Source organism: Microtus oregoni, unplaced genomic scaffold (assembly GCF_018167655.1).
Source record: "Microtus oregoni isolate MIOR12 unplaced genomic scaffold, Mior012 000032F_ref0000030, whole genome shotgun sequence".
In the NCBI taxonomy this organism is placed as follows: domain Eukaryota; kingdom Metazoa; phylum Chordata; class Mammalia; order Rodentia; family Cricetidae; genus Microtus; species Microtus oregoni.
The window spans coordinates 28173429-28461786 of NW_024543091.1; the positions used below are offsets into that span (position 1 = coordinate 28173429).

The following is a 288358-nucleotide window of genomic DNA, read 5'->3' on the forward strand; positions in this document are numbered from 1 at the left end:
ACTCTTTGTATTGTTCCCTTGAGTGCCTTCTTTATTACTTATGGGGTCGGGGTGGGGGTGGAGAGCAATGCCATAGCATTCGTGCAGCAGCCAGAGGACAACTTAGGGAGTTGATTCCCTCCTTCCACCATGTGGGCTGTGGGGACTGAACTCAGGACACCAGTCTTTGCCCACTTAGCCATCTCACTGGCCCCTGTAAAAGCATTTCTTTTATAACATCTATGTGACCCATACACTATTTGTCCTGACATACAATACGAGGTACAGGTTCAGAACGACCTTTCTAAAGATGGCTGCACACTTGCCCCAATACCAATTATTTCTCTATCTGTTTAAGGTAAATTCTCTCCAATACTGACTGCACTCATATGTGGTTAGGCCTATTTCTGGAACGTCTGTTCTGTTTTATAGAACCCTGGACGTGTCAAGAAGTGATGGAGAACGTGGGGCTTAGAATCAACCGCCTTCACTAAAATCAAATGTGTCATATGCTGTGTGTGATCTGGAACCTATAGAATGGAGCCAAGCAGACTCTCAGTGTGACAGGCACCTAGGCACACTTAGTGTCAGCCTGAGAACCATGACTCCCGTGTGGGGTCAGCTGCTAGAGACATATTGTACACGTCTCTCTCTCTGCTAGTGAGAACGCTGCTATTTGTGTAACAGAGCCTCTCTGAAAACCAGCGGAGTATGTCCATCCCAGCAGAGTCCCTTCCTACGCGGGAGGTGCCCAGTGGTCAAGATGGATATTCTAAGCCTTTGTAGAATGGCCGCTTCTCCCAGGTTCTTGCCGCCAATCCCAGGCCCAAGACCTTGCAAGTTTGTTGCATGTGTGTGACCCAGATCAACATCAGGCTCTCCTTTCTCATAAGCCCCAACAAATGCCTTCCATTCTCTTTCATACTAAGCCAAAATATAAATCAATTCCTTACTGTGGGCCTGACCTTCCATTTATCAGGCATTTCTAAGTCGGCCTGAATCTCTTCTCAGGCCCAGAATAACACACGCATTCTCTCTCTCTCTCTCTCTCTCTCTCTCTCTCTCTCTCCACACACACACAAGCAAACAAATAAATAAATAAGTAAATATCAGAGAGCCATGACTCTGAGGATGAGAAGGAACACCTGTTAAGGGATTGAGGGGAAGGGCGTTTGCAACACAAAAGCTCCAAGTCAACCTAATGGTGATCAGAGTTAGGAATCCAGTCTCACTAAACGTTCACACATTCAAACACTTACCCACATTTATGAAAATCTCTTGTGGAGCTGAGCTTTGTGGAGGAGAGTCAAAGGAAGGCATACTTCAGTATCTGGGTGTGTGGGAATAGCACAGGGGCCACGTGTGTTGGGGGGAGTCAGAAGATGACTTACAGGTTTACTTTCACTTCTACCATGCAGGTCCCAGAGATTGAACTCAGGTCCTTAGGCTTGGTTGCAAGCTCCTTAACCTGCCGAGCCATCTTGCTAGCCTAGTCCAGGTATTTTAATTTCAAAGAGTTTCCAGCTTGGTTTATGTAGCAAGACTACACCAACAGACACCAGGCCAGGAGAAGCTAATCCAGGATCCCTGCAGGATGTCAGGCCCTGTTTCCTTCAGCCGTGATGACCTGTGTGTGAGTAAGGACTGTTAGTGTTTGGTTGATGTTAACAGACAGAGCGACCTCTAAACATCCCCAAATACCAAAGCAATTTAAGAAAAGACAAGTAAATCAACTTTATAGAAAGCAGTACAAAGTTGAGGCCTCTTGCAGATGACTGATCAATTTGGGCCAAGTCAATGAAAACAGCCCTCTTTAGTAGACCAAGCACATAAAACACAGTAAACATTTACTCCCTGAGATGTAGTCTCATGACTCTCCCCAGTTTCCGCCATTCAGCAACTATAAGAACACCACAGTGTCATTGGAATCCTGAAGTCCAAATGGCCCACATAGCCTTGAGGGCAGAAGAGGAGGTAAGCGAGTTTCCCCTTGTCCGGAATCTCTCATGGTGCCTGGCTTTATTATGCAACTTGGGTGGAGATTAATAACCACAGCATCTGGGGCTAGTTGAGTCCTTGTTTTGGGCCAAGCACTGTGCAGAATGTGTCTGATGGGGGAGTGTTCATTTAACCCTTACGGAGGCTATTTCGAGCAAGTTTCATTTGACTTCCTTTTCATGAATGAGGAAACCTGGCTTTTCCCAAGGTCCCAGAGCTGTCAAGTAGCAAAACTGAAATTGGGGTGTGCCCAAGTCCACACTCAACTTCTACCTCAGTGAACTCATGACACTCTGTCTTCAATTACAAGAACAAATTGGATCGAGTCTATTAACAAGACTCGGAGACACAGGTTATGCTGGAGTGGCTGAGCAGGTGGTTCAACCTTCTTCTGTCCCAGTTCACTGGGTAAAACCATTGCTGAACATCAGGTGGCCCACACTCTGGAGTTCTGCAGCCCCCCTCGGCAGATGCCTAGAGCTAGAAAGTGCTTAATCAAATCATAAAGGCCTCTTGATCATGCTAATGGTGATGGCAAAGAGAGAAGAAGGAGCAGAAGCAAGAAGAGGACAGCAGTAGTGTCACAAAGCTGTCATGGTCTCACGATGTCTGCTTCTCTGAATTGGCCTGCCAGGATACCGTCTGGAGTTGTCTCTGTAGGACCACTTAGACCAACTACCCCTCCTAACCTTCATAGACCTTTCCTGAAAGAAACATGAACTCCCAGGGATAGAAAATGTACATAATCTTTAACCATGCAACAAATACCTCTTATCTGTTTATTATTTGCCAAGTAATCTAGAGTTTGGGGATAAAGTGACAAAAATTCCTGTGTGTCACTCAGTAAAATTGCATTCTGGAGGCGAGGAGCTTCCAGAACCAGACAAGCGATGATACGTGCACATAGAGGACTATGGAGAAAGCAGAATGGGTGAGATAGGAAGCAAGGGGTGGGATGGGGAAAGAGTGAGGGACTACATTTTATTAAGGGAAATCTTCTAAAGCACCTTGAAGTGATGTTTCTGATACAGGAACCTGGAGGAGGAAGGGTACAACCCAAGCTTCTCTTCAGGGAAGCATGTTTCAGTCTGAGATGTCTCTAAAGGCTCCCAGGTAGGGGCGTGCCAGTTTTTCTTTTTGTGTGTCTGGAATGAAGTAAGACAAGAGAAAGTAGGAGGTAAATTGAGTAAGGTTTGAGAGGGACTGTGTGAAGGGTCTCATAGGCCATAATGAGGGCTGTGGTGTTTGTCTTCGGCATATATAAATAAGGCTACTGAAAAGCTTTGAGATGAAGTATGGTATAACCTAGAGAGATCATTCTGATTGCCCTAGGGAGGGCAAGTGAGACAAGGTATTGCAATATTCAGATGAAGCATGTTGATAGTGTGGCCTAGGGGACAGCTGAAATGACACAAGGTGATTTACTAAACTTTGAAGGCAGTACCTGCATCATATGATAAGAGATGGGCAGCAGTGTGGAAGAATGAAAAAACTCCCAAGCTTCAAGGTTTGGAAACTTGAACAATGCAAAGAATGGAACTGCCATTTGCTGAGATTGCCTCAAGAACATATTTCGGGTTGGGGATGTGGTGCATGCTCAGAATCCCAGAACTTGAGAGGCTAAGGCAAGAAGATTGTGAGTTCAAGACCAGCCTGAACTACATCATAGGACCATGTCTCAAAAATAAAACAACAAACAAACAAGTAGCTTGAAACACAAATGATTAGTTAAAATTGTAGTTTGAAAGGTCTATTAGATACATTAACAGTGGAGGTCTAGAGAAATGGCTCCATTGGGAAAGTTCTTGCCGCTCAAATATGAGGACCTGAGTTTGGGTCCTAAGCACTCATGTAAAAGGCCAGGTGTGGTGATCAGTGTCTGTAACCTCAGCACTTGAGAGTAGACCCAAGCATATCTTCAGAGCCTGCTGGCAAGTAAGTCTAGCCAATCGGCAAGTTCCAGGTTCAGTGAGAGATCCTGCCTCAAAAAATAAAGTGGAGCGGATCTCTGTGAGTTCGAGACCAGCCTGGTCTACAAGAGCTAGTTCCAGGACAGGCTCCAAAACCACAGAGAAACCCTGTCTCAAAAACCAAAAAAAAAAAAAAAAAAAAAAAAAAAAAAAAAAAATAAAGTGGAGAGGGAGCCTAGCATGGTTGTGCACACTTGGTAATTCCAGCACTCAGGAGGCAAAGGCAGACAGATCTCTGTAAGTTTGAGGCAAGCCTGGTTTACATAGCAAATTCCAGACTATTCAAGGATACATAGACATCAAAAAACAAAAAAAAAGGAGAGGGACTCCATATTCTTATGAACATGTACAACACACACACACGCATAGAGAGGGAGGGAGGGAAGGAGAGGAAGAAGGAGAGAGAGCAAGCTAGGAAAATAGAGCTGTTTAGTCAGAGGTTTGACATTCAGTGAAATGGACTGGGCCTCCCGTGATTGAGATTATTTGTATTTTTCAATCTTGGCTTAGGCAAGAGGTATGAGAGTCTGATCTGGCACAGACATGAGATACATCTGTATGGATAAAATAAAAAGAAGTAAAAGAAATGGCTGAGGAGGAAAGGGGTACCTGGGTTGTGGAGGACATGTATAGTCTTGCAGAAATTCTGTCATGAAGCATTCTGTGAAATAATTATTTCCAGGGACTTTGATTCCATGTCGTGAACATGTTGAGCTAGACCAATGCAAAGGACAAAGCTATGTCAATAGCAAAAATGCAAATCAACAACCCAGCAACTCGTTTTGAAATTAATTGGTATAAAAATGTAAAGTGAAAAAAATTAAAATCATTTTATGTCTTTCCCAGTCTTTAATTGATTCTCTTATTGAGTGTTTTATGTTAAGTGCTTCGTGACATGGAGTTTTAAGGATATTGCATAAAAATAAAATGGACTGTACTCAGCTTCATACCCATAACCCAAGTGCAGCTCCATTTGTCTTGCCTTAAATTAACTTCAGCTATTACATTTTTTTTCTGTCTTTTGCAGCTCTTCATTGATTTTTTTTCCCTCCCATCTCCTCTCAGTGACCTTTATTACACGGTCCTTCCCAATGCTAGTCCCTCCTACTCCATTTCTTCTTTTCAATTTCCCCCTGATGAGATACCTTATCTTGCTAGTCCTGTTCAGACACGACTGAATTGCATAGATTCCCTAGAGAACCTGCATCGAACCAAGGAAGTGACTAATATTTCTGCAATAATACATCCGAGTTTATAGAAATATTCTCTAACCCTGTGACTGACAGTTGGGTCTTAGCTAATTTACGAATTTAGCAGATAATCACTTGCTTTCCTCTGTGTCCAAGACCACCCTGGGCAGTGGCAAGTGCTTGTTCCACAAGGTCATGTCACAATTGTATGCGGCTGACATCCATAATGGAGGCAAAAGATTTATTCATATTCTAACACGGGTTTGCAAAGAGAACGTCTCTTGTTAGCTCCTTCATTACAGCTCTTTATGAGACCAGCCACATGCAGGGAACCCAGGAAAATCCCTACTTTTCAGTTTGATCTCTTTTTGAACAAATGTGTAAAATAGAGGTTTCCGTATGGCATTTTCATAATTCATACCTTGCAGGTTGTTCATATTCAGCCCTCCATCACTCTCTTGTTCCACCCTCCCCCATACTATTATTCCTCTCATCTCCAGTCTAATATCTTTTGTTCCCTCCTTGGAGACAGTCACATTATGAAGCCCTTGCTGACCTAGAAGTCACTCACAAAGATCTGCCTGTGTCTGCCTCCCGTGTGCTGGAATTCAAGGTCTGTGCACTATCACCAGCCACGCTGATCACTTTTACTATAACCAAAAGCAACTTGGGGAGGAGGGTTTATTTGGCTTACATGTCCAGATCACAGTCCAGAATGAAGGCATGTCAGGACAGGTACCCAAGGCAGGAACCTGGAGTCAAGAACTGAAGCAGAGGCCATGGAGCAGTGCTGCTTACTGGCTTGCTCCTTGTGGATTGCTCAGCTTGCGTTTGTACCACCCAGGACCACCTGCCCAGGGGTGGCACTGCCTACAGTGGGCTAGACCCTCCCCCTTCAATTATTAATCAAGAAAATGCCCACAGACTTGCCTACAGACAACTGAGACTCCTCTTCCCAGACAGAAGATTAACTTGTGTCAAGTTGACAGATACTCAACTAGGACCCTTGTAAACATCAAGACTTGAGTCTGGATCCTCAGAGCCCACATAAGGGTAGCCATGGTAGCATGCACCTATAGTCCTTCTGCTAGATGAGACATGAAAACAGGAGAATCCCAGGGAGCTCAAGAGCCAGCTAGACAGCAGAGATGAGATCCAGGGTCAAACAAGGTGGAAGCAAGGAATGACACCTGAGGTTGTCCTCTGCCCTCTACAGTTGCACCATGACACGCCCACAAGCACCTACATACACACATACAACACACACCCACAAGCACCTACATACACACATACAACACACACCCACAAGCACCTACATACACACATACAACACACACCCACAAACACCTACATGCACACATACAACACACACACAAGCACCTACATACACACATACAACACACACACACAAGCACCTACATACACACATACAACACACACACACAAGCACCTACATACACACATACAACACACACACACAAGCACCTACATACACACATACAAAACACACACACACATGCGATTTAAAAATAAATCTTAGAGTTGGAACATTAGGGATCATCTAAGCTATTTATTTCCCCAATTAGGAATCCTGATTTGAGTCTCCACAGCCTCTGACTTAACACGTAAACCAAGTACAAACGAAAACAGCAACCACTCAGCAGGCCTCCGCTCTCATGGCTAAACCACCTCCATTTTGAGAAAATCCTGCTTTACATTGAGTCACATTTCTCTCCCTGGGTTTCCAGATTTCTTCCTTCCCCTTTGGAGCTACAGAGACAGATGACAGCATCTGTTGTTGTCTGGAGCCACTGCAAAGATTCCAGTTTTAAAACTGGAATTTTTTCTTAATCTTTTTTTCCTCTTACTTACGGTGTCTCCATTCTTTTCGTCTCTGCCACCTGGCTACTCCTCCCCAGGACATTTCTACCTGAGTGAGTGCACATGATGCTCCCATTGTGGTCCTCTGGCCCTGAGGCTAGCAAGATCTAGGCGACAGATTCGTGTGTCAGGGCCTATTAGCAAAGATTTAAAAATGTTTATTCCCCACTCCCTTCTCCCCAGATCTGTGACTCTCTGAAAATCGCAGCCCAAGCCCTGGCTACATCTGCCAAATAAATGCTGGAGCTCAATGCTGTGGTGCAACCTGCTTCCTGTACCCATGCAGCCCTGCCTTATTTTACAGCAAAGAACACAGATGCAGGACATGCTCAGGCTTGTACAGACAGTAGAGACAAAGTTATATAAAAAAAACAAGTGCTAGAATAACAAGGCATGAAGCTACCCACATGCTGTGGCAAGGAGACAATGACGTTTTTTAAGTCTAAGGAAAAAAATTAAGGTTTTACTTTTGCCCCCTCCCGACTTCCATTGTCTAAATATTTTGCCAGTTCTCTTACCCCACTCCAGCTTTTATACTTTTTCCATACCTGCAAGCTCTGTTCAGGACTCCTGTGTTTAAAACAACAAGTTACTGATGGCCAACTAGGACAAACAAACCTACACAATCTATACAATCATTTACTCTCTCGAAATGAAGCACCTTTATAATTAATTAGCATGCATCTCTTTGAAGTGGGTGAGTTTGCCCCCTCTCTCAATTAGTACCCTCTTAAGGTAGTCACCCATAGTATGCCCATCTGTAAATATCTAATTCAGTCCTAATGCAATATTAACCCGTGACTAGTGAATTAATATGTGTAAAGTTGGAAGTATCTTTGATGACTTATGTAAAATATATTAAATGGATGCAGAGATGATGTAACGTTCCCCAAAGAATTGCAAATTTTGCATTTCCTGTCTTGGGTAGGTTTTAAGTTACATCACTTGCCTTGGAAATATATACATGCATGCATTACACACATACATACATACATACACACACACACACACACACACACACACGTAGAAGGCAAAGAGAGAGAACATTCCTGGATTAGCATGACAAGCACAATACAGCCCCTTATACAGGTCCTCCTGCCTTCCCATTAAAATGTCTTGCGAGTAGAACAAAATATTAATACTAAACTGGCAACAGTGTACTGTAAAACAATGAGATAAGCCTGCAGACAAACGAGAATTAAAGAGCATGTTTTACACATTGCGGGAGCAGAGCAGATGGTCCCTGCACAGGAAGGAATCTCTTGGAATCTTCTTTCAGTATCTATACATAATTCAGGTAGAGACCTGGCAATTTAGAAGAGCAAATTGTCATTTCCTAACCATGGAGGAGCCACACTATTAATGAGATGGGTTCAGTTTATCATTCCCATTTATCTGCAGCTTGTAATTCCCAGCATGCATTAGGACACACGTGGCAGAGCAAGCAGGGAAGTACCACATCCTGAGCATCGTGAGCAGAGCTGAGAAGAGGAGGCCCACTCTAGCCTTCATCTTGACCCGACTGATGGAGTCTGTCATTTCTTAGAAACCACACCAAGGACTGCATAAGCCATTTTTACATCATTGTGATCAAACACTGAAGAGGAACAACTCAAAGGAGGACGGACTTCTTCTGGCTCATCCTTTTAGAGAACTTCCAGTCCACTATGGCAGGAAGGCATAGAGGATGGTGGTGAGAGCGTGTGGCTGGCATGACATTGTTTGAAGAGAAGCTGCCATCTGGTCATGACTGTCACTAGCTGAGCAAAGTAAGGAGGTGCGGTTGAGACGAGCAGCGTTTCCCCACAGGCTCGTGGTTTGAACACTTTTTGCCTAGCTTGTGAGCAGTTTTGGAGGGCTATGGAGCCTTTAGGGATTGGGATGAAGCTGGCTGAAGGGTGTCACTGGATGCAGGCCTTTGAAGATCATTTCTGGTGCTGGCCTTCTGTCTTTGCCCCCTGGTTCAATGTGATGTGAGAAGCTCATACCAGCCACAGGCTCCCACCACCCTCCCTGTGCCTTCCCCACCAGGATAGATGGGTGGCAAGTTCTCTGAACCATGAGCCCAAAAAACTCTTTCCTCCTTCATGTTAAGTTATTTTGGGGATACAACATTCAATTTTTTTAAGATTCATTTTTTAATTTTTATTTGTATGGATGTGCATATACTTGCATGAGTTTATTACACTACACATGTGCATGCAGGTACCCAAAGAAACAAGAAGAGGGCGTCAAATTCCCTTTAACTGGTTACTGATGGCTGTGAGCTGACTGATGTGGGTAATGGAAACCAAACTGGGTTCTCTGCAAGAGCAGCAAGTACTCTTTACTGCTGAGACAGCTCTATGATACATTTTTAAAAAGAGGTTTCCACAAAAATGTCAATCACTGACGCCTCTTCTGCAGGTTTTGTTGCACACATACAACATTGAGAGCTCAGTCACAAGCTGCAGCCAAGCCAAGAAAGATGTTGAGCAATATCCTGACTTCAGAGCCATTAAAATGTGACCCAAAGCATCAAGTCTAAAACCAACGAGCAGGGTCGGGAGATGCCTCAGTCAGTAAAGTGTTTGCCTCAAAGGCATGAGGACCTGAGTTCAAACCTCTAGAATCCACACATAAAATGCAGGTTTGGTGGCGGGGAGGTGGGGAAGGACTGCTGGCCAGCCAGCCTAACCTAGTTGGTGAACGCCACAATAAGGAGACCCTGTCTCAAAGGAGGTCGGTGGCAGTCTAAGAATGGCACCTGAAGTTGATGTCTGACCCATACACAGATGTGTTCACACTCGCACATGCACCCCACACATACAAACACGCATGCATACGTACATCAAAAAAATTGAAGAATAACATTCATAACAAAGTATTTCAGGATTTAGTGGGTTAAATGGGAGGTATGTTGTTAACATCAGGACCAGCGTACCTGACATTTAAGATTCATGACAATGCAATGGTGACATCATTTTGTAGGTATGATCCTCTCCAGTATACTGTTGCCAAGTCTGTGACTTCTTTATTTGGATTTTCAAATAAGACCCACCCTGGTGGTAATGTTGGCCCAGTTGCCTTTGAGTGAGGCTAATGTGCCCTATATCAGAGAGACAAATCATGTTTTACAAACCTCGGCATTCTTCCCTGAATGATCTATTTGCAGACCTTGCAGTGAAAGCACTCTAATGAATTCTTTCTTTGCAGTACCATCCCATTGTATGGGCGAGCTGTAATTTATTTCACTAATTCACTACTGATGGACACTTTGCTGGCATCTAGCCTGGTTGCTCTTGTTAGAAGGCAGCAATGGTCTTTTCTTGTGTTTTTTTTGTTTTTTGTTTTTTTTTACCTTTGCAAACACAAGAAATTATTCACTGACTTTTTTTTTTCAAGAATGGCAGAAGAATTTAACAGGGAGACATTTTATACCTTTTAGACTGTATTTAATTGTTGTAATTGTTTTACTTTTTTTTGGATTTATCGAGACAGGGTTTCTCTGTGGCTAAACAAACTAAAGTTCATATTCGGAAGGTTTTCTGGCTTGCTTTTATCTGATGGTTGCTTTTGTCTTGGTTCTAGAATGATCATTGCACTTTGATGTATTCACCTATCCAGCTCTCACCTTGAGCACCTCCCTAGTTCTGGTCCCTGGTGCTTGCTTATTGGATTTCTTTTCTAGAAGCAAACTTCTAGAACCCAATCAAATTCTTTCCTCCGGTCCAAAAGAGGTACTTTAAGAGTCCCCTCCCCCATGCAATCCGTGTTATCAAATGTGACATTACTTTTTTTCAGCATTTCTAGCCAGGACAAGGAACATCAGAGGCCTGAAATACCTCTAAAATATTTCGTCTTCTGTTTTATAGAGGAATCCGATTCATTCCCTCTCTTTTCCTTTTCTGTTCCCAATCTTTCTAAAGTGGCAATCTAATTCTGAAGCAAAGCCAGTGCTTGCTTGGCACGGCTGTTGAAATGGACAGCTTGGAGTGCAGTATCTCCTCTAACAATGGGGATGTTACAAAGTGATTAAATAATTTAAGTAATTTAATTTTAAGTTAAAAGTTAAGTTAGAATTCTGTGAGTTTAAAATGCTTCTTTATTTGATCAACGTTCTACTTTTTCTGCGTGTGTAAGTGCATGTGGCACCTGCACATGTCTGCAGGGGCAGAGAGAGGATGCTGTCACTCCACCACTTTCTGCCTCCCTTTTCAAGATTTATTTATTTCTGCCAGGGAGTGGTGGCACGTGCCTTTAATTCCAGCATTTAGGAGGCAGAGGCAAGTGGATCTCTATGAGTTCAAGGCCAGCTTGGTCTACAGAGCAAGTTCTAGGACAGCCAAGGTTACCAAAGAAATCACGTCTAAAAAAGAAAAAAAAAATGTTTTGTCTGCCTGTGTGTCTACGCACCACTTACAAGCAGTGCTTACAGCAATCAGAAGAGACATCGGGTCCTTTGAAATTGGCATTTCAGAAAGTTGTGAGCTGCCATGTGGGTGCTGGGAACAGAACTGGGTCCTCTGGAAGAGCGCCAGTGTTCTTAACTCCTGAGCCACCTCCCGGATCCTTGCCTTACTCTTTTGAGACATGGTCTCTTGGTGAACCTAGAGCTAGGCTGGCAGGCATCCTTCATGTCTCCCATCTTCACCCCACCAACATGGTGCTGATGCTACTGACATGTGTGTGCCGCCCCTTGCTTTTTACATGAGTGTGAAAATTTAATTCAGGTCCTCATGCTTGTACAGCAAGCACCCTTAACCACTGAGCCATCTCCTCCTTGTCTTATTTTGGTTTCTTAAACAAATAAACCTTGGTAATAGGAGAGAACACCGGGGACTTCGAACCTGAGTGGAGGGGTATGGAGAACTCTCTGCACCATCTTTGGAATTTTTCTGTAAACTAACATGATCACCAACATGAAAATAGTTTTAAAATTTACATTCACATGTTCTCTTGATGAATTCATGAACCTGTGAAGCTACAACTTTGTTTGGTTTGGTTGCCTTCAAGCAAAGTCTTGTGTAAGTGGATCTCTGTGAGTTCAAGGCCAGTCTTTCCTGGCCACTGGGGACCACGGTAGCACTGGGTACCACATCTGCTGGTTTGGAAGGTGATGGTGGTGAAGGAGGTCCCTGAGGTCTGCAGCTGCTACCTTCCCTTGGCAAACAGAGACCGCCAGGAACTGTCCTAGTAAGCAAGGCCATAGGAGCACCTTCCTGACTGCGTTTTTACATCCATCTCCATCCCCCACCCCTGCTCCAGACTCTGCTAGGACAATCAAGCTAGTTGCCTGAACACTATTAAAATGATAAACACGTTGTAAGCTGCGGAGAATAGATAACCGCTCATGAAGGGTTCCAATCTGCAATGAGAGAGGAGAACACAGATTTTTATCACTGGGACAAATTTTCTGAGTGTCAAATCTCCATCTTCTGCTCAGGAGGACACGGTAGGTTTCTGAGCTAAATGAGGAGAGTTTGCATCTCTGCCCTCCACCATGCAGGAGAAAGATAGAGCTTTCTATGGACTGAATTGTGCTCCTTCAGATTTATGTATTGGAGATCTGTCATCCGGGCTACTGTGTTAGAGCCTTTAAGAATGTGACAAAGATATGTGGGACCATCAGGATAGAATTCTGACACCCTTAGAAGAGGAGGGCATATCTGTGCTCTCTCTTTACTAGTCACAGACTCAGAAAGCCAGGAAGAGAGGCCTGTCCGGCAGAAACTAACTCTGCTGCACCTTACCTAGGACCCTCAGTTTCCAGACCCGTGAGAAATGTTGTTCATGACTCTTAGTCTGGGATGTTTGCTGTGGAAGCCTCTGCGGGTCTCACAGAACCCTTTTCTCTCTCCTGCTTTTCCTTTTATCACAGAAAAAAAAATATTATGGCTATGACACAGAACAGGAACGCTATAAACAAAGAGTTCTCCTGGTCAATTTTAATGCCCACGGTGGCTTCTGAAGGAGGATAATAGGGTTGAAGGGAAAAAAGAAAATGCATCACTTTGCCTGGGTACCACTCAAGTTCCTGGCACAAAGGCACAACTTAAGTGGTTCCAGCCCTAATTTTAATGGTGATGATGATGAAGGCTTGCCTTTGGAATTCCCTCTTTCTTTTATTAATTGCGTGATCTGGAGTTTCTTCCCAAGTCCTTTAAAATAGCAAAACTAACAAAAATTTATTATGCTTTCCCTCACTGTGGAGGTCTCTCAAGGTCCTCCTCCGGAATTGCATGAGGTAATGGATGCAAAAGGGTTTTGTAAAATATAAAGCATTCCATGCGTGCAAGCTATTATTGGAAGGAAGCAGAAGGATGAATTGAAATCCCAAGATCCCCTAAAATGTGCAAAAGGTGCCCCTATTTGGATTGTCACCCTCACAGAGCATTTTACAGACCATTTAACAATTTCTCCAAGCGCTCACACCGGTTCCCTCAGTAACATCCCTGTGCCATGCCAGGGAGGGCAGGGAGAGGCTGACTCTCCCAAGCCTGGCCCCATGGACAGCAGCAGTGCCTGCAGAGGAAGGGGCTTGGTTGCTAGGAGACCAGCAAGAGTGGGCAGCTAGCTCCCAAGCAGGTTAGAATCCGGAGAGGAAAGATTTTAAAAGCCTATTTCCGTCTGCTTCTGCTAGAATTGAAATTCTCTTCAGGGTCCAGCCACCAGTGATACAATCTGCTTACATTACTGGTATTGAGAGCTCTTGAAAGGGTCTATTTGACCGTTCCTCGCAGCTCCCTCCCACAGTGCCTAGAAAAGACAGGCACTTAAAAGAAAAAGGGGAAGGGGACAGAAAAGGAGTTGATGGAGTCCATAGCAGAAGCAGAGAAGTGACGGCAAGAATTAACCCAAAGACATCTGATCACAACCCTCAGAACCCAAAGAAGTCATAATCGTGCTCCAGCTATGTCGAATGACGGTGCCTCCCGTAGCTTCTCTGCATCGAGGCAGGCAGCTACACACAACTGAGGGTTGATTTCAAGTGTGAGAGAGGTGTGTCAACCTGGTGTTTTTCGCCGGAACTTATCTTCACAGATGCAGTCTGACATGTGCTTCTGGGCCAATTGGAGTTTGGTTGACAGTGAGTTTAATTCTCCCTTTAAGGAGCACAAAAAAAAAGTATGATTTTTCAAATAAGAACTGCTTGCTTCTTTTGTTGGTTTTTTTGTTGTTTTTGTTTTTTGTTTTTCCTCCCAAGTTCTAAATACCCAAGAAATCAAACCTGCAAGCCTTCAGCAAGATGTGCAGACACTTACTGCTGCCTAGAACAGAGTATTGAGCGGTGCAGGAGTCAGCTGGGAAAACCGCAAAATAATTGGTGCATTTAAAGTCATTTATGGACCGGTGCTTGACAGGCTTTCTGCCCTGTTACTGCCTCAGCGTTGAGAGCAAGGTGGGAGTGTGGATTCACCGGGAAGATGGAAACTCGTGGACCTCAGGCATATAAACCATCTCTAAAGAGGTTCCCGGGCCCTCAGCAGACATCCTTTATTTGGTTAAAGCCTAATGCCTAATGGCAAAATGGAAGGCTCATTTCTGTATTTACAGGCTGGCTTTCCAACCTGCTTTTATAGGCAGTCAGGGCGGAGGGAGATTACAAAGGAAGAATGGTAATTGGTTGAGGAAAGAACACTTCAGAGAAGTGGAGAACAAGCCTAGGACAGTTTCTTGGAGGTGAAGATGAGGGCAGACCTGAAAGCTGAGAACAGTGTGATGGAAAAGAGACTACAAGTCTGTCATTAGCCTATCGCACACGTGAGAAACACGATTGTGAACGGATGCTGAGGACCTCAGCAAAGCGAGGAGACGAAGCACCAGAGACCAGGCATACCAACGAGAAATCCGAATCTCACATGTGTGCAGTCAGCTAGCTCACTGAATGAGGGAACAAGTTCTGGAATCATTCCCCTCCCCCCTTTTTCCTTTTCGTATATATGTGTATGGTAAGTGTGAATGTGTGGTGTGTGTTTACATGTGTGTTTGGATACATGGTGTGTGCAGGGCCTATATATGGGAGTACATGCAGAGACCTGAAGTTGGTCACTGTCTGCCTATTCATCAAGTCAGTGTCTCTCAGTTGAACCCAGAACTTGCAGATAGGGTTAGCCCGGCTAGCTAGCCTGATCTGGGGATCCCCTGTCTCTACATCTAGCATCCCAGGTGGCATTTGTGACATTTACATGAGTTCTAGGGATCCAAACTCTAGTCCTTGGGCTCATGTGGCAAGTACTTTAACCACTGCCCATCTGCTTAACTCAATTTCCACCTTCCTCCTCTACTCTACAAAAATAAATCCTTTGTGCTCAGAGACTATTCTGGTGAGCAGAATGATGATGCCAACTTTGGACTCACAGAAACAGGGGTTCAAATCCTGGCCCTTTCATTTACTGGTATGGGACCCTGGACCAGACACTTAGTACACCGGGTCTCAGTCTTCTCATCTGTAACAGACGAGTGTTGATACCATCTCCACTCTTTTCCCCAATGCAACAGGTTTTGGGGGGAGACAGTCCAGCTCCACCCTCTTTTTTACCCTCATTTCCCACTGTAGAGAAGTACCCGGGAGTGAGAGCAGTCTGCATTAAAACTATGAGTGAAGAGGAAATGCTGAGATTCATGGCCTTCCTTGGAACAGGGAGTTTCTTTAAAAAGAGAGATTCTTGTAAAATCCTGCCTAAGCAAGACAGCTTGGAAGGGATTTCGGAACAACAGGGAGGACAAGGTTGGCACGACGTCTTCGGAAGTTTGGGATGAAAATGTTCTGGTGGTGGCAGCGGTGGTGGCAGTGGTGGCATCGGCAGTGGTAGCAGCGGCTTTGCAATTCATCCAGGCATCTGAAGGAGAGCTAAAGAGGTCCCCCTGGACAGATGGCAGCAAAAGGACCAGGCGCAGGTTTCCACGGCAACAGTCCAGGTTTTTCTGACTTCAGCCTATCAGTCTACATAGAATCTAGCCAGGTGACTAGTGCCCAGAGTTGTCCCTCTCTCCCGTCTCCGCGTAGATGTTTCTGACTCCGCCATGCTTGAGGACGGGTGGCAGACTGCCAAGTCTATGTGCATGTGTTTGGCTTTCCCAAAGGACAGGGCACTCCTAATCCCAGAAAGACTGTTTTCTGTTACGTTGAGAATTGCCAAGTGAAGTTCTACCATTTTTGTCCCAGAAAACCAGAACCTCCTTCTTGTGCCAGCTATGGTCACCCCATCTTTGTACCTTAGGAACTGTGTGCAGAGTTGGACTAATATTCCAGGCTCAGTAGGCAAAATGGTAACCAAGAAAGCAGGTAGCTAGAGAGGTGCTGGGGCGAGATAAATGTGGCCTAGAAAATAATTCATGGGATTCATGCGTTGATGGGAAGGAATCTGAAAGCAGAAAGAGAAAGGCAAAGCCAAGAGAACTGGTTTACAAAGGAGCTACTGTTCTGCCACCAGGGCAGGGCGTGTGGTGTGTGTGTGTGTGTGTGTGTGTGTGTGTGTGTGTGTTTAGATGGGTCATAACAAGTGAGGCAGGGAGAGACAAATAGATTCCAGGCCTGGAGATGGCTTATGTAAGCTGGGTGGGCAGGGCATAGTCACACCGTTGTGTCCAGGACAGACACCTGGCAGGTGGGGAAGGAAGGAGCACCTGAAATACTGCCAGCAGCTGATAGCCATAGGAAGCCCAGAAACATTTGCCACACCTGAGGCTGCCTTTTATGGAAAGTGGCCCAGACCAGTTCTCTCTTGTATGTTATACTTCCAGTGAAACCAACTCAGTGCCCTCACATGACTGATGTCTCCAGATACTGTTGCTAATCTAAGGTAGCAACTCATGTGGTGGTCAGGACACCCTCCTCTGTCTTAGGAAGACACTTTCACATCGGGGGGGGGGGGAGGTGTGTGTGTGAATCTGCTGTTTATGGGCTAAAATATGCCACTCCAAGTTTATGTGAACCTCATTGCATTAAAATGAGGATATTAGGGCTGAGTGGTGGTGGCGCACACCTTTAATCTTAGCACTCAGGAGGCAGAGGAGGGCGGATCTCTGTGAGTTGGAAGCCAACCTGGTCTACAGAGTTTCAGGACAGCCAAAGCTACATAAAGAAACCCTGTATCAAAAAGCCAAATAAATAAAATAAAATAAAATAAGGGTATTTAGGATTGTATCCTAACCCAATCTGATCGATGTCATGATAAGAATTTGAAATTCTTATTTCTGAGCTGAGCGGTGGTGGCACAAACCTTTAATCCCAGCACTTGGGAGGCACAGGCAAGCAGATCTCTGTGAGTTCAAGGCTAGCCTGGTCCACAAAGCCAGTTCCAGGACAGAGAGGGTTATACAGTGAAATCCTGTCCTGAAAAACCAAATTAAAACAAACAAAAACCAAAACCAAACAATGGGAAACTTAGGACTGGAGAGATGGCTCAGTGGTCAAAAGCACTTGCTGCTCTTCCAGAGGGCTGAGGTTCAATTTCCAACACCTACAAAGTGGCTCACAACCACCTGTAGTTTAGTTCCAGGGGATCCAGCTCTCTCTTCTGACTTCTAAAGGTACTGAAATCACACGGTACACACACATACATATAGGAAAACCCCCATATACATAAAATTTTGAAGTTTTAAAACAGAAAATTTAGATACACGGGAATACCAGCAGCATATTCACATAGAGGAAACACCATATTAGCACATATCAAAGAAGTATGCCAGAGATGGGGATGTCAGAGATGGTAAAATAATAAAATGTTTATTCATATTTTGACAAATACCAAAATACTAATGGTGTGCTAACTAAATGTGTGAACTAGAAGGAATCCCCTGTGTCCAGCGGCTGGGGTCCATGGGGAGTGAGTGTTAGAGCCTGGAGGTGGGGGCAGATAGACTGGGACCAAGCTTTATGAAGGGCCCACTCTTTTTTTTTTTTTTTTTTTTTTTTTTTTTTTTTTTTGGTTTTTCAAGACAGGGTTTCTCTGTGGTTTTGGAACCTGTCCTGGAACTAGCTCTTGTAGACCAGGCTGGTCTCGAACTCACAGAGATCCACCTGTCTCTGCCTCCCAAGTGCTGGGATTAAAGGCGTGCGCCACCACCGCCCGGCCTGAAGGGCCCACTCTTAAGGCTCATTAACACTTACTGGTTTCTGCTTTCTTCCAAGAAAAAAAAAAAAAAAGACAATTAGATTTCTTTTTCTATAATCAGCTCACAAAATGGCTGTGCCAGATTCGTATGCATAATTGCTTCTGCCTCTTTTCAACAATGTTGTTTGTAAGCATATTTTGAAAACGTTTCAGGGAAATGTTGATGTTTTGTTACCCCACAAAGGTTAGATGACTGCCACTATGAATTTTTCTGGATAAATGGGAATCCAGGGGAAAGGAAGTAAATTCTAGCTGCGTTTCCAAACGCATTCTGGTAGCGGGGCAAGGGCGTTTGAGAGCACAGTAGAAGGTTTGGTAGAACGTGGGAAAGGCTCCTCGTTTTCCACCTTCACACACAAACTCTGTAGCTTTGCCTTCTGTTGCTTTGGCTTCTTGCTTAGCTCAACTGAAGGGGGACCAGGATGGGGGATAAGAGACCAGGAAGAGCCGGGCGGTGGTGGCGCACGCCTTTAATCCCAGCACTCGGGAGGCAGAGGCAGGCGGATCTCTGTGAGTTCGAGGCCAGCCTGGTCTACAAGAGCTAGTTCCAGGACAGGAACCAAAAGCTACGGAGCAACCCTGTCTCGAAAAATCAAAAAAAAAAAAAAAAGAGACCAGGAAGACGAGGCACACCATCTTGATTCGGTGGAACCAAGGAGCCATCCCCATTGCTCACTGGGCAGTTTCTCCTTCCCCTTCTCTTCTTGCTTAGTCAGAGCTTTGGGGTTGGGTCCCAGTCCATTTTCTGACGCTCTGACACATTATCTGAGACTGTTAACTTACAAAGAAAACAATTTTCCTACCATTCTGGAAGCTGGAAAGTCCAGAGCTGAGGGCTTGCAGCTGGTGAAAGGGTTCTTGTTGTGTCAAGACATGGAAGGAGCCAAGTGTTGGCAAGACAGAACAAATAAAGCCCAGTTTGTTCTTTTATTTCCTCTTCCTCCTCCATCTCCTCATCTCCATCTCTATCTTCACCTAAGTCCACTAGTCTCACCACGGGGAGCCCTACCCTTGGAACTTTATTTATCCAAATTACCCTTCAAAACAACTCCACCACGACAAGAGAGAGTAGCAAAGGATGAGTGAAGTGAGTTGGCAGTGAGAGTTTTAGGTCGAGTGGGGGGTGGGGGCCCTTGGGGATGGAGCAAAAGCAATGAACTCCTGTCAAGAGCTAAATAGATTTTGTTCTCTCGGGCTGGAGAAATGGCTCAGTGGTTAAGAGCATTGCCTGCTCTTCCAAAGGTCCTGAGTTCAATTCCCGGCAACCACATGGTGGCTCACAACCATCTGTAATGAGGTCTGGTGCTCTCTTCTGACCTACAGATATACACACAGACAGAATATTGTATACATAATAAATAAATAAATATTTAAAAAAAAAAAGATTTTGTTCTCTCCTCCCTGAAAACCAAGATCTTTAGAAATCACCAGTCTAGAGGCACCAGGCAGTGACTGGGCCTTGCACAGTCTGGGCCATGGTAGGTAAGTACCTGACCCCCTTTGAGGCAATGAGAGAAGAAACCTAGAGAAAGAAAGTCGGCAAATTCTGGGAGAGTATCTCTAGAGTAGTGCCCAATAAAACAGATAGGATCTTTTTCATCGATGGGAATTCTCAAGTGGTTGCCATTTAGTGGCAGGAAAAAAAAATCAGATTTGCAAATAAGCTTCACAGTGGAGTAGAGATCTTCCTCGGGGCCCATTAACTCTCAATTCTGATTAGTTTAGGAATTTCTTCTGCTTGTAGATAGCCAGGTAGGCTGACACGAAGCTCTCTTGAGAATTCTCTCACATCTATGGCACCACATTTTCTCTGTGCTCGGTAATATTCCAGTTGTACTACTTGAATTTCTGATCAAGGAACTGAATGACCAGTATCTTTTTATTAAGTGTTCTGCCTAAACAAATAAAACACTCTATGTATGCATGCTATATTATAAATCTACTTGCCTACACATTTATTTTTCAATCCAGTACAACACTGTGACCACGCATTTGAATGACCCAAATAAAGACAGATTTTAAAGACTTGCATGCATATCTGTGTAGCTTACGGAGAGTGACCTCTTTAGAAGCACCAATTCCATGAACAGTGATTCATCTGAGGGGCTCCCAGTGGACTGCACCAGCACTCTGTGTTTCAAGGGTATGTGAAAGGCTGAAGGTAGGGCTGCTTAAATCACAGTCTGTTTGAGAAGGGTTGGGAAAGCTGCCGTGCTAGGGGAGCAGTAATCAAAAGCCAGGAGGCAGGCGGCAACACATCACGCCGGGTACCAGGAGCCCGGAGACTCAGAGCCCATCTGCCTGAATGCCATCACCGCTGCTTGGTGTCCTATCTGAAAACCAGATTTCACATTTGGAGGCATGGCTGAAAGCATCCTGCCCGTTTGTCTTCTACTTCCAAACAGTGTAGAAAACACGGGCAATTGGCAAAGAGGCGATGGGGAACAGCAACACCAAGAGCAGACAGTGCAGAGCAGAAAGCCTACTGTGGTTAAAGGAAAGTGGAGATGGCCTTTCCCTGAGTTCAGGTGGAAAGTGGAAGGTGTTCATCAACCAAATGTAAGGGAGGAGAGAGAAAGTCCAGGCAGGAGGGCGCAGTGCCTGGAAGGGAAGGCCTGGTTTCTGCTTACCAACTGCTGGCTGTTTTATCTTGGGAGGGTGACTTTGCCTCCTCTCAGTTCCTTCTTCTGAGCTATGGAAGGAAAGAAGACAAAAGCAATCAACCCAGAGCTGTCGAGACCAAGTCCAGTTATATATGTGACCTGAGTTAACCTTTAACTCAGCCCCATGCGGAAGGCTTTGTGATCCCCACTTTCCAGATGAGGACTTGGAGCCTTAACCCAAAAGATAGCAAGGAGGAAGTTTAAAGACATTAAATGACCTGCTCCGGTTAACAAGGCTGGAGGTGTGGAGTGGGAATTTGAATCCAGGTTTATGCTGCATTCTAGTTTTTCTCAAACCATAAAAGGTTCCCCCCCTAAGAGCGTAGTGTATATGAACAAAAGCATTTCTGACAGCTGTGAAAGGCTATGCAGATGTAAAGAATTCTTCTTCTTAAAGCCAAGCCTCTCCAGGCAAGCCCTCAGTGAGACAGTGGAAAACTGTGGTTCAGAGAAATGCACACACTTGCCAAGTCAATGACACTACTTCCCAGATCACCAACAGTAATAAAGCGAGTTAATGACTGAAGAAGGCGTTTAATGGCGGGTTGGACTACGTGACCTCTAAGGTCCTGCCAAGTCAGTATTTCTGAGAATCAGAAATTGTATCAAAGCAGTAAGAATGTAACAGCCCTTTCCTGGATCCTACCTCCAAGCAAGCTGTCGAGTCAGCAAGATGTTTCCTTCTTGTCTCTCCTTTCGTTTCTCTGTTCTCGCTGCTCACTTTCAACCCTCGTGCCAGGCATTCATCACTCTCGAGGCTGTCCTTGGGTTTTGTGCACATAGAGGGAAGGAATTTGAGAAATGAATTCGGACGGAGGGGAGGAAAGGTCATGTTGATGATTGGCTTCAGCACTGATGGCTATGTGATCGAGAGGGGTTGTCATTTAAACTCTCCGAGCCTCACATTGCTCATCTCTGGGATGAGGAAACCTGCCCTTAGGACCCACTGCAGGGCTGAACCACTATGACGTGTGGAGTGTCCTGCATCCAGCTCGCACACCAGCGTTCCTTCTCTCCCACCCCCAGCTGCAGTGATTTAGCAGAGGATGAGAACTTTGCATCTTTGAACCACGAGGCCACACAGGCGGCAATCTAGGAAGGCAAGTAACAACTCGTCCAAGGGTGGGTGTTTGTTCCCTGAGCAGAAGAGATAAGCTTGATGCAGAGAGAGGGGAATCTGGGTTAGATGTGGCTTCTTCTCAATTATCTCATAACCCATGCATCCCATAGGGTTGTATTTATGTGGCCAACATGAGACTATCTCCTTGCTCAATGTTTTTACATTTCAATAAAAAAATAAAAAGACAAAAACCCTCTTTTTCTCATAGCAGAGCAGTTTCTAAATAGTGTGATAGAGACTGCTCAATTGTTAGTGTTTGTCAGGCAAGCACGAGGACCTGAGTTCGGATCCCCAAGACCCATCTGGATATAGGGGTGTGCATCTGTGGTCCCAGTACTGGGGAGGCATAGACAGGTGGATCCTGTGACTTCTTCCAGCCTCCATGGACACCTGTACACATGTGCATATATATACATCATTAACTAAAAAATAGTGGTGGACCTTTTTACATACCTGAGCACACAAGTATACACATTCTCAAATGACTGTCTTATGTGGACAACCAGGTCAGGCTCAGATGTATCAGAAAATTGTTTGAGGGACTCAGAGTTTCTTTGTCCGGAAATGGACCATGTATAATTGTTGAGCTTAGCAACTCTGATCTGGGCCAAGGAGGAATGTGGAGACAGATCTCAGCTTTCCCTTCTAGAGGACTAACAGCATGGATTTCTTTGGAGTTTAGTAATAATTTATATACAGTATTTACCTCTAAATAAGCTCCAACAGCTAAGGAAACAGACTTCCTTCTGCTAGCTGCAAAACACAAGGACTTTTGTCTGTTCTTCACTGCTCTATTTTCAGTTGTCTCTAAGGGTACCAGGTGAGATACATTTGTGAAACAAATGAATTGTGAAGGTGATCCTTACAAAATGCTCTTTTGCTGGGTGAGATGGCTCATGTCTACTGTCTTAGTATTTGGGAGGCTGAGGCTGGAGGATTACCAGATGTTTGAAGCTACCTTGGGTTATAGGATGGGCCCAAATACGCATTGGGTTTTTTTTGCTGCTGTTGTTGTTTTATTTTTTTAAAAAAAGATTCTTTGGGGGCTGGAGAAATGGCTTGGTAGCTAAGAACATTCTTCTAGAGGACTTGGGTTCGGTTCCAGCACCCACACAAAAGCTCACAACCATCTGTAATTCCAGTCTATGAGCAACCAGGCACACACACATGGGGTACAGGCATAAATGCAGGGAAAACACTCATAAACATAAAACATTAAAATAAAAAAATGTTAAAATATACTTTTCAGATCATCTGTGGCCATACATTTTAGCAGGCAGATGGTTACAAACTTTGTTTGTTGAGATAGGGTTTCTCTGTGTGATCCTGGCTGTCCTGGTACTTGCTCTATAGACCAAGCTGGCTTCGAACTCAGAGATCTGCCAGCCCCTGCCTCCAAGTACTGCAATTAAAGGCGTGCACCACTACTGCCCTGCTTAGTCACAAACTTTTAAACATATACTAGATATAACAATTTTTCTTTCTTTTTTTCTTCTTTCTTCCCTCAGGCTTAGGGTACTTAAATGTCACTGCCAAGAATTCATATTGTAACACAGAACCTTCTTTTACTGCCTTTGCCTTTTGCTAATAAACAATAAATAATTCCTTGGAAACATCTGCCCTTTATGGGTAATTGGAGAAATGTTTACTTTGGTGATGGGATGAGAAAGAATTGACCTTTTAACTTCTTTTCAATTGGTAAGTGACAAGGGAAAGAGAAAAATTTTAAACCAGAGAAGACAATATTCTGGCACACTTTCAGAAGCGAAAAGTCGGCGCTGTTTAATGCAGTCCCTAACCTTTGTCGCTTCCAACTTTTTTTTTCTTCAAAAATATTTCTTAGTTCAAAACGGGAAATTGCTAAAAGAATTCATGAGGTTCTCTTAGATATCGAGTAGCGCTTTTAAAATACATTATTAAGTGAAAAGGAATGAAGAGCGCGATTAAATGGCCTCTGAAACCCATCCGGACTTTTAAGATTAGGAGAGAAATTCCAGGGAGACCACATTTTATAGTCTGCTGGAAACCAAACATTGGAAAATAGTTCTGCATCACTCAAGACACAATTCTATCTGTGGCTCCTCCCCAAGCTACAGACTTTGTTGTGTAAAATTATAGAGCCTTTAAAAGTAAACGTGGAAAGGGTATGGTGTTCAAGAATAACTTCTTTAATTACTTTCTTTATTTTTATCTTTTGATAAGATGGGGGTTGGAACCAAACTCTTCATGAATACTAGTGTGTCAAATGTTCTTCCACTGAGTCAGACCCTCAGTTTTAGTATCCAACAAAAATTTCTAGGTTTTTCTATAAAACTACCAGACCCACATGGAAAATAAGAAGAAAAAGTTATGTAAACACTGTTTATTTAAATAATGTATTCATATTTTAAAATGCTTTATATTGATACTTGTGTATATATACACATATATATGTTTATTATAGAACTAGTCCTTTTGCGTTTTAGAAAGTATTCAGAAATATGGGCTTCCTATTTATTTATTTATTTTTACCTAGACCAGAAGTTAAAATTCCAGATTGTTTAATTCAATACCAGACATTTGACAAACCTATGTAAAATCATATTGTTTCTTCTCTGAAACATTATGTTTTTTGCTACCTTAGTGACTAAATGGGGAAAGAGATTCACACTGAGCATTTCCTAGGTGGGAGCTTCCCATAGTTGGTTCAAGCAAGGCCAACTAAGCCAAGAGAGCAGCATCCATCCTAACTGCTGGGCCAGGAGCTGGGTCCTTGTGCCTTCCAAAAGTCAGAGCCAAGTCTAAATGAACAATTGTTGGCCCAGCAAGTTGAACAGTGGAGATCAGGAGGGATTCCAGAATCAGTGTCTATCCCCAGACAGTCCTAGTGGAGAGTGAACCTGTTTGCCTCTCTTTGTATGCTGTATTAATCTCACTTGGGATGTGATTTAGTGCCCCCGGACCCGACATCGTCAGCAAGGGATCCTGGCAGGATGGAAGTGGCAGACTATCGCTCTCCACAGAGGCAGTAGCCAGTGCATCCTTATTCTTGTGAGATGGCAAGAAGAGCATCCAAAGCAATGAAGGACTCGGGTACACCTGGGTGACTTACAGGAGGAGAAAAATAAGTCAAAGAAACAGAAGATAATACGGGGGAGGAGCAGACCCTTCCAACAGAGAAGGAAATAGAATCAGTGGGTTCTAGAGAAAGGGACGGAGCTGGTACCAAGGTACAGAAAAAGTTCTAACAACATTGCCCTTGGGAAGCTATTGGCTCTTGTTCAGTGTTCTTGGAGGTGGAGCTGAGATTCCCTCCAGATGCTTTCTACATAGTTATATATCCAATAACTGCAAAGGGTTGTACTGAGAAGTCTAAGGAAAATTGGAAAGGGAGCTCCCTTAGGGACTTTCTACAGAGAGAACTCAATATTTATGTAGGTCATGATGTCTGAGGGCGTTTCTGGGAGATATGGATGCTAACTCTTTCCTCCTGCTTTTTGTCTCCCCAAAGAAATCGTCAGCAGCTCCATGTGTTAGTTATTGGTGCCTTGGGGCCCATGTCTGAAAAGGCAGCTCATAAAAAGGTGCTATAGGAGCACCAAGGTGGGGTTCAGTGGAAAAAGAGCATCCACACCATCCTGGCTGATGCACCCCTGAGCCCCTGCTTAGCCTTTCAGCCTTCTCCTTGGGTGCGGTTTCCAATGCTTGCCTGGCAGGAGGTCCCAAAGCTTCCTGATACAAGATGGAAGGTGAGAGGTCATGACCCTTCCTAAGCATCCAGAGAACCACCTGAGAGATCACTGGAAATTTAGCAGCTTCTTCGACGAGAGTCCTCAGACCCTTGTCTTAGTTCCCTTGGGACACTTTGGGGTTTCTGTGTTGATGGGATAAATGTAAAGTTTAAAATGAGTTGAACATAACCTGTAGAGGGACAATTGGTATTTTTTTAAAAAGCATGTGTTAGATTTCCCTGACTTCAGAGAGCTCATAGATCATGTCAGCAGTGATCACCAATAATCCCAGCACTTGGGAGCTGAGGCAGGAGGATCATGAGTTCCAGCCCATGATTTAGAATGCCCAGTGCCCTGAATTAAGTCCTTACCACATGTGTGCAGCATTCACACACATGCACGCGCACACACACAAACACACGCACATATGCACGAGAGGGGAGTGTAAATGGTCCAACACAAGTGAAGAAGCCCTTTTGTATTTGCCAATAAGTTGTATTTAGCAGTTGGGAATAGAGCACATTTGTCCCTTCCCCCACAGCCTTCTCTCAGTCCATGCAAAACAAATTGGAGTGAGACAACACCATCTGCTCATTTCACACCCTGAAGAAGCACGGCACGTCAATTCCTTCTCAAGGTTAGGAAGTCCAAACTCAAAAAGACACTCCCGTCTTTGTGCAGTCAAAAATGCCTCCTGAAAGCAAGAACCCGACACCTAGGAGGAAGGCTCTGGCATTCCCAGAAATTCAACAGCACAGAGGCCTCGCTGACCGTCCTCACACGAGTGTCACACCCTGCTTTCCTCGGTGGCACAGAGTCCTGCTTCACTCGCTCCTTGCAGTTCCCCGATTCTGTGCCTCTGATTTAGGTTAGAAGGAAGGACAGTAGAAAAAGGCACCGCAGCTGCCGTAGTGCCCGCCTCCCTGTGCCAAGAGGGCAAGGATGGCATAGAAAGAGAAGTCTGGCTCAATGTGCAGGCTCTGTTTTGTTCAGCTATTTTCCTTCTGTGTAGCAACCATTTTTTTTCCCTTATTGGCAATCACTTAAAAAATCTGAATTCCTAAATTAGACTCCATTATTCTATCTAGAAATAATGCTTTGAATTGAAGAGGAAACGCAGACATTTGATTCTCCTTCTATTTAGTACTTAGCCAAGCTCTAGGCTCGGCAGCTAAGGTAAGGGAGGTTTCTTACTAACTCATGGGAGTGCCCCCAGAGTTTAACAAGAAGGCAGCCCCTTGGCCCTGCCAACAAAGCTTTGTCCCAAGGCTTAGCCTGCCACCCATTACACAATTCCATTCCCAAGAAGACCTTGGTACAAGAAGTAGACAGACTTTTCTTACAAGACCAGACTCTTAGAATGTCAAATCTGGGGAGAATTAAGTTTCATATTACCTATAGCAATCTCACTGGTATCTACATTGGTAATTTACCATCTCCTTGGAGAAAAAAAATGGTTAACATGAAAGCATAGACTGTGGTATGCCTCTTGCTACATGCGTACCCATTCTGTAAAATAGTCTTTTTTTTATTCATGAATCACTTATACCAGAGCTTTGGTAAACAGGACCACATTAAGCCAAATTCATCCATCCATTCAACCATCTGTTGGTGTGCCCATCTGCCCAACAAACATTATCCTGATGCCCACAGTGCCAGTCCTATCACCAAGATAAATAAGGTGGTTTCTTCTATACTGCTTTGGAGCTGGAGACAGAGCTATATATCATAATGTGGTGGTCAGTGAAATTACAGAAATTTAGACAGGTCCCCCAAAAGAGGGAACAGCTGAACAAGTGATGGAGAGATGGTAGAGCTGAAAAAACGTTTCCTGGAAGAGTTTAAGCCTGGAAGATGGATTGGATTCATTAGACATGTATACTTTAATCAAAAGGCCCAGCTTGAGCAAAGGCAAGAAAGCATGCAAATACCTGGGGTGGCTGAGGAGCTCATGCAGGGTTGTCTGCAACCATGATAGAAGATGAGACTGGAGAAACAGGTGCAGCCGAGAGGAAGAGCATGTCTAGGCCATATTTGGACATTTCTCTATGAACCTACGCATCACTTGGGTGATTTCAGGAGGGTATGTGCGAAGATCTTCCGCGCTAACAATGGGAAATAGGAGGCAAGTGAGACAGGAAGCCCAAGGCACACAAGTTGTCACTGTGTTCCTATCATGCTTTTTAGAACTTATTGATTTTTTAATGTGTGTGTGTGTTTGGGAGTGTTTTCACGCCATAGTGTGCATGTGTGTGTGTTTGGAGTGCTATCATGACACAGTGTGCATGTGTGTGTGTTTGGAGTGCTATCATGACACAGCGTGCATGTGTGTGTTTGGAGTGCTATCATGACACAGCGTGCATGTGTGTGTGTTTGGAGTGCTATCATGACACAGCGTGCATGTGTGTGTTTGGAGTGTTATCATGACACAGCGTGCATGTGTGTGTGTTTGGAGTGCTATCATGACACAGCGTGCATGTGTGTGTGTTTGGAGTGCTATCATGACACAGCGTGCATGTGTGTGTTTGGAGTGCTATCATGACACAGCGTGCATGTGTGTGTTTGGAGTGCTATCATGACACAGCGTGCATGTGTGTGTTTGGAGTGTTATCATGACACAGCGTGCATGTGTGTGTGTTTGGAGTGCTATCATGACACAGCGTGCATGTGTGTGTGTTTGGAGTGCTATCATGACACAGCATGCATGTGTGTGTGTTGGGGAGTGCTATCATGACACAACGTGCATGTGTGTGTGTTGGGGAGTGCTATCATGACACAGCGTGCATGTGTGTGTGTTTGGAGTGCTATCATGACACAGCGTGCATGTGTGTGTGTTTGGAGTGCTATCATGACACAGCGTGCATGTGTGTGTGTTGGGGAGTGCTATCATGACACAGCGTGCATGTGTGTGTTGGGGAGTGTTATCATGACACAGCGTGCATGTGTGTGTTTGGAGTGCTATCATGACACAGCGTGCATGTGTGTGTTTGGAGTGCTATCATGACACAGCGTGCATGTGTATGTTGGGGAGTGCTATCATGACACAGCGTGCATGTTTGTGTGTTGGGGAGTGTTATCATGACACAGTGTGCATGTGTGTGTTGGGGAGTGCTATCATGACACAGTGTGCATGTGTGTGTTGGGGAGTGCTATCATGACACAGCGTGCATGTGTGTGTGTTGGGGAGTGTTATCATGACACAGTGTGCATGTGTGTGTTGGGGAGTGCTATCATGACACAGCGTGCATGTGTGTGTGTTTGGAGTGCTATCATGACACAGCGTGCATGTGTGTGTGTTGGGGAGTGTTATCATGACACAGTGTGCATGTGTGTGTTGGGGAGTGCTATCATGACACAGTGTGCATGTGTGTGTTGGGGAGTGCTATCATGACACAGCGTGCATGTGTGTGTGTTGGGGAGTGCTATCATGACACAGCGTGCATGTGTGTGTGTTGGGGAGTGCTATCATGACACAGCGTGCATGTGTGTGTGTTGGGGAGTGCTATCATGACACAGCGTGCATGTGTGTGTTTGGAGTGTTATCATGACACAGCGTGCATGTGTGTGTGTTGGGGAGTGTTATCATGACACAGCGTGCATGTGTGTGTTTGGAGTGCTATCATGACACAGCGTGCATGTGTGTGTTTGGAGTGCTATCATGACACAGCGTGCATGTGTGTGTGTTTGGAGTGCTATCATGACACAGCGTGCATGTGTGTGTGTTTGGAGTGCTATCATGACACAGCGTGCATGTGTATGTTGGGGAGTGCTATCATGACACAGCGTGCATGTGTGTGTTTGGAGTGCTATCATGACACAGCGTGCATGTGGAAGCCAGAAGTCAACTTCTAGAAGTCACCTCTCTCCTTCTACTTTAGTGAGGTAAGGTTTCTCTTGTTTCTGTCAGGCTCCTTCATCCAGGCTAGCTGGCCCGTGAGCTTCAGGGAGATTCTCCATATCACCACAGGAGTGCTGGGATTAATTACAGTTGTATGCCACCACACCCAGAATTTTTTTTAAACATAGTTTTAGAAATCAAACTCGAGCTGTTGGATTGGCATAGCAAACACTTTTACCTGCTGAGCCATCTCGCTGCACCATCTATTTATCTATCTATCTATCTATCTATCTATCTATCTATCTATCTATCTATCTGAGATAGGCTCTCTCTCTTATTGTTTGATTAGACTGGCTGTCCAGGATTTCCTATCTATCTATCTATCTATCTATCTATCTATCTATCTATCTGAGATAGGGTCTCTCTCTTATTGTTTGATTAGACTGGCTGTCCAGGATTTCCAGGATTCTCCTCTCTCTACCTTTCCCAGGCCTGATCTTTAGGGTGGCAGCAGTGCTGGGGTGGAGTGGGGAGGGGGAGTTATCCAAACACAAGACCTCAATCTTGCTCAGCCAGCACTTTACAGATAGGGTCACCTCTCCAGGTCTCATGCCATGCTTTTAAAAACACCTTATTTTGGCTTTTGTGTTTCCAGACGGACTGACAACTGCCAATGATAGACAAGCCTGTGGGTTTTTTGTTGTTGCTATTGTTGTTTAAGATCATGGGTCCTGAAGCCGGGTGGTGGTGGCACACACCTTTAATCCCAGCACTGGGGAAGCAGAAGCAGGTGGATCTCTGTGAGTTCGAGGCCAGTCTGGTCTACAAGAGCTAGTTCCAGGACAGGCTCCAAAGCTACAGAGACACACTGTCTTGAAAATAAAAAGAGCATGGATCCCATAGAAACTGGTAACATTTTCCAGCATACTGGGATATATTATTGAATATAGTTGTGGCCAAAATGCCCTGGAACTCAACCCCAGGACCCCACTCATCAGTGCGAGACTTAAGGGACTCAGTAGCCCAGCATTAACTGTAACTCAGTGAGGTGACCTTTGTGCCTCAGTGGCACTCAGAGACCATCTGCTCTGGCAACAGATGAAATTGTAATACGCAAGCACAAGTAGGGCAGAGCTGGAAGCCAAGGCCTGGTCTCCTGGCTCCAATTAGAGCGGCTTTACCTTCTCTTCCAACCGCACGACTTACTGAGCTATGCTTTAGGAAGGTTGCTCTCTCCCCTACAGGAAAATGTGTAAATTGTCTCTGTAATTGCCAATCAAGGAAGCTGGAGTTAGCTAGGACCCGCCTAGAAGATAATAGTGTTCTCTCCTAAAATATCTCTTGAAACCAAGTTAGAAGAAAAATAAATTGTGTTGTTTACAAATTACTTTCTCTGTTGATCAAGTTCACAGTACTTCTCAGATCTGATGTTGTTTCCCTAAAATCTGACATTTGCAGACGCAGGGGTTTGAGGATTATCTATGAAAGCAACCTAGGGAGTGAGCGATGCAACTGGGAACAAAGAGAACCCCATCCAGTGCTTCTGAACTATAGCTGAAGTTATTCTACTTGCCATGGTTATACTTTCAGAGTTTTTGTGTTGGCGAAAAAGGATGGTGCAATCGCGTTATTTTTAATTTGCTATGTGGTCCATGAATAATTCATTTAAAATAAAAATCTCAATATCGTTTGCGCTTATTTTAGGGTCCTAGGCATTGATTAAAATATCTGCCTGTTTAGCATATCAGCATGGTGCATGGCAGTCTTCAGGAAAATGCCTCCCCTCCCTGCGCTGCTCTGGGCTGCGGGTAGATGCCTTTGCATCATATCACAGCATGTTCTAGTACAAGATTTTTTTCTCGTGGTTTAACTCTATGGTGTAATTATTAAAGGAACCTCCTAACTCCAGCCCCTTAATATTTGTCTCATTGCGACTGGAAAGGCCAGACAGTAAGTTTTGAGGTGTGCTGTCAGGCTGGTGTGAATAAACAAAGTCATTTGTCCTTGTCCCACTTCGCTCTTCAAAGCACCACATCAGGACTAAAAAGGGAATGTCCGCTGATGGTAACCTTAGACTCCTAGCTGTCCTGGGGAGACCGCCAGCAAAGGAGCCAAACAACTGTAATAATGTCTGGAAGGCATTTGTGACATGGACACTTGGCCCATGATGACCTGTGCCAAAGCCTTCAAATCATTTCATATAGATCTAAAAGCTGCTGTCAGGAGATCAAAGAGATCAGTTGTTACTGACATGACCTAGACGTGTGTTCTTCTTACAGATTTCCATTTGGTGTTCCTGTTTGTGTTTGAATCGGAACAAAGTTACACTCAGACTCTTAACATTCATTCCGTATTGGTTTTAGTCGATATAAAACAAAGAGTGGTCTCAGAAATGCCTACTTATCAATATGTCTAGCTAAGTCGGAAATAAATGCCACGTCTTCCGAGGGTTGCATTTTCTCTAGGAAGCTCCGCTCAGGCATATTTGTTGCTTCAATTAGTCTGATTTAGTGGCTTAGTCAGGGAATGTGGGGCCGGCCTCTGGCACTCAGCAATTTGATTTCTAAGCTTCGAGTAAGAGACTAAAAAGCATCCAAAATGGCAATTGCCTGTCTCGAAAGCAGAAGTTCAGATCTTGACATTCTCGGTGGCCCTGCTGTCAGGAAGGCGTGAGGACCTCTGATCTGCTCTTCACCTGGGAACAGTGCCCCTCGTCGTTTCCACGGAGACTCAGACTTGGACTATCAGTTCCCTGAGAGTGCTGGGAGGTGACAGGACAGGTGTTGCTTTTGAAAGTCAGTTCCCTGCGGCAACTCTTTCCCTCTTTACCTGCCTACAGCTGGCAAAGTGTCCAGCTGACAGCCCTGGGGACAGCACCGTGGCCTTATTTCAGAAAGGGAGCATGCTGCTCTCAAAGGCTATCACTCTGGTCACCTCCCCTCACATTATCCCAAGGCTATGAAATCAATCTGCTGCTCAGATAGGCGCTTTGGAAAAATGGTCACGTTGAGCCTGGGACTACCTTGGGCCTCAGGACAGCTGAAGAAGCCTGGCTTGTAATATGTAAATATGACACAGGAGAGTAGAGCAAGACAGCCTAAAGCAATATTTTATGTTCTTCCCTCTCTTATCTCCTTGCTGACCTGATCTGAACAGACCAGTATAAATCGAAAAATAATTATTACCGCAAGAAGTTAGAAAGCCGTCTCTCTCTCTTTCTTTCTGTCGCAAGAGTAAATCCAGGTCCAGGGCCCACCAGGAAGGGTGCTGGACACCAAGTCTGGTGACCCGAGTTCAGTCTCTGGGACCTACGTGGCTGAAAGAGAGAACTGTCCGGCACAGTTGTTCTCTACCCTCTCCATGAGTACCACGGCATATACATGTTCACACACATAAGTAAACTTTGGAGGTTCAGAGATGCAGCTGTACCTCACAAGTACCAGACACTGGGACAGGAATGTCAGCCAGCTATTATCTCATTGGTTGCTGCTGAGTCTTCTTATCTCCCTTTTCCTGATTCTTTGGCTGGATATTAGCTTTCTCCACATGCTGCAAACATGACCTAGTCCAATTCCTGGTGTTTAAATTTTAAATTGTAAACTACTGGGTTGTACTCTCCTAGTACTCCCCGTTAAAGAATCTCTGATGGGTTCCATTTAGGTCAGGTACCCATACTTGGAGCAGTGGAAGATATGTACTGAAACCCACCAAGCTTGGGTCAGGTGGTCCCAACAAGTCCAATCAACGGTGGTCAGGAGATGGGAGGCATACTGTAATAATGACAGCTCTGGCAGAAACTGAGTGCTAGGAGGTAGAGTGAATGACAAACCCTCCCAGAGAAGTCCCTTCCATAGAGCTAGAACAGAAAAGACAACACTAACAAATAAAAGAAAATACAAGATACATTGAGGGATCATCTAAGAAGTCAAATTCAAGGTCAAATCCACTCATCAGATGCAGTACTCCTTATCTTGATAGGATGTATATTTTCAAATAAAAACAATAGTAATAGCCATTAAAACATCAAGTACCCAAGTAAAATATCAGTATAGTAAAAATCTATTATAAGTATAAGGGAAAATGAATTGTATGCCTATAAAACTAAAGAGATTCCATTAAAAATCTATTTGAATTGATAAAAAGAGAGCTCAATAAAGTGACAGGACGAGATAAATTGACAAAAATCAATATCTAGCCTGTATAAGAGCAATAACATTAAAATATTATTAAAAAAAGAAACCTCACTCCTAGTAGCATTAAGATATAATAATGCTGTGAAACAGCTTAGAATGAATATTTGATCAAACTGGTTTAAACTTTATTTAGAATAAACCATAAAACACACACACACACAAACACACGTTAAAGGCAAAAACGAGGAAGAGTTAGCACTATTGGATATTAGTCGGTCTCATACTTGAATGGTTGAAGTAGTAGTGATTGAAAAACAGACAGACAAGTCAGGATTTTAATCCCAACACCCAGGAGGCAGAGGCAGGTGGATCTCCATAAGTTTGAGGCCAGCCTGGTCTACAGAGTGAGTCTCAGGACAGCTAAGACTACATGGAAAGATCCTGTCTCCAAAAAACAAATCAAAACAAAGCAAAAATAGACAAACAAAAAGATCTTTAAAAAAAAAGGCCCCCAATAAGCTTTGTAACGTGATTGACACAAATGAAAAAATAATCATCCAGCGAAATGTTGGTACAACTGGTGGTGGTTATATGAAGAGAGCAGCGTATCACCAAAGCTAAGGGTGCTCGAGGGACAGCAGGACATAGCTCATAGAGCACTGGTCTAGCAGGTGTCAGGTCCTGGGTTCAACCCGCAGCCACAGGGGAAAAAGATGAGTCAAGAATCTGGTAAAGCTGTAGCAAATATATTAACAGTTCATGTCTCTACTTTTTAAAAGCGAACTCAAATCAACAAGAAGTGCAAAGAAGCAAAGCTTGTTAAGCAGCATAAACACTCAAGGACGCTACATCAAAAGCGGTAACAAATCGCACTGCCCTTGGAAAACCAGCGAGCAGACACATCCAGAGTACGACAGCGTTCACACACTCAGTGGTTTGTCCTCCTGTGAACTAGCTTTCCTCTGGCTGACAAAATAATCTGAGAGACCAAAAAGTATTACAAGTCACTCTATATCATCTTATTTTTGTTCACGATGTTATGTAAAATAGCAGCTCTCTCCTCCTCTGACTCACTTGCCTGGTTCCCTTCTCGTGGCATTTATTGTCACCAGACACTACCAGTACCTTCCTACACCCTTATAACGTAAGCCCCTGCGAATTTGCCTACCTTGGTCACTACTATATTTGCTGGTTCCAGAATCCTGTTTAGCACAGTAGTAAGTTGATGGTTACTGAATGGAAGGGTAATTCTAAACATCCAAGAAGGAAAAAAAAAGTGAATTAGATAATTACAATCTATCTACACAAGTTTGTGAAATTATAATATGTATTTTCAATAATAATAAAAATATGGGAGATATTTATGATTAAATACATTTAAGAAGGAATATATATTACACATATAATTGTTTATTTTGTTTTGTTTTTTTAGACAGAGTTTCAAGGAACTCAGGGTGGCCCCCAAATCACTCTGCAGCCAAGGATGACTTTGAACTTATCCTCTTGCCTCTACCTCCCAAGTACTGGGGTTACAGGCTTGTGTCACCACACCCAATTTACGACGAGCTGTGGCTCTAACCCAGGGCTCCACGCACGCTAACCAAGAAGTTACAACTGAGCTACATCCCCAACTCATAATGACATTTTGATCAACAATGGATTGTACATTGGATGGTGGTCTCATAAGATTATAATGGAGCTGAAATTTCCTACTGCCTAGTGATCATCCTAGCTGTCATAACAGTGCATTTTTCATGTCCGAGTAATGCTAGTGTAAACAAAACTCCCGCATTACTAATCATGTAGAGGTGGAGCACGTCCAGTTATGTACAGAGCATAGCACTTGATAGTGATAAATGGCTATGTTATTGGCCTGTATATTTACTATACTATATTTTATATTTATTTTAGAATGTGCTCCTTCTACTTATTAAAAAAAAGTCTGCTGCGAAGCATTATGCCATGTTACAGTGATAGCGGTCTCATATATTTCTCATTTGCCATGACTCTTGATTGCATAATTTTCTCTTGTGCTTGATTAACTCATCATGTTTTATTCATCATGAGCCTAGGAGTAATAGGCTATATCATATATATATATATATATGTATATATATATATGTCTACACATATATACACACATATTTATACACACACATATAGCCTACATGTTCAGTAGAATATACCACCTAAGTTTGTGTAACTACACTGTTCATGCAATGATTAAATCACCCAAAGACACGTTTGTAGGCTATGTGTCTGGTATTAAATGACATGTGTCTGCACAGTAGTGTTATAAATAAAGAAAAAGAAACACTGGTCAGTAAGGTGCTTGTGAAGCGTGAAGATTTGAATTTGATGCCCAGAGATCACATTTGAAAGAGGCACAATGGCATCTGCCTGTGCTTTGGAGGAGGAGTAGGAGGATTTTCTGGCCACCCAGTCTACTTGAATCAGTGAGCACCGGCTTCAGTGAGAGACTCAAAACATAAAGTGGAGAGTGGCTGAGAAGGACACTCAACATAGAGCTTTAGCAGACATACCCTATGGGGCGAAGGTTAAAGGAGCCTTGAGAATGGTGTAGAAAGCCAGGCTTTGTGATGCAGACTTGTCAGCTACGCGGGAGGCTGTGGCAGCAGGATCGCAAATTCAAAGTCCACCTGGGCAACTAGCGAGACACTGTCTCAAAGCAGAGAATACTAAGAGGAGGATAGAGCAATGGCTCAGCAGCTAATAACACTGGCTGCTCTTCTAGAGAATCTGGGTCCGGTTGTATGTTCAAACCATATGTAACTCCAGTTCCAGAGGCATCCAGCTCTCTCTTTTAGCTTTTGTGGGTACCAGGCATGCACACGGTACACAGAACTACATGTAGGCAAAACATTCATACACACTGGTGTATGTGTGGCAGAGTCGGGGGGGAGGAGAGGTTGCGAAGAAGACCTGGGATGTAGCTTGATGATTGCTCACTGGCCTAGCATTCCTAAGTGCGTAGGCTCAATTCTCAGTACAGGACAACAAGAAAAAGTAGTAGAGGAAAATGAATTTCTTCCCCCTACTTTCAGACATTTGCCAGGCGTTCAATAACGTGCATTTATTTCATATTAGAAAATTTGAGCCAAGCATAGTAGCGCATACCTTTAATCAGGAGGCAGAAGCAGGGGTACTGCAGGGATAGCCTAGAGGACTCTGCTTCAAACAAAATAAAACAATCCATAAATGCAGTGTCAAAAGAGAAGATTTTTTAAAATCAGTGATAAGAGGGTATATTTTAAACTAAAATAGTCATCATCTGGAAAAAGGAAATGAGAATTTAAAAGTGCTAAAAATAGGAAACTATAAATTTATATTTATAATATCTTCAGGGTAATTATTAATAAATACATTTGTGATTTAAGAATATGAAAATTGAGGTTGTCCAGGTGGCTCAATGGGTAAAGGCACAGTTGCTGCCAAGCCTGATGACCTGAGTTCCTTCCCAGGATGACATGGTAGAGAAGAAACCACGTTCAGAAGTTGCTCTCTGACCTTCACATCTATGCCATGACACATAGTTCTGTGCTACTGTACCCTCCCCACTCAGCAACAAATAAATAGATCTAATAAAAATAAAGAAAAGTGGTTTTTTTTTTAAAAAATCTATGAAATTGATAATCCTTTCAGTTACTGTACTATAAACCAGCCTATTTTGTTAATTCGGCCACCCAACTACACTGTCATCCTGAAGTTTCTCCTATATAGAAATCCTGAAGCTAACAGATGATTTCTGGCAATATAGACTATAGGAATATCTAACTCAAGGGATTAGGAGTAATCTGTGTGTTTTGAACACAGTCCCTGAGGGAGGATTATTTGGGGGTAATGGGACTTAGTGGCCAGGAGAACTTCTTAGGGGCAGTACTCTGAACCCCTGGGTATGACTCCTTCCTTACTTGCTCTGAGGTCATTACTCCCACATGTGGCTCCAGCTGTAGCATGTCACACGTGAGGCTGCATGTGGCGACTCTAGACTGGCTGTCTTTTTCCCTGTGAGTCTCCACATTCCGACCAGACATCAAAGGCTTTTCAATGTCCACTGTACCCACATACGGGACCACACTTCATCCTAATGTCACCGTCTGGTCAGTTGGCTTAGTAATGGTTGGAGTCTCTTCTTCACTGATATAAACTCTTAGTATTAACTCTCCCTCTTTACCATTTCCTCTCTGGCCCCCTGGAGGGCCCACTGAACTACAAACTTTTATGCCCTACCTACCACTGCACAGGCACGACCTTCATCACCTACCTGTTTTATGGGAAACCTGTCTCTGAAGTCTCTTCTGCCTAACTCATCCATTCAGGATCTCAAGTGGCCAGTCGGTAGTATTACATGCACCTCCCACCACCCCCACCACTTTCCTGGCCACCCCTACCCCCAACCATTTCCCTTACATTCTCCATCCAAAACCAAATCAAACCCAGCAAACTGATTAAAATAACAGAAATTTATTTCTCATAGTTCTGCAGGGTAGGAAGTTAAAGAACACAGTTTTTGCATATTTGGAATCTTATGAAGCCCAGATTTCTCAGAAAAGTCACCCTCTTGTATCTTCACATGGCGAAAGGGGAGAGAGCTCTCTGGAGCCTCAGATAGCATGATCTAATCCCCTCTCAAGTTTTGCCTTACTCCCATCCTGTCGGCGATTAGGCTTCATCATCCAGATGAGGTGAGGGGTAAGCATCAGGACTATATTACACGGCAGCAGCTCTGGGTCCATTTGTATTTAGTCTTGCTTTCTTTTTTTCCCTCTTTCAATGTCTTTTTCCGTTTTGTTATTTCCTAGCTGATCTCCGAGTCACTTCTCAGTCATCTTAAGTGCAAAGTGTCTTTCACTCCTCTTCTGTCACCTCCTGTCTTCATGTATTGGTTTTCCACAACTACAACAAAATCCTCAGGCCAGATGACTACTTTATAAAGAAAAGAAGTTTGTTTTACTCAGAGTTTTTTTTTAAATATTTATTTATTATTATGTATACAATATTCTGTCTGTGTGTATGTCTGCAGGCCAGAAGAGGGCATCAGACATCATTACAGATGGTTGTGAGCCACCATGTGGTTGCCGGGAATTGAACTCAGGACCTTTGGAAGAGCAGGCAATGCTCTTAACCACTGAGCCATCTCTCCAGCCCTTACTCAGAGTTTTGAGTGCTGAAAGTTCAAACATCATGGTTCTGGCTTGGTGAGGCCTTCTGGCAGCGTTACACCATGGTGGGTAAGATCAGGGAAGGAATGCGTGCGAGAGGGAGCAAGGGAGCTCTCTGAGCTCTCTAAGGAAGTCACAGAAGTTAGAAGAGGGGCCTAGAATTCTTTCCTGAGAACTGCAGGGTTTGTCACAGAATTATCACCAGGGCATTCAGAGGGCACTGACTAGTTACTTCCCATTGGACCCTACCTCTTCAAGGGGCACATCCAATATTGTCACACTAAGGACCACGCTCCCAACATGTGGACTCCTGGGTGACAAAAACCAAACAAACAAAAACACCCACCAAAAACATATCTAAGCCCTAGTCCTTGCCATATTGGGTGACTTCACTGACCCATGGGTGACCAGTCCTTTTTTTTTTTTTTTACTTTTTTTTGTTTGTTTGTGTTTGTTTTTCAAGACAGAGTTTTTCTGTTTCTCTGTTTAACAGCCCTAGCTGTCTTGAAACTTGTTCTGTAGCCTAGGCTAGCCTCAAACTCACAGAGATCCGCTTGCCTCTGCCTCCCGGGTGCTGAGATTAAAGGCATGTGACACCACTACCACCCAGCAGACAACCAGACTTTTAAAAACACTGTCCCTTTTTCTTTCTCTGTCCTCAATGCCTTGGAGGAGATTGCATGGTAACAAACAGGGCAGGGGAAGATTAATATGAGACAGCAGTCTTTTTATTTTTATTTTTTTTAGACAGGTTTCATGTATCCCAGGCAGGATGTCACAGAACCTCTGCTCCCCCTGCCTCCATCTCCCTCATGCTGGGATTACAGTTGTATTCTGCCACCCCAGTGAAATAGCATTCTTATTGATCTCCCTCTACAGGAGAAGAGCAGAACCTGGAGACAGACAACTCTTCCTTCTTGTCTCACTGTTAGTGGTAGGATTGAGGCTATCTTTTGCTTGGAGATTTCTCAGCAGTTTCTCCCAGCAGGGCTGAGCAAAGAGACCACACAGAGATTGCCTTTATAAAACAGAAGCTAAACAAACAGATTCTCGAGGCTTTTATGTTGTCCGGTTCAGCTGTTGGAGAGCAGATTACAGGAGAAGGGGTGGGGGGAGGGAGAGACAGAGAGAGAGAGAGAGAGAGAGAGAGAGAGAGAGAGAGAGAGTAACAGGGTGGTCTCAGCTAGCTAGCTGTCTTCTGACAACCTCTCTTTTGGGCCACTGCAGTTTGCAGAAAGTAGCTGGGTACCAATGGAGTGTGTGTATCTGTGTATCGCGTACAAGCTCGGTGGCAAACAATGGGTAGAGCCAGATCCAGAGTAGCAATAAGGAAACAGAACATTTCCAAACATACAAGTGATCACACACACACACACACACACACACACACACACACACACACGAGAGAGAGAGCGAGAGAGAGAGAGAGAGAGAGAGAGAGAGAGAGGCCAGTGTCACCAGAAATTCCTTGATTTTGTCAGCCTTCTAGTTTTACATTCGCTATTCTTCCTCACTGTCACACCGGCACTGTGCAATCTTCTTGAGTGTTCCAACTCCTGGACACCTGCATTTGCTCCTGGGCATTCTGCCCATTCTCAATTTATTTCCTTTCTTATCTAGCCCTAACCATGTGACTTGTCACTGGGCTTCTTCCATATGCTGTACTCTTAATCCTTGTCATTTTACTTCATTCACTACTAACACCTTTAGCTCTAGATCCATCTACCTTTGCCCCTTTCTACACCAATGCCGGGTGGAGAAAAATCTCAACAATGTCGTGGTTTCAGCTGGAAACTTATATAGCTCCCTTTCCAGTTTCCTGTGCAGCTCCCCTAATGTTTTCCACTCTTCTTTAAACACCAGTCACACCCTTTCTCCTCTTCTTGTGGCAGATGACCTTTTAGCTACTTCATAGATAGCTCCTAGTCCTCTCACCTGGGAACCCATCCAACATGTACATCCTGCATCATAGCCCCCTTCATTTCTGACTCTTTTTCTGTAAGCAAATCCTTGGTCTGCTATCAAATTCCCTTCCATAATTAAAAAATCTTTATATAAGCCCTAAATATTTAATTCTTCAGACAAATATTTATTAAGTACCAGGTTGGTCTACTAAACCAGAGTGACAAAAGGAAGCCAGCTACTGAAGGCTCCCGTTCACTTGTCTGCCTGTAGTTTCTATAAATTGTCCTTTTCTTCTTTTGCTGGTTGGTTGTAATGGAGGCTGCCATGTTACTACAGCCACTCCCTGAATGATTTCAGGTGGGCAGGTTGTACTGGCCATGAATCTGTTTAATGGGAAGTCTGTACAACCCAGCACTCTAAAGAGCGAAGCTATTTCTCCAAAATTTAATTTCTCAATCCATATTAAATGTGTTTCTGACTGATTCAGAATCAGACTTTGGCAGAGTCACTTGCAAACTGGCAGTAGTCAGTTACTGCTATGTGAACTCAGACACAGAAAGGGCCATTGTGCAAGCATAAAGCTTTCTGGTACATGTGCAGGGAGGTGCAAAGACAAAAGACTTAAGAAGACTGTATTCTTTAGTCTTCTCTGAGGCCCTCTTTTACCATTGTCTAAAGATACAGGATCAACGGGGCATGGTGGCTCACACCTTTAATCTTACTACTTGGGAGGAGAGATAAGAGGATCTCTATGAGTTTGAGGCCAGACTGGTCTACCCAGAGAATCCCAGGTCTGTTGGAGCTACATAGTGAGTTCCTGTCAAAGGGGTAGGAGGTAAGGAAAATATTCCAGGGTCCTTCTTTTCAACAAATCTTTTTTCTCTTAAGGTAGAATTTCAGATTTTCATTGCATATAGCCAAAAAACAAGCTCTTGTCATTCTTGCTGACAAGGCGGCCTGTTTTGTGACTGCTATCTCTTGGGCTCTAACTATGAGTGCTTTGAATATAGATTTTTAGGGAGGAAGTAGCATGTATGTTGTCCCTTATTTTCAGGCTTCATTAAGAAGCTACGAGAGCAAAACATGCTCAAATCCAGCTGCCTGGAAACCACAGGAGCAGGGTGTAACTTCTGTGAAGTTCTTTTGCCTACTGGTAGTTGCTTGAGACCACTGAGGTCAGATAATCGTGGGTCTGGCTGAGACACAGTCACAAGATTATCTACTGCACTGTTCCCAAAACTATCAATTATCACTTTCCCTTTAGAATCTTGCACATTTCCTCCTCTATTTCCTGCTTCCATCAGCGTTCAAAACTACTTCCTTCCTAACAATAAGCATTCTAAGTTATGAAGCTTTTCTCCCCATTATAGGCAAACTTCAAGAGGTTGTTGCTAATCATTAACAAGAGAAAGCCATCAGGGGGCCTTATTTTCTGACTCATTTCCCTTTGGTAAGGCTGCCCTTGACCACCTGCCTTATTACTAAGACCAACAAGTGGTTTTCAGGTCTTACATTCCTCGACATTCTAAGGACCCATGACACTGTAAACCACTCAAGCAATCCTGAAACATTTTCTTCCCTTGCTTCTGTGATACCATGTGTTCTTGGGGCTTCTTTATACATGTCTATACATTTTAAGGCTTTTTTTGTTTGTTTGTTTTATACATTCAACACGTGGGTGTTCTTTTAGATGGGTCCTAGACTACAGTTCTCAGGCATGCTTCAGTTCCGGTCTTCAAGTCTTGTCTTCTAGAACCTGTTTGTGGGAGCCTGGGGGAACCCCTGGCTACAGATGTCACCTAGAGCACTAGCTGCTTCCATTTCCAGCCTTCTGGGTGGAAAACAGGTTCCACACCTCTTCCTTTGAAGAGACAACCATGCTTGTTTAACAGTTTTGGTTTCCCTAGGGCTTATCTGTGAGCACAAGGACCTTTGTGCTCTCTGTAAAAAGTGGCTTATAGAAGAGTTTATGTCCTTTTCAAGCTTTCTCAGGTTTTACATGGATTTAGCTAGCATATGTTAGAGTGCCAATTTGTTGTAAAAGGCTGCTAGTGTGTTCCCAGCCGCCCGGCAGCTCAGACTCAAAATAATCACACAGAAACTGTATTAATTAAATCACTGTTTGGCCTATTAGCTCTAACTTCTTATTGGCTAGCTCTTATATTTTAATTTAACCCATTTCTAGTAATCTGTGTATTGCCACATAGCTGTGGCTTACTGGGTAAAGTTCCGTCTGGCTCTGGTGGGGCTACATGACTTCTCTCTAACTCCTCCTTCTTTCTCCCAGCATTCAGTTTAGTTTTCCCCACCTACCTCTATTCCCGGTGCAGGCCCAAGACAGTTTCTTTATTAACCAATGGTATTCACAGCATACAGAGGAGAATCCCACATCAGGAGTCCATAGTGCCATGGCGACAGGTGACCAGAGCAGGAAGCTAGGAGATCATAGCTTTACCTACAAACACTAAGCAGAGCGAGGAAACTGGAAGTGGGGTGGGGCTTCAAACACTCAAAGCCCATCCTCAGTGTTAGACTTCCTCCATCAAGGCCTTCCTAAAGTTTCCATACCATCTACAATTAGCATTCTGGGGACCAAGTATTCAAACACCTGAGCCTATGGAGGATGTTTTTCATGTAAACCACCAGGGATTATCTATCCTGGAAGGCTACATCAAAGATTCAAAATGGGATGCTGGAGATGACAGAAACACTTCGAGAGGCAGTTTCAGTAAAATTGTTTTAAAAGTTTTATCTTTATAATATGAACACATAACGAAGTATTTGAGTATAATTAGTACACACATGTTATAGCAGAACTTGATAATTTAGTCTTTAACTGTTTATATATGGAGATTGGTCACAAAGTCTTGTTGGAATAGATTTTAACTGGAAAAATGGGACTGCCCTAATAATTAGGTATGTTTGATATTTACTAATGACATCTCTGCAGTTCTATCTTCCTGTTAGATTCTAGAACCATATACCTCACAGTTTACAGGTGTTTCTATTGGGACATTCAATGGATACTTTTAAAACTTAACCCTCCCGAACCCATTTGGTTCTCTGAGCCATTGTCTCTTTATTTACTCAAATGGCCGAGCTAAAACTCAAGTCGCCAACATCTCTTCCTCTCACACACATCCTGGATTATCTGTCTGTCTGTTTATCTTTCTTACACCCTCTTCTCTGTTGGAAGTCTCTTAATTCCCTCTACTCTACCCAGGCTGCCATCATCTGCTCCCCACAGCACTGGAACAAAACCTGAATTGAGTTTCTCCATTTTGTCTCCTTCCTACTTAAACTCCAAGAAGCAGCCTGAGTGATTCTCCTAAAATGTAAACTTGATACCAAGTTCTACTGCAGAGTGCTGGGTCTCAACCTGTCATCAGCCATCACCTTCCCCCAGCCCCAGTCTAGTGGAATGAGATGTTGTCACTATGTTTTCCCAAATGCCTTATCTTTCCTTACCATAACAGTCCTCAGATTTCTTTGTTATTATCTTTGCTGCTAACCTGAGGTATTTGCATGTAGTTCAATGACTTATTATTTCTTATGGGCACAGGTACTTTACAGTTGTGGCTGTGTACCTGTAAACTTATAAAGTCAATTTTTAATAAAAAAATCAGGTCTTCAATAATATTTGTTAAATTAATAGTTGGTTCTTGGACTAAAGATATGTGATTAGCTGAATCACATATAATAAGCAAAATTAATGCTGTGTTGTTTTGGCCTTAAGAAGTACCTATCTTTCATAATTAGAATTAAGCAGAGATGGCTCCCTAGAACAGGTGGCCTTTGAAAGAGAAAAGGTGAGAGAAAAAATTCTTACCTAGTGGACTGCAAAAAGCAAATTTAAGAATACCAGTGTCTGTGCAGGAGTTAATCATGTTCTGAGGAGATGGGTAAATCCCAGTTGAAACGTGCTGTGCTCTCTCCTGGGATTCACTAGCTAGGGGCTAGCTCTCTTCCTGGACACCGAGACAGAGCCAGGGAACGAGCTGCAGCTTTTCATTACTGGCAGCAATTAAAGCACTGAGCTCTTGCCTCCCTAATGCTGAAAAATAATCCTTTTACTTCAGCAAGTAAGATTCCTACCAAGTTTTCAATTCATAGGATTTAAATTTTCATTTAATGTTTATATCAAAACATACCTAGAATACATTTCACAAGAATATTGGGTCCAGTTATTCTTGGCCTGCGTTTCGGTAACTTATCCTAGCATACAATGGCCACTCTGTTTTCTTAGCTCTACAGTTTCTTTGTGCACTATTTCTTGAACATGGGCCTCATTTTCTAACTTTGCTGAGATGAAAAAAAATGTTAATTTCAGCAACAGCTTAATATCTCTTCATAGATTTATAGCCCAGACTTTTGTAAAAATAGGTTGCTAAGACGCAGAGGTGGACTTAGGTATTTGTTGAAAATTTTGTTCTAGAGAACGTGAAGGACGAATGAGGTGCCTGAAGACCCCTTTCTCAGCCGTGCCTTACTAAACAAGGGGCAGGTTAATGACTCCAGATGATGATTCTTAAAAGCGCTGTCAACGATGGCACTGACATTGAAATGGAGTAACAGATCTGAATTGCGGTATGAGCAAGGGTTACTTTACAGTCTTACTCTCGAATTGATTTAGAATCAGTACCTCTTTTTAATCTGCAGCTCCTCTATTAGTGGTTTATTATAGAGTGGCTTTTATGAAAATTTCGATCTAATCACTAGTCAGAAATATATGATTTAGTCACTCTATTTTACAGAAAGTGCTTTAAACTTTTTAATATAAACTCAATATACACAGTAGGCTGATAAATTAATGAGACGGTTCACAGAAGTCAGACATGAAAATCAGTATGCTATTTTATTAGCTATAACTCCTTTTTTTCAAAGATGGGAGATAAATGTAAGCTTCATTTTAGAAGTCACATTATACACAATTTTAATATAATGAAAAAACCTCCATCTTAGATAGCCAAAAATTAACATTTCCAAGGCAATTTATAGTTTCCAAAGAGCTTTTCTCATCAATTATCTCAGAAAACTGAATAACGATGTGATTATTAAAGGTTAATTAAGCAAATACTTGTGGAGTAATTGGGAGGTAATCTATTTCTAATTTAACAGGTCAATCAGGGGTATTTAGGAAATATTTTTTCTGATTAATAACTCTAACCAAAACAAAATATTTAAATGGTTTCCCTAGTGGAAAACAATAAGCGTGTGTTTGCTCTTTTAAGCCAATTGTTTCATGGAAACTGGGAGAAGGGAAGGCTCCCAATTTCACTCTTGTAATGAGGTTTCTGAGCTCTTCATTCCCCATGTCAATCCACGATTTATACTGTTTATTTTGGAACTCTGGAATAAAATAAAATATGAAGTGACAAGAGCAAGAAGGGGGTTGTTAGAAAAAAAATAGTCTTTCTTGCAGGACACAACGCATTTTGGATACTGACTGTACACAGAAGGGAGAATACAAATCCAACTCCTATTAACAACCTAACATGACTCAGGGAAGAACCAGTTGAGAAGAGTATGGGCACGCTCATCTGCAGTGAACTACAGACGCCTTTCTCCTAACTTACGGGTATCTCGATCTCTAGTAGCACCAAGTGCTTGAAAAGTCAATACCCGGGTGCTCCGGGTTTACTGTCCAGAGACTTTGATTCCCAGGTACGAAAAATACAAAGTGACCGTCCAGGGCCTATGTAAAAGGCTGCAGTGACTGCAGAGGATTAGCTCCGGGGAGAGTCACGGGGTTGGGTCCCGGCCTGGGCACCCAATGGAGGAGTGGACTCCCCGCACCTTTGTCTGAGCCAGGGCCGAGTGTCACGGCCGGGACGTGGGTCTCCGTGGTCCAGGCGGGTCGGGTACTACCCTAGAGGAAGCCGGAGGTCGGCACGGTGCCGCCAGGCCCCCTCCCACGGGAACCGCGCCAGGTCCCCAGCCAGAGCCGGGCGGCTCGCTATTGTTTTTGGCGAGCACAGAAATCCGTGCGCCGATCCTCTGCGCACCCAGGTTTCCTCCCGGAGGCCATTCGGTTTCCTCTGAGGCCCTATATAGAGGCCCGGAGCAGAGAGGTGCGCGCAGGCTCGCGGCTCTGCCTCAGGTCTCCGCACCCTTTGAAGCCGCCCGCGGAGGTGAAGGGAAATCTCTCCCTAGGATTAGGAGCGGGAGGCGGGAGGACAGGAGGCGGGTCGCTTCTCCGGGGTTTCCCTGACGCCAGCAGCAGCTGCAGCAGCAGCGCCCGGCGCGCGCGCTCCGCGCCCGTGCCCGGCTCCGGAGAGCAAGGCGGGGGGAGGGGAGCGGGCCCGCCGCCTGCCCCTGCGCCAGCTCGGCTCCACCGCCGCGGCTGCCCGCGAAGCGAGCGCCGGGATTGGAGCCCGGCAGGCCGCGGGGCGCAAAGAGGGAGCCGGCGGGGAGGGGGAAGGCGCGCGTGCGAGGCTGTGCGCGTGCGCGGCCCAGCGCGCTCCGGCGCCCGCCCCCCACCCTGCGGTCTCCGCCCCCCTCGCTCTACGGTGAGGAGCCCGAGTCGGCGGCGGGTGGCGGCGCCTGGAACGTGGAGAGACCGAGCCACCCCCCCAGCTCTAGCCCGGAATGTACTGACTCCCCTTCTCTGCTCTCCTCTCCGTCCCGCTGCAGGAGGGAGGCGTCCCGGAGTCTTTCCCCTTGGGCTCGCGAGGGGGCCGCGCGGGCTGGCCGGGCTGGGCCGGGCTGGAGCCGAGCCTACGGCGCAGAGACCGGCTGAGGCGCGCTGAGGGAAGGGCGCGAGCGCTCCGCGGCGCTGTCGCCGCCGCCGCCGCCGCCGCTCGCGGGGCAGAGATGGCGGCAGAGCGCGAAGCCAGGCGACTCCTCAGCACCTCCTCCTCCCGGCGCTGCTGCCCCACACCGCTGCTGCTGTTGCTGTTGCTGCCGCGACTGCTGCTGTCCGGCGCCGCGGCCGTGAGGAGCGGCTCCCCGCCGCAGTCCGCAGGTAAGTGGGGCCGGGCCCGGGACGCCGTGGGGGCTGGGGCGCGGCACCGGCTCCCGCGGCCGCTGCGGTGTGGGTTTTTTGTTGTTGTTTAGGATCCAGAGGGGAGCATGCGGGAACTTCTCCGTCTCGGCTCCGGTTGCTGAAAGCGGAGCGGGCAGGAGGGGCCCTTGCCGGGGAAGGGGCGCCTCCGGGGTCTGGCCCAGAGCTCTGGGGGTCCAGCTCTGTGCTTTGTACCGGCAGGCAGGTTCACCCCTCGCCTCTTTCCCCTCCCCCAGGCTCATCCCACTTGTAAGAGTGGGACATTCTTGTGCTCACACAAGCACCAGTAGAGGCCACTACACACCTCATTAAATAAACAATCGTACAGCCAATTCATTAATTTTCAGGCAAGGATGGAGGAGGGGGCTTGAACTCTTTATTTATTTATATTTTGGCCTGGCCACGGGTTGCCCAGCGCCTGAAGTCCAGGGAAGCACTGTTGGATCTCGAGGGACTCTTCGCTCAGTGATTGGAGCCCGAGTCTTCCGGAGAGGGGGGTGCCAAGGGGCACACTTGCCCCTTGGTGATCAGTGGTGTTGACTTAGCTATGAGACTTGGAGAGCGGCTCCAAGTGATTCTGTGGAGCAGTGCTTCCGTTATGAAACGCCTCTTTGCTGGGGATTTCAACTTTGTTTCAGTGTTGCCCACTCTTAACCTATAAAGAATTTCAGGCGTCGGATATTTAGATAAATACTTGTCTGTTGTCTTTGAATGGCAGTATAAACATAGATGCTTTCAGCCTCGTGTGTGTGTGTGTTTTACGCAGTACCGGAATCACCTGCATTACTTATTTAAGGGAGTCAGTCCGAGCCTCTGATAGTTGAGTAGCAGGACTCAACAGTTGAAGGGCAAATTGACCTGTGCTTTGCTAACCTTATTTGCCTAAGGTGGTGAGCCATACAACTTGACAACTTCCATGAGATTTAAATTTTTACAACTGAAGGTCGCCTGATGGAATGCAATGGCAATTTGTAGTTCCTAAACCAAAAACTTGTTTTCCTTTGATAATTATGAAATCATTAAAAATCATGTCGCAGTATGATTTGACTGATAAACTCTGGAATTCTGCATCGTGTGTATGTGTACATAGGTTCTGACTTGCCGGTGTTAAAAGTTTTAAATCCACACCAGTATGTATTATCTAAACGGGTAAACAACGGTGTTAAAATTAAATTGGACCATTGATGTTGTGATACGCACTTGTACAAAGTTTTGGGCACAGTTTTCAGACTTGAAATGCAGGAATGGGCAAGAGAAATGTGACGATTTTGGAAAACAAGTTTTTCTTCCTCTCTTTGATTTCCTATAGAGGTTTCTATGGAGCTCATCGTGTGTGTATTTGAGGTTGTAGCTGGAGTTTATGTTTAAAGTTTTTGCAATGATGAGGTGCAACACATTTGTTTTTTTATGAGTTTTCAGTGTGGTGTATAAGGGAAGACAGCTACTCAACTACTAATTACATAGTTGAGTGATTGTGACATGTACCGCAAAGGAGACTAGGTTTTGAAAACGTGTGTTGGGGTGATTTACCTAGCCAGTGTCAGGGTTTCTCAGATTTGAGGTGGTGGTGGGGTAGAGGGAAGAAAGCTCACAGCTAATTAGTCGTGCAGCAGAGCCTAGAGCACAGGTCTGGTTCTTCCTGATAGGCCTTCTTATTCTCCTTTCAAAAGATTTTTGTTAACCCCTCTGTCTCATTCCAAAAATGAACAAAAAAAAAAAAATCACTGCAGTGAGCTGGGGTAGTCTGTTCTGTCATGAGCTGTGGGAGAGATGGAGGGGATGGGGAACTGAGTAAGCAGTTGCTGGATCAAGCTGTCTCTAATCAGATACCATTTGCCAGTGTTGTACTTATTTACTTATTTTTGAAGCATGATAGACTTCACTTTTGGTAGGGGAGTGAGGATGTTCAGTATTAAGTAGAGAAAAATAAGGGAAATGAGTGTTTTACATTTTAGGGTAGACATTTGGACACATGGAAGAAGAGAAAAAAAGCAATTGAAGGGAATCATGCTAGAAAATGGTTAGTGGTGAGGAAATGAATCCGCACGCACACAGGTTTTGGGAAGGGAGGGCTGGTCACTGAAAAGATTTGTAGTGACCCTTGGGGAAGATGGATTGACTGGGCACCCCGTGAATTGCGAATGTTCTCCGATGAGAGTAGACATTCTTCATAGAGGACCACAGGTTCCGACAGGCAGTTACTTGATGTGACACATTACCGCATAAGGTGGTCTGTGTCTGTTTTTAGCGTCTCGTAGAAAACCCTGCTTCACATTTAGAGTAGTGTTCACTCTGCTCTTGAATGTAGCTCTCCTTTGCCTTCATCAGCACCAACCTGTATCACTTGACTTAGTATTTGGTTTTTTCTTGTTTTTTCTTTTCTTTTTCATGTTTTTCTTTCACTCACTCCAATACTGATTTCTAACATTTGTCTCATTCTCTTCGTCTTTGATTTTTGCCAGTAAGCTAATGACTCTCCTAGTCCTCCCCTAGTTCCCCCTTGGTAGCTTCATTGGTGCAGGTCCAAAGGTAGACTCACCTTCATTCCTCTTCCCCCATCCCTTTTTCTCAGTGGTAAAGAACGAGTCCCTGGCCAGGGCTCTGACATTGTTAGAATGATTGCATGGATTTGTCTTGTTTTACCTGTCTTAGCCATGAGTGTCCATGTCCTCTCCCAAGTTAGGATCTAGAAAACCTTTCTCTGTTTGACTTTTACCTCCTAGGAATTTCTTCTGTTTGTACCTTTTCATCTGTATCCATACCTGAACTAGCAATAGTGGCACTGTAATAAATCTATCTCAACTGTTACCTCTAGAGATGCGATTTTCTATTACAATAATCTTTCTGAAATATATTTCTAGGTGTTGAACACCCAGTTAAAATGTCTTATTAGTAGTAAGTGTCCTGTAGTGTCTTGTAGTCTAACTGCTTTGGGATAGAGATGGGAGATCCTCTGTGTTCTGTAACAGTCCCCAACAATCCCAATTTAAATTAGTCTCTTCTCACTCTTCTATTACCTTTTGTTCTCCCACTCCAGATTAATTGCTGAGCTTTGTGCCTTCAGGCCTTTGCACAGGCTGTTCTTTTTTTTTTCCGTGTTAAAGCCAAATCCCACTTCTTTAACTCCTATCTTATCAGAAACTCCCCCCCCCATTGGCTTCTCCCCCAGAGAGTCAATGGTTGCCATTCTCCATGTTCCTGTAGCTTTTAAAATACTTTTCTTTGTCTTGTATTATTTATTTTCTTGTCACTTTTGCTATTCTTAACCTCTTGAGGGTTGGTACATTCTTATTCACTTTTCATCCTTGGCAACCTGAAGTGTAGGTTGCTCACTGGTTAGTTGTTAACTTGTCCCAAGCTAGAGTCATCTGGGAAGAAGAAGCCTCAATTGACAAAAATGCTGCTATCAGATTGGCCTGTAGGCAAGCCTGTGGGGTAAGAAAGCAAGCTGAGCAATCCAGGAGGAGCAAGTCAGTAAGCAGCACTCCTCCATGGTCTCTGCTTCTGTTTCTGACTCCAGGTTCTTGCCTTGAGTTCATGCCCTGGTTTCTCCAGGTGATAGATTGTGACTTGGAAGTTGTAAGATGAAATTAATTCTTTCCTCCCCGAGTTGTATTTCGTCATGGTGTTTATGATAGTAATAGAAAGTAAACTAGGAAACGAGAAAACCAGTGTTCATTTCATTGTGCCTAGCCGCTTTTGAACTCCTGGGCCACAGAGCATAAATATGGTTTCTTTATGTTTTTGATGACAGATTCTTGTATAGGATATGCTTGTGTGACAGTTGTTCCATTCCCTCTCCTCCCCTCTTGAGCCACTCTTCATAGATTTTCTAACCCTTTAATGAGCTTGGATCATCCTCTTAGATATGCTACCATTTTATCAGTTTTGTCATTTTTTTGGAAGGATACATGGCTTTTCCAGAGTTGTTATAAAAAAGATTTGATGTTCTGCTCTGCCTGTCTGCTGGGACAAGGTACAAAAGAGGTCGTATATTTCTGGGGTGAATGCACAGGTGAGATAAGAAATGTGCTCCTTAGCAAGTTGTCTGAAAATTAATACATTATGTGGGATGAAGAAAGGGTTTTCATGTGGAGGCAAGGATTTAAGGGTATGACTCATGATTCTACAATTATACATATATCTGTAAATTGGGGACTACAGGCAGACAAGAGCAATTCCTTTCATACCTGACTGGATTTCCGTGAGATGTAAAGTTGCTTATAAAATATCATATATGTATAGAATAGTTCTTTTAAATTTATTGATTCTTTGTAGATTTCACATCATTTATTTCTATCCCATTTATCTCCCTGTCCCCTCTCATCCATTCTCTGCCCTTGCAATCTCCCCCCAAAAGTGTAACATGAGGGGCTGCTTGTTGGGGTTTCTGTCCCACCTGATGCCCCAGCCGTTTAGTCCCAGAGAAAATCACACAGAGATCTCCATAAGTTATAAAACTGATTGGCCCATTAGCTCAGTCTTCTTATTAGCTCTTATCACTTATATTAATCCATTATCCTTATCTATGTTAACCGCATGGCTCAGTACCTTTTTCAGCGGGTAGGTTACATCTTGATTCTTCCGTGGTCTGGGCAGGAACTGGAGAGAAATGGGCTTCCTCCTTCCCAGCATCCTCTTTTTCTCATCACCCTGCCTCTACTCTCTGTCTGGTTGACTTGCTGCCTGGCCAATCAGCATTTATTTAAAATATGATTGACAGAATACAGACAATTCTCCGCACCACAAAAGAAGACCAAATTTAAAAGAAAAATGGAAAACAAGATGAAACAAAGAAACCAAACAAAGGAAAAGAGAGAGAGAAGAATCTTACCATGGAAACTATAATGTGGCCAATGTAGAATAGTTTTACTATTTTTCAGCTTTAGAAATAAAGTGTGGTTCAATTATTACTTTTAAAGATTTATTTTCTTTCTCTCTCTGTTTCTCTCTGTCCCCACCCCCCCCCCGTGTGTGTGTGTGCACGCGTGACAGAGTGTGTTAGTATATGCAGTTATCTGTAGAGGCTAGAAGAATGTATTGGATCCCCTGGACCTAGACTTACAGGCAGGTGTGAGCTGCTCATTGTGGGTTCTGGGAATCAAATTTGGGTCTTGGAGCAGAACAATACATGCTCTTAACTGTTGAACCATCTTTCTAGCCCCCTGAGTTCGATATTTGAAAGTATAGTTTTTTCATTTGTCTCAGTTGATTATTGTTAGTTTTGCCTTTTTATTTTCTCTACATCAAGGAGAAAATTTTTTTTGATGTAGAGAAAATATAATGTCAGCATGATGTGGGAGTGTCATATATCAGCCCCGCCGCTCTTATTACAACAGTCAACACATCTCTTTTATGGAGGCCCTGTGTGATAGTCTACCCAAATATTTTGCTAATTGATTTCCATGCCCTTAGTGAAGTATGGGTACCATACTACATTGCATTCAAAATAGGAGAATAGTAGGGGCAATGACTAGAAGTGAGAATGACCAGTCAGAGAGCTGGTGAGATGAGTTTGGTTTAAGCTAGGAAACACTGTCAAGTGAAATACAATTTTAAGATAGAGGCCAAATTTTGGATTAATTTACAGTAAAGAATATTTTCAGCCAGGCAGTGGTGGCACACGCCTTTAATCCCAGCACTCGGGAGGCAGAGGCAGGCGGATCTCTGTGAGTTCGAGGCCAGCCTGGTCTACAAGAGCTAGTTCCAGGACAGGCTCCAAAGCTACAGAGAAACCCTGTCTCGAAAAACCAAAACCATAAAGAGTATTTTCATTAAAAACATTGTATATGAGACCCTCACTAGTCAAATACTGTTATATTTCTTTTTTCTTTTTCTTTGTTCTTTTTTTTTTTTTTCAAGACAGCCTGGCCTGCTATATTTCTTTGTAGTTGCTGTCTATTATATGGCTCATTCTTTTACTTAATAACTGTGAACTGTCAAAATCCTGCCACTTGAATTCTTTGGACATGATGAACTGTCCCTTTAAACTGTGAGCCAAAATAAATCCTTTCTCCAATAAGTTGCTTTGCCTTGCTATGTTATCACAGGCATCAGGAAAAGAAACTAAGGGTTCAGTCACTCTAGAACAGTACTGTTAACATTAGGAATAATATCTCTTAAGCAGCCCACTATGGGGATGTAGCTGAAGGCCCTGAGTTAAACCTGTAAGTACCACAGTAACAAACAAAACAACAAAAACTAATGCCTACATTTACAACTTTTTCAAGAATTTTTTACCTTTAATTGTGAATATTTCATATTAAATGTTTTTTATTTTAATTGCAGATATCATAGTCTGTTTTCTGTGTTCGCTGAAGGGTGGAGCTAGTTAATAGGTAATCTGGAATCCTCCAGTTGTGTACTTCTACAGTTAGTCTTCAGTATAAAATTGAGCGGTGGCTTCATCTCAGCTGAATGACCTATGTAGTTCTAGTATTTGAAAACTGGAGGTTTCTGTTTTGAATGTGCAAATTAACCTTCTGTCATTCTGTAAGACTTACTTTAATTATATATCTTTTCCAGGTATAAAGTAACATTATGATTGGGAAAATCTGTTCATTGCTTATAAATGATTGTATGTGATTTCATTTTATATGTGTAAAAATAGCATCAGGGCCGAGTTCATGAAACAGAAGTTCAGTGTTAAGTAATTGTGAAGCATTTTAAGTTACAGTATTACCAGAAATAATAGCTGCTTACTCTCAGGCTTGGAACAGACATGCTTGGAGTGTAAAATAAGTTCATGAGGTTACAGAGCTGGCTGGAATGAGCAAGTTTTGCTTCTTCTAAAGGTGTGGTTGTGTTTTATATTAAATTTTACATTAGTTTAAATGTTTTTGAGACAGGGTCTTTTAATAAAGCCTATACTGACCTTAGGCTTGTGATCTTCTGCCCTAGGGTTCTGAGTACTGGGATTATAGACATGCCTGTATTACCATGTCTAGTTTTGTTGTAATGAAATCAGTACTTGAATAATGCTTCATAAGGAGTTAGCATCTGGGTAGTCTGTAGATAAGAGTGTATGTTTTTACTTTTCTTTAAAATACCATTAGACATAACCTTTGAAATGGATAGCAAGGATTTTAAATTTAATTTTTCATTCAGACAGTTCTACTACCAGATCTTAAGTTTTAAATAATTTTGGCTTGTGGCAGACACATTTTTGAGGGCTAATTATAAAGCCACACACTTTGGAGATAGATAGTTAAGGTGAAATGGATGTATTTTCTGTCCTCAGGATGCCTTGGGTCTAATAGCACATCTTTAATCCCAGCGCTTGGGAGGCAGAGGAAAGTCAAACATTTTGAGTTCAAAGCCAGCCTAGTCAAATCAGAGAAACCCCGTTTTAAACCACAAGCAAAAACTTGATTTGGAGCAAACATCATTACTGCTATAGGTGGAAAGCATTATGGAATCGTGTCAGTGCTCATCAAGTAATAGTGCAGCTTTCCCTGATAATTCTGGATCTGGACTTTTAGAGTAGTCCTACTTAGTTTATGAAGCCAGTAGACGGGAGCTCTTAAGAGTGAGTTATTTTTCATTTCCTCAGAGTGATCCTGGAAGATTTACATGAATGAGGATGCCATAATAAAGTCACTTGGAGTTCAACTGCTACAATGTCTTCTGGATTATGTATCTCTGTATAGATAGAGTGTGTGCCTGCAGTGTGTGTGTGTGTGTGTGTGTGTGTGTGTGTGTGCGCGCGCGTGCGCACGTGCACGCGCACGCGCGTGCTGCTTGTACTGGGAATTAAACTTGTAGTCCTGAAGATTGGATGCTAGGCAAGTATTCTTACCACTGAGCTACAGCCTGAGCCTTTCTTCTGTAAATCTGAGACACGTTGTTCTTTTTTGTTTGTTTGTTTTGTTTTGCTTTCAGTACTGATTATTAGTTGACAGTAGTTGGTAAAAACTTACTGAGGATTCCTGAGCAGAGTGAATTTTAAAAACGACGCTACATAGAAACTGAATAGAGAATGTTTGTTTTTCTCTTGTGGAATGAATGAATTAAAAAAAAGTCAAAGTGCATTTACATATATAAGGTATAGTTAAGAAAATGTTATAGTTAACAATTAAGAAATAGAATAATAATTTGTAAACTTCATATATAATTATTAAGTTATGATATAACTAAATAAATTAAAATTTGAGCAGCTTGTTGATTAATTCTTGAAAACTTTTTAAGTTTGAGTAGGGACTGTTAATTTTAAATTTGTATATTTGATTCAATGGATTGTGTACAGAAATGTTTTGATGATGGCCTCCTTTATTAATAGCACCAGAACTATATGGAACTCAGCCTTTATGTACCTTAATGTAACTGAAGAAGAGGAATAAGGGAATTTTTGAAGTCCCTGCATCAAGAAAGTTCCTCAGTCTTGGAGGTCTCCCTTCTGAGAACACTTTTATTTTAAGCACTTTTAATAAACAGGATAATCTAGTTTCTGAGTCCATAGCTTACCAGAGGTAGGTGGAAGGATTGTCTTGGATGCTCTTGACCACTGGAGGTTGTGATAGTTGCAGTTAAGGAGATTTTAAACAAGCACAAGAACACAAACTCTTCCCATAAATAGAAGTAATTGTCTCAACAAAATTGAAGAAAATCTCCTTTTCTGTTCATTAATACTACTGGGTACTATTTGTCCCTTGCCTTCGCTTTACCCTTTCAGATTATGTAGATTATATATATTCTGGCTGCCTGGGAGGAGACATCTTCCCTCAGAAATCTCAAGTGTGACATTTGAGGTTGGAATGACTTGAAAGTGAATAGTAGAGGTGGTACTCCTTTTTCCTCTTGCCATGACATTTATCTTTATGAACAGCATTGCTAAACCTGATTGCTAATTGGAATTCTATTTTTTGTGTAAAGTTAATTGTTGATTTGACTCTATTTTTTTTTAAATTATAAAATTTCGAAAGAATGTGTAAAGTAAAATGTGAAATTATACTCCAAACCTGTCCTCAGAGGTCATCACTTTTAATAATATAGATTTTTATATTGAGTATGTATAATTAAATACTTAAACAATATGTCTTAAACAAAAATGACAAGTTGGATTATGCTGCCCATACTGTGTATCAGCTTGTTTTAGGTCCTTTTTCTTTGTGAGTGCATGCAAATGTGCCACAGTGATTTAGATAGCCATATAGTATTTTGTTGATACAGCCTACATAACTAGTTGTCTTTTGATGCCCCTAAATTTTTGACTACTTTTTGTAGATGTCTTTATGTTCATGTGCCTATATACATCAAATAGTTGTGGAACTCTGAGGTAGGAGGGCATTTATACTAATTTGAAAATGATCTTTGATTTTGTATTTATGTGAGTGTATATTAATTTTTGGTAGTTATTTGCAAATTATTTGCCCAAAAGATGATTTTTTTTTTTTTGGTTTTTCAAGACAGGGTTTCTCTGTAGCTTTGGTGCCTGTCCCGGAACGAGCTCTTGTAGACCAGGCTGGCCTCGAACTCCCAGAGATCCCCCTGCCTCTGCCTCCCGAGTGCTGGGATTAAAGGTGTGCGCCACCACCGCCCGGCTAAAAGATGATTCTTAACAATAAATGAGAGTGTCTGTTTCTTCACACCCTTGCCGATAAATTATTCATCCAGACTTACTAGTTTTTACCAACTTGACAGATGAAAGCAGAAGTGTCTCTGTGTATTTATTTATTTTGTAGGGTGTATGTGAGTGTTGCTACACATGTGCTTTGGTGCTTGTGTGGACGTCAGAGGAAAGCCTCGGGTATTTGTCTTATTCTTCTCGCCTGCCTGCTGTAGGATTTCTTTATTGTTTGAGCTGTATATGCCAGGCTGGATGGCCTGTGGGCTTCTTGTTTTCCATCTTGCCTAAGGTGCCATGGGGTTTACAGATGTGTACTACTACATCTTCCTGGTTTTGTTCAATGGACAATTAAGATAAGCCAGGCTCTGCTTTAAACATGGATATATATCAACTCATAGCATACCTCAGCAAAACAGGGTGAGTGGTAAGTTACTGCAATTGTCATTTACAGTAAAGAAGTACTTTTTACAGAAGTGCTTTCCCCCAAAACTATCTTCCCAGCCCTTATTTTTACATTTACTAATAGAATTAGCATCTTCTCAGATTTTACTTGATAGTTTATACTATTTTCTGAGAATTGTCTGCCTTTTGTTCACATTTTCCTCTCTGCTTTTTTGAGTTCAGTGGTAATACTGTAGTACCTTTGTTTTGTTTTGTTTTTTTTTTTTGGTTTTTTGAGACAGGGTTTCTCTGTGGCTTTGGAGCCTGTCCTGGAACTAGCTCTGTAGACCAGGCTGGTCTCGAACTCACAGAGATCCGCCTGCCTCTGCCTCCCGAGTGCTGGGATTAAAGGCGTGCGCCACCATCGCCCGGCTGTAGTACCTTTGTTACAAAGGAGTTGGAGTTCCAATTTGGGTTCTTAGTGCTGCCACCCATCATGATGTCTGATGTATCAAATGGCTCTGTGCTACAGCCAGCACTAATCTGTTAGCTAAATGAACTTTTCTTTATAAGCCACCCAGCTTCAGTATTTCATTATCATGATATTAAATGGACTAATACAGAGGGGCAGGGTACAGTTTTCCATGTAGGAGACTTTCAGCCTAAATTGTCAGCAGGATGTATTTATAACTGTATTACAGAACTGGAGATCTGGGAAGAGGTATTGGCTGGAAATGTATGTCCACGAGTTATTAGAGAGTGATGATCATAGTACATATCAATAAAATATATCTACTTGGAAAGGGGGAAAACCCAACCTACAGCAAAGATTTAGGGACTTATATTGGAGTTGGGTTTACAAAGGAAGGAAAATGCCCTATGTTTGCAGAAGATATTGGTACCAAAGCTAGGTGAGTACCTAGAATAAGAACTGTGTAAGACAAAGAGCTTTATTTCGCCTACAAGATAGTTTTTTGAGCAACATCCAAGTAGATAAATGGAATAGTGCTAAGATAACTTTGGTACTTTTAAAAGCTCTTTAGTCACAGCTGTGGCCCCAAAGTTAGAGTGCTAGGCAAGGAGAGAGAGGGTTCTTAGGACTATTCTGGATAATTCTTTACTGTAAATGACAATTACAGTAACTTACCACTCACCCTGTTTTGCTGAGGTATGCTATGAGTTGATATATATCCATGTTTAAAGCAGAGCCTGGCTTATCTTAATTGTCCATTGAACATAAACTGTTATCATTCTTGTTTTGTTGTTCTGTACTAGATTGAGAGGAGAGTCTAAAAGACATGAAAATTAGATAATGCTGATGTAACTTGGCTTATTGTTTTGTCTCTCATGGTTAAATTAGTTTTACCTAAAGTAGATTTATGCTGTGTATATATTCTCTGTATTTAGTGTATTTTTCTTTTGTTTTTTGTGATCTTATTTTAGGGTAGGAAAAGTTTCTTCTTTCGTTGCTTGTACTTTAATTTCTTTCTGGAATTCCAAAGGTAAATGTCACCCCCCCCCCTCTCTGTGGTACTTTATTTCTCATTTTATTGTGCCAATTTTTTATATTTGGAGACAATGTTGCAATGCATACACAATTATAACTGTCTTCCTAGTGAGTGAATGCATTGCTAGGAATTTATTAATGTATCTTTCAGCTGTTTTAATTAAGATTTATTTTTATTTTATGTCTATGAATGTAAGTACACTACATGTGTGGTTAGTGCCTACAGAGGCCAGAAGAGGTTGCTGGATTCTAACTGAAGTTACAGGTGATTGTGAATCACAGTTTGGATGCTGGGAACTGAACCTTGTTCTCTGCAAGAGCCAAAGTATTCTTTTTTTTTTTTTTTTTGGTTTTTTCGAGACAGGGTTTCTCTGTGGCTTTGGTTCCTGTCCTGGAACTAGCTCTTGTAGACCAGGCTGGTCTCGAACTCACAGAGATCCGCCTGCCTCTGCCTCCCGAGTGCTGGGATTAAAGGCGTGCGCCACCACCGCCCGGCTGAGCCGAAGTATTCTTTTTTTTTTTTTTTTTTTTTTTTAATAATTTTTTTTTATTAAGAAAAGAAGAAAAAAAACATAAACAAAAAACAAGTTTCCACCTCCTCCCAGCCTCCCATTTCCCTCCCCCTCCTCCCACCCTTCTACCCCTCCCCCCACTCCTCTCCCCCTCCCTCTCCAGTCCACAGAGCAGTCCAGGTTCCCTGCCCTGTGGTAAGTCCTAGGTCCTCCCCCCTCCGTCCATATCTAGGAAGGTGAACATCCAAACTGGCTAGTCTTCCACAAAGCCAGCACATTAAGTAGGATCAAAACCCCGTGCCATTGTCCTTGGCGTCTCATCAGCCCTCATTGTTCGCCATGTTCAGAGAGTCCGGTTTTATCCCATGCTTTTTCGGTCACAGTCCAGCTGGCCTTGGTGAGCTCCCAGTAGATCAGCTCCACTGTCTCAGTGGGTGGGTGCACGCCTCGTGGTCCCGACTTCTTTGCTCATGTTCTCCCTCCTTCTGCTCCTCATTGGGACCTTGGGAGCTCAGTCCAGTGCTCCATTGTGGGTCTCTGTCTCTGTCTCCATCCATCACCAGATGAAGGTTCTATGATGATATGCAAGATATTCGTCAGTATTGCTCTCGGATAGGCTCATTTCAGGTTCCCAATCCTCAGCTACCCAAGGAACTAACTGGGAACCTCATGTTGGGCACTTGGGAGCCCCTCTAGGGTCAAATCTCTTGCTCACCCTAAAGTGGTTCCCTTAACTAAGAATTGTGGTTCCGTGCTCCCCTATCCACCTTTCCTTTATCCCAATTCTCCTGATTCCCCAAATCCCCCCTCCTTCCCTTCTACCTTTTCTCTCCCCATCTCCCCTTACCCCCATCCCACCCCACCCCCAAGATCCTAATTTTCTCCCCGGCAATTGGGTCTACTTCCCTTAGCCAAGAGGATAACTATATGTTTTTCCTTGGGTTCACCTTCTTACTTAGCTTCTTTAGGTTCACCTATTGTAGACTCCGTAGCCCTAATTTATGGCTAGAAACCAATTATGAGCGAGTACATCCCATGTTCATCTTTTTGGGTCTGGGACACCTCACTCAGGATAGTGTTTTCTATTTCCATCCATTTGCCTGCAAAATTCGAGAAGTCATTGTTTTTTACCGCAGCGTAGTACTCTAGCGTGTATATATTCCATACTTTCTTCATCCATTCTTCCATTGAAGGGCATCTAGGTTGTTTCCAGGTTCTGGCTATTACAAATAATACTGCTATGAACATAGTTGAACAAATGCTTTTGTCATATGATAGAGCATCTCTTGGGTATATTCCCAGGAGTGGTATTGCTGGGTCCAGGGGTAAGTTGATCCCGAATTTCCTGAGAAACCGAAACACTGACTTCCACAGTGGTTGCACAAGATGGCATTCCCACCAGCAATGGATGAGGGTACCCGTTCCTCCACAGCCTCTCCAGCAAAGGTTATCCTTGGTGTTTTTGACTTTAGCCATTCTGACAGGTGTAAGATGATATCTCAAAGTTGTTTTGATTTGCATTTCCCTGATTGCTAAGGAAGTTGAGCACGACTTTAAGTGTCTTTTGGCCATTTGAACTTCCTCTGCTGAGAATTCTCTGTTCAGTTCAGTGCCCCATTTTTTAATTGGGTAATTAGCATTTTAAAGTCTAGTTTCTTGAGTTCTTCATATATTTTGGAGATCAGACCTTTGTCTGTTGTGGGGTTGGTGAAGATCTTCTCCCAATCAGTAGGTTGCCTTTGTGTCTTATTGACTATGTCCTTTGCTTTACAGAAGCTTCTCAGTTTAAGTAGGTCCCATTTATTCAATGTTGCCCTTAATGTCTGTGCTTCTGGGGTTATACATAGGAAGCGATCTCCTGTGCCCAGCTCCTGTAGGGTACTTCCCACTTTCTCTTCTATCAGGTTCAGTGTGTTCGGGCTGATATTGAGGTCTTTAATCCATTTGGACTTGAGTTTTGTGCACGGTGATAGATAAGGGTCTATTTTCATTCTTCTACAAGATGACATCCAGTTGTGCCAGCACCATTTGTTGAAGATGCTTTCTTTCTTCCATTTTATACTTTTAGCTCCTTTATCGAAAATCAGGTGTTCATAGGTTTGTGGGATAAAATCCGGGTCTTCTATACGATTCCATTGGTCGACTTCTCTGTTTTTATGCCAGTACCACACTGTTTTCATTACTGTAGCTCTGTAATAGAGTTTGAAGTCAGGGATGGTAATGCCTCCAGAAGATCCTTTATTGTATAGGATTGTTTTGGCTATCCTGGGTTTTTTGTTTTTCCATATAAAGTTGATTATTGTCCTCTCCAGATCTGTGAAGAATTTTGATGGGATCTTGATGGGGATTGCATTGAATCTATAAATAGCCTTTGGTAGAATTGCCATTTTTACTATGTTGATCCTCCCAATCCAAGAGCAAGGGAGGTCCATCCATTTTTTGGTATCCTCTTCAATTTCTTTCTTCAATGCCTTAAAGTTCTTGTCAAATAGATCTTTCACTTCCTTGGTTAGATGTACCCCAAGATATTTTATGCTGTTTTTGGCTATTGTGAATGGTGAAGCTTCTCTGATTTCCCTCTCTGTTTCCATATCCTTTGTGTATAAGAGGGCGACTGATTTTTTGGAGTTGATCTTGTATCCTGCCACATTACTAAAGCTGTTTATCAGCTGTAGGAGTTCTTTGGTGGAGTTTTTGGGGTCGCTTATGTACACTATCATATCATCTGCAAATAACGAAAGTTTAACTTCTTCCTTTCCAATTCGAATCCCCTTGATTCCATTATGTTGTCTTATTGCTATTGCTAGAACTTCAAGCACTATATTGAAGAGGTATGGGGAGAGTGGACAGCCTTGTCGTGTTCCTGAGTTAAGTGGGATGGCTTTGAGTTTCTCTCCGTTTAATTTGATGTTAGCTGTCGGCTTGCTGTATATAGCTTTTATTATATTTAGGTATGACCCTTGTATCCCTAATCTCTCCAAGACTTTTAACATAAATGGATGTTGAATTTTGTCAAATGCTTTTTCAGCATCTAATGAAATGATCATATGGTTTTTTTCTTTCAGTTTATTTATATGCTGGATTACATTGATAGATTTTCGTATGTTGAACCAGCCCTGCATCTCAGGAATGAAGCCTACTTGATCATAATGGATAATATTTCGGATGTGTTCTTGGATTCGATTTGCCAGTATTTTGTTGAGGATTTTTGCGTCGATATTCATGAGTGAGATTGGCCTGTAGTTCTCTTTCCTGGTTGAGTCTTTGAGTGGTTTTGGTATCAGAGTAATTGTGGCTTCATAAAAGGAGTTTGGTAATGACCCTTCTGTTTCTATCTTGTGGAATACATTAAGGAGTATAGGTATTAGATCTTCTTGGAAGATCTGGTAGAATTCCGCATTGAAACCATCTGGTCCTGGGCTTTTTTTGGTAGGGAGGTTTTTGATAACCTCTTCTAATTCTTCGCGACTAACAGGTCTATTTAGATTGTTCACCAGGTCCTGATTTAACTTTGGTATATGATATTTATCTAAAAAAGTATCCATTTCCTTTACATTTTCCAATTTTGTGGCATATAGGCTTTTGTAGTAAGATCTAATGATTCTCTGAATTTCCTCTGTGTCTGTGGTTATGTCCCCCTTTTCATTTCTGATCTTATTAATTTGCAAATTCTCTCTCTGCCGTTTGATTAGCTTGGATAGTGGTTTGTCAATCTTGTTGATTTTCTCCAGGAACCAGCTTTTTGTTTCATTGATTTTTTGTATTGTTTTCTGTGTTTCTATTTTGTTGATTTCAGCCCTCATTTTGATTATTTCCAGTCTTCTACTCCTCCTAGGTGAGTCTGCTTCTTTTTTTTCTAGAGCTTTCAGGTGGGCTGTTAAGTCTCCAATGTGAGCTTTCTCTGTTTTCTTTAAGTGGGCACTTAGTGCTATGAACTTTCCTCTTAGGACTGCTTTCATAGTGTCCCATAAGTTTGAGTATGTTGTTTCTTTATTTTCATTGAATTCCAGGAAGACTTTAATTTCTTTCTTTATTTCTTCCTTAATCCAGCTATGGTTCAATAGTTGACTGTTCAGTTTCCATGACTTTGTATGCTTTCTGGGGGTAGCATTATTGTTGAATTCTAACTTTAATCCATGGTGATCTGATAAGACACAGGTGGTTACTAATATTTTTTTGTAACTGTGGATGTTTGCTTTGTTACCGACTATGTGGTCGATTTTCGAGAAGGTTCCATGAGCTGCAGAGAAGAAGGTATATTCTTTCCTATTTGGATGGAATGTTCTTTTTTTTTTTTTTTTTTTTTTTTTTTAAAGAATATTCTTTTTTTAACTTTATTTCATGCGCATTGGTAGAACAATGTCAGATCTCCTGGAACTGGAGCTACAGACAGCTGTGAGCTGCCATGTGGGTGCTGGGAATTGAACCCGGGTCCTCTGGAGGAGCAGTCAGTGCTCTTAACCACTGAGCCATCTCACCAGCCCGGATGGAATGTTCTATAGATGTCTGTTAAGTCCATTTGATTCATTACCTCCACTAATTCTCTTATTTCTCTGTTAGGTTCCTGTCTGATTGACCTGTCCATTGGTGAGAGAGGAGTGTTGAAGTCTCCTACTATTAGTGTGTGCGGTTTGATGGCTGCCTTGAATTTTAGCAATGTTTCTTTTATGTACGTGGGTGCTTTTATATTAGGGGCATAGATGTTCAGGATTGAGACTTCATCCTGATGAACTGTTCCTGTTATGAGTATAAAATGCCCCTCTCCATCTCTTCTGATTGATTTAAGTTTAAAGTCAACTTTGTTAGAGATTAGTATGGCCACACCTGCCTGTTTCTTAGGTCCATTTGCTTGATAGGCCTTTTCCCAGCCCTTTACTCTGAGTAGGTGCCTGTCTTTGTGGTTGAGGTGTGTTTCTTGTAAACAGCAGAATATTGGATCCTGTTTTCTTATCCAATCTCTTAGCCTGTGCCTTTTTATAGGTGAGTTGAGTCCATTGACATTAAGTGATATTAATGACCAGTGGTTGTTAACTCCGGTCATTTTTTTTTAGTCGTAGAGTTTGTGTGTTTCCCTTCTTTGTTTTGTGTTGGTGAAGGGTCTCTAGATGTCTGAGTTATTGTGGTCATTGTTGGACTCCTTGGTTAGTGATTTTCCTTCAATTACTTTCTGTAAGGCTGGATTTGTGGCTGCGTATTGTTTAAATTTGTTTTTATCCTGGAAAATTTTATTTTCTCCATTTATAGTGAATGAAAGCTTGGCTGGGTATAGTAATCTGGGCTTGCACCCATGGTCTCTCAGTTTCTGCAGTACATCTATCCAGGACCTTCTGGCTTTCATGGTTTCCATGGAGAAGTCAGGTGTAAGTCTGATAGGTTTACCTTTATAAGTAATTTGGCCTTTTTCCTTTGCAGCTCTTAATATTCTTTCCTTATTCTGTATGCTTTGTGTTTTGATAATTATATGGCGAGGGGATGTTTTTTTTTGATCCAGCCTATTCGGTGTTCTGTATGCTTCTTGCACCTTCATAGGAAAATCTTTCCTTAGGTTGGGAAAGTTTTCTTCTATAATTTTATTAAATAGATTTTCTGGACCATTGAGCTGCCCTTCTTCTCCTTCTTCTACTCCTATTATTCTTAGGTTTGGTCTTTTTATTGTGTCCCATATTTCCTGAATGTTTTGTGATGAGAGTTTGTTGGACTTGCTGTTTTCTTTGATCAGTGTGTTTATTTTCTCTATGGTATCTTCAGAATCAGAGAGTCTTTCTTCTATCTCTTGTATTCTGCTGGTTATGCTTGTTTCTGTAGTCTCTATTCGTTTACCTAGATTTTCCATGTCCAGACGGCCCTCTGTTTGTGTTTTCTTCTTTGCTTCTATTTCAGTTTTCAGGTCTTGAACTGTTTCCATTATCTGTTTGATTGTTTTTCCTTGGTTTTCTAGGGTATCATTCACTGATTTATTCAATTCTTCAAACTTTCTGTTATATTTCTCATCCATTTCTATAAGGGCGTTTTTTACATGCTGTTTAAGGGTGTCAATCACTTTCATGAAGTCAATCTTTTCTCCTTCCTCTTGATTAAGGGGTTCTTGTCCTCCCGTTGTGAGGTCGCTTGTTTCTGGTAGCTTCATGTTGCTTTTCAGCTTGTTGGGCGAATTCTTGCCTTGACGTCGGCCCATCTCTTCTTCCAAATGCTCCCTATGGATCTTCTTTTACCGGATTAGGTCTCCTTGCCTACCAAACGCTGTCTCTCCCCAATGTTGGCTCTCCCAATGCTGGGTCTCCCCAATGCTGGGTCTCCTGGCGCCGAAAGATCAGGCCTCCGTGCTGGTTGGGCAGCTCGCAGACAAAGCGCCTACCCCGCTTGGTGCAGGCAGGCCACAGAAACAAAGGAACTGCTGCCCGCCCGGGAGCCCCGGGTACTCGAGCCGAAGTATTCTTAACTGCTTAACTGGAGCCATCTTTTCAGCTCCTCTCAGCTCTTTTTTAGTGTTAAATATTTATATTTGTTTTCAGACCTTATTCAGTCTTGAACATATATATATGTGTGTGTGTATATATATACACATGCTCTATATGCTGTATATATATGCTGTATATAGTACATGCTATGTTTTTATTTTCTAAAGTCAATTTGTCTTTTTACTAGATCATGAGTAATGTAACCATCGATGTATTTAACCTTTAATATTTTATTTCATTATTTAGTTTTCCTTATTCATTGTGTCTTGTTTCTGGATTTTCGTCCATCATATATATATATATGTGTGTGTGTGTGTGTATTGTGTGATGTGTTTTGATCTGTATTTGCACATACATGTGTGTGGTATATATGTGGAAGTTATAGGATAACTTTTGTGGTTCTCTCCTTCCACCTTCATTTGTCTTCTGAGGATCAAACTCAGGTTGCCAGGATTGCACTGCAAGCTTTTACTGGGATAAACCATTTATCTAGTCCCTTTTTCTTCTTTCATGTGATTCTTTTTAGTTAGCCGTTCTCCTTTGTAATAGCCAATTTTACTTCTTTTACTCTTTGTTTCAGTGCTTCCAAAAACATGTTTAACTTGTACTTTATATACAAAAGTGAGGATCATTGGGCCTCACTAGGCCACTAAACTTGACTCCAGGTTTAGTGAGAGACTCTGAAATATTCAGAGAAATTAGGCAGAGATTGATAGACCTTGACACCTTCTTTTGGTATCCATGAACCCAGGACATCTTCACAAATGTGTGTATAGATACCAAACACACACACATCAATTTAGCTCACTTCAACCTGTTTAAACAGTAGTCTTTAGAATGTGCTAATTATATTTATGCATAACCAGTAGCGACTGTTGACCGACATGAATTTGTAGACTAATGATAGAAAATAGCAAATGGAGAGGATACCCCTTCCTACACTATTGTTTAATTCACCATGCCAACAAATCTCTCCCTGTAGCCTACTAAGCTTTTTCTTTAATTAAGTACCTGATTTACACAGCAGATTTCATTCATTTGAGGATTCAATCCTTATTTAAACAGATAAGGGTAGCAGCACAGACTTGGTTAAGATACATTGTAAATACAACCAGAATGTGACCTGGGGCAGTTCATTTTTAGACTGCTCTGTTAAGAAAGTGAGCACCTTTGTAAGCAATTTCTAGTTATTCATAGCCTGATTATCTAGTTTGTTTGTCTTTAGATTATGAAATCCTCTTGTTTCTCACTCCACTTAGATCTATTCTCCTGGCCAGTTTAGGTTATTCTAAACTTAAATAAGATAAGGCGAAGAAAGGCAGAAGATGTAGATAATATGGCTGATGTGAAGTTGCTTCTGTTTGTTTCTTTCCTTCTAGTACTGAGTTTCTGTGCTTTTTTGGAGTGTCAAAAATGGCCACTATCTATTATTTAGTGCAATAAAATGAGTTCTTGATGTGATGATCTTGATGAGGATACCCTCATGTTATTTAGATTATGGGGCCATTTAACAGTACAGGCAGATGAAATTCTGTTCTCCTGTTTGAACTAGTGTAGGCACATGGTACCCACAGCTCTCCCAACATCCCCTATCTCCATTCTTTTGAAATTCCATGCATTTGAAATACAGCTGGTAGGACTGGGATAAGAGGCCAAATGGAGACATCAGTTACACGCCATTCTAGGTAGCAGCTGTAGCTTTTTATCTTTATTATCCGCAGGGCCTACTACATTGCCTGACATGTCTTCAGAAATACTTTGTTTTATAAAGACATTTTTTTCATTTCAGTGCTGGAGATTGAGCCAAGAGTCTTGTTGAGCCAGGCAAGCCTCTAACATTGAGCTACTTTCCTAGCCCTTAACATTTTGTTTTTGAATGAAAGACTAACTCAAAATTCCAGTCATAGGAAGAACCATTTGAGTCTTTTTCTGCCTTTATAGAAAGATCAGGTTTATGTTCATGACCAATTACTTAAGTTCTAATGGATTGTTTGGCTTAATTATGCTTTAGATAATACAAAGAGGTAAGTATATATAATATAAAATAAGTGCAATATGAAATATTATCTAATATTAAATATTATATGTTAAGTAAAATGTAATATAAAATAAACCCCAGAAAACAGCTTCCTGAAAACACCCATTATTGGGCAAGGGGTAGGGATTGTGTGGTAGTGTGTGTTTTGTTTTCTTTTGTGCTGTAGCATATACTGAACCATGTAAGACATAGTTTTGTCCTCAAGGAACTTGTGTAATATAATGTAAGAATTACCGTCAATACATTGCATGATAAAATACCAAATAAGTTGTATACTTTCCCAAGCATTAGCTTTATAAAATTAAAACAATTAATGCTCAGTGCCCATCATTAGAAAGGTATGCAGTTTTCAGTTCTTCAAGACTGTATGAACAGAATGAGTTGGGGAAACTGTCTAGAGTATACATTGATAATTTATCTCCTTTTGACTTAGAGGAGTGTGAGCTTCTTAGTATAAATTATATGAATGGTGAGACCGTTGGTAATTTCTTTGATATCAGATTATGTCATGTCATCAGCTAAGAGTTTTTTCAAGTCAGTTAAGTTTATTAGTACTGGCCTGTTATGGAATTATGTAGTAACACTTGTGTGTGCATGCATGCGTGCATATGTGTGAGTGTGTGTATGTAATAGTTCACTAACACTACCGTTTTTAAAAACTGTTGGGGGACATCTGTTTATTCCTTGTTCAGCCCTGTCCTTGGGATGTTACAGATTGCAAAGGATAAGTACCTTCATTGTGTTCTGTGTATATTTCTAACTCGCCTTTCCTTAACATGTTCTCAGTAAGCTCTAAAGCAGTCCTTTCCTTCTGATGATTGTTTTCCTCCTTACAAGGAAGGTCAGTCTCTCATGCTTATTTTGCTGTTGGTATGACTGCCTTTTCCTCCTCTCATAACTTTTCTCGGATTTAGAGGATCGTGTTTTGGTCTATAGAACAACTGTGTTTTATTAGCTCTTTGTTCCCTCTTCAGGTCATGTTATAGGATAGGAGATAGTATCTGGGAAAGAACTCAGCTTTCAGAAATGCAGAAACATTTTTTTTTGTAAGGATTAAGAAAGAAAAACTTGGTAGGATAAATGACATCTAATTTCTTACATCAGCAGAGCAAGTTTAGAGTCACATTATCAGCCTGCCATAACTTCATTTTGATTGGCTGCATTATAGTCTTTGCTCTCCTCAGTGTTGGGAGTATAAAGACGTATTCACAGAGAAGAGGACATGACTTGGTAGGTACAAAGGCACATATCTGAATGAATGAAGGTCTGCCCAGCCAAATGACTTGCCCTGGTTTGAGATGCAGCACTCGACAGCTTCAAGTAGTTCATTTTCTCAGAGGGAAATTCCATGTTTATTAAAAACTGTTGTGATTCTCCATTGAGAAATATCCTGCGACTTATTTCTTTATCCAGTAAGCATTTATTGAGTAGCTACTGTTTGCAAAGCACTGTGCTACGTGATTAGAGAAATAAAAATTAATTTAATATGTAAAAATAATCATAATGCTGTGTATAAAATGATAATGGGTGCTGTAAAAGGAGTGCACAGTGCTTTGACAATTAAAAGTAGACATTTCTTTTTGACAGGGCAAGTCAGTGTAAACTTTCTGGGGATTGTAGAATTTGAGCAAGACCTGTAGGCCACACCAAGAAGTGGTTCTTTTTTTTTTTAATTGACTTATTGAACTCTATGTTTTTCTCTGCTCCCCTCCCTGCCTCTCCCCTTCCCCCTTCAACCCTCCCCATGCTCCCAATTTACTCAGGAAATCTTGTCTTTTCCTACTTCCCATGTAGACTAGATCTATGTAAGTCTCTCTTAGTGTCCTACAAACTACAATCCCCCAGAACCTAGACAACAACAAGAAGTGGGTCTTAAAAGGTTTTTAGGAACAGTAGAATCCTGTGCAGTGACATGGATAGCTACCAGTTATGTATTCTCTGTTTCTTTGTATTAAGGTACAGTTGGTTGTAGTTTCCATGTTTTGTTTTGCAATTTTTTTTTCAACTTGCTAGTAGCACTGGACACTTCTAGAGTTGGAGAGGGGAGATCTTAGACTAGTTGGTTAACTACTCTGTGTTTCGTTTCTCATGTGTAAAGTACTATGTGCCAGAGACTGTGGAAGAGTGGTGGCTTACATCAGTAATCTAAGCACTTGGGAGGCAGAGCCAGGACAATTGCTACAGGTCTGAAGCCAGCCTGGTGTCTGCATAGTGAGTTTCAGGCTAGCAGGGCTATGGAAGAGACTGTCTCTTTGTTTGTTTTGTTTGTTTTTAGTGTGTGTTACATATGATAAGTCATTTATTGGTTATATTCCCAGTAGGTGATAAGCAAGAATTTGAAACCGGGCCAGTATTACAAATTACTAAACTATGGTTTTCTCTCCTAGAATTCCTTTGATCTCCAAAATGCATTAGCTCTTGTCCCATTTGTTTAGATAAAGCTGCTTCCCCTCTTCTAAGGAGATAGAAAAGCAGCTCTTTTCTAATCTCAGAAGTGCTGTGGCAGAGTGTTCTAACAAATTTTGTTTTAAACTATTACTGATACTGGTTATTTACTGTGCTACCCTTTGCTCCAAAGAACAGAGGTTTTACAGTGAAAAATTGGCAGGCATTGTAAGCTGTTTTGTCATACAGTAGACCTGAGGTTGTTACCCTAGGAATAAATATTATGTGCTTAAAGAAATAATCCTGGAGTTAAAACCTACGAGATAATATCTTTAAATCTTTTTTCATGGAAGATAATAACAATGTATTTTTTGTTATCAAGTAAAATTGCTAAGTTTACTCATGAATCTTTTAGGACTATTCAGTGAGATATTGAAATGTAGGCATAGTTGAGGTGTAAATACAGATTATAAATTACTGGTAAAATTTCAAAATATATCAGTGGTTTTATTTATTTTGCAGTTTGCCAGTTAGAGAAAATATTGTAATTTAAATGTCTCCCTTTGTTTTGTATTCTGTATATTTGTTATAAAATTCACATGGATTTGATTTGGTGTCAGCTGTTGTGTGTGTGTGTGAGTCCCTACTTTCATGTAGTCTGGTCTGGCCTTCAGCTTTCTATGCACAAGAGGATGGCCTTGAAATGCCTGATCCTTCACCTCATTATTCTGGGATTATAGGTGTGTACCACCACACCTGTTTTTATGGTGTTAGGATTGAATTGAGCGCTTTACTTGTTAGACAAGTGAGCACAATTGAGCTACAGCCTTAGTCTCCCGTGTGTATTTTTAATTTGTATTTTTGTTCATATGCTCAGTTAAACAACTGTTAGTGGAAATAACCTTTTCTGTGAGCTTCTGCTATTGTTAAATAGTTTCCTTTCAAAAGGCAACTGTTAGTGTTGGAGCTACAAAGATTGAATAAATTTCCTGAGAGGAAACGATAATAAAATATTCAGGAAGTTGTTAGGAAACAAGAACTTATGTTCTTGTTCATTCAGATAAGCTGCTGAGATCTTTTGAGTATATCAAAATAGTTTGTATTACTGGAAGTAATGAAAGATTTGGTGACTTCCGGTAGTTGGAGATTTTGGATTATATAGAATATTAGAATATAGAATGCATAAATGAAAGAATTTCTTGCAGCTGTTTGAATGAGTCCCTCCCTCTTTTTTTCTTTGAGGGTTTTGTTTGTTTGTTTTTGCTTTAAGAGAAAAATGTGAGAGCTTTCTGAAGTCAATAACCCACTGGGGAACCTGTTCTTGGAGAGTCCTACAATAGCTGGTGGGTGGCCTTGCACTCCAGGGATGTGAAACAAACCAGTACTTGACCAGTTTCTCTTCCCCATGCTTTGCTTTCTGGTTACCTCTTGGTAGTTTGCCTTACTCTCTGATTTTCCATTTTGCTCTCATATCTTTGTCACTATAACTAATTAGCCTCTGTTTTTCCTTTTTGAATGGAATTGTTGTACTTGTTTGTAACAAGCTGAGTTTAATTTCCTTTTTCTTCTCTGTTCATGTCAGATAGATAGTTTTACTGTAGTGATAAGCTCTGGTTCATGTCAGATAGTTTTACTGTAGTGATAAGCTCTGGATCCATCACTTGGATGGGCCTCTTCTGGAACCTGTGTGAGGCCCCAATGCTGTACTTAGTATAGTTAGATTTTACAACTGTATTCTTCAAACCCTGCAAATCAGCCCTGGTTTGTGGTATAGGTTAGGTGTGTTTTCATTTCCCATTTATTCTTGTTTTTAATGTGTTTTTAGATTTGTTTTATTCATATGAGTGCTTTTCCTGCATGTATACCTGTGCACCAGATTCATACCTGGAAGTGGTGAGCCTCCATGTGGGTACTGGGAATTGAACCCAGGTCCTTCACACGAACAAATGCTCTTAACCTCTGAACCAACTCTCCAGCCTGGTGATTTTTTTATTCGTTTGTTCCTCCCTTCTTTACTTCCGTCCTTCTTTCCTAGTGCTCTTAACCACTGGGCCATCTCTCCAGCCCTCCGGATATTGGTTTCTAAATGTAGCTGAGGAAGGTTTGGTAAAGACTACTAGGAAGTAAGCACTAACCAGAAAGCTGAGCAATTGACTATAGAGCAGTAGTTCTCAACCCCTTTGAGGAGGGGTCAAACTATCCTTTCACAGGAGTCGCCGAAGACCACAGAAAACCACAGATATTTAGCACAGTTACAGTTATGAGGTGGCAACAAAAATAGTTTTATGGTTTGGGTCACTACAACATGAGGGACATAGCATTAGGAAGGTTGAGAACCACTCTATTTACAGAGTGTGGAGTGGCCAGGGATCCTTTTCCTGGCACCAGGGCCACATCTGCTTCTTCTGAAACGGTCAAGAAGGGGTAGGGGATTTGGGATGACCATTATATATAACCATATTTTAAAATTGCATTTGTTATGTTTTCTTTAAAGATAATTGGGTATTCTGCATACCTAGAAACTTTCATTTCCAGTTAAAGTCTAATATTCCCAGAGCCAGCTGTATCTAGCCTGTGGTTAGCTAGTTCAGTTTCAAAAAAAATGCTTACAATTATTTAGCTTTTCCTAAAATTCTTTCTGATTGGCCTAATAACATTTCTAGAAAGTTGTATGGATCTGCCACCTGGTGGTGAAATTGTATAGCAAATCCTAACTTATCGAAGTTTAATAATATTTAAACTCTACTTAAACTTTTTAGATATGTGGCATTTTCTTCTCCCCTTTTTTTAGTTGAGATATTGAAATGTAGGTATAGTTGATGTGTAAATGCAGATTGTAAGTGTACTGGTTATTTTCAAAATATATCATTGGTTTTATTTATTTTGCATTTTACCAATTAGAGAAAATATTGTAGTTTAAATGTCTCCCTTTGTTTTATGTTGCTAAGGTTAAGAGGTAATTTTTGAAATGTCCTTTTTGTTGTTATTCTTTTCCTTTTGCTCAACATGGTGTTTTAGGGATATAACCATATTGCTACAAACACATCTAGTTAAGTTACTGCTCAGTGCTTCGTAGTCAAGCCTTGTTTCCTAGGTTCATTCTAACTCACACTACCTCAGATATACTTGCAGTGGAAGTTCTTTGCCATGAATCCCTTTGTAAATCCTAGAATGGAGTTTTAAATCACATGATATAAATATAATTTTGTCAGTTATGACCTGTTTGGGTTTTTTTTTTTTTTTGGGTTTTCGAGACAGGGTTTTTCTGTGGTTTTGGAGCCTGTCCTGGAACTAGCTCTTGTAGACCAGGCTGGTCTCGAACTCACAGAGATCCTCCTGCCTCTGCCTCCCGAATGCTGGGATTAAAGGCGTTGACCTGTTTTTTTTTAAAAGAGTGTTTGTACTAGTTTGTAATAGCACCAGGATAGTTACCATCTCCTGTCTATGCCAAGAGTTGATAGTACTTACTGTTCTTAATTCTCCCATCTAACAATTGGTATAAAGAGTTACTTCCATGTTGGTTGAATTTGCATTTCTGATTGCTAGCGAGTTTTGCAGTGATTGCAGTTTTCTGTATTTCCGTGATGCTATCCCATATTCATTTCTGTGCCAGGTTTCTAGTCTCAATACTTTATAGCTCTTTGTTCCTGATACCGTTCTAGTTTGCAGACACAGTAAGTCATTTTCCTTTGTCATGTATTTCCTTATTTTGCCTATAGTCCCCTTTGAAGAAAAAACTTTGACTTTCCTGTTTGAACCCATTGATTTTTCTCATTTTAAAATTTATTTTAATTGATAAAACATTTATCATGTGTAACATGCTTTCAGATATGTATGTATTAGGGAATGTTTTTAAGCTAACATACTCATTAATTCACATATTTCTTTGTAGTAAGTACCCCACTCTGTTAGTATTTTGAGAATATAATACAGTGTTTGTTTGTCTGTCATTGACTTATTTTACATAACATGTTATCTCAGAAAGGAAAACAGCTTCTCTTTCCCTGCTTCCCCCTCTTCCTTGCTGACCTCAAACTCAGTATGCTTCTGACTCAGCCTCCCAAGTGCTGGGATTGCAGGTATGCTCCAACTATGCCTAGTGGATTTTTCTTTTCCTTTTAAAGAGCAAGTGTGCTTAGCTAGCATGTAGAGACCCTAGGGTCAGAATCCTTCAACACATGCATTCATATTCTCTTTCTCAAATCATATTCTGTTGTGTCTGAACCATGTTTTTCTTACCCTTTCATCTGTGATAGGCACTTAGGATGGTTCCATATTGGCTATTGAGTGTGGCTGTGTCTTTGACACATTGATTTAATTTTCTTGAATACAGATTGGGATTTCTGGTAGTTTTAATTGAGTATTCTCCACAGTTTTCTGTAACAACTTTACAGTCCATTATTTACTAAACTTTACTTTTTGTGCTTTCTTGTACTTAGTGACTATAAATCTTCCTACTATCTTGTTAGCAACGTAGATTTCACATTTGCATAATATATATTGCTGAGTATCTGCTGTATATCAGGCATGGATGTGGAACTTGTGAGTCAGATACACAAAGTCTCCAGCTGACTGATGGAGCAGCGGATCCATTGGATGAGTCATGCTGATTAGGAAATCCAGATGATGACACTTGCATTTGTCCTTATCCATCGTCAAATAAAAAAATCCACGACAGAACTAGAAGGACGGTTAGCTTTATATCCTCTTTCCCAACTCATGTCTGTGACCTGCATTTGGTTCTTCTCCATCCCTAATAGTTATACTTCCTTATTCTCTTTTCTCCCTCTTCTGCTGTACCCAGATGTACATTGGTTTTTATATATACATGCATATGAGAGCGTGCTTGTTTTTTTTCCTTTTCTGGGATTGTATGACCTTGTTTAATATGTATTCTTAGTCTGTTCATTTTCCAGAAACTTTTGTGATTACATTTTTATTTAGAGCTAAATAGTATTCCATTTTATATATCTGTCTGTCTGTCTATCTATCTATCTATCTATCTATCCATTTCCATTATCCATTTATCTGTTGGACAACTGTATTGATTCCAGTTCCTTGTTATATATAGTGAATAAAGCACTATAAACATAGGGATGCAAATGTCTCTGTGGTAGAGTATGGAGTTCTGTGGCATATGCCCAGAAGTGAAACAGCTAGGTTATATAATAGTTCTATTTCTAATTTTTTATTTCTTATTTGCAAATTTTTACAATAAAGTATATAAAAACGTTGGGGGCAGGAGTGGGAGTTGGGTGGAGTAAAGATAGAAAAATAAAAATTTGTTAGTGTATTATAAAACGAGCTGTGCTTTCATATTTCTTCATGTAGACTGTAGATTCTTTAACCATTACCATAACCAGAAAACAGTTTCATTACTCTTCAAATTCGCCTTTGCTTGCTAGCCTCGTTTTTGAGACAGGGTTTCACCATGTGGTCCTGGCTGGTCTGGAACTTGCTATGTAGATCAGACTAGCTTACAATTTACAGAGATCCACCTGCCTCTGCCTCTGGAGTTAAAGGCCAGAGCCATCACTCCCAATGTTTGCTAGCCCTGTTTAGTCAAGCCCATTCTCTATTAATCCTGGCAACCACTGAAGCGTTTACTACCCCAGTAGTTTTACATTTGAATGTCATACAAGTTGAATCAACAGTTTTCAATCTTCTGAAATTGTCTTCTTTCAACGAGCATGATGCCTACGAGTGTGTTATATGTACCAACAAATTGTTTATCTCATTACTGAATAATATTGTATCCACTTAAGGAAACTGATTTGCAGGCAGTTTATGGGGACATTTGTGTATAGACTTTTTTTTGCTAACATGTTTTAACTTTGCAGCAGCAAAATTCTCAAAGTGAGAATACTGGGTTTTGTGGTAAATGTCTAACTTTATAAGGAACTGCTGAATATTCCCACAAATGGATTGCACTTTTGGAATTTTACCTGTGGCATTTGAGAGTTTTAGTTGTTTAGTGGCCTTACAAAGACTTGATATTCTCAGTTTTTTTTTTTTCTAGTCATTGTGATAGATACATAGTGGGGTCTTACTGTAGCTTTTATTTCCATTTTTCCAAACAAATTATTAAGTTGAATACCTTTTCCTATGCTAATTGCCCTTTTAAAATTTTATTTGTGAGCCCAGCTGTGGTGGTGGTGCTTACCTTTAATCCTAGCACTCGGGAAGCAGAGGCAGGTGGATCTCTGAGTTCAAGGCCAGCCTGGTCTACAGAGTGAGTTACAGGACAACTAGGGCTACACAGAAAAACCCTGTCTTGAAAAACAAATAAAATTTTCTTCATGTGTGTACCATATACATGAATGTGTGTGGTGTGTGCACAAGTGTATATATATGTAAATGTGTTCATATGATTGCGCGTGGAGGCTAGAAGTTGATGTTGGGATTTCTTCTTCTCCTAAAAGTTTTTTAAATTAAAATATAATTAGATCACTTCCTTTCTCACTTCAGTTCTTCCCACTCACCCCCCCCCCCACACACACACACATTTCCTCTCAGATTCATGGCCTCCCCTCTCTCCTTTCTTTCTTTCTGATAGGGCTGCTCTGTGTATCCCTGACTGTCCTGGAACTTGATCTGTAGATTAGGCTGGCCTTGAACTCACAGATCACCTGCCTAAGCTGGGATTCAAGGTATGTGCCACCACTGCCTGGCTCTTTTTCTTTTTATTACTGTTACCCTCTTTCTATATGCATAAATATAAAGGCAACCTGCTGAACTCTTTCATATTGTTTGTGATTTCAGGGCTGACCGCTTTGTATTAGATAACTAATTCATCCTGGCAGAGACTATTCTTCCTCTTTCGCAGCTGATAGTGCCTGTTTGTTGTCTAGGGGTGTGACCCTGTAATATTTTTCCCTTCCATTTTAGTATACATGTTGGTATTGTTGTTGTTCAAGTCTTTTTTTTCTTTTTTTTTTTTTTTTTTTTTTTTGGTTTTTCGAGACAGGGTTTCTCTGTGGCTTTGGAGTCTGTCCTGGAACTACCCTCGAACTCATGGAGATCTGCCTGTCTCTGCCTCCCAAGTGCTGGGATTAAAGGCGTGTGCCACCACCGCCTGGCTTGTTCAAGTCTTTTTAAAGCAGCCATATTGTTGAAGTATCCTGGATGTAACTTCACTATCATTTTTAGGAGACAGTCTCACAACAGACTTCCTGGTCCTGTTTTTTACAGCTTTTCTGTTCATCTCTTCTGTGATGTTCTCTGAGCCTTAGGTGTAGGAATTATGCTATCTGTTGGGACTGGGCTCCCATGATCAACTGAGTATTTACCTATCTAATGCATGCAAGTCTCTCTTTTTCTTTCTGTGTGTATATGTGTATGTATTTGTATATGTATGAGTGTGTCTGTATGTGTGTGTGTGAGTGTGTGTATGTCCCATGTATATGTGTGTCTTAAATGAAATTATGCTACTTTGGACATTGTTCCCTGCAAGAACCATAAACTCTAACCCTGGTATCAGCCATGAGACCTTGTTCAAGTTGTTGGTTAAGGTAAACCAGGTAAATCTCAAAACAAAATAGGCTATTGCTGTTTTCCTTGGTTGTTTTTCAAAGATTGAAGGCAACCCCTATTGCTAAAGACACCACACACTTTGAACATAGGACTTAGAAGATTTGAGCTGTAATTAACTTGAAAGCCTCTTTTGTGCAGTCTAATTTCATAATATGCAAGTTGCCAAGGGAGGGAGGCAGTCAGTAGTCCTGTCTAGGTGTGATGCCTTTGATTCACAACAATAAGCAGCATGGCAGATATCCTAGAGATGTAACAGTAGTGCTCATATCTGGGTGGTAAACATAGCTATTTAATTGGACTATGGCTCAATGAACGTGAAGGAAATCATGCCTAGTACTGGAAATGTAGCCAGCTACTGGAGTGAGTGAAGTCACAGATACTGGAGAACCTACTACCACCACTTTCCTCGACCAGCATTGTTTTTAACTGTGTTCTGAAACTTCTTTATACCACAGTACAGTTCTTGCTCTGTATAAAAGAGGCTTCTCATTGCAGCAGATGGAGACCATTTCAGAAATCCACTTTAATTTTTGAGGCAGGGTCTCTCACTAAACTAAAGCTTGCAGAGCGTTGCCTGCTTTTGTCTTCTGGGTACCACTACACTCTATATATATATAGTTTGCTTTGACTAGTGATTTACAAGTATATTCTTCCAGTTTCTTGTTTACCTTTTCATAATTAGTGTAGTTTTCAGAACAAAAGTTTTAGATATCATTGGGTACAGTTTATTAGTTTTTAAGAAAGTGAAGCTTCTTTTAGTATCTTTCATCATATTCTTGATTTACAAATATTTTTTTTCTGGAGTTTAGTTTTACATTTGACAATTAGCATAGGATGAAATTTTGAGGTTCTATAAATTCAGGTGGGTTTGTTTTGTTTAGAGATGTCTTGCTTTCCAGCCCTATTTATTGAAAATACTATTTTTTCTCTATTGAATTGTATTTGCACCTATATCCAAAATTGGCATGTATGGGTTTATATCCGGAATTTTCTACTTGGTTCCATTGTTCAGTATCTCCTTTTGCTAATTGCACATCGTTTCAATTATTTTTTCTTTATAGTGAGATTTATACTCATAGTTTGAATATCAGACTTTGTTTTTATTTTAAATATGGTCTGGCTTTTATACTTCGTTTGTCTTTCCATCCAAAATTTAGTCATCTTGACTTTGTAGCTGTCCCAGGGAAGGTTGTAACTGGAGTTATATTAAAACCATAATGAATTTGAGAGACCTGACAGTATGGCGTGTCCCTGCTTTAATACACCTTTCCATTTGCTTAACTCACCTTTGGTTTCTTTTTTTAACAGCATTTTACAATTTTACCAAATCTATTATTTCATATTTGTAGAGCTATCCTGTGGTTTTGTTTAAATTTAATTTCTAATTATTGACTGGCAGTATAGAGGGACCAATTTTTCTATGTTGTTCTTGTTTAAACTATCAGTTCCAGAAACTGTTTTATAGATCTTGTGATTTTTCAATTAGTAATCATATTGCTTGTATATAATGACCATTTTATTTCTTCCTTTGTTATATGTATGCTTGTAATCAATTTTCTTGATTAGTTAATAGTGGTTAGGATTTTCAGTATACTGCAAGATAATAGACTGTTCCTGCTCTTAATGGGAGAGCACTTGGTGTTTTGCCAATAGGTAAGACCTGGCTTTAGGTTTAAATACCTTTTGACAAGTTAAAGGAGGTCCTTTTCATACTAGTATCCTGGGGTTTTATCATGAATGGGAGTTAAAATCTTCCAGATATGTTCGTTCGTTTGTTTATTGTGTATTCAGTGTTCTGCCTGCATGTATGCCTGCAGGCCAGAAGAAGGCACTCTTTGCTTAGACTGGCCTTGAATTCACTATGTGGCTCCTGGTGGCTTCAAACTCATGTTTGAAAAGTGCTGCGATTATGGTATAAGCCACCATACCCAGCTTTATTTTATGTTTTACTGAACTGGGCCTGCCAGTATTATGTTGCAGATTTCACTCTGGAATACTGCTCTATATTTGTCTTGTCTGGTTTTAGTTGTACTGTATTATTTGGTTTTATTGTCAAGGTAATGGCTAAACTCACAAAATGAATTTTGATACTTTTCTTCCTTTTCTGTCTTTTGTAATAGATCATGTAGAAAACTTTTTTTAAATGTTTGGTAGAATTCAGTACTGCAACTAAAACCATTTTTTAAATAAATAATGTGTTGTTAAAAATAAATGCAAATATTTATTGACATTGACTGGTTTGCTATATTGGTTACTTGTCAAGTGAAGAAAAGTTGCAATGCAGTTTTGAGGGTGGAACTATTTCACCATGGACACGCTGAGAAGGTGACTCTCCAAGTACAATAAAAATAGTTACAGCTCTGAGTGGTGATTTTTATTTTTCCCGATTTGTGAATCTACATAGTTTAATGTTTCCACCACAAACTCATGAAATTTTAGTAATCTTTAGTGAAATTTACTTGTAGCCAGCTCAGCAAAACATGCAGCAGCGCCCTCTAGACCCCATTCACTCAAACTGCAAACCTCTCACCAACAGGGCTGAAACAATGTTTCCAAGGGATTCATGGCAGTGAGCTAATGGGTTGCTTGGTTTTCTTCAAGGATCCTAATTATCACCCCCGTCTCATGTTAATTTGACTTAATTAAATATTGCTAATTTTCCGATTTGAACAGAACAGGGGTGATTATGTCTTTCTGGCTTTGTATTAACAGACCTGTCAAATTTCTATGTCAGTAAAGTAATAGTGCCACACGTGTTGGTAGAATGGCTTAAACATGTAGGAAGGAGTTCCATGTTAACCAGCACTACCTTCAAAGTCGCTTGATTTCATTGCTGTTGTACAAAATACCTTGAGCAAAAGCAACTTGGGAGGGAAGAGTCCACTGAGCTGACAGTTCCAGGTTACAACCCACTGTTGAGAGGAAGCCAAGGCAGAAGAAACACAAGTGGCTAGTCCCATCACATCCTCAGTGGAGAGTGGAGAGAAATGAAACACTCAGGTGGTCTGCTTGCTCGCTCGCTGCTGCCTATGCTGAGATACAGTTCTGGGCCCAGCATATGGAATGGTGCTACCCACTGTGGGCTGGGCCAGTTAACAATCAAGACAACCCCCACAGACATCCCATAGGCCAACCTCATCTAGACAGGTCTTCACCTGGGATTCTCTTCCTAGGTGATTCTAAGTTGTGGCATGGAAAAACTAGCCAGTACAAGGGTTCTGGTCAGTGCCTGGAGTTTAGTCTTGGGACCTCCCAGCATGTCTGTCTTTCTGCTTCACTTCTCCCAGGCCAAGGCTATGGGATAAGTGCCAAAGGAACCACAAAGCTCTGTGCATTTCCAGTCATGGCTGAACACCTCATTGGTGAATGCGTGCTCACTTCTCAACAGTGTGTGGGTCCTTATTTCAGGCTGCAAAGCTACAGAAGTTTCTGAGGGGTTACAGAAAGTAGCATGAACTGGAGAGATGCCCTTGTAATATGAACCTCAGACTGTTCCTATTAGTGAGCCAGAAAAGAGGACATACCAAGTCCGTGAAGGATTCTGACGCAGCCCTGGGCTTTCTCCACCAACACAGTTTAGGGGCCTGTTGCCCAGTTTCTGCATCTTTTATCAGGCAGTTGAAAAGTACATGTGGTGGTGGTCTGTTCCCCTGAAAGCCGATATGATAAGGGCTCAGTGAGTGCACATGTGTGCACATGTATGTAGAGGTCAGGGGCCACCCTAGCCTGAGGTGACCTGAAGGTGTCTTCTTTGGTCACTTTCCACGGTGATGGTGGTGGTTGTCAATGCTCATCGTCATCTCCTCCTCTCTCCTCTTTCCTCCTCCCTCTCCCCCCTCCTTTTTGCTTTTGCTTTTTTTTTTTTACTTTTAAAAAATTGAGCTATGTAGTTTTTATTTTTTCCCCACTCCCCTTCCTTCTCCCCTTCCACCTCCCCCCCCCCCCACACACACATGCTCCCAATTCTCTGGAGCTGTGGATTGTAGTCTGGTTATCCTTTGCTTTGCTTTATATCTTTTATCTACTTATGAGTGAATACATGCTGTGTTTGTCTTTCTGAGTCTGGGTTACCTCACTCAATATGTTTTTTTCTAGTTCCATTTATTTGCCTGCAAATTTCATGATGTCTTGTTTTTTTTGTTTTTGTTTTTTTTTTTTTTCAGCTGAGTAATACTTGATTGAGTAAATGTACCACATTTTCTTTGTCCATTCTTCAGTTGAGGGGCATCTAGGTTGTTTCCAGGTTCTGGCTATTATGAACATTGTTGCTATGAGTATTGTTGAGCAAGTGTCCTTGTGGTATGATTGAGTATCCTTTGGGTATATGTCCAAGAGTGATTATTGCTGGATCTTGAGGTGATTGAGAAGCCACCATACTGATTTACAGAATGGCTATGCAAGATTGTACTCCCACCAGCAGTGGAGGAGTGTTCCCCTGACTCCATATCCTCTCCAGCATAAGCTCTCTGCAGTATTTTTGATCTTAGCCATTCTGACAGGTATAAGATGGAATCTCAGAGTCATTCTGATTTGCATTTCCCAGATGAGTAAGGATGTTGAGCAGTTCCTTAAATGTCTTTCAGCCATTTGAGTTTCATTTGTTGAGAATTTTCTATTTAAATTTGTGTCCTGTTTTTAATTGGATTATTTGATATTTTGTTGTCTAGTTTCTTGAGTTATTTATTTATTTTGGAGACCAGGCCTCTGTCTGATGTGTGGTTGGTGAAGATCTTTTTTCATTCTGTAGGCTATTGTTTTGTGTTTACCATGTCTTTTGCCTCACAGAAGCTTCCCAGTTTCAGGAGGTCCCATTTATTGATTGTTGTTCTCAGTGTCTATGCTAATGGTGTTATATTTAGGAAATGGTCTCCTGTGCCAGTGTGTTCAAGGCTGCTTCCCATTTTCTCTTCTGCCAGGTTCAGTGTAACTGGCTTTATGTTGAGGTCCTTGATCTACTTAGACTTGAGTTTTGTGCATGGGGATAGATATGGATATATTTGCAATATTCTACATATTGGCGTCAAGTTATGCCAGCACCATTTTTCCTTTTTCCATTGTACCTTTTTGACTTCTTTGTCAAAATCAGGTGTTCATATGTGCACGGGTTTATGTCTTGTCCTTTTCTTTTAAATTTGTGGAGTACAAGTTTTTGAAGTATGTCCTGATGATTCTTTGGATTTCCTCAGTGTCTGTTGTTATGTCTCCCTTTTCATTTCTCATTTTATTTGGATGTTCTCTCTCTGCCTTTTGGTTAGTTTGGAAAGGGTTTGTCTATCTTGTTGATTTTCTCGAAGAACCAACTCTTTAATTTTTTTTGTATTTTTTGTTTCTATTTTATTTATTTCAGCCCTCAACTTGATTATTTCCTGGCATCTGCTCCTCCTGGATGAGTTTGCTTCTTTTTGTTCTAGAGCTTTCATGTGTTCTGTTACTTTGCTCGTATGGTATTCTCCAATTTCTTTATGTAGACATTTAGTACTGTGAACTTTCCTTTTAGTACTATTTTCATAGTGTCCCATAAATTTGGGTATATTGTACATTCATTTTCATTAAATTTAGGAAGTCTTTAATTTCTTTCATTTCTTCTTTGAGCCAGGGATGATTCAGTTGGGCATTATTCAGTTTTCATGAGTTTGTAGACTTTCTAGAATTTGAGTTGTTGTTGAAGTCTAACTTTAATTCATGGTGATATAATAAGTAAGATACAGGGTTATTCTAATTTTTTGGTATCTGTTGAGGTTTGCTTTGTTACATAGTATGGGTCAAATTTAGAGAAGGTTCTATGAGGTGCTGAGAAGATGGTATAATCTTTTGTGTTTGGGAGGAATGTTCTATAGATGTCTGTTAAGTTCATTTGAATCATAGCATCTTTTCTCTTATTTCTCTGCTAAGTTTCTGTCTGGCAGACCTGTTCCAGTGATAATAGTGGAGTGTTGAAGTCTCCTACTATTAGTTTATGGGACTTGATGTGTGATTTAAGCTTTAGCAATGTTTCTTTTACAAAAGTGGGTGCTCTTGTATTTGGGGCATAGATGTTCAGAACTGAGACTTTATCTTGATGGATTTTCCTGCTATGAATATGAAATGGTCTTCTTCTCTTTTGATTACCTTTAGTTTGAAGTCTATTTTGTTAGATATTAGGATAGCTACACTAGCTTGTTTCCTAGGTCTATTTGCTTGGAAAATCTTTTCCAAACTCTTTACTCTGAGGTAATGTCTGTCTTTGAAGTTGAGGTGTGTTTCTTATATGCAACAGAAGGATGGATCCTGTTTTTGTGTCCAGTCTGGTAGCCTATGTTTTTTTATAGGTGAATTGAGTCCCTTTGTATTAATTGATATTAGTGACCAGTGATTGCTAGTTCTGATATTTTTGTTTTGGTTGTTGTTATTGGTATTGTGTGTGTGTTTCCCTTCTTTGTGATTTGCTAGTGTGGGATTATCTGTTGCCTGTTTGGGGTGAGGACGCAGGTCAAAGAATCCCAAACTAACACCAAAATATTTCACTTATTTTTTTTATTATAACGGGCAAACACACAGAACAGGAATGAGAAGTCCGACCTCAGGAGTGTAATGCAGGAATCAGAGAAAGAGAGCCCCTGGGAAGGCTGGTGTTTTTTTTCTGGGTACCCAAAAGGTCATAGTCTACCTGTCCAATCTCTTGAAGAGTCATTGGCAAACAGAGGTTTCCCATCACCTCCCCCTTTTGTCTAAATAAGAGAGTTCCAAACCCAATACAAAAATATACATTAGGAACAGATATTAAATATAAAATTAGGATTTCAACCAGCATAAACAATATCAAGCAAGGAATACATGTTAAATGTTTTAATAAACATTCTATCCTAAAGAGTCCAAGACTTGTATTGGAAATGGCTTGGCTAAATCATAAGAAAGATGTAACTATGACTATCTAATCTTCAACCCTATCGAAGGCCTGACAGGGGAACTAATATTACTTGAGTAGGCAGGAAGTGCAATCAAGCAGCTTCCAAAATATGTAGTAAGTATATGACAGAAACAACTAGCTGCCTGAGCAATCACCCAAAGTTTCATTTGCAATGTTGGAACAACCAACTTTGGCTAGGGCGTAGAGTAACTGACAGACCATTTTCAGAGGCAGGAAAAATTTTAGGACCATCTTACCCTGTCTTGGCAAGATTTGACAGTCTTTCCTTGTGTCCTGCTTATCCAGTCCAGACACCATGCACTTTGTCAGGTGTTGAGGCACGGGCAGTTCCTTGCCCAAAGGCCAGTTGTCACAAGAAGAAAACAAACTCCAAGTGGAGTGTCTTCAGTGCTCAACATTCTTTTGGGACTAGATCAGTGCTGTCAGGAGCACTCGTGTCTTATATCAACAGAACCCTAGGTTATTTAAATGCCATGTTCTACAGATCCTTGAAGTGGTTGAAGATTACCTATCTATGCAGAATACAATCTCTGTGTATTTAAAAAACCTAATTAATCTGACTATATGTATAACATGAATAATTATTGACCTATAATACTTGATACCTGTATAACTTAAACACTAAGACTTCATATCAGAATATTAAATAATCTGTAAACAACTGTGCAATAAATGAGGACAGTGACCTCAAAATGTAAACAATGTATAAGTATCTTGATCAGAGGTAGGAATATATAATTTATATATATATCCTAAAAATTGTATAAATATACAAAATGTCTTAAACAGAAGTAGAAACATGCATGCATGCAATCTGACTTTGCATAGGTGTACAAATATTTTAAAGAGAAATAAATACAATTTGAACTTGTATCAATATACAAGAAACTATACAAACTATACCAATGTAAATTGTTCATAAATAATAGCTCAAAAGTATTCACTGTATTACTCACTATTATTAGTGTGAGTAAGTCACACTAAAAAGGGGGAAATGGTGTGGAAAGTCCTTCGTATATGTGTCGCTTTTATTGGTTAATGAATAAAGAAGCTGCTTTCAGCCAATGGCTTAACAGAATATAGCCAGGCTGGGAGAGAGAGAGAGAGAGAGAGAGAGAGAGAGAGAGAGAGAGAGAGAGGAGAGAGAGAGAGAGAGAAGGGGGGGCCTTTTTTCTTTGCAGTTTTTAATATTCTGTATGTTTAGTGTTTTGATTATTAGGTTGGTCAGGAAACTTTTTTTTTTGTCTACTCTATTTGGTGTTCTGTAAGCTGTTTGTATTTTTATAGTCATGTCCTTTAGGTCGGGAAAGTTTTCTTCAAAATTTTGTTGAATATATTTTCTATGCCTTTGAGCTGAACTTCTTCTATCTCTATTATTTTATTCTTAGGTTTGGTGGTGTCCCAGATTTCCTGGATATTTTGTGTTAAGCATTAGTAGGTCTAATATTTTCTTTAACTGATGAATCTATTTTCTCTATCATATCTTTTAACTCCTGAGATTCTCTCTTTCATTGCTCTTATTCTGTTGTTTATGCTTGCATCTGTAGTTCCTGGTCATTTACTCAACTTTTCAGTTTTCAGAATTCTCTCAGTTTGTGTTTTCTTTATTGCTTCCTTCTATTTCAGTTTTTAAGTCTTGAACTGTTTCCTCCACCTGTTTGATTGCTCCTTCTTTGTTTTCTTTCTTCCAGTTTTTTGGTTTGTCTTTTCCTTCATTTCTTTAAGGGAATTTTTGCATTTCTTTAAGGGTCTCAATCATCTTCATAAAGTTATTTTTAAGGCCATTTTCTTCTGCTTTATCTGCATTAGGATGTTCAGGTCTTGCTGTTATAGAACCACTAGTTTCTGGTGGTGCCTATTGCTTTTTATGTTGTTGAGTGTCTTCTTGCACTGTTGTGTACCCATCTCTTTCTCCAATCGGTACAGGTGGAGCCTGTGCTTCAGGAGGTTTCTCTTCCTCCAGTTGGTGCAGTTGGTGGCTGTGGCGGACACTTCTTCAGGTGCAGGTGAGCCTGAGGCTCAGGTGGTAGGTCCTCCAGATGCAGATGGAGTCAGGGCTCTGATGATTGCTCCTCTTGGTGGGTCTGTAGCTCCAGTGGGTGCTGGTGCAGAGGGGTATCTTGTACAGAGGATAGCACTGTATGCTGTCTTGGACACAGGTGTTCTTTCCCAGAGGGACATTTTAATATAGTTTCTGGAAGCCCCTGCTGTCGATGCTTCCAGTCTGACACTTCCACCACCTCATTTTCTCTCTGACACTGCTGAGCAGGGGGTGGAGCCGGCACCTCCGCCGTGCTCCCTCCCTGAAAACATTTTTATAAACATAAAATTGACTTTCTTAATCAGAATACTAATAAATATTATAGGAAACATTGTTTAAAACATAGAAATTATAGAAATCAATAATGATTTAGTATGCTTTATGTCACAATTGAGATTATTATTAACTTTTAGAAGTTTTTCTTTTGTGTACATACTTGTATATTACACAAACATGCATTGATACGGATATTAAAAACTTAAGAATCATGCAGTGAATGTCATTTTGCTGATGGGCCCAGTACAGCTGCTTGGGTACATTGTATGCATATGCCATAATTTTTCATAAGTATTTTATACTGCTGTGTAGTAATAGGGGCTGCGGGGCTGCATCCCCAGCACCCCGGCAGCCTGGCTAGCTTATACTCCGAAATAACAACACACAAACTGTATTCATTTAATCACTGCTTGGCCCATTTCTATCTAGCCTCTTCTAGGCTAATTCTCACATATTAATTTAGCCCATTTCTAATCATCTATGTTGCGCCCCTAAGTGCGCTTACTGGGAAGATTCTAGCCTATGTCCATCCTGGGTCGGAGCTTCATAGCGTGCATCTGCCCAGGAGCATGGCGTCTCTCTGAGGCATCTGCTCCTGAGAGGAGAGCTGTCTCTGAGCTCACTTCCTCTTCCTCCCAGCGTTCTGTTCTGATTACTCCTCCCACCTATCTTCTAACCAATAAAATGGGCCAAGGCAGTTCCTTTATTAGCCAATGACCTTCCTCCATCACTGCTGAACATGTAAGTGTGTTAATAGCTTTTCTGTATTTTTTTCTGAAAGCTATTTTCTAGAAATTTAAAGAGTTTTAAGAGTCTTTATATACATTGCAAATTGCTTTTTAAAAAGTGTGGAAGTTTGAATATAACTGGCACCCATAAGGGCACTACTAGGAGGTAGGACTTTGTTGGAGTGGGTATGGCCTTGTCGGAGGAAGTGTGTCACTGTGGGAGTGGGATTAGAGGTCTCATTTATGCTCAAAATACTTCCCAGTGTCTCAGTCGACTTCCTGTTTTCTCTGAGTCAAGATCTAAGAATTGTCACCTCCAGCACCATGTCTGTCTGAACGCCATCATACTCCCTGCCATGATGATAATACACTGAGCCTCCAAAACTGTAAGCAAGCTATCCCAATTAAATGTTTTCTTTATAAGAATTGCTGTGGTCATGGTATCTCTTCACAGCAGTGAAAACCCTAACTAAGACAAGAAAGATGTTTTTTTTATCCCAAATGTGGATATTTTTAAGTATATTTTCATATCTGAAAGTATATATATGCATTATAAACACAGCAACATGTCTGTTTGTATATGATGTATTTTAAAATGCTAAAGGGTGGCCGGGTGGTGGTGCATGCCTTTAATACCAGCACTTGGGAGACAGAGGCAGGTAGATTTCTGTGAGTTGGAGGCCAGCCTGGACTACAAAGCGAGTGCCTCAACAGGCTCCATAGCTATACAGAGAAAAGCTCTCTAGAAAAACAAAACAACAAAAAAATAATGCTGAAGAATGGAGAATGCTGTCCAAAAATCTTTACCAAGTGAATGCATTTTCTGGCATAGGTGTACACATTTGAGATAGTATTGGTATGCAAATTGAAACTTTAAAATTATGAATGTGCAAAAATGCCTAGTAAGTTAACTAAATGTTAATAATTTGACCTGTGGTCCATTAGTGCCATAACGTTACTAAGTGCTGTTTTGTTTATCATAGAGTACAGCTTGTAGAATAGAAACAAAATATGGCAATATTACTGATAACATCTAAGGAAGTTAAAATTACTACTATTGTTTAATGTATCCTGAATTAAACTACCCTGTTGCTCCCCAAATTTGCTCCTGTAATGATCTACTCAGTACATTGTTTTTCTTCTCACTGGTTTGTCTCTGCATTTAGAATAGCCCTCTTGCATTTGTTTTTCTTTGAGAGTGAAGAGTAGTTTTGTAAAATGTTTCATATTCTTTATTTCTGTAATTACATCTTTATGTTTTGATTTAGTTAGACATTTGGTAAAGATACTATATGCTTTCTGGGTTGTGTCCCATCAGGAGTATACAATCTCAGATCATCTCACTAAGGCCAGTACTCAATTTGGTCCCTTAATTAAGGTGGTGACTTCCCAGACTTGTGCAATATGAAGGCATAGTTCGTCTTTTGTTATTAGTAACTCATTTGTAAATGACTTCTGTTCCAGCAGTCTTCCCTTCAGCCATCTGATACAGCAAAATGAATAAATTATTATTGAAACTTTAAGTGAGAAGTTTCTTTAAAAGTTTGTTTCTAGGTGAGCTCCCAATAGATCAGCTCCACTGTCTCAGTGGGTGGGTGCACCCCTCGTGGTCCCGACTTCTTTGCTCATGTTCTCCTTCCTTCTGCTCCTCATTGGGACCTTGGGAGCTCAGTCCAGTGCTCCAGTGTGGGTCTCTGTCTCTATCTCCATCCATCACCAGATGAAGGTTCTATGATGATATGCAAGATATTCGTCAGTATTGCTATAGGATAGGGTCATTTCAGGTTCCCTATCCTCAGCTGCCCAAGGAACTAACTGGGGACCTCGGCTTGGGCATCTGGGAGCCACTCTAGGTTCAAGTCTCTTGCCAACTCTAAGGTGGCTCCCTTAACTAAGAATTGTGCTTCCGTGCTCCCCTATCTAACCTTCCTTTATCCCAATCCTCCTTTTTCCCCAAGTTCCCCCCATTCTCCCCGTCTCCCTTTTCTCTCCCCATCTCCCCTTACCCCCATCCCACCCCATCCCCAAGATCTCAGCTGGACTGTGACTGAAAAAGCATGGGATAAAACTGGACTCTCTGAGCATGGCGAACAATGAGGGATGATGAGAACCCAAGGACAATGGCACGGGGTTTTGAACCTACGTAATGTGCTGGCTTTGTGGGAGCCTAGCCAGTTTGGATGTTCACCTTCCTAGGAATGTACGGAGAGGGGAGGACCTAGGACTTACCACAGGGCAGGGAACCCTGACTGCTCTTTGGACTGGAGAGGGAGGGGGAGAAGGGTGGGAGGAGAGGGAGAAGGGTGGGAGGAGGGGGAGGGAAATGGGAGGCTGGGAGGAGGTGGAAACTTGTTTTTTTTTTTCTCCTTTTCTCAATAAAAAAAATGGAAAAAAAATAAAAATAACAATGTCAAAAGTAAAAAAAAAGTTTGTTTCTAAGTAGGTGTTAGAAATCACATGCTGATAGCTGCTAAAAGTCTTAATTTTTATTGTTAATCTTGCAGACCAGTTACTTACGTTTGACATCTAAGGAGCTTGGCTTTGATCTTTTCTATTGATGGCTGTAATTCCACTAACTCTTTACCCTTTGAAAAAATAATGCGATTTTTTTTCTTCACAAAATTTAATTGTTTTAAAGTGTTGATGAAGGAGAACATAATCTACTGCTAGGCCTTTCTCAATAGAAATAATAGCACAAGTCAAAAACATACTGTAAAAATTTTCTGGGTACCCCCCTAGAAAAGTAAAAAAGAAAAAAGTTAAGTGTATTAATATTAAGTAAATATTTGCAAAATGACATATAAATCAACATAAAATTATTACTTTGTATTCGTACAACCCATGCCTTCTGAAATCTAATGTGTAGCTTTTACTTTTTTACATGTATCTTATGAAGATTAATTGTAGTTCAAGTGCTTGATGGCTGTATATCACATCCATATTGGATAGTGCACATGTAATAGTTAAGATCTTGGTTCAGCAAATTAATTACTTTGCCTTTTTTATTGTGTGTGCCAAAAGGTTTTAAATCAGAACTGGTAATTCTTGCCACTAACAAAGTGGATTGAGAAAATGCTTGTAAAGCCTGAAAGTAGTGGCTGGTGTATAGTGAACACTCAGTAGGCTTTATTATTTTTATATCTTTAGACTTTGTCCATAATTACTGTTGAAGTACCTCTGGATGTTCTTAGAGAATCCCAAATTAGATCCTGGATTTTTTATTTCTGTTTTGTATCTTCTACTTTTGCCTTCAGTTTCTTGCTCTATAAACTTGTGATTAATATGAACATATTTTCTCCAGAAAAAGAGTTTCATGGTTAGAAAAAAAACCAAAAGATGATGTGTTTAAGCTAAATTTCGTCTTTGGAAGAATTAGCTGTGCAGAGTGGAGCTGGAATTGCTAAAATATTATGTAGTAAAATAGAAGAGAAAAATCTGTCGCTTCGTAAATATCTGCATATAATTGGTAATATAAATATATTTAGTTGTGTTCTTTCAATGTTGAATTATTTTAATTTTCCATTTTTTTAATTAAAAATTGAGAACTTAAGACTGAAGTATACAGTGGTACTAAATACAAAAGAATAAGATGAAATGTCACATTGGGAAATGGGATGGGATGTGCTTGATTGGAGATAACATTAAGGTGTAAGAAACTAAGAAGTCATTTGACAGTTTGCAATGAGATAATTTTCTTGTAGTGAAGAATGTTACACAGAATGCTTTTGTACTCTGCCTTTCCACTGTTGAATTTTGCACTTCTTCCTGCAGAACAGGGGTTTTATTTCTGCTGGTATTAAAATACCGTGTGTTGATATCTTACTCTGGGTACTACAAAATTTACAGCTAGTATGAATCATACAGTTAGATTTGTTGGTATTTGGGAGATAGTGCTTATAACTGAACATAATTCCCTGTGGACAATGTCCTTTCCTAAGATGGTGTTCTATCAAGAGGTGTGAAATAATCTATCACAAAGTGAGGAATAGTCTATTAAGAAGTGAAAACTATTCTATTAAGAAGTGAGAAATTTGTAGAGACCTGGAAGTGTAGGAGATACCAGACAGATCCATTAAGCTTATTTCAACATATTTTGTCTAGTGACTCTGGTCTTAGTAAACCAATCCAGCATGGACTAAAGTAGATGTAGTGTAAGGAGTGGTGAGAAGTACAGGCCAGTTTTGTTCAGAGTCATAGCCCAGGAATATCTCAGAGCCCTCTGCATTGTCAAAGGAAAACTGTTCAAAAAATTGTGTTTCCACCCTCTCTGCTAATGATTGTTAAACAATGAACTGATTTTTTTTAAAAAAACCTGTGAAACCATTTTATATGTACTTAGAGATTTTTACTCCGTTATCCTCCCAACTTGATCCTTCACAGTAACCAGTAGTAACAAACTGACACACTTTCCTACCTTTCTTAATGTTTGTGTAATCACATACTCGTGGAATTGTAATTTACATTCATTGGTAGTATTAATTTTCCACTGAACTGTAGCTCAGCTTTTGCTGGACAGTACTCTAAGTCGCATGGGCTCCATTGAACTACACTGAGTGGATCCAGTCCATCGTGCCACATGTGATGGTTTTATTGGAATATAGCCTCACTCATTTTTTCTATTAAATATTTTGAACTTTTAAATTTTCTCTTGTATATAAAATCATTTTCTCTAGTTGCTTGCCTGCCCTATTTCTGTGTTTTGCAAAAGTTTAATTATGTGTTTTTAAATTCAAGAAACTTAAAGTTTATCTGTTTTTCTTTTTCTGTGAGGTTTCCTGTTTTTATTTTAAAAATTTGTCTAAACTCCAAGATTATTTTTGTTTTTTTCCTAATTTTTTTTCTGTGGTTTTTATTACATGCTTTCTATATATCTGAAATTTTTTATGGATATGTTTAGTGACATGCTGTAATATTCATGATCTTAGACTTTGGTTCTAGTCTTAACCTGTGTGACCTTTGACAATTAATATTTCTGTGTTGCTTTCTTCTGTGAAGTGGAGATGATACTAGGACTATTTCTCACAAATGGGTGATGCAAATGTGTGTTGTGTGAATTCTAATTGGTTTTATTAATAAAACCAAGAGTCATATATCAGGGTAAATGCTGAAAGATCAGAGAAGTAAAGGAGTCAGCCACTAGAGAGACCTTTTACCTTTACCAAATTCTATCTTGCACCCCTAAGAATGGTCAAGATAAAAAACACTGATGACAACTTATGCTGGAGAGAATGTGGGGAAAGGGGAACACGTCTCCATTGCTGGTGGGAGTGCAAACTGGTACAGCTGCTTTCTATTTTAGTATGGCAATTTCTCAGAAAATTAGGAAATAACCTACCCAAGACCCAGCAGTACCACTTTTGGGTATATATCCAAAGGATGCTCAATCATACCACAAGGACATACGCTCAACTATGTTCATAGTAGCATTCTTTATCATAGCCAGCACCTGGAAACAACCAAAATGCCCCTATACCAAAGAATGGATAAGGAAAACGTGGCACGATTACACAATGGAGTACTTCACAGCAGAAAAAATAACATCTTGAAATTTTGGGGCAAATGGATGGATCTAGAAAACATCATATTGAGTGAGGTAACCCAGACCCAGAAAGACAAATATCATATGTACTCACAGATAAGTGGCTTTTAGACATAAAGAAAAAAAACCCTACAATTCACAATCCTAGAGAACCTAGACAACGAAGAGGACCCTAAGAGAGACAAATGGATCTAATCTACATGGGAAATAGAAAAAGACAAGATCTCCTGAGTAAATTGGGAGCATGGGGACCATGGGAGAGGATAGAAGGGAGGAGAATGGAGAAAAATATATAGCTCAATAAAACTTAGTCTTTCAAGAAATGGCACCAACAATGACAAATGGGTTTTCATGAACAAAAGGAAAATCTATGCACACTCAAGGAAACAACTGCACAAAGAGACAGCTTACAAAATGGGAGAAATCTTAGCCGCTATACATCTTACACAGGGTTAAAATCTATAATACTCAACTCAAAAACATGATCACCAGTGATCAAAAAACTAAACTGCCTAATCAAAAACTGATCTAATGAATTAGACCTACAGTTCTCAAAAGATGAAGTTATGAACAAATTATGAACCCAAGAATGTTAGAGTACATCTTCATTCCCAACATTTGAAGCAGAAGCAGGTGGATCTCTGAGATCAAGGCCTGTCTGGTATACATATCAAGTTCCACATAGTGAGATCTTGTCTCAAGAGAAAAGAAATTTAAAAATATATAAAAGAACATTTCATATCACAGGCCATTAAGAAACACAAATTTAAAACTACAGTAAGATTTTTATCTTACTTCATTAAGAATGGTATTTATTAAGAAAACAAATAATAACAAATGCCATTGAGAATGCAGATAAAAGACACCCCTATACACTGCTGGTGAGAATGTAAACGAGTCCACAGTGTGTTAATATGGAGATCCCTGAAAAGACTAGAAATCTACTTTATGGCTTAAAATAAATAAATAAATAAAAATCCTCTGCTTTCTGAACTGTGGTTGCTTAATTACCATAGTTTTAAGACCTGGCACCTAACAGGTGGAGTTTCTTTCTTTCATTTTCTTCTATAAAATTATTTTGCCTTTCTTGGATTTCCCTTTTCTTCTGTGTAATATTTTAGAAACTCATCAGTACTTAGAAAATATCTATCACCAAGTCTTAGCATGGGAGAGAGTGACATACTGCTAATTAGCTAAAGTTAGACTGGAGACTGTGAATTTATTAATATTTTAACCAGTGGGCTTGGCTTTAGAAATTATGTTATGTAATTTAGGGGTGGAGCCTGTCCACTCCATGAGGAGGATATTAGGAATATGATTGAATACAAATGCTGTAAAAATATAAATCCCTAGCTAGCAGATCACAAATTGCCTTGAGGTACCGCCCAGGGCACTTCAGAGAACTCCCAAAGGTATTTCAGACTTTTTGAAGGATAGCAACATTTGCAGAAAACTGTGAATCTTGATTTCAAAATAGTTTTTGATGCCCTACTGTGCTATTTTCATGTGATAGCTGAGGTATCTTTGTGATGCTAGCACTTGGGTGGCTGAGGCAGGAGAATCAGAGTCATCTTCCATTACAAGTTCAGGGTTCAAGACCTGATCATCTTGAAACTTTGTCTCAAAAGGGGCGGGGGGTTTGAATTTGAAGGGAGTTATATGTGAATTTTTTTTAACAAAATAAAATAAAAAAACAAGACTGAGTTAAAATATAAGCCACTTAAATTGTTGCTGCCATCTTTTGATTTTGTTTTTCTTATGTAGTCCAGGGCTGGCCTTAGTGGAGGGTGATCTTAAATTTCTGAGCTCTTCTCAGGTGCTGAGATTATGCTTAGTTTATTTTGATATGTTTTTTAATGGTAGAGATTTTGTACTGATGATTTTAAAAATTATGTTTGTGCTTTATGTATTAGTATATTTTAAACACTTTTAAACTTGAGTATTTTCACTGTCCTGCTAATAAAGTGGTATCTTTTGAGTTCTATGTTAGATTCAGGTGGTATAATGCAGGTTTAACACACAGGAAGGCAAGAGTACAGTTTATGTTTACCTATTATTTTGTACCTTCTATAGTTCTAGAAAGTTAATGTAGTAGACATGTTAATAGGACTAACTAAAATAATTTGTTACATTTCAAAAACTGCTAAGTTCATTTCCAGAGGATTTAAGACTTGACACATACATTTCATAGTCCTCATTGTGTGGGAATGGAGACCTGAACCTTTTTTCGGTTTTTGTTTTTTGAGACAGGGTTTCTCTGTAGCTTTGGAACCTGTCCTGGAACTAGCTCTTGTAGAACAGGCTGGCCTTGAACTCACAGAGATCTGCCTGCCTCTGCCTCCCAAGTGCTGAGATTAATGGTGTGCACCACCACTGCCTGGCCTGAACCTTTTTTCTAATACTCTCTTGTGGTTCTTGGGAGAAGAGCGAGTAGTTTGGAATTTGCCTAGGTTTCTAAGTGCTAGGAAACTTTTTAAACAGTTGGAAGGTTTCTCTTTATTGTTTTTCCTACTACCGTCCTATCTCATATTTATTTAGAACCAGTCACTCATAAAACAGGGTTGATGTGTCTTAAATTCACAATATTATTTGTAAATATCGGTCTTAGTGTCGTTGTTTCAGTTAGACTTTGCTGTAGATGAAGCCTGATTATAGCTTGAGTTGTTTACATACCAATTGGACTTTTTTTTAAAAAAATAAAAAGCAAAGCTTTATCTGCCTAAGTTTATAGCAAATGTTCTTTTGGTCATTTTTTTCTTCATATGTTTAAAGTATCAGCCAAAGACTTAAAAGATTAAACTGACTTCTGTGCTCTTTGCATCAAAATGAGTTCTTGATGAAAATTAAATGTAGAAAATGAAATCACGAATGTAACAAAGTAGAATAAAGCTAACAAAAATTTGATAGCGGCTGAAGAGATGACTTAGTGCTTAAGAACTCAGGTTTGGTTCCCAGCACTGACATAGTAGCTCACAACCATCTATAACTCTGCAGGTGATATGATTCCCTCTTTTGACCTCTGTGGGCAGTACATGCACAGAGTGCACATACATGCAGCAAAACGCTTATACACATAAAATAAACCTAAAAAGTATTTTAAACATTTAATACTCTTAAGAAAACTTGGCTAAGAATAACAATTTTATGTAGTTTAAAATATTACTTAGAAAATTACTTGGGTGTGTGCATGCACACTGTGTGTGTGTGTGTGTGTGTGTGTGTGTGTGTGTGTGTGTGTGAGATAAATGTACCCATCCCTGCATAGGCTTGAGATCAGAGGCCAACATTGGAGTTTGTAAGACAGGATTATTTACACTAAACCTAGATTTGGCTAGACTGGCTGGCACACAAGTTTCTGGGAACCACTGGCATGCTTTGCATTGCCCTGCTTTCATGTAGACACTGGGGATCAGAGCTTAATTGCTTGTGCAGCAAGCAAGTTCTTTACCCATTGAGCCATCTTTACAGTCCAAGAAAAATTCTTACAACAAAATTATAAAGTCAGATAGCAAGGGAAATATTTGGAAATGTGATTTTTCATCATCAGTTGTTGCTTTTAAGTCAAGAGGTTGAATACCCTACTAGGAAAATGTGCAAAATGTTTATCAAATTTAGGAACAGAGTATAAGTAACTAATGTAAGAGATACTTTATTTGTAAGAAGTTTTTCTCCCTCTTTCTTTCACTTTTCTGAGACAGGGTTTCTCTGTGTAGTCCTGCCTGTCCTTGAACTCAATAGAGATCCGCCTGCCTCTGCCTTCTGAGTGCTGGGATTGAAGCCCCACCACTCAATAAATAATTTATTTTTATTTTATGTGCCTTTGTGTTTTGCCTGCATTTATGTCTGTGTGTGGGTGTCAGATTTTGGAGATACAGTTGTTAGCTGATATGTGGGTGCTCTTAACCACTGAGTCATCTCTCCACTCAAAGAAATTATTTTTTGGTTTTTGTTTTATTTTTGTTTGTTTGTTTTTTGAGACAGTTTTTCTGTGTAACCCTCGCTATCCTGAAACTTGCCCTGTAGACCAGGCTGGCCTCGAATTTACAGAGCTCCTCCTATCTCTGCCTTCCCAGTCCTGGGATTAAAGGTGTGTGCCACCATCCTCAATTTAAACTTTTATTAGCAACTTATGCTATCTAGTAAGGCTGGTCTCAAGTTTTTCTTTTTCTAAATGAATCATTTGGTTTCTTAGTAAATTTTATTTATCAGGCATTTATAGTGTATTGTATTAAAAAAAACCAATCACCTGAGAATAATCTTTCAATATGTTGTTTATTCTTACAGAAATAACAAGAAATTTTTATTTAGCTTGTCTTTTTTTAATTTTTTTTGTAGGAGCTAGTGTTCGAACATTCACTCCATTTTATTTTCTGGTGGAGCCAGTGGATACGCTCTCAGTTAGAGGCTCTTCTGTTATATTAAACTGCTCAGCATATTCTGAGCCTGCTCCAAAAATTGAATGGAAGAAAGATGGAACTTTTTTAAACTTAGTATCAGATGATCGCCGCCAGCTTCTCCCAGATGGATCTTTATTCATCAGCAATGTGGTGCATTCCAAACACAATAAGCCCGATGAAGGTTTCTATCAGTGTGTAGCCACTGTTGATAATCTTGGAACTATCGTCAGCAGAACAGCCAAGCTCACAGTAGCAGGTAAGTCCTACTAAGTGATTTACCTAGACTTTCTATTTTAATAAGGTCTAAATAAAACAGTATGCTGTAGTTCTCACTTAATTCATAATAGGTCATTTAGCATGTCAGTTATGCATGTGCCCTTTTTATGGACTACACTCATGTGCTTAGGATTATGCAGAATAAACTAGCACTTTTCTGCTTGTCTGAAGGTTCACAGTTGCTATGAGAATGGCTAAGCATTTTTTTCTTCTTAACTTGTAATGAAAAAGGTGGTTTTATATTGGAAAATTGGTGGCTTTAAAGCCTACTCATCATAACACTGTAGCTTAGTAAAACTTTAGTGAAGCCAGAATCCTGGTTCCTAGTGGTGAGGTAGTGAACAGCAAAGAGAAAAGAGATATGAATATGAATAAGAGGACATAAAAGAGATGTTTAGCGCATAAATGGCAAGCAGAAGCCTGGACTAAATGATGTTAGAGAGGAAGTCAGTACATTAAACTTTAGGGAATGGACAATATTTATTTAGAAATCTATAGTGTCATTAATATATCAGTATAGAAAACAGAGTGAAAGCAGAAGTTGTAAAAAGAGAATATTAACTCATTTTCAAGAGTCTGTTTAAATGATGGCAAATGTGGAGAAATTAAGGCTCAAGAGAAATAGGATGTATTTCCCAAATACTTCATGCCTGCTTTAGAGTAGACACTAGCATTCTCTAGATAGGGTTTCTTTACTTGAGTACCAAGTGAAGCAGTTTTGTGGAGGGCCGTGTTCTTTACTCACCTTGTTCAATTGCAGGTGTGTGAGGATAGAACCGGACAGTTTTAGTCATCTCCTGCTCCTTCTCACTATAAAATGAAAGGGTCATTTGACAAACCCAGGGGTCATGACCCACAGGTTGAGAACCACTTTCACAGGGTCACCTAAGACCATTGGAAAACACAGATCTTTACTTTACAATTCATAACAATAGCAAAATTACAGTTATGAAATAGTAACAAAAATAATTTTATGGTTGGGGTCACCACAACGTGAGGAACTATATTGAAGGGTTGCTGAAGTGTTAGAAAGTTTGAGAACCCCGACTTAGAGGATTTTGGCCCTTTTGTCTTTGGAGTCAAATACTCAAAATTTAATTTGGGTATAACCTAATGCTATAGTAATCATCCACAATCACAGATTGAGGGTGGAAAAAAATAAAAGTAGGGGGTCACAATTTAACCCTATGCGATAATTGTCTTTTTCACTTCTCTTTTCTCCTCCTCCTCCATTCTTTCTACAATGTGTAAAATAAGTAAATTGGTGTAGTGACTTCCTTGATAATTCATTCAGGCCAAGCTTCTGCTTGTCATTTATGCTCTTACATCTCTTTTCTGGCCTCTTACTCTTATTTCCTTTCTCTTTGCTGTCCTCTAAACCCCACCACCAAAACCATTGTATTCTGCCTCCTGGTTTTTCTGTATTGGTCCAATTTCTCTTTCCTGAGATGACCCTTGACTTTACTTACCCCAGGCTATACCTGCTCCACTGCCACCTCATCCTCTCCTTCACGTCCAGTCTCCACTCTGGGATCAGAGCACTTTCACCGTTCTGTCTTACAGTTCCTTACAATGTTAGGCAGAATTCAGAACATTCATCCACACAACAGTGTACCTGACTACTATTCATAATAAACAAAAGGTGGAAATAACCCAAATGTCCACCAGATGAGGAATAGATAATCAAAATAGGAAATTTCCATATAGTGGAATGTTCTTCACCATTAAAAAGGACTGAAGTCATAAATGGCTATGCACTGTTCATGCTCATATATACAAAGTGCCCAGAATGGCCGGGCGGTGGTGGCACACGCCTTTAATCCCAGCACTTGAGAGGCAGAGGCAGGCGGATCTCTGTGAGTTCGAGACCAGCCTGGTCTACAAGAGCTAGTTCCAGGACAGGCTCCAAAACCACAGAGAAACCCTGTCTCGAAAAACCAAAACAACAACAACAAAAAAAAAAAAAAAAAAGAAAAAAAGAAAGTGCCCAGAGTGTGTACAAAAGAAAATAGATTGGTTGGTTTCTTAGGGTTAAGTACCTGACAGCAAGTGGGAGATGAGTAGTTTCTTTAGGGGATGCTAACGGTGTTAGGTTATGGAGATGTTGACATAACTCTGTTCATATTGAGTTTTCAAGTGTGAAACATCATGGTTTATAAATTTATTTATTTAAAAAAGTTCTCAAAAATCATTTAAAAAAGATACTGCCAGCTTTGACACTTTAAAAGACTGCAGATATTTTTGGTTGCAAGCAGAGCTACTTCTAGTCATGGCCAGAAAGCAAGGAAGTTTTTGAGATTATTAAAGAGGTAGTTCGTAGATTTAAATACAAGGCTTCTTTTCTCTGAGCTCTTCTCATTTCTGCACAAATGACATTTCTGTTGTTTTGCCTGGAGAGTAGCCTGGCTTTGTGTGTGTTTTACGCTCAGAGGTTAGGAAATGGCATGCTCTAAATACAGACAGTGTCGATCCATCCTTGCCAATTCTACGTCTCACTCCCACTCCTTTTGCTCCTGCACTTCTCCAGAGGCAGCTGGAGCACAGGAAGCTAAGGCAGTCTTTGCCTTGATATGTCACTTACTAGTGTATCCATCTGCTTTTCCTATTCAGAAACTTTTTGAAATTTTTTGTCTGACAAATCCCCATATGTTGTTATGGCCTTATGCTTTTTAAAATTACTCATTTTCACAAGACCTTAGAGGGAGTAGTTTTTATTTTTTTTATTTTTTAAAAAGCAAACTAGAAGACAATTCTTTATTAGGTTATACCTACCTAACTTTATTAGATTCTGTGTTGTCTTTGTTACCTTTTCCATGATGTTTTTGTTTGTTTCTGTACCAAATAGATATTTGGACTACTTTATCTTTCTTTCCTTTGAAAATCTCCATAATATAAAATCAAAGAAAATACATAGGGGTACTAGAAAACTTGGATGTTATTATTTGACTAACTCACCATCATAAAAGTAAAAAGCCTAGAATAATTGTTCAAAAATTTATTTTCTATTCTTTACAGAAACATTTTGTTGTGTTATGAGCACATGAGAGTTACCTTTCAGATATTGTTAGTACTAGTAGCTACTTGAGTGTTTATATACCAGGCAGTATATACCATATGAACTACTTAGACTAACATTTTTTTTTTTTTGGTTTTTTTCAAGACAGGGTTTCTCTGTGGTTTTGGAGCCTGTCCTGGAACTAGCTCTTGTAGACCAGGCTGGTCTCGAACTCACAGAGATCCGCCTGCCTCTGCCTCCCGAGTGCTGGGATTAACATTTTTAACCACTCTGTGTGGTCTGTTAATTTTCATATAACTGATGAAGAAACTGAGGCTTAGAATCAGTAAATTACCAACTTTACATAACCATGAAAGGTAGAATTAATTTAAATTCAAGATTGAGACTCCAGTGGCTAACTAATGCTCGTAACCATTATGTTCTGTGGCATCTATAGAATATTTAAAACTACAACTATTTCAAACTTAAAGAACTTAAAAAACTTAAAGATGGAACCAAAAAAATCTCATGTGCATTCACAAGTCTTCGTATGCCTTCCAGATCCCCAGGTAGCATTTTTTAACGTCTACTTTACCATCCTTTCATTAATTAGTTTTGCAATGCTGTGATAAAAAAGGGAAAGGATTTATTTCTACTTACAACTCTAAGGACACATTCTATTAGGAGGGAGTCAGGGTAGGGAACTCAAGCAGTGCAGGAACTTGGAGGCAGGAACTGATGCAGAGGCCATGGAGAGTACTGCATACTGGCTTGTTGTCCATTACTCGTTTGGCCTGCTTTCTTATTGCACCCTGGACCACCTGTCAAGGGATAGCACCACCTACTCCCTGCAAAGGTGGGCCCTACCACATCAATCATCAGACGGCACCTCACAGACCTGCTGACAGGGCAGTCTTAGGGAGGCTTTTTCTCAGTTGTGGTTCCCTCTTCTCTGGTAATTCTTTCTTGTGCCAGTTGGACACAAAACTACACAACACATTATTCAAATACACATTTTTACCTGAACTATTAAGAATAGTAAGCGACAAACATGTTGTATTTGCTTGAATGTGTTAAGTCTGCATTCTGAAAACAAGGACATTCTCCTAAATAACCACAGATTTTCATTAGAATTAAGAAATTAATGTAATACTGTCATTTAATTTAGATTTCACAGATCGTAGAAAAATAAAAGGGCAGAAACCCTCCTTTCTGGTGTAAGATTACATGTGTCATTTTATAATTATATCCTTATACTCATTTGATATACAATAGGACCTCAGGTTTTCCTTGTCTGATTTTGAGTTTGATTTCCTACTATGAGAAGATTGAGATTTTGCATTTTGGGGAGAAATACTATGGAAGTAGTTTAATGTTTTCAGCGTGATGTACCAAAGTATTGTACTGTTTTGTTGTTAATGATGTTTGGTTTATTACTTAAGATGATCTGTGTAGTATTTCTCCACTTCAAAATAAAGTGTGCTTTTATAATTAATAGTATTTTGGGAAGAAGTACTTTAGCATTTTATAAGTTCGTTGTGCCTCATCAGTTTTCACTAATAGTTGTAACATCACTGAAAGATTGTTGCCTGAATCAATTATTTTAAGATAGTGGTTGGCAAATGGCTATTGTTCCTAGTTCTGTCATCTTTATGTAGTAGGTCTTTTCCTTCTAAACCACTGTTTGTTGATATTAGTGCAAGCCAACAGATTGTTATTTATGGATTGATAATGTGTTGGTGTCATTATTTCAGAAACTCTTTTCAATCTTGATTACTGCGCTAAATAGTTTTTTCTTATATATTTTAAGGTTAAAACTTCATCTAATGACCTAATTTACCTTGTTCTTTCCCTGTCCCATAGAATCAGCCTCCACTTTAGGACATTGGTTCCTTGCAGTGGAGAATGATATTTAGAAGTCAAAATAAAGTCACCATTTGGCCTGTTAGAGAAGTGACATAGATTTAGGACTAGGGAATATGTAAGTGGTATATGTGTGTGTTTGAATATTAATGTAAGTTCATTATCTATATAAAATGTATATTTATCCATGCCTTTATAGCTGTGTAGTTCTATATCTATAGTCAGATAATCTATAAGTCTATGTTGATACCTTCATCATGGAATATGATATAGCATTTATCTTATACTTATCCTTTTTTACATCACACTTTGCTTTTCCAGCTATGAGGAATCTGACTCAGGGTATCTTAATAAAGCAGTTATTTATTTACTGTATCTCAGTATCTAGTTAAATTTTTGATCTATGGATTTCTTGGTCCTGATGACAGCATATGTTGTAGTCACATGAGCTGACTTGGTGCTAGCCTGTATGACTATAGACTAATATTTAATGATTTTTTATTTTCCTTTATTGTCAAGGTCTTCCGAGATTTACCAGCCAACCAGAACCTTCCTCCTCAGTATATGCTGGAAACAGTGCAATTCTGAATTGTGAAGTTAATGCAGATTTAATCCCATTTGTAAGGTGGGAACAGAATAGACATCCTCTTCTTCTGGATGACAGGGTTGTCAAACTTCCAAGTGGAACACTGGTTATCAGCAACGTGACTGAAGGAGATGGAGGACTCTACCGCTGCATAGTTGAAAGTGGTGGGCCACCAAAGTATAGTGATGAAGCTGAATTGAAAGTTCTTCAAGGTATTAACCCATCAGAACTGTTGGTTTTGTGTTTAATGGATAAAGTTGTTCTGCTATAATTTTTTAATAAATATCATTAAAATGTGGGAGTTATTGCTATTAATATAGTCATTTCAATTTCTTTTAAAGAGATAAAATGGGGAAAATGCCATCAAAATCTAATGTTCATAAAGACAGGTGTAGTAGTGCACACCTTTAATCCTAGCACTCAGGAGGCAGAGGCAGGTGAGTCTCTGTGAGTTCGAGGCCAGACTGGTCTGCATACTGAGTTTCAGGATAGCCAGAGCTTCATTGTTAGACTGTGTCTTGAAAAAAAAAAAGCAAACCTCACTGTTTAGTTAATGTATTATTAAAATTTTATTAAAAGCTGGGTGTAGTGACAGTGCAGGAGATAGAGGTAGGATGATCTCTGAGTTTCAGGCCAGCCAGGGTTATGTAGAGAGACCCTGTCTTAAAAAATCTAACAAAACAAAATTAACCAAAATAAAATAAAAATGAAAATTTATCAGGATAGCTGTGCATAGTGGCATATGCCTATAATCCCAGCATTTGAGGAGCTGTGGCAGGATGACCTTGAACCAGTAGAGACAGGAGTTACATCTCTACCTGAGAATGATCTTTCTCTCCAAAATTCTATATTAATAAAACCCTATTAGGTAGAGCACTTATCTTGTCAGTAGGAGTGTGGCCATGTCATGTGTCAGCAGGAGCACAACTCTAAAGCATGAGCATAGGTAGATACACAGATATCCTAATTTAGATAGTTCTTACATTTTACAAAATCAAAGCATTGATAGATTAAATTTCTTTTTTATTTTTTTAAGACAGGGTCTCATTATGTAGCCCTAGTAGACCTGGAACTCCCTATGTAAACCAGGCTGGCCTCAACCCACAGAGATTCTCCTACCTCTGCTTCCTGAGATTAAGGACATGCATCACCATGACAGACCTGACAGACTAATTTAAAGAGATGAAAACTTAAACTTAGAAATAATAGACATAAGAAAGGAAAGGAGACTCACTGCTTTTTGTACCCCTCACATGGTGTTGTATAGATCTATGCCATGTTTTGCTCATTTGACCAGAAAGTACTGTGTAAGTGGGAACTGTCACTTATACATCTTTAAGATCCCCAAGTAGCATATAGTACAATACTTTGCATATTGAATGTATTTGGGAAATGTTTACCGGTTGAGATGTAATTTTCTTATGTTTTGCTTATTTTGTCACATAACGCCACACAAACTGATTAGGAATCAGCTGTTCCTCATGGGTAAAGTTGTGAGGTGCTTTGTCTTTTATTTAATCATTCTTTCATTTAAATTTACTTTAGGTCCTGAGGAAATACCAAACTTGGTGTTTTTGATGCGACCATCTTCTGTGATCAGAGTTACTGGTCAGAGTGCAGTGTTGCCATGTGTTGCTTCAGGACTTCCTTCTCCAGTTATTAGATGGATGAAAAATGAGGAAGTGCTTGACACAGAAAGGTAAATACTGCCTGCCTAAGAGCCCTTCATAGCCTTATCTAGAGACTTGGTCTAATCCTATTTGGAAGTATCAATACATTAAAAAAAAAAACTACTTTGTTTAAGCATATTGCAGTTTTCATGTCTTCTTTGAAATGTGCTTATATGCTGTATCTAACAGTGTTTACAGAAAAGGCATGCTTTCAGAATAGTGAGGATTGTTGTTGTTAAGCTTTATCATACTGAGCTTACTGGGTCTCATTCCCTAAATTGTTACTTGAGCTGCCAGACCTCACCAGGATGAGTCTTTTTTCCTCTTACATGCACTATGAAAGTTTCTCCCTTTGCTCAAACAGTGTAAGTAAACACTTTCCTTTTTTCTAAGTTCTGTCATTAGAGGCAGTCACCACACCTGGCTTTGTATTGCTTTCTAAAGTTCTATGAAGCCGTATGCTGTGTTTACAAGTTATATATCTTCTACAAGAACCGTCTCTGTTACTGCTCTTCATCTTCTGCATCCCTTGTCTCTTCCTTTAGAAATAGGTAATTTTTTTAGTTGTATTCTCTCAAAAACACTGGTTCAATACTTAGGTGTTTTGTTTCTAAAACATAGCTGTTAACAAGCATTGTAAATTTACAGGCATCCCTGACCTCTGCCCATTAGGTGCCCAAAGCAGTTTCAAATTATGATGATCCAAAGCATGTCTCTCGAAGAACAAAACCATCCCTAGTTGAAAATGACTCTTTCAAAGTAGTGCATTTCCAGTATAAATTTAATATATACCTCAGATGTAAGTTAATGTTTTCTGATAGCCATGACAAAGCAATATGTATGTATGCAGTATTATTACAGTAATATTTTGTGTTGGATACTACTTAGAGTGAAATGTAGTTTATCATACCACAGCTTTATGAAGGTATAAGCAAGATACAGAATTATTTTTATGTAATGAATAGAAGTGGGGAGTTTTGTGCTTCACCCCCCACAGTAAGAATTTAACAAATTATTATTAAATGCGATTTGAGATACATTCATAGGTCTAAGAACCAAGCAGTAACATGTTTTTTTTTTCTTTTAGAGTGGAAGAATGAGATAGTTATAGACATATAAAGTGTCATGTTATAGACATATAAAGTGTCATGTTGGAATAAGTACTCTGAGGAAACTCAAGATGTAGTATTCAAGGGATTACAGAGGCAGAATGGGGTTGATATTGTAAATGGAGTGGTATAGTATTATTCTCATAGAAAGGTAATTCTCAGGGTGGAGTCTAAGTGGGCCATTACAAACAAATCATGATAGGAAAGTTATGTATCTTCCCAGTTTTATTTAAAGTTTGTTTTTGAGAGCAAATGTTTTTTAAACCAATGTTAATATAATATGTTTAAGAATATTTCTATGAATTTTAAGGCTAAACCAGGAAACCAGGAGACTTTGAAAAACAATTGAATGTTTCTCTGCTTCTAGTTCTCTAGGTACCAAAATACTCATAAGATTATGTATAGGAAAGTCTGAGAAACACTGCCTTGTTGTGTCACTGTCTCAGAGAGCTTCAGGAGATTACCAGTGTCAGCTTGTTGACGTTGGCTTCTCCAGATCCTCACAGTGTTTGGTACATATCTGGGGAGGCAAAATGTCCCACAATGTATTTTGTCTGAATTATTGAATATAATGTGAGAAAATAGAAGTAGGTAATAGAACACAGGAGTCCTTCAGGTTCAATGTGGGTAATTATTCATACTGTCTTTGTTTTTGCCAGGACCTTAGAAGAATTGTGAGTAGACTATAAATTTTTTAGATTTCAGATTTGAGATTTGCAATTAAAGGGGGAAAATGTCTAGAAATCTCAATAGTGCTGGCTATCTAGAAAAACAAAGTGTCCTAAGCATTAGGCATCTTTATTACATCTTTGAAAACAAACACATAAAAACATAGGTTGCTTTTTTAAAAATGTCTAAGAATTAATAGCATTTATTTAATTTTGTTCATATATGTGTAGATAAAAAAAGCAAATAGGATGAGGGTGGTGGCAATGGTTCTGTTTTGAAAAGGATCCAGAACATATGAGTAGCAGCAAACAAAATGTAATTTAGTGATCAAATAATTCCTAATTTTAGGGAATGGTAGGTCTGAGTCCAGGTGCAAAGGAACAGGTAATAGTTATAAAAGCACATGGTTAACATGCTACAGGTGATGGTAAGATAAAAATTAGAGTTTTCTTTTCTCCTTTTTTTTTTTTTTTGTAAAGACTGGCTCATACTTAAAGGATCATCCAAGTATAGCAGTTTCTTCAGAGTTCAAGACTTCATTTTTAGTTAACATAAACCTGAAATAATAATGAAATAGAAATGGTGGCTTTAATTATGTACTTGTAGAATTATATTCCTGGTTAATGTCTTTACCTATTGATCTAGTTTGTAATTCTCCAGATTAACTAAACTTTTTAACTTTATAAAAATTGGAGAATATTGGTTTGTAATTTCCTCTGTGTTACAGGATTATCTTAGTTTTTATATCTCTGTAGATTTATGAAAGTATTAAACATTCTTGTTGTAAATAGAGTTGATGGATGGTGACTGATTTGTGGCCAGGACCACACCTAGGGAGCTGCTCAATGGCAATTATCCTTTTCTTTTCCTTCCTGTCTTTTTTTTACCTCCCCTCTCCCCCGTTTCCTAGCCAAGCCACCAAAGGAAATTTTTCATTCCATGTCACTGCCTCATGACTTTCTGTTTGATATGATATTTTCCTTTTTTTATTTTTATGTCTATTAGTAATATCAGTGTGACAAGCTGTGGTGAAGTTGGATCTGAGGATTGGTTGCAGACTCTAAAATACATAATTTCCAAAAAATTGGGCAGAATGTCTAGACAGGAATAGGCTGAAAGAAGTTACATTGGTCATAAAAGTGATAACTCTTTGGGAATAGCTAGAAGTGCCAGAGATTGTGTCATTTATTTATGCATACAAAATATGTGGTATTTATGCATACAAAATATAAGAAAAATGAAAATTAAATTCTGATTTTTTTGTTAATCTTAGACATTTGTAGCCATCATCATAGCAATACTGTCCAGTTGTTTTTTCTGTTATTATGTGAAGACCCTCTCAGATATTATTTCCCTCATGCTAAAATATATCATTTTGTCTGTTTAATCCAGCTCTGAAAAGTTGGTCTTGCTAGCAGGAGGTAGTTTGGAGATTACTGACATCACTGAGGATGATGCTGGGACTTATTTTTGTATAGCTGATAATGGAAATAAGACAATTGAAGCTCAGGCAGAGCTTACTGTGCAAGGTATGTAAATATTTACTGTGTAATTAAAAATATTGTGTACTTTCTAGGTCTACTGATTATTTAACAGTAATATGGGAAAGGGAATACAGCATATAGTTAAAACACAAACTTCTGGACCACATCACTTGGGTTCAAATTTTGATCTTATATTTCCCAAATATGACAATAGGAATTTTCTTTTCATGTATATGTGGTGTGTGTGTGTATTCACATGTGTGTGCGCACATGCTCACCTGTGTTTGGATATATATGTTGGAGGAATTCATGTGGAAATCTGAGAATGATAACAGGAATCTTCATCATATTCTTTGAGGCAGAGTCCCTTAGTCAAACCCAGAGCTTGCTGATAAAGTTATTCTTGTTATCCAGCTTTCTGTGGGGCTACCTGTCTCTGCCTTCCAAGGTGAATTGCCTCGTTTACCTGGCATTTGGAGATCTAAACTCTTATCCTCTTACTTCCATAAAAAGTGCTCTAGCTGCTGAGTCGTTATTGCCTCTACTCCAATTACAACACATTTATATAACCTTCTTGAACTCCATTTTCATCACCTGTACAATGGAAAATAAGAGTACTTACTTTGTTGAGATTATCTTGAAGTTTAAGAGCTAATCCTTAAAAACGTTCCGAGCTCAGTGTTAGTTATTGGTTTTTTTTTTCTGTTTTTCATTTTTTTGTTTGTTTGTTTTGGTTTTTGGGTTTTTGAGACAGGGTTTTGCTGTAGTTTTAGAGCCTGTCCTGGAACTAGCTCTTGTAGACCAGGCTAGCCTTCAATTCACAGAGAACCACCTGCCTCTGCCTCCCAAGTGCTGGGATTAAAGGCGTGTGCCACCACCACCGGCCTAGTTACTGGTTTTTATGGTTGTAATAGTATTGGTGGCAGAGGTGGTAACGATATGGTCAAAGAGGAAGGTGTGATTTGGGGCATATACAAGGTTCTATACTTTTTTATTGTCTCAGGACATTTTCCTAAAGATGTCTGTTCTCTGTTCCCGAACCATGTCTCTGAGCATTTATGTTCCTTCTTTGGGACAAATACTCAGGCTAGAAAGATTGCATGATGTCTTTCCATGGCTCTTCACTTGATGGTTTGGTCCTTCTCTTCTAAACTGATATAGCACCTCTACAAGAATAGTTATTTTTCCCTTTTCTCTATACTCCCACTTCTCCTTTTTAGGTTACCTGATTTAGAAGTCAGGGAAGATAAATGTGGCATATGCACAAACCTCTTCCTTATCCCTGTCTGCCCTGCCTTTTTCCATTTAGAAAAGTATTTGCAGAGTGCTGATTCTCTTTTCTGATTTGTCTATGCTGTCACTAATATTGTTTCCAATAAAACTCCTTGGGATTGTCTCTGTAAATTTTAGAGAAGTCCAGCCCTGCTTGTATGTTTAGCTTCCTTCTGGCTGGTACCAGGCTTCAGTGTGAACTTCCTGGAGAAATTCTGTCTCTGGGTGGCCATTATTTGCTAGGCTGGTAGTAAAAGAGAACTATACAAATATCTGTCTTTAGAATATTTTTTGTCCTGCTAGGACAGTTACAGATTTTTAAAATATAAAAGTGGGAATTCAGTTCTAAGGCAGGGAAAGGAATATGTAGTGTTATAAGAATAGTAGACTTTTCAAGTGGAAGAAAATGAAGAGTCTAAATGTACAAAGACAAAGAATAAATAGAATCATGTTTGGTATTATCTTTGATAGAAGATAAGAAAAACGGGTTGGAAAGATGGCTCAAACAGTTAAGAGGGATGGTGGTCTTCTAGAAGATGTCCAGAAAACCTGAGTTCATTTCCCAGTACCCACATTGAGCATCACACAACCCCGTTGTTTGGGGGCTAGGGTTCATGTCTCTTGTTCTTTAATGCAAGTAGGCTTTATTTGGTTTTATGGTAGAAATGATGTGTAACTTCTGGAATTTATATTTTAAAGGCCAGGTATGTTGCTTTTTCTTGTTGCCAAAAATATACAGTGAGGAGGGTAGTCTTTAGTAAATTGTACTGAAAACAGATAGCCTCATTGACAAGACTAAAATTGGACCCCCCCTCTCTTAATTTATTAGATTAAAGAAAAAAACAATCCAGTTCCCACTCCTTCCCCTCCCATTTCCTCCACACCCCCTTCCACCCCACCCCCTTCTAATCCTAAAATAGGGTAAGGCACATTGCCTTGTGGAAGGTCCAAGGCCCTCCCTACTATATCTAGGCTGAGCAAGGTATACATCCAAAGAGAATAGGATCCCAAAAAGCCAGTACATGCAGTAGGGATAAATCCTGGTGCCACTGCCAGTGGCCCCTCAGTCTGCCCCAGCCTTGCAACTATCCACCACATTCAGAGGAACTAGTTTGGTCCTATGCTTGCTCCTTCCCAGTCTGGCTGGAGTTGGTTGGACCCTACCACATATGAAAGTCAACTCAAAGTGGATTAAAGTTTTAAACTGAAAACTCAATCACTAAAGCTGCTAAAAGAAGACGTGAGGAAAAAGTTCCAATGTTGACTTTAGGAAAGACTTTTTATTGGTGCCATTTTTTTTTGATACGACTTATAAATCACAGGCAACAAAAGCAAAGATAGATAAATAGGATTCCATGGAACTGAAAAGCTGCACAGTAAAGGATAAAGGAATCTTGGAGAAACAACTATAAAATGAGAGAAAATATTTTCAAACCATACATCTGATGAGAGGTTAATACCTAAAGTTGACAATGAATTCAATTCAGTAGCAAGAAAACAAGTTAGTTTTAAAACTGTTTGAAGGACCTGAAAAGACATTTTCTGAAGACAAAGTGGTCCACAGGGCTGGAGAGATGGCTCAGGGGTTAAGAGCACTGGCTGCTCTTACAGGGGTCCTGAGTTCAATTCCTAGCAACCACATAGTCACTCATAACCATCTATAAAGAGATCTGGTGCCCTCTTCTGCCCTACATGTGTATATGTAGGCAGAATAGGTAAATACATAAATCTTTTTTTTTTTTAAAAAAAAAAGAAGTGGTCCACAGGTATATGAAAAGAAAACTGTTCATGTGACTAATCACTAGAGAAATTAAATCCTTAATCACCTCACATCCAGGAGAGCTACAATATGATCCAATAATTCCTTATATGGATATCTATCTAGATAAAGTTAGATCATTGTGTCAAAAAACTGAATTTATTCAACCATGCTCATTGTAGGACATTACACAGTAGCTAAGACATGGAATCAGCTTAGTGTTCAACATGGATGAATGAATGACAAAGTTGTTGCAGTAGAAACACAGCCTTATAGAAGGAAATCCCGTTATTTGCAACGACATGGAGGAAATTGGAGGACATTATACTAGGAGAAATAAGCACAGAAAGACAAATTCTGCATGATGTGATTATAAATAGAGTCTGACATAGTCAAACCCATAGAATCAAAGAGCCAGAATGGTTACAGTGTATTAACCTACTTAAAAAATATGTATATGAGATAATAGATATCTTAGTTTAATTTAGCCATTCTGTTTACATATATCATAACAATTTATCTTACACAAATATATAGAAATTTTGTTAATTAAAGTTTTAATTAAAGTTGAAAACATTTAAGTACTTTTTTTTTAAAGATAGGATCTCTGTAGTCCAGGCTGAGCTTAAACTTGTGGTGATCCACCTGCTTTAGGCCTTCCAAGTGCTTAGTTACAAGTGTAAGGCATCATGCCCTGGTTTACAAATATTTTTAAAAATAGCTAACCTAACAGGAAAATTAAAAGCCTAAAGATCTACATAATTCATAACATAATATCAAAATATGCAAATCAAAAATTGACAAGACTATGAATAGGCAAAACTGTAATCATAGTGATCACTTCAGTAACTAATAGGTTATGCAAACTCAGAAATAAATGCAAAAATACTTAAAATACAACTAAATAACACAGGTAACAATTTGACCTATTGATGTTTGTATGACTGTAGTGATAGCTCAGTTGTAAAGTGTTTGCCTAGCATTCATACAGTCCTGGGCTAAACTGTAAAAAAAAAAATATTATGGACATTATCATGATGTTATACAGCAATTAAATAGGCATGTTTCATTATTTGGGAGTATATTTCTTTATGTGAGTCATCTTAAAATAATCCATGAGTTACAAAGGAAATTAACAACAAAATTTAGTAAATCGTATAAACTAATATTGATAGGAACTAGTAAAAGTTAAGGAAGTTTGTCATCTCCTTCAAGATCAATTGATTCTCCCCGCTGCTCTGTGTGTTTGTTTCTCAAAAATCAGCAATTTGAACATTAACTTCAAAAATGCTAAAAGTAGCAAATTTAAACCAAAGAAAATAGAAAAAAAGGAAGTGTTAAGTAAAAGTTAATGGAGGGATGGGAAAGCATCAAAACAGAGTCAGTAAAGCCAGAGTTAGTTATTTGCAAAGAACAATGTTGATAAACTTCAGGCTAGGCTCCCATATATTTAGTAAATATTTTTATCTACTCAAGTGCTAATTCAAAACACCTGCAATATCCAGCGTTAGGGTGAGGAACACTAGAGACTTTAAATAAACTATTGATGAGTATATACACTGATAACATTTAAAAATACTGTTTGGAGAGCTACAAATATCACTAGGGTTTGATCCCCAATATTGCAAAACCAAACCGGTTTGACAGAATCTATTAAAACTGTATACATAAAAGTGTCCTATCATATAGTGGAATACGCTATAATAAGAACACTGGGGCATTAAAAGTCATGCACAGTAACCTTCCTGCCATATTTATTCACAAGAAGTCAAAACTGGTAATGATTCGGATGTCCATCAAAACCTAGGATGGCATTTTATTATCAATGGAAATTGGCAGGCCACCTCTATATTCAAAAGCATAAGAAAAATCTTAGAAGCACTCTTAAAAGAAGCTAGGCACAAAAGAATATAATTGTACTTTTATAATATTCAAAACCAGGCAAAATTAATCTACAGTTTTTGAAATAAATAGAATAATGATTATGTTTGGAGTAGGGCAGAATAATGACTGAATGTTACAACACCAGGCTTCTACTGTATTAATGCCTTGTTTCTGAATCTGGGTAGTAGAGTTCAAGCTGTTCATGGGTGTCATATGAAGTCATTTCTCTCTCTTTACTGAGTACAGACAAGTTATTGTGTACTACAAAAACCCATTTGGAAAATTTTGTTTTGAGCCTTGTCCCATAATGAAAGTTTTTTTTTCCTGATAGAGAAAATAGTTGATGTGAAATATGTGTGTGTGTGTGTGTGTGTTTGTATATGTGTGTGTATGTGTATTCACGCATACATACATAATATCTCTATGTATGTATATACAAATGCAGTCAAATTTGTCTGTTTTGTTATTTTTTATGAAGTTATAGCTGTAGGAAATGCCATAGTGAGTGTTATTGCAGAAAAGGTTATAAGTTCATTCTTCATCTGTTAAATATTTCAGACTTACTATCTTATCATTAACTCTTGGGATTTCTACTCATGCTATGACGTGAATTAGCTGGTGGTGTATTTCCTGTCATCTCAGATTGTTGATAACTATTAATATGGGTCATGAGTTGCTTTTTTTAAAAAAAAAATAGAGGAATTTTCCCTTTTTCTCATAGCATTTGTAAGAGTGTATGATAAAGTCCATCTACTCCACAAAGAAAAATTTCCACTTCTGTTCCACTTTTGTTCTGGGAACAAATTGACAATTTCTGAATTGACCATTTTCATGGCAGTGCTAATATTGTCACTAATCTACAACTAATGTTCCAATTTTTTTTTCTTTTTGAGTTTAAAAAAAGGGGCTCCAAAACGACAGAGAAACCCTGTCTCGAAAAACCAAAAAAAAAAAAAAAAAAAAAAAAAAAAAGGGTATGGGCCATTTTGCTTGCATGTATGTCTTTATGTGCTGTGTGTGCCTGGTGCCTACAGCCAGAATAGAGCATTGGATACTCTGGGACTGTAGTTAGAGACAGTTGTGACTGCTGGTTCTGAGAATTGAACCCAGTCTTCTGAAAGAGCACCCAGTGCTTTTAACACTGAGCCATCTCTTCAGCCCCTTTACCATCTTTTCTGAAGCCACAGCCTCATACCATTCTCCTCTTACTCATCTCATTTTCTAAAAAATATCTCTAGCCACATTAAGAAACTCACCTTCTGTTTTCTTCCCATTTCCTTCATGATAATCAGCCAGCATTCTGCTGTCATTCTTTGGAACTCTCAGTTCTCTTGGATGCTAAATAAAACACAAATTTCCCATGGTAGTGTATAGAACACATCCAGAGCCTTAAGAGTCAAGGCTGAAAAAGTTTACTGGGGTTAGAACATTTCAACATGTTAAAAAAAATTATAATAAAATGTTGAAATAACTTTACAATCATCTTTAATTGATGTTTTATGATAATTGCTTTATCAACTATTCATTATTCTAATCCCTGCCCCTCTCTCTTTGGTATTTCAAGACATGGTTTCTCTGTGTATCCCTGGCTGTCCTAGAACTCACTCTGTAGACCTAGCTGTCCTTGAACTCATAGAGATCTGCCTGCCTCTGCCTCCTAAGTGCTGGGATTAAAAGTGTACACCATGACCTCCTGATTCAGTATCAATTTTTTGATAAAATTTTAAAGTTTTAGGTATATCCAGAGAATTCATCATTCACATTATTATGTAGAATTTTAATATTTTAAGAGGATTTTTTAGATTTATTTTATTTATGAGTGTTTTGCCTGTGTATATGAATGTGCATCATATGTGTGCCTGGTGTTTGTGGAGTTCAGAAGAGGGCACCAAATACCCTGGAACTGGAGTTATGATCCACTGTGTGGGTGCTGGGAACAAAAGCTGGGTCCTGCAAAGGTATTAGTACTCTTAGCTGATAAGTCATGTCTTTTTGTCCCAGGAATTTATTATTTTGTTTGTAGTTCTTTTAAAATAAAATTTATATTCACTAGAATATACAAATATTAAGTTTACTGTTCATGAGCTCCATCAGTTGTTCTTCCCTATAAAACCAAAATACCTGTAAGGATGTAGAATATTACCAACATAGCTGAAAATTCCCACACGCCGTATCTTATGACTCTCAGTACATCTGTTCTTCTGTTTTTTCAACTATAGATTAGATCTTGCTTGTTCTAAAGTTTCACGTGGAAGCAGTCATATCATCTGTAGTGTTATTTCGCACTGTAGCCTTATTTCACAAAACTTAACATTTGAGATTCATCCATGTTGTTGTATTTATAAACAGCCGAAGGGTTTTGTTTCTTTGGTTTTTTTGGTTTTTCAAGACAGGGTTTCTCTGTGTAGCCCTGGCTGTCCTGGAAATCTGTAGACCAGGCTGGCCTCAAAATCAGAGATCTACCCGTCTTTGCCTCCTGAGCGCTGGGATTAAATTATGTGTTCCACCACCTCCCACCCAGCAACTGCTGATTTTTTAGTTTGGTGATTATTATGCTTCCATGATGATTACTGTCTTGCTCAGTTCAGTAGTATTGTCGTTTGTGAGATATTTTCTAAAGTGTTGCATTCCTATGTAGATAGTATGTAAAATATCCATATTAAAGAGAATTCTTAAACTCTTGTATTAGAGAGTTTTATTTGTTGAGCCTAAAAGAAATGGACAATTGAAAATATAAAAAAACTAACATTAAATATTGATTGAATTTTAAGCTTTATGTCTTTAAAAATAGCTGAATTTTAGCTCTTTATCATTTCTGTTTTTAGCTTAGGATTTGAAATTTTTCTCACTGTAGCCCCTTGAAATTCTCTTGAAGTAATATGAAATAGGTAATTTATAAGTAAATTCAAATATTTTTGCCTACATGAAGTATTTAATAACTGTTCCTATTATTGCATAGTATGTTCTTAGAGTTTCCCAGAGAAACAACCAGCAGGAAATAGAGGTGTAGGGAGAATTAAAGAAGAGGGAAGAGACTTACTGTAAATACTGACTCAACACTAGAGCGTGGCTGAGGGGTCTCATAGCCTACCATTATTGGAAACTTAAGAAAGCTGTGACGTGTGATGGTCAGACAAGTGGATGGTTTATAGTCTAATATGAGTCAGAAGGCCTATAAGCCAAGAGTACTTAAGAGGAAGAGGAGCTGAGTGTCTTTGCACAGAGAGTAGAGAGCAAGTTCAGCCCTCCTTTACTAACCTTTGTTTCTGATGGATTGGATGATACCCATGCACACAGGGGAGGAGAGCTTTCTTTTCTTCATACATCAGTACAAATGTCCCTCTCTGGGACTTCTTCACAGACACAGAGATAACCTTGATCCAGATACCTGGGCACCCTATTGCCCAGTCAAGTTGACACTCACAATTTACAATCATAGTGTTACTCATTTTGAGTACTTAAATTATCCTTAGATAATGTTACCTCCCACACTTGTAAATTATTGAAATAACTTGGCTCTGCCTGAGTCCAAGTCAAAGAGAACTGTAGAGTTTCTTAGATACCACACCAGTATGTTCAAGTTAGAAAGTAAAATAAAAGCAAGTTATATAGGTTCAAGGCATTATTATCTTCAGCAATTCTTAGTGAGACTGTAATGATTGGTTACCAATGGATGTTTAAGAGAATTATACTTCACTTGTTCATATACTTTATTTTTAAAGTTATAAAGAGATTTAATAGTGCATGTTTAAATACCTAACTTACATTTGTTATTGAACAAAATGTTTTTCTCTGTGAAACCCCAGAGACAAACATGGTTACTGATCTATGAATTCACCGAGCTTCTGAAATCCACCATATTATATTTCCTTCTTAAACTCTTGCCTTAATATGTTGAATATTGCAGCATTTGAAAACATTGGAATAGTTAGGATTTTGGAAGTATGATATATTTTGATTTGCTTAATTTATTATATTAGAAGTAACACCAAACAATTTTTACCTTATTTTCATCATATAATCCATATGTTACATGGATTATATAGAATTACATGAATAAGCCTAAAATTTATCCAAATTATCTTTCCTATTAACAGGAATATATTTTCACATATATCTTATAGCCTCCAAGGCAAAGTGATTACATACCTAAAAACATACTTGAAATCCTAATTTAAAATCCCAGAATTTTTGATTCCTAGTATAGTTCGTTTATATAGAATAATAAAACTTTAGTAGTCTTTGTTCTCTCCCAGTGGCTTTTAAGCTACTCCATATAGGAATTTTATGCTATGATCTATTGTATAGGACTGTACATTTGTCTTTACAAAGCAGTGCCTCCCATACCACCAGAAACGTACTGTTTTCTGTCCCATACTTTGTAAGATTTCATTTTCTGGAGACAGCAGTAAGTCATCTTGACAAGGGAATGGGAATTGTCTGCTCTACTTGGGAGAGCTGTTTTATCACTGGCATTGTTTAGGATTGCTAGCAAATGCTGATAACCAAAGTAGAGGGTTTAATTATCAACCTAAAATTCTACAGTGTATCCCATCCTTTAGTGTCTGCGTCAGAATTGGCAATCCTTAGTGGACTGCCTGTACCGTGCCCGTGGGTTAAACAATTTGAAAAATGAATATTCTGCTTTCTATCCAACTTTCGAAGCTTATTTTGGACAGTAAATCTAATGATTTATTCGGTTCCTAAGAGCTAAAATGCTCATTTCAGTGGCTATGTGGAATTTTAAAAAATACGTACTTCGGTTTGCGTATGGAAAACTTACAAAATATTTTTTTGTTTAATAGGCCTGGAGAATTTTCGTGGATGGCAAAGGATAGAAAATAAATATCACTAACAGATTGGTAGAGAACATGTTGAGAGTACACATTCCTCTCTGGAATTCCCTGGATTGTATTTTGGGAATTATGTACCCAGTGTTTCTAATGCACTCACAGAATCATTTCTCTAGACTATAAACTACTGTTACAAAATAACAGTGCTCTTTTCCCGATTATCAGTAATTCTAAAAAGTACATAGGCAAAAAGCTACCTTTCATCTCAACCAACCAGCAATGCTGCATTTAAATAGTTCACATATTTAAAATATTTATAAACAAGATCATGTTTTTCTTAAAATGAAATGAAACATCATTTTTGGCATTTTTTTATGTTGTCTGTCATGGCTCTTTCTATGGCAACATACAAATCTACATTACATAGTGACATAAACTTGCATTTTATGCATAATACCTTATATCAGACTTAACAACCTCTAAAAAATATATAGTAAGAATGTTAGTTTTAGCTAGACAGTGGTGGCGTACACCTTTAATCCCAGTACTTGGGAGGCAGAGGCAGGTGGATCTCTGTAAATTCGAGGCCAGCCTGGTCTTATAAAATGAGTTCCAGAACAAGCTCCAAAACTACAGAGAAATCCTATCTCAAAAAAAAAAAAAAGTTAAAAAAAAGGTCTTAATGACCTTTCTACAGCTGTTGCAACTTCTCAGCTCTTATGGTATATCAGAAAATCAGCAACAGAGTGCTTAAACGATTGGAGTTGGCTACTTTTTGAATTATAATTTTATTTATAAAAATGGGCTACTTATTTGGTGAAAGAAGTAGTCCAGTATACTTATTTGTTTATTCTGTTCTCGTTATTAGTTTTTAATTGTTTTAGGGTCTCTCTACTATAAGTAACAGAGTTTTGGACGTATTTGTGCATGCCTAATTGTATACCTGCTTGTTATCTTTTTGTGATTTTTTTTTTCCCTCCCAAGCCCTGATGTATTAGTCAGGGTTCTCTAAATAATCAGAACTGATGGGATGAACAGGTAGTGAGATTAGTTATGAATGAATAATATATGGGCTGGAGAGATGGCTCATGAGTTAAGAGTGCACTGCCTGCTCTTCCAAATGTCCTGAGTTCAATTCCCAGCAATCACATGGTGGCTCACAACCATCTGTAATGAGATCTGGTGCCCTCTTGAGGAAGAGACCTGGTGAGTCATCCTCATCAACTTGGACTATGAAACCCAACATGGACAAGTTCAACAGAACCCCCATATGCAGGCTGCTCATGCATGTTTCAGCATTGCCAGGCCATAAATTTTATTTTATATATATATGGAATTTGTTAGTGACTTCCAGGTCATGGTCTGAGTAATCCAGCAATGGCTGTCTCCTTATTGGAAGGCCAAGGATTTGGTAGTTGTTCAGTTCATGAGACTGGATGTCTTAAGCCCCAGTTTGTTGCTGGTATTCCCAAGAAAGCCCAGTTTTCACTGTAATGTTAGAATCCTGAAAAAGTAGGTTCTAGCACCAATGAAGGGATGTTTCAGGAACAAGATAGATGAATTTACTAGCCAGAGTGAAGGCAAGCACACAAAAACCAACGGCTTTCCTTTTTCATATTCTTTTATGTGGTCTGCTACTAGATGGTCTGACCCAGATTTAGGATGGGTCTTCCACCTCAAATAATACAACCAAGAAAAACCCTTTACAAGTGTGCCTAGTTGCTTAGGTTTTAGTTTATCTAGGATATAATCAACTTGACAACCAGATCTAACTATTACAACTGCTATTGTTAAAGTATACTCTGTATCTATGGTTTGAATATTCTAGCATTTTATGTGTGTGCTTCCTCCCTCCCCTGTTGGCCTCATTTTTTCTACTCAATGTACTTTCAGATTCAGCCATGTTGTTGAATTCATCAGTAGTTCCTTGTCCTTCTATTGAGAAACATTATATTATATAAATATATCATGGTTGTCTATTGAAAGACATTTTGTTTCCCAGTTTTGGCAACAGGAAATAAAGATATCAAGAACTTTAGTGTTTTAATTTTAGGCATGTATTATCATTTAAAAAAGAAAAATTTATACTTAGCATATGCCTGTAATTTGGGGGATGAAGGTGGAGGTGCCAAGAGTTCAAGGTCATCATAACAAGTTGGAGGCCCACCTGGACTAGCATGATAGATATGGATCTGTTTACATTCTTCTACATGCTGACATCCAGTTATACCAGCACCATTTGTTGAAGATGCTTTCTTTTTTGTAGTGTGTATTTCTGATTTCTTTATTAAAAATCAGGTGCCGATAGGTGTATGGATTAACTTTGAAGTCTTCGATTCCATTGATCAAAATGTCTGTTTTTATGCCAGTACCATGTGGTTTTTATTATTATAGCTCTGCATTACAGCTTGAAATAATTGATGGTGACACCTCCAGAAGTTCTTTTATTGCTCAGAATTGTATTAGTTATCCTGGGTATTTTGTTTTTCTATATTAAATTGAGGATTGTCCTTTCAAGATTGATAAAGAATTGTGTTGGAATTTTGATGAGGATTGCATTGAATCTATAGATTGCTTTTAATAGGATTGCAATTTTTGCTATGTTGATCCTACTGATCCATGAGCAGGGAAGATCTTTCCATCTTCTGATATTTTCTTCAGTTCCTTTCTTCAAAGACTTCAAGTTTTTCTCATGCAAATTTTGTTACCCCAAGGTATTTGATATTGTTTGTGGATGTTGTGAAGGATGTTGTTTCCCTGATTTCTTTCTCAGCTTGTCTTCTGTATATAGGAGGGCTACTGATTTTTTTTTTTTTTAGTTCATATTGTACCCAGCCACTTCGCTTAAGGTGTTTATCAGCTGTAGGAGTTCCTGGTAGAATTTTTTGGGTCATTTATGTATACTTTCATATCATCTGCAGATAGTGATACTTCGATTTCTTTTCCAATTTGTATTCCCTTGACTCTTTCAGTTGTCTTATTGCCCTGGCTAGGACTTCAAGTACATATTGAATAGATATAGAGAGAGTGCACATCTTGTCTTGCTTCAAGTTTCTTTGCATTTCATTTGATGTTGGTTGCAGGCTTGCTGCAAATTGCCTTTATTATGTTTAGGACTTCTCTTATATCCTTCTAAAAGTATTCTATGTCTGTTCAAGTAAACAAGCATGCATGAAAGATACAGCAGACAGTCTTTAGAGATGGTTGTCATCAGGAACAGATTGCTGGGACCTGAATTGAAAACTATTTTCGAAAACCTTGCTTAAGAAAATGAATATCAAAGCTGGGTAGTGGTGGTGCATTTTTAATCCCAGCACTCAGGAGGCAGAGACAGATGGATCTCTGCAAGTTCAAGGCAGCCTGGTCTACAGAGTGAGTTCCAGGACAGGCTCCAAGGCTACAGAGAAATCTTGTCTTGAAAACCAAAGAAAGAAACAAAGAAAAAGAAAGGAATGGGTAGTTGTTTAAGTGAGAAAAGAAATGACAGCAGATTAGTTTTTTTAAGTTGCTAAATACTACAAACAGTACAAAAATCTACCTTAATTATATAATGCTCCGCTTTATTACCTGTGTCAGTGATTTTATAAGGTACCTTTGTGTTTTAGTAGAAGTCAAACTTGGTTCTAGGATTTATTCAAGTGAATGTAAACCTACACCTTTACATCTTATTACTGAGTTCAGTTAATATAATGAGGCACAGGAATATTCATGGAAGCTGTTCTTATACTGCGATAACTTAAGTATATTGCAGCAGTCTTGACAGACTATATCCCTACTTTTCACTGAACCCACTAAAAATATGTGTGACTCAGTTTCCCCTTGGCTTCCTATAATCTCAGCAGTGACATCAACCTGTTTACCATCTACTATCATAAAGAGGGATTAGGGTGGAAGCATAACCATTCTTAGTTGGTTGTGCATTAATGTAGCAGCTTGTCTTGGTAACATATCCTGTCATCTTTGCACCCAGGAAAACTGAAGCAAGAGAATTGTGAGTTTAAAACCAACTTGGGCCTTATCACAAGGTCCTTTCTCAAAAGTGACAACAACAGAAAGCCATACACAAAAACAATATGGTAGCTTACTGTTTGGTGGTTCCAGCCTCTTGCTATTTCAAACATAGATCAGAAACTATTGTCATGTATTTATGTAACTGTTGTATTGATCTCATAAGGTAAAACTATTAAATCAAAGAATACATGCAATTTTGATTTTGCAAAGTAGTTGGCTAAATTATCCTACATAGATTGTTTTTATTATACCAGTGAGCATGTTTGTTTCTCCTGTATATGTCAGCCTAAGAGGTTCTGGTTCCAACTAAAGATGGCATCAGATCCTACAGGTTTGGGCCTCAATTCTGTATGACTATATCCTCTCCCCATTCACAGGCCAGTCACAAGTCTGGACCTCCAAAACTTCTGACTAACCAGCTTTAAGTTAGTGTTCCCATAATTCCCTCTTTGGGTTCCATTAATTTGTTAGAATGACTCATTGAACTCAAAAAAACACTTAACTTATACTCATTCATTTACTATAATAGAAATACTAAAGATATTATAAAAAGCCAGGTGGAAAAGATGTGTAGAGCAAAGACATGGGTATGGGCCCTAGAAATATATGCCTCCAGGTACACATTGAATTGTCTAGAAGATCTCCAGAACTTTGTCTTAGAGGGTTTTTGATAGATACTTCATTGCATAGACATGATTGATTATGTCAGTGGCCATTAGTAATTAACTCAGCCTTCATTCCCTTTCAGGTTAGGATCTGGTGCTCAAAGTTCTGCCTAATCATGGTTGGTTCCTTTGGCCACTAGCTTCTTTCCTGAGGCAGTGTCAGCTCTCCAAGAGTTGACTCATTAAAACAAACGAAGCTGCCATCTAATGGACTTGGGATTTGTGTGTCACTAAAATGAATACCTAATGAATATTAACAATATCCAAAGTTGAACATGGTTAATTTTTGTGTCTCTGATTTAGTATCCTCCTATTCCTTCCTCCAAGAGCACTTAAATCATTTTTTTCTTATGCTGCTATGGGTCTGTGTCTGTGTAATCATTAAATATTTTACATGTTTATAATTTATTTGATGTAGGGAATTGTGAATCTAGCAATGCTGTTTTTCAGGTGGTGTTTCTAAGATCATTGAAATTATGCATCTTTTCCTCTGATTTAATGTGTCTCTCTAATCATGGGAATTTCTTACATGCTTAGAACCTTATTTGTTCCTCTGTCATTTTATGTCCATTAGCAAAGCTTCATAAATTTCCGAAAGGTTTTTTTAAGTGTGGTTGCATATATACCTATTTTTTAGTTATTATGAATTATACTTTAAATTTACATTTATATTATGTTTTGGTTGTTTGAACATATAACTGACAACAAAATACGTTAATTGTTTACTCTGTTTGCCAAATTTTTATATTTAGTCTGAATTAATTTTCAGGGTTTTTTTTTTCCTGGCTTTTCCTTTTCTTTTAAAAATTGTGTAAGTAACAATACCACCCTTAAAAAAATCAAACATAGCAGCAATAAATATCCTTTCCCCACTCCTATTCTTTTACTCAAAGGGTAACTATTGTTATTAGTTTAGTAATGCGCAAATCAACAAAAACAAAATCTCTTCTCCAAAGTAACACACCTTTTGACTTCAATTTTGAAGTCAAGGTATTTTCAAAATACCTATCTTGGATTAATTCTGCGGCATTTATAAGCAAATATCTTTTAGCAGCTGTTGCTCCTTCCTCAGCATTCAAACAATTTAAAGAGAGCATAGTAGCATACAGTATCAAGATTCTCTGTGTATTTTCCATCCTTATGTGGCTTTAGTTTAACCTCTATTTCTTTTATTTTTATTTTTAACTTTTGGCTTTTTGAGACAAGTTCTCTGTGTATCTTTGTCCTGGAACTCCCTCTGTAAACCAGGCTATCCTTGAACTCACAGAGATCTGTCTGTCTCTGCCTCCCAGGCAAATCCTACCGGCATGCACCACCACAACAGGATACTCTCTTTTTTTTTTTTTTTTTTTACTCTGAGAACTTTAACCTTTAGCCTGTATATATTTTTAACACACTGTAAACCGTTTAGAGGTTTTCTTCCTCTTTGAATCTCTCTTTACTGTATATTTCTCCTTTTCTGACCACATGGGTCTTAATTTGCTAAGGAAATATGGATTAGTTTTTTGTCACAACTCTATGGCGTTTTAAGGTCCTTGCTAGGACCTTAAACAGTGTGTCCATAAACAACATTGAAAAGCTCCTATGGCATTTCAAGGTCCTTACCAGGAAGCAAGCTGCAACAATGTGTTCATAGCTCCGTAGTTGGGACCGCCTGCTTGAAAGAGTCAGAGTTTTCCCTGGCAGGATGGCCCAGAAATCTGGCATTTTAAAACAGTGCAGCTTTCTTCCTGCTACAGCTGAAAACCGAAATGCTTTACTCTAGTCTTTCCCAAGCTTTCTCAGGCTTTTTGTGGATGCAGTTATTCACGTGGACACCTTTTGTAACAGCTTGCAAGGGGGAATTTAAAAACCCACTCAGAATAGATCAAATTAGGCCGGCAGAGACTGTCCGGACCTGTGGATCTCGGGAGGCGTGGAGGTTACAGCTGAGGGAGGGCTCATGCCAAGCCAAGCTGGCCAAAGCCAAGCTGGCAGCAGGCAGCTGAGCCAGAGGCAGGCAGCTAAGCCAGGGGATGGGTGGGTGCAGGGGGTTCTAAAACCAAACACTGGGCACCAGAATAATGCGCAAATCAATCCCACACCAGTTTGGATTCAGAGGGGTATTTATTTAGAGGAAACTTATAGAACAACGAACAGCCGGAAAGGAGTCTAGTCGCTGGAACAAGAGCCAGAACCAAGAGAGCGATCTGAGGCTTGCCGCTCTTTTTTAAAGAGAAATAGACCATGCCCCAGTGGGCTGGTATTTCAGCAACTATTGGCTGAAGGAGCAGAAGGTGCTTCTGCAGCAGTTTAGTATGAATACTTGTAGATTTTTTTTGCAAAAGCATTTAGATCCATGAATACCTAGAAATATACATTTTTATTAGTGAATAGAATCATTTAGTTTTTTCTGTATAGGCCTTGTAGCTTTTGTCTTTAGAATTTTCCGTTTTTGTACATATAGAACTAGGCGGATCTCTGTGAGTTCGAGGCCAGCCTGGTCTACAAGAGCTAGTTCCAGGACAGGAACCAAAAGCTACGGAGAAACCCTGTCTCGAAAAATCAAAAAAAAAAAAAAAAAAAAAAGAACTAGAATCAATTTAAACTGGTATATAGGAAGCTTTCATATATGCATGTCACCTAGAGAGCTTGTTAAAGTACTAATACTTACTTAGAGAACTTGAAGTGGAGACAGAGGTTCCATTTTCTTAGTAAACTCTCTGAGGGTGCCAGTGCTACCATCCTATGCTACACTTTGACTAGGAAGGCTGTGACATATGCATCCACTTATCTCATGGTTTGTATAATCACCATTCATAATAATCACTATAAAGAATTTTCCTTCATTACAGTAATGCACATTAGAATTTATCTGAGACTTTCTTGGATGTTCCTTTAATAGATAGTCTTTGTAAATGGTGTGTTGGAGAGGGCCACCTTTCAACCCTATCTACTCATTTATGTCTTTCGTTTTTCATATTTTCTTGGGTTAGCTGTTACCTCCGACAGGATTTTAAATAATCTCATTGATAATGAGTCTCTAGTGGGAATATAGAACTGGTATAGCCTTTATGTTATTTAAAAATTTTTATATATGAAAACTCCTTGACTTAGTTATTCCATTTAGAAATCTATTCTCCTGAAACTGTTATACAAGAATGCTCATAATAGTTATCTGTAGTAGAAAGTCAAAGATAATCTTAAATGTTCGTGAGTAGGAGGGTGGGTAAATAAATTGTGATGTGGTCATATTGTGCTCCTGTTCAGAGGTGACTGTATATGTATTCATATGTAAGATTATTAAGAGAGGACACAAATTGCAGAAAAGCATGATCCCAGCTATACTGTAAAAAAAGAGTGTAATGTCTGTTAAGTACAGAGAAAGAAGACTTAAGAGAAACTAGCATATAAACATTGCATCCTTGAGAAATTTATGCATTGTTTGAAGAAAAAGAATCTTACACGACCATCTAATTTGCTGATAGTGCTGGTTAGTGGATTTCAGCTAATATTTGCTGATTGCCTGCTTAATTTAGGCTCCTGTGTTTTCAGTGGTAGATGAGGTAGTGAGGGGGTAAGGAAATTGAGAAAATGGGCCAATGGAGACAGTGCTTCTTTAAGGAACTGCTGTTAATTAAGATCTGCAGGATATCTACTTGTTAACTAAATCAGGAGGGATGGGCTAGGGAAAAGGAGTGAGAGTAGAATTTAAGTATGGGCATGAGAAAAGGGCAGGATATTAAAGTCTGGTGACAGTTTTATGGTACAGTCTCTGCAGAATTGATGTCCTCATTTTTCTTGGAATACAGAAGAACCTATTTATTTACCTTCGGTAGAATGGGAAGCTTTCTCTGGAGAGAGAGAGAGAGAGAGAGAGAGAGAGAGAGAGAGAGAGAGAGAGAGGGACTGTGTATGTGTGTGTGATTTCTAATATATCTTTGTTAGGACAGCCAGTACTTATAACAGATTTACAATTACATTGTTAAACGATCTCTAAAAAGATTTCAGTTTTAACTGCTTGCTTGGAAGAGATTCTGTCCATTGTCAGTTGTTTTTTAAGGATGTGGGTGTCAGTTTGTGAATTGTAGAAAAAACTTAAGACCATCAAATGTATAGTTTACCGTGAAACTGAAAAAAAAGTATTTTTTCTAGTTAAAGTGCCCTTTGAGAATCTTAGTACCAAAGAATTAAAAATCAAACTGTCGAACACCAGCATTTGAGAGCTAATGTAAATGAAAGCCATTATCTTCCAAATTGTAGCATAATAAAGTGACCTTGTAACTTTGGTGTTGGCCAGTACAATATTGTTGTCTGTTTGAACTGAGTGGCAATTTCCAACATTATTCTACAGTGCTGGAATTAAGTTGTGTTTTTAGCAAAAGAATTTTGGAAGTAAATGTTTGTTTTGATATTAACATTCTACTTGTGTATTTAGCAATTAAAATGACTCTTGTAATGATGGTGGTATTAGAAGGGAAGGGAGCTGTCACAGAATTTGAAGCTTAATTATCTCTTTGGTAACAAAATACATAATCTTCCATTGCAATACTATTTTCTTATGGAAATTGACTCATTTGTTCTCTGGTTATCTGCTTAACTTTCTAACCACAAACATCTGCATCTATATTTAATTGGTGAGTACTATATAAAGAGTAAAAATAATCCAAAGGAGTATTTCCTTTATAATTCGTGAGAGGGAAAAGTAAATGGTGAGCACTATGATTCTTTTTCTAATAGTCTTTGAAAGTCTGTTTACTGAAAATGCATACTAAAATTATTTAATTTTATAAAAACTCATTTTTCTGTGTTTTACAGAATTAATTATTCTACTTTAGAAAAGGGTTCCTCAGTATTAACATTGGACTCAAGAGTATATCAGTTCCTTGGTAATGGTACCATCTTAGTTAAGAGTACAAGCTTTAAAAGCAGAAAAAGTTTAGTGTGTTATTTATAATTTGAAGGAGAGAGATGAAACAAGTTGTTTTTACATTTAAAAAATTGGAAGGGGGGGACTGAGAGATGGCTCAGAGGTTAAGAGCACTGACCTTCCAGAGGTCCTGAGTTCAATTCCCAGCAACCACGTGGTGGCTCACAACCATCTATAATTAGATCTGGTGCCCTCTTTTGGCCTGCAAGGATACATGCAGGCAGATGCTGTGTACATACATAATTAATAAATAAATCTAAAAAAAAAATTGGAAGGATAAACCATAACATTCTAAAAGATTTTTACTTATGGAGTGGACTATGAGGCCAGGACGGAAGCTGAATTTAATTGGACATACATTGTGTAGATTTAAATTTTTGCCAAGTGACTTCTGAGGATGGAAAATAAAACTAAACAAATGATTTAAATAAAATATGCATCTAGTTGACAGAGTAAAGCCACACAGAAAGGTACATCTTAAGCTGAAAGTTATTCAGATAAGTGTGAAATAGTAATTGGACTGTAAATTTTTTTTTAACATTTTTAACCTTTAATGTTTTGTTTTTAAATTTAATTTCTTTGCTGAGTCTTTGGGAGTTCTGCTCACCTTTCAGTTCCCCCATATCCTCCCCTAACCCGTGCTGCACCCTCACAAAAGAAACCAGAGTAAGCAAGCAAATAAAAGTAAAAAACAAAACAAAATAAAAATAAAAAACCAAACAAACAAAATGTAAACACCAGTAACAACAAAAATCTCTTTACTTTCTCTCAAACATATCTTCATTCCTCTTGGTGGCATTGGGGGCTTCGGTGTGTCATATAGTAAACCCCTTTGTTCCATCAGGTTTACTAGCAAATGTTCATTGCAATGAGTCGCTGGTCCGGTTCAATGCCTCTGGTTTCTGGTACACCATCGTCCCTGGATCCTCACCAGAATTCCTCTGGGATATCCTGTTTCCACCCTGAGCCTTGGAGATCCTGAGGCTATCATTCAACAGGCCCAGTCTATTCACCAACTCCTGCAGGTCCTAGATGGGGTAGATGCTAGGGTAGGCCAACCCAAGGCCTGGCTGTGGGCCCGGTTGGTAGGAGCTGGTCAGTCTAGGGCGTCTATGTGGCCTTTGGTGGCAGCACAGACCCCAGCCATAGTAGGACTATGATCCTTGGCAGCAGATGGGTCTGGATGTCACCTCTCCTGGTGAAAGTGTGTCCCTCAGCACCAAAATATTTGAAACGTTTAGGAATACCTAATAAAATATGAATAAAATTCGCTTTGATAGAGCATTCAAATACTATGTAAATACTATGAATTCTGTGGTCTAAAAATTTGTTGATATGTGAATAACTACCTAATTTTATTCTAATTTCTTTTATATTTTGAAGCTCCACCTGAATTCTTGAAACAACCTGCTAACATATATGCTCACGAATCTATGGATATTGTATTTGAATGTGAAGTCACTGGAAAGCCAACTCCAACTGTGAAGTGGGTCAAGAATGGGGATGTGGTTATCCCAAGTGATTATTTTAAAATTGTAGTAAGTATTTTTTCAAAGAAATACTTTTATTTCTGAAACCTTTTAAGTGTCTTAAATATAACTAAAAGATGTATTTATATATACCAATTCAAATTACTGCAAATAACAAAATAGAAAATCACCATCAGCATTTCTTGAGAAATACAGTGTGTGCATACATATGTGTGTGTTTCTCACTGCCTCCCCATTCTTCCTCCCTTTCTTCCCCCCACCCCACCCCAGGTCTCACTATAGTTCTGGCTGCCCTGGAATTCACAATGTACACCAGATTGGTCTGGAACTCACAGAGATCCGCCTGGGGATAAAGGCACATGCCACCCCATCCCGGTCTCTCTGGAAGTATAGATAGATGATAATTTTGAAAAACATCAATTATTTATTTAACAAACTATACAAAGCCTAGCCAAAAAGTTATAATTCAGTGCACATACTCTTCAAAGTAAAAAAGAGCCCATGCCAACAGTTCTAACAACAAAAACCCTTTTAGACAGTGAGTGCATCATCACATAGTGCCTTTTAATTTAATTTGCATGTATTAAAAGAATTTTTGAAGTAGGTATAAGCAAAATATGGTGATAACTCATGTGTCATTCCAGTCCTCAGGAGGTAAAGGCAGGAGGCCAGATTAGGTCACTCCTTGAGGCTGTCTCAAAACTGTGGCAAAATTGTAAGTTCAGAAAGTTAAATGTGTAACTGGATTGATATCTCATTCTGTAAAATGTTTTCATGTAAGCATGAAGGCCTGAGGACAGTCACCAGGAGAAACCCACATAAGGCATTTTGTGTTGTAATGCCAGCAATGTGGAGAGGGAGACAACTGAATTCTAGAGGCTCATTGGCCAGCTAACCTAATCAGTCAGTCTCTCAGATCCCAGTGTGAGAAAAAAAGATGTTAGATGTATCTAATAATTCTTTGTCAATTATGCTTTTCATTTCATAAGTATTAGGTTTATAGTAGATATTTTTATCTAGTAATAGTACCATTATCTAATATTCTACTAATAGGATTATTTAGGTTTTAGTAATAATTATTACTGGTATACCTAAAGGTCTTTACATAATACTTAGTAAAAAGCTTAGAAATAATTATAGTGTTTTAAAGACAATGTCATTTTACAGATTTATCCTATAAGTAATTCATTTTTTGTGGGGATGTATTTTCTGTTTCTGAAATGCATAATCTCCTGACAAAAAGTTTCTGCGTATTTAACATTAAAAAACCAATTTGTTGTAGTTAAATTAGCATTTTTCTTTTATCAGTATTTACATGTTGTTAAATTTTAAAGCAGTGTTTATGCTAAGAACATTATTTCTTCTGTCTCCTTGAGAACACATCCTTGAGATTTTAAACTTATGTTCCATCAGTGAGGTCATAAAATTTTATGTATGTTTTTCTTCCTTAGAAGGAACATAATCTTCAAGTTTTGGGTCTGGTGAAATCAGATGAAGGGTTCTATCAATGCATTGCTGAGAATGATGTTGGAAATGCACAAGCTGGAGCCCAGCTGATAATCCTTGAGCATGGTAAGAGGGGAGTAGCAGCAAGCTGAAGGAGCTGATATTGGAGGCACTGTTACTCCAGGGTGCCTTGTGATTGCTAGCTTGCTTGGTAAAGCCCAGATGTGACACAACTACAAGAAAAAAAGCAGCAGTCTTAAGTCATTTCTGTCACTTCAATTACTTTGAGGGCTTCAGCAGGTAAGAGCACTGTCTGCTCTTTCAGAAGACCCAGGTTTGATTCCCAGCCCCCACATGGTGCCTCATAACCATTTGTAACTCCAGTTCTGGAAGAGATCTGATTCCCTCTTCTGGTCTCCTTGGGTAGCACATGTGCTGTACATATCTATATTCAGATGAAACACTCATACACACACACACATACACACACAGACACACACACACACACACACATACACACACACACACACTTAAAAAAAAAACAGGGACTAGAGAGATGGCTTAGCAGTTAAGAGCACTGGCTGCTCTTCCAGAGGTCCTGAGTTCAATTTCCAGCAACCACATAGTGGCTCACAACCATCAATAATGAGATCTGGTGCCCTCTTCTGGTGTGCAGGCATACATGTTGGCAAAACACTGTATACATAATAAATAATTAATAAATAAATAAAGCCAGGTGGTGTTGTACACCTTTAATACCAACACTTGGGAGGCAGAGGCAAGTCGATCTCTAAGTTTGAGGCAGCCTGGTCTTCAGAGTGAGTTCCAGGATAGGGTTACACAGAGAAACCCTGTCTTGAAAGAAAAAGGGAAGGAAGGAAGGAAGGAAGGAAGGAAAGAAATTAAAACATAAAATTACTTAGAGATATGTTTTCAGATAATGTTAAAAAAGAAGTTGATATTAAGGAAGAGAAAAACTGAAAGTCATACACAAGTGTTTATCAGAACCCACTTGTGTTGCTCTCACAGCTGTATTTCTGCCTTATAAGGAAAACTTCTTAATAATTGCACTAAATTTTTGTTGTTTTTCTAAAATAAAACTAGTGTACCTTTTTGATATTCATTAAAGAAATACCTGTTTATTATATAAAATAAATTCAGTCAACATTCAAAAAATAGAAAAGGATACAAGAGTCAGAGGAAACCACTGTAATTTGAACAGGGAAAGCTTAATGTAATGAGTTATTAATTCTAGAGAGTAACCAGGATTTAGCTAGTAAGAAAAGACCTCTTGTAAATAGCAGCAGTAGCCCCTGGGTACCTTCACCTAAGGCTGAAATCTGGGCATCATTGGAAAGAATGTGGCTCTGGCTTCCTAGATAACAGATAAGTAGATATAGTGCTTTGCTGTTGAAACTTCTAATTTACTTTTTAGGGTCTGAGGAGAGTAGATCATAAGTTGATTGCTCACCAGAGGCGTTTTCTGCAAAAACACTCAAGAGGGTGTATGTTGGGGAAAGATGTTGGCTATCAGAACCTGCACATGAGAACTAACAATGAAATCCTCTCCTTCCATAATTGGTGTCTCCAGTGCCTGTGCTGATATGTGTAACATGTCTGTCAGCTGAGAAGAGGAAAAATTATATTAAAGGTGCCTAGCTTCATTTTGTCAAGCAGGAAGAAAAACTTGAATTGGGAATTGGAAGGCAGTAATTCTAAATCTTGCCATCTAGGAGTGTTGCATGGGAGACATAGAGATATCATTCCATTGGACATTATCCATGTTAACAAAATAACAATATTGTTCATTGTTGGATAGAATATTTACATAGTTTTATATAATTTATTCTGTTGGTTGTGTTTAACTTATCCTCTTTTTTGTTGTTGTTTTTTGTTCTGCTTTTATGAACAATATATTACACTGAACCTTTTTATGTGATTATGTTCTCATACTAAATTGATGTTGTATAGCAGTTCTGTCTAAATTGGTGAGGTGGTCATTGGGCTTATTTTAGCAGCTAAAGCTGTTTTCTTTTTTTTTTTCTTCCATTTTGAGCATTTTTTTGTGAATGCATGGCAAAGGTAGCACTATAGATATCTGATCTTTTGCCTCAGTCAAATAAAGTCACTTAACTACAGTTTCAACAGGTTCCTCTGACAGCTGTCAGTTAACCAGGGAAGCTAATTGAAAAAGCTGGCACCTTTTCTGACCGTTCACTAAATAGCATGTGGGATTTATAGATGCTATTTTAAAATATACTTGAAAATAATGTTATAAAAGGTATAAAATATTTGAACCGTTTTTCACCCTCTTTCTGTGGTTATACCTTTCTCTCATTCATTGGAAATGACTTTAGCAGCTTTTCAAGTTTGTAAAATAAAAAAACTCACCAGCTGAATGAGTGAAGTATTGTTGGATTTGGTTTTGTTTTGTTTTGAAGTACGAGGGCAATGACTGTCTATCTGGTGTATTCACATCCATCTAAGCATTGGGGCTTCAGCATATTTATGTCTGTGATTGCTACTATAAATCTTAACCAGTATAAATGGGTGACTGTGTTAGGAGCATCTTAATGGATCTTTCCTCTGAATGTGCTTGGTGGTAGAATAATTTTATTAATAGTATGTTTTCTTCTTTGGCTTTGAGAACATTTAAGGGCTTTGGGAATTTTTTGTTGTTATAATCATATTGACAATGCACTGGCAAGTCATAGGCCTTTTAGAGGGTTTAAGTCCCATGTTTATTAAGTTTGTTTCCTATTTTTGTCATTTTATTTTTTTCTTAAAAGTTAATTTACATGTATGCATGTGTGCAAGCTTTTCTGTATGTGTACCATGGTCCCTTGCAGGCCAAGTTTCAAATCTCCTAGAAATGGAGTTATAGTTGGTTGTGAGCTGCTTGATGTGGTTTTAGGAACAGAACCTGGAGCTCTACAAGAATAGTAAGTCCTCTTAACACTGAGCTATGTATCTCCAACTCCTGCTTATTTGTTTTTGAGATGGAGAGAGTGTAGCACAATTAATAAAAACCCAGAGACAGAAATTAGGGCTCAACCTAAAGGTCAGAAAAGCAAAACAGCCAGCCACTGACTCTTATACCTCTACCTCAGTCCAAAATGGCGATCCTGTCTCCAGGAATCTCAGAATGATACTGTGTATGAGACCTGTCTCCTCCCGTCTTACATTCCTCCCTAGTGCTGGGATTAAAGGTGTGCACCACTACTGCCCAATTTCTATGGCAAACAAGTGTGGCTACTGAGATTAAAGGTGTGTGTTACCACTGTCTGGTCTGTAAGGCTGATCATTGTGGATGTTTTACTCTCTGAACTTTAGGCAAGCATTATTTATTAAAATAACAAATGAACCCATTATGATTGTTTTATTTTAGTTTTTTCTTTAAGAACTTCAGCTTAATATCCTTAAATTATTTTTTATTTATGACTCTGTCTTTTATCTTATCTGTCTTAAGCTCATGGACATTAATCAGACTTACTCATTTAGATGCCTTTTTTTGTCTGAATCTGTCTTTACTGTGAATCTGTAATCCTTTTCTGACCAGGAGCACTTTTTAAAATGCTAAATGGGCATAACTAGGACTAACACTGCAGCTTTGCCTGTTGGCTCTGCCCTATCTATCCATCATGGTGGAGGTATGTTCACTGCCTCTGCAAGCCATGCTCACCACCCAGTTCCAGGGACGCAGCAGGTCTATGTCGTTATTAAGCAACTAGTAGCATGCTGCTCACAAACACCATTTAAGTGCTCAGCCTGATGCTTAAGAATCCATACTCCTTTAGCCCATCTGAAAGCTGAGTTGATAAAACAGCCAAGTAGGGTTATATGAATTGTTTTAGCTTACCACAAAAGATTGAAATGGCTGCCAGAAATTAGAGGGTGGAGCTTTCAATTTTAACTAATTCTTTAAGGCCAAGTATGCACTAGTTTGGAAGATATGGAGGACCCAGACACCAAGGGATCTCTTGTTTCCTTTCAGATAAATTTTCCTGGTGTTCTACATAGTATTCCCAGTTGAGAAGAAATCCAGAATAGGAGGATCAAAGTTTTCTTTCAGGTCTAGAAATAAAGAAGGTGTTCAATCCTGTTGGGAGGTAGACACAAGCCTCTCACATTTCCTCGGATCCTTTTGTAAGCCTCAAACTCATGGAAAAGGAACAAAAAAACCTGCTTGTTTCAGATGTTTCTGGAGAAAGTTTAGAAACTGAACTCCTTCTGTGAGGGAAACTCTTAGACACACACACGCGCACACACACACACACACACACACACACACACCCTACCTCTTGGGCCTGGCCTGGGGAGATATACAGGATACTAAAGATTGAATGTAAAATGTAAGGGCTTGCACATGCTGGGTAAATGCTCTGTTACTAAACTACACACTCTCTGTCCTTGGAAAGAACTCAGAACACAGAGGAAAAGAATCATTGTTACTGAGGGGAAGGATAGAAGATAAAGCTCTACTTTTTATGTTTTAGGCTCCTGAAGGCACTGATATCAAGAAGCCCTTTTGAGAGTAGTATTTAAAGTTAAGAACATGCCTACCTAAGATCAGCATAGTACAAAGCAGATTTAGCCTGCCATGCAAAGAATCACTGAGCCTACCTAAGATTGAAGCTGGACAAGGACAGCAGAGAATTTCATCTACTTATCCATGAGACTAGCACCAAGACAGAAAGCCTTTATTTTGAAAAAGGTTATAACATGATGAGAAATTGCTTTTGTAACAGTGTCCAGAAATGTTTCAAAACTAATGGAAAGAAGAATAGTTGGGGAAGCCTTCTGTCTCTGGACACACGACAGTGGTAGTCTTGTCTATAGAGCAGTTTGAAGCTTGTGGTATACAGTAAGTGGCTGTAACAACTAAATCTATACCAGACCCAATTCCTGACTATGTTGGCTAAACTTCACTCTAATAGTTTGACCAGAGAACAGGCATACCAGTGCCAAGGTGTAAATGACACTTAACTCTTAACTTAGCTCTGCATTCTTTATTCTTCACTCAGTAAAAAATTTATAGACCTCCCCCAAAAAAGCAAAGGAAAAAAGCCTATTCAGTGTTGAAAGATACAACAGTAAACAGAACCAGATTCAAGAATTTTTTACTTCTTTATATAACTTCAGTGCAAAGATACTAGAAAGTATACCACCCACTTGCCATTCCTTATAGACTTTTCTTTTAAAAACTACTCAGACATGGTTTTACAGCCTACAAAATTAACCAAAGAACTGAAAACCAGATGATACCATACTTAACATGGTCCAACAATCCTATTTCTTGGTAGTTGCCTAAGTTGAAAAATTACATCCATATGAAATGAGCACTCAAGTCTTTATAGCACCTTTATCCACAAGCAACACAACTTAGAACAACAAAGATAGTCTTCAGTATGTGCATGGGTAAGCTGTGGAGTATTATTGCCAGGGCGTGTTTTAGTTAGATAGGCTACCATAAGTAAATGTGGGTCTTAAGGACAAAGAAGATAAGAACAGAGCAAAGGAAATAGTTAACTAGGCAGTAGCTGTGATTTTGGTGGTGGTGGGGGGGGGATTGGGGGCCTTAGCCTTTAATGGCTGAGCTACCTCTCTAGTCCAAGATGGTGATTTTTAAAATCACAGGATGAGAGGATGTAGCTCGGTGGTAGAGGGCTTGCCTAGCTTGAGTGGGGCCCTGGTTGAGTAACCAGTACTAGATGGCAAGGGAGAGAATAAAACCACAGATCCCCAAAAGAAGCTCAGTTACCCCATTGTAAGCTTAACTCCAAAGTGATAATGGTAATAATGGTGATGACAGTGAAAGAAAATGACCTGTATGCATCATGGTTAAACACTAAAGACCAAACATAAGAAAATTGTGGAATTAAAAAAATAGCAAAACAAGCCAGGTGGTAGTAGCACACACTTTTAATCCCAGGTCTCTGTGAGTTCAGGGCCAACCTGTTCTACAAGAGCTAGTTCCAGGACAGCTAGGGCTGTTAAACAGAGAAACTATCTTGAAAACCCATAAATAAGTAAATAAATAAATAGACAAAGCAAAAAAACAGTCCCACTAGGGCTGTTAAACAGAGAAACTCTGCCTCAAAAAATAGATAGATAGATAGATAGATAGATAGATAGATGGATAACAAAGCAAATCAAAAATGGTCCCATGAGATACATCTTAAAAATAATCTCACACCCAGTGTTCAATGAACACTGTATAAGAGGAAATGGAAAGATTTAAGAGCCAGAGGATCAGGAAGTTTGCTGTGAGATTGTGTCTTCTAGTAGCATCAGAAGGTATAGCCAGAATATGTCACCAAAACGGCTGCCCAAACGTGAATAAAAATGACAACAATGACCATCCCAAACTAGATGAGTCTCAACCCTACACAAAGAACTGTAGGCAACTGAGTAAGGCTGGGAGCAGGAGAGGTAGTCTTCTCAAGGGTAGAGTACATCAATTGGTTGTCCACTGCCAAATGGTCAGCTCTGAAAACATACATAGAAGTAGCATTATATGGACTCAACATACTATATTTAGGAATATATTTGTATGTGAAAAAATATGTATACAATAAGAATTAGTGAGAAAAGAGGCAATCACTTTGAAAGAAAGCTGGGAGAAGCATATGAGAGGTTTGGAGGACAATGATGGTGTGTTGCATAAAGTAGAGATGATTCTGGCAGGCCCCAGTGATATCCTTTAATTTGGCAGGATATAGGCAGAGACTTGAACAGCATCAAAGAGGAATGATGAAAATTAGCGGGCCCTCCGTCTACAATTAGCCTCCTTTGAACCTCTTTACCTTTGTAATTAGTGGCATTGTGACCTCCAGAAGTGATACATTATGGCTATATAGCAATTCCTAAATCCTCTCACCTTGTATTCTTGTTTGTGTAGATTTTTTTATATTTGTTTTTACCAGATTTATTAATATTTTAAAAATAATTTTCAAAAATGGACTAGATTAAGGTTGACACAGTGTGCCTCAGGCTGGATTCATTAATTTCCTGCATTTTTTATTGGAATATAGACATACACATTTATTGCCAGATTATCTATGTCTTTATCTGTTTCTTGTTTGTGGTCATTTCATACTATAATGACAAAAATTGGTAGTTTAGATAGAGATCAAATGGCCTGTAAAACCTAAAATATTCTCTTACCTTTTATAGAATATGTTTGCCAGCTACCAGACTACATTACAAATGTTTAATAGTTTGTGATCTAAGTTATTTCTCACTTAAGACCTTTTAAAGGGAAACATTGGAGCAGAGAAAAGGAAAAGAGAAGTAAAAGGATAAAAACAAAAGGATGGGAACAGGAGCAGAAAGACAGATCTAGGAGGAAATGTGTGGCAACTCCATGAAAACTGTCAGGGGGAGAAGTAGGAACTGCAGATACATTGTTAGTGCATCCTTCCCAGGAGCTGCACAGTGGAGGAAATCAGTGAAGTGCTCTTTATATTCAGATGTGAGGTATTTTATGTCATGGCATCAGGAAACACAATTTCTTACTGAATTAGGAGGTAGAATTTGAGAAGTATTGTTTCAATATTTTCTTCCAGGACAGGCTCCAAAGCCACAGAGAAACCCTGTCTCGAAAAAAACCAAAAAAAAAAAAAAAAAAAACTTTTAAAATTTAAGGTGAAGCTGGCAAGATCACTCTGGATAAAGGCACCTACCACCAAGCCTGATGATCTGAGTTGAATCCCTGGAACCCATAGCGTGGAAGGAGAGAACTAACTCCCTCAAGTTGTTCTCTGATTGTTTCATATGTATGCTATGCCTGTCCACACATACACATGTACACATTTGCACAAATAAGCAAAGTGTAATAATTTTAGGAAATAAAACTATGATTTAAAATATATTTTAAATCTTACGCATTTTTAGTAACAGAAACACTCTTTGTTGCTACTTCTTTTGTTGTTAGTATTGGTTTTTGGTTTGTTTTTGAGATATCTGCCTGTGTAAGTCAGGTTAGCAGTGAGTTCACTGTCATCAGCCTTCTAGGTGCTGGGATTTCATTGTTTACCACCATGTCTGGGAGCATCAACTCCTGGTTTTAAAGACTCTTTTAAAAACTATTTAATTGAACATAAAATGGAATTACTTCTATATTCTGATATTTCAAATTAGTGCCTGTTTTTAATAGTTGTCTGTTGAAAGATTTTCATAAGTGTTAGTAAAATCAGTGCATCTTAGTGGAATGGTATTGGGGCCACATGCCTGGTAATCCTAGGACATGGAAGACAGAGGCAGGAAAATTATGAGTTCCAGGCCACCCTCGGACTACATAGGGAGACTATATTTTGAGAGCGGGGGGAGGGGGAGGTCATTTCAGGTATGCTAAAGGAGCAAAACCTGAGGGAAAATATTGTTCACTTTTCATTGTCCTTTCTTCCTGTTTGTTTGAATTTAAAAATAGCCTCCAAATTTTCTTGAATGTAAAAAACAGAAATAAACTTTTTAGATGTATATCCTTTCAATGGGGTCTATTAATTGGCAGGTTTTTTGTTGTTGTTGCTGTGGGGAGAAAGGGTTGATGAAAAGGAAGTAGCATAAGCTTGTTTGTAGTAACGGGAATTGACACTTTACTAAGACATTACATGACTTTTAGTGTATCATGGCCATGGTAGATAAGGATACATACAGAGTATTATGAGTGGTTGTTGGTTTTTTTATTATTATTTTATTTGACTGAAACATTTGTCAAAAATTCCATATAGTTCTGAGGCGATTGTATGATAGAAGTTCTGGGAAAAATGACTAATCGCTTGGCATGATTAAAAGTTGGCTAAGTAGCAAGAAATTATTAGTCATTGGTGGAATATTTTAAATCTAAAATATTACTTGTAAAGGTTAGTGTTGATCAAAGGGTTAATTCTAATTTATTATTTTGTTAATTATTAGTAATTATAACTTTAGGAAAAGTTTTACTCCAGATAACTGGTATAATTTGACTCTTAATTGTGATTACTGTATCTAAGAACTTTCTTGGTTATGTTTTTGAGACTCTCAGTTTATAACCCAGATAGTCCTGGAAGTCACTATGTAGCCAGGCTGGCCTCAGATTCACAGCAATCCTTTTGTCTTACCTGAGTGCTAGCTAGGATTAATCCTGTACCACCACATCCACCTTCTGTCTTGGAACTGTCTAAGATTACAGGTTTATCCAGTACCAGTGTTTTCTCTACTCCTGACTGGCACTGAAATTCTTTGCTTTTTGTGTTCTGTAAAATGAAGGAATTAAATTAGGTGATTGTTAATTTTTATCACTTCAAATATTCCACTTCATGTAATTATTTTAAGAGTGTAAGTTTAATGTTAGATGTGATTTTATTTTTTATTTAATTTTAAGTATGAGTGGTTTTTGCTTGCTTTTAACCACAAAGTCCTCTACAGCCCCTCAGATGAAAATAAAGAAGACTGATTTTACAAAGCAAACTTTGAAGCTATTCTTTAAGTAGAACTTAAAAAAAGAAAAACAAAACTACTTAATATATTTATATCATTTAAATTTGTGAAATAAGAAAATAATCTTTTATGACCATATTGAAAGTCATCTTTGAAATGTCTCGTTAAAATTAACTTGAACTATTTTTTAAAAGATCTAACATATGTTGATTGTCAAAATAAGAATGTGTAAAATTGATTGATTAAAAAAAGTAATGTACTGTTAACTCTTCCCTGGTCTCACTTTCTAGAACTAGCCTTGTTAACAAACTTCACTTAAGTAGTTATCCATATATATGTAGTAAAATCCCATATACCTACAGAAACGTAGTTTGTGCTAAGTGGTAAGGTTGAAATAGCCAACAAGAAGACATTGTCTTCTGCCTTCATAGAACATTTGTCTGTTAGATTAGAGAAACATCAAGCAACTAAAATATAAACAAAATAGTTAAAGCTTTTGTGATGCTTAAAGAAAATTCAAAGAATGCTTGGTGTTGTGGATTGAATGTAAAATCAATCCCCCACAGGCCCATATGTCTTAACCTAGTCTCACTATTTTGGGAAGTTGTGGAACTTGTGGCATGAGGCAAGGCTAGTAGGTACAGGGATGTAGCAGCCTCGCTGGAGAGTTGTAGGCGTCCTAAGATGTGAGGGAATGTCCTCATGTAGTCCTCACACATGTAGAACTCACAAATGTAGGCCCAGACTAGTCCTACTAGCTGCTCTGCCTTTTCTGCCATGAAACAATGAGCTAAAACCTCCTTTCTCTGAGTTATTTCCATTGTGTATTATTAGTTTGCCCCAGTGGCAAGAAAAATAACCAGTACACTGATAAAGAATTATTGGTATTTGGGATTTGGAAATTGCTCATTTAGTAAAGTGCTTGCCATTCAAGCATGAGGACCTAGATTCAGATCCCTAGCGCCCACATGAAAAGCTGGATATGGCAGTGTGTCCCTATATTCTCAGTGCTGGAGCTTACTAACTAGCCAATCCAACTGAGTCAGCAAGCACCACAAAAAATAGCTGGAAAGTGATAGAAGACATTCAACATTGAAATCTGGACTAAATATATGGACACTTATGCATACAACCGCTACCACTACCCATATACAAAGAATTATTAAGGAGGTGGGCATGGAGTCTCATAATTTTAATCCTGGTACTTGGAAGCTTGTGGCACAAAGATTGCCATAAATTAAAGGCTAGCCAGAACTACACAAAGAGAGCTCTAGGACAGCCTGAGCTACTGTATGAGGCCTTGTCTCAAAAAACGGGGAGTGGAGCTTTTTGAAAAATGGCTCAGCAGTTAAGAGCACTGGCTGTTCTCCCAGAGGATCCGGGTTCTCTCAGTACCCACAAGGCAGCTCACAGCATGTAATCTAGCCCCAGGGGATCAGATGCCTTCTTTGGACTCTTTGGGCACTGCATACATGTAGTGCACAGGTACACCTGTAGCAGAACACATATACACATAAAATAAAACAGAGGGGAAACTTCTAGAGGATAGAGTGGGAATTATTTTAAATAAGTATATTTAAAAGAGGGCCTTGTTGAAGTGGTGATATTCAAGTTGAGACCTGAAGGATTCAAAGGAGCTCATAGTTCTTTTATGTACATACATATATTTACATTCACATATAAACTTATTATCTACAGTAGTGTTCTTCTGTGATTTTTACATTTCCTAGTATTTAATGGACATGTTACTGCTTATTTTCTTTTTGCTATGAAGCTCATCCTATTAGACAGGCATGTTTTTGAGTTCTTGTTAATAGCATACTTAAAAAAAAAGTACAGCTGAAGAATAATTTTTTATTTACCTGGGTGTGATGATACCATCTTTTATAATTCCAGCATTTAGGAGATAAAGAAAAGAGGATTGTGAGTTCAAGGCCAGCCTGTAATACATAGGTGCTCATCTGAGAAAAAAGAATTTAGCATATTTTTCAAACAATCTGCTAATTTATTTTGAAGCTATAGTTACAAGGTGTTTAAAGATTTATATTTTAAATTAGCTTAAATCTGAAAATAACCAAGTTAATTAAACCAATAAAAGACAGTGCTTTAAAACATATTAAAAAGAATTAGGAGTTATATTATGGAAAATTTCTGTCTTAGTTAGGGTTACTATTGCTGTGATGCAACTCCATGACTAAAACAACTTTGGGGAGGAAAGAGTGTATTTCACTCACAGTTCCATGTAACAGATCACCACCAAAAGCAGTGAGGGCAGGAACCTGGGGCTGGAGTTGATTCAGATGCCATTAAAGAGTAGTGCCTTTCTGGCTTGCTTTCCATGACTTGCTCAGCCTGCTTTCTTACAGAACCCAGAACTACCAGCCTACATATGGCCCCATTACAAATAGACCAGGCCCTCCCACATCCATCACTAAGAATATGCCATATAGGCTTGTCTATAGTCCAGTCTTCTGGAGGCATTTTCTCAGTTGAGGCTTCCTCCTCTTTGATGATGCTAGCTTGTTGACATGAAACTAACTAGCACAATATCCAAGTTATATGGTAAATATAACAAACTGAGCTGGGTATGATAGTTCATACTTGTAATCTAAGCATTCAGAAAATGGCAAAATTTGTATTGTAAATTTAGAGGCAGCCAAGTTATACTATTGTAATCTAAGCATTCAGAAAATGGCAAAATTTGTATTGTAAATTTAGAGGCAGCCAAGTTATACTATTAGAAATTATACATAAAATATTTTAATCTTGTCATAGTTTCTAATTTGAAGTAATTTTATGATAAGAGTTCTTACTTTTTTTATTATTTAATTAAAAATTTCCACCTCCTCCCATTTCCCTCCCGCTCCCCCCATTCCCCTTCCCCTCCCTCTCCAGTCCAAAGAGCAGTCGAGTTCCCTGCCCTGTGGGAAGTCCAAGGTCCTCCCCCCTCCATCCAGGACTAGGAAGGTGAGCATCCAAACATATTAGGCTCCCACAAAGTCATTACATGCAGTAGGATCAAAACCCAGTGCCATTGTCCTTGGCTTCTCAGTCAGCCCTCCTTGTCAGCCATGTTCAGGGAGTCCGGTTTGATCACATGCTCCATCATCCAGCTGGCCTTGGTGAGCTCCCATTAGATCAGCCCCACCGTCTCAGTGAGTGGGCGCACCCCTCGCGGTCCTAACTTCCTTGCTCATGGAGTTTTTACTTTTTGAAGCAGTGCTATGAAAGAAAAAATGTAGGTTGCATATTTGACAACTATCGGTAATTGTTAGACATTGTATGTTATACAGTTCCTGAATAACAATTCATATCATACAAATGGTATGATAAAGTATAATTTATTAAAATGTTAAAAGCAAATTTGATCCAGGCTAAGTCAGGATGATTGATTCAAGTCCCAGCCCATCTTGGGCTACATAGTGAGTTGAAGAGCAGCCTTGGATGAATTGCAAAACCCCATTTCAAAAACAAAGAGATTTGTTAAACCAAGGATTTTACTGAGTACATGTGCTATATAAATAGATATTCTTAGCTCTCTGGCAAAGACCCCACTATGCAGACTAGTAGGGGAGGTAATCTTTAAAAAAAAATAAGTCTGGCTAGAATAGATCTTAGTTTAAGTGTTCAGTTTTGCAGACTTAGAGATTCAACTAAGTGACTTGTCTTAAAATAAGTAGTTAGCATGAAAGTCAGAACTGACACCTGATTTAACTTTAGAATTATGTTACAGTAGCAAGTTTTAATGTTTCTAAGATAAAAGTGCGTGTGTTTTTCCATTTCATTTCAAAAATCAGATTTTTAGGTCAGTATTGTGGTTATTCTTACTGACAAGGTTGATCAGCTATATCATTTTAGAAAGATGACTAAGTGTCTAGTAGCCTTGAGATCACTGTACTTCTGTCATAATTATCAAAAAAACTTTGTGTAACTCTCAGAAGTGTCAGAGTATATATAATATTATTGCATGGTCACCCCAATAACTGAAAATTGATTAAACCTGAAAGGTTCTCAAAATGCCAGGGTAGAGGTTTTATTCTTTGAGTCTAAATAATGTATTGTAAGCTCTGCTGAATGCCAAAGTATTACTGTTTTTAAACAGCAAGAAATCATTTCTGTCAAATTTTCAAGATAAAGAATACTTTGAACACTAACATTTGAATTGAGCCCAGAAGGATAAGTGATGGGATTCTAGATTCATCAGGTTACATGAAGATGAAAAAAATGAGGCAATTCAGTTATATCCACGTGTAGAAAGATTTAACATGCGTTGGGAGAATAACAGGCAGCTCAGCTTAAAAGAATTCAGAGAAATTTGTTACAGAAGTCAACATCTCAAGAAGGCATATATAAACCAGATAATCTAGTAGCTAGTCATAGATAGCATTGGGGTTTGCCTAGCGATTAGAGTACCTTAGCAGATTTTAGGTACATGCAGAGGTAACACAAAAAGACAATTAATGTATAAGAGGTGTATATTTTGGTTTCAAAGAGGAAAATGAGGTAATTCTGTTAACAGTTCTGTACCAATTACATGTGGTATTGAAAGCTTTCAACTAAGTGATAACAAGAACATTTCTTTGTGTTCCTTAAAGATTTTTACATGGTAATCATTCATTAAACGTTGGATAGATGTCCCCACCAAAGAAGATGGGATCAGATCTATGATTTATGGAGTTAGTGTAAGGGAGAAGGGTTATATAAATCTAAGATTATAATCCTTAGTCTTTTGGGGATAGGAAAGTTGGTTGTCATTATGCTTGAGCTATAATATAATACATGCTAGGTTTAGGTAACTGGTAAAGCTAACATAAAATTAAAGTATAGTTTGTTAGCCGGGCGGTGGTGGCGCACGCCTTTAATCCCAGCACTCGGGAGGCAGAGGCAGGTGGATCTCTGTGAGTTCGAGACCAGCCTGGTCTACAAGAGCTAGTGCCAGGACAGGCTCCAAAGCCACAGAGAAACCCTGTCTCGAAAAAACCAAAAAAAAAAAAAAAGTATAGTTTAATGTTTAACATGAATTTCACCTTTGCTAATCATCAGTCATAGATTTTAATACTAGAACTCATGAGACCCAGGTAGCAACTTATAGCCATGGTGATAATTTTTGGTGTTTGGTAGTTAAATTGATGAAGCCCTGAAAATGGGCTTTCCAGACTCAAAGATGCAGTTGAAAATTTTCAGAGAGCAAACTTAAATTTGAATTTGATACTATTAGTAGTAGAATGTTATGTAGCACAAAGATACTAGGAGGATACTATGTGTAACTTTAATTTAATTGGAAGCTATATTTAAAAGATGCTAAATTATACAGCAATGTCATAATTGGCAGAATTTCATTTGAGTCTGAAAGGTATTACTGACAATCTGGATACTTGTGGGTTTGATCTCACACAAGTCAATTCTGGATCATTGTGTTTTTTCATTTTAGATTTAAGAATGTTGGCACTGAGACTATCTCCCTCCTAATTGATACATGCTTATGAAATCACTAGAAATAAGTATAGTTTGAAATGCATTTGAGAAAAATTTTAATATTATCACATTCAATGTTATTGCCTCATAAGTACTGTAAAGTTGTCCTGATGCTTTGGGATTTGCACCAGCATTATTATCTGAGTCCCTTTATGCAGGGTGTACCTAAGTATTGTAGATGCCAAATATTAAAGTAAATATAAAGGCTTTTTATATGGATTCTGGCTTGGTGGTGGTGGTTTTGGTTTTCCCCCTAATTTTTGGTTTCTCCAGCTCATATTCATAAATCTTAGTACATTAAAGTAGTCTTGTAAAAGATCTTACTAGGACTCTTTGAATTCTTTTGCTTTTTATACATAATCTGAAGAGATTTATTTAAAAATTGCTAGAATTTGGTTTCTGAAACTGAATCTTAAAAATGCTAATGTTTTTATATGTAACATCTTGAAAATTTGTTATGATTATAATTAATGTAAATTATTAAGCTCATTGAAGCAAAATTGATTTTTCTTTTTTGTTGGTCAAAATGTGTAAGGAATAGAGATCCCTTTATACATTTTGTCTCATTTCCCCTGGGGTATTGAGATCTTATCTGAGAGACAGCATTTTGGTTTAGAATGGAAAGAAAAAGCTGTCTTTTTCTGGGGCTCACTGCTGAGGTAGGTGCGTCATTAACATCAGACACACCTTTTTAAATGAATCTTTTTAATGTCAGGAAAAAGTCAGATGATTTCCTTGATACTGAAACATCCCTCGTGCACGCAGAATGGGCGGAGTATTTTATTTTATAGCTTCCTTCAATTGTTTTTATAAGTCATTTGTTTAAAACACCAGTTCACTACAAGAGCACACATAATAATAGTAATAATACTAAACAGAGTATCACTAGATGATATTTCTACTAGTGGTGAGTTAATTTCTTCAGAGAAAGACCTCTAAATCTGTGAGTTGATCCTTACAATTCTGTTCCCTGCACTGAAACCAAGTACTCAGAATACATAGCTTTGGCTGTGTTGTTGGTTCACATTGTATTTCATTCCAACACAGACTCCTGACTGTTTGGCAGTTGTACTCCCACAACTTCTGTGCTATTATTACACCAGCACTTCTTGCAGGCAGGTCATTATTGCAGATCTAAAGGTTGGTGTTTACCTTTCTCCTTTGATAGCATGGAAAATACCTTCCAGAACCACGAATGCTAGTCAGTAGGGATAAAGGCTCTAGGTATGCACCAGCTTGTCTTCTCTGTGTTCAATGAATTAATGTAAGTGTTGTATTCAGCAGTAGGGCCTTACTATCAGTTTGTGGAGAGCAACCAATAGACTTGGGAATAGCCTGGGTTGTTTGAGGGTTTTCATGGGGTGCCATTGGCCAACAATGTGATTAGATATAACCCTTTCTCAGCACTGCGAGTTTTATTTGGTGGCAAGAGATGTCTAGTTGGGGCTTTGTCTCTCCCATTATTTGGTCTTTCCATTTAGGTTTCTTTCATATATGTATATATTTTAAGAGGCTTCTGCTGTGGTATGTTTCCATACAACACTCAGCCCTTAGTTTTAACTGTCACTTCCTATATTCCCTTCCTACCCTCTTCTTCCCCCCTAGTTTGCTTTTTTAAGCACTGGAAACAAATCCATACACTTCTAGTTTTCTCTCTCCCTCACTCCTTCCTTCTCTCTCTCCCTCCTTCCCTCCCTCCGTCTTCCCCTCCCTTCCTCCCCCTTTCATTCTCTCATCCTCTCTCCCTTTCTCCCTCCCCCTTCTCATCCTCTCTCCCTTTCTCCCTCTCTCTGATTTTTTTGAGACAGGGTTTCTCTATATAACTGTTCTGACTGCTCTGGAACTCAGCTTTGTTTGCTGTGCAGTCATGAGGGCTGGAATTTGGATTCCAGCACCCACATAATATGGGTAGCATAATGCCTGTAATGTGAAGACAAGAGGATCACTGGGCTTGCTGGTTTCCAGCCTAACCAACAGAAAAGGAATCCCAGATTTAAGGGGAGACTTCCTAAAAAGAAGAGAGTGGAGGAGGACATTGGACACCCACTTCTGATTTCCTCACATGCTCATAGACCCAAGCACCATAGGCACCTAAAAGATAACTAAAGAGTCTCCAGATGTAGGTACATTACTTCTCTCACATTTGTTGCTGTTGATCAATACTGAACCTTTTTATTATGAGGTCCACACTTTATTCAAGTATTTTTGCTTTTATTTAATACCACTTTTTCTGATGGGGGTACAGTACAAGTCACCATCCTTTGTGTTTTAAGTGAGCACCAATGATTCTAACCCATTTACTTGGCAAATGTATTGCTGTCAGGTTTCTTTACTATCAGGTTACTCTTTTCCCTTTTCCGCATTCTATATTTTGTAAGAAACTAGCTATATACAACTATTGGAAATAAGATAAAAATTCAAGAGACTGGGGAGGAGGGTGTGAAACAGTTTTCTTTATTCCAATCTGCAGAAAGGAATGCCAGTCTCTAGTAGCAAAGCAAAAATGGCTGACATGTTGATTTGACACTTGACAGTGATTTTGTAAAGTAGTGAGAAATCCCTGCCCTCTCTGACAGTAGGCTAGCAGAATTTGCCCCCTTCCCAGATTCCCCATCTCATTGGTTTAAGACTCAAAGTCATGTACATAATTAACAATTAGGGCTTGAAATTGCCCCCTTGCTCTGATCATAGGCTCTTGGTTCATGCAGGGCAGGAGGAGCCTGGTACTTCCTGCTTAATTTAAATTATGTGTAGTATTCACTTTTTATTTTTGTGAGGTCATCCATTTTTGCTTCTATTTAATATTAGTAATTTCTATCTGTGTTATTCTTCTACCTCCTCCCTACAGCCTTGATGCTGGGTACAAGTTTATTTTTTAGTTTGATTTTATTTTCTCTAATATTTCTCCTTTGATTGTCACTAATTTCCTTTTTTACATAGGCATCCATGCTATAAATTTCTGTAACTTTGGTACTCTTGTTGAGTTCATACATGTTTAAGATTATGTCTTCTTGAAAATTTTATAGGCCAGGCGGTGGTGGCACACACCTTTAATCCCAGCACTTGGGAGGCAGAGGCAGGTAGATCTCAGTGAGTTCAAGGCCAGCCAGGACTGTTACATAGAGAAACCCTTTCTCAAAAAAACAAAAATAAAAGAAAGAAAATTTTATAGATTTATTAATATGGAATGCTGTTTTCTATCCCTGGGTAAACTTCCTTGTTCTGAAGTCTTAAAGTTATTATAGCTAATCAGTACATTAATATAATTAAATCTGTGTCCTATTTTTAAAAAAACTTTGTTTTATAGTGCTAGGGATCAAACCCAGTGCATTGAGCATGTTAAATAAGCACTGTGGTACTGATTGCTGTCCTCTTGTCCAGTGCCAGTTTTGTTTTGATTGATGTTAATGTGAGAAATCATTTGTCCATTTTTATATCATTTTGTGCATGATATATTATCCCAATCCATTTTTACTGTTACTGTTTTAAATATACAGTTACAATTTTAGATCAGTTAAGAATAAAAGTAAGGGCTGGAGAGATGGCTCAGCTGTTAAAGGCTAGGCTCACAACCAAAAATATAATAGTTCGGTTCCCAGTACCCATGGCTGTCTCTCCAGCCACAAAGAAAAAAAAGAATAAAAATAAACCAGATGTGGTGACATATGCTGGTAATCCCAACACTTGAGAGGCTAAGGCAGGAGGATTGTGATTTGGAAGGTAGCTTTGGCTATATAATAAGATCTGTCTCAAAAACCAAAGATGGGTTGGAGGGAAGGAGGTTAAAGGTTTGGATTGATTATAAAACTAGTACAACTTGTCACTTGTATGAGCAAAAGGAGAACACACTCTAAGGTTATTTGAATATGCATGAAAATTTCAAAGATGTTTAGGAGTCATTTGCACTATAGACAATTTGCTATTTCTCTTTCTAGAAGTTAAGTAATACGGATTATAATAGGGAAATGATTTTCAGGCCAAAAGTAGGTGTCAAATTAATCATTGTTTCTGTCATACAAACCTTGGAAAAAAGGGTTTTTTAGTTTTATAAGTCAATGTATCTTTCATTTTTAAAATTCATCTTAGATTTTTCACAAGCCAATTTGATGTATCTTTCAAATAATACATAACTAAGAAATGTGTGCTATTTCAAATTAGCCTTATTCTAAGCATAGAATCCTTGAAAATTATCATGACTTTTTTTACCTGAAAATCAGAATATTAGAATTAATAAAATTTCCTTACGTGAGCTTTGATGAAAAAATTATTATTGTACTGACAAGAACAGTGACAATGAAAATGCTAATTCCCAGTCATCATCATTACACAGAATTATTCCTTTGCTTTGATTTTCTTTGCTTCATTATCATATTTAAAATTTGGGAATAGTAATGAATTTTAGTTAAAAAATCTGTCATTTCTTATGCATCTCACTACCAAGTTGTGAAACTTGTCCAATACACTGAGAAACACTATTGGGAGCACTACATACAGCATGAAGTCATTATAACAACCCCATCCTGTCAATGGCTCCTAATTTGTCAGTGACAAATTGCTCTCAGGAGCAAATGATATATGGCTTTTCTCTCCTTCCATTACTGTTATTATTTTAAATTAAGTGCTGTGACTAATAGCCTAGTACAGTTGTTTCCCTGGTTGAATGTGGATGCGTCTTCTGAATTTCTCTCATCTTTTAGAGTCGTTGTTTTATTGAATTCTAGTTGTTCCCTGCTTCTTAAAAGTTACTGGGTTTTTTTCTGTTTTGTCTCAGTTGCTTTCTTTCAGCTGTTTGCTATAGGGGAAACGAATTATTCTGTCAGTAATTTTAGAATGGCATCTCTAACAATTTGGTTGATTTTCTAATGGCACCTAAAAAAACAGCCTATCTCTACTCTGCTGATATTGTGAAGACACTACTTGATAGATAGATGTTGAGGGAGCAGCAGGGCTGCATCCCCAGCACCTGGCCGCCTGCATGGCTTATGCCCCAAAATAATTACATAGAAACTGTATTCTTTTAAACACCGCTTGGCCCATTAGCTCTAGCCTCTTATTGGCTAGCTCTTACATATTGATCTAACCCATTTCTAATAATCTGTGTAGCCCACAAGGTGGCTTACCAGGGAAGATCTTAACCTGCGTCTGTCTGGAGTGGGAGAATCATGGCAACTGCCTGACTCAGCTTCTTTCTCCCAGCATTCTGTTCTGTCTACTCCACCTACCTAATTTTCTGTCCTATCAGAGGCCAAGCAGTTTCTTTATTACTTAACCAATGAAACAACAGATAGAAAGATGACCCTCCTCCATCAGATAGAATCTGAAATGATAGGGTATCTTTTAAGTTTTTGTTAGAATATCATGCCATATATACTATCAGGATGACTCCACTGGCTTTACTCCTAAAGTGGTGGTGGTCTTTAGCCAAACGATTTCTACACTCAATTCAAAGAACTTGGTAGGATTAAAATGTTTCCTGTAGCCATAGAAACTAGCCTGACCTACATTACCTGATCCTACCATTGTTAAGGCAACATATTCATCCCTTTTCTTCCTGATTGGAGCATAATGTAATCATTCTCCTGCTGACACAGCTAGAATTGGTCTTATTCCCTGCTATGGTTACTGTATGAGACCAAATAAATCCTTTCTTTGGTAGTTGCTTTTTACAGGTATTTTTCTCACAGCAACAAGAAATGTCCCCAATATACTAGGCTCTACAATTTACATTTGATCCTTGTCCTCAACTTAGGTGACTTTATTTGTTGTATTTTGAGACAAGGTCTCTCTGTGTAGATGCCTAGGCTAGTTTGGAACCCATATTCCTCTTGTCTCACTTCCTAAGTTCTGGGATAATAGGCATGTGCTACCATAGCCACTGTTCAACACCCCCGCACACACTCCCATGTATATGTGTCTCCTTTTGATTTGTTATTATCCTCTTTTCTTTTTGTGAAGATAAAAATTGAGCACTAACATCAAGAAATTAATAACATAACATTTAACCAGCGAAATGTTGGATAATTAAAGTTTTACAATCTTGAATATATTTCTTCTTTCACCTTTTCTTGAAAGATACAAACTATCCTGAAAGCCTATGCTTCTTGTGTTTGTTGTACTTAATTATATGTTGTGGTTATTATCATGATCCAGCAACTTTTATTATGGTATTATTTGAAAGAAATTTTTTTTAATTACCTAATAATTTCTGCAGTCTTTTTAAATCACAAATGACTATCACAGAGTAGTTAGTTCTGGACTTTCTTCTGCAGTAAACAACCAGAAAACTGGACAAAGAATAAAGTAATTATTTTAAATACTTGAAAGCATGTTAGGATCATGACCACTAAGATTAGGGAAGCAAGTGAAGTGAGCCCCATCTATTTTACTGAAATACTTCCTGTTGCCTGGGGTGGGTAATGGCACCCTTACCTATGGAAGCTGAGAGCAGACCACCTAGCAAGGTCAGAGAGCTAGATGGAAGGGTTGGGTTTAGAAAGATAGACTTTATAGAGCAGGCTACTGGAGAAAAACATGCAAGAAAGAAGCTCAAGAGAGTTGTAGGGAGTTCATTCCTCTTGAGTCTTTTGGATACCATGTTACGTTTATGTTTTTTAGTTGGAAGTTTCTATCCTGCCAGCCAGCTCCCAAATAACAACACAGAGACTTATTAATTATAAGTCTTGACTGATAGCTAATGCTTGTTACTAACTAGCTCTTACAACTTAAGTTAACCCATATTTATTGATTCATATGCTGCCTTATGGCTTGTTACCTCATTTTCTACATGACATGCTCCCTCTGTGTCTGACTGGTGACCCTGGCCTTTTTCTTCCTCATACTCTTTTTCCCTGACTTAAAAGTCCCTCCTAACCTCTTCCTGCCTAGCTATTGTCCATTAGCTCTTTACTTAAACCAGTGAGAGCAATATAGCATCACAGTGTAAAAAAAAAAAACTATATCATAACAATGATTTATCTGTCTCTTTCAATTTGACAAATTCTGTAGACTTCTGATCTGTCATATCTTCGACACTTTAGCAAATAAAATATTTGTCAAATATTTTATATAATGTTCTCTGAATGGACTTATGATTACACCGATGTGATTTTTTTTTTTTTTTTGGTTTTTCGAGACAGGGTTTCTCTGTGGTTTTGGAGCCTGTCCTGAAACTAGCTCTTGTAGACCAGGCTGGTCTCGAACTCACAGAGATCCACCTGCCTCTGCCTCCCGAGTGCTGGGATTAAAGGCGTGCGCCACCACCGCCTGGCCCGATGTGATTTTTTTTTCTAAAGAAATACATATGAGAAGTGATCTTGCAGTGCTTTTGTATCGGGGTACATGATATCCATCAGTGCTTGGTGTTTGGTGATGTCAACCTTGATGGTGTAACTGAGGTGTTATCTTCCATCTTAATTCTTTTGTAGTCACCGCAGATCTCCTATGGCTTCCTAAGTATAGATGTTCTGGAAGATTCTGAAATCTCATAGCTCCTTTACACACTTTCATGTACTTCCTCTTTTCATGTCATCCCTGCTTCCAGATGTACTGATAGTTAGTTCCTCAAGATCTATTGATTTGTGACTTGTCAATCTTAGCCTTTGAAGTATTTAGCATCCCAGAAATTTCTTCCATTAAATTTACTTTCCTCTTATCTGCCTTATTTCTTAATACATTTTGATTTACTTGAAATACTTTTCTGTTTAATACAAAGAGGAGTTTATGCCATCATGTCTATTATTTAGTAATAAGTTGAGTGTGGCTGTACATGTAGGCAGATGCAGGCGGATCTCTGCGTTCAAGGCCAGCCTTGTCTACAGAGTGAGTTCCAGGACAGCCGGAGCTACACAAAGAAAACCTGTCTTCAAACAAACAAATAAAAAGAGTTCTCAGAAATTTATTTAGCTTACATTCTAATCTAAAACTAAAACTCAAATAACCTTTCAGAAGATTTACCTTCATCATTTTTTAGACTTTCAAATGCATAAAAGTGTCTCTAGGGCTTTCTTTAATTTGTCACAGTAGTTTTCTATGTATAATTCTTATATTTGTATTGAGTTTATTACTAAATGACTTCACTTTTTTGTGCTATTGTGAAAGATATTTATGATTAGAATTTTTATAAAAAAAAATACAAACCCTTTTTAAATTAATTTTGTGTATGGGTATCTTGCTTACATGTATATGTATTTGCTTTGTCATGTTTTGTCTGTATGCCTCATGCCTGTAGAAGTCAAAGGAGGGCTTAGGTACCTTAGAACTGCTATTTCAGATGGCTGTAAACCTCCATGTGTATGCTGGGAATTGAACCTGGGCCCCTTAGGAGAGCAGCCAGTACTTTTAACCACTGAGTAATCTCCTCAGCTCCTGAATTGTTTTCTTAATTTCATATTTATATTGCTTGTTTCTCAAATGTAAAAAATACAAGGTTTTATATCCTCTGACCTTACTAAACTTAGTAAGATGTAGTAGATGTAAAAGAGTTTTTTTTTTTTTTTTTTTTTGATTTTTCGAGACAGGGTTTCTCCGTAGCTTTTGGTTCCTGTCCTGGAACTAGCTCTTGTAGACCAGGCTGGCCTCGAACTCACAGAGATCCGCCTGCCTCTGCCTCCCGAGTGCTGGGATTAAAGGCGTGCGCCACCACCGCCCGGCGTGAAAGGGGTTTTTTTCCTTAAGATTTATTTATTTACTATGCAGGTAGAGATTTACTATATCTACCTGCATGATAGGGAGGGCACCAGATCCCATTATAGATGGTTATGAGCCACCGTGGTGTTGCTAGGAATTGAACTCAGGACCTCTGGAAGAGCAGCCAGTGCTCTTGAGCCGTCTCTCTAACCAGAGGGTTTTCTATATAGACAGTTACATCATTCATAAATGAAAGTTGTCTTGTATTTTTTCCCCCACCTGATCCTGGACTGACCTATGATTCCTGCCTCAGCCTTCCAAGTGCTAGCTAGGGTTGTGGTCATGAGCCAACACACCCAGCACCTCTATCTCTATATAGACTATTAGCCAAAAATTAGTCTAAAATTATGTCCAAATTCTTCAAGCTCTCAACTGGTAGATCTTGGTGTGGTTTGAGGAATACCTTCAAACTTTGAGTTATTTTTCAAGCTGCCTCATTCTTTGTTCTGTGCTAAGTGCTCTTGTTTGTCTCATGACTACACATATGACTTCACTAACTGGGGATACATGGATGGCTTGGACCTTCAGTCTCTGGAGCATATACACATCACTTTAGTCATCCTGGGATATATAGAGTGCTTATCAAGCTTTCGTAGCACTTTCTTACCTCACGGAATACCATGTTCCATGGTTGGTCAGTTGTTCATTGCCCCTAAAAGATCACCTCAGGCTAGGAAGTACTAGCTCTTCCTGCACATCAGTGAGCCCTCTCTGACAATAACAGCAAAACCATTGATTTTCAGTGCCCATTCTGTCCTGCTTGGTCACTTGAACAAAAATGGGATGATAACCCAGACACTGTTTTTACCTTAAATGTTATAGTTTCCATTAACAAATGCTTCTTGGTGTAGGTGGACTTTTTGTCCCACCAGCTGCTCCCTAAATAACCATACAGAGACTTAATATTAATTACAAATGCTAGGCCAATAGCTTAAGTTTTTTAACTAGCTCTTATAACTTATCCCATTTCTATTAATCTGTGTGCTGCCCCAAGGCTTGTTCTTCTCATGGTGTCTCCCCAGATCCCTCCTCCTTCTCCCCAACATTCTTTCTACCCCCAAAATTCAGCCTAGCCTTCAGCTATCCAGCTTTTCGTTGACAATGAGAGCAGCACGTCTTCACAGTGTGCAGAAGGATTATTCCACAGCATTTTAGCTTGTGTTGTGCCTTTGGTCAAGTTCAAGTCTGGGCAGTTTCGTCTAGTTTTATCATTGCTGCTGGGGATGAGATTTTTGTCATCCACCAGAGTCCCAGTCTGTACTATTTTGCTGTAGATGCCGGTATAAGCTAGTTCTTACTTGAGTCTATATGGTCACATAAGTCTCTTTCCCTCACTTGCTTAGGTAGGACATAGAACCCACATGGGAAGGTGAGCTGCAGTGTGCATAGATTCGTCCTACCTTGATCAGTGAGGGATTGTTTACATTATTACAATAATCTGGTAATGTTTACACTTTGATTAGATGTACATGAAATAAATGTCTCTTTTGAAAATTTAATTTGCTTATATAATGTTATTTGTTTATGCTTGACTAAAAAGATCAAAATGTTGAATGAGCTTTTAGAAACATTGGTCTCCATGGAAGCATTCCTGAATTTTCTTCCATTTATTAATTTAGTAATATGAATTTATTGATTATCTAAAGTAGACAGAGGAAGTGAGTGGTTACAAGATGAAACAAGTAGAGATTTTGTTTTTAAGGGACTCGTAGATTCGTATGAGGTGGTACAATGTGAACATGGGTGGTGTAAATAAGTGCTGTACGATGTTAATGAATTACAGAATTGTGCATGAGAAGATCAGAGGACAACCAAACTTCCCAGTCTAAATGATTTACCTATTACGCCCTTCACCTGCTTTCCCCTGCTTACATTATCTCCCTAGCTGCTTTCATCCCATTCAATGGGGGAAGTATTGTGCACATTGCCCTTTCAAAGCCAATTATACATGTATTTTCTTGTTTAGCATTCATCTGGTTCCTATTATATGGGACACAGGTAGGGAGTGCTACTGCTCCTGATTTATAGATGAAACTGACACAGAGCAGGCTGACTTGCCACACTGGCATTATTAGGAAGTGTCTGGGTCACGGTTTAAACATGAATCTTTGAATTCAATCCAAGACTCTTCCCACTATATTTATATGTTTTAGAAGCAATTGTGTTTAGATTACTCTTTGAACCCTGCAAAGGTTTTTAGTGACTTTTTAAAATAATATTCAGATACATATCCGCAGCTGCCTGTATACATTTCTATATAGGTGACTGTTACCTAAGACAAACCAACTCATCATCTACTCCTCAGTCCCTTGTCTTCATTTATATTTCCTTTTCCACCAGCCCAGTCTGCTAAGCCAGAAACCTGAAAGTTCCTGATTTTTTTCCTCTCAGCATCTAAGTCCATTTCTGCCCCACCTCCTAAGCTGCTATGTAAACAAACTGACATAAAAGAAAAGAACTCTGAAAGCTGTGAACGAGAGGCAGATATTTCCTCTGAGGCAACACACTATCAAGGCATGCAGGACATGAACACATTCTCAGTGGCTATTCAAATTTGACTTGCCATATTGCTATGTGTCTCATTAAAGTGTGTACTTACAGCTGAAGGAAAACTTTATAATCTTACATTTTGACAGATTAAACTTCTATGGAGGTAGACACAAAAAGGAGAGAGCAGGAAAAAATAAGCAATTTGTCCAAAATTATACAAGAAAGTGGCATACCCAAACTGGAAATAAGTTTTCAGTCTTCTGTTGGCTAAATTCAGAGCCCTTTTAAACTAAAAGTCCTAGTTAGGTTTACTACTCCACTACTTGCTATGGCCCAGGACAGGTGGTTTTAACTCCAGAGTGCTGTCCTCTCTAAGATGAAGGCAATAAGGTAGTACAGATGACACAATTGTTGTAATTATTTACGGGCCCACATAAAGAGACAGAATTCCGTATGGAAATGGCTTAAATACTTCTAGGAGACTGTTCCCTGTTCTACCACTTAATTCAAAACTAGTAAGATAAGAGGGCTTCTCTAGCACACTGGAGGCCCTGGGTTCAATCTCCACCAAATGGGTGGTTGTGAGAGTAACAAAGTCTACTAATTGTTTTCTTCTCTGCCTGTTTTCTATCAGTTTCCTCAGGAAGTGTATAGTAACTTTGGGGGGAGAGTCTTATGTTTTGTGTTAATTTCATTGGTTAAATAAAGAGACTGCCTTGGCCCTTTAATAGGACATAAAATTGGGTAGGCGGAGTAAACAGAACAGAATGCTGGGAGAAAGAAGCTGAGTCAGTCGGTCGCCATGATTCTCCTACCGGACACAGACGCAGGTTAAGATCTTCCCTGGCAAGACACCTCGTGGTGTTACAGGGATATTAGAAATGGGTTAGATCGATATGTAAGAGCTAGCCAATAAGAGGCTGGAACTAATGGGCCAGGCAGTGTTTAAAAGAAATACAGTTTCCGTGTAATTATTTCGGGTATAAAGCTAGCCGTGCGGGCGGCTGGGTGGTGGGACACAACCCTGCTGCTCCTATTTCAACTTTTTAAAAAAATATGAGACCTTCTCTCAGGCATGGTGGAGTGAGATTAAACTTGCACCTTTTGTCTCTAAAAAAGAAGAGATTGAGTATAAGGAGTAAAATTTGTAAAATTAGAAAGGAAGATCAAGTTAGCCATGGATGTTTTGTGCCACTGCTTCACCTCTTGCAACCAGTACCTCATGCCCACGGCTGTTTTAACCTATATTATGGTGAAGATCCTGCAGAGGATCTTAAGTTACCTATACTATTTTTGTGATCTTAGAATTTTTGTGATGCAATTTTTATAATGTTATAGTTAAATGGATTGACATAATGACGAATGAAGTATAATTTATCAAGATGAGGAAAGCTGTCACTTACCTGGATATTGCCAATATGGAGAACGGAGCTTAATATTAAAGTTGAAAGTTTAGCTTTCTAATCTTTCTAGTTCTATATCAAAGTCATACAGCCCTACCCTATCCTCAGACTTTTCCCTTGAGGCATTTGTTGAGTGTAATGAGGATTGTCTATACTATAGTCATTGTACATAGGTTTCCATATTTTGATAAAGTAGAAGATACTGAGGTCCACCAAACTATGAAAGTTGTATACAAAGTTTGACAGATATTGCATGCTGCTTTCAATATTAAGAAAATCACCTGGGCACTGCTGTGTCCTTTGAGAAGTGTTATTTTCAACTGTCACTTCCCTGTACCTTACCCATAACCCTTATCAGATCAGAAAATCTGCTTGTTTTACAGTGATGTGTCTTGAAAAACCCCATTAGCTTGCAGTAGTTGTTCCATGCCTGCATGTTAGCCTTCAGTTTAATGACCTTTTTTATGTTCATTCATTTTATTTTATTTCCCATCGTGGTTTTGTTTATTTTTCTTTTTTGTTTTTTGTTTTTCTGTTCTCTTTTTAAAAACCGTCGTGGTTTGCCCTTCATATTCCCCAATGTTTGCACATGACAAGATGTTGCCATCCCAACATTACCTCCCACTTCACTGACCAGTGCCACTACTGACCATCTAGCACCAGCCACAACTGGACCACTGCCTTCAGCTCCTCGGGATGTCGTGGCCTCTCTGGTCTCTACCCGCTTTATCAAATTGACATGGCGTACACCTGCATCAGATCCTCATGGAGACAACCTCACCTACTCTGTGTTCTACACCAAAGAAGGGATTGCTAGGTAAGTGCCTGGATGTTTAGGCCAGTGGACTGCATCTTCTTACACTCTGCCTCGTTATAGCCACCCTGCTTTATCCATACAGGGTTTGTACCAATTTTCAGTCCAGAAAATAAGATTATTGAAATGTGTTTTCCCTAAAGTCATTTGAGTCATTATGTAAACTCCAAGCATACTGAAGTCCTAGTATTTTTTCCTATCTTTCTTCTCAATTAAACTCATTTTCTAGCGAAGCCAGTCTACTTATCACTAAAACCTTTGTTCCCAGTCTCCCTGGTCTCCTTCTCCTTTCTTCTTCCCAGCTAAAACTACATGCCTTAATCCTTCTGTACATGAAGCCCTCTCAAGACAGTCTCTGCCTCAGCACATTACTGTTACTCTCCGTATATATTAAAACCCCTAATATTGACAGTTGACTACAATAATATTTGATCAACCTAAGGTATTTATATTATATTGTTTTCCCACCAAATCATAAACTCTGAAAAACCCATTTCACCTGCTGACTGTTGTAGATTCTTTCATTGTGCTCGGCTTAGGGCCCTAATACATCAAATACAGTTTATTTTTTTATACTGGAGTTTCTGTAATTGTTATATACTTATTGTTTTTATGGCCAGTCTACCAAGCTCAGCAGATGTAGGGCCCAGTGATTTCGCCCCATCAGAAGTCTCATTAGCATAATTTTATTTTGATAGATTGGACTGCTTGTTGGATAATGCTTGCTGAAAACAGGATGCTTGAGATTTTACAAAGCTAAGGAAACAGTCCTATTCATAAAAAAGATATACAATATTACTAATACAATGAACAAGAAAGACATTAAATAAAACAACAGAGGAAGATTAGAGAGTGGCAAGGGCTGAAAACAAAAGAAAACTGAAAAAGAAAACAGCAAAATATAAGAAATAAAACAACACACACCCCCCAAAACAAAACAAAAAAAACAAAGCATTCCCCAAGAAAAACCCAAACTCACACCCACAGAGTTGAAGGATGCAGTAGTACTACATGGACTTTAGGGAATTGAGTGTCAAAATAACCCACAGGTGACTTTGGCATTTTACTGCAAATGTCATGTAAGTTTACAAAGGGAAGAAGGCATCTAGTTATTCCTGTGCATAACACACACTATTTCCCCGGCAGGAACTTTGCCTTTTTTAATCCGTCTACCATAGATACATTTTCCAAACAAGTAATTATACTTGGCTTATTGTCTATCACATTCCTCAGGCCTTATCTAAATGCCCACATACAAGTGTTCATTCACTTTTACACTGTATTAGACTCAGCTTATCTCCATGCCCTTTGTTACCTTTTAGGAAATTTTACAAACCTGATGATGTCATTCAGCAGCTGCAAGTGGGCTAGGTGAGACATTTATAATGACAGATACTAGGGCACAAGAGTGTCTGATGTGAGGATGAGACCATAAAGCTTGCCTACTTGACCAGAGCTTTTGGTAGAAATTAGTTTGAGATTAAAAATAAAATGCACATTTGGAACCAGATGTTGAAGTGCCAGTTAGAATCTGGGCATAATCAAATGAGAATGGACCATTTTAGACCCTTGAGCAGTTATGCCCTCTAACTGTATTAACAGTTTGTAGTTATCAGTATTTTGAGAGTACTTTTCAAGGTTATAATAGAAGAAGAAAAAATAAAACCAGAGAGAAAGAAGGTATGTTGATCTAGACACAAGCAGTTGATAGCCTGGATGAAGATGAGAACAGTGACATAGAGTGGGTAGGCAAATACCGTAAGTGTATTGAAGAAGATTCTTTAAGAGGCCAACTTTGTTGCTTCAATAAGCTTGATTTCTAAATACAAGCAATGAAGGAATAAAAGAAGTCTAAAAATGGAAAAGAAATCTATTGTGATTATTTTTGTTTTATAATATAAACTATTTAACCTTCTTGAGCTTATATTTGTCATTCATAGAATGAGAAGAATACATTTTTTTACACAGTATACTAAGAATACGGTGTAAGAATGTAGACATTATAGGCAAATTTCTCTACTTCTGCATTTAAAAACATAACCACCAGATGTCACTATATGCATGGGTCAAAAGTAGTAGTTCTATTGGGTACCTAAATTGTGTAGTCCAGAGTGTCCGTTGCCTGCCTTTCAAAATTTCTATGAAATTTTGTCCTCTTTATTTTTAAAAAAAGCCTCTATTTTAAACAGCAGTTCTTTTCTGATATTGGCCATTAAATGAAGAATTGAGAGTTATTCCCAAGACTAAAAGCATTTTCAAGGTGGATGAAGTATTTGAGCTGTTAGTCCAGTTCCAGAGTTTCATATTATAGATACAAGGCCAAATCAGAGTTGTTATTTTTATGATCCAGGAGCTAATAGTTGTATCTATATTTTAAAATAGTGACTTTTTAATCTTTATATAAGGAAGTGTTTGCCTCTAAGCTTGAATTTACTATATGGACTTCTAAAAAAAGCTTGCCCATGTTGTCTCATTCTTCCATTAAATACCTAAAGAAAGTGGGGTCCAGAAAGAGGTAGTGATTTGATCATAGTCTTTTGGCTGGCAAACAGCCCTACTGTACCTGGAATTCAATTTCCTAGCTTATTATCCAACACTGTCTTAATATAACATAGACTTTTTAAAATAATGATTCTATAGAAATTTGTTCCAGATCTCAGTAATGCCTCTGATTTCTCTCATTACCCCACCTTTCAGACAACCCTGGCTGTCCTGACACTCAATTTGTAGACCAGGCTGGTCTTGAACTCACTGAGATCCTCCTGCCTTTGTCTCCCAAGTGCTGGGATTAAAGGCGTGCGCCGCCATCACCTGGATTCTTTTTTAAAAAAATTTATTGAAAATACGATTACCTTGTTTTCAGTTTCTCTTTTTTCCCTCCAACTCTTCTCATCTCCCCTCCAATTCATGGCCTCTTTGTTATACACACGCACATACACACGCACACACATACACACACACTGCTGGGTTGTGTGTGTGTATTTAGCTATAATCAGTGATGCCAGTAATGTTTAATCAAGATCATTCCTGTATTTATGATCTGCTCTTCTGTCTGCACCATATACTGTTCTTCCTGGTAACCCTTTTGAGAATAAGTGAAACTTAATAATTAGAACTTTCACATGATCTAGAAATTGAAACTATCTAAAAATATTTGTATTGACCAGTTTCTTTCAAAACGCCTTCTTTATCCAAAGGGAGCGTGTTGAGAATACCAGTCAGCCAGGAGAGATGCAGGTGACTATTCAAAACTTGATGCCAGCAACTGTGTACATCTTCAAAGTTATGGCTCAAAATAAACATGGTTCTGGAGAGAGTTCAGCTCCTCTACGAGTAGAAACACAGCCTGAAGGTAAGTCTTTCACGTGTCTGTTGGCCGCACCTAGAGGGAGACAATTTGGAGTCCTGTCAGCTTTTTGTCTTGCATAATAGCTTCAAGCTCCTTCTGAATGTGAAAATGAATTTCTGTCAATCACTAAAAGTAAAAGGACAGTGTATTTCTACTTCCTTTATGTTCGTATTGCACTGATCTTTTACGACTTAGTTTAAAAGTATTGTAGAACCTGTCTTCAGATCCTTTGTACTCTTTTATCTGTGTGATTCTGAGATACATCATCATTTCATGCCTTCAGTTGCTTTTATTCATATAACATATTTATGAACAGTTGCTGTAATGTCTAATGTAGTGCTTTGCACAGGAGGTATGTATTTATACTTGTCACCAGCTGGAGTGCCCTATGTTAGCATACCTCACTAGTTAGAACTTCTTGGTGCTCTTACTTTGGATCTGTGTTCTTTTGTGCTCAATAGTGTTACCTCTAATTATATTTCTAAGGCTTTCTGTGACTAAGGCAAGTGTCAAGTTTGTTTATATTATAAATGTCCTGTATGCCTTAACTTTGGATTATAAACTACAGGCCTGTATTTGTAAGAAATATCATATAGTGTTTTCCCTTCCTGAGATTTTTTGAAGTTTTGCCTCTCACCATAAGCCATGTTTTCCTTAGAATATTCTATAGTTTACTTTTATTGTACCTATACTAGCTTCTCTGTGTTCGTGAACCTAAATAAAAAAGACTTTGTTTTAGTGGAGAACATGTAAGATACATTTGTAGAAACTCCCTATCTGGGAACTCAGAAGAATGGATGAATTTATCAATAATGGAACAGAAATAATTCAGGGATAAAGGAAAGAACTTCAAGAGCCTTCAATTTTTAATATTATAGCAAATTACTTAACAAATATTTGAGTACCTCTTATGCCAGGTACTATGAACAATATTGGAGATACAGGAACGGTTAACAAGTAAGATTTGTCCTTAAGGGTAAACAGTAGTAGATACGGGAAGAGGACTTTGATCACCATAGTATTGGACACTAGGCAAGAACATAAGAGCCTTGAAGAGTCTCCAGAGTTGATTTAAGGGGAATGCATTCTCATCTCAGGGTAGGGTGTTAAATTTCACAGTTGACTGTTTTCAGATAAGTGTGGGAATTGTCCATTTGATTTTTAGACTCCTTTATTCATCATTAGCTTTTAAGTCCAGATACCATACATGAACGATACTGAACTAGAATTCAGAGCAAGGAAGAAGTTGTATAAAAATATAGAAAGGAACCTAGGAAAGATGGAACCTGGGGTTGACCTTAAAGCATTTGACATAGCACAAGCATTCTTGGGGAAGAAAGCTACATGACCCAAATCCCAGAAATAGGATCAAACAGTTCATGCAAAGTGAATCATGGTGAAAATGAAGGAAGGACCACTGAATTTGTTCTGGTGCAGAAGTCTGTCCTGGGGCTGTGAACCTTCTGAAAATGAAAATATCTGTGTGTCTATATATATTCACATTCGCCTTGGAAAGAGTCTATAGCTTTCATGAACATTTCAGACTTTGTGATCAAATTTTGAAAACCTCTGAACTAGAAGTATCATTGCCAAGTTTAGAAGTGAAAGAGACAGCATATGGAAAAGAGACCTTATTATGTACCTAACTGTGTGTCTTTTTCACTGTGTTCGGTAGTTCAGACCTACAAGAATAGTAAGCCTTGATTTCTGTCCAAAGGAATTTACAAATAATACCAGAAACAGGCAGTTAAATACATAATAGTGTGAGGTGCTGCCGTGACATGTTGAAGAACTGTGGTCAGGAAAGAGCAGTTAGGCCAGGTGGTGGTGCACGCCTTTAATTCCAGCAGTCAGTTGGCAGAGGGGAGGCAGAGGCAGGTGTATATTTGTGAGGTTGAGGCCAGCATAGTCTACAAAGCGAGTTCCAGGACAGCCACCAAGACAGTTAAAAGAGAAACCTGTCTCAAAGAAAAGAGAGAAAGAAAGAGCAGTTAAATGAGGTATAAGCAGGAGGAACAACCAGTTTTGATGAAGCATTTGGAATTTTGATGTTGTTGTTGTCTTGTTTTTCAAGACAGGGTTTCTCTGTGTAGCTTTGGAGTCTGTCCTGGAACTCACTTTATAGACCAGGCTGGCCTCAGACTCACAGAGATCCACCTGCCTTCACCTCCCCAGTGCTGGGATTAAAGGCCTGTGTCACCACTTCCCAGCTGGCATTTGGAATTTGACAATAGAGACATATGAAGTAAAGAGGACCTTGCTCCTCCTGAAGGTATGAAGTATATGGAGAGGTCTGAATGTTAAATTAGCTGTCTTTGGGAAGTACTTTGACTATTTAGCTTTATAAGTCAACTTAAGACTTCTGTTTATTATACCACTGTACAGCTGGTTTGAATGAATCATTAGTGCCTTTTTTAAGGATCATATTTGCCTGCACTTCATTAATGAGTATATTGAAAGTGATGTCAAGAGAATTGATGAACTATTTTGTTTTCCCCTCTGTTTAGTTAAGTTAGAAGAAATTTTTCACTGCAACAGAAGTGTGACAAACCCTACCTATCTATTAATGTTGGACTGTGCTATTAATGTTGAACAAATAGCATGCATGGTTCATGACTAAATAAAGCAACCAACTGTTAAAAGTAACTACATTCAGATCTTTCTACTTCTGAAGCAAAACACATCTTAAGGCATAGTGCTGCTATTTGAGTAAACCAGTTTGTTTTAACTTATTTCCCCTTCTTTGGCCTTAAATCTAACAGTGTCCATAATGGAGACATTAGTGCTAGAAAACTTAGTTTCAAATAACAGGACATCTCCCAAAGTGTAGGCAAGGGCAGCTAGCTAGGATTGGCATACCAGTGGGAAAGAACTCTTAGTCATAAGAAAAGACTATTTTGAAAAGATTAATGTATGAGCCATTGTGGAAATTAGAAGCCCACAGAGGACAGCCACTCCCTTGAAGGTACTTTTCCAGTTTTCTTATTGATCTCCATGAAGTCCTATGTTTTAGACTCAGAAAGTGACCAACTTCTGGCTCCAGCATTATATATTTCCCATCACTTGGAAAGCTTCTTCACCTCAAAACTTACCTATAATGGGAATAATAATACTAATTAATGGTGACTATTACTAAAGCAAATGCTATTCCTTTAACTAGTTTTGTTGCTTTGCTGCTTTTCTTTTGTGCATGTATCCACACATCATTTCTAAACATGGGTCTGACTGTCATGCTCCTGTCCTCTGACTGTTAGGGAAATTCTAAACTCTATAGCAGAACAACAAAGGGTCCTCACTGTCTGGCTCTTGTTTTCAACATTATTTCTTCCACAACCATTCTGTGGTACAACCATACAAGTCATATAACATTGTCTTTCCACTTATCCCCTTGATTGCTCCAATAACAAATAATTTTCTCTCTGCTGTCTGAGAAAACAGATTATTTATAATACCAAGAAGTCTTCACCAGCCTTTCTTTCCCTCCCCTTACCCAAGCAACCCTTCACACAACAGAATCCTGTACTCTTTTTCTATTTCATTACAGCCACCAAATGAATCTGTTGAGATTTATTAATATGCCTGATTTCTGTGCTAAACTGGGAGTTCTTGTGAAGGAGACCTCTGCCCATCCCTGTGGGCCTGTTTAGCGCCCAACAAAAGAAAGAGATCCTCCAATGGTGGTTGCTTTCGTGTGCTACCTTATTCCTCTACAAAACCAGATTGGGGGCTGAGGAAGATAGCTCAGTGATTCAAGGTTTTGTCATGCAAGTCTAAGGACTGGAGTTTGGATCCCCAGCAACCATATAAGGCTGGGCATACACCTCATCTCTAGACAAGAAATGGGGGACAGGTGGGTCCCAGGGCTCTGATCATCCATCCACTCTAGCTGACCTACGGTTTCCACAGTCTGTACCAGTGAATACACACACACACACACACACACACACGTGCGCACACATACACAAACTACTCTTGAAAGTTTATAAGTGACAAAAGAATTCTTTGTGTATTTTTCTTATTTTTAATAAATTGAAGATACATCGTAGATAATTTCTGACTTTGAATTAACGTAAAGAAAAATGTATATCTTCTATAAGAACTTAAATCAATTGTCTTCTGAGCTTTTATTGTTTGTGACATTGTGACAGTATCACTGAGAGTGATTAAGAACTACAGTAAACATGATTTATATCTTGAGCTCTTGAAATTCTCTTTTCAGTTCAGCTCCCTGGCCCAGCACCTAATATCCGAGCTCATGCAACGTCACCTACTTCTATCACTGTCACATGGGAAACACCACTGTCCGGCAATGGGGAAATTCAGAATTACAAATTGTACTACATGGAAAAGGGGACTGATAAAGAACAGGTATAAAATGACATGATCTTTTAGAACCACTGGTTTCTAAAAAACTAAAGGGGTTGCAGATACAGCTCAGTGGTAGAACAGTTGCCTAGCATGCACAGATGTACTAGTTCTGTACCCCCCCCCAACCCCCAGATCTTCCAAAGCTCGGTAGTTGATTAGAAATCAAAGTGAGGGAGAGATACAGGAAATTAAATGTTGATGGTATTGTTTTGTTGTGCTGATTTATTTTGTAGCTTTTACCAGCAGGGGTTACTAAATGTCAAATAATACTTCTAAATAATTATTATTTATGATTAACTAATATGCTTTCGCTATAAATAACTGTAAGAGGGCTAAAACTCTGTATTGTGCAGAAGTTGTTTAGTCATTTTGTAGCATTTCTTTTGGCTTGAGAGGTGTGTGTTGTGTGTGTGCGTGTGCGTGTGTGTGTATACAACACACACAGTATTCTATTTCATTCAAGGATGTTGATGTTTCAAGTCACTCCTACACTATTAATGGACTGAAAAAATACACAGAGTATAGTTTCCGAGTGGTGGCCTACAATAAACATGGTCCTGGAGTCTCCACACAAGATGTTGCTGTTCGAACATTATCAGATGGTGAGCTTTTTTTTCTTTGCAACAAAATACCATTCTTAGTGACTCTAATTAGTTGTAAAATCATGTGCTTTGATGTCAAGAAAATTCTGTTCATAGCCCCATTATCCCCCTTACAGCTCAAGTCACTTAACCTTTTTGAGTATTTTTCTTATGTCAGCTTTAGGTAACACCAACTTCACCAGCTTTATTGTCGCTGGAAAGCACAGAGCATGTGGTAGCTAATACTAAATGGGTTCTTGGTTATTTTTCGTACAGTCTTTGTATTCTATGTAGGTGACTTCTGTTGCTTGTTACTGCACAGACCATTTTATGGCAGTTGGAAGATTAGCCTTACTGTACATACCAGCCATAGTTATTTTCCTAATAGATATCTTGTGACAGTTTGATTTCTCACCTGTGACTATATTTTAAACTAAATTATATGCACATACCCATGACTAACAGAAGTACTTTCACTACAGCTTGCCAGTGATTGCATAGGTCAAAATCAATGGGGTTTTTAAAAAAGAAAGAAAATAGCAGTTTACTGTAAGGGTATCTCTCTGATAAAACTCATCTAAATTTAGTATTCTTTGTTTTTTAAATATGTGTTTTTGTATATAGCTCATATATATAAGCATGCATGCTTTAAAAGCTATAGTTTGACTCTGTTAAGCAGATGATCAAACATTTCATCACTAGGAAAGAAGCATGGATAAAGATACAACTTTGCTTCTATTGTTTTCCTACCCAAAAATTTAACTTCAGCCTAGTAAACAGATATGTCAAATAGAGAAAAGTTCTGCAACTTTTTTTTAATTTAAAAACTGACCTCAGTTCTTAAAATGTATTATTAGTCTTATAGAAAAATCATCTAAAGAGTAAAGACATGGGATATAAAATATGTGTGATCTTTGGTTCCTAGATAGTAGAGACAAAAGCATCTCTGTCAATACACTAATTAGTATTAAGCTTGCTAAATATTAGACATATTATTTATGTATATTTGATACCATTTTTATATCAAAATTGCAGTTTCTAAATATGATTGTTGTGTTTTAGTTTTATTGGAGCCTGCCCTTGTTCTTAAGACATATATGTACTAAAGTATTTCAGAGTGACCTATTGCAGTGATTGCAGCCATCTGTCAGATAATTCAGAAACAATGGATAAGCCTATATCTATGCAATTTCTCATTTATATTTTAAATGGGAAAATAATGTTACTAATTGCTGAATGTTAGTAATTAGTGAATCTAGAAAGAGAATACAGTGTTTATTGTGCTATTCTTTGTTCTTTGGACTTGAGAATTTTTCAGATAAAAAAGAGGAATACAATATAAATTATAGTTGGGCTACCTAACTGCATAAACCAGTTAGTCATGATTTGGGGAAAAAAATTTATGGAAAAAGGCCTTTTAAATCTACATGTAAGCCAAATTTTAACTGTACTTAAATAGGTTGGCCTACTGAGTTGTACCTTGAAAACTGAGTGGAACCAAGTTTCTTAACATGGGGGTTTAAGACAGCACTTAGAAGTAAGGTAAATTCCAGGTCTTAGGCCACCTAAAAGAATACCTTGATCAAGTAGATCACATGCAAGTTCATTTGTAGATAACTTACACACGAGCTGGAAACAGGAGTGAACTGCTGCGAGAGCACTGTCCGGAGTGAGAACTTGCCACGTTGTAGCTTGCAACAAATCTTGGCTGTGAGGGTGGAAATGTTTTCAGAACAGGTGCTGGGTCCTACTTCAGACCTGTACAGCTGACTCTGATTTGAGGCTCATGTCATGAACAAAGGTTCAGTAGGTCCTTATTTTGATATGTGGTCACCAGATGATAGAGAACCTAAGGTCCTGATGAGAGGAATAGGTGAGAATGCTAGAACTAGCATTTGGTGAATAGAGGGTAAACTAATGATGTCTGCTTGAGTTTTCTTTGCTCCCTATCATTATGTGGAGGGAGATGTGGGAAGGAACATGGACCATCAACTTTTAGATGTTCTTGTGTTAAGTTCCAGTATAGTAAGAACATTAGTTATGTAAATGTTTGACCAGCAGACCCAGACTCTTTGCATCTAAATGCATGCTCTGGTATATTGCATGCTCTGGCACATTGCTGCAGCTTTCCTTTTTTAAAGGTTTTTCTCTTCTTAAGAATTGCCTTCTAAACCACTTTACAAAGTCCATAAGAAAGCCAAACTTGCCGATGTGTGTCTATCCCATTTTGGTCCGTATTATTATATAGTTCATTCAGTCACTTGCCACATTTATTAGACTTGGTTCCAGAAAATATAAGGCTCTTGCCTATGATGGATATTCAGAATAAATATGCTTAAGGTTCAGAATATATGTGAAGTCTAGAAGTTTGGGGTCTAGGGCAGTGGTTCTCAACCTTCCTAATGCTGCAGCCTTTTAATACAGTTCTTCATGTTATGGTAACCCCAACCATAAAATTATTTCTTTGCTACTTTATAACTGTAATTTTTTACTGTTAAGAATCATAAATATCTGATATGCAACCTCTCTGTGAAAAGGTTGTTCAACTCCCAGAGGGGTCATGACACACAGGTTGAGAACTGCTGGTCTAGAGGTTCAAAGACATTGTACATCCCTGAAGTAACTATGTGATTTCCAGAGAATCAGCCTGATTTGAGTAAGGATGGATACTCATATGAAAGGGTCTTACCTTAAAACATGAATCAAGCATGGCCACACTAGGGTTGATAGCCCTAGAGCTGTCAACATAAGACATTGTTATCTGAATTCAGACCTAGTCACATATATATGACACTCCCACATCAATTGGAGATGTGCATTTGTGCTCAGTCTGGCCAAGAACAATAACATGTGGATAATTGGATTATTTCCTTTTTTCTTTTCTTAACCTGTCCTAGTTCCCAGTGCGGCTCCTCAGAATCTGTCCTTAGAAGTGAGGAATTCAAAGGTAAAGTTTGCTTCTCTTCTCTTTACTGGCATACTAAGCTTTAGAGGGGCTTAGAGAGCCAGAGATCCCTTAGACAAACATTAAAACAATGAAGGCTAATGTTTCGATAACTCATTTGCTTTTTAAAATAACCTAGCCAGGTGGTGGTGGCACACGCCTTTAATCCCAGTACTCAGGAAGCAGAGGCATGCAGATCTCTGAGAGTTCGAGACCAACCTGGTCTATAAGATCTAGTTCCAGGACAGGCTCCAAAGCTACAGAGAAACCCTGCCTAAAAAATAAAAGTAATAATAATAATAACAACATCAACAACCTGATAAATTAGGATGTAACTGAAAATGTTTAAAATCAAGCAGGAAGATAAGACAGCATAGGTATAAAGCTGGGCTATGAGCTCCACTTGTCTATTCTGTTTCTTTCCTTTCTCTGATACTAAAACTTCTTTAGCTTCTCTACAAAGCAAATTGCTGTTTTTATGTAAATATGATATTTTAGATCTTAACCATACAAAATTGTGCAAAGAAAGTAAGTTGCTTATGATGACACGATGCCAGTATAAACCAAAGACAGGTAGGCATAGATTTTGGTGTCTGTTCACAGCATATCCACCATGTACGCGTCTCAGATACTAAAGAAGTCTTTTCAAAAAGTACTATGTCATGCTTCTTCAGGAAACATTTACTGCTCTCTTATTTCACTTTTTTTGTTTTTGTTTTTTGTTCTGTTTTGTTTTTGACAGGGTCTTACTTGTATGTATATAGTTCAGGCTGGCCTGGAACTTGCTGTATAGCCCAGGCTAGCCTCAAATATTTTTAATCTTGCAATTTCTGCCTTTCTAGGTTGGGACTACCTACACTCCACCATTCCTGTCCATAGAAATTATTTAATTAACAGCCAATTTGTATTCAAGAAGGAAAATAATTCTTACACCTAACAATAATCTAATCTTAATCTGTATGCTTCTGACCTTCTATTTTCTCTCTAAATCTTTTCCAGGACTTTAATGTTTTCATTCAGATAAAATACTTAGGAGATAAATCTAGACTCAATCAGGCATGTCCAAGCTGTGGCCATGGGTTGCATGTACCCAAGGTTAGATATTATGCAGTGCAACACAAAAATCATAGACTTAAAACATGAGGGGTTTTTGATAGTTTCTCTTATCATTTGGCTCTCAAGCATGAATTTTTTTAGATGGCATCTTGTCACATACCTGCTTTTTATCTCCCCTCAGTTGATCATTGGAAGTTTTTTAATTAAAGTTTTGTTTGTTTTTGTGTTTATATTTTGTTTTGTTTTGAAACAGGGTCTCACTGTGTATCTCTGGCTGACCCTAAATTCACTATAGACCAGACTGGCCACAAACTCACACACAGAATTCTATCTGCCTCTGTCTCCCAAGTGCTGGGATTAAAGATGTGCATCACCATGCCCAGTAAGTTAGAATTATTTTTGACTGACTGTTAAATAGATAATTTGATGACGCTTCAAGTATCGTGAACTCTACATGCTTATTCTCCTCTTTCTATAGTGAAATTGGACTTAATAGTGTACATAGTTAAGGCCATCCCTGTGAAGTGTTCAGTCTTTTCCTTGTACTGCTTTTTCTCAGAGTATAGTGATTCACTGGCAGCCCCCTTCTGCAGCCACACAAAACGGGCAGATTATTGGCTACAAGATTCGTTACCGAAAGGCCTCCCGAAAAAGTGATGTCACTGAGACCTTAGTAACTGGGACACAGCTGTCTCAGCTGATTGAAGGTAAGCTCCTTTGCATATAGTCAATGACTAAAAGCCGGTTCTTTCTCAGACTTTAAATTATACTAGTCTGAAACTGTTCTAAGCAGTGTTTTATATAAACAAATTAAAAATGGTTCTTGAAAACTTATATAGTAATCCATTTTTAACTAAATGCAGATTAATGGAAAATACTCTTGCCAATTCCTCCATCTCTGAGGCTTGAACTGTGTTTGATTTTTATTTTTTTATTGTCTCATTTTCTGCATATATAACACTTACTTTGTAATGTAAAAATTAAGAGAATTTACTCAACCTAGTTGGTAACAAAACGTGTTATATTGTGCCTGATTCATGTGACCTGTAGAGTATTTGAATAGCTGCAGTATAATTACATTTGCTGCTGTGAACAGTGTGAAGTTAGAAAATTCTATCAGAAATAGTTTTGTATCATTTTCCTTTTATATATTACAGAACATGAAGTGTATCTTATAAAAATCAACCGAAATGCCTATCTACTAAAGGATCATTCTATAGATTACTAGGAATTCTCTTTTATTATATAGCTATGAAAAATAGAGTTGGTTAAGAAAGGGTATGGCTCCTTTTCAGGAGAATCTTGAGAATCTGAATATGTAAGGCCAATGTAACAGAAGATAGAATCTAGAAAAGGAAAGCTATTCTCTATAAGCATGTCCCAAGTATCCACAAAATGAAAAGCTTTAACCTGTGTGAACTAACATTAAATATACAATGTGAACAAAAACAGATTCTTGGTGCCTTGGAGCATTAACCAGAAATACATTGGATTGTACAGTTAATATATAGCTGGACAGAATGGTTACACTGCCACATTAGCACACATTCTGTAGCTTTATGTTTATTGTGTGCCTTAGTTTTGTTTTTTAAGCTCTTTCCGTTATTTAGAGAGAGAGGAACTTAGCGTTTGTATACTTGACTTTCTCTTGCCTGTTCTTTCATATATTCTTACCCTTCTAGAGGTCAAGGAATGGTAACTGAATAATTGGTTTCTTTCAGATCTTTGTTGTGCCATGTTTGTTTTTATTCTAAGGTTTTGTCCACTAACAATTACAAACAAATGTGCAGCTCTCTTTAGCACTCTCTGACAAGATGGTAATGGGGAATGAGCCTGGAGCGGTGGCTCCGTCATTAAGAAAGAGCATTGGCTACTCTTCAGAAGTTCCTGGGTTAGATTCTCAACACCCACACGGAGGTCCACAACAGTCAAACTCCAGTCTCAGGGAATCAATTACCCTCTTCTGACCTCCCAGGGCACCAGGCACACTTGTGATGCACAGACATATAGGCAAAACACCCGTACATATAAGATAATAAATAAAAAGAATTGGGAGGTGAATTGACTTGAACCAGCATTTGTTCCTCTCTCTGTCCTTGCTTGTTTGTGATCAGACAGATTTAGGATGGCACATACAGAGCAGAACTTTCTGTCTCTTCTCATCATGTGCCAGGGTTGGTTACCTTAACTCCAGCACGCCTCGCATCCCAGGCTAGTTACTTGCATTCTTAATATTTCTGCCTTGACTGGGGTTTCTGTACTGTGCTGCTGTCCAAAGATCCCAATTATTTGGATATAGAGAGGTAGACTAATATTAATAACCCTAATGGTCAGTGTCTTGTATTTAAGTATTCTAAAGATGTATGCATGAATGGATGCATAACTCGTCATATTCACTGTCATCCTGCTTTGTAGGTAGACTTTTATATGTGAATCTTTGTTGCCTTTGTTTTGGTAAATCTTACACTTTATTAAAGCTGGTAGTAAATAAAGAGTTGCATAATAGGAAAGTTTGGGGTTTCTTCTTTTACTTACTATAAATACATTTGGCCAACTGGCTATTGAAAAATAGATTTCTAGGCCATATTTGATGTTTAAATTATTTCTGCTGTGTTTATAGCAGGTCTCAAAGAACAGAGGTAACCTGATAGGAGTTACATCTTTACATTCTTTTCTGGGTTTTGGTGTCTTCTGAAACCAGCTGATTTTGTTCCTTTGTAACAACTCTTTCATTATCTTTGGTCATGGCTTCCTTTTTAACAAAATCAAAGACATTGCATTAAGTAATCCCAAAGTTGCCTTCATGCTCAAAAAAAAAAAAAAAAAAAAACCCCTCTAACTTCCTGGGATATGGTTAGTTATTACTGCTTTCTGCATTCTCCTAGGTGGTGTGGGCACTGAGAGCTACCCTGTATTGTTTTTTGCTTGTTATTTATGAACTTACACTTTATTAAGCTGTGAACTGAATAGGTGAGATGTGTAGCAGCAGGCCGCTTGTTGGTTCCCAGCTGCTTAGCCCCGAAATAATCACACAGAAACTGTATTATTTAAATCACTGCTTGGCTCATTAGCTCTAGCTTCTTATTGGCTAGCTCTTACATATTAATTTAACCCATTTCTATTAATGTGTGTATCGTCACATGGCTGTGGCTTACCGGCAAGATTCCAACCAGTGTCTGTCTCCAATGGCTCCATGGCTTCTCTCTGACTCTGCCTTTCTTCCTCCTAGCATTCAGCTTAGTTTTCCCTGCCTCGCTAAATTCTGCCCTGCTATAGGTACAAAGCAGTTTCTTTATTCATTAATGGTAACCAGAGCATACAGAGGAAATCCCACATCAGAGATATTTCATTTTATAGGATACTACTAACTTTCTGTTTTCCAAATCTCTTGTTTCAGCTTATCTTTTTTTGTTACTTGATTCACAGGTCTTGATCGGGGGACAGAATATAACTTCCGAGTAGCTGCTCTCACAGTCAATGGTACAGGACCAGCAACTGATTGGCTGTCTGCTGAAACTTTTGAAAGTGACCTAGATGGTAAGATTAAACATAATGGCACATGGTTAACTATTGTCAATTAATCAGATTGGAAAGCCACTGACTTTGGCTTACGCTTGTGGAAGCTAGTGTGACACACTGCTGTTGTTTTTGTGAAGCAACAGAGTTCCTGAAGGGGTTGTTTTCCAGACATTGTAAAAAAAGTATCAGAGATAACAGGCTCAGAACAATAAAATGTACAGACATTTGAAGTTGGGTTTCTTTTTTTTTTTTTTTTTTTTTTGGTTTTTCGAGACAGGGTTTCTCTGTGGTTTTGGAGCCTGTCCTGGAACTAGCTCTGTAGACCAGGCTGGTCTCGAACTCACAGAGATCCGCCTGAAGTTGGGTTTCTTTACTGAAGCCAGTAAGTAAATAGATAATCTAAAATTTAAGGGTGAGCCACATCCATTGTGCCTATATTTCATTTGCAGCTCCCTTTTTTTCTGAGACCTGGAAACCTTGTGCCTTTTCTCACCTATTTGTTTTATACATAACTCCATGTGGTTATGAGTAGTTAGTTCCTTTAGCAGTGATGGTGCTAGATTTGAGGAGATCAAAGACCTGTATTCCTATTCTGAGTTTGAACTAAGGTAGCAATTTATGCCTTGAGTAATATACATGAAAGATGCCTTTAACTGTCACCTTTTAAATCTAATGACTGAATCAGTTGTGGCTTCAGTGTCATTTTTTTCTAGATCATTGATTAGGTAAAGAAATAATTGGTGCCATTGTTGTTATATGATACTTGATCGACCTTTTAACAGCAGGTTTCTAATTTGTTGGTGACATACCTTTCTCATTACACCTATAGAGTTTAGGGAGTGGAATGAGCAACCATTTGGGTCTTAGAAAAAAATAAAAACCACTGGCTATATCTCACTGTAGTTACAGGTTCTCATTGAATTCTTGATCCGAAATGGGGAGAAATTTATTAAAGCCCACTATTGTGACAGGAGCAAAACATCATTCCCCCAAGGATAGTGAAACATTTTACAAGAAAGTACATTTCATTTTTGTTTTTGCTCCTTCTCAGAATCTCGTGTTCCTGAAGTGCCTAGCTCTCTTCATGTCCGTCCACTTGTCACTAGCATCGTAGTAAGCTGGACTCCTCCAGAGAACCAGAACATTGTGGTTCGAGGTTATGCCATCGGTTATGGCATTGGCAGCCCTCATGCACAGACCATCAAAGTGGACTATAAACAACGTTATTACACCATTGAAAACCTGGGTATGTTTGCTAAGTAAAAGAGATAGTCATGTATGTGATTTCTTTATAACTTTCATTACATTATTTGCAGAAAAATTGCAACACTTGTGGAAAGGATTTTTCCATATTCTCCTTAGATTCTTCACCTAGCATATGCAGGATTAACATTTCTCCACATTTCCTTTGTCCTTTCCTGTTTTCCTGTATACACATTTCCCCTGAAGCATAAATTCAGTTGCAGACATGACAGTTCTCACTAATCATTAGCTTTAACATGAAATGCTATTAAAATTGTTCTAAATAGTCTACTTATTGAAATAAAGACTTTAAAGTTGAGACAAAATTTTCATATCTGACACTTTTCTCACCATTGTCCTTAATGACAAAAGGAAAATGCAACTTTCTGGTTCAGGGTCTGTGTTTAGTCATTGTGTCTCATTAGCCTTGATTTAGAACCAGTTCTGTGTTGTGTTTTCCCTGACCTTGGTGAAAGATGATTAGAAATACATATATATGCAATTTATGTCCCTCAGATTTGACTTGTCTAGCATTTTCACATTACCTCTGGAATGACAAGTGTTGGGTTTTTCTTAGTGCTTCATATTAGACACACAAAATGGTATCTGATGTTAATTATCACTTTTCTTTGTAATTAGTATGTGTTTCACTAAGGAAATAACTTGATTTTTGTGCAAATATCTTGTTTCCCATCAAACTCACCTACTAGTAAGTGTTTTTTTATATATAGTTACTGGTGAATCTTAAGATTCCAGTAGTTGAAAAAAATCAATAAAAATGAAATGAAAAGGTAAGCCACAGATGTGAAGAAAATATTAGCTACTCTGACAGAGTTTTAGCCTGGAATATATAAAAATTATTACAACTCAGTAAAAAGAAAACCCAGTCAAAATGAACAGAAGGCTTGGATAGACACTATGCAAAAGAAGACATACGAATGGTTTTAGTTGTCAGAGAATTGCAAGTATAAAATCTCAAAAAAAAAAAAAAAACCTGTACGTTCTCTAGAATTCTCACAGTTGTTGGTAAAAATACTGATAGTACAACTACTTTATAAAATAGAGCTTTCTTATGAAGTTTGCCATACAACCTTGCAGCTCTACTCATAGATCCTTAACCAGGAGAAATAAAAACACATGACCACTTAAAAGCTTGAAAAGAATGCTTTACTTATAATAGGCTCAAGGGGGCAGAATTACAAATTTCTATCATTATTAATTATTAGTAAATTAATATCCTTTCATGGAAATTACTCAGTAATTAAAAGGAATTGGCTGTCAGTACACATAGCAGAAATGAGTTTAAGAAACATACTGAGTAAAAAGCCAAACACAAGATAATATAGTCTGTTATTGTGTTTTTATGAAATTCAGAATAGACAAAATTTATCTATAAGTGACAAATTATGACCAGTGGTTCCATAGAACCCTGAGTACTAAGAGTTGATGGCAAGAGCATAGCTATTTGGAAATGTCTTAATTTCTCTACTTAGGTATAAATTACATTGATATATAAATTTATCAAAACTTACTATCCATTTAAATACATTTATTTTATACTACTTATATCTCAGTTAATTTTAAAAGCAAATAAAGTCAGAATTACTAATTTCTTATAATAGTAATTGTGAACAGCAATTGACTACACAAGTAAAGGTACTTGCTACCAAGCCCAACAATCTGAATTTGATTCCCAGGAGCCATATAGTGTATGGAGAGTGCCAACTGTGCAAGTTGTCCTCTGACATCATACATGTGCTGTAGCTTGTGCATAACCACACACTTATACATAGAAATAAATAAATGTAATTTTTAAAGTAAATATTATAATAGTAAGATGATAATGAATTGAATTGGGTGTGTATGATAACTTTTCCAAATTGGATTGTCACTGTTAATATTTCTCTGAAAAACTTGTCTCTTAATTCATAATCTCTGCTGATTTTTTTATTCAAACCATTGCTTTTTTAAACACCTTTTCTAAGAACAGTTTTAAGTGCCTGACAAATGAGTTACCAAATTTTTAATGGAAGAAAATAGGCAATATTTTATAAATGTAGTCAAAAACAAAATATAGTTTCTGTTTTTCTTTCTAAAAAGAGACAGATCAACTAAACCCAGGAGGCTTCTCCACATGAGTAGTCTTATAAGCAATTGTTGGATAGGTAAACCAAAGCTTTTCAGTGGATAAAAATGTTCCTGTGATGGCCAGCCTCCTACTGTTTCCCTTATGAGACTTCTAAAATAAAAGTCCTTTACAGTGCAGTCAGGACTTAGTCCTTGACTTCCTGAAACTTTCAGTCTCATGGGAGACCAAAGGAAAACATAGGAAACAGTAAAGTAAGTTGAAGTGAAGTGTGCTCATTCAGAGCAGGAAAACCTGAACAAGGTACATAAAACAGTCCACAAAGAAATTTAGCTGGGCTTGAAAGCTTGAACCAGAATAGTGTTTGAAACAGAGCAGCAAGAAACAACACAGATTATGCTAAAGAGAATAAGCAGTAGACTCTATTAGAAAAGAATTATGTATGTTGAGAAATAGCAAAAACAAAATAAGTTTGGCATAAAATAAAATGGGTTTACTAGTCTAATAGATTCATAAAATACTGAGTGAAAGAAGTCAGAGGTGAAGAAGTTTATTTAGGAATTCATCTAACTTAAGATCTCTTCTGAACTTCATGTTCAATACAAGCATCTGCCCACTGGACACCTGCATCTAGATTGTAACCCATATTCCACCTGGCCCAAAATTTAAACTAAAATTGGTATCCTTTTGCCCAAACCTTTTTTTTTTTTGATCAGTTAACATGATTATTTAACAACTACAGTGCCTGAGACACTGTATAGAGAGAAAGCAAAGAAAAAGACATTATGCAGCTATTAGGAAGAATACATTTTAAAAATATCTGAGAGCTGGTCATGGTGGCATGCACATATAATCCTAACAATCAAGAAGTAGAGGCAGAAAGAGCCAGAGTTCAAGACCAACTTCAGCTACATAGCAAGTTCAGGGCCAGCTAGGACTGCATGAATCCCTGTCTCAATAACCCCAAATGATGATGATGTATTCACAGTTCTAAGGGGGATTGGGTGATACAGGTGATATAACTAGAGGGGTTACCTTTGTAAAATGAACCCTTCTGAATGGATAGGTTAATGTGTGTATAGGGCGAGGGTTGAAAGTACCCTCAGAATGGGGAATGGTGGCGACCTGGGAAGAGGAAACGCTGAGAACAAGGAGAAATAGTGAGGAACAGAATCAGAAAGTCTTGTTTGTTTGCCAAGAAGAAAGTTCTTTTGTTTTGTTTTGTTTTTTTGAAATGATTTCTCCGTGTAACAGCCCTAGTTTTCCTGGAACTGGCTCTTGTAGACCACACTGGCCTCAAACTCACAGATACCTACCTGCCTCTGCCTCCCGAGTACTGGAATTAAAGGTGTGTGCCACCACTGTCCAGCAAGAAGGGAGGGCTTAATGACTCTCAGGTTCTATCTTGTAAATGCTGTCCAACCTGTTGATTAATGCCACCTCTTGGAATTTAAGAAGAAATTTTGAAGGATCCCCTAGAACCATGGTTCTCAGCCTTAATACTGCAACCCTTTAATATACTTCCTCCTGTTGTGGTGACCCCAAACCATAAAATTATTTTGTTGTTACTTTGTAACTGTAATTTTGCTGCTGACATTGAATCATAATGTAAATTTTGATATGCAGAATGTCTGAACTGCAACCCTATGGGGGTTCAGACCCACAGGTTGAGAAACGCTGCCCTAGAAAGATTGTTCTCTTCATCTTATGGAATTACCTATAGGCCATCAAATCCTGGGTATGTCTTGTCTCATCAAGAAGTTGGCTGCTCTGGATTAGGAGATTCCCTGAAATGTTGGAGACATTTGGCACTCTCAGTTTATTTCCTGTTTCTCTACCTTAGCTGTTGTGGTCCGGGATAGAAGGGGTTTAATTTCAAGCTGCACCTGAAGGCTTCTGGTACATAATAGCCTTATACCATACAATGTGCATCTTAAACCTTAGTAAACTCCAGGAGAGGAAACATAGTCTACCTCCACTCTGAAGACTAAATCCAAGAAACTGATGCAACCATTTTTTTTGTCCTCATGTACTGCTATCTCCACATCTCTTCATATCCCAAAATAACCAATCCCATTAAAAACTCTAACCCTTTTATGAATTTTTCATGATTAGTTAGTCACTGTTGTATTTCTTAAATCCTGTAGAGAACATTAAAAAATTGTTTTGACTTCTTTCCCTCAGATCCAAGCTCTCATTATGTGATTACCCTGAAAGCATTTAACAATGTTGGCGAAGGCATCCCCCTTTATGAGAGTGCTGTGACCAGACCTCACACAGGTAGGGCATCCTGTCTCTTTTGGTCATCTGCACTTTCACAGCTGCTTATGTAGAATGTGATGGGTGTTTGTGAAGGAAAAATACATGGCAACTCGGAATGCAGACTTGGGATGAGTAATAAGCTGGCCTTCTTTGTACAGAATTCTGTTAGTTCCTGGTTTTCTCATTTAAACTATTGTCTGTCATGTAAGCTATTCTTTGTAGATATATACGTGTTTTTAATATGTTAGAATCTAGAATATATAGTTTGAGAAAATTAACTATAACTCATCTTTTAGACATGGTATAACTATAATGAATTAAAAATGAAGGGTTTTATATATACACACACACACATATTAATATTGGTTACACATCATAGCATATCAATAAGTGTATATATCTGGCCATAAACAAATGTGAAGCTAACATTTGTTTATGGCCAGATATCTGAGTTGGTTAGGAAAATATTTTTTCTGTGTCCTTCATAAAGTTCATGTAAAGGGATAAAAATCAAAGGCACTACCCATATGATCAGCTATATTTATTATAAGAGATCAGTAATCACTCATAACATTTTAAATATCTTTGAAAGAATATAAATATAATGTAAAATTTCTGTACTGTTGTAAAACTTCTTAGATCTGAATGAGAAAATTTATTGAAGTCAGTATATTAGAGTTGTGAACTTTTTAACAATCCTAGAACTGGAAACTGTTGAGATGGCTCAGTGGTAAAGAACACTTGTTCTTCCAGAAGACCTGGATCCCATATCCAGCACCTTCATGGTGACTCACAACCATCCATAACTCCAGTTTCAGGAATCTGACTCCCTCCTCTGCCCTTTGAGAGCACGAGGCACACACATGATGCATATACATACATGCAGGCAAAACACTTATAGACATAATTTTATAGAATCCTAAATACAAAAGAATTTCTTTTTATAAATGCATTTCTCCATTGGTTGACCATGACTTTGTGTCAGTATCACAAGCTGACATAAGGATGCTTTAAGTAACTGTACAGACTTGGCAGTGTTCTTGCTTACTAAAAGATAATCTTTGTCCTTTTTTTTAAAGCCTCTACTTTGTACAAACATCATTACTCCATGATTCTGGCCTGTGTACCTACCACTTAAAAGTTCTGTTAGAAATAGTTTAGGTGTCCCAGAAAAAAAAAATACTCAAAAAGTGACCTTTGCCTTCTTAAATTGAACTACAATAGAAAAGAATTTTTTCTTTCACATGGTTTAAGAATGCAGAAATATTATAAATGTACAAGGAAATGCTTCTAAGTCGTGTAATTTGATTATTTTACACAAGAGTTGTCACATATAAGATGTTCTTTAATAATTATTTCTGCATATAAAGGTTCATTGTAACTAATTAGTATATATTCTGACAAGCCTTAGAACAAAACCTTAGACTGCCCCTCTGTTATTTTTAGTATTCATTGTGCAGAAAATACACACATGAAGATGATTTCTTTAGTGTAGCAATTTTTCATAAACAGGGACTGTGTCATTTCCAATTTTTAGTTATATATAAAACCAGTCACGTTAACTATATGGGGAAACAACATTTAAAACCTGAATTTTTAAAATAAATTATTTTAAAATAATAACTTTTAATACAAGTGTGTGTATTTAGAAAATCTAGCTAGGAGGTGGGAAAACCCAGAGATCCCACTCTCCTGCACTCCAGCTGTGGCCCTTGATAATTGTGTTTTTACTCACTGTCCTCTCTGTTTTGCAATAAAGAGTGCATTTGCTGCGTTGAACAGAGCAATAGTATGCTCTTCCTTTCCTCAGACAAGTGCTGTGATCCTGGCAGTGCTGTGGCCACTAGAACCCATGATAATTACCGCATTGTAACTGATGGGGACTTGTTCTCTACCTTATTCTGACTGCTGGAGAAAATACAGCAGACAGTGCAACTTGGTGTTAGTTTACCTTCTCTTAAGGAAGATGAGTGTTTGGATTTATTCAGCTGTGAGTCATATCTCTACTGCCTCTGCTCTCAAAATGCCAGCAAGCCTGAATTTGCTTAACCATAGACTGACATTCAGCTTTGAGAGACGAACCATCATATGTCCAGTGATGGGCACTAGTAACTCATGTCCTATGCAATAAATGTTACTAAAATCTGAAACAGAACATGAGCTTTTTATTGCTTGTTTGGGTATTATACTCTGGATTTTAAGAGCAGTTTTTATTTTCTGCGATCCTTTGACAGTAAGTAATGTTTTCAGTTACTTCAACAAAAATTCAAGCATATATATTTTAACACAATCACTCAATTACCATTTTTCAATGTTTAGAGTATGGTTGAGAATATAGTCAACTACTAATTTGCTTAACCTTTTCTGCAATTCTTTTCCAAAAACAAACAAACAACAACAAAAAAACACAGTAGAAATATTCTGAATGAATGAGGGCTATCTATTAACTCTGGATTTTCTTTCTTTTTCTCCATTTCTCATCTTCCATTTCATTATATTTCCCGCATTCCCTTTTATTTTTGTTTATGTTAAAATGCCACTTCCCTTTCTTAATTACTTTTTACCCAGACACTTCTGAAGTTGATTTATTTGTTATTAATGCTCCATACACTCCAGTGCCAGATCCCACTCCCATGATGCCACCAGTGGGAGTTCAGGCTTCCATTCTGAGTCATGACACCATAAGGATTACATGGGCGGACAACTCCCTGCCCAAACACCAGAAGATTACAGATTCCCGCTACTACACAGTCCGGTGGAAGACCAACATCCCAGCAAACACCAAGTATAAGGTACTAAACATTTGCTATGGGTGAAAAAAGCTAATCAGTAGTGTTTTCTTGTTTTAAAGTTCTTGATTCGTACTTTTCCAGACTGCAAATGCAACAACTTTAAGCTATTTGGTTACTGGCTTAAAGCCGAATACGTTATATGAATTCTCTGTGATGGTGACCAAAGGTAGAAGATCAAGCACATGGAGTATGACAGCTCATGGAGCTACGTTTGAATTAGGTATGTATAGTGTAAATCCATGTCATGTGGCATTTCTTTTCTTTGTAAACTATGAAAACCTGTAGAAGTTCACACTGTTGTTGTGCCACATTCTCAGCCATGGGACATCTTATCACCACCTTTACTGTGCAAGGGGACATACTGACATCTCTACAGAACCCAGTGGACAGCTGCATTTGAGTTTTATTTTCCATTTCAACTATTGTGGATGTTTAGATCACTTTGCCAGAACATTAGTAAACAGCAGAATAGAATAATCCAAGACAGTCTAGGTTTAAGAAATTAAGAGACTTGAATTTAATCTCAAGGTCAGCTTTCTTTTGACTGTGCTCACATGAGCAATGTTATCTAATCCTTTTGAATCTCAGTTTCTTCCATTTTGGGTGGAATCGACCCCTTTTCTACTTAGAAGAGTATTATAAGGTAAAATGAGGAACAGATGGAAAAGCTTGTGGGTAGATATAAGAGATTATTGTCATTAATCCTGCTTCACTGACAAATTGAAATTGAAAAAAATAAATTGACCTGCCCTTGACCAAGCAGTTGCTCAGCCTTGCTTGCCTAGTCTGAACACTTTACTGGTAGACCAGGGCTTTATTGGAAAACAGCTCGATAAGATTTTTAACTGAACTAGCCTTTGGTATTTGTAAGTACACGTAAGGGAGAGAAGATAACTAAGCAGATTAAAGGAAGAGTATGCTGCTAGCCTTGAGATCTGTTTCTTTTTTCTGACTCTCTTTAAACCCCTTCTTTCACTTCCTTTGGGCTTTGCTGTGATGATATAAATGACCTTGGGAATCTGTATAGTTTGGCCTATTTCTGGCATAATGAAAAACTAAACTTCCACATTCTGTATACACTAGTCTGGGTGTTCTGCACAGTTGCTTGGAATTTCTACAGGAAAGGGGACTGAACTGCAAAGTTAGGAATATAGTATATAAAAGGGTAAATAGTCATTAGTTTGCTTTCTTTTCTGTTTCTTTTGTTTGTTTACTTGCTTGCTTGCTTGTTGTTTTGGCTTTGTTTTGAGCCATAGTCTCACTGTGTAGCCCTTGCTGTTCTCAGACTCACTATATAGATCAAGATGACATTCAACTCACAGATATCCTGCCTGCCTCTGCCTCAGGAATGCTAGAATTAAAGGTGTGCACCACTACATTCAGCTCCTCTATTTTAATAATATCTTTTTGCTTTACTTCCAGCTTCTTGACTATTAAGTGAAATTTTTATTTTCCCTTAGGATGCTTGTTTCACTAGGCTTTCCCATCTTATATTGGAACTCCCAGTGTTTTAGGAAGTTGATTTGAGCGTTTTCCTACTCATGCCTTACATTTAAAGTTCTTGGGTATAATATAGAAAGGTCATTTTCTTGTTGGCTTTTCTGATGATGAACAGCTTTTATTTAGAGCAGTAATATCAGCAGTTGGTGGTATGCTTTCAGTGAGAGCTTAAAATGAAAAATACCAAATTGTAAATTTTTTCTTAGAGGGAATTGAGCTCTTAAAAGCCAGAAGAAGATTGGCTTGAAGCAAGAGAGAAAACTATTTTACACTTTAAAATGTCCTACCAGATAAGCCAAATCAAGTGAGAGGAAACAATCTAGGGCCAGTTAGTTATGTAACTGTTCTCAGTTTGGTGTCCTGACTACACAAGCCTTTCTAGCTTGTAGCCTTAAGGAGATGTGATCGTACAATGCCAAACAGAAGTCTGCTTGAAAGCAGTGGCTTTTGATTCCCTTGAGTATGTATCCCTGGCTCCAGCCCACAGGCCCATTCTCTATCCTCATAGTATTTGTTTTGTTCTGTTTTTCCTTTGATACTTTGTATAGTCTTCTTTTTCTTAGAAATGGTTGGTTACACATAGACTTGAGGTATTGAAACCAGGGGGTTTTGTCTTTGTCCTATACATTTACTGTGCCTTATCAATGAAAAGAGTTGGAAAATTGTGAATTATATTGAAGTGGACAGTATTTGTTGTTTTGTAGTTCCTACTTCTCCACCTAAAGATGTGACCGTTGTGAGTAAAGAAGGAAAACCTAGGACCATAATAGTGAACTGGCAGCCTCCCTCTGAAGCTAATGGCAAGATTACAGGTGAGATGCCTTAGACCATGCACGACTCCAGGCAAGAGCTGTTTTGTCAGTAGAAGTGGGAGTGTGGTCATTGTAGGGAGTGCTATGAGCCATGTTGGTCCTTGAAATTGGAGCAGGGAGTGCAATCTGCCCAGAGTAGCACAGAATTGAGTGGCCAGCCAGTAGTTTGGCTTAACAATATTTTGTGGGGCTAGAGTATGCGTACAGCCTTTGTTCTACGCTAAAGCCCCCCAAACCCATTAGGCTTTTAAACCACCAGTATCCCAAACTCTGCTGCTTCAGGTTTCTGTACTCTCACTACTAGAATTAAAAGCTTGAATATCCTAGGTCTACAAAGGAACTGGAGTTTTTTGTTTTTGTTTTTTTTTTCTCTTGGGCTTTGGAGAGAAATTTTCCCATAATAGAGAAGATACTGTCTGCTGCTTGGAGCCTCTGCCATTAGTAGTGTCCTGAAGAACCAGTTTACCCTTTGAAATATGAGGAAGGTGGCCTAAAGACTGAGAAAGATAATGTGTTTTTTAGCATTTTGTTCATGTAACTTTGTTTTTGTTTTGTTTGGGTTTTGGCGGGGGTGGGGTAGGGTGGGGAGTGGGGAGGGTGGGGGGTTGTCTGTCTGCTTTGGTTTTTTGAGACAGGATTTCTCTGTATAGCCCTGGCTGCAGCTCACTCTGTAGCTGTTTCACAGTTGCAGGGACTAAAGGGGTGCTCTATCGTGTTCCTATAACTTTGAATACGATGTCCTTTTCTGTAAATTCTAGGCTTTGTTTCTTGTTTTTTTTAGGATCCTACATGACCTCTTCTGTAAAAGAAATACCTTGACTCCGATTACTTTTTACTTTGTCTTTTAAAACCCTAAACAATAAATCACTTTTTTGCAGTCAGGTAAGCTTCTGCCTCGTCTATGGGGATTGAGTGCCCCCTGGTGGAAGTATCTGGTGACATGTTTCTGTGGCCTCACCTGTCCCAATTTTAGAACTTTGTCAGAGGTTTTCCAGTCTGCCAAGCATTTTTCTCCTAAGAGATGACGTTGGTTGGAGCTAATTGATCATGTCATACCATTCCTAAGTCTCAGAACTATATTATTTTAAATCATAGGCACTTATTGACTCCCTGATTGCAAAAAGAAAACCAGAAATGGGATTTCTTTTTCTGTTAATTGCTTTGGACAGGTTACATCATCTATTACAGCACAGATGTGAATGCAGAGATACATGACTGGGTCATTGAACCTGTTGTGGGAAACAGACTGACTCACCAGATTCAAGAGTTAACACTTGATACACCATACTACTTCAAAATCCAGGCCCGGAACTCCAAAGGCATGGGGCCCATGTCTGAAGCTGTCCAGTTCAGAACACCTAAAGGTAAAGCTCCCTGAGCCAAGGGTTTCAATATGCTGTGTAAAGAGTGGGGCTGCAGCATATAGAAACTGTGGGTAGTGTGGAGAATGCTGGTAATGAACTTCCCAGCCTCACTGTGAAGACTTCCAAAGAATTCGTCTCCTACCCACTAACTGCCAAATCCATACTCTCCCAGTCCACATAGGCAGGAACTTTGGCTCTACATATCTGAGCAGAAGAATTGAAGTGATTCTTTTGGTTTCCATAGAGTTATACTACATATTATTGTGACAGATGATCTTTCAACACACGCAGGCTCTTAACATAAAAACGTTACATTGCAATCTTTGTAGAGAATGAGACTGGAAGGGGTTGTTTATGTAAAGCTCAAGAAAATGAATATAAAATAATAAGCCAAGCAAGCTTAGATAATAAAATTGAGTTGTGTGCTGAGTCTGTGGAAATATGGAAATCTAAATTTCTATTGTCAATTTATTTGGAAGTTTGTGGGAATTTTATTTTTTCCTTTAAAACTTCTGTCTGTCCATCTTCAAAGCTGGTGATCCTTGCTCTTGTTTCCTCTTCCCCTGTGCTTGGCCTGTCAGCGGACTCCTCTGATAAAATGCCTAATGACCAAGGTAAATGAGTAGATGGCCTCTCTCTCATTTCTCTCTTTTGTGACCTATTATGAGCTTTTTGTTTCATCTTTTCCCCATGAAAATTAGTACCATGTGTTAAATACCACACACATACTTATTGGCCAAAGTAGAGTTGAGTCCATGTTTATTTCCCTTGGGATGTCTGAAAAGCTGAGGGATTTACTTAGAAGCTAAATCCATTGGTGGAAGAAAACTGAGTTGGATAACCTCAAGGCTGGCCTTAAGTGAATGTCAGGTTATCCTTAGGTATTAAGATGCTAGTGTTATAAACAGTGATAAACATTTGAGGCGTAATGTGATCAGTATACCAACCTTCCTTATTTGTAACATTTAGAATTTTATTTTTTTAAATGAGAAGTTAATATCAAATTCAGCAAATACCATATTTTCCTTCTCACATACATAAATTCTGTTAAATATGTGTTTATCTGCAACCAAGAATTTATTCTTTGGAATATGTTAATTTACAGCTCTTTCTATTTTCTTAAATATTAAATATGGCCATTTTTATAAAAGCATAAAAAATACATGGCCTGGACACTTACAAAGCATGAGCCTTGATGCCATCAGTCTTGAAGCCATTGGTCAGCACTTTTTATTGTAATTGCTCTGGTGGCATGGTAGCTGTACTGTGTGATTTTTATTCCTAAGGATTTCCATACTGCAAAAGACTGCTGAAAGTAAATTTGATCATTTCTTTCATGGTTTAAGAGTAGTAATCAGAAATACAAGGTTTTTGGATCTTGGTTAATACAAGAAAGAGTCAGAACTTGAGGCATTGAGTTTCATGACTTTGGACATGTGTTTGTATTGAACAAGTCTTTTGTTGTACATGGGAGAAAAATGCAGGCATAGTTTTTAGTGAGTATTTGCAAGAATGGGATTTCACAAATCAACATTGCATATGCAGAGAATATAAATGTACTTTGCTCTCTCCCTTCACTTGGTAACTGTTACACGACACTTAGTTGTTCCATGCCTCTGCTATTTAAAATTCTTTACCTTTTGGTGTTTTGGGCACTAGATTCATCCTTTGAAATTCTTTTTTATTCTTTAATTATTAAAGAAAATATTAGGAAATACAGGAATATAAACTAATAATCTTGGCAAAGCATGTTCACTGGCAATTTTTTGGTTTTTGTTTTGTTTTATTTTCTTACATGATGCAGTGCTCTGGAAAGTTTAATTTAAATGTAGCCTGCATAATGATCATGAACATTTAAATATGAAGAACCTTAAAATGTCAAGTATCTCTGCCAATTAGATTTTGCCTGAGGTAATAGCATATGAAGAACAACTGGAATCTTGATGTGTAGTGTGTGTCACTTGGGAGAAATGATAGCCTCAGAAATAAGAGGATAAAGTAATAAAGTATGAACAATTGAAAAGGGGTCAGGGACTAAATTAAATTAAAATATGCCCTAGAAATCCTGAAACTGTACCATAGGAGTCAAGAACTTCTTTTCCTTTCTTATGTAGGTTTTTGGCTTCTGAGAACATACGAAATTATATTTAGCTTCTAGATTTATTCTATTAAATGAACCACTTACACAGCCTTAGATTTGGGTTTCTTTTGTTTCTTTTAAAATATGGTAATTTATAAGAGGAAAGAGGAATTGACATTAGTGCTAATGTTTTGCAGAAATAAATGTAGTTTATACACTTCTAATCAAGCTTTATTTGTGACACTGTCTCTCGAAAGTGTTTACTAGCGCTCCATGTGCTCTGCCTCCATAAAAGGAAAGAGTATATTCTTCCCTGAATTTATTATGTTTGTAGTAGTTAACATTTATGGATCATTTATTACACACCAAGTAGTATTCACAGTTTTTCATGGTCTTAATTTTTCATTTAGCCTCACAGCAGTGTATTAAAGTAGATGCTTTTGGTATCCCTGCTTTAACTTAAGGAAAAAGAGGCACAAATGATGAAATAACTTGCCCAACATCAAAGTACTGCTGTGTAGTGGAGCAGGTGTTCAAGGGCCGTCTCTTAGGCACTGTGTGCTATTAACTGGAAGGAGTAGCTTGTATTTACCATTCTTGCGGGCCTCTTTTCAAGAGCTTGCTGCTACTAACTTCTGGCTAGTAACTTAGCCAGAATTGAGGAATACCTTTACTTTATGGAGGAAGGGCTTCCCCTAAGGAGTTTTGGTATAAATGTGAAGAGACTGAAAACCAAGAATAAGGATTATAAATCAAAAACCTGGTGTTTCTGTCTCCTGGGGTCTGCTGCTTAGGGAGACCCCAGGCCTGAATCAGCAGCCTCACTTATTTGAACTTGGGGCTAAGATCAGATGACAGTGACCTATGTAAGCAACTGAAAGGAAGGCTGGTTTTTTTCTGTTTTTTAATGCTTAGGTGAAAGAAAAGGAAAAGTGAGAATATGATTTGAACCTCTGCTTACCTTCCTGCCCTTGCTTAGGTTAACTTTATATTTAGAAGGGCAGCTTCATAATCTGGGGGGGGAAAGAAACAGAACAGTACTGACACCAGCCAAGCTAGATCAGCATCACCAAGTCCTTTGGAGAATACAGTTGTTTGGTACAAGCATCAGCTTCACTTATTCCCTTGGTTTCTTTTATAAAAAGAAGCTACATCTACATGTCTGCTCTGAGCCTCACTTCCCAGGCTAGAGAAATGGGAGAGTCCTCCACTTCTGAACAAGAGTGGTAGTCTGGTCATGGCCTGAAACAGAGACATCAGTCTTCTAGATACCTTCTTGCACAGAAAGCTATTGGTTTACCTTGGCAGCACAAATTGCATTTGCCCATTATTTGTGTTGTTACATTTTGTTACAGAATAGACTGAGGTGATTTGTGTTTAGAAAGCACTCAACTAGCTGTGAAGTGGACTGTCACACCTACATGTTGACTTGTTATTGACATGATTTCTTCTGCTTCAGCCTTAGGATCAGCAGGAAAAGGAAGCCGACTGCCAGACCTAGGATCTGACTACAAACCTCCAATGAGTGGTAAAGCCCTCTCTGAGACTTTTTTCAGCTTGCTACAGACATTATGGAAGTTTTGCTTAAATTTTTCAAATGTGTTTTATAGCTTCAGTGTTGGGTTATGGCATGTTGATGTAGTGTTTCATTTAGCAGATCTAGCATTGACCATTTTGCGGCAAATGTTGCTGAATTACTTCTGGAAGCCTAGTCATCATAGAATCTTGTTTCTCCATGTAGCTGGCAGGAGACAAGATTGATGCCTAAACAAACCATCTGTTCCCTACTATCTCCAGAAAAGAGTTTAGAATTAGCCATTACCTGTCACAAGCCAGAGAACTGCTTTAGAATCTCAACATCTCCTTTACTTATTTTTAGTTAGGGGGAGGGGGATTCTACTTTTTTACCATTCTGCAAGCTAGTACCCTCAGTTGAGTAACACTTCCTTCTTGGTGCTGTAGACATGGTTAAGAGCAGAGGACCCGGGTTCATTGCTCAGCACACACATGGTAGCTCACAGCTGTCTGTGACTCTAGTTCAAAGGGATCTGACATCCTCTTCTGGCCTCCTTGGGCCCTGTGTGAATGTGATGTACAAACATACATGCAGGCAGAACACCTGTATACATTAAATAAAAATAAATAATTTTGTTTCTTAAAAGGTCACTTCCTTCTCCACAGAATGTTACTCAGCATTTCTGAGTTACTTTCACACTTAAACTTACCACTGCTCCTGCACTCCAGGAATTAAGGAGAACACACTGCATTATTCCCAGCTGATATAGTAAGAAAATCAGTGGAAAAGTGGTGTGTCTGAGGCCACCCGCTAATTCTGGCATAAAACCAAAATTCAGACCTCTGTCTTCTGATTGCGCTTTTTTCACTGTCACATGCAGCCTAAAATGCAGGTATTCTATGCCAGCTATAAGTCTCCAGGTGGTAAAGTGTCCACTAGAATTGGTTTTCACTGTCTCATCATCTCTTCGTCATAAACATGGGAGTACAGTGAATAACTTCGTACACCTCGGCCATCTGTCTAATGCCCATGCTTTGGGGAAATCAGCTGACATTTAGAAGAACCAGACACACTTGAATGCTTCTAAAAGTTTTATACTGCCGGGCAATGGTGGAGCACGCCTTTAATCCCAGCACTCAGGAGGCAGAGGCAGGTGGATCTCTGTGAGTGCGAGACCAGCCTGGTCTAGAGAGCTAGTTCCAGGACAGGCTCCAAAAGCCACAGATATACTACCATTGTTTGGGATTTTTTTTCTTTATGCATTTGTTGCATTTTGACTTTAGACAGTATAAGTGTCAAGACAGTAAGGAAGTAATTTTCCTCTGTCTTTTCTTTCATTTAGATATCCACTTGTACTTTGTATTTTGAAGGATCAGACTTTATAGCAGACCATAGGAGGAAGAAAGTAAAAAGGCAATTGATAGAAAATTAGGAAGGCTTTATAAAAGAGATATTATCTATTCCATATCCTAAAAGGTACATAAAAGATTCAGAGATGGAGAGATGGCTCAGTAATTAAGAGCACTTCTTGTTTAGATTGGAATTTAGTTCCCATCATCCAGGTTGTATGGTTAACAGTCACCTATATCTCCAATTTCAGGAGATCCAGTGCCCTCCTCTGGCCTCTACAGGCATTCACATACACGTACACAGACACTCAGATACAAACACATAACTAAAAATCATAATCTTTAGAGGAAAAAACCTGCTAAATGTCAAGATGGGCATCAGACGTTCTGGGAAGCACCAACAGCACATGCAAAGGCATAGCAGCATAACCTGCTTTCCTTAGGGCCCTGCTGCCTGGAAGTAGAGTAGAGTGTGCACGTAGGTTAGAACTAGCCTGACAACAGCCCAGATAGCAATGCTAAGAAATCTGGACTTTTTCCTATAAATCACATATGTAGAGTGTCTGACGGTACTGATAAACTAAAACTTCCATTTATCAGTATCTGCTATTATTAGTCTGAGAACCATGAAGAATTGATTGAGAGCTAAGAAGACGAAATCAGGGGGAAAAGGAAACTGTTCAGTAATCCAGGACAGACATATAGAAATACATGTAACAATGATCTCAGGCAAGAGTGTTGACAGCCCCTTTGATGGCCCCTTCTTACTCTTAGAAATTTTTGTCTGACTCATAACATTAGAAGTTAAATCCAAGTAAATGAAAACTTATTTGTGTTGAATGCAGAAAAGAAATACTTTCACCTCTGATGTTCTTTATGTCCCAAATTCCCTAGCTTTTGGTTTGCCAGGTTGTCCCATCTTGCAAGAATCTAGCCCAGTAGCTTAGTATTTCTGTTGATAGCAGCGTTAAGTTAGCAGTATGGTTAATTTTATTGGTTCTAGTACTGTAGTCTTTCCCAAATATAAAAATGTTATCTCATTGAAGGTCAGTATTTACAGTGTAAGTTATTTGCTTAAGTTTTTCTTAGAAATGAAAGATAAAAATGATTGAACCAAATGTAAAAGAATAAGCTCTTAAGCCATTCTAAATCAGCCTCAGATTTAGCACTGTACTTAAATGTCTGTAAAATCATAGAATTGAAGTTGGAAGGTCAGATAATCCAGTGTTGTTGGAAGGGATTCCCACACAATGAGAAAAGTTTGATTTAGGAACCTAGCGCTCCTTTTATCAGCCAGACTGGTTGGCTGGCAAGCCCTGGGATCTGCCTGTCTCTGTCCCACCAGTACTGAGGTTATAACTGTATTCCACCATGTCTAGTTTATTTATGGGTGCCAGGGATTTAGACTCAGGTCAAAGCACTTTACCCACTGAGCGGTCTCCCCAGCCTTCTTGATAAAAGTTCCTTCTACAGCATCCTACTTCTTAATTACTTTGTTTCTGGTTAATTGGTTGATTAGTTTTTGAGACAGGAGCTCATTCTATAACCAAGTGTAAGACCGGAATTCCCTGTGTGACCCAAACTGGACTCAATTTACTGCAGTCTTCCTGCTTCGGTCTTCAAAGGGTTGGCATTACAGGCATGTGCCACCAAACAGTCTAACAAATTCTAGTGCTAAGCAAGGGTCACCTCTTCCATAATGTTCTGAGCCTTTGTGGTTAGGGACCAAGAATTGATAAAGATGTTCCATCTCTAGCTGAGCATTCATAGTTGCTTATTTGTAGCACTTTGAATAGTAATGCATCTCTTCATTGACTTCTATACACTGCAGTGAGAGGTTTAGCCCACCAAAGTTGGGAGGAACACAAATTTATAACTATGCCTGAGGGTCCTTCTAGTTTCTGTTCCCCCAGCTAGAGCAGCAGTTCTCAACCTCTGGGTCACGATCCCCACAGGATCACATATCAGATATCCTAAATATCAGATATTTTACATTACAATTCATAACAGTAGCAAAATTACAGTTATGAAGTACTAATGACATAATTTTATGGTTGGGGATCACCACAACATGAGGAACTGCCTTAAAGGGTCACAGCATTAGCATTAGAAAGGTCAAGAACCACTACTCTGCTGTGTCTTCCCTCAGGCCTTTGTATGATGAGTTCCTTCTTGTTTAATTATAAGCTCAAAAGCCATTTCTAAAAGAAGCTTCTTTTTTAAAAAATTATTAATACAGTTATGCAAATGAAAACAAGTTGAATTTAGAGTCCAGATTGTGTGTTCTAGAAGCTGTCTACAGGGATATGCAGGTGCAGGCTCCAGGCCTTGCTTCTCCAACATTGTGGAAAGAAAGAGACCTTACACTTGAGGCAGAGCCACATTAGATTCAGAAAAGCTTTTCAACTACTCAGTCTAAGTCACCCACACAGTCACTCCGCAGTGTAGCACCTTCCCCTGCTTTTGTCATAGCTGAACTAGAGTTTCTTATCTGTTTATTGCTTGTGCCAACCTCCCACCCCCAGCATTCACATCTTTGCTCTTCACTGTTGCATCTAGAATACCTACAATAATAACTGGCACATAGTAACCGCTCAATAAATAATTGTCAAAATAATACATACGTTTAGACCTGCTTCCTGCTGAAGTAGAATAAGGAAATTGTATTGTCTGTATGCTTATGAAAAAAGATTAGTTTTTAAATAGTGATTTTGTAATTTCAGACATCTGTATGTTAAGGAAAACTTTTTACTTTATAGGAATATGCATTTTATATGATTTTAAAAGCAAAAAAAAAAACCCAAAGAATTTAGAAATGGTGATTGGGGGATGGGTGTTATATACATGGTCCATGTAGAGGCCCAGGTTCTGTCCACACTTTAAGACAGGGTCTCTCACTGGGCTGCAACTCACAAAGTGGGCTCGGCTGACCAATCCCTGTGCTCCAATGTTCTGCCTACCAGAGCTCCACGTGCCTTGCTTCCCCAGCACTGAGATTATAAGCTCGTGTCACCATGCCCAAAGGTTCTGGGTATAGAACCCAGGAACTCACACTTCTCTGCAGCTCAGCATGGAGCTTTTAAAAATGAATCTGCGCCGGGCGATGGTGGCGCATGCCTTTAATCCCAGCACTTGGGAGGCAGAGGCAGGCGGATCTCTGTGACTTCGAGACCAGCCTGGTCTACAGAGCTAGTTCCAGGACAGGCTCCAAAGCCACAGAGAAAACCTGTCTCGAAAAACATAAATAAATAAATAAATAAATAAATAAATAAATATGAATCTGCACATCTTACAAGACACCAGAGAGGCAAGATCTCTGACATACTTGTCAGAAAGTATCTGAACCTTCGAGCTTTGGAAGCTCTACCATGTCAGTACCCTTGAAGGTTTCCACTAAATGCTATTCTTTGAGCAAACCTCTGTGCTAATCCCTGACGGTGTGGGGGGAGCAGACTCTCATATCCCTAGGAACTTAGAATCTAGAAATAGTTTCCTTGAGTGGCACATTATGTGGAACTCTGATAGCTGGTATGAAGGGAGTTCCCATGAAATACCTTGGAATGCTTTAATAGACTGATTGAATGTATATTTTTAAATCACCTAACAAATTAACAGGTGTACCATTTTCCCTGTGCAGGCAGCAACAGCCCTCATGGGAGCCCCACCTCTCCTCTAGACAGCAATATGCTGCTGGTCATCATTGTCTCTGTTGGTGTCATCACCATTGTGGTGGTTGTGATCATCGCTGTCTTTTGTACCCGGCGTACCACTTCTCACCAGAAGAAGTAAGGATCCCTAAAATGTAACCCATAAACTTGTAGTATATCTTTTTTTGACCTTTTGTTTGTTTTTTGCTTCTTATATGTTGCTTATGTTTTCAGAGTGATGTAAAGAATTAAAAACCATAAAGTACATGAAGAGCCACTTTAAATTCAACAATGCCCCTACCATGGGAATGTCTTAGGGAATATGTATATTATGCAAGGTCCCACAATATTTTAATGGAGCTGAAATATTCCTGCCATGTACTGAACAAAAAGTTGAAGAGACAGAAGAAAGCGAAACCATGGGAGAAGGAAGAAAAAGACCTGCCAAGAAATTTAGTTAAGGTTTAACAGGGTTTTGTGAGCCTCAGCAAACTCCTGAAAAAGTTTGAAAAGTGAGTGGGTTTAGGAAACTTGCTCAGCAGTTAGGAACATGTACAGCTCTTGTAGTGGACCCCAGTTCTGTTCCCAGCACCTGCTTTGGGTGGTTCACAGCCATCTGTAACTTCAGTTTAAAGGAATATAGATAGATAGATAGATAGATAGATAGATAGATAGATAGAAAGAATACAATATTCTGTCTGTGTATGCCTGCAGGCCAGCAGAGGGCACCAGACCCCATTACAGATGGTTGTGAGCCACCATGTGGTTGCTGGGAATTGAACTCAAGACCTTTGGAAGAACAGGCAATGCTCTTAACCTCTGAGCCATCTCTCCAGCCCAGTTTAAAGGAATCTGACACCCACTTTTTGTCTCTGCAGAAGTGTACACATAATTAAAAATAAAATCAGCCTTTAAAAAATAAAAAGTTTGAAAATATCTTCCCCTATCCCAGGCCAAAAATTTTGCATCTACAAGCAGGAATATCCATGGTGTGCTGTTTATGAATTAAAAATTCTGTTGAAGAAAGGAGATAAACCAAACAGCCCACCATAGACATTTCTGAGTAGAGAGACCTGATAAGGAAGTGGGGCAGGTCCTCAGAAGGGCATCTAGAAGAAGGCACTGTCTATCATAGGAAACCACACAATGGCATACATATTGTTTTCTCCAAAGACCTTCCAATAGGACAAGATATGGACAGTGGACGTACAAGACAGTGGCATCAAAGATCTGATTCTATGTACAGCCCGGGCTGATATGTATGTTTGTGTCCTGGTGTTTTATTGTTATTTTAGTTATGTGTATGTATATCTATATGTAGGTATAGGCACAGAGACCTCAGATACTTTTGGAACTGGAATTATAGGTGGTTGTGAGCCAACCTACAGTAGTACTGGGAAGCAAATTCAAGTCCTCTTCAAGAGCAGTTTATTCTCTTAACTTCTGAGCCATCTTTTCAGCCTTGTGTCTTATTTTTTTAACAATAATAGCAACAAAAAAAAATGTTTACCAAACTAAAAATATGGGCTGGGGAATGTGGTTCAGTGAGTAAAGTGCTTAAAATGCAAACTTGACCTGAGTTTATAAAGTCAGACTCGGCAGGACACATCTCTGACTCCAGTAGAGTGGAGTGAAAGGGGGTGACAAACAGAGTCCTCAAGCTTGTTAGGTGGCTAGTCTTGCCTTCTGTGAGAGCTGAGGTTAGTGATAGACCCTGTTTAAAAAAATATAGTGTAGAGTATAGAGGAAGACACCATGTGTCAATCTCTGGGCTCTATACACGCTTGCGCACATATATGAAAGAAACGAAAAGTAAAACATTGAGTTGATAAAAATAAAACTTTAATGGGATGAAGAAAAGAAATCTACTTTTTACCGCAAAAGCCAGAAAGCACATCTGTATATGTAAGCAGCAAGCAGACCACATCAAGTGTCTAGCAGACTTACAATAAATAGGCTATTTCATAGCCTGTGTGTCAACCAAGGTGGAAGAAACTATGAACTTATATAAAATATTATAATTTTAAAAAAATTGAGACAGGCTCTCACTGTGTAGTCTTGACTGGCCAATAACCTGCTGTATAGACCAGGCTGGCTTTGAACTCACAGAGATCCACCTGTCTCTGCCTCTGGTGCTGGGATTAAAGGCATGTGCCACCATACCCAGCTAATGTATTTATTTCCTATACATAGGACAGATAATATGCTCCCTTGTAACTTCTATTTGAATTATTTTATGTCAAATAGGTTATGTGATATTTTAAATCTCTCTTGTCAAATAGCTTTCCATAGTTTATACTACAGACCTCTTCTAAGACAAGAATGGCTCCTTTATCTATGCCTCTTGTCTGCTTTTGATTATGGAAAACTGTTTTTCTTAAAAGCCTGAAAAACAGCTTTTTTAGAATGTTTCTGCAGGTTTCTGTATGTGGTGCTTCACTTATCTATCTATATGAACTTGCTCTTATATTTAGTGTTAGTATTTTGGGGATGTTTAATAGTATATAAAAAAACAAAATTAAGCCAGGCAGTGGTGATGCACACCTTAATCCCAATACTCAGGAGGCAGAAAGAGGCAGCAGATCTCTGAGAGTTTGAGACCAGCCTGGTCTATTAAGACAGACACACACACATAAACACTCACAGTAAAGAATTCCATGGTACTTTAGAAGGAGTTAAAATTCAAAGTAGATAAAAAATAAGAGGGTCTTCAGACTGAAACAAGGAAAATAGGTTCTGTATTCTGTATTTGAATTTGCAAGTCCAACAGATTTGGGTCCCTTTGTTTAAAATAATTGCATCAAATCTTTGCAGCACTGCCCCTCAACTCCCCTTAAGCTGCTTCTGGGTGTTCTATTAGCCATTGAAAATATAATGAGTCTTTCTTGTTCCTTTTCTTCCTCTTTAATACTTGAAGTACCTCTTGTTCAGGTAGTGGCTTTTATAGCAATTTACAGTGTCAACATCAATAGAGAGTTTAAAGTTTAGGCCCTTGTTGTTTTTCAACACGTTTTCTTTAGTTCCCTGACTCTCCACAGATTACCCAAGATTCTACTTCAAGAAGAGAGAAGCTGTCAGATGATGTATTAGTGTATTTTGTGTTTCTATATTAAAATACCTAAGGGTAGGCACTTCGTAAACAGCTTTATTTGTTTAAAGATTCTGGTGGCCTGGACGGTCTAAATAGCATGGTTCTGGCATGCTGGTGAGGGTCCCTGGCCACAGGATGGCAGAGAAACAGAAAGTTATATACAAAAGAAGATCCCAGGAATGTGTACCAGATTACACCACAACAGCCTGTTGTTTAGGAGCTGTTCGAGTCCTGTGAGAACTACTTAGTCTCCTCCAAGGTGATGTCCCATTGACTTAATTCCCTCCTACTAGGCTCCATCTCTTAAAGATTCCATTACCTCTTATTACCACTAAAGAGGTTTCCAGCACATAATTTTGGGGGAGACAAACCACATCCAAACTGTAGGAGATGAGAGAGCTACCTCTTCATATCACCATCTAACCAAAATTTTCTCAATAATTTTTTGGTATGTTGAGGCAAGGTTTTACAGCAAGCTGGCCTCAAAGCTAAAACACTTACTTCGCAGCCTCCAAACTGCTGGCATCACAGGTATGTGCCACTGTGCCCAGTGATTTTCAAGCTTTCAGATTAGGAATGTTCAGCTTATAATGATTCTACATATGACACAGTGGTCCTGTAAGGTCACATTATAGTGACAGAACAGCCATGAAGGGGTACTCTGTAATTCACCAAACAACATGAGGAATTTATTTCTCCCCATCTTAATCATATGTGACTGCTAAGTAATTGCTGTACAAATTGTTTTTATACTATTGCTTCAAGAGTGACAAGGGAAAGTTCACATTCAGTGAAATTTAAAAGCAATATATTTACAACCTGAAGTTGGTTGAATCTGAGTCTGTGAAGCACAGGTATGCAGATCCACTGTATTTGTTTCTACTAGCTTGGAGTCTTTTTTTTTTCTTCACTACATGTTGAAGCTTTATTTGTCCTTTCTGTCCCAACCATTTCAGCACAGTTGCTCTCAGTGGATTACACACATTTCCTCAGAGCCTGAGTCAGGACCTCCTTTCTTCTCCAAGCCCTTCCACATGACCTCATGTGCCTCTGTGGTTCCATCTACTGTATGCTTCCCAGAAACTATTTCTATTTCCAGCCAGGCCTCTTTCTTCTGAGTATCAGACACACACACTCTGTTGCTTCTTTCATGTTTCTTCTCTAAACTCAGCGTGTAGCTTGGATGTAAATTTGCCTACTTCTATAGGCTCCTGTGTTTGAACACTTGGTCCATAGCTGGTGGCTCTATTATGAAGGGTATGGATCCTTGTTTCCTGAGAGTTAGCTTTGAGGATGCCTAGCCCAGCCCCACTTCTTGTGTAGTCTCTTCCTTTGTACTTACAGGTGCAGTGTGACCAGCAATTCTCTGCTGGCCATGGTGGGATGTACCCCTCAAATTGCAACCCTCCCTTCCTTAAATTGCTTCACACCAGATAGCAATGGAAAAAGTACCTAATACACACATGTCCAAACCAAAAGTCCTAGTGTTTTCAGTAAAATTTCTTCTAGTCTACTATTCCCAGTGTAAGTGGCCTGCGTCAGAAGCTTTGGCCTCACCATTTACTTCTTTTTCTTCTTTATCTGAACCCAGTCTGTGTTCACCCCTCACTCTATCATTTCTGACTCCTAAAAATGCCTTTCAAATCTGCCTCTTCCATTCCCACTGCCACAGGCCAGCACGATGGACTCTCTCCAGCCTCCACCTCACAAGCTCATTCTTCACAACATGGTAGGGATAAAGTTTTAACTCAAGATTGACCTTCTTTCTCTCTTGCTTAAAACCATTAAATTATTTCTCCTTTCTTATAGAGGGAAGTTCATATTCTTAGTACTGCTGTAAAAACTCTTCATAATATGGTCCTTGGCTGTCTCCTGAGCACTGTTTCCCATCATTCTCTTCATGGCTCACCCTGTCATCACTCAGGACTTAACAGAATCCCTCTAGTAGGCCAGGCTGCTGCTCCACTTGAGGGCTTCTGCATAAGCTGATTTCACCACCTGGAATACATGTGCTGTCCCCGTTAAGTCTCAGCATAAAAGTCACTTATTCTGCACATTCCCTGTCTACCTAAGCTCCAACTATTAAGATTAATACTTGGCATTTCGGTAAACTCAGAACATTTAAAAATAGTTTGGTGTCGTTTTCCTCACTTGATCAAAAGTGCTGAGGACACAGAAGTGTAGCACAGGATCTGACAGAAACAAGGTGACTGGGAAAGTGAGTGAATGAGCGAAAGAAGGCACCACAGCATAGTGGAGACTGCTGTCACATTCTTGACGCCACCTATTTATAGTCCTGGTGGGGTCCTAGAAAATGACTCCCTCCATCCTCTGTTGGGCATTAATTTTTTTCTTTTCTTATTGTATTTTTACGTCTTGTCCTTTCTCTGTCTAGTGAAAACTTGTAGAGGAACCTTCTGCTTTAGAGGTTCTATTTTTAAATGCTAGCTCACTCTCTTAATTTAAAAAAAAAAAAGGACAATATTCAGATATGCTCTGACATAGTATCCAAATAATATATGAACAGACAAGACCACATTTTCTATTTCCAGAAATAATTATCTCTGATTTTTGTTGTTGTTGTTGCTGCTGCTGCTGTTTGTTTCCATTTCTGCCTTTGTTTAAAGTATCTCTCAGGATACTTTAAAGAGTTTGTTGTTTTATTTTGGGTTGAAGTATTTTTTGTTTTGATTGGGGATTGCATTTAGGATTTCCCAATGCTAAACATATACTCTGCTTCTCAGCTACATTTCCAGTCCCTCCTTTTACTTTTTATTTTGAGAGTAAATCATGCTAACTTGCATAGACTGCCCTTGAACTAGGCCAGGCAAGCCTTGACTATTTTATATTCCTGCCTCTGCCTCCTAACTAGTTGGGATTATAGGCCAGTGACACCATACCTAGCAGAAAATCAGTTTTAATCACATAGTGCTTTAACAAATATGTTCAAAAGAAATACATTTTAAAGACTACTTTTAATTTTGTGCCTAGGAAACGAGCTGCCTGCAAATCAGTGAATGGTTCCCATAAGTATAAGGGCAACTGCAAAGACGTGAAGCCCCCAGACCTATGGATCCATCATGAGAGACTGGAGTTGAAGCCTATTGACAAGTCTCCAGATCCAAACCCTGTCATGACTGATACTCCAATCCCTCGAAACTCTCAAGATATCACACCAGTCGACAATTCCATGGATAGCAATATCCATCAAAGGCGGAATTCATACAGAGGTACCGTTTCCACTTTTTAAGGTTACCTGAATTTGACAATTCCAGTAAGAGGTTAATTTTAAAGAAATGTATATTGCAGGCACACATCTTTAATCCCAGCACTTGGGAGGCAGAGGCAGGCCGATTTCTGTGAGTTCAAAGCCAGTCTGGTTTACAAAGTGAGGTCCAGGTCATCCAGGGCTATTACACAGAGAATCCCTGTCTTGAAGGAAAAAAAAAAATGTTTATCTTGGGTTTTTTTATTTTTCTTCAGTATTTGATGAACAATAGCTAGCTGTTAGAGAAAGGGAGATTATGTATCATTTAAGAGCAGCCTTCTAGATATTTTTAAGTCTCTTATCAGGCTTTAGTTGAGTATTTGAAGCACCTAATTCATGTGTGTGCATTGGGCTGTGTCCTTTCCTTTGTACTTCAGCTGTCACTGTGGCATTCAAAACCTCTGTGATAAGGATGCTTATACACACATCTCACTAAAGTACAGTGTGCACCATCGTATCATCTTTTTTGAATCTCAGCAGGAATTTGCTTAATGTTACAAATGTAAATTCCTTGGCTTGGTACATTGTTTGTGAATCGCAAAACCTTCACTGGAAATGGGTAACTGTTGAGGCTGCTCAGAGGCCTAGGGCGTACACTTACTACTAACCTCCATACTTTATATCCAGGGCATGAGTCAGAGGACAGCATGTCTACACTGGCTGGAAGGAGGGGAATGAGACCAAAAATGATGATGCCTTTTGACTCTCAGCCACCTCAGCGTAAGTAGAAGCGTCTGTCTTCCCCCCACTGCTACCAGTCTTCCATGTCATGGTGGGAAATAGCTATGAGTAGTCTCTTTAACTTCTCTTAATTACAAGATACAGATCAACTGACAATATTGTAGCACCTTACAGGAAGAAGAAATACCAACGTATTGTTGTATTTCATAGTAAATGTTATTTTTGAGCTGGAAAAGATGGCTCAGTGCTTAAGAACACTGACTACTCTTCCAGAAGATCCAGGTTTGATTCCCAGTGCCAATATGGCAGCTCACAACTATCTGTAACTCCAGTTCCAGGGGACCCTGACACCTGACCAGGGGATTCTGGCCCTCACAGACACCAGCCATATACATGGTGCACATATGGGCAAAACATCCATACATATAAAAATACAAATTAAATATTCTTGATAGTAACATTTTTTAAGTTATAGATGCTTACGTGCAGGTCTAAGAACTTGAGTTGGTTCTCTGCTTCCCGTGTGGTAGCAAGAGAAAAACCAACTCTCAAGAACTGTTCTCTGACCTCTCCACCTGCACAATAGCACATACATTCTATAGCACATGTATGCCTACACACACACACGATCATTTAAAAAAAAATAAATTCTGTACTCTCCCAGGAGAGACAGGAAAGCATCTCCTGATACTGCAACTGGGCTTTGCCAAAAGTCATGCATGTGATCAGTACTGATAGCTCTGTGGGGTTTTAACTTTTTTATTTAGTAGACTTTATAAAGTTGTTTCAAAAATGCAACATGGAGTTTTTAAAACATTTTTGCTCTGTTAACCCATACTTCATTTTGTAAAGCAGTTATGTTACTAGAGGTCCTTTCGTAATAATTGAAATTAAAAAATAAGTTAAATGTTAGTATTGAGAATCAAAAGAGAGGAATGTGCTGAAGAGACAGCTTAGTGGTTAGAGCAGAGGACCAAGTTCAGTTCACAGCACTCCTATCAGGTGGCTCACAACCAACTCTAATTCCAACTGCAAAGGGATCTTTCACCACTGGCCTCTGTGAACATCACACTCATGTGCACAGACCAACATACAGACACACACATAGCTTAAAGTAGTAAAATTAATCTTTTTAAAAATCAAAAAATGCCAAGCATGGTGATAAATACCTGTAACTCCAGTACTCAGGAGACTGAGTCAGAATGGAGTTCAAGGTCAGCCTGGGCTTCCAGTCAGATCCTGTCTCCAGATCAGGGAAAGACAAAGATGAGTCACCATTTTCAGTCTACTTTCTCCTTTCCCGTGCTTCTGTTTCAATATAAAAAGGCCTTTCAGATTAGCTGGCAATGTGGGTCTTGCAGCTAAGAGACTATATCACCACATCACTCAAATGATGAGGTTAACCAGCTCTGAATGTCCTACACAGGCACCGGTGCCATGGAATCCTCTACTTGGAAAAGGTCTCATCCACACTTCTGATGGAACCTCCGAGTGTGCACGTTTGTCTTCCCTCACTCACACACCCTCACAGTGCACAACCAGAGAAGACACTAGATTGTAAAGGGAAATCAGCTCTGAAAGAATAAGGCTGTTTCAAAATAAGCAGTTTTTACAAATAACTTAAGCTTAATGTCCATAGCAGGAAGAATGACTTACACTTGGAATCATACAGGGGAAAAACATATTTTATGTGTTTTAATAGGTTTCCTATATAGATACCTCCAGTTTAAAAAACACAAAAAAAGAAATTAATCTACTTCCCTTGTTTTTGTTTTTTACTTATAAGAAGATGGTAATTTGAATGTTCTAAGGGCTCAGTTTCTGCCTGAACTGGCTTTTTTCTAATACTTAAAAAATCAAACTATTTATTTAATATGTTAAAGAAAAAAGATACAATTCTGATTGCATCATTTTCTCTTGTTTGTTTTAGTTGATTGGTTTTGGTTTGGTGAGGAAGAAATACGTATAAATACACAGTAGTATGTAATTTGTGCCCAAATAGTTGGGTAGTTGTTAGAATCTTTCATTCAAGAATCTGAAACCCTGGCGAGCAGTGGTAACACACAGCTTTATCCCAGCACTCGGGCAGCAGAGGTAGGAGGATCCCTGTGAGTTTGAGGCCAGCCTGGTCTACAGAGTGAGTTCCAGGACAGCCAGGGCTGATACATAGCGAAACCGTATCTCGAAAAACAAAAAGAGAAAAAAGAAAGGGAAAAAAAAAGAATCTAAAACAAGGTGCTGGGGTCCACTTGGAGCTTTGAGAGAGATTCTTTTGAAACCCACCTAGCAGCTGTGCACCTGGTGCATCCACATACCTTGGTCTGAGAAGCTAAACAGAGCTAGATGGGCTTGCTGGCATTGGGATGAGGTCAGATCCAAACCCTATGTAGACCCATCAAGTTCTGGTTCAACTAACTTCATTCTATACCAACACATTCACTTTTTATTTATGTATTTGGAAACACTTGAAATATCATTTAAAACAAAGTCCATTCTGGCTTTCTTTCACCATCTGTCCCTAGAATGCTCTCATATTACACATTCTAGGTCAAGCTCTATTTTACTCCTTCCCCCCAGCCTGAATTGTGGAAAATACTGATTCTTAAGCATCTCACTTTGCAAACTACTTCTCTTGCCCTGGGGGAGATCTCGATCTGAGAATAATGATCACCCTTCTCAGCTAACTTTAATGGTTGTAATTTATTCCCGTGGACCTGCTAGAGCCTCTAGAGAAGAAATGCATCTATTCCATGGTCTGGGGTTTCTCTTTCCAAGGTGATGTTGATAGCCCCACAAAGATCTATGGAGATCCCACAAAACAGAAGATATTTTAATAGGTTCCAAAGTGCTAATGCAGTTTGATTATTAAAATTTATGAAAACCTTGCTTAGAAAAGGAGACAGGGGAATCCCTATGTTCCTTGTCTACCGTACCTGCATGTTTGCCTGTTTGGGCAATGTGCAGCTAGTTACCTTGATCATAAACATTGTTCTTCAGCTGCTCTAAAGCATACCTAAGAAAAATGTATTTTCTGACTCTAGGTGTATTGCTTTTTACTGTTTATATCTCAAGTTAAACAGAAAGCTTTATTAAAGGGCTTTATAGGAATTTCCATATGGAACCTATACAGAACTTTCTTCTTTACCTAAATTGAATCTTTAGTCAGAGAAAGGAAAAGGAAACTAGGAACATCCATTTATGGCTTAAAATGCTAATGGGTAGACTAAGCCCCAGGCTGGACATAGTAAAAAGTGGTGCTGTGCTATTATAATTCATACTTTCATTACTAGATTGAGGTATGATGGTTAAAATTTTTATTTACATTCCTTTTAATATATTAAAGTTGATTAAACAGCTACTTATTAATACCCATTAATCAAGAGTGAATGTCATTTTAATTAATTGTCATTTATCTGGACAGAAAAAATAAAAGAAATATTTACTTGTGGTCTTACAGATAGATATTGTAATAGTTGTGTGATTCATGTTTATAATAGAAGAATTCAGAAATGCAGATAAGGCAAAGAAAAAATACTTCCTTAATCCTAACCCCTGTTCCTGAAAAATTACTCCTGTTAACAGAATATATCCCTCAGACTTTCTTATTCTGTACAGATATAGAATATACCTAGAAATGTGTTCACTTGTTTAGTTAAATATAAAATTGATGGCTGATTGTCTAGCCACCTACCATCAAAAAGCCAAAGTAAAGATTTGGTTAAAAGGGAGGTGGGAAGGGTGACTTTTGTATGTGTCTGTGCAAGCATGTTAAGCATCTCTCTGTCTTGTGTTCATTCACAGCTGTGGTTAGTGCCCATCCCATCCATTCCCTCGATAACCCTCACCACCATTTCCACTCCAGCAGCCTCGCTTCTCCAGCCCGCAGCCATCTCCACCACCCAAGCAGCCCATGGCCCATTGGCACATCCATGTCCCTTTCAGACAGGGCCAATTCCACAGGTGAGAGATGAGGATCAAGCCCAGATGTTGAAAGCATTCTAAGAGTTGGCAAGTGGAAATGGGGAAGGACCTGCTGTGTATAGAAATTGTCAGTGTTACTTGTTTATCATTACATTTCTGTGATGGATTCAAATTTGTTTTCTGTAAAATCTACTGTATTTTTCTCCCTAAGTTGAAGTACTTACTCAGTGCAAGGTGTCATCTTAGTAAAAAGCAGCAGTAACTTGAATTGAGTAAGCTTCTCTTCTTCCAACAAGTCTTGCACCATTGTCCCTTTTTGCAACTTCAATTTTTTTAATTCTACCATTTGAAAGGGAAATGTATTCAGAGTGGCTTTTAGAAACCAGTGGTTGCCTTTGTCACAGTCACTCTAATGTTAGGGGTATCTGTAGGACAGTCATTAGGTGCAGGTTATTGCCCTATTGACCAGAGTAAGGACAGCATCCAGGAGAGAGCAGGGCCACCTTAGGTTGCCAGTAGACTGAAAATTGGGGGAGGGGGGCACAGCTTCAAAATATAGGAAACTGGAATAACAGTCTTCTGTGTGTCTTAAATGCTTTGCCAGGCAAACAATGGAAATCTTAAGACAGAGCTTCATCAGACAGTTTTAAGGAAGAAAGAATGAAAATGAGGAGGAGACAGCAAAAAGAATGGACTGTTTTGATCTTCTAGTTTTAAGCTGCAAATCCTAGTAACATCTTGCATGTACCAACTACGATTTTTCATAGTGAGCTCCATTTTTTAAAGAGCCTCAAAACTTAATATTTAGAAGTTTGAGTCACCACTGCTTACGTCTCCCTGACCTCAAATTTTGATCAGTCATTAATACGCCCAGAATATCAATGAAGGTCAGAGCTTTCAGGGCTGTCTGCAGGACTGTCTAGTGGCTCTCGGTGCTGCACTCTGCCAATGTTGTTTCTGGTTTGGATGGTGCTGCATGAACCCATGCCTAAATTTGGCCTGCCTACTATCTCCTTCCAAATGTAGGTTTCAGATCTACATTAGGAATATATAGTTATTCCAGCCAGCTGCATGGGAACCAAAGTCTGTCTTGCAGACACAATGTCATAGAACAGTAAGTGCCAGAATCAACTTTTCAGTCCAACCCTGCTCTGAGGAAGACAGTTTTGTGTGCCCAGTCACACTTGCTGTTTTGAAGGTTAAGGAATCTGGCCCACACAATCCTCATATAAGGAACTACATGAGTGTATGGCTAGCTCTCCTGGCCTGATGATCCCTCTTCTTCTTTGTCCTGGACTGGAAGTGGCTTGGGAGTTAGAAGACTGGAAGTTCTCACCAATCTCATCCAAGTATTCTACTCTTGTTGGTAAAGTTCTCTTCTATATATGTTGGGACAGAAAGTGCTCTGGGAAAATAGGGAGAAAAATAAAAAATAGACCCAGTTTCTAGAAGTGATTCAAGTTCTCCTGCTTTGTATTTCTTCAAGACTTTATGTCAGTTGAGCTTAGACTGCTATTTTCATAGCCTTAGGTTTGAAACTTGTACAGAACTGGAGCCCAGCCAAGTAGTTCCTGCTCTAGGGACATTTGCTACTACTTACCATGGGGAGAGTACTTTCTGTTTGACCATTGTGAATTTTGTGTGTTTTTAAACAGCTCTGGAAAGTAAGGACTCTTCACCAAAGCAGAAGTTTTACAGAGCCTTGTATTTTAGTTAGAACTTAGTGTCTTAGTAGGTCCAAATGATACTGTGTGAGAGAGCATTCTCCTGAGAATGCAGTGTGCTGGTGCCCTGCTCTGGAGGATACATGGCAACCCCAGTCTTTGGCAGTAGCTAGGCTGTGACTCATGCAAGCAACTGAGCTTTCCTTTCTTATTTTCCTGCCATCTCTTTGTTAAAGATAATTGAGGCAGTTAGGCCTCTGTACACAGAGCTGACCTATCGTATTTTCTGTTACCTCGTGATACGGTCAGAACTTAGACCCATTTCTCTCTCACAGCCTCTTATTTTCCTTCCTAACCAGCTTCTACCAGTGCCTGGATCACAGATGGTGACCAGCAGCTTCCCAGCCACAGTGATAGCTGACTTGAACAAGCTGAGAAGTGGCCTCCTTAGCATATCCTTTAGAGGATGAGAAGTGTCTAAACCTGGCAAGATTGTTCTAGCCCACTTGGAGTAGCAGTGGGAAACAACACATAAGTGTCCATCCTCACCTATGTTAAAGAGGTGGTCTGTCCTGTCTCCTGAGAGCCTAAGGAAACAGACTGCTTTTTCACAAAGGCAAGGGAGTATGTTAGATTGCTGCAGATGGCTTCTGTATTGTTTTTAAGACTGAGAACTCATAAAAATCAGAGGAAAAAAAAAATCTTCAGACTATCTGTTGCAGCCTGTTGCCCAGACTGGTCTCCTTGCCTCTTTTCTGGATGTGATGGTGGTTCTGCCCTGTTCACTTTATATGAAAATCTTCTTCAGTCCCTGGCATTGCTGTTTCTGCTTTGCAGAGAGAGACAAGTGACTTTAGGTATAGAAAGACAAGAAGTAGGTAGGGATTCAGAACCTGAGCCTGGGAGTTAGAACAGGGACTCAAGCTCTACTCTTTTGGGCCTTACTATGGGTAACCTGCTTACTTACCCTCCCGGTACCTCCCAAGTTACTCTGAGGAATAAATATAAAGTGCTTAGCATAGAATAAATGCTTAGTGATCTACAGAAAGATCCTCTCTGTTAAGGCCCTATGTTTCAGATCTTTTTATACATCTCATTTAATGCTCAATGAATTATGTGTTTGTCTCCCTGTTTTATAGATGAAACTAAGACTCAGCAGTTCAGTGACTTTGCCATATTCACTCATCTAGTATTCCCAGAATAGAGTATAGGACTGGCTGACTCCAGAGCTGGTGCTCTTCCTGCCCACTGTGCTGCTCTCAGGACACTTCTCCCTCTTTGTACCACTGAGGTTATTGCCTTGTTCTTCCTGAGCCTTCCCTTCTCCAGGCTGACCCTTCCTTTTCCCTTTGGATAAACATATCATTCATTTGAAATAATCTCCAGCTGTATGTAGACCCCTAGGCTACTGTGAAGCTTTATTGTTGTGTGCCAAAACCATTCACATTGGTGATGACTGTGCAGTGTCTGAGCACTGGCCTCGTCTGCAAATACCACCAAACCCTTGTTGGCAAAGTTAATTTCTACCAGGTATGATCCAGCCTTTATTACTAGACATGGTTGTCTATGAAAGGCTAGTTTAATTTCTAAGACTGTCAATTGGTGAATGAAATTTGAAAATTCCTCTACACTAGTCTTAGGAGCCTTCATATGAACTCCATAATAAGTCCTTTACATCTACAAACTTAGAACTACCTAAGTATCTAAGTGAAAAAATTGAAACAGCTGGTTGAAACAAGATTGTTTTAGAATTCTTAGATTAGGCCATCCATTCTTAGCCTTGGCAGTAGTCCTGATCCACGTGTCTTTGGACTAGCACTGATTTCTTCAAGCACTTATTGAACAGGTTTAGGGAATCCCTTGGAAGTACCAAATCTGTGTATTTAATAGTAAAGAAATACTAACGATTATGCTTTCTTGCTATAGAATCTGTTCGAAATACCCCCAGCACGGACACCATGCCAGCCTCCTCATCTCAAACATGCTGCACTGATCACCAGGATCCTGAAGGTGCTACCAGCTCCTCTTACTTGGCCAGCTCCCAAGAGGAAGACTCAGGCCAGAGCCTTCCCACAGCCCACGTTCGCCCTTCCCATCCATTAAAAAGCTTTGCTGTGCCAGCAATCCCACCCCCAGGGCCTCCTATCTATGATCCTGCATTGCCAAGCACACCATTACTGTCCCAGCAAGGTGAGTGAGGAGAGCAGCACTGCTGAGACCCTTTGGCTCGGGTTTAGGATAGAAGTCTCTTCCCACACCCCTTTTTAAAAGAAAAGAAAAGCAAATACCCTCCAGGTTTTCCTAGCAGCTTAGAGAAGCTGTGTGTCATCGCCTCCCTTTTGGGAATATGTATGAGCATAATGTTTTGGTGAGAGGAGCTGAATTTTTGACTGTTTTCCATGTAGACTCCTTAGTGTTAAAAATCCAGTGACACAGGTTTGAGCAACAGAGCTGGTCTGTATAGGCCCCTGAAATCACCTTACTCTAAAAGATGCTACAGGCTAAAGAAGGGCCAGGAGGTCAGGGCTGAAAACCAGGAGTCTCAAGATAGGGAGCGCTCATTGCCGTACTTCATAGCTCAGCCACAGACTGGCCATTGCTTATTGTGGTCTGTTATAACAAGTAAGTCTGTGGTTCTCAAGTTTTTTAATCTCAAAACCTTTTCATCTCAAAAGCTACAGAGAACACAAAATAACCTTTTCTGTATATGGAGTGTGTCAGTATTTAGCACTAGGAACTAAAACATTTTTCAGTATTTAATTAATTCATTTAAAAGATAAATAGCGCATTTTGGGGGAACCGATGTCATTGTCTTAGAGTTTCTCTAACATTGTTAGTACTGATTTGATGGAAGGCAACTGGATTCTCATATCAGCTCCTACATTCAGTCTGCTGTAATCCGTTGTTTTGTTTGTTAAAAATCCATGTTACATGTTAAAAGGGTCCAAGGATTTAAGTAAACACTCACTGATACAGAACAGATGCTGCCACAATCCAGCTGCTGATCCAACTGCTCCTTCCTCTGGCCCCACCACCTGAGCAAGCGAGCAAGCAAGTGTAGCATGAGAGAGCCCTCCCCTCAGCTTTTAAGCAGTTGTGTATGCAGACAAGAGCATACTTTATGGCTTGTAACCCCCAGAAGCCACTAAAGGAGTTGAAATCGCACAACAGATCTGCCCTCACAGACAGTAGTCAGCAAGCAGCAGCGTACTTCTGCCACCTTTCAGACACTTACAGGCATTCTTTCTTGGAAAGAGGGACTTCTGTTTTTCCCAGACTGGTCTAGAATTCTCAGTCTCTTGTCTCAGTGTCAGGATTTCAGACACTTGCCACCAAATACAGTATGGGTATTTTCTGATATGATGGAAAATGTGATAAGCTGTAGTTCCTTAAAGGTTGGTTTAGACTACACAACCTGTATCAACCATGGACTCCACACTCCATTCCACTAGGTGGTTTTGATCTGGCTTGCACTTCAGATGTATAATACTGAGACAATACATTGGACATTTGGAAGAAAACTCCAAATATTCACATATTCCTTGCATATAAGTTTTCATAGTCAGATGACAAAACAAGTTTTTCAAAATGTTACACTGAAAACTTTGATTTTAACAATGGCGGTATTCATCATTTTCCTTACGTTCATAGCTCACTTATTTCCATTTCTAGAAAATATCTGAATTTGCCAGTCATCTTTAAATGAAAAGTTTTGTTATTACATGCTAGAACTTCAGCTAGCAGTCGATCTGTCATGGTGCCCTTCTCGAAGACGGTGCCATTTGTGGTATACAGCAGGAACATTTACATTTGGCTACACACAGCATTTAAAAGGCATGTAGTTAAGATTTAATAAAACAAATTTTTACTGCTTCATTAAGGATAATAAGCTGGCTTTTTAAATATAAGAACATGCCCCTGGATGAGTTCACAGTTTATGGCTGCTGCCTTCATTTCTAAGGCTCTTAACAGTTTAACCCATGTTGCTGTGTGCCCTAAAAAAATAAAAAATGCAAAACGGGAAAAAGGCAAATGTTACTTTAAGTGGCATAATGAATGACTTTGACTCCCAGGCATTCTGTAACCTTTGAGAACCATTGGGTGAGGATATTAGTTTTCTAAAGGCAGTGGGAGTTTTCTCTGGCCTCTTGGAGACCCTAGAACTCTCCTTCCATCTTGCTCCAATAACTTTTCAGAGCAGGATCCCTGTGTGCTTCCTTCATATTGACCACATTCAGACCTCTAGTGGACTTCTGAGGTCTGGGGTGCAACCTTAGCCATAACCTGATAATGCCCTTTACCCCTCAGCTCTGAACCACCACATTCACTCAGTCAAAACAGCCTCCATCGGGACTTTAGGAAGGAGCCGGCCTCCTATGCCAGTGGTTGTTCCCAGTGCCCCCGAAGTACAGGAGACCACCAGGATGCTGGAAGACTCCGAGAGTGTAAGTTCATGGGGCCCTCAGCTTAGCCAGGATGACCCAAGGGGACTGCTTGCATGCTTTTGACTGACTGTACTGTTTTGTGGGCTCAGGTCTTTGCCACCCATAGTTGTAAAGCCATTTAATCACCCATTGGGCAGGTGTCCTTGGGGCATCCCCACATTCTGTGGGAATATGCTATGGGTTTGGTTTGATTTCATATCTACTCGGGTAGGTCTTAAAGTACCTTATCGTCCCATCACAGGTAGTCATGCACATCTTTCAGTTCTGTCCCCACTACTTGGTCCCTTCTCATTGTGAGCCACACATGTTCCTTCACCCCTGAGCTCCACTCTGTGCCTTTACTGAGGAGGATACTGGAAGAGGAAGTACCTAAGACTGTTTTCAAATCCCAGTAAACACATCTGCATTCCTAGATATGGGGTTCTCGAAAGAGAATGCTTAAGCCCAGAGATGCCAGGGCACACAGACTGTATTGATCTGGTAGAGAAAAGCAATAGGGCCTCTGCTTTGTGAGGTCATTGTGGGCTGAGGGGTGTGTGTATGTCGGGAGAAAGGCATTGTGAATTGTCAAGAAATGCTATCTTTCTTAATGGCCTTGAGTATATCCTGCTGCTTCTGACTTTGTTGAGCTATCCTGGTTTCAGTAGGCCAGCTTCCCAGGGCAGCTTTGGCCAGTCCACTTGGTACTCTGGGCTTTCCTTTCTGGACAGCTCTTCAGGTAGTTCCCAGTAATGGTGTTCTCCCTTCTGTAGAGCTATGAACCGGATGAGCTGACCAAAGAGATGGCCCACCTGGAAGGACTAATGAAGGACCTAAATGCCATCACAACAGCTTGATGACCTTCACCTGGACATGACTCCAAGCCTGAGTCTAGAAGTCTTGGAACTTAACCTTGAAAACAAGGAATTGTACAGAGTACGAGAGGACAGCACTTGAGAGCAGGAGCCAGAAGACCAGCCAGTGCCTCCACATGGGGCTGGCTCCAGGCACAGCCACCTGCCTTCTCCTGGTCAGCCTGGATGACGCTTTTGTTGAGGCAGCTTCCCTTTGCCTGCTGATAGTCTGCAGGACTGGGCACCATGGGCCAAAATTTTGTGTCCAGGGAAGAGGCAAGAAGTGCAACCTGCCTTTCACTTCGTGGTCAGTGGCTGTGTCTTCGTGCTGCAACTGCATCACGTTTATGGAGTGTAGACATTGGCATTTATATGTACAATTTTGTGTCCTATTTTATTTTATCTTAAAGAAAACACTATCAAAAGCCAAGAAAGTCTGTGATGTTCTCCGCAAGCAGTTGACGCTTGATTGCTGGTCCAGTTACTTATGGAAAGTCATTGACAGTGGGGTTGTTTCCACCATTGACAGGAGTTGGCTTGTTTGGGGTTTTGTTTTTATTTTTTTAATTCTGAGATGTTGCATCCTCTGCCAGCTGTTAATCCATCACTTTGGGGTTGGGGGACGTTGCATTGCTGTTTGTAAGCTTTTTTATTATTTTTTTATTGTAATTATTAAAGGCCTGACTTTCTCCTCTCATCACTGTGAGATTACAGATCTATTTGAATGAAATGTAACATTGAAAAGACTTGTTTGTTGCTTTCTGTGCAGATTCAGTATTGGGGTGGGGTTGGGGTTTGGGACTAGGAAATGGAGGGGCTGCTTAGGTCCTATGAATGTTTCTGTCGTTGTACATTGTTCAGAAGCCTGCAGAGAATGGAAGCAGCATCTTTAGTGTCCTTTCCTGGCATGTCCATCTTCGTGTCACTACATAGCAACTGGAGTTTTGTTTGGATCTGGTTATAAATTCTTGTACAGTGGGTGGTTTTGATGATTTAGCTGCCCTGGTGTCTTGGTCATTCCTTTTGGAATGTCCACACTAAGGGCCCCAGTGATGTTTTTAGTTACTTGAGTGATGCCAAGTAGAACCAGAGCCTGACTGCTCTGAGAAATCAGAAAGCACAGGGTGGAAACCCCTTTGTGCTGCGTCATTGGTTCTGCTTGGAAGGTTGGAAGTTAAGGAAGGAGCTTGGGTTTCTATTCCAAATAGGACTCCTGCTTCTCAGGAGTCCTCAGCCAGGAAGCTCTCGTTTCTGCATTGCAGAGGCTCTCCTGAAAAGCATCAACCAGGATGGAGCAGGATAGTGTGGTGCCCATGGGGCTTCCTCACATGTTTCGGAACGTGATTCTGCAAGGAGCAGAGGACAGGGTAGAGAGAGGGTCAGTGGAAGTGGTCACCTCCCCATCCCAGCAGCTCAGCCAAACCCCAGTTAGGATGAGGCAAGGGATGTGCTGAGGATGTAGCCACACACAGAAGCCTTTGCCTTTGCAGAGTTATTGTCTTTTTCTTTAAAGAGGTAAAAAGCTGAGGTGTGTGTTTGGTTTTGTTTTTTAATGTTAATATATAATGAAAAGTGTAAGACTAACCCTCAGGCATCTTCTTCCCCAACAAATCCTGGAAGACCGTATAGAAAGTAAGTTGGGCTTGGGCTTTATAGCCAGTGAGATTATTATTCAGACCACCGGTGGATTCCCTAGCCTACCTACCCTTGAACGTGAGTTATTTTACCCTTTTTACTTTTTAACAAGGTGAACTCTTTGGGGTGGGGGGGGGGGGGGGATATCTAACTCCTGCTGCTTTTCTAGCTGGTCACAGGATGGCACCAGGAAGGGTTCTGGGACAACCAGTGTGCTTTGGCTGTCCTACAGAAAGCAGTCAGCATTCTGGCCACCTGGAGACTGGATTCCTCAGAAACTGTCTAGCCTTTGCCCACAGAACACTTTAGATGTTTAGGGCATTCCTTCCCATGAACCCCAACACTTCTGTACCTCAGGGCCTTGGTACCTGGATACTGCCACAGAATTGCAATGGGGTGGTGGGGGAGGGACATATTTTTTAAAAAAGTAACTTAAAAGTTGGGGGATTTTTTTAACTTCAGAAAATGCAAAGCTATTCTGTATTACACCATTTCACAATTTCATACATGTCTTATATTTTCCTGTGATTCTGGAAACTAAACCATTGTGTGTCTTGTGTCCTAGTTGAGCTGTAGCTCAGCAGCTTCCTTTGGGAGGGTGTGGAACAAATGTGTCTGTTGCCTTGCCGTCTGCTCAAGGGGCCTGGAGGACTGCTGGGACTGGGTTCTGTACACACTTGTTTGGCCTTTTCTGTAGTTGATGCTGTAAAAACTCTATGGCTTTTTAAAAACAATTTCATGTTTTTATTTAGTATTGGAAATCCAATACACTTTTTTAATCCAATCAAACTGTTGTCTGGTCAAAAAGTTCTTTCCCTTAAAATGACTTTGGGGTCCCCTGTTCCTAACCTCCAGTTACCTCCCTGTGACTCTTAACTACTGAGGGGGCCCCTGTTCCTAGCCTCCAGTAACCTTCCTATGGCTCTAACTGCTTTGGGGGGGCCCTGTTCCTAACCTCCAGTAACCTCCCTGTGGCTCTAACTACTTTGGGGGCCCCTGTTCCTAGCCTCCAGTAACCTCTCTGTGACTCTAACTGCTGTAAAGACAGGAGTTGGAAATGACAGCCTGGAGAGGGGTAGCAAGTGATCCAAGAAGTATCTGACTACCAGCCCCAAAGATGTGTCTTGTTCCTATCACCTTCCTGCTGCTGCTACCCTGAGGGACTAGGTAGCCTGAAGAATGACAGATGACACCAAAAGCACCCTGTGAATTATACAGCACCGGCTGAGCTGGTTTTCCTTGCTGTAGAGACTGCATTCCCTGTGTAAGATCCCTTGTACTCCAGACCTGGAATAGTGCCCCCTGCCATCTGTTAACCCCTGTGTCTATCTGCTCTGCTGCCATCTTGTTCTTGGAAACCTAGATAGCACCTACCATCCCATTAGTGGTGTTGGGTTGGCCTCAGGATAAAGTCTGAGCCCCCAAAGCTCCAAGAATGCTTGTCTGCCCTCACCTCTGGTCCAGTAACAGATACACTGCTATAACAGCATAAGAAAGCTGCCTGCATGGTTGTCTCCTCCACAGCCATCCCTTTTCAGCCCCATCGATCACCTGAGCTATCCCCTCTGCATCCCTAGATGGCACTCTTGGCACATTTTCCAGTGCTGGCTCTGTGAGTCTTTCTGCAGGCATGTGATCTCAATACAGCCAAGAATTTCTCACTGCTTTCTGACTGCCTCGGGCTAGATGCAGCCTCTGACAACAGCAGATGCCTTTCTCTTGGATGAGTGGACAAGCAGCCCTAAAGATAAGGTCTGGGGCCAGCTGGAAGGCTTCACTCCATAGCTCCTCCATACCTTGCAGGGACCCTAATTGGTCATTAGTGTTGTAATACCTGGTCCCTCCCACTTGAGCACCTTTGCCCATTTGAAGCCCTAGAGTGCCCTTGAAAGATAAGCTGTCTGCCTTGCAGAGTCCTAAGAAATAATGCTGGTCCCACAACTTTGTTCTGAGCTCTCAAGACTGGCTCCAAGTTGAACAGCATGGACAAGGCTCTGGAAAAAGGAAAAGAGGAAAAGAAACAAAGAAGGGCTTCCCTGATCCATCAGTCATCCTCTCACAGTTTTGGCCACCTTCCTGCCAGGAATAGGAAGTACCATCTGGAAAGACTAGAGAGTATCAAGCCACCAAATGGTTGGTTATGGCCATGTAGACAAGCAGGAAGCCAAGAGGAGCCACCTCTGACTACACTAAAAATCCCAACAAGTGCCATACTTACAACCTTAGGTTTCTAGCAGCCAGTGAAAAATCCTGGGGTAGTAGGGGAAGAGGTATGAGATATTAACTGAAGGGAAATGCTCTAGTTTCATTCTGCTGCTATAATAAAAACACTGACCAAAAGCAACTTAGGGGAGGAAAGGGTTTGTTGGGCTTATAATTCCTAGTCCCAACCCATCACGAGAGAAGTCTAAGCAGACCTGCTTACTATTTCACAGCATTATCTTCAAGCAAGGAACTTGCTTCACCTGCAGGGAAGTAAAGAAGCATGAAAGATGCTCCCAGGCCTGCTTATCCTCAGCTAGTTTCTTAGACAGTTGAGGACCACCTGCCTAGGAATAGTGCCAACCTGCAGTTAGCTGGGCAGTCCTACAAAAATATGACAGTCCCCCATAGACTTGCCCGCTGGCCAATCTGATCTAGACAACTCCTCCTCCATGGAAACATTCATCTCAGATGACTCAATGCCATGTCAAGTTGACAGTTAAAATCAACAAGGGCATAAAATAATACTTTAAACTCTCCATGCTATGTAATAGTGGAATAAAATGCTATTGAGGTGGCTCAGCAGTAAAAAGCACTGACTGTTCTGGAGGACTCGGGTTCACTTCCCAGCACCCACATGGAGGCTCACAACTCTGTAACTCCAGTTCCAGGGTACCTGACACCTTCATACAGATATACATGCAGGCAAAATACCAATGCACATAAATCTTTTAAAAAACATATCACGACACTTAAGCCCAGTAGCTAATGTTCACGTTAATATGTCCTTTACCCAACTTTCATTTGGGAAATGAAAGATCTAGAGCTGAATAGTTTCTACATTTCAGAGAAAGAGTAACTTGAAATTTCCTTAATTATGGGCCTGGAAGACTATACCTTTAAGAAGACTGAGGATGGTGCTCCTAAGGGGGATCAAGAAAAAAATGGCTTGAGGCATCTGGAAGAGCTTTGTAAAGTGAGAATCTGTGGTGTGTCCCAATGCTATTTGACCTTGTATGAAGTAGTTGCCTTGGAACTCCCCAGTCTTAAGTGACAATTGCTCTGGGCACAAGGCACCACCCAAATTGAGATTGGAGCGTCTAGACAACGAGAAGATGAGCATCAAAGAGCTTGGCATGGTGTGGGTGACCCATAAATAGAATGGGCTCTCTGAAAGCCAGACCTTCAGTTCAGAGTGAAGCTAAGAAATCCATGGTATCAAGGGGCGGCTCAAGACCTGTGGTCAGAACAGTTAGACCCTGGCCAGCAGTGTCCAAGTCCTAAAAGGTCCTGGACTATGGCAGACCTCAGAGTCCTAGAGCAGAGCTCCTGTCACATGGCTGCTAGGTACGTACACTCTGAACACCTCTTGTCGATGGGAATGTGGAAACGACTTTAAGCTCTCCACACCACACTTCAGCTCATTGCTCAGCCAGTTGTCAGCCCTACTTCCCAAATGTCCCCCAGAGTGCCACTTTCTTGTCTGTTAAGCAATCCGGTGATGACCCTTAACAGCAGGTCAATATCTTTTCTAACTCTTAAGTTCTGTCTCCCTTGCTCAACATCATGCAGTGGCCTGCAGAATAGCTCTGTGTGACCCACCTGGCCTCTTCCCATCCCTTCTCCTATGTGGCCTGGCCACAGAGCAGACTGCCTCTGCATAATAAACCTGTGTGGCCTTCTTCCTCTCTTCACCTCACACTGGCTCCCTATCAGTAGCTGTGTGTTCATCTTTAACCAGTCCCCTAACCATTCTTTTTTGTTTCAGTTTTTGTTTTGTTTCTTCCAATACTTAATGCCCTCCTTAAGGACTGACTGTGTGTTTGGATTCTCGACCTTGGTGCCTAACGCACTGTAGGTTTTTACTAATTGAGTTTCCCCTATGAGAATGGTAAGACCAGGAGTCTGAGAGCTAATGCATCCTGACCCAGTGCTGAGGGAACTTGTCACAGCTCAAGCTCTTACTGAAAGGGTGCACATCCTTAGGAAGGCTTTGCAGAAGAAGCATGCCTGGGCTGAGTTAGAGGTGTCAGAAGAGAACCTAAAAAACGGATGACAGGCAGGTAGGTACTTGACTTTACGTAGATGCCTGAAAGAGGGCAGCTCCTAGGCATCCTGTGTCAGGCCTATGCTCAGACTCCTGACACTGGGGTCAATGCTGGAACTCCAGCAGGCCAGTGCAGAGGCTGAGGTGGGTGCACAGATCTGGTTTGAGAGAGTAAGCTGGTTTTATCCACCCCACAGAGTGCTTTCTGGAATACTCAAGGACACAAGACTGGATCCAGTCAAGATACATATGGCAGATCAGATGCTGCAGGCTGGGGGTCAACCTAGTAAGTTAAGGATAAAGTGGGTACCTTTCATGATCTCAAAAACAAGTCCTGAGGTTGGGGAGATGGCTCAGTAAGTACAGTACCCAAGTTCAAATCCTCAGAACCCACATAAAGCTAGGCAGGTAGCACATGCTGTAATTGCAGTACTTCAGTGAGATAGAGATGGGGTTCCCCCAAAACTCATGGCGTAGTTAGCCTGACATATACTGCAACAAACTACAAAGAAACCCTGTCTAACGAGGACTAATAGAACCAAACAAAGACCAGGATATTAATCCACGCACCTTCAAACACCTGATTTTTGACAAAGAAGCAAAAAAAAATTAGGTGGAAAAAAGAAAGCATATTTAACAAATGGTGTTGGCATAACTGGATATCAACATGTAGAAGAATGAAAATAGATCCATATCTATCACCATGCACAAAACTCAAGTCCAAATGGATCAAACACCTCAACATAAAGCCAGCCACACTGAACCTCATAGAAGAGAAAGTGGGAAGTACACTTGAATGCATTGGCACAGAGAACCACTTCCTAAATAGAACACCAGTAGCACAGGCACTGAGAGAAACAATTAATAAATGGGACCTCCTGAAACTGAAAAGCTTCTGTAAAGCAAAGGACATGGTCAACAAAACAAAACGACAGTCTACAGAATGGGAAAAGATCTTCACCAACCCCACATCAGACAGAGGTCTGATCTCCAAAATATACAAAGAACTCAAGAAATTAGTTATCAAAAGAACAAATAATCCAATTTAAAAAAATGGGATACAGACCTAAACAAAGAACTCTCAACAGAGGAATCTAAAGTAGCTGAAAGACACTTAAGGAAATGCTCAGCATCCTTAGTCATCAGAGAAATGCAAATCAAAACAACTCTGAGATTCCATCTTACACCTGTAAGAATGGCCAAGATCAAAATCACTGATAACAACTTAATTGGATATGGGGTAAAGGGAATACTCCTGTATTGTTGGTGGGAGTGCAAGCTGGTTCAGGCCCTTGGATATCAGTATGACGATTTCTCAGAAAATTAGGAAACAACCTTCCTCAAGACCCAGTAATACCACTTTTGGGTATATATCCAAAGGATGCTCTATCGTGCCACAAGGACATGTGCTCAACTATGTTCAGAACAGCACTGTTTGCCATAGCCAGAACCTGGAAACAACCTAAATGCCTCTCGACCAAAGAATGGATAAGGAAAATGTGATACAATGGAGTATTACACAGAAGAAAAAAATAACGACATCTTGAAATTTGCAGGCAAATGGATAGAGCTAGAAAAAATCATATTGAATGAGGTAACCCAGACCCAGAAAGACAATTATCACATGTACTCACTCATAAGTGGTTTTTTTTTTTTTTTTTTTTTAAATATTTATTTATTATGTACACAATAGTCTGTGTGTATGCCTGCTGGCCAGAAGGGGGCACCAGACCTCATTACAGATGGTTGTGAGCCACCATGTGGTTGCTGGGAATTGAACTCAGGACCTTTGGAAGAGCAGGCAATGCTCTTAACCTCTGAGCCATCTCTCCAGCCCTCATAAGTGGTTTTTAAGCATAAAGCAAAGAAAAACCAGCCTACAAATCACAATCCCAGAGAACCTAGACAACAAAGAGGACACTAAGAGAGATATACATGGATCTAATCTACATGGGAAGTAGAAAAAGACAAGATCTCCTGGGTAAATTGGAAGCATGGGAACCATGGGAAAGGGTTGAAGGGGAGGGGAGAGATAGGGAGGGAAACAGAGAAAAATGTAGAGTTTAATAAAAGTCCATAAAAGAAAAGAGACCCTGTCTAACAGGTGGAAGGTGAGACTGGACACCCGAAGTTCTCCAGTCTCCGTGCTCTGTCCTCACAACTGCGCACAGCCACACAAGGATCTTGCTGAGAATTCTTGGTAATGTATAGATAGCTTCCTGAAAGAGGACAGGAGAGCTGGAATTCTTGATGGCAAAATGACAGCGCAGGCTCCATAGACAAGGTTACCTGGGAGAGGGCAGGCAGAAGAAACTGCTTATGAGCATTCTAGACTAACACAGAAGGAAAACTAGCTGGAACTAGAGCCAAGGAGAACATGGAGTGGGCATGTGATAGGAAGAAAGGAATATTTTGGGCCAGTCAGAACAGGTTTTTCTCACCCAAAACTCTAGAAATTATACACTGTTTGCAGATCCTCCTGCAGCCTACAGATACAGTGCAGTGTACGCTGAAGATGCCCCATGAGTTAGACAGTCTGTTGCTGAATTGTTCCCAGCCCAGAGGAGGGCACGGGTACCTCACAGCAGAAATCGCCACCCAGCATGGAACATGCTGAGACCTCAGCAACGGCCTGGCAAAGAACGGCTTCTCCAGCCCTGACCGGAGGTTTAGGGGTCATGAAGCAGCTTAGCAGAATGATCTAACCCACTCAAGAAGGAACTGCTTCTTTCAGGACTGTTTGGACCAGATCTGAAAAGAAAACAAACAAACAAACAAATCAGGCAACTGGATAAATTACAACAGAAATGTTTTTAAGCGATTTTTTTCTAAAGAGAGTAAGGGCTAATTCTAATGAAGGAAGAGAGAGTGAGACCTTTCTCTCTTACCATTGTTTCTGAATCCCATGTGTGTGGCAAGGTGTCTTCCGTGTGTGTGTGTGTGTGTGTGTGTGTGTGTGAGAGAGAGAGAGAGAGAGAGAGAGAGAGAGAGAGAGAGAGAAACATTCCCTTGTGACCAGAGAATATACTTTATATGATTTCATCTCTTAATTTATTAAAACCTATAGTCTAACACATAGTCTGTCTTGGAGAAGGTTCTGTATGCACGTCAGCGTGCTGTTGGAGTGAGTGTTGGTCTAAGTTGTCCAGGTCGTCTACTTACTGTTTGGTTTCTTGACGACAGGCTCTCCTATTAGTCCAGGCTGTCCTTAAACTTCTGATCCTCCTGCCTTCATCCCCCCCATTCCTGGGCTACAGGTGTGCAGCACCATACCTGGCTTTAAGCCTTCCACTTTCATGCAGTTCTTCAGTCTATCTGCTCTGTCCAATACTGAAAGGGAGCACTAGTCGGCAATTACTGTTGACTTGTCTACTGCTTTCAGGTTTACTCCATGCATTTGAGGGTATGTATTTTTATAAATGTTACATTTTTTATTGATCAACCCTTTTTTCTTTATAAAATGCCCTTGGCTTTAGCAATAATTCTGTTTTAAAGTCTGTTTTTGGTATTAGAATAACACTCTGGTCTTCTTTTGACTGTTGTTTACCTGGTCTATCTTTCACATTCTTTTATTTTCAACCTGGTGATATATTTGTAGGTAACATCTCTCTCTTGTAGACAGTATACAGCTAGATCATGGGCTCTAATCTGTTCTGCAAGTCTTTTGCTCTTAATTTGAGTGTTTAGTCTTTTTACATGTAATGCACTTGCTGATAGGGCTGATACGGTAGGAGTTACACCTGGCATTTTCCTATTTGGTTTCTCTGTGTCTTGCTTTTTAAAGTCATTTCATCACTCTGTTTCTGACTTTTCTGTGCTACAGATATTTTCTTCTTTGCCATTTTTGTTATCTACCCATAAAACACAAATTGTTTTTTAAAATATGGCAAGTTGGACATCAGCAAAAATATTCAATGACCGAGCTGAGCTGGCACCTCCCTTCACTGGTCCTGGGAGAGCCCGCCCTGCCTCTCATTGGCCACTGAAGCAGAAGAGCTGACCCCCACCCCTCACAAGAGAACTGGCCCCACACTTAGGATAGATGGTCTCACCTCTCACCACTGGGTGTGGGAGAAGAGGAGCTGGCTCTGCCCCTCTCCCAGATGGGGGCAGTCCCAGAGGCTCATACTGACTTGATTGTCTACCATCCAGACCCACATCCAAGGCACACAGCATCATCTACTCATCTGTGGCCTGCCCGAGTGCATGAAGGATATCAGGAGTTTTGATGAGGGTCCACATTGATGGTGTACCAGAAGCCAGAGGCCTTGACCCCGACCAGCAACTCATTGAATGAACATTTGCAAGTAAAGCTGAATGGACACACTGAATCTCCCAAGGCCACTAAGATGAATGAAGAGGTGTTGGAGAGGTGGGAAAGACAAAGGGGCAAGGTGGGATTTTGCTTGTTTTGTTTTAATTATTTTTTAAAAATTTTCTTTTGGGAGAGATTATATGGGTGTGAGGAGCAGATATGGAAGGACTGGGAATTAGCGGGATTGGGGTACATGATGTGAAATTCTCAAAGACTCAATATAAAAAATATGTTTTAAAAAAGTTTGACCTTAGCCAGGCATTGGTGGCACAGGCCTTTAATCCCAGCACTCGGGAGGCAGAGGCAGGAGGATCTCTGTGAGTTTGAGGCCAGCCTGGTCTACAAGAACTAGTTCCAGGACAGGCACCAAAAACTACAGAGAAACCCTGTCTTGAAAATAAAAAAAAAAAGTTTGACCTTTTACAGACATAAGAAAATAAAAAGGTAAGTCACAAACTCATAGAAAATATTTCCTGATTGTTTTATAAAGTTGAATATTGAATCAATGTTGAATATCAATGTTGACTATTTTAGTTATAATTCAATAATAAGGATATCAAAGGCTTAATAGAAACAACCATGTAAAAATTTAAATAGTGATTTTACCAAAGAACATATTTGGATAGAAAATAGATACCTAAAAAGATGCGTGGTATCTTTAGTACTTAAGGAAACGCAGATTTAGCATTACATACCTGTAGAGTGGTGATGTTGCAGCTGTCAACTGCAAGTGTTGGGATATGAGGTGACTAAGATACCTGTAAAACTGCTGATGAAATGCAAGAGTCTGGAAAACAGCCTGGCAATTTCCTATAAAATTACAAACATACTAATCATATGACTCAAGAGAACCATTCCTGGGTATTTATGATCAATGAAAACCTATATTCATTTCAAAATCATTAGAAGAATTCATTTTAAGTGTTCTCACCACAAAAATATGATATATGAAGTAATACATGTTAATTAGTTCAATTTAGCCATTTCACTAAGTACATAATTCAAAGAATCATGTTGTGTATGATAAATACATGTAATTTGTGTTTGTCAATTTAAGTGTTTTAAAAATCCACATTCATATGACTTGAACACAAATATTTGTAGAAGCTTTATTCTTAATAGCCAAAAATAGAAACAGCCCAGTTGTTCATTGATGGTTGAATGAATAAACAAATCATGACTGAGCCATACATGGGAGTAGAGCACCTCCACAGGCAGAGCTCGGAAGCATTAGTAGATGAAGGATGGGGCAGGCATAAGCCAAGTACTCCATGAGTTCACTTACATGAAATAACAGACTGCCGGGAATCAAGCAAGAGGAAGAAATTGAAGGGGGATGGGACGGAACCATGGAAACATTCTATATCCTAATTGTCTTGGTTGTAAGACCTTGTGGAAGTAGACACTTACAATGGGTGAATTTTGCCACACATGAATTATACCTCAGCAAGAAACATAGATAAAATTAGCAATAGTAACAAAAATATGAGAAGCTAGGAACAAATCCAACGAAATGTAAAAACCTTGATGAAGACAATTTTATAAAACCATGTTGAAAGAACTGGCCAGGATGTTAAGGACTGGTGTTGCTAATTTGTTTTAACTATCAACTTGACAGAGACAGCTCAGAATCACCTGAAAATTATACAAGAAGATGCAGCTCGCTGTGGGCGGCACCGTTCCCTAAGCAGGGAATCCTGAACAGTCTAAAAGGAGAAAACCAGATGAAGGTAAGCAGTAAGCCAGGAGCCATGTGTCCATTCTCTCTCTGCTCTTGACTGTGGGTATGGCACTTGAAGCTCCTGCCTTGACTCCCTGTGATAATGAACCTGGACTTGTAAGGCAAACAAGCCCTTTCTCCCCTTTGCTTTTAGTCAGTTTATTTTATCATGACTATAGAATATACAAAAATAAACTGACACTGGCAAATAGTCTAAGTATCCCCACCCTACACACACAACCTCCTTAGTAGTTGTGTTGTGGCCCTGAGGCAATGGGCTACTAGAAAAGTGAGTGAATCACATACATAACAGAGTATGAGTGGTATTGTAAGCAAAGATGGCACTAAGGAACTTTCCAGCATTGGAAATGTATGTGTTAGTGTCAAAAAAGATGGGAGGAGAGAGAGGAAGAGAAGAGGGGAGAGAGGGAAGAAGAGGGAGGGAGAGAGAGAGAGAGCACGGGAGAGAGCACGAGAGAGGAAGAAGATATTTGTGACACATAGTTAATAAAATATTTATTTTGCTTTCCTAATAGACGTGTGTTTTAAAAAAAGGTCCTACAAATCAACAAAAAGACAAATGACAATAGAAATGGAGCAAACACATGAATTCATATTTCTCAGAAGTAGAAGCATAAATGGCAAATTAGTATATGAACAAAGACCCAACCTCACTAGTAATTAGCGATCTGCTCATTAAAACACAATTAATAGCAACTAGACTGGGGGAAGTAAGAAGCCTGATGACTCCAGTTACTGGCAAGAATGTGGAGCAAGAATAACTCATACCCTGCAGGTGGGAGTGTAAATTGTTTGAACTACTTAAAACAAGTTGGCATTATCTTATAAAAAGAAGATAAATTGGCCCATGACTCATATATTCCACTACTGGATATGGAGCCTAGAGATGAGCTTCAACGGGAGCCTTGATCAGGAGTTTTTATAGCAGCGTCTGCAAGGGTGAGAACTAGAATTGCCTTTCCCATCCCCAGACTGGAGTCCTATGCAGGTAAAGAAGAGGCTATGAGTTCTCTGCATCCACAGCATCCCAAAGTGATGCTTTCCAATGTAAACATAATAGCATGCACAGCATGGTATCATTTGTGTAACAAGCATTTAAAACTATAAATATGTTCAGTGGAATACAGAGATAAAGGGAGTTTGACCTACCCCATTACAGACAATAAAAAGATACTCCTTGTTGTAACAGGGGCTTATGTTGTCCAGGCTAGCCTCCAACTGGTTATGTAGCTGAGGCTAGTCTTGTCCTGATCCTCCTGCCTCCATCTCCTGTTTCAAGCATGTACCACCACACCTGGTTTTATGCAGTACTGGGGGTTGAACCCAGGACTTTATTACATGCTAGGTGAATACTCTGCCAACTGAGTGATGTCCCCAAGCCTAGAGACCAACATTGTGGAGAAATTTAAAACAGTGGCAGAACTATCTTTTATCACATACAGAAATTCTGAACGAAATTATTAACAGCGTCCTTCACCTGACCAAGAAGCTCCTTCTAAATTCTCCTCAGCCTTGGCATGCAACCAAGTACATTCTACAGAGGCCTTATTTCCGTAGTAAGGAGGAGTAAAAGCTAGAGCTCACGTAAGTGGTTTTGCCTGGGGAAGCAGGGCCGCAGATGGTCACAGAGAAGATGCCTTCAAAGGTGTTCTTTATGTTCTGTTCCTTAAACTAGGTGATTAGTAAATGGTTAGTATTGTTAATATCGTCACATGGACTGTGTCTTCTGCCTCTCTGAAATATTCCACCTTCGAGAGAAAGAATTGAAAAAGCAAAGTCAACAGGGACAGGGGTCAGCAGGAGCAAGGGTCAGCAGGGCAGAGGTCAGCAGGGACAGAGGTCAACAGGGACAAGGGTCAGCAGGGGCAGGCAGGGGTAAGAAGGGGCAGATTCAGCAGGGGCAGAGGGAAGGAAAGGCAGGGGTCAGCAGGAGCAAGCTCTGAGCTCCACTGGGAGCCATGATCAGCAGTGGATGGAAGCGCCTACGCCCATCAGAAGAGTATAAGGAAGTCCCAGACAAGGCTCAGGGCATGGGGAGCCTGGGTTGAGATGAAGTGTGGGAGGCTTCTGCCTTCAGAGGGAGAAAGGCCTGGGCAGGGTGAGGTCACTCTAGAAGGGGTATATGGAGTGACAAGATAGGGCCAAAATCAGAGACCCCAGCAGCACCAACCTTTGAGAAGAAAAGGACCCATTACAGCTGAGTCCGGGTTGAGTAGGGAGAGCTGGCACCCCAAATCTGGAGAGAACCTGACCATCGGGGTCTGACATTGAGAAGAACAGCAAGTCCAGGCATGAACACCAGTCCTGGATTCTCCTATGTGGACCTAGAGGACTGGCTCAGAGCCTTTCCCGAGGAGAGTGGAAGCCGCATTGCTTAGGAAGAAGTGACCCCCAAGGTAGGAAATGAGGCCAGAGAGTTGAGAACACCCTTAGGCACTTCTGCTGAGGAAAGCAAGGCGTAGTGCCTGGGATGAGACATGGCTTCCACAGAGGATCGGAGGATTCTAAGTCTTTCGAACCAGGCCTGATGCAGATCTAAAACCTTAGCTACTCAAGAGGAAGCGGAGGCAGATGGATCATTAGTTCAAGGCTTGCCTGGGCGACAGACTGAGTTCAAGGCTAGTCTGGGTGACTTAGCAAGACCTGTCTCAAGAAACAAAACACAGGGGACATAGCTCAGTGGTACAGCATTTGCCTGGTGTGTAGAAGGCCCTGGGTTTGATCCCCAGGACCACACCACACACACACACACACACACACACACACACACACACACACACACTTGAATTTTCCAGTCCACTTTAGTGCCACTGAGGTTCAAGGGAGCCTTGTGCCTTCTTACCTTTCTGAGCGCCAGAAGAAAAGTAACTGTCCCATGAGGCTAAAGCTGTGGGAGAGGTGGAATCTCTAGATGTGGGGAGGAAGGAGCGTTTTATTGACTCTTTATATCTGTTAGTTCAGGATAACAGGAGAACAAAACAACCGCCATGTTCACTGTGGGTTTTAATTCTATACAGACCATCACTCTATATTATAATTGTCTGCACCCAGGACCAGACTTCCTCCCCCCTGCCTCTGCTGAGCACATGGGCAAGGCCTGAGTCTCCTGGGTGAGTAAGCTTCCAGCTCCGTCCACTCTGGCTGAGGGGCATCTGGTGAGCAGCAGTTCTGAGCCTCCCACCCCTTTTCCCGTGGCTTAGTTATAGAGGCTCCATCTGACTTTAGAGTTGGCGGGAGAATAAAATGAGACAACAGGAAACACCCAGCGCTTGGCATACAGTAGGCAGTTACTAATTGCCCCCTGTGAAGTCTAGGAACAAAACAGTTAACTGGTGTAGCCACCCACTTCGAGTTTGATTAGGACCTGTCTCTAATCCCACCTCATCCCACTACACCTGCAAAGGCTTCCTCTGGCCCCAGAGGTCACTGTGGTCCAGCCTAAGTTGCCTCCACAGCAGCTGAATATAGCCCCGCCTATGCCATGCCAGTGGGGTCCCTAGAGGAAGCACTGCCACATAGCCACAGGGGGCAGTTGTCATGGGGACGCTGGGCCTGCTGAGTTGTCTGCTTAGCAACAGGACTCCCAGGTCTGTCACCACGGAAACAGCCTAGGCAAGCAGTGATGGGGAACAACTGGCCAGGTTCCCTGCTCTTTCCGGAGGATTTCCCCCTCCTTAGGCAGACAGGATGGTATTCCCCCAGCAACCAGGAACCTGAAAACTGGTCTTCCGATCCCAGACACCTGCCCTATCTGTCATGGCCCACAGGCCTTCAGGTGTCCTCTGCAGCCAAGCGTTAGGTAGAAAGGTAGTGTGTGAGGTAGAAGTTGGTGCTATACCACCTCCAAGCTCCAGGTCTGCCCTTGGGGTGCTGGAGCCCCACATCTGTACTGGGTCACCTCCGGCCCACACGCGCCCTCCCTCTTGCAGCAAGAGGCCATGCCCCTGTTCAGCATCTAGGTGGATGGAGTTCATGTGTCCATGTACTGGCCTCCTCCTCCTTCACAGAGACTGTGGAGCCCTGGCAGAGGCTGGGAGGAGGACCTACGCCAGGGTCCCCATCTCTACTTCCCCCTAAACTAGTGACATTGGAATAAACTCTCACCCTCCTCAAGGGCCACCAAAGGTTGTACATGGGTGCACACTTGTCTGTAGTCAGGCCTCATACTCCCACGCACACTTCTGCATGCAACTCAACTCCACGCTTCTGGTGGGGGGCAGGTCCATGCATGTGCACCCATAGGCGCTCAAGAGGCAGTGTCCCACACCCTCTCTGGAAACTCCAGGTCTCCCTGTGAACCTTACCACCCCCATCTCTGACCCCAAAATAAGTCAGCATTTGCTGGAATTTTTTTATTTAAATAAAATATACAAGACGGTGTGTTTAACCGTTAGTTTTCTGTTTTAAAAGTGGAAGATTTGAAAATTGCTTGTAGAGGTTGGGGGGTAGAAGGTCCTGCTGACTGGACTTGGCCTCTCCGTAGTCACCAAGGAGTTGGCCAGTGGTCAGAGCGTTTATAAAATGCATGTGTGGGTAGAGAAGAGTGGCTAGGCCAGGCCTGATGACAAGGGACTCCTCACTCCTCATATCCCAGGCTCTCCATCTCCTCTCCTATGTCCTAGGATGGGATACAGGTTTGGGTGGAGTCCTGCTGGTTCCTTGAGCCGCCTTCCTTGAAGGCAGGATACAGAACTCAGGTCTGAGAACTGCCGGGGTCTGGGGAAGCTTCTCTGGTCCCCGTATAGACTAGGGCTCTGCTGATTTCCTAGGGCCTTCATCCCTTCTCCCCTAAATTATTGCATTTCACACCCTACAGACCATAAGAAAGGGGTTCCCTGGGGGCATCCCAGGACCAAACCTGCTCATGCCACCATTCTGGCCAGTGCATGGGGACCATGGGCATGGTAGAATCAGCCCTCCTCATATTGGGCCTCAAAGCCCTACCAGCTTAAACCCATAGACAGGGTCCTGCTGGAGAAGCTGATCAAACCTCAGGAGACATCAGAGTTGCTCTCATGTCTCTGGAGTCTGCTCAGGCTGCTTGGTGCCTTCGAAGCCAAACCCACACACCAGTTTGACCTGTCATCCAAGGCCCTCCTCTGGTCCCCAGCCTGAATTTCCCACCCACCCCCCATAGCCCAGCTCCACAACTCCACATCACTACAATAGCCTCCCCCCATGCACTCCCTGTTCCTCCTCCTTACTTACTCTCCCACTCTTCCTATAGCTCAAGGCCTGGCTCAAGCCCACCACTGGCCATGCAACTTCCTGGGGCCGTGACGGAGGCCCAGCCACCTCCCGAGTCCTGAGATTTTAAGTCTTGGAGCCGTCAGCTGAAGTTCCCTGGGCTCTCGCCATAGTTCACTGGAGCAATGAGCTAAGTTTATGGGGGACAGGGTGGCGAAGAAACGTGATTTATTGAGCACCTACTCTGCTGTGTGCCAGGCACTGGGTTGGGCATGTCGTGCCTTTTTTCTTATCTGGTTCTCACTGGTCATTGTGAGGAGGCTCCATAGTTGTTCTTATTTCACTAACGAGGGAACAGAAAGGTCAGATAACTTGCCCAGAGCCACACAGCTAAGAAGTGGCAGAGCTAGGATTCGTATTGATGCCTGACTGCCACCAAGTTCCCATCTCTTCCTTCTGTACTTTGCTTAGGGACCAAAAACAAGGACTCTATGGAACACTGTTTTCTGTACAGGAGTACAGGCTTTAGCCTTAGGGAAGTGATGTGCAGCTCAGCCCAGCCCAGCTCTGCCGCTCCTGGCTATGTGTGTCTGGAAAAGTGACCACCCCCTCGACCTCAGTTTCCTCACCTGTGAAATGGGAAAAATCAAAGTATCCACCTCACAGCCTGCGGGTAAGCGTAACCAGTGCTTGGCACAGAACAGACTCAATAAACAGAAGCTCCCCTCACCTCCCATTGCACAGCTGGAGAAACTGAGGGCCACGGAGGTGAGACAGGTGTGCTTGAGGCCCTGGGAGGTGAAAGGCTCAGCCTGGGGTCTTCCCCTTCCGTGGGACTAGAGGTGGGACAACAACTGGGTTGCAGCCCAGAGATAGGGAAGGAGGGTCTGCTGCACGGTTCCAGGGGTTCCCTTCCCTGAGGGCTGGGAGGGAGAACTCCCCCCAGAGCCTGCAGTGCCCAGCCTGCGGGCCACAGCAGATCGCTGATGTAAGGTGATCCGGGTGTCCTGGCAACATGGGGTTAAACTAGACTGCACACGCAAGTGCGCACGTGGGAGCCGATATCTACACAGCTCTACAGAGCACTACATAGCTATACATAGACACATCTTACATACATATACATATTCATATACATATCTTGCTACGTTTACAGTAGAAAAAAAATGCACGGCCCTTAAGGGCCCTGTGTGTCCCAGGGACTCTGGCACAGGAGGTTCCTGAGAACACACCCTAGGGCAGCTCCAGCAGAGTGGGCTCCAAGTTCACAGCCAAGGGACTGATGAGCTCTTGTTCTAAAGAACAATACAATGACAGGTCTGTGCTGGGACCCCGAACATGGGTCACCCCACCCCTGCCTGGCCCCCAGAGACCCTGCCTACCTCCCTTTGGCTGTTTCCTTTGGGCCTTGCTGCTCCCCTCCCTCCCTCCCTCTAATGCTGAGTATTAAAATAGTCTATAAAAGCAAGTGACCAAAAATCTATAGCTCTAAGAATACCTGGTTATTTTCTGCTGTCTTTTTGTTTTTCTGGGGTATTTTTTTTAAATGGTTATTATTGTTATTGGTATATCTCCTAATCACAGTTAAACCTGAAGGAAGAAAGGAGGGAGAAAAAAGAAGGGGGGGAGGGTCCACCTCATAGGTTAGACGGCAGTTTGGAGCGCACTGGCTCAGACCTAGCCCCAGGTTCCCTCTGGGGTGCGGCAGTCAGCGGAGGCCCTCCAGAAGAGGCGGCTCTTGCCCCGAACAAAGAAAGTGGGGGTGGCAAAGAACCTGAGGATGTCTTCCGAGGCAAAGTGACATGCTGGCCTGGGATGGCACCATAGGGCCTTCCAGGAGGCCCAAGGCCCCCACTGCTCCCGGTGCCACCCGCAGCTCTGGGGAAGAGTGGGAAGGCAGCCACTGACTCCCCTGAGGAGTGAGGGGAGGCCCTGCGGAGAGTCTGCGCCCCATCCTGGGGGAGGGCTGGCTGGGAGGCTGAGATGAGCTTCAGGTCCTGTGTGAGGCGGCCCGGAGTGAGGGGCGATGTACCCCTGCGTTGTGGGACCTGGGGAGGTGGAGGGCTGGATGCCGGTGGCAGGAGCAGGGAACCATGGGAGCCAGAGGCCCGGGGTGGGGCACTTGGGAAAGTTCTTGGGGGGCCCGGGCTATGACCTGGAGGGCTGATGCCTCCTCGGGGGGTAAAGGCTACTGGAGAAGCACCCCCAGAGGCGCCTGCCATGAAGGATGGCCGTTCAGGCCGTGAGGGTGTCTCTGGTGTACTTGGTGGACCCGCTGCCAGACCTGGGGATAACTCTCCAGGAGGCTGGCCCAGCTGCCCAGGGCTGGACGATGGTGACCTAGAGGAGGGTGGAGGCGGCAAGAAGTGCTCCAGGAGTCCCAGGCCTCCTCGGGCCCCAGGCAGCGGGGGTGGCGGCTGGGCAGCCTGTGGGGAACGAGTGCCTGGCTGCAATGGGGTGAGCAGCGGGGAGTCAGACGATGACAGGGAGCCACCTAGCGCCTTGTGAAAGTGGCCGAACCCAGCTGTGGGGGCAGCAGCTGCAGAGGTGGATGGTGTGGGGGCTGGTGGGGAACCGCAGGCCCCTGGAGGCGGGGAAGAGCTAGAGGAGGGCAAGAGAGGGCTCAATCCAGGAGGTGCGGAGAATCCAGCCAACTGTTGGATGTGGAAGGAAGATGAAGACGGCGTATCCACCTGTGATGGGCTGCTGGCTGGCGAAGCGGAGCCCAGCGCAGAAGGAATCAGGGACTGCAGCCTCCTTGGGTGTCTCGGTGTCTGTCCAGCCCCTAGGTTGCCTAGTCCAGATCCCGGAGGGGGCCGGAAGATGGCGGCGGGCAGGCGAGGGTGGTGTGTGAGCGCTATGGCCACCGATGTAGTAGCAGCAGCAGCCTGCAGCGGCGCCTGGATCAGTGGGGTCCATATGACGGGCGTGGGGGTTGGGGTGGCTGAGGCAGCCGCCTGGACTCGGTGAGCGCAGTGGGCCATCTCTCGGTCATGCCGCACGATTTGCTGGATGATCTCGTTCTCCTGGTAGTTGAAGACGCCTGAGTTGAGATCGTGCTGCACCTTATGGAGGAGGATGGAGTTCTTCTTGCCTGAGCCACAGAACAAGAGCAGACACTCAGGCCACCGCAGGGGGCGTGGGGGAGGAGAGTGGAATGCAGAGTATGTGCTCGCTTGCTTCCCTGCCCTCCCACCTGCACATCCTGCCCCTCACCTATGCGGTCCAAGCGATCCAGTGCAACAGTCTCAAAGGCCCTTCGCATCATGGGATATTCCTCCAGCACCTCATTAAAGTTGTCCACGCTCAGGGAGTAGAGGCGGCAGTAAGTATCCGCCCTCACACTGGCTGTGCGCCGGCCTCGGGTCAGCAAGCAAATCTCTGCGGGGATAGCAGGACTCAGGGTTACTTAGACACAGAATATCCATGCCACCCAGAGCTGCGCCATCCCGACCTTGGTCCCCATTACTCGGTACAGTGAGCTCACAAAGCTGTCTGCTAGGTTGTAGCCATACTAGGTACCAGCCCAGCCTCCACCTAATAGATGTCGGGCTGTTTCTATCTCTGGGGCAACCCCTCTTCAACGCCAGTGCCCACTCCATATTCCTGTGATGAGATCCCCACAAGACGACCTGGTACTTAGAAGTGGGGCTCTGGGAGGGGATCCGTGCCCTTGCAGACGAGGTTAGAGAGGAGCAGGTCAAATGGCTCAGCAGTATGGCACTTGGTCAAGTCTGATGATGTGAATTGGATGCCCAGGACCCACGTGGTGGAAGAGGAAACATGGCTGCCCCAAGTTGTCCCTAACCTCCTAACCCCCTAACCAAGGTGTCATGGTTGTGAGTGTGGGTGGGTATGGGTGGTGTATGCAGGCTCATGCATGCACACCGATATAATAGAAGAGGCCAGGAAAACAGCACACATGTTCTTTCTGCCATCTGAGACACAAGAAAGCAATAGTGTATCACTAAGAGAACCCTCCATGGAACCCACCAGGCCAGCACCCTGGCCTGTGACTCAGAGCTGAGAAACCAAGTTCTATGGTGTGTAAGCCACCAGCCTTATGTACTTTCGTATAGCATGTCTCACAGACAGATGATACCCACGTCCAGGCTGTGGCCACGAAGGGCCCTCCATGCTTATGATCTCAGGGAATCCCTCCAGCTTAACTTCTAGTCACGATTGTCCTCCTGGGGGCCCCTGGCAGCCTCACCTCCAAAATAGGAGCCGTCAGCCAGCTTGGTCTCCTTGTTGCCCTTAGTGAGCACACTGACAACGCCGTGCTGGATGAAGTACATCTTCTTGCCAATGGTGCCTTCGCGGATGATGTAATCCCCAGGCTGGAAGACCTCAAAGCGCAACTTGGTCAGCATGGACGTCACAAAGTTGGGGTCTGCATTGGCAAACAGTGGCATGGAGGCCACCAGCTTTCGGCAGTTAAAGTTGATGATCTCCTGCTCCACAGATGGCACAGGTTGGGATACAGAAAGGAAGAGGTGAGGAAACTGTATGCCAGCATGGCCTGGCATGTGTGCGCGCACACACACACACACACACACACACCCCGCCCAGGCTGTCCGCAGCTCACCTCTCGTAGTGGCTCACTCAGTTCACCCAGGATGCTTTCCTCATCAAACATCTTGCCCTGGTAGCGGTGTTCATAGTAGTCATGGATGCGCTGCCGCGTGTCGGGTGGGAGCTTGTGGAAGGACATGTACTGCTCCACCTGCTTATACTAGAGGCAGAACAGAACCGGGCATCACTTCCCAGCACCCCAGGCTAGTGGTGAGAAACTTTCTTAGCCAACTTTGGCTCATTGTAATGTAATTACATTGTACCCACAATAATGGCCCTGACTCTGTGGGGTGATGGAGGTGGGGAGAGTGTCGGAAACTATGAAGGTAAGTGGGAGCAGGGACTGTCCACAGACCAGGAGAGTCACCAACTCCGGACGAGAAGGCGCCCACTCCTGCCAGGAGTGGCAACAGGCCCAGTGACAGGAAGTACACACTGCACGGGGCAGAGCACAAGACAGGGAAGTGACAGCTGACCCTTTGCGAGGCGTGTCTGTAGATAACGCCTCAGCTGAGACCTTCAGTCTTTTTTGGTTTTGCTTTTTGTTTTTGTTTTGTTTGTTTGATTTTGTTTTTCAAGACAAGGTTTCTCTGTGTTGCAGCCCTCGCTGCCCTGGAACTCATTCTGGAGACCAGGCTGGCCTTGAAATCACAGAGATCTGCCTGCCTTTGCCTCCCAAATGCTGGGTTTAAAGGTGTGTGCCACCACCGCCTGGCTGAATCTTTTTTTTTTTTTTTTTAAGGCAGCTCCAGTCCAGAGGGACACAGGCCTGGCAGGGCAGTAGCTTCCTGACCAGCCATTGTGATGCAGGCAGCCTGTACATTTGGAGCTGTGTTTTAGAGAATTACATCTCAACAAACAGAGGAACATCAGGCAGGAGGGAGAAGGCTGTTGAAATAGCCCAGGGAAGAGCTGGGGGGCAGGGGATCAGAGAGGTAAGACATTTGAGATGACTTCCTGGGTAAACAGGAAGGCTCGATGAGCCAGGAACCCAGAATAAAATAAGGGCGATTCTCGAAGAAGTCACAAGCAGCTTCTTCACTCTGGCCGTGGGGTAGCAGACCACAATGTCATTTCTACACAAATCCCTGCTATGTATACCACAGGCTGGGCCCTGAGCTGACTACAGACTGATTCTCACCTAAGCTTGGCCTGAGTCCTGTGCCCTGACTCCGATCTCTCCCCATTAGTGCTCTCCTGGAACACTGCTTCTTCCACCTCCTCCACACCACTGCCTATGCACCTCATGACCACTGGCCTATAATTCTCTCTTGCTTCCTCCTTCTGCCTCCTCAGACAAGCTTTCCTACTGTCTTCTGGCCTGAGCTTTTCTCTTAACATCCTAGGACCTGGACCTCCACACCTGAGTGAATGCCATCTGTCAGTCACCCTTCCAGGGGACAGCAGCCAAGGCAGACCAGCAGGATCAATGGATCCTGAGGTTTGCCGTGTGCTAAACACAGTGGACGAGAGTTGGATCCTGCCCTTAAGGAGCCAGAGCAGGGACAGGGTAGATGCAGCATCACCACACAGCTGTATGTGATTATTTAGTTATGGGAGGCAAAATGGGGTGTAGAGGGTGCCATGGGGTCACATGACAGACTGGGACTAAGTGGGTCACAGAAAGTTAAGTTCAAGATAAGACATGGAGAAGGCAGGTGAAGGAAAGGAAGAGATATTCTGTTGTTAGAGCCTTATCTAGGCCTGAGGCAGGAGCACCTACGGAGACCAAGAGTGTGGGAGACCCAGTATGAATTGAGCTGAACATTAGCTGAATTGTGGCCAGTAAGTGCAAGGTGAAAATACCTGTCTAGGAGCAACGGGAAACCTTCACAAGAAGTGTTACACAAGGAACGATTCTGTGTGTGTGTGTGTGTGTGTGTGTGTGTGTGTGTGTGTGTGTGTGTACATAGGAAGAGCTGGTATAGAGTCCAGCCTCGCTTCATATAGGCTGGACTCGAAGTCCCTGTGAGGCTAAGGATGGCCTTGGAACATCTGATCACCTTGCCTTTACCTCCCGAGAGCCAGAGTTACCACACATACCAACACACCCAGTTTATACAGTGCAAGGATCAAAGCCAGGTCTTTGTGTATGCTAGGCAAGCACTCTACCAACTGAGCTATATCCCTAGTCTGGTCTGGAAATGTTGATCCTCCTGCCTCAGCCTCCTGTGTTACAGGCATATGCACGGGAGTGAAGAGAAGTTGCTATTCAGTTTGTGAATGTTGAATTGCCTATTCTGTATGAATACAGTGCTAACTGGCTTAGCCCTCACAGACTCCAGGGCAGATCTTCTCATACAGCCCTGTTTTGCACAGAGAGAAGTGACAGAACCACACACGGAGTTGTCAGAGGAGAAGCTAAGGGGACCGAGGCTAACTAAATCAGGCCATAGTCCTCAGTCACTACAGTCACGACATGGCTATAGTGACCTAGAGAGAAAGGGAAGCAGGGAAGCAGGGCTTTCAAGTGACCATCAGGCAGTGCCACCAAACCTGGCTGATGGCTCCTGCCTAGGGTCTGAGCTCCTGAGGTCTGTTAGTCAAATGAGCAGAATGGAGGTTTGGTATAGCAGGGAAAGTAGGTGGGACTGCCCTGATTTTACACATGATGAGGGTGAGTGGTCCATGGATCACCCAGGAAACGCAAGGGGAGAATAAAATGGGCTGGTTGTGCACCTGGGTCCCCCTGCATACAGATGACTGTGGCCTGTGAGACTAGCATGATAGAACCTAACACCTAAGAAGGCTCAACAGGATCAGAACACTTAGGGTCCTGTGGTGACAGGTGAGAGGAGAAGCCAGGTGGAGGCAGCAGTCCCGGAGACCAAGTGAGAAGTCAAGGAGTGGGAGCCCTGTCGGTTGCTGTCAAGTGTGGCTTGAAGGCCTGACTAGATTTAGCAATAATGATGGCACTGGTCCCTCCGAGTAAAGAGACAAACCACCCACCCCCACCCCCACTGCAGCAGAGAGGAAGGAAGGCTGTGCCCAGAGCAGAAGGTTTAAGTCAGGGACCAACAAGGTTCTCATCCAGGAAGACTCTCCAATACAGTATTGACAGTTTGTAGGCCTGGGCGCCAGCTTGCTGGCCATGTGTGCTTCCTCTTGCGCAGGTTCAGTAAGCAGGTCCTCCTGAGAAAGCCCTGGGTGGACACAATGCTCAGCTTACCTTCTCCTGGTACTGGCGCCGGGAGGAGTCCAGAGACTGGATGAGGGCAGTGGCATGACCGATGAACATGGCATAGCAGGTGGCACCTACGATCATGCTGAGCATGGTGAGCCAGACGTCAGACATGCCTACGGGCGCCTGCCGTCCATACCCGATGCACAGCATGTGGCTCATGGCCTTGAAGAGGGCATAGGAATACTGCTTCCCCCAGGAGTTATTCTGCAGACAGAGCACAGGAGGACAGAATGGACGGGGCTGGGTAGAGAGAAGGCCTGGGCTGGTAGCAGGGAAGGCCCTTCTTGCTGGCACCTACAAGATTCCTTGCCAACCTTCAGGCATAGGGCTCCCCAGTGTTGCTGTCTGTGATGAACAGGAAAGCTGGTACTGAAAACCCAGGGTGGCAGTGAGGAGAAGAACCAAGGCCTTTCTATTACAGCAGGGTGGGGAGGGGCAAACAATGATCACACAGGAAGTTGTATTAAGGGGGTGAGCCAGCTGGCCCTGGTCTGACCTCAGTGGCAAGGGAGAGGAAGGCTAAATTCTTCTGGTTGGGTGACATATGGCCCCGGGCTGAGCTACCCTGCTGTCTTCCCTCACCGAGTAGCTTCATCCCCTATCCCTAAACAGCTGCCAAATGAAGCCCATTTCCCCACTGACCTCAATTATAAAGCCAGCGATGTTTCCCCTGGGGGGCACGGCTCTGCAGGAGCTGACATCACTGTCCTCATTTTGGGTGAGCAGCAGTTGGGGCTTCCTGTCGCTCTCAGAACCCTGCCCTCATCTGCCCAGGGCTAAGGCCCCTAATTCTCCTGCCACTGGCCCTGAAGGTGGACTCTCCTGAGTCCACAGTGTGTGGGCCGGGAGGAGGGAGATGGGAGGGAGTCTTGGCTATTTTCATCCGCGAAGCCAGTCGGTGTCTGAAGGAAGGCTCCTTGTGGGAGCACTGGGCTCACTAAAGGCATGTGTGGGCCTGTTACCCTCACACACACAGAAGAAATGCCCCCATAAGAGGGACCACTAGATGAACTCTGTCCCTGGCCCTTTCCCCACTAGAGCCTGGAGGGTCGGTAGAGCTGCTCCCCAGGGATGGAAGACGCCTGGGCCCTTGCCTTGAGGATTAGGGGCAGCCCCCAACTGTCTCCTGTCAGGGCTTCTGGCCACACTGCTGAGCCTCTGGGAACAAGGGAAATTCAACCCATCTGGCTGATTCCCTTACACTTAGCTCATCAAAAGGCTGTTTTGTAAAGGTCTGTTTGATGCCGAAGATGCCTTGGGGTCTCTTTCACCTCTTTCAAAGCCAGTTTTTCATCCCCTAGGGCCCTGGGGATTTGCTTTCAGACCACACCAGACTAACTAGGAGGAGAGGCAGGGGGTTCACTAGAGACAGAAAAATACCCATAGGGAGCCCTTCTTGGGGACCCTTCCTATTTGAATCTGGGGGCTCTGTCGTATGGCTTTTGAAAGCCCATGTCCAATTCTCTCACCCACTCACAATGTTGGAGAGGGTCATTCTCCATCCTGCCCATTAGCCATGCTCAGTACTGCACAGGTGGCTGGGAAGTGGGTCTATTCAGGGGGTTGGAGCATTCGGGCTATGCAGGAAGTGGCTGTATGCAAGCCTGGAGTCTGTGCTGCTAACAGAGCCCTCGTGGCCTTTGGGTTTTCTCAGCTCAGCTTCTAGGGAGCATGGTTAGGGAGGCAGGAGCCATCAGCTCAGTTCGGTCACACTCCCACAACTCAGGGTAGTCCAAATCTTAGTCTCCTTGGGTAAAGCCAGACCAGCTGTTAAAGCGCATGACTGAAATGGGAAAAGTTAGAAGACGGCAAGAACAATCCACAGCCAAGATCGCTGTGGATGGCTGCTTGTGTCAGGAGGGGCAGCTCAAAGGGAAAAGAACAGAGGGTCCCACCCCCATGCTGGGATTCAGGAGTGGCACAGCCTCTCTGTCCATCCCTGCCTAGGGATGAGGAGACTCCACGCCCAGAGAAAGGAGTGTACTCACCACCATGCCGTTGATGGACACCCAGCAGTCATGGGGGAAGTCCTGCAGCATGGGCACCAGGAACTGCAGGCAGCCGTCCCAGTGGCAGAGCAGGAGCATCATGCCAATGAGGTTCACGATGCGCACCACAGCACTGGCCAAGTCATAGGTCATGTGGAAGATCTGCAGAGGCAAGCCACAGCCAAGACAATAAGCGGTTAGAGTGTGTGTGTGTGTGTGTGTGTGTGTGTGTGCGCGCGCGCGCGCGCAGGCCGGGGCTGGGTAGGGAAGATGATATGTAAGGCCCGGAAGAGCCAAGCCGGAGGGTGCCGTGGTGACACTCCAGGCATCCATGCAGATACAGATATTCTCCCGTGGGAGGCGCAGCTCTCCAGGACAAAATGTGGGCAGAGAGGCCACCTCATCAGCTTGCTGAGGGCCTGTGGACACCAGGGACAAACCACGTAGCCTGAGGCATGCTTTGAACCATGTTCTGGAGTCAGGCCCTAGACATGAGTGCTCCCTAAATCTGTTACTGGAATATCAGGGCCCAGTCCTGGGAACCCACAGGCTCCATGTTCAGATAGGTTTGACCCCAGACCTAGTTCTGACCCAGTTCCTAGCTGTGAAACCTTAAGGAAGTCCCAGGGTCTCTTTAATCATATTTCCTCACACGGAAAATGGTGAGAAAAAAATCATGACTGAGTGGTTGTCAAAAGAATTAAATTATACATATGAAATACTTAGTACTGAGTTTTGAAGTATTCTATAAATCACAAGCCACTATGAGACAATGTTATTAATAATTAATTTTCATGATTAGTTCTTACGCAGTAGTAGTACTGCTGTTTCTTACACTTGAATCAGTAACCACAGTGCCTCCACCCCAGCCCACGGCAGCCTGTCCACCTCCATGTGTGGCTCTTTGTGCCAAGCTGCAGTGCGGCAGGGTCTGGCCATGACGGGTGCATTGTAGCCTCTCTTGTCCCACCTCTTCCTCCAAAGCAGCCATACACCAATGTACGGCAGAGACTTGAGCTTGTCAGGGACCCCAAGGTTACAGGGCTGGGAGAGGATGGAGAGAGGTTAGGAAGTCTGCAGAAGGTCTGGCCTTGCCTCTAGTCTGGGAGACGCTGGGGGCCCTCCAGCTATCTGTCCCTAGTCCTGACCCCTCCATACTATCCCTAGAAAAATGCATTCCTCCTGGGGTGGCTTTGGGTACAAATTATAAACCTGTAGATGCCATTGAAGACCCAAGCCCATTCCAGAAGGGGAATCTTAGGTCCGGAGTCAGACTCTAGTATTTCAGTTCTCAGTCTGAGGACCCTAAGGCACTAACAGCAGAGACAGTGGCCACGGCAGGCAGGGCAGCAGCCTCAAGGGTGTGTATGAGCTGGGACCCACAGAGGCAGACTTGTCCCTAATGCAGCACAACAGAATTCCATAAACCATAGATCTTCACAGCTGAATTGGGCTGTTAATCAGTTTGTTCTCTGGCCCCACTCTCATAGACCCTACCAGCACAACGCCCTGAGAAAGAGCCAGGCTTAAAGCTAGAACTGCCAGAAAAACCACACCAGGGGCTGGGGAGATGGCTTTGAAGACCTTAATTTGATCCCCAGAACCCACATTAAAAACCTAGGTGGTTGCATGCTCTTGTAATCCCAGCACTGAAAAGGCAGAGGAGTGGGATCCCTGGGGCTCACGGGCCAGTCAGCTTAGTCTACTTGGTGAGGTTAGACTAGGGAGAGACTTTGTCCCACTAACAAGAAAAATGACACTAAGAAATCACACACACACACACACACACACACACACACACACACACACACACACACGAGGGAACCATATCAGAGCATGGCTCAACTAGTTCCTCTTTTTGGACAGTCCCATGGCAAATGACTTGAGGTCAAGGGAGTGTACAGGCACAGGGCGGCACCTTGGGAGCACAGATCTCACAGGCTCCAGAAGTTAGCTTTGAACTGTTTAGCTAGGGGATGCTAGCTTCCAATACCACACCCTCCCCCTCAAGCGCTGCATGGTCTAGAAAGAATTCCAGTGAGCCTTCCAGGTGTTTTCCTGCAGGCCGAGATCCCTCTAGAGTGAGGAGCTCGTAGGACGATCTCAAGGCTGTGCCTTCAGAAGAACTCTTGACTATTACTCCCTGTCTCTAGGAGGCCACTGTGTGTTAGTCAGTACCCAAGAAAAGCCCCTTCCTTATGGGGGCGGGGGCAGGGAGGAAGCTCCCCCCTGCCCACCTAAGCTCAGAGTCAATCACACACAGGAAAAGAGATCTGGGAACATGGAAATCCAGCAATAGAGGAGGCTGAGTGGGGCCCAAAGGTCAGAGAAGTCAGAGGCTGTGACTACCAGCACAGCTCCTGCTTCCTCCCACACCTGGTTTATCAGGGCAGCACAATTCTGTGGAGTGTTCCTTGGCTATGGACTGTATTAGAGGGGACCTGTCTAGCTATACCCTATATAGAATCTCACTGTCGAAGGGACTCCCCATGGTGTATTTCCGCTGTCCATCACAAGAGACCTCCAAAGGAGAGCTACAATGCACCTCCTCACTGGAGAAAGGGCAACTTCCTTCTGTTCTCCCCTCTGCCCCAGAGATGCCCTATTTTTGTTGGTTATGTCTAGGACACATGAATAGACAAGAGTGACAGATTGGATTGCGTGCCCAGCTGTTTCCTTGTCTATCTGCACACGGACACATCCAAAGCCTCTTCTTCCCTGGCTGCACAGGCCAGCAACATAAACAGGACCTTCAGGCTCCTCTTCCTGCAGAGACATCTCCAAGTGTCTACTGTGCGGCCATCAAACAGGGACAATCTGCACACTGTGTGGGGCTCCATCCCCCCAGCCCATTCTCCACCAAGCAACTAGATTTAGCTCTTCAAGATGAGCAATGTTTTCATTGTTTTTTCCTTCTGGTTTTGATTTTGGTTTGAGTGACAGAACATGAATTTGGGTAAGTAGGGAGATGAGGAGCAGCTGGGGGAGGGGAAAGAATATGATCAAAACATGTTATATAAAAAACAAGATTTAAATATAAGCAGGATGTGTCACCTTTGACTTGAAGCTCTTCAGTGACTCTGTCGGTATTTCAAATCACACGCCGCCTGCTGACCATAGCTTCAGCATCCTGGGACCCAGCTACTTCCCTACCTCATCTCCTCTGCTCTGCCCCTGGCCCTTTGCCTTTGGCTATGGTGGCCTCCCTCAGGTCCTTGAATGCCCGCCCCAGCCAGTTCTTGCTGGGCCACAGGGATTCAGTGTCACGTCTGCCATCCCATCTGCCCATGCCCTTCTGGCTCCTCACCCTTCTACTCTTACCGCATCCACAGAAAGGTCTCCCATGCTGCTATGTGAAGTAGACAGTGGCCCTCTCTTCCTGCCCTTCCCAGGACTCTCCCCTGACTGATTTCATCTGTGGCATTGTCTCTATCTAAAAGGAGACTTATTAACTGATATACAAAACGAACCACACCCCCCTCTGGCTTTTGTATCTGTATTCCTCCATGAAATGCACACAAAACATCTGTTGGTTGCCTGCATGCATGCATGTGTGCTTAAATGAATGAACAGATACCATATGGAAGCCAAAGGAAGCCTCAGGCCCGGCTGCAAAGTATCTCAGACTGTCGCAGCCCACAGTTCCTGCTCTTTCTCCAAATCACTCTGGGTCATAAAGACAGAAGCATCAGGATGGACACGTTTCACGCAGCCTCCTCTCCGCACCCTCGATACTTTATTTTAGGGGGCTGAATGTACCACAGTGCACATGCGTGGATGTCAGAGGACAGCCTTCACCTTGTTGAGACAGGATCTCTTGTTCGCTGCTGTTGACACCAGGTTAGCTGGCCTGCATGCTTCCATGGACACTTGGCCCCTCAGCTAGCTGTAGGAACACTGGGATGGCAAGGGTGAGCAACAGCTTCCGGCTTTATGTGGGTCCTGAGGTCTGAACTCGGGTGCCCAGACTCACACAGCAGGTGCTTTGGCCCTGAGCCACATCCCAGCCCCACTCCCCTGCGCTTTCTTCATAACCAACCTTCTTCAAAGATAAAGCCTGTCTAGTTTCGCCCTCATCACAGTCTCCACCGTTACTATGGCATAGAGCACGTGGCGGAGTCTTGGGAACCGAGAGGCGCTTAAAGACAGGTGAAGAAGACAGTGACAGTGATGGAGCTGAAGATAAGCAGGTACCAGCCAGTACATACACGGCTGTCCAAAGGGCCGTGGCAGCCTAGGCAGAGCAGCTCAAACAGCCTGCTTCGGCCTCTTCAGAAAGAATAACGGTGTCTTGTCTTCCAGGTGGACAGGGAGCCTGGGGCAGCACTGTACGGCACCGAGTGAGGAAGGGTGTGGATGCTGAGGTGACCGGGACGTAGGGGAGAAGTGTGTGACCTCAGAACCAGGTGAAGCAGAATGCCCATGTGTGAGCTGCCTCACTGGACAGCACCCAGGATATGGTTGCCAAGGAGAGGCTGGCCATTGCTGAAAGAAGTTGTTCTGCGCCGGGTCCCCACGGCAGGCTGGGGCCACATGCCACCTGCCAGTCAGCTGCACGGGGCAAATATTTGCTTTGCTCTTTATATTTCATTAAGGCGTCCCTATTACAACGTTGGCCCTGACTAGGGGGTTGAGCATTTTTCCTTCTAGGCTGCTGGAGACTCACCAGGCAGGTGGCACGTGAACTCACCCTCTGCCTGCCAGGCACTCTGGGAACCTGTGCCCACTCCTGCAATTTTTCAGCTCGACTGGTGGCAACATGTATTCCATGTCCTAGCACGCCCCCTCGGGACCTCGGTTTCCCTGCCTGTGGAACAGGCCTCTAACTGCCAGCTCCTATACCCAAAGCTATCTTGGGCAGTAGCTAAAATAATGGCCAATGGTGGCACACAGTAGGTACTCTACATATGTTGATTCCTTTCCTTTCGTCTCTTGCCCAGCCCTTCTTCAACAGAGCTACTTCCTCAATGTAGATCAGATCTCAGATGATGGGGTCAGGCTGCCATGGATTTTCCAGTCAGGCCTCTTCTTGGACCTGGCTGAGTTTTTCTAGAGACTCATTTTCTCCTGAAGGAAATAAACAAGCACCTACTGGCATCTGAGGAACAACCATCCACATGAAGGACCAGCCAAGATCCAAGAGAGGCCAGTATATGGATGTCTGGCCTGGAGCTCTGGGCTGAGGGTCACAGTGGGGGCCCACGATGACATAGCAGGTAGGGCCAGCTCCAGTCCTTCAGGGCTGCTTCCCACAGAGATGTCAACCATTAGAATCTGAGAGAGATGGCGAACTTGAGTCCTACAGGAAGGGGGTCTCCTTGGCCTGGCTTCCTACTCCTAGCCCCCAACCTGCCAGGTTTCTGAGAAAGGCGGCTTCTGGGATGGGTCTCTCGGCATGCTGAGGCTTGCAGTGGAACATCCGAAGGGGGGCGACCACGGTTTCTAACAATAGCCTGCGTGCCTGCGACAAGCTCACACCTCAGAGGGAGGGGAGAGGCTGGCTGGAAGAGGCTCTGAGGGAGGCTGCTGACCTAGATCGCTAGGGACAGAGGAAGCTTGTGCCCAGCCTAAGCTACTCTGCCCACCCTGCTATCAAGTCTAGAGAAAACTCCAGCAAAACTGGGCTGGGCTGGCTGGGGTACTCAGAGAAGGCCAGGAGATCAGGCACCTGGAGACTCTACATTTTCACCAGGGAGCCTTGGGCAAGCAGACTCCTCAGCCCCACCCTAGAGTTTCCTCCTTCAGGGCCTGTCAGTCACAATCAGGCCCTTGGGGTCAGCTAACACCACTTTCCCCAAAAAAGACAGCCATGGCCTGAACACCCCAGCCTCAGTAAACACCAATGCACTCCTGGTTCCTTAGAAACTCAACCCTGCCCCCAAAAGGGTAGGGATTTGAGGAGGAGATAGGACAGGATTTTGTCTACATCCCCACCTGTCCTATCCCCTAGCTCTTACGTAGATATGGGGTCAGAGGGTCTTCCTGATGCCACTGTCCAGCAAGCTGAGGCTGGGAGACGCCTGGAGAGAAGAGTGGGCTACGAGGGACCCAGAGGTGGGGTTTCTTAGGCCAGCTGGGAAACCCTACTCTAATCCCAGGGGAGCCCTTGGCTGGGCTGAGTACAGGCAGAAACCAGCTCAAAGCAGTTTCCTTCTAAGCTGCAGAAGAGCTAAGGGCGTGAGTGCAGAGTCGGGAGCCATCCTGCTGGCCACCTGGGATCTCCTTCCTGCCCACACCATGCGGGAGCAGCGTTCAGTTCAGGGCCTCGGGCTTTCTGGGACCTCTGTCATCCCCAGGGAAGACCTAGGACTGTAGCCTGCCCAGTGAGGTCTGGATAACCCAGAGGGCAGCCAGGCCGGAGGGGTAATGGGGACAGCAGCCCTGGGCCTGAGTTCCTATAGCCTAGGGTGCAGGGACAGTGCAGGTTTTTCTCTGTCCCAGGGGCAGCTAGCCCAGCCACAGGCAACTCTATCAAGTCCCACCAGGCAAGGAGGGAGGTTGACCCCAGGGGTGATGGGACCTGGTGACCCAAACCAATGCCAACAAAAGGAAAGGGCTGCTACTCCTGAGTTTAGCCATGAGCCTGGGGAGGGAGAAGGGAAGGAGTGAGCTCTGGGTCTGAAGGGTTCACCTGGGTCCTGTCTTTCCACAAGGAGAGAAGCCTGCCAGGTCACGTTGAGAAAAATACCACCCTCCTTTCTTTCACAGACACTCACGGTGGGTCAGCTCAGCAGTCCCTCTGTGTAACTGGCTGTCCCGTGGGAACTTCAGATATAGCCCATTATGCACCACAGCCTTTATCCCCCATGACCCACCCCTCTTCTGGTATTCACTATTACAGCTGAGTACCCAGGGCCCTGCTGCCCAGGACAAAACACACAGGCAGATGCTGCAAGACCCGTTCAGACCAAATGGGACCCAGGCACCCGTCATGGTTGCTCCCTGCTAACAGAGGGGATGTTACTAGATCACAGGTCATGGACCAGGAGACAGGGACCCATGGGCATAAAAACTACCTGTAGGGCAGGGGGACCTTTCAATTACCAGTTTCTTCTCCTGGAATACGAGGGTGACGAACTCTGCCATTTGCCTTGCTCACTATAACTAAGACTGGTGCCAAGGGATATTTGCTAAGAAGTTCTCTATGAAAACTTCATGAAAAAGCCTCCAAAAAAACCAGATATTACTTATACTCACTTTATAGGTAGAGAAAAATGAGGTTGAGAGATGCAAGGTGGTACCAAGGTCACAGAGCCAAGCAATGTGTGTGTGTTGGATTTGAAAGCCCTCAAGTATTGTTACACCAGGCAGGGACAACTGTTGCAGGAGCTCCTTCTGCTCCTTCAGTCAATAGCCACTGAGATACCAGCTCATTGGGGTGCGGTTTCTCTCCCTTTAAAAAAGCGGCCACTTCCCTCTCCTCTCCCTCTTGCTTCCTGCTCCGCTTCCGGCAACTAGACTCCCTTCCTGATTGCGCAGAGGGCTGTTGTCTGGGACAGTGATCTGTAAGTTTTTTCCCCTTTAAAAAATAACCATTCTATTCATCATAATTCCAAACTGGTGTGGGATTGTTTGTGACTTACACCTTTGCCTTCAGACAACCACACTGCTGGGAGCCAAGAGAGCTAACTGGATCCAGCCTCATTTCTGCCTGTGGGCCGCTTTGTGACCTTGGTTCAGTCATTGCCTCTCTTCGTCAGCAGGAATCATGCAAATTTTCCAAGCCCAAGAGAATTTCTGCTGCGGAGAGCTGCCAAGCTGGTGTAGGCACTTCTTCCACAGCACGTGTGTTCATGACGCCTCTGACCTGAATCTGCCGTCAGCCGCAGGGCTGGAGGGCAGGGACATCGGAACCTGATCGTGGGCTTTCAGCCCAGCCAAGCACGGGTTCTGAAGACAGGGAGGCCCGCGGGGAGAGACACCTTGGCAATGAGATTGCTTAGCACAGCCTAATCCGCACGCCAAGGTGAGTGTCTCATGCAGCATATCCCGCACCCAACACACACACCTGAGAAAGCTCCCAGCCAGGCCTGATCGCTATCATCCAACAAAATGGGGAGCCTGTGTCGGTAGTGTTTGTCAACTTGGCACAAGCAGGAGTCACCCGAGAGGAGGAATCTCAGTAGAGAATGTCCTCATCCGTGTGGCCTGCAGGCTAGCCTTTGGGAGCATTCTCTTAATGGAAGAGTGATGTGGGGAGAACCAGCCCACTGTGGTCAAGGGCTGGGCAGGTGGTCCTCGGGTGTCTAAGAAAGCAAACTGAGCAAGCCCTGCGGAGCAAGCTGGTAAGTAAGCAGTGTTCTTCTGTGACCTCCCCCAGGTTCTGTCATGAGCTCCTGCCCTGACTTCCTTCATGGTGGGGCTTTAAGATGAAATAAACCCTTTTCTCTCTAAGTTACTTTAGGTCACGGTGTTTATAACAACAGAAAGCCAACTAGGATGGTAGCAAATCCAGTCCCCAACACCCAGCAAAGTCACCGGCATCTCTTTTCCCATGCCTTAGCCCTTCTCTTTGCCTTATATGGACCAGCGCTCCAGCTCGGAGTGAGTTGAGGATCTCCAGAATGGTGTAGACCCGTCAAATTCATCTGAGGTTTTCCTAAATTTAGTTTCTGTAACCAGAGCCCTCAGACTCTTGAATTTCCTTACAGTTTTATACACAGGACTCCCATGCCCCGGGGACTTTTGGCTCCGAAGCCAGAACCTGTGTGGAATCTGGAAACTGTTTCAGCTGTGGGCACAAGACCTTGGAATACCCAGGACCACTGACTCCCCAGCAAGAGAATGTAAACATCCCAGTTCCCTTTCCTGACTAGGACAAGTCCAGGGTGTGGTGTGCACTGTGCCAGCACTCCCCACGGGTCTTTGGCGTCTCCCCTCACTTGACATCCCATTTTCCTGGCCCTCTTGCCCTTTTTTCCTTGCCGTGTTTTCCTAAAGATGCCTCCCCTCCCCCTACAATATCACTTTCATGAAAATCCCCATCTTGGAGAACATTCTAAAAGAACCCAATCTAAAATACTTGTCAACAAAATCTGTACCCCCCACAAATCCAGATTTCTGCATTTAACATAACTCTGTAGCATCAACAACCCAGTCCCATTCTGACATAGCATGTGTATGAGTGTCTACAGGTATCTGTGTGGTGCCCTTTGTGATCGTCAGGACTTAAATGAGACACAATCTGGAAAGTGCTTTGTATAGAAATAGGCTAGGAAGTCCTGAAGCTTGCTTGCTTTCATGCTTTTTGGAACAGGCATGCCGTCTATAGCCACGCAAGCCATCTCCAATTCTCAGATGCTGGGAGCAGTGAGACCCCACATCCTGAATTTTTTGTAATCCCCTGATCTGAGTGCCTACAGCTGCTCTGAGCACGAGACCTTCAGGAGTTTCTGATGGCAGGAGAGAGGTTTCTGGTGGACTTGGCTATCTCTCTATAATCTGCCCCTGAACACAATAAAGGGGGCATTCTTGGGGAATTCAAGGATGACCCGTGTCGCTGTCTCTCTGTCTGTGTGTCTGTGTATTTTAACCTCCTGCCCCTTGCCCTAAGCGAACTGGGTGCCAGCGCATAGAGCGCAGACACAGGGGCGTGGTGCGCGGCACTCAGAGAGCACCCACTGGCTCTGCTTTGTTGGCAGGAACCTAGCCTTGCTGCAGAGAGGTTCTGTCCAACGACTCACCTCTTCCCACTGATGGATATACCGAATGAGGCGGGAAAGCCGCAAGAGGCGCAGGAGGCTGAGGATCTTGGTGAAGCGGACGATGCGCAGAGCCCTCGCGGTCTTGTAGACCTCAGAGTCGATGCGAGTCTCCACGATAAGGAAGATGTAGTCCACAGGGATGGAGGAGATGAAATCCACCACGAACCAGCTCTTCAAGTACTTCATCTTAATCCGCTGTGGGTCAAGGATGATTTCTGTGTTGTCCTCCACCACGATCCCCGTGCGGAAGTTGAGGACCAAGTCAATGAGGAAGAATGTGTCCGACACCACGTTGAAGACGATCCAGGGTGTAGTGTTCTCATCCTTGAAGAAGGTGATGCCCACAGGAATGATGATCAGATTTCCCACCATCAGCAACAGCATCGTCAGGTCCCAGTAAAATCTGCCCAGAGAAACAAGGGGTCAGTCACCCTGAAAGAGAGGATGAGCTACAGAGTAGAAAGGAAACTTGTGGGAAAGCATGTGGGGAAGAGTCTGGGGGTTCTGAGGCACTTGGGGACACAGGTATGTGAGCATCAGGGCAAGGGTGGAGGTTGCAAACACGGGGCACGGCACAGACAGAGGTTCTTGGTGACCCAGGATACCCCCATCTTCCAGTGAGGTCCCCAGGTGTCCCATCTTCCCCCATTCAGCCCACCCCAAAGAGTCAAGCTGAAAAACAAGCCAAACAATGACCTCAGAGGACAAATAGGAGACTACTTCTTAGTGACAGAAGAAACTGACATCATCTTCCCCAGGCTCAGGCTAGTCTGAGGTTCCCCGAGGTTTAGCTATGGCTGAGACTGCCTGTCAGACAGCCATGCCACAGAGCGTGACCAGAGACCAGGGGATGTCCACTCGCCCAGCAGGTGCCTGGGAAGCAGAAGCTTGACTTCCAGCTTGATTCTGTCACTGTTATTCTATATGATACCCAGCAGGTCCAAGCTCCTCAGTTTAGGCCTCTGTTTCCTCACTGTACAGTCCTGTAATCGTGACCTAACTTCTCTCACCTCGGCTCTAGAGCGTCCCTCTTCATCAGAAAAATGCCTTTCCCATCTCTCTGCCCAGTTTGCACATGGATACGGGGGTGTTACCCAGCAGCCATACACCTCCGCACACTTCATACACACAGCGCATCCACCAGCGAGCTGTGGGTCCAACTTCAGCTTCTATGGGGCGTTCTTGATCTGGGTACACTCTGCCCAGTCACACACGAGTCACTCAAAGACAGCTGCATATACTCATTAAAGTCACATCTAGGTATCCCCATTCACACATGCACACAGCATGAAAGCACCCATACACACACACACACACACACACAGAGAGAGAGAGAGAGAGAGAGAGAGAGAGAGAGAGAGAGAGAGAACGAGAGAGAGAGAGAGAGAGAGAGAGAGAACCATCATTCCTTTTCATTTAATCTCCTGGGGAAAACAAACAAACAAAAATACTGTGGCATAGAGGAGCCACTTAGGGCCATGTGGCCCTTCGTACACAAATCTAATAATATACCCAGGCTAGAGGAGTTTCTAAAATTAACAGATTGGGTGCAGAGCGGCTGGGAATGCTGACTCCAGCAGGCCTGCCACTCCGGCGGATTTCTACACCCCCCCCCCCAGCTCTAGTTCCCTCAATTACAGACCAAATTCAAGACAGTAATTAACGGGAGAATGTTTGCATTTAGTGGTCTTCATAAAACTAAATTGCATGAGACGAAACCACCCATTTCCTTACATTCTGAATGTTTCAATCTTTAGTTTCCAGGTGCTCCAGATATTTCTGGCTGATCTGGGCTGGGGTCGGGATAGTGGTTCTTCCTTCTCCCATCCCAGAGCATCCCAGAAGCTATGTGAGGGGCAAATCAGCCTGTTGGAAGGGCTAGGTTTCTAGGGCTAGCCAACCCTGCATCTGCTCCTGCCTCTGTTTTTCTCATCTGTTCAGACTCTCATTGACGCACACACCACACCAGCAAAACTTGCCAGAAGAACCAAATAAACTGAGACCAGGAAAATGCTCTGACACATGCCACCTATTATTAAGTGGGTAAATAAATGATTTCTGTCAATCCACTGGCAGGAAAGATATGAGAGGTGGAAGATGGACCCTCCAGAGACTAGCTGGAGCAAAATTTCTACTGGAAGTAGGGCCAGAGGGGAACCTGTAATAAACGGGAGAACCAGTGGCAGAAGCCAGGGACCACAGCACCTGACTGATCAGATGACAGCATCTGTTTGCCTCTGCATCCAAATGTCTTGACTTGAGGGGACTCATGGTCCCCTTGGAGGAGTAGCCTTGGGGTCTAAGAAACCATCTGATGCAGCTGGGCATCTGAAGAGGTGGCTCTTGGTGACCATGACGGGAGAAACCGGGAAAGCGCTGCCGGAGAAGGTGAGAATATTCGGGCTCTGGGAACTGCCCTTGGCCTTGTAGACAGCGACTCTATGCCTTTGCCAGATGGTTGCACAAATCTCTGAATTGAGCCCAAAATTGTGTTCAGCACCATGGACAGTGTCCGTCACGCCTGCCAGCCCCAGTCTGCAGGTCCAGCCAGGGGAACTTGGCAACAGCCTCCCTGCTGGCATCTTCAGCAATCTCTTTACACCCCCAGTCTGGGTGGCCAGAAGTATCCTTCCCATGACTAGGGCTTTTTATTGGTGGCTCCTTGAAGACAGAATAGCCTTTATTTGTAAAGAGCCCCCAAACACTCCACAAAGATTGAGTACTTAACTTTGTGCTTTCCATGAATTGGGCCATCTAACTCTCACAATAGTACCACAGCTACCACTGTCTGTGTTCTGCAGATGATAACACAGGCTCAAAGAGAAGCATTTTCCCAGGGCCATACGGCTAATGAGGAGCAGAGGCAAGATTCAGAGAGGTCAATTAAACCAGAGTCTGGGCTGGGGGTTAGGCAGCTCTGTGGGGTGCAGGGGACAGATGAACCTTCCTTGAACTGAGTCAGGGTGGAGAGGGTCCTACCAAGGTACATGCATCCCGTGCCCCAGACGCAGAAGAAGAAAGGGTTGTTGGGGAAAATCTGAGAGGACTGAGCTTCCTGTTATCAGGGCTTCCTAAGGTCTGGCCTGGATGGGAGGACAGGGTTAAAAGTCACGTGGTCATTAGCTGAATGTCAGCCAGAAACAATTGTACCTATCCTTCAGAAGAGAAATCTAAAGTCGAAGGAGAGAGTAGCATTTTTGAAACCACAATATAGGTGCCCAATGTTCCCACAGCACACTGCTGCCCCCAGAACCACTCAGAAATAACATCACAATCCAAGACAGCCAACCATGGTAGCAGGTACCAGGCTGTGATAGGGAGGCAATAGGCAGTCAGACCAAGACACTGTGGGATTGGCACATGCCAGAATTAGAGGCCTGGGTCTCTGCGGCACTCACGTGCCTGCCCCCTCCAGTGAGAATGGGTCCTGGTCAGAAAGCAACAGCTGGGTTCTGGTCAGGTTCGGTGTTGGATTGTCTCCCTGGCCTTGGGCTTTGCCTCGCCTGGATAGATCAGGCAGATGGCTGGGAGTGGAGGTCCAGAAGCTGACACGGAGGGACCAGGACCCATGTGTAGAGTGACTGAGTAATAGCAGATAGACAAACAGCCCTTTGCCCTGGTGTCTGGATTACTTCACGGGGTGGCCTACCCCATGGGTATCCCATGGGGAGGAGCTACCCTCTATGGAGATGAGGGCAGGGAAGATGGCAGCTCCTGACTTTGAACTCAGAGACTCTGGGACTAGACAAATAACCCTCTCCTTCCATGTGGGCTGAAGAGAATGGCTTCCTGTAGTCTCATTTCACCACAAGCTCATGCTTGCCTGTGAGCAAATACGTAGGCAAACAGACACGTGTGTGTATGCACCACAGACTGCACATCTGCAAGCATGCGTACACACATATATGTGTTTTTGTAAACACTTGTCTGTGTCCTCATTTTGCTCACACCCACCTGCAGCCATACCCACTTGTACACAACTTTTGGCACAAATGATTATCCCCTAGGAATCCTGTCAGCCAGAAGAAAGAGAATGCCACCGTCTTGCCATTCAAATCTTTCCCATCATTCCATGTTCATCTGAGCTACCTCCTCTGGGCCTCTTTAACCTCTAACCCAAAGTCTCGGCCACCTTGAGACCTGGCCTCACCTCTTAGCAGGCAGCAGGCTTCTGAAGGGCAAGTCTTTGGTCCTGGGTCCCTGGATTCTGACTGTAGTCCTGGTCCTCTACCCTGTTAAGCAGCACCCCATCTCTTCGTGTTCCTGCGTGCAGATGGTCCCTGCTCCAGGCCCCTACCCTCCTTCCAGCACCAGACCTACCTTCCCACCTGCCTGCGCAATGTGCCCACCTGGAGGGCCAGCTGTCTCTACACCCAATGAGTACACAGCTGAACTCAGCATCCTCCTCCAAGCTGAAAGGTACAACCTGCGTATCTGTCACTGCACCCAAGGCTCACAATCTCTAGCAGCTCTCTACAGACCTCCCTTACCCTACCTGTCCTCACAGGTCCCTCGGAAGTTATCGGGTCTTCTCTGGCTTCTCCTATGTCTCAAAGCACCCTTTCTGCCCCAGATCTGAATCTCTGCACCCTTGCCCCTCCCTCTTACCTGGCCCCCACCCTCCATTCTTGCATTAACTTTCCAAGTCATGAGTAAGTGACCATTGACCCAAACCCTATGGGAACCTGTACTGCAGAAGAAGGCCCAAGCTCCTTAGCCTGACAGCCCAGCCACCCCTTCCCTCTTCTGACTCTTAGCTCCTTCACAGTAGCCAACAAGACCGTGGTCCTCCCCTCCAGGCTCCTTCTCATCCACAGTCTTGCTCCTCTGAAGCCACTAGCTTTTGAAGTCCTCTCCCTTGTCCAAGGCTCAATGTCTTCATCTTCATAAGGCTGGCCTGTGTTCCCTGCCTTGGGCTTCTATGTTAGCAGATTCCCCACCCCGCTGCCCCTTCATCCTCAACTTCTCCACCTACTCTCCTTGCTAGCCCTTCAACAAATCACAGAACCCAGAAGTCTTCAAGTCTCAGAAAAGTGACAGGAGCTGAGACAATCTCCTCCAATTGTGTACTGTCTGCCAGTTTTTCTGTTCAGCAAAGGAACTTCCCTGTGGCAACAGACAGTAAGATGTGGGACAGCAGTCAGGAGCTGTTAGGCACCTGCTACCTGCCAGGCACTAATCTGTTCGTGGGCTGTCTTCTTTAGTCCTCGCAAGACACTAAGATGCAGACACTGGTTATGCCCTTTTTACAGACAAGGAGACTGAGGCTCATCAGGCTGAGAACTTCACTATATATACAGTGGATCAAGGATTCAAGGGCAAACAGTGTGACTCCAGAATCCTGCCCTAACTACGCCACAGAAACAGGAGTTAGGCTGGTGGTATTTTATTACTCCCAAACTCTGCTCCCCTCCAATTCTTTACTGTACGCTCTTCCATGATTCCTTCCTCCTCAGCCTCTTCGTTTTCTTCTGACCCATCCACATTCTCCCCTTAACAAACCTAGACCATTACTCTCCAGCGAGACCCTCAAACCTCAAGGTCAGGGTGAGCCAGCATCCTCCCCTGCCTCCTGCTGTCACTACCTGCTTCTGGTAGAAATGTCTACCAGATCCTTTGGGCATCCTGTCATCTCTTGGCCACCCTCCAGCATTCATCTGCTACCCATGGGGACCATGGCAATCCCGGCATCTGGCTTGCAACCTTCCGCTGCACTCTGTCCTGCCACCACCCTAGATGACTCCTACTCTATACCATGGATTCAGACAAACCTAGGCTCCTGGGAGCTGGAAGTCTCAGTGACAACGACCCCACCTAGTTGTCCGCTGCAGCCACACACACGAGACCAGCGGGCACCTCCAGTTGTTCCAGCTCTGCATTTCCAGTGTACGGCCTCTCTGCCCTCCCTTCCTCCTGATTTCTGCAGCTGTGCTTGGTTAGCCTCAGGGTCCCTGGAGCTACAGTCTGCTGACTCTTCAGATCCTCCCCCAAAGAGCTGCCTGTCCCAAACACGATTGTCCAGCCCTACTACTTCCCTAAGCACATTCTCACCTGTCATGCTGACTTTCTGGAACAGTCTTCATAAAAACACAACCCTGGCCTGGGTGAGCATCTCCCTTTCCATGTCTGCATGGGGTTCAGCAGGACGCGCTCCAACCCCATTCAACTAAACAACCAGGCTCCTGAGCACCCCTTGTCCCCACTCTCAGCTGGGCCCTCAACCCTGCCAGGTTCTTCCAGGAGACCACAGCAGATGCCCGCCCCAACCCATGGCCCCTCTTCCAGAAGCTCTGAAGTCACCTATTGTCCCTCCGACTAGCAGACACCACCGCCTTCCACTCCACAGAGAAGAGATAAGACACCAGGATGTTCCTGTTCTGCCACTACACTCCTTTGTTCATTCTCTCCCTTTCCTTCTAAGCCCAAGGGAGCCTGTGGTTCTTCCATTGGCCTCTGGAGATCAACCTCTTCCCTCTCCAGGGGCCTTGGGCCCTTCTCTTGCCATCACCAGTCCTTCCCCTTTCCAAGCATTTTTTTTCCCCACTGGTTTCACGTATCCCAGGCTAGACTCCATCTGGACATAAAGCAAAAGATGACCTTAAATATCCCGCTTCCACCTCCTGAGTGATAGAATTTCAGGCACATGCTGTCATGCCTGGTTTTATGCTGTACTGGGGATTGAACCCAAGGCCTCACGCATGCTTGACAAGGGTCAAGCTACTTCACCAGTTCAGCCTTTTATTTTAAACTCTCTAAAGACTACAGCCAAAACCATGAGTCCAGCCCACAGGCCGTAGGCCACTGTGGCAGAACCCCTGCCACCCTCAGCTCTCTGTGCAGGTTCCTGTTGGCTGTGCCCCTAGGCAGAGCTGCCCCTTCCTTTGCCTTACACCCCAGTCATATGTTGGCTACCTGCTGGTGAGAAGACCCTGCTGACTTCTGCCCCGGGCTTGCATGTCAACGTCACCCCAATCATAGCTGACCTATCCATCTCCCATCACCCTCTCAGCTCAGGTTACTAGAGGGGATCACACTCCTCTACCCACCTTCCTGCCCAGCCCCCCTCAGGCTCCAGGGTCTCCCCACAACAGTGGAGCCATTGCTCTTTTCCTCCCACTCCCGCCTGGCCACCAGAGCTCTATTTTTAACCCACCTCAATATCTCTGACTCAGAATCACAGGGCTCCCAGGTAGCTGCTCCCAGCTGCCTAGGCTGCTGCAGACACAGATTCAAAACCAAGGGTTGCCAGCTGGGCTAGGGCTGTAAGCATGCGTCTCCACTGTCTCCTCAATTGTCATTCACTTGGGTAACAATTGTTCAGTTCTCATAGTAGGTCCCTGAATGATCCTTTATTCCTTCTCTCTCCTAAGGCTAAGGTCCCAGCCCCTCATGATGGAGTGAAGACTGGTGTCAGCTACTCAATGGGAGCAAGGCAGACCATGGACTATGACTGAACCACCCCTTCCAAACGACGATCCTTCAGCGGTGGGATACAGACAGCTGGGGGGCTGCCCAAGGCCTGGCCTTAGCAGTTGAGGATAGAGCCTGGTATCTGTGTTGCTGACAAACTCCATGCTGTGCTGAGGTTGCTGAGCCAGGGGCATACTCTGAGGAGCCAGGCTGCAGCAGGATGGCGGCTAGGTGCTCTGCTATTTTCCTGACAGGCTGCGTGGCCTTTGGTAAGTCACGTTCAACTGTCTGAACCTGTTTTCTTAGGTTTAAAATAAGACCATTAGTCCCTACATCAGTGATCTTGGTGCAATTAGCTAAGATGCTCTTATTTCCTGGGGTCTGTTTTAGCCTAGGTTGGAATGACTGAACTTGCGATCCTCTGACCTCCCTCCCTGCAGAGGGCTGGGATTACGGGTGTGTGCCTCCGTGTGAGGTTTATGCAGTGGCAGGCCCTGAACCTGGGGTTTTGAGTGTGCCATGCAAGCATTCTATCAATGGAGCTGCATCCTTGGCTGTGGGATACTATTTCTAACACACTATACGGCGTGTGTAAGCAGCACACGTGGGCCATTATCCCCACCATCATCACTCTGTGCTAACAAAAGGCCTAGCCTGAGAGCTGTGGGGACCCTGTGAAGTTTCTGCCAAGCAGCAATCATCCTGAGAGATGAGCAGACCTGCCCATTGGAGAATTGACGACCTGGAGGCCAACTCAGTGGCAAATGTTGCTGTTTCCTAACCTGGGGGAGAAGATGGGATTTATTTGGCTCTGCATCCCAGAAGCTGTGGGCTGCCGGAAGGGAATTCAATTGAGGCTCAAAGGGAAAATGGGACCGTGTGGCCTGTTGGCTACTACAGTCTCAAAGAGGACCGGGGGTTGGGAAGGGTAGTGTGTCAGAGATCAGTACTGTGACTTGAGGCCTGCAATATGGAAGAAGATGGGGCCAGGAGCCCCAGGATCTCAGTTCTCTTTGTGTCTCTCGGTATTCCCTTTTTCTCAAAGTCCTCCTCAGATTCCCCACAAGTACACAGAGAGGGCAAGGTCAGGCACACTGAAGGTACCACAGAGGCCACAGAGGCCGAGGAGAGGGCTGAGCCTGGAGAAGGAAAGGAAAATAGTGTGTCTCAGAGGCCTCAGCCTGATGCCTGGATGGAGGAAAGACAGGGACACCTTGAAAGGCAGGCCCAGAAGCCAGGGTACTTCTGGGAGCTTCAGGAGCCATGAGGATTGTAGATTTCCCTGGGAACGAACTGTTAACTCTACCTCTCGAAGACATGTCTTCCTCCTAGCCTGGCTGCTAAGAATTCAAGATGATAACACCTTGCTTTTCCCAGGGGTTGAGTTCTCTGAATGTTTTGTCTGTACACACAAGCACAAACTAAAAATATATACACATGCATATGTGTGTGTGCACACAATACACACACACACAACTGCACAACAAGGAACATCTGCTTGTTCTACAATACTCCAAGTTGTCAGATGCTGAGCTCCCTCAGGCTAGAGCTCCAACATCCAGAGAGAGAAGACGGTCTGAAGAAAACGGGGAAAAGGACCAACATTTAACCAACTTAGATACACTTATTAGAATCAAAGAAGGCTCAGGTCCCACTACCCAGGAGCCGTCTGCTCGTCTCTTCAGAAGAGTGAGACAAAAATAGACTATTGTTATAGAAGAGCACATGAAAACCACCCCACTCCCAAGGTCAATTAGGTAGCCAGCCTTACCTGCCCTTGCAAAAAGGCCTATCAGGGTGGAGGAGAAAATGGGCTCCAGTTGTTCCAACCTCCGGTGGGTTTAGACCACAGTGACTCCAATGAGGAAGTGAAATTTTGCTATCCACCCTGCTTTGCGGAGACGGGTCAGTTGAGCAGTAAGGATCGCACTAAAGAATATGGGCTCTGAGGGCCTGGGGACAGATGGGTCTCTAGTTATCCCCTGGAAAACTATCTTAGCAAGGAGGCTAAGAGAGGGCTGAGATCCTTGAAGGCCCTCCCAGCCCGATTCTCCAATCTATGTGGGCAAAGGTAGGGCACAGTTCACTAGAGACGAGGGACAGGGCTGGACATGCATGGGGCAGAGAAGTCAGAATTTGACTTGGGCCCTGGGGAGTCAATGCAAGACTGAGACAAGCTGAAACTATCCCAGCAGGTGCTTATGGTCAGACGGCCTTTAGGGGAGCCCTCCACACAGTGGCATGAGGCAGTAGAGATGTGTGCTAGCTATGTTTCTGTCAACTTTACACAAGCTAGGGTCATCTGGAAGAGAGACTTCAATTGAAAACTTGCCTCCGTCAGATTGCCTGTATGCAAGTCATCTTCTTGATGAATGATCGATGTGGAAGGGCCCAGACTGCTGTGGGTGGTACCCCTGGACAGGTAGTTCTGAGTTGACAAAACAAACAAGCCACAGGCTGAGCAAGCCATGAGGGGCAAACCCCGTAAGCAGCACTCCTCCACGGCCTCTGTATCAGTTCCTGCTCCCAGGTTCCTGCCCTGACTTCCCTTCATGATGATCTGTGATCTGGATGTGTAAGGCAAATAAACCCTCCTCCCCGTGTTGCTTTTGGCTATGGTGTTTTATCACAGCAGAAAAAAAGTGAAGGTAGACAGAGTGTTTCCTAGAACTGAACCTGTTTAGCCTCATTTTGGGGAGGCCAGTCAGTGTGATTACATAAAGGCCGCGGAGACGCTGCAGTGGCCACCACCCACGCTTTAGGACCTTGGTAAAATGCGACCCTAGTCCTTCTCATATTCAAATGGAGAAAACAGGCCAGAGAAGCAAGACTTTAGCTAAACCCACATGGCTAGACTCGCCTTTGATTCTCATGCTCTTTCCTGGCCCTGTCCTAGAAGTTGCGTTCCAAGAGCTTCTGAGGCTGGCACGGCAGTCACTTTATAGCTGTCGGTCCTACTAGCCCTTGAGTTCCTTCATCCACAGCCACCTAGCATGACCTGCAGTCTCCATGAATCCTAACACCGAGAGCTCTTGAAAGGCCAGCTCTGAGCTTCCAGGAGTGCACAAGTCTCTGGAGTTGCCCCTAGGAGCTATGGGAACACAGTCAAGACGATGACATTTCAGCTCATTTTCATGAAGCCCTTGCCCCAAGCTGGTCCCTGGGGAGGCTGCCCAAGGAACATAGCAAAGAAAGCCTTCTTAAAATTCTACAGGCTGGGCACCAATGGAAAGTTCCCGCCCTGTCTCCTGCATCTAAGGGCTAGCAAGTCCTCAGCAGAAAGATGCCAGAGACGCCCCCACTACTCCAGGACCGGAGGCTATAAAACTGCAGGATCTGGTCTGGCGTGGCTCAGTAGAGTCAAGGTACTTTCTCATCAGCTCCACTGGACAGCAGGGCCCTGCTGGCTCAATTTGCACTAATGGGGTCAGGATTGCAGGCTCAATACCCATTTGTGCAATTAGCTCTGCTCTCTTCTCAGGCTTAGCCCAAGTCCTGACCCTGGATGCTGAGAGAGGGAAGGAGCTTGCTGGGGTTCCACGGCTAGGCAGGATAAGGATGGGAGGACAAACTCCTGGTACGGGAGGACTCACACTTAAGCCAATGCAGGGTGGAAAAGCAAGGACTCCAGGTGGGCTAACCTTAGCTCATCTGCTAAAACTTCTCAGCTAGACTACAATTCTAAATTCAATGAGAACGGGGAGCCTGCAGGTCTTTGCTGTGCCCATGGGAAACACAGGTGTGTCATATCTTCTGAGGGACTGCAAAAGGAGAAAGCTATGGCTGGCTGGGCAGTCAGTGGCCAGGGACCTGTGTTAATCATTGACAAAGGCTGCTCCGGCCTTCAAGGGGACTGTAGGGTAATTACTTCTGGGCTCCAGGCCACACACTCAGTGACATTATGATAGCAGTGTCTGCCTTCTGGGCCTTGTGGGGAAGGAGAAGGGAGCATCCTCCAAGGCAGCTGCAGGCTCCTTGTGCACACTCAGCAACAGCAGGAGCAGACAGGTAACAGGGCCAGAGGCCTGGGAGTTGAGAAAGCAGCGCTTAAGGAGTGCAGATACAAACAGCGAGGGTCTGATCACCTGCCCTCTATGACAGACAACATCCACCCCAAGCAGGTGGCCAAGCTCCCAACCATCTTCCTAGAAAGCAAGCAGGGCTGTTCTCTCTCAGAGCCAGTTCTGACTGGCTTCCTTCACTGGCCATCTCTCCACACTGGCCTATCGTTTTTGTTTCCCCTGAACCAGACCTTACATGGAGCTAGCATCTTCCCCTGTCAGGTGAGTGGTGGCTCCTCTTTCCCACAACATACGGAAACAGTCCTGGAACATACAGACTCCCGGAGGGCATGATCCTCTTATCTTGCTCCTCTTCAAGCCGAGAAAAGAACGCATTAGCCAGCCCCGTTATGTATTAATTTCTGAAAGCCTCGTTCACGCAGACATAACACATCCACCCACATGGGTAAATGCTTAGACAGACGCAGAATCACCAGTACAATTATCGGGCCCCTGCAGCTGTCGGGATCAGACCTAGAACCCCTGCTGCACGCTCTCTAGAGTTCTAGGTGCCCTGGGCAGAGGGAGTCCCACTCTGGAGCCCATACTCTCTCCAGGCCCCTCGGGCCTTGGCTGGGAACACCAGACACCAGCCCCAACAATGAGGGTGCAGAGTAGGGTGGGGAGTGGTCATGTGTGAGACTGGGCAATTCCAGCAGTGGTGGCACTGACACTTATTGATAATTTGTGCTTTGCCTACCAGAGAGGACCAAAGGCAGCTGGCTCCGATGCGAAGAGGCACGGGAGCTCCGGGAAGGCGAGGAGAGCACCTGGCGGTGAGTGTTCTCCATCCTGCTCCAAGCTCTGGACCCTCCAGGAGGACGCAGAAATTGGTTCAGAGGCTTTTGCTCCCAAGCCTGAGCCAAGCCTTTAACTTATGAGCCCCTGATCCCAGTTAAGAATGACTTTTTATCCTGATCATAAGCGGAACCCTGATCCTAATCACAAACTAAGCCACTGGTCACACTCTGAGTCCAGACTGCATTCTAAGACTGAACCCTGGTCTGCATTAGACACTGAACTCTGACCCTGATGGCGGACTGATCAGGTTCCAGACATCGGCCTCAGCTAAGTACTACTCTGCACACCTACTCCACAGCCTCATTTTTCTAAAGGATTTGATAACAGATCACAGCACTGTTTGTTTCTCTTGTGGACCAAGCATAGACACCCTGGCTATTTGTCCCTCTCCTCCTGGAACAGGGATGTAGATGGTACCCTGGTGTGCTACCAAAATCCCAACGGTCTACCCATCAGTAAGACCTGACAGGGGAGAATGAGGTGGGTGGGCATCTGGACTTCAAAAGTGACAGCCCTGAATGGAGCTGGAATATGGATAAGTCCCCATGCTCTGAACTGTCAGATAAAGGAAGATTCTGCTCCCGAGATGAGCTTAAAACATTTTTTCCCTCCCTCTTCCCAATCTCTTTCCATCGTCAGTAGCCGAGCGCGGTGTGCAGTTTACCGCCCAGCTGTACCCACAGCGCAGGTGTATGTTTCCATGAAGGATGAGGCTGGGGTGAGGACCATTCAGGAAGACTTGGCTGGAAGCCCTGTTTGGAAAGCCAGAGGGAGAATAGGGTCTTAAGGCCTTTGTAGAGAGACGTCACATAACCCAGTAGGTTCTGGTTTTGCCTTTGTGGTGAACTTCCTTTGTGGCTTTCTCAGCTCCTCTGCCTCCGTCTACACAAGGATAGCTCTAGACAAGGATTTGCTCAGGTCTTTCCTTTGGGGCGCTGAGACCTAATGGATTTCCTGTACCTGTTAATCACCCCTTTTTCTGAGGCCCTCCATATTTTTGATTCTCTAGAAACACTTGTATAATTAAAATTTTAAAGAGAAGAGGGTGAGGGGGAAGAGGAGGAGAAGGGGAGAGGATGGAAGTTCAGAGTCCCACAGATGAGGTTCGGATGCCAGGCCTGGTCCTTCCCTATGATGTGACTGCGAATAAATTGCTCCCTGACCCCCACATCAGCCTCGTCCATCTGGGGGTCACTCTGAAGAGTCAAAGAGATAAAATGTACCCAGCTCCCTGAACCACCTGGCATATGGCAGCTGCTTCACGATGGTGGTTAATGGTCTATAAATGACCTGACTTTAGGCTCTCAATTTGAGTGAAGGGCTGTGAACTTTGAAGTGATAAGGGTTTGGGTAGTAGATGGCGAATGGCAAGGCTGGATAGGAGACAGACAGGAACAGCTAGGGTTCAGAAACAAGATGGACAACACGGGTCCAACTAAATAGTGAACCACCGGTTTCCCCTGGCTCTCCTGGCTGTGAGGTGGGGATGTTGAAGCCAAATCTGTTCTCAGTATTTTCAAGAGAAGTCCCCAACCATACCGTGTGTGTGTGTGTGTGTGTGTGTGTGTGTGTGTGCGTGCATGTGTGTGGAAACCAAACATCAGGCAGTTTCCTCAATTGTTTCCTACCTTACTGTTTTGGGGATAAGGTATCTCACTGAACTTGGAGCTCACTAATTTGGTTAGGTTGGCTGGCTACCAAGCCCCAGATATCCTCCTGTCTCTTCCTCCACACTGGAATTAAAGACACAAATAATTACACATGGCTTTTTTAAAAAAAATTATTAATGTGGGTGCTATGGATCCACACTCATGTTCCCAGTACGTACACAGCAAGCACTTTACTGACTGAGCCATGTCTTCAGCCCCTATAGTGCCATGTCCTATCTTGCTATCTTAACGCATTGACTCAGATCTGTCATGATGCACTATGCTAGCCAAACAGCTCATCTCTGCGCTGTATGTGGTCCACAGGATGCTGTTCATCAGTACCCGAGTACTCTCTGCGCTGTATGTGGTCCACAGGATGCTGTTCATCAGTACCCGAGTACTCTCTGCACTGTATGTGGTCCACAGGATGCTGTTACTCTCTGTGCTGTATGTGGTCCACAGGATGCTGTTACTCTCTGTGCTGTATGTGGTCCACAGGATGCTGTTACTCTCTGTGCTGTATGTGGTCCACAGGATGCTATTCAGCAGTACCCGAGGACTCTCTGCACTGTAGTGGTCCACAGGATGCTGTTCATCAGTACCGAGTACTCTCTGTGCTATCTTGAGCATTCTCAAGCCAGAGAACTCACCACGTCTCACTGCTGTCTCCTGCCCTAGCTTTTGATGGCAGTGAAGGTAGAAAGTATCTCTGAGTGCTTTCCTGGCCCTTGGGACCACAGATTTCCAGGTCCCTGGCACTGCTTTCTTAGCAAGGAAGCCTGGCTGGCAGGGAGCATCCTCTCCAAAGCCAAGATAATGCCCCTGCCCTCCAGTGGCCCTCTCTGGCTGGGAAGCATGGATTCTTAGCATCCCCTGGGCCCAAGCAGGACTGCCTGGCTGGCCTCTGTGGCCTTTCTATTAATTAGCAGCTGACAGCCCAGCTTTGTAAGCGCTCTCAAGTCAGGCTGGAACCATGGCTGCCTCAGTTATACGACAAGCACCCAGGGGACTGGGCCAGGACCTTCGGCTCTACATGATTCCCCCCTTGGTATCCTGTTTTGGCAGACACAAGGGCCACTCGAGCTCCTATGACACTTGTCCTCCTCCCTGTTATCTGAGTGGAGGCCAGGAGAGGGAAAAAAGTTGACAGGCAGGCCTATACCACAGAGGAGGCTGCTGTCCACAGCCAGGGGCAGGAAAGGTGAACGCAGGATTGGGACAGATCCCACGCTCAAGGTACTAAGGCAGCTGCTATTCAGGATACCTCTGTCCCCTCCCAGCGGGCCACTGTTACAGCTACCTTGTCACTTCTGGACTCTCATCAACAATGCCACTCAGAAATCTCACTGTAGTACGACATCCTTGTGTACCCTGTTTCTGCTCTCCCTCTCTCAGGCCCTGGCCTCTGACCCTTAGGACAGGCGAGAAGCTGAGAAAGTGGTGGCATGGTGTCCCCTCGTCTCCTCCTGCTCTTCAGCCTTCCTAGAAGACAGCATGTAGAGCCAGCAAACCCAACCAACCCTCAAACAACAGCGCAGGAAACAGAAGATGAGGCTATGAATCTGACATCCCAGGGCGCAAGCAGATCTCTGAGGCCCAGCCCACCTACCTTACAGCATCCTGCCCTGCCCAGCCGAGACTGGGGCTGGAGGCCAAGGGCTCCATTGCCAAAGGCAGAATGAACAGGCTCAGAGCTCTGCAAGCATGGCCTACGCATCTGGGTTGTAAGCTCAGGACTCCACACCTGGTACCAGGGCACCAGGAACATGATTACACGCCAGAAGCTGCATTTTAACAAGGTCCCAGAGTGAGATGGATAACATCCCAATGCGGAGCTGCATTAAAACAACCGGAGTTCCACCCAGTGCCACTAAGTAGCCAGGAGGGACTGATGGATGGTTTGGATAAGTGGAAGAAAGACGTGGGAATGCAAAGCCTTACAACCTGAGGAGGAGATGAACAGACAGAAGAGCATTGTTGGGTTTCCCTATGTGAAGTCTGCTACCTACTAGTATGAAATCCTTGGCTCATAAAACCAAAGGGACAGAGACAAGGCCGAACAGGAGAAGGTAGCCCCCAGACCCATGATAGTTATTAGATGTAGGAGCTAGAAGCAAGTTACAGGGAGAGTCAGATAGCCAAGGGGCTTAGCCCTCTGGCCCAGTGGGTCTCCAGGCCCCTGCACTTCAAGCGTCACTAGCTCTAGCCTTGTGAGGTGGGGCAGGCTGCACAGCTGGGGAGTCCGCTGCCCACTGTGCCAGCCGACAGCACCACCCAGGCAGCTCACCTTGGAATTCCCCTCTGCACCCAGGCGCCCTCCTGTCCCTGCTGCCTGTGCCTGCCGTGCCTTTCACCCCACTTCCCACGTTGCCAGCAGGAGCAGCTGGCCCAAGAAAGGCCCTCCTGAGAAAGAGCCTCCAAACTCCCAGACCCAGAGCCAGGCTGCCTCCTTCCAGTCCTTCCCAAGCCTGCGAGGAAGAGCACACTGGAGTAAGTCAAGGAATGGGTTGCCAAACAGATCTTTTCTTTCTCAGTCCTCCAGAGTCTGATCCCTGACTGCTTTTACACTCTGCTGGCAAGGGGAAGTCCAAGTCTAGGTTACAGAGGGACAACCCCCCCATACACACACCGTACTAGATTCCAAAGAAGGCTGGTGCCCCACCCCAGCAGGGCCTAGACTCTCTTACCATGACCTGCAGTAGAATCCACAGCCATCAGCACCCACATGATTCTCATGGGAAACCCCAGACACGGGAAATTGTATGCCACATTGCACGTGCCTATCTATATGTGTATTTTTCTAGATACTGACTTGGTAGTTTCTAGCAGGCTCTCAGTGAGGTCTGACAACAGACTGGTGCAGAACTCATGGCCAGAGCCCAGGACAGAGATCCATGTAGTATTCTGAGGATTAAGGGGAGGAAAGAGTGACGGCAGGGAAGATATTTGGCCGCTCACTGTAGACTCTCACCTCTGAGTGCCTACACTTGCACAGTTTGTGTCTAACGGAAATGAACAAGAGAAGTCCCATTTTTCTGAGCAGGAAAAGTGAGGCTCACAGGTTAATAACTCAAGCAGGGACTAATAGCAAACAGGATGGGGAGGGATGTGTAGTGAGCAATGGCATGGAGCTGGTACAGCAACAAGAAGTCTGCTTAGGCAAACCCTAGGCCCTGCCATCATCTCAGTGTCCAGAGTTTCAAAGCCTAACTGCTTCAGCCCCAATAAAAGGGTGCTTTTAGATCCTTCAGCCTCTTCCTTTCCTCCTGGATTTAAAAGGATCAGGCCAGGAGAGGGCAAGGAGGTGTAGAGAAACCTGCTTTTGCCCACTCGCTACTGTGTAGGGCATGACAGTAGCTCCAGAGCTAATATTCAGATAAGAGCTTCCCTGATAGCCACTGTGTCCACCCACACAGCCCCAAGACAGTCTCAGACACACATCTCCAACATACACACTCCCAGGTCAACTCTCTGAGCCTGGCGTTTGAAATTTTGGCTAATCAGCCTCCAGGACAAAGGCAGCTACACCTTTTCTCAGGGTCCCTGCTCTCTCTTTCCCCTCCCCGTCTTCTTGGGAAACCAGAATTATGTAGCTAATGTGCTATGTGTTCTTAGGGTCTAACCATCAAACCCAGGCTTCAAGGACAGAGCTCTCATGGGAAAAAGGACTGGTTCTGATACCTTGGTCAACAGCGATGGCCCAGGGAAAATGTCCTGAGGGTTGCCACATGCTGGCTTCCCCCATCAACAAACTGTGAGTGTGAGCTTCGAAAGGCTAATGGAGTGCTGGAAAAGGAAGGGAAGTCTGGAGCCTGGGGTAATGAGAATGGTACAGGCAAGAAGCAGGATAGTCAGGAATCGCCTAGTCTCTCTCAGCCATGGCCCAGGTTCTGGTGACTTCAGCCTATGACTTCTCAGGGAAGGGTTCCCAGCCCTTCTCTCCCAGGAAAGATGTCAGAAGCAGCCCATCAGAGCCAGCCCCGAACTTCAAACCGCAAACTCAATCTATCATAGTTTGCCGCTGATTCTTTATTAAACCAATTCTGCTGGATCAATGCTTCCTGCCAGTCAAAATGATGAATAAATCCTCAGTGGGTCTAGGAAGCACTTGCAGAAGCTCTGGTGGGTAATGATGGCTGTCTCCAGATAAAGGCCCAAGGCCAGTGGCTGAAACTTCATGATTCAAAGCTTGGATTCTCCAGGGGGAGTGGAAGTTCAGAAGGAGTGAAGTGATTTCTAAGCTTAGATTCAGCTAGTCCCTTGTCTCATTGATTTCTGAAGTTAAGATTAGCTGTTTGGGCCTAAGAAGAGGAAGGGGCATGACCACTGCCCTCCAGAGACGCACACAGTCTGCCTTGAATCGTTTTCCTTCCTATAGGTTCAGCATCAGCCAGCTGCAAGGCTGGGCTTAGAAGCTGTGCACTTCCAGCTGCTAGTCTCTGCTGCTTGTTGCCAAAAAACCCATATCAAATCCCAGTTGGGCTGGCAGTGGCAGTGCGAGCCTTTAATCCTGGCATTTGGGAGGCAGAGGCAGAGGCAGGTGGATCTCTGAGTTAGAAGCCAGCCTGGTCTATAGAGAGAGTTCCAGGACAGCCAGGGCTACACAAAGAAATCCTATCTCAAAAAAAAAAAAAAAAAAAAGGAAAGAAAGAAACAAAAAAGGTTGGCCTATTATTCTGTTGTCTATCTGTCTTTCTGTGTCCACCCTTTCCAGTGTCCCCAAAGCCTGTGTTGGTGGAGGCTCTGCAGATAGGGGACTGCAAACCAGCAGTTATGAATGTCACAGCTAAGACTAGGAAAGCTTTGGCTGTGTGTGTGCTGGGGGGAACAGAGAGGGGGTGCTTCATTCCCAGATCTTGACCATCTAAGGGAAGATGGGTGGGGAGGGCAAGGCTTTGCAGCCAGGAGGTTCTCCATCAGTGCTTGTAAGCATGTAAGACATGCCTGGGGTTGACAATGGGCTTGAAGATAAGAACCGTGAATAGAAGTTTTCCTAGCACAATGATGGGCAGAAAAGTTGAGCACTTGATGGGAGTACCTCAGCAGTCTCAAGTGATGGTACTGGACCTGACGGTCACCACCACTGAGGGAGGAGAAGCCTAGGATACCCAGGGACAGCGGGGGGCAACACGGGAGCGTCAGGTCCCACTCCTAGACACAGAGGCTCACTAATGATCCTGAGGAGGGTCCACCTTTGCTCACACAGTTTGAAGGCTAGAGCTCTGTCCAGCAAGCCTACCACCTCCTTGCTATCTGAGGACAGGAGGGTCAGAAAGAAAAGAACAATCAATTTCTCAAAAGGAAAAGGGGAAAGGAACCCAAAGAGGCTGCCTCTCTATTCACCACCTATTTTAAGCCACCAAAGTGTTGTCTGACTGGTCATTCCCAGCCAAAGAAATCTCTCTCATTGGATGGAAAATAGCTTTGCTCTCATTACAAATCCAGCTTCCCTGGAGTTTGTAAAGAGGCTCTGGTCGGCGAAATGTTCCTTTATACAGCGAGGCCAGCAGGTAGGCAGGCAAGGGAGACAAACGGGGCAGGACACCGAGAGAGACGGGAAGAAAACCTGGTTAGATCTTCATCTAAACTGGTGGGCTAAGAAAGCCTCAGGAGGCCGTGAGCGAGAGCTCAGAACCATGACCGGGATAAAGGTATTCCTGCTGCAAACCAGAGGCAACTCACAGCCTCTCCTTCCACAGAGTCCAGTCCACAGGCCCGATTCATATCCACTGCTCAATGGTATTGACTGAGGAGAGGCAAGAGGGGACAGGATCCCCTAGAGATGGGAATGAGACACTGGACTACTTGGGGACCGATAGACAGCTGCACGTCGGTCAGGACACCAGACATCTTCACTGACCACTGTGAGCAAGGTCATTCTGCCCTGACAGCGTAAAAGCTAGCTGCATCAGGGTCCCTGCTCCTGACCCACCACTCAGCATGAGGGGCTGGGTAAAGTGTGCAGAGGGCTTTCATCCTGGGCCTGAGGTGCCAGTGACCTCAGTCCTCCAGGAATCTGGCTGCAGCTTCACAGGCCCAGCAACCACATTAATACCTGCAGTCAGCACCCAAGAAGCTGGCCCAGCTGCTAAGATATCTATCTCCCTCCATGACCCTTCTCTGCAAGCTGAATGACCTGGAGCTGCCTCTAGGATGGCCACCTTGACTCTGCAGCCTCCAAGGGGGAGGTGCATGGCTTGGATAAGCAGAGCCCTACCCGGGCTTCAGGCAGGGCTAGGCCAGGCACAGAACACCTTTGAGCTTGTCTCCAATGCAGCCCAGACCTTGGAAAAGAGATGGCAGGAACCTGAAGACTGAGAAAGTTCCCAGTGCGCTGCAGGGGTCCGGGGGTGTCTGCGATGCTACAGGCACCCCACTTCTCTGTGAGCTTCCAGCACAAGGAAGGAAAGTTAACTCAGGCTGGGAGGCAGGACTGGGAAGAAAGCATGCCTTCAACTGTACAAGGCATCCACAGCATCCCCACCTGGCCTCTTACCTGAAGTCGCTGTAAGGGTGGATAATCCAAAACCCGGCTGACTTAACCCTTTCCTGCTCACGCTCCACCGCTTTCTGACTGCCGAACATCCTTAGAGAGAATTTGTTGACCCCAGGTTGCAGCATGGCACCGAACTGGCGCTGCATGAAGCCGCTCTGGCCCAGGCGCACCTCGGCCTCGGGGAGAATCTGGTCACTGGCGGCCGCGCCTCCCTCCACTTTGATAGCGGTGTCCGCCGAGGGTTGCTCACAGGAGGTGGAGGCCGGCTGCGGCTGCTGCTGGGGCGGCGGCGAGGCTGCGGGTTGTGCCGCGGCACCGGGGCGCTCGGGCTCGGCCACCAGGCCCGGGGGCGTCCTGTCCTCGCCGGGGGACGCGTCGCCCTCGGCGGCGATGAGCCGCCGCTCCTCCGCGGAGTCATGCAGGTGCCCGTGACTGCTGCCGCTCCCTGCTCCACCACTGCCGCCGCCCCGGCTGCCCAGCGAGGCCAGGCTCCCGCGGAAGCGCCTGCAGTCACCGTTAGTGCTGGACTTGCCGGCGCTGCGGCCCGGCCCCTCGCTGTCTGCTGCCCCGAGGGCCGCACCCCGGGACTCCGCGCAGCCGGCGACCACCGAGGGCGAGGGTGAGGGCAGTGGACGCAGCCGGATGCTCCTGCGGCTCGGGTCCTGGCGGCCCCCGGCCCCCTCCTCCTCGCCATCCTCTTCCTCGTCCATGATCCACGCCTTGGCCCCCACCTGCTGCGGGAGGCTGTAAAGCCGCTTGCGCATAGACGGCGGCAGCTTGTCCATGGTGCCAGGGGCTGGGCCGGGGGCAGTGGTGCGGGTGCGGCACAGTAGACCCGCTCCAGGTGCGCCGGCCAGTGGGGACGCGTCCTTCGCTGCCGACCCGGGGCCGCCTCAGGAGCCCATAATCTCGCCCACTGCGCGCCGAGGGGAGGCTCCTAGTCCGGCCGCGGGTCCCCGGGTTCGCCGCGCTGCGCCTCCTCTCCGGCCGGGCTTGGGCGCGGGGACCCCACGCTCCCTCCCTCTCTTCCCTCCCTCCTGCGATCAGGGGCGCGGCGCGCGGCCCGGCTCCAGGCGCCCCGCCCCCGCGGGGAACAATGGGCGCGGGCAGCAGCGGCGCTGCGGCCGCCGCGCTCCGGGAACCGCTCTGGAGAGAGAGCGCACTCTCCGCGTGGCTCCCGGGAGTGCGTTCGGCGGGCGGCTGGGGCTGTCAATGTGTGTGGCCACCCGGGCTCTGCTGCCTGCCACCCCACGATCTTGCCTTGCCTCCTCTGGCTGAGCCCGGCGGGCGGGTCCTGGGGACTCCCGCCGCAGCCAAGCGGAGCCCAGCGGCCCGCCGGGCTTACATCAGCGGCCGCCTCTCCCGGAGCGCCCTCCGGCAGCGCTCGGGCTCCCGCGCCCCGGAATATTCATGAAGCCGCCGCAGCTCGCGGGTTGCCATAGGAGCGGCTCCCGCAGCCTGGCCTGCCTACCTGGGCTTCTTAAAGGGGCAGCGGCGCCCCAGCCCAGACATAGAGGGGGGCGGGGGGCGGGCCTGGTGGGGGGCGCGGGGCGGAACCTCGCCAGCCCTTAGGGACTGAGGTAGGAGGTGTCCTTACTCCGGCGCGCGTAATGATTTCTGCTGACCAAGGACTAAGAGCGCCCCCCCCCCCCCAAATGAGGGCTCCTTCTGGGGCTCAATACTGGGGGGCGGGGTTTCCCAGTCTCTCCCGCGAGCGTGGGGCTTTTCTAGCCTGGCCCGCTCTCTTTACGCTAGGGTCTCGGACCCTCCTCTGGGGAGGCGTGTCGGTCGCATGGCTGCGGAGCGGCTGCTTTCCCGCAACTCGCCTGGAGAGGGGGTTTCCGGAAAACGCTTCGAGTCCGGGCGGCTCCCAGGGTTTTCCTGAGCCACAGGCGGGGGGCAAACCCCGCGTGGGTCTTCCCCAGCGTGGCGCCGAGGGCTTGCGGGGAAACTCTCCAGGCGCGCACAGGGCGCGCGGATGGACCCGGCCCTGCGAGGTAAGACTTCGAAGAAATGCGCGGGCAGCGGCAACCACAGGCTCGGGATCCCGGCGGCGGACTCCCCACCTCCCACTACCCCAGCGTCTTTCCCGGAGCGATTCGATGTGGGGTTCCCAAGACCCGGCTGTAGCCAGAAGGCTATGAGCAGGCTCCTCGGGCGACCTGGCACTCTGAGGACTGGTTTTGAATCCCTCGCCCTGTGTTCTCATCCAGTTGAGACACCTCCCGTATGCACCGGTGTTAGAGGGTTCCACCTCCACCCACTGTTTCCCCTCGCCCAGCATCTGCGCAGCCCAGCCCCCATTTGATCCCTCTCTTGAGGCAGTCCGGGAATGCACCTGGGTGTCTTCTCTCTCCCCATGTTACATTCTTGGTTTAAGGGAAAATCCTAGTAGATCAGCTTAAGGTATGGTACACTAACACTTCAGGACAGCGTGTAACACCCCACATTAGCTTAGAAATTGGGTGAAGGGGCGGTTCTCCGAGGGAGAGCTGGCCAGAGAAGGTTGGAGTCTGTGGTACAGAGACAGACCCTCAGCAGACAAGGACAGGAAGGCAAAAACGGCCCCCAACTCTCTGAGGAATAGCATGAAGTTTAAATTTGAATTCTTAGCCTGCTTGTGTCCGTACACACACCCAGAGTGGGAATGTTGGAGGCAGCCGGTTTTGGGTGGTGGGCAGACTAGTGGGGTCTTTTTTTTTTCCCAACCCACTGGACCGCAGGACTTCGCATGGGGGGTGGGGATAACTAGGGTGATGACATCACCGGAGCTGGCATTTCTACTTTTGAGCAGTTCTGAGCTGACAGTTTCCCGCACCGATGCTGGGAGGCATGATCTCTCAATGTCCTTGGGTCTCCTTGAGGAGTGTTCTTAACTGCCTGAGAGCCCTGTCTGCCCCGTGTATGAAGACCTTCCTTTAGCTCACTCTCTAGTTTCTGCGTTCCCCAGAAACCACTCTGCAATGACCCAGCTGCAGGATGGCAGCACACACAGAGCATCTTCCCCTCTAGGAACGCTTTCCTGACCACCCAGACCTTGGTCATGTCCTCACTTCTGGTTCTTACAGGCAGGAAGTCTCCATTAATCTGAGCACCAATGTCTCCAAGCAGCCCATGTCCCCAGTTTCTTAAGGGGAAGACAGAACTGACTTCCTCTCAGGAGCCTGGGCACCACCATAAGGGGTGAACAAAAAAAAAAGTCAGAGCAATTCTACCAAGAAGCAAGGGACCCTGGAAGGGAACTACTGGTGATGAAGGGAACCCTGGGAAAACATGAAGGATATGACTAAGTTTCTGTTTCCTAGGAACCACTGCCCCAGGCTGGACAGGAGCCTCCTGTTTTCTCTACCTCTAGCACCTCATCCACCTTCAGTACGACTAGCATCATCCATCTAGAGCCAACTTTGGGTGTAGAACTGACATGTAGATAAGTTATAATAAACCCCCACCAAGGCGGAGCCTCTCCTGTGTCTTCCATATAAGAATATTAATAGAGGATATCTGTGGTATGCCAACAAAACTTGAGGTGGGGAGGGGACCTTTGTGGGCTCCGTGTTAGGAGGTTGAACTCATGCTTTGGAATAAAGGAAAAAACCAGCAGCTCAAGAACTACGTGCTAGAAGCTAGATCCTTTCTCCCCTGTGAGAGATGTGGAGGCTCCCTGAGCCTGGTCTAGTTAGGAGAGACTTCCTGGAGGTGGGCATCAGTTTTCATGAGAAACGCATAACAACTCACAGGAAGATGTCTGCTGTCCTGCTCCATAACCCTCAGCCTTCTTTTCTTGAGACAGAGTCTCTCAGCGAACCTATGGGGGAGGAGGCAGCCTGCAAGTCCCAAGGCTCGTCCTGTTCCCCCACCCTTTGGTGCTGCGATTACAGGCATACACGGCCACACCCAGATACTGTGTGGGTGCTGGATATTAAATCTGAAGTTCCTGTGCTTGCACAGCACACACTCCTAACCACTGGACCATCTCTGTAGCTCTTGTAACCAGAACACTATGCTTTATTTAAACTACCCAAAATTACCATTTTGTTGAGCCAATTGTGACCAGATTTTGGCAGTGTTCTCGCTCCTGTTTGCAAGCAAGAGAACCTAAGCCCAGAGAGGTTAAACAACTTGCCAAAGACCTCACAGCAAGAAAATTGTGGAGCTGGAATTCCAATAAAGGTTCCACAGGGCAGAGTCTGCCCTCTTGCCCAGCTGCCTTTACCAGGTGGGGAAGGGCAGGCACCGGTGCAGGAGAGGGGGCAGGCACAGGTGCAGGAGAGAGGACAGGCACAGGTGCAGGAGAGAGGGCAGGCACAGATGCAGGAGAGAGGGCAGACACGGGTGCAGGAGAGGGCAGGCACAGGTGCAGGAGAGAGGGCAGACACGGGTGCAGGAGAGGGCAGGCACAGGTGCAGGAGAGAGGGCAGACACAGATGCAGGAGAGGGCAGGCACAGGTGCAGGAGAGGGCAGGCACAGGTGCAGGAGAGGGCAGGCACAGGTGCAGGAGAAATTGCAGGCACAGGTGCAGGAGAGGACAGGTGCAGGGGAGTGGCTGAGTGGCTTTAATGGAACACAGAGAGTAGTGGGGAAGACGTGGCAAACATGTCTTCTACTCTTCCCATCGCTCCATCCACACCTGTCCTTTCTTAGACTGCCTAAGAAGCACAAGGTCACCTCTCGTTCCTTCTGCTGTGTTGGGATTCTGAATCTAAGAGGGAACCTGGTGAGGTTAGACTTCCTTCTCCTCTGGAGACTAAATATTAGTGAAATTCAGAAGACCTTCCAGGATTGAAGCGAGAGGTAGCTGATTGTGTATATCAAGTTCATACCCGATTTACTTATGGACGAGAGCACTGAGGTAGGGTAGTGCAGTGCCAAGATCTTGGCCAGTTCCTGTGTAAGATGAGAGAGATGACAGAGAGACAGAGAGGGAGAGAGAGAGAATAATGGAGACTTTTTAAAAAGTGTAACATTGTCTCTTGTCCCCTCTTTAAGGCTGTGTCTTCTAAGATAATATCCTTGACACATTTTCTGTGTTAAAATGCCATTTGTGAAATCATAGTGCTAGGTAATGTGTTTGGTTCTTTTGTTTGTTTGTGTTTTAATGTTCTTAGCCAAATAACAAAATTTGGCATGCTGTTCTGTGTTTGTTCCCAAAAACTCATTTTTGGAAACACTATTTGTCTGTGAATTCCAGAAGCCTGGGAACCCCAGCTAGAAACAATAGAGATGGGGCCTAGGAAGCAAAAGTCATGGGGTTCAATTATCCCGTCACTTGCTGCCTGTGTGTACCTCGGTCATCCTCCTCTGTAAAATGGGTTTGATGATAATCGCCTCACAAATTGTCCTGAAGACAAGCGTGGCGCATGCAATCCCACGTGTAGTGAGTGCTCAGTTGACATTACATGATGGAATCCGGAATGAAGACCGCATCAGCCCATGGCTGGGGAGACTCGTGGCTTTGGAATCCAGCATTAGGCCATATGTTCATCTTAAAAATTCTTGTATGGATGAAAGAGCTGTTTCACTATACTCAGCTGTTTCTTTTAAGCTGACACCTCTGGTAAGCCCTAGCTGGGTCCCCAAGGAAGATTTCCTATCAGGAATGGGAACTTACTTATCCCCCCCGAACCCTGCATGCAGCTGTCTAAGTGGGATCAGAGGCCATGGTCTGACCCTGTGCGTGCTCCCCGCCCCCTCTTCCACGGAAGAAGGAGTTGGCAGTCTCCAGACACATATGCTTCTCTAGCTTTTTTCCTGTGGGGATCTGTTCCTGCCCAGTGTAGCTACTGCTTTGCCAGGCTAGATTGTGAAGTGAGGGTCACAGGCATAGAGACTTCCTGCTGAGAATTCCAACCAGAGCTCTGAGAAAGCGAGCACTGGCAATAACCTCTGTCCCGAGGCTTCCTGACAAATGGTACACAGAAGAGCTAGCTGCAAGGGGACTGGTGTACAGGAGAGGAAGTCAGCGAGCCGGTTTCGACCAAGCCTTGGGTGCCCCACTGTGTGCATAGGCTTCCATAGCTGTTGGCTGAGAAGGCTGATAGATGTCCTTGTGGCTGAGAGCCAAGGCCATTGCCGAGATCTAGGAGTGAGGGTCCCAGGGAGTGTTTGAGATGCTCAGGGCAATGGCTCTCCTGAGGACGGTCAAGGTGGACTTTTGGAGGAGGTAATGAGGGAGATGTGAGCTTGGTTTTCTAGGCAGTGGAAAGAAGAGGGAGCGGAGGGAGAGACCGAGCAACTGGAGCAACGCAACGGGGTAGAGGAGACTATGAATATGGAGTAGCTTGGCTAGGGCACTTGCTGTGTTCACTCAGTGGGATTCACAAAGGATGGGGCGAAAGGCAAGTGCCCTTCTTGGAGGGCTGCTTAGCTTTTGTCCTCAGCTGGCTTTAAGAGGAAATCTTACTGTCTCCAAACAAGGCCAGTAATGGATCCTCCTGGTCCCCTCCTCCCAGCACCCTACAGGCCAGCCTGGGATCCTCAGCTCCTCATCCCCCACACCCTACAGACCAGCCTCGGATCCTCAGCTTCTCATTCCTCACACCCTACAGACCAGCCTCGGATCCTCAGCTCCTCATTCCCAATCAGTTTTCTCCCATCCTGCACATCCTCTGCTTCCCAGGGACACAGGGGAAATTCTGGCTATAAAAAGTCCTATGAGCCAACATGCTCACCCTTCCCTAGCCCCAGTAAGACAATAGTGGGCCAGAAAGCCTTTACGGGCTCCCCTTCCTGTTGAGCTTGCCATCGCTTTCTTGATAGTTCCCCCTGGTTTCTCTAGGATCTAGGAGCAGAAGCTGTGGGATTGTCCTGTGCTCCGTCCCTTGCCTGGCTGCAGGGTACCACCCTCATGCGTGCACCAGACTCCAGCAGAGCTCAGAGTCCTTCCAACTCCAGGCCAGCCTTGGCTCCCATGGTCTCTCAGCTGCCTCCCAATTTGTGTATCTGTTGCTTCCCGGGGACTCTGCCAGGGCATGGGTGGGGTCTCATGCCACCTCCTGCCCCTGGAAGAGGGTGGGGAGAAAGATATGCTGACAGCTCAGCCAGGCCTGGACTTTGTCTCTGTGTCCTGCCAGGGCTCCAGGACGTCTGGGCCACCTGGACTGGGAGCCAGGCTGGAGAGGGGGGCACTGGAAGGGAAGGCCCCTGAGGTGCCAGCGGAGAGGAGGTGCCAAGAAGTAAGTACAAGAGGCTCCTCAGTCCCCAGTCTGGATCTTGCCATCTGTCAGGGCTGCCCTGGGTTCAAACAGCCACACACAGGCTGAGGAAGGAGAGTTTAAACAGCTTGGATTAGAGGCATGAGGGGTGAAAGCAGGAAGAAATAGACTGGGCTGGCAGGGGAGCAAACGGAGTGACTCAGGGGCTTGGGCACTGGAGACAGCTAAGGAGATGGGTCTTTTCCAGGGACCCCAAGATAGTACAGAAAACAGACTTGGCCCATGGACCCCCACTGCTCCAGGGAGGACATCTCACACTCATGCTGTCCCTTGCTGTCTGTTTGGCTCCTTCCCCTTTCTATTCCTCTTCCCCAGCCCTTGTCCCATCACTTAGCCACTTAACTATCTGGCAGATTTCCTGAGCACCCACTGCATGACGCTCAGCACCAGAGACTGAGGCAAGAACGAAACAAATCCCCTAAAACACAGAATGCAGGCAGGGTCCAAGGGTGTGGGGTGTGGCCAGGGGACTGGAGCGCAGAGGCAGGAGGTTCTGGAGGAGGGACAAGGGACATAGGCTTGAATCTGTTGCTGAAGAAGGCACAATTCGGAGGAGGGGAGACGAAAAGTGGGAGATGGCAGGTGACCGGCGCACTGTGAGAATGGCCAAGAGGACCCCCCAAATGGAGATAGGTGGACAGGCCAGGAGCAGACAGCCACAAGGACTCCAAGACGGGTTGGTTCTGGAAACAGTGGGGAGCTACTAGGGGCAATTTAAGATACAGTTTTGGAAGAACCATTGAACGGTGTGCCCTGGGCTTAGCTGTGCAGAGTAAGTCACGAAACAATACACTGAATCCCTGCTCCCTGGGGACTCAAGCGGAGTCAAGGGGGTGGACAGAATGCTGTGGGGCCATTCACGATACTCCAGGAAGCAGAATCTGGACCCCTGAGCCCTGTGAGTACACAGATTAAGCCGCAGCCAGCCCCGGCTGCTGGTCCGGGAGCTGTACCCTCCAGCTCCCTGGGAAGCACATCTTTTGTACAGGCTCCATAGCCCAGCCTCCCTCCCACAAGCCCTGCACATAAGGATAACCTGCTATTACATGAGCCTTCCGCTGGATGCCTTCCAGAGAGAGACAGTTCCGCTGTGTAATGAGAGCTGTGCCCCACAGGCCACGCTGTGGGGCTGGGAGAACTGGCAGAGCCAAGGGAGGGCAATGTGATACGACTGGGGTGGGGGCTGTGATGGGCTGAGACTGAGCTGTGTCAGGACTATGGCAGACGCTACAGTCGGGGCTCTGACACTGTGACGTTACCCTGATATGATCTCTGAAAGGGGCTGTGACAGGGGATATGGCAGAGACTTGACGGTGTGCTGTGACGAGCCAGTGGCAGAGACTATGACGGGGCCGTGATAAAGGCTATGGCATAGAGTTTGTCGGAGCCTGATTGTGTGATGGAGACAAGCATGACAGAGTCTATGATAGGGGCTCTGACAAACACCATGGCAGGAGTCGTGATCCAGGCTGTACTAGAGGCTTCATGGGGCCAGCAAGAGCTGTGACGGGTGTTCTGGCAGGTTCTATGTCGAGGACTCTAACAGGGGGCCGACAGGAAGTAGTCCTATGATGGAGGCTGTGCTGGGACTGGGGCTGACAAGACTGTGACAGGTTTTGTGACAGACTGTGACTGACGGGGCTGTAGCAGGGACTCTAACAAGACCTGTGACAGAGGCTGTTCTGGACGCTGTGACAGGATCGTAATAGGGGGCGTGAAGGGGGCTTTGATGGGTCCTATGTCAGGCCCCAAGGGAAGGCTTTGACGGGAGCTGAGACAGAAATATGACTAAGCCTGGAGCCACAATCAGAGTTGGGACAACAGTTCCTGGATCCCGGGTCCATACTCCCACGGTCGACAGAGCAGTTGGCGGTGACAGCAGCAACACACAGGCCCAGCCAGGCCCAGACATTTGTGGAAACAGGCAGGCTGTGCGCTTGAAGCCGAGACAGAGGTGAGGGAAGCTGGTTCCCTCAGTGCTGCTGCGGATTGCATGTGTCTGTGGCCAGGTCTGTGGCTGCTATACTCTGGATCTTAAATGTCCCCCCTCCCCAACATCACACATTGAAGCCATGGTAGCCAGCATGTGACACTTCCGGAAGGTGGTAGAGCCCTGAAGAGGTGAAGCCTGGTAGAAGTCAGGTCATTAGTGATTTGTCCTTGAAGGGGGTGTTGCAAAGCCAGTTTCTTGCTTTTTTCTTTCTTTTTTTCTTTTCTTTTTTTTTTTTTTTTGGCCCAAAGCTTTGATGAGGTGAGTTGCTTCATCCACCCTACACGCCCCATGGTGAAGTTCTCTGCTAAGTTGCTAAGTGACCATCCATAAAATCCCCGAGGCATACGCATACATTTCCCTTCCCTTCTGTTTTTTCTTTCTATCTTTCCTTCTCTCTCCCCCTTTCCTTTCTCCTCCTTCATTTCTTTCTTGAGGGTGAGGAATGGGAGTAAGGAAGCCACACTATGTAGCTGAAATTCATGGGCTGAAGCCATCCTCCTGTCCCAGCTTCTGGAGCAGCCGAGACCATAGATGTCTGTGGCACTGTTCTGAGCCCCTCCTTTAAAGGAACCTGTCTGGAATCACAGCCCTGGCGAGCTGGCTACCGTGCTGGCTCTCTGGGCCTTTATTTTCCTGATCGTGTTTCCTTGGAGAATAATTTACACAGTGAGCAGGGTGCAGGTATGGATTGATGAGGGCCCTTGTGAAACCCGAGTTATTTATTGCCAAGCCTGGACATTTTTTATTGGACAGCCTTCTGGTCAAGTCAAGGATAAGCTTCCCATAGCTATGAATGGCCCTCTCCCTGGTGCGTGAAGAGGCTTCTGCAAGTGACCAAACACAAACTTGTACTTAGGAATAAAGGAACTCATTCATGATCAGGACGGCTAACACTTGGGAAGAGTTTGCACTGTACCGGGGGACGCGCCAAGCGCTTAGCAAGGATTAGCTCGTGTGATTCATGCAGACACTGTCAGGTGAGTGGTATTAGCCCCATTTCACAGATGATTAAACTTCGGCTCTAAAAGGTTGCCTAAACTACCTAAGCTCTGAAGTTGGACTGAGAGCATGGAGGCTTGGGACAGTCACACCTGACCTCGCCTTGGCTCCCAGCCTCGCCTACCGCAAGCAGCCCTCTTAATCCCAGCTGCCATGGTCTCTGTATTTTGAAGCTCAGAGAGCTGTTTCCAGTGGAAAGGGCATCTTCACACCTGTACTGGATTGTGCTTCATTCTGCGGCGTCTGCGGAACTATGACTTGCAAGGACTATGGTCAGGTTCGTGGGGGTTTTGTTGTTACCCCAACACCACCCAGTAGGTTTGTGTTTTAAGTCTCACTGCAGGTTCTTCACAGAAGGCCACTCTTCTGTCCTTGATGGCCCCAGGATGAGGAAGTGAGGTCCGAATCACCTCCCTTAATACCCGCCCGCCTACCTGCTCCCCACAGGCTCCCACGGTTGAGACCATGGCTGTCTCCTGGGCATATCTCCACACCACATCCCTGTTTCCCTAGGAGAGGCTCTTTGTGATAGCTGGTCCTGGTTTTTCTGATTTTCAGTGGTCTTCAGTTACCTGTTCTCATGGTGATTTTCAAGCTAGAAAGACTCCGTTTTCAGCAACTGAAATTTCACATTCCTGTCTGTGCTCAGCCCTGTGTCTTCCACTGTTCTTCAAGGGCACAGTGAGGACCTCAGAAGCACTTTCAGCACAGGGTGACTCTGCCTAAACCCTTGCACTAAGTGACTTAAACAAACACTGGCATGGCTTCTAACAGATCAGCCCTGCGTCTCTAGGATGATGACTCTGGCCCCCAATGGCTCCTGCCTGGAAAAGCTCAAAGCTGTCAGAGGGTTTGCTGTGCACTCCAGTCAACAACTGAAGATAGGGGCCCTGTCTCCCAGGCTCTGAGGGATGGCAGAAGTCTAGCGCTTCCTAAACACCACTTAGACCCCCCAGGTGGTCCAGCCACTTGGGGAAAGCCCCCCACCCCACCCCTGCTTCTCCCATCATGGATTCCCTGTGGTGCACCCAGCCTTTAAAACATCTCCTGCCTTTTGTTTCAGAGAAGTTGAGCTCAGTTCAGGCTGGATTCTTCCCTATTGCAAAAGTCACTAGTGAATCAAACCTTCTTACCACTCCACGGAATTCCAGTTCACCTTACTCCTGTCCACTCTTGCCTGTGCACCCCTCCTGCTGCGACTACAGCCCCTCCCCAGCTTAGATCCCAGGACCCACCACCTCATCCCTCCCTCCCTCCTTCCCTCCCTCCCTTCCTCCCTCCCTCCCTTCCTTTCTCCCCTTCTCTCTCTCTCTCTCTATTCCAGGCAGGGGTTTCTTTGTAACACCCCTGGCTGTCCTGAAACTCACTCTGTAGACCAGGCTGGCCTCTGCTTCCCAAGTGCTGGGATTAAAGGTGTGTGCCACCACTGCCCAGCTCCTCACCACCTCACTCTTATCAAGACCGTGCCCTCACTCCCTTGCCTTATCATTCACGTGCCTATCTTTCTCAGTCCTCTCCCCACTAGGCCTTAAGCAAGACCACTGCGGATCCTGAGTACCAAGTCTGCCTTCGTTCTTTGCTTGCTGTCCTCAGGCGAGCACTGTGCCTCGGACACTGGTTCTCCCTTCTTGACGTGCCCTTCCCTTGATATGACCTCAGGGACTGCATTCTTAGGATTTTCTGCTCCCGCCCCCCCCCCCACCTGACCAGGCCTTGGTTCTCTTCACGTCCTAGCCTCTGATGGGTCCTCAGAGATATAAATTCTGTCCTCAACTCAGTGAGTGATCTATGTTTTTCAGAAAGATCTCTGTCCCTGGTCACCTTTTGCCAGGTCCTTGCTTCTGGTTACTGTCCATGCTCTTGGCCGAGATCTTTCAAATAGTCTCCAGACTTGTTCATTCAGCAGCCTCTTAGATGTCTTACATGTGCCCTGTAGTCTTTCATTTAGTTAATTTCGTGCCTGTGTGTGTGAGCGCCATGCGTGTGTGTGAGCACCATTCATGTGTGGGTGCCATGTGTGTGAACACCATGCGTGTGGTGTGTGAGCGCCATTCATGTATGAGTGCCGTGTATGTGAATACCATTTATGTGTGTGAGTGCCATTTGTGTGTGAGCACTGTGTATGTGAACACCATGCATGTGTGTGAGTGTGTGTGTAAGCACCATGCATGTGTGTGTGCCATGTATGTGAACACCAGGCTTGTGTGTGAGTGCCGTGTGTGTGTGTGAGTGCCATGTAAGTGAACACCAGGCATGTGTGAGCGCCATGCGTGTATGTGAGCACCATGAGTGTGTATGAGTGCCATGCATGTGCTGTGATGTCTCCATGGCGGTCAGAAGACAACTCTCAGGAGTCAATTCTCTTCCTTCCCCCTGTGGGATCCTGGGGTTCAAACTCATGTCGTCAGGCTTTTACACGTGGGCCTTCTGCTCACTGGCTCACTTCAGTGACCCATGTTCATAGTCTAGTGTCTATGTACCCACAATGTCTCCAGAGACCCTGCTCTTCCCACTCTCTGAAGACAACCATCTGTCCAGGGGCTGAAGGCAGAAACCTGGGCTTCACTGATCTTGGTTCCTTCCTAAGCTTCCTACATCCAGTTAATGCGGAAGTCCCACTCTTTCTCCATCAGTTCCCCGCCCCCCGAGTACGTCCACTTCTTTTCAGATTCCTTGACACAACTCCAGATGATCTCCTGCCTGGACTGTAGCATCTGGCCTTCAGCCCTGCCCTACTATAATCCACTATCCACCATGCTGCCAGAGTGGCTTTTCAAAATGTAAATCTGGCCATAGCTGCTTAAACTCTGCAGTGAATTCCACTGGTCTCAGGATAAAGCCCAAACTCCTGCAAATAAGCTGCTTACAGCCTGGCTGCAGCTACACCCACAGCCCCTCTGCAGCTGGTGCACTGCTCCGGCCCCTCGGGCTTGCCACTAGTGATCATGGGGCGGTACTGGGCCTGGTTGTCTTGTGCCTGTGGAGATGCTGAGGATTGTGTGTATGCTTGTGTGTGAGTGTATGTTTGTGTGTGTGGCTACATGAACATGAGCGTGCATATGGAGGCCGGAAGAGAACCTCAGCTGCCTTTCCTAGGGTGGGCGTGCCACCTTAGTTTTTGAGAGAAGTCCCTCCCCGACCTGAAGCTCACCAGTTAGGCTTGACTGGCTGGCCAGCAAGCCCCAGTGATCCTCCCGTCTTGCCCTCCCAGGCTGGGATTATGAGCAGCATGCCTGCCACACCCTCATCCTTTCCGTGGGTGCTGGAGGGAGGTTTGACATGGAGCAGGAAGACAGTGCAGCCACTAACCCGTGGTGGCTGAGGCTGGGGAAAGGCTCACTAGCCAAGACATGCACATAGTGTTGGGAAGAAGCGAGGGGTGGTCTCTCCTGGAAACTTGGAAAAGAGCAAAACTGAAGCTGTGGCCCAGGGAAACTTATCTCAGGCTCTGACATTCAGAATTTTAAGAGGATAAATGTGAAGTCATTTTTTTATTTATTATGTATTCTTCAACAACTTCATACATGTATAGAATATAGTTTTATCTTATTCCCCTATTATTATTCTCTTATCCCTCTCCCACTGTCCGTGAATCCTTCCTCTCCCCAAAAGTCCCCCTCCTACTTTCATGTCTGTTGTATCATCTGCATGTTTGTGCTTTGCGTGTGTGCATGTGTGTGTGCGTGCATATGTGTATGTGCATGTGTGTGCATGCATGTGTGTGTGTGTGTGTCTCACTGAGTTTAATTAGAGTTGCTTGCCTGAGTATGAATGGAGGGTTAGTTACTGGAGAATGGGCAATTTACCCACTGTTGGGTCACTGAAGAAAAATGGCTCCCCTCCCCCTACAGCCATTAGCTGCCAATAGCTCCTCAGCTAGGGATGGGTTTCATGAGCTCCTCTCTCAGACATGATTGAATGTTGATGGGGTCACCTTGTACAGGTCTTGTGCAGGTAATAGCCACCATGAGTTCATGAGTACTGTGGTCATGCTGTATTAGTCAGGGTTCTACCTACCTACCTACCTACCTACCTACCTACCTACCTATGAGAGAAATTACTGGAGTGACTTACAGGCTGCAGTCCAGCTAATCCAATAATGGTTAGCTGTGAACGGCAAGTCCAAGAATCTAGTGGTTGCTCAGTCCCACAAGGCTGGATGTCCCAGCTGGTCTTCTGTGTATGCTGGAGTCCAGAAGAAGTAGCTCCAATGCCAGCAAAGGAATGGATGCATTAGCAAGGCAAGGGCGAGCAGGCCAAGAACAAGAGCTTCCTTCTTCCCTGTCCTTATATAGGTTATATAGCAGAAGGTGTGACCAAGATTAAAGGTGTGTTTTCCCATTTAATCCTATCTGGATTAAAGGTGTGTATCATCCTACCTCAAGATTCGGATCAAAAGTCTCTGCCTTCCAGCTTCAAGATTCAGGTCAAAGGTGTGTTGTTTTCCTGCCTCAAGATCCAGATCACAAGTGTGCCCTTCATTTCTGGATTGTAGTTTGTTCCAGATACAGTCAAGCTGACAACCAGCAATAGCCATTGCACGTGCCCTCTCTAGAAGACAGCCCTTTGCGACACTTCCCTCATCTCCAGCTCTTGCATCCGGTCTGCTCCTTCTCTCACAGTGTCCCCTGAGCCTAGGAGACGGTGATACAGACAGCTTGTTTGGGACCGGGCACTCAACAGTCACTTCTCAGTTCTTTGACCCGTTATGACCCACTGTGACCGAGGCTGACAGCAGCACCAGTCTTACAGATGTAACAGCAGTAGTAAGTCCTTCCCCGCGTGGCTCTGACACCCCCAGCCATGAGCTATCAAAAGCTGAGGTTTGCAGCTCCAGGTATTCTTGCCTTTTATGAAGCGGGCCTCAAATCCGAGCAGGGAGTGGTTGGTCGCCCCTGTAACAGCTGTGCTGCTATGGCACCAATGGTTAGGTTTGTGGCACGTAGTCCACTACTGGGGAAGATCGCTGATGATGCCCCCATCCTGGTTGCTCTGTAGCGCCTTCCAGCATTAGGAAGAAGCTTCTGGTTCAGTTCCAGTTTGATTTCTCTGTGTCCTGTAACCACAGTGAACGGTGTCTTCAGCAATTGGTCCAATGCTGGTAGCAGCCAAGAGCAATGGCAAGAGGTTGTACTGTTTGGGGAGACCTCTGAGGCCTCCCTAACTGACAGTTCACAGCTCATAGGAAGGGGGTCCATACCTGACATTTGGATTTTTAATAATGCATGTCCTCTGGGATTGGCATCACCCGTACAGGATACCTCTATCCAAACTTTTTTCTGAAATCTTATTTTTATTAGCTTACAATGTAGTATGTTTCCATATGGGTTTTTATGCATGTTTAGTTCTGGCCAATCATCCTCTACTCCCTAGTCTCCCCCATCCCTGACTAAACCACGTGCTACCGTTTACTTGAAGATTTCTCTCTCTCTCTCTCTCTCTCTCTCTCTCTCTCTCTCTCTCTCTCTCTCTGTGTGTGTGTGTGTGTGTGTGTGTGTGTGTGTGTGACACGTGCCATGTAGAAGAGAGCATCCGAGGCCCTGGAGCTGTAGTTACAGATCGTTACAAGCTGCCTGACACGGGTACTAGGACGGGAACTCGGTCATCTGGCAGTGAGGACCTTGAGCAGCGAGTTCTCTTAACCACTTTGCCATCTCTCCAGTTCTTGTGATTTGGTTTTAGAAACAGGGTCTCGAGCTGTAGCTCAGGCTGTCTTAGAACACACTGTGTAGCCGACCTTGAATACATAGCAATCCTCCTCCTCCTGCCTCAGCTTCTTGAATGGTGGGGTGACAAATGTGAGCTGCATGTCCCAGGTATAAAATACGGATTCTTTTGAGCCTTCAAGGTTGAGGTAATTTATTAAACCATCAATAAGAAACAAACACAGTTCTCTTCTGCTCTCTTTCTCTGCCATTAGCTTCTGTTTAGATTAAACCCTGGGTTAAGCTGGCCATTGGGCAGTAGAGAAACCATTTGTATCCCTACTTGGGCCATGGAGTGGTGGCTTTGGAAACATCCTAGGTAATACCTTCTTGGGGCAGCAGTCACACACAGGTCACTATCGGGGTAACATGCTCAGGCTATTTCTAGGGGCTTTGTTGGCAGCAGGGTTGAACTAGGGCAGGAGAATTCCAGACGGGTGAGACTCAGCATTTGCACTCTGTTTTTGGAATTCCCAGAAATACTTGTGGCAGAGGAGGAAGAGGGCAGAGGTTCTGTAGGTGCGAGGAGAGAAACAGCAGGGGCTTTGGGGTGGAGGTGCTAATGGATCTTTATTTATAGGCACAGATTGAGAGGGTCTGATAGCATTTTGCCATGACACTTTCTTAGCCCACTACCCCTCCCATGCCCCTCCACAAGCGGGCTGAGCAGATGAAACATTCTAAGCAGTTTGGTTCTTCCTCCATTTTCATCAGTTTTTATCTTTGCTTGTCGAAGTGAGGGAATGTGTTCTATGTGGGAGGTAGTCATCATTTATTGCTGCAAACACCCACTTCCTCCTAGTGGTCCCTGCTTTTGTTATGCGCTGTCCGGCCTTCAGAGCTTTCTATACCAGTCTTGTCCGTGATGACCTCTGACTTAGTGTCACACTGCTTGGCTTTGCCTGGTACACCCATGGAGGGTTAGGGGCCGAGGTCAGGGGTGAGGGGCTCATCTAGCATGCCTGAAGCCCAAGGTTCCGCCCAAGCACCACAATAAACAAATGAGAAAATACCCACTTAGGTATTCTTTGTATAGATCATTTTTCATGTTTGCATATACTCCATCTTTCCATTGTTAATTTGCAATGTCCCCTTTCTCACTTACTACATTTTTATATAGATGTGGATGTGCTTGCTTCTTACAATACTTTCCCCTAAGTCATTATGACCTGCTGCTGTAGTCCAGCTGAGAAAGTTACAGACTACCACACAGAAAAGACAAAATTAAAGTCCTTTTATTGGCCTGGCAGTTGAGAGTGGGCTCTTGTTTCCGAACTGGCACTGAAGCTCAGGGACATCCCACGATGAGATCATTGTCAAGTTTGGGTCAGGGGAACCTGATGGATAACATCTGTTTGGGTTATCCATCCAGCAGATATTTTGGTTATGCATTTAGGCCCCATGGTCAGGGTCTTGGAACCTGGGCACCTCCAAGGCAGACATGATTGTTCAGGGGGCTAGGGGCTGAGAAGCACTGGAGCAGACACAACGTGGAGTTAGGGTAAGAGCAAGAGAAGATGGAGTTTCTTCAGTCACTTTGATGCTATTTCCTTTATCCCCCAACACACACTACTAGCCATTTCCTTCAGAGTTTGCCTAGATTTCTTCCTAGGTTAACTATCTCATTAAAATGACTTGATTGTGTTAAAAAAAATCACAGTGGTATTTTTGATCAGGGTCACATTGAGTTTACCAGTTCCCTTCTGCTGATCCTCATATCACTGCATCTTCCCCTCCAAGAGGAAGGCCGCCTCTATTTAAATCTCCTTTTATATTCGGGGAGAACTGTACCATGGTCTCAACCCTGGTGCAGCCTTTGCTCTCATTTTTGTTTCTTTTCGTGCATTTCTGTCAAGTTCGGGGAGGGTAGTTTTGTAAACCTGCATTTAAGCCACCATGATTCCCAGAAGTCTTTAGATTTTGCCCTGAATTGAGGGTGAGGGCGGGGATGATGAGCTGAAACTGTGGGTGTGGGTG

At 42.3% G+C, this 288358-nt stretch overlaps 2 protein-coding genes across 10 annotated transcripts; one reads left to right on the plus strand and one right to left on the minus strand.

The window, feature by feature from the left end:
* The first annotated feature begins 47144 nt into the window (after window positions 1-47144).
* On the plus strand, window positions 47145-215901 carry Neo1 (neogenin 1). 9 transcript variants are annotated; one of them, XM_041679476.1, is made up of 29 exons: window positions 47147-47633; window positions 97878-98195; window positions 103593-103871; window positions 105205-105358; window positions 108500-108636; window positions 129268-129422; window positions 130826-130946; window positions 158891-159110; window positions 162305-162459; window positions 166676-166824; window positions 167288-167426; window positions 170303-170352; window positions 171965-172112; window positions 174832-174942; window positions 175976-176170; window positions 180437-180532; window positions 183083-183306; window positions 183388-183526; window positions 185511-185618; window positions 186788-186982; window positions 187564-187596; window positions 190522-190590; window positions 195565-195712; window positions 201657-201895; window positions 202561-202653; window positions 206416-206574; window positions 210126-210389; window positions 212508-212644; window positions 213397-215901. In XM_041679476.1, the coding sequence occupies exons 1-29, from the start codon at window positions 47483-47485 to the stop codon at window positions 213478-213480; spliced, it is 4470 nt and encodes a 1489-aa protein (XP_041535410.1). In that variant the 5' UTR covers window positions 47147-47482; the 3' UTR covers window positions 213481-215901. The 9 variants fall into 9 exon arrangements, with proteins under 9 accessions (XP_041535416.1, XP_041535417.1, XP_041535418.1 ...); XM_041679478.1 differs by having other exon boundaries at window positions 183131-183306; XM_041679479.1 differs by having other exon boundaries at window positions 158951-159110.
* Window positions 215902-232049: 16148 nt separating this feature from the next.
* Hcn4 (hyperpolarization activated cyclic nucleotide gated potassium channel 4) lies at window positions 232050-271871 on the minus strand. The gene is made up of 8 exons (XM_041679340.1): window positions 270473-271871; window positions 250035-250458; window positions 240352-240513; window positions 238349-238567; window positions 235193-235339; window positions 234818-235058; window positions 233821-233985; window positions 232050-233698 (listed from the first exon to the last, which is right to left on the minus strand). Exons 1-8 carry the CDS (start codon window positions 271255-271257, stop codon window positions 232242-232244), a joined length of 3600 nt encoding a protein of 1199 aa, XP_041535274.1. The 5' UTR covers window positions 271258-271871; the 3' UTR covers window positions 232050-232241.
* Window positions 271872-288358: the final 16487 nt, after the last annotated feature.

Coding starts and splice junctions, on each gene's coding strand:
- Neo1 (XM_041679476.1), top strand. CDS start 47,483: ATGGCGGCAGAGCGCGAAGCCAGGCGACTCCTCAGCACCTCCTCCTCC. Junction 166,825..167,287: donor AGGGGACTGATAAAGAACAG/GTATAAAATGAC, acceptor ATTTCATTCAAG/GATGTTGATGTTTCAAGTCA. Junction 170,353..171,964: donor TAGAAGTGAGGAATTCAAAG/GTAAAGTTTGCT, acceptor GCTTTTTCTCAG/AGTATAGTGATTCACTGGCA.
- Hcn4 (XM_041679340.1), bottom strand. CDS start 271,257: ATGGACAAGCTGCCGCCGTCTATGCGCAAGCGGCTTTACAGCCTCCCG. Junction 233,986..234,817: donor TGACGGCTCCTATTTTGGAG/GTGAGGCTGCCA, acceptor CTATCCCCGCAG/AGATTTGCTTGCTGACCCGA. Junction 233,699..233,820: donor GGATCGCTTGGACCGCATAG/GTGAGGGGCAGG, acceptor TCTGTGGCTCAG/GCAAGAAGAACTCCATCCTC.